This window comes from Chionomys nivalis, chromosome 5, assembly GCF_950005125.1.
Source record: "Chionomys nivalis chromosome 5, mChiNiv1.1, whole genome shotgun sequence".
NCBI lineage: Eukaryota > Metazoa > Chordata > Mammalia > Rodentia > Cricetidae > Chionomys > Chionomys nivalis.
The window spans coordinates 55,374,557-55,630,848 of NC_080090.1; the positions used below are offsets into that span (position 1 = coordinate 55,374,557).

At 45.5% G+C, this 256,292-nt stretch overlaps 4 protein-coding genes and 3 non-coding genes across 10 annotated transcripts; 4 read left to right on the plus strand and 3 right to left on the minus strand.

The window, feature by feature from the left end:
* Positions 1 to 8,785: 8,785 nt before the first annotated feature.
* LOC130874867 (40S ribosomal protein S18-like) lies at positions 8,786 to 9,342 on the minus strand. The gene has a single exon (XM_057770406.1). It carries the CDS (start codon positions 9,286 to 9,288, stop codon positions 8,830 to 8,832), a length of 459 nt encoding a protein of 152 aa, XP_057626389.1. The 5' UTR covers positions 9,289 to 9,342; the 3' UTR covers positions 8,786 to 8,829.
* A 4,998-nt stretch (positions 9,343 to 14,340) lies between these two features.
* Rcsd1 (RCSD domain containing 1) lies at positions 14,341 to 75,384 on the plus strand. Of its 2 annotated transcripts, XM_057770984.1 has the most exons (8): positions 14,341 to 14,384; positions 14,858 to 15,044; positions 59,392 to 59,493; positions 60,878 to 60,967; positions 65,187 to 65,258; positions 67,551 to 67,751; positions 68,419 to 69,108; positions 74,121 to 75,384. In XM_057770984.1, exons 2-8 carry the CDS (start codon positions 15,039 to 15,041, stop codon positions 74,151 to 74,153), a joined length of 1,194 nt encoding a protein of 397 aa, XP_057626967.1. In that variant the 5' UTR covers positions 14,341 to 14,384; positions 14,858 to 15,038; the 3' UTR covers positions 74,154 to 75,384. The 2 variants fall into 2 exon arrangements, with proteins under 2 accessions (XP_057626967.1, XP_057626968.1); XM_057770985.1 differs by lacking the exons at positions 14,341 to 14,384; positions 60,878 to 60,967 and having other exon boundaries at positions 14,749 to 15,044.
* Positions 75,385 to 83,115: 7,731 nt separating this feature from the next.
* Trnap-cgg (transfer RNA proline (anticodon CGG)) lies at positions 83,116 to 83,187 on the plus strand. The gene has a single exon. It is a non-coding gene; the product is annotated as a tRNA-Pro (tRNA).
* A 559-nt stretch (positions 83,188 to 83,746) lies between these two features.
* Positions 83,747 to 83,818, minus strand: Trnap-agg (transfer RNA proline (anticodon AGG)). Its single transcript has one exon. It is a non-coding gene; the product is annotated as a tRNA-Pro (tRNA).
* A 13,743-nt stretch (positions 83,819 to 97,561) lies between these two features.
* On the plus strand, positions 97,562 to 140,391 carry Mpzl1 (myelin protein zero like 1). Of its 2 annotated transcripts, XM_057770184.1 has the most exons (6): positions 97,562 to 97,779; positions 120,126 to 120,292; positions 124,432 to 124,645; positions 125,668 to 125,800; positions 128,441 to 128,546; positions 138,939 to 140,391. In XM_057770184.1, the coding sequence occupies exons 1-6, from the start codon at positions 97,689 to 97,691 to the stop codon at positions 139,038 to 139,040; spliced, it is 813 nt and encodes a 270-aa protein (XP_057626167.1). In that variant the 5' UTR covers positions 97,562 to 97,688; the 3' UTR covers positions 139,041 to 140,391. The 2 variants fall into 2 exon arrangements, with proteins under 2 accessions (XP_057626167.1, XP_057626168.1); XM_057770185.1 differs by lacking the exon at positions 128,441 to 128,546.
* On the plus strand, positions 131,301 to 131,404 carry LOC130875281 (U6 spliceosomal RNA). The gene has a single exon (XR_009057210.1). It is a non-coding gene; the product is annotated as a U6 spliceosomal RNA (small nuclear RNA).
* Positions 140,392 to 154,592: 14,201 nt separating the features above from the next.
* Adcy10 (adenylate cyclase 10) lies at positions 154,593 to 226,673 on the minus strand. Of its 2 annotated transcripts, XM_057770106.1 has the most exons (33): positions 226,476 to 226,673; positions 225,765 to 225,869; positions 222,868 to 222,906; positions 222,547 to 222,690; positions 220,168 to 220,373; positions 218,118 to 218,214; positions 216,038 to 216,126; positions 211,237 to 211,428; positions 209,933 to 210,051; positions 209,482 to 209,558; positions 207,199 to 207,388; positions 204,248 to 204,303; positions 197,781 to 197,937; positions 195,540 to 195,732; positions 192,229 to 192,315; positions 190,654 to 190,928; positions 186,689 to 186,825; positions 185,149 to 185,274; positions 182,551 to 182,829; positions 182,026 to 182,313; positions 178,644 to 178,710; positions 178,166 to 178,397; positions 176,563 to 176,670; positions 175,912 to 176,087; positions 173,724 to 173,877; positions 171,109 to 171,313; positions 170,934 to 171,030; positions 168,023 to 168,138; positions 163,193 to 163,310; positions 160,173 to 160,368; positions 158,062 to 158,250; positions 155,485 to 155,674; positions 154,604 to 154,648 (listed from the first exon to the last, which is right to left on the minus strand). In XM_057770106.1, the coding sequence occupies exons 1-32, from the start codon at positions 226,621 to 226,623 to the stop codon at positions 155,513 to 155,515; spliced, it is 4,824 nt and encodes a 1,607-aa protein (XP_057626089.1). In that variant the 5' UTR covers positions 226,624 to 226,673; the 3' UTR covers positions 154,604 to 154,648; positions 155,485 to 155,512. The 2 variants fall into 2 exon arrangements, with proteins under 2 accessions (XP_057626088.1, XP_057626089.1); XM_057770105.1 differs by having other exon boundaries at positions 154,593 to 155,674.
* Between the last annotated feature and the right edge of the window lie 29,619 nt (positions 226,674 to 256,292).

Consider the following 256,292-nt stretch of genomic DNA (forward strand, 5'->3'; position numbering starts at 1 on the left):
ATCACACTGCATAAAAAGCGCCTTCTGTTGGTTTAATAAAAAGCTGAATGGCCAATCGCGAGGCAGGAGAGGACAGGTAGGACTTCTGGGGAGAGAGAGAATCTGAGGCGAGCAAGAGACATCCGTGAGACACTGAGGAAGTCGGACATACATTATGGAGGAACAGTAAAGAGCATGTGGCAGAACATAGATGAATAGAAACAGGTTAATTTAGTAAGTTATGAGAGCTAGTCGGAACAAGCCTAAGCTAACGGCCAGCCTTTCATAATTAATAATGTCTCCATTATTTGGGGGCTGGTGGTTGAAGGAAGCTTGACGCCAGGGTGGTGTTGCTGTCAGCTTATTAAACACGACAGAATTTGGAAAGAAGTTCCCTGATGTAATACAATCCCTGATGCACAAGGAAGCATAATTACATCAAAACTCAACTCAGGGTACATGTCATTTCTTCCAAGAAGATGGGCTCTGAAGATAGGCTACCTGCATTAGCGTAAAGACCCAGAGGAGGATGTGGCCTGGTCTCAGTCATACAGAAAATGTGGAGGTCATCTTGGGTTGTTAGCTGCCTCCAGTCCTGGTTGTAGGAGCTGATATGGCCTGGCCCGGTAGATAATGCAGATCACCAGGCTATTCATTGCCTCCAATTCCCAGCTTTCTGGATGGCAGATCACAGGGGATCTGATTTCTCCACACCCTTACTATTTGTGGGGGTCTCTGTAGGTATAGGCAAACAGGAAAATGAACCATTGACTTTGTCAACCTAGATCAAACCCTGGGGAGTCTGACAACAGGGGTCTTGTTGTGAGCATATTTAAACAGAATAGAATTTGGGAAAGTCTGTTCCTTTGAGAAGATAGTCTTGTATATTTAATGTTCCAGGTTTTCTGAAGATCTCTGGATATAGGGACCTTTGTGCTGGGCTCCCACCAGCTAACCTTTTTTTTTAAATTTTTTTTAATTAATTAATTAATTAATTAATTTTTTTGTGGTTTGAATTGTGGCCTTCAGCAGTCACCTTCTTAAATGGGTATGAGGTCATTGCTCATTGTTATTCTGATTTTTTTAAATGGATAGTGGCATCAAACATCCTTTCTTACTCTTGCACACATTCTTTAGGGAAATGTATAATCAGGTCCTTCAACTGCTTTTAACAGAGTCAGTGAATTTGTTGTTTGAATGTTGCTGAATTTTGAGAGAGTTCTTGTTTTTGTATATTTTCTTTAATATTTCTATTTTATACTATATAATATATATATAATTTTTTAAGGCAAGGTTTCTTTGTGTAGTCCTGGCTATCCTGGAATTCACTCTGTAGACCAGGCTGGTCTTGAACTCACAGAGATCTACCTGCTTCTATCTCGTAAGTGCTGGTATCAAACATGTGTGCCACCACTGCCTGGCTACTCTTTTATATTCTTATTATTAAACTTTTATCAGATACATGATTATTTTCGGTGGCATAGCTTGACTTTTGCCATGTTATTGCCTTTCGTGTGCCAGTCTGCACATTTGGAAAGTCCCTGAGTCAATTTTGCCACTGTTTTGTGTGCTTTGGGTGTCACATCCAAGGAACCATGGCCACATCCATGCCATGCATTTTCACGGTAGGTCTTGGTTTTAGGTCTTTTATTATTTTTGTACTGGTGATTGAACCCAGGGCCTCATGTGCCCAGCCACTGAGCTAGATACTCAGCTCTTTTTTACTTTTCATTCTGAAGTAGTGTTTTCCCAGCTGCCCCTGAGTGCACTGTGTGGTCCAGGCTAGCCTTAAACATGTCATCCTCCTGCCTGTGTCTCTTGAGTATTTGAAGCAGCAAGTCTGTGTCACAAGGCCAAGCCTTTAATTCTCTTGGAATTGATTTTTATATATAATGGATAAGGGTCCACCTTCATTCTTGAGCATATGGATGTACAGTTTTTCCACTGTTGTGTGTCGGGGTCGACCCTTTCTCCACACATGATGCCAGCTCCATTGCTGAAGATCATTTGACATAGACATGAGGGTCAATCTCTGAACCCTCTTCTGTGCTTTTGGTCTGCATGTCTGTCTTTATGCCAGTAATCACGTTGTTTTGATTACTGTAGCTTTGTCATGTGTTTTGAATTCAGGAAATTTGAGGTCTGAAACTTCCAAGACTTTTGGTAATGTGGAGTCCCTTAAGGTTCTCTGTGAATTTTGCGAATATTTCTGGTGGTTTTGTTGTTGTTGCTTGTTGTTTTTCAAAAAGTACTATTGCAACCTCGACAGCAATGGCATTAAATGCCCAGATAGCTTTGGGAAGGATGGCAGCTTTAATAATATTGCATTTTCTGATCCATGAACACACAATGTCTATCTCCTTATTTAGCCTTCTTTAATTCTTCCAATGTTTTGTGGTTTTCTGTGCATGGCTTTTTTCCTCCTTGTTAAGCTGACACTCATCCCTCTTTTAATCCCATTTTTATGCACTGTTTTCCTGCCCTCCTTCTTGGTTTGCTCATTTTGTGCAGAAGCGCAGAGTTTTATGCTAATATTCTGTCCTGCAACTTCACTGGGTTTATTATTTCTAGCAGTGTTTCCTTGTGGAATCTTCAGGGTTTTATACACATAAAACCACGTCATCTAAAAACAAAGGTTTCTTCTTCCTTTCCAGTGGGTGTTTGTTATTTCTTCCTTCTCGCCCATTGCTCTGACTAGGGCTCCTTGTGCCTCATGGACCACAAGTGGCAAGAGCGAGCCTTCTTGCTTTGCTGCTGACTTTACAGAGGGGATCGCTAGGTTTTCACTGGTCAGTATGATGTTAACTGCTGGCTTTACTTTTTAAAATACAGGGCTTGGGGGTGGTGGTGCAGCAAAAGATGCTTACCACCAAGCCTGCCAACCTGGGTTCCATCCCTGGGTCTCACATGCTGGGAAGAGAGAACTGACTCCCTCAAGTTACCCCTGGACATTCGCACTTGTGCTATGACAGGTGCATGCTCACACACATACACACACAGACACAATAAAATAAGTAGATATAATTAAAAATAAAATACAGGATTTGAGCTGAGATTAAAAATGAATGCTTATGAATTCCACCATTGAGGAAGCTGAGACAGGAAGATCATTAAGTTCAAGGCCAGATAGTAGATAGTTCAAGTTAAGATAGTAGGATTCTATCTTAAGAAATAAAACAAAGCAAAACCCAAAATACACACACCTACACATCTAGTTTGCATGTGTGTATATATACACACACACATTTAGTTTGTATGTATGCAAACTGCTTCCTGAGTACGACATGGAATACGACATTTGCTAAGTTGACAGTATAGGATGTTAAGGAGAGACGAAACACCCATGCATGACTGATAAGGGCTAAGCACCATGAGGGAGCAAAGAAAGTTTATGTAGGATTCCTCTTCCACCTTCATGGTCTCTCCTCAGCAATGGTTCCTGAGCAGGACCAACATCTTTAGCTCATCAACAGCCAATATTTCACCCCTGGTATTTTCTTAACATCCTCCTACCTCCTTGCAAACAAACCCTAGTCCCATTTGCTTACCCCCAACCCGTTGTGTAGCCTCAATTCTGGGTACCAAAGTTTTCTCCATGTTTTTGCTCTTTTGTGCAAGGATGTGGGAGGAAAAGCACCAGACAGACAAAGAGATAGACCCAAGATGCAGAGCCAGAGAGGATTCGGGAAGCCTTAACACAGCTGCAGATTTAAAACAAAAATGTCAAGGGAACGGAGTGTTCCAGCTGACCTAACTTCCTGTTGATGGTCTCTAGGGAGAAGGGGTGAGGCCTGGAGCCTCAGAATTGGAGTGGAGGGAGGGCAGGGGCTGGGAAGGCGGGACTTGCCTTTTCATGGGTGGTCACCCAGAAGTTTGGTTCTCATCTGCGAGGCTGTTGACACTCACTTCCTGAGGCTGGCCATGGTCAGAGGAGGCTCTTAGAGCCCAATGCGCCCAGCCTACAGAAAAACAGGATGTGAGCTTCAGATCTGACTGAGCCATGAGATGCAAATTCCTCCCTGTCCCTGCACCCACTCCTCTCCTCAGCTACTGCCACCCACACTTTTCTCCTTTGTGCTGGAGAAACCATTCATCGTCCTGTGTGACTTCTATCGGGGGCCCCGTGTCCTTCCTTGCCTTTCCTTCCTAATCAGTCCTTCTGTGTGGGTTCAGATACAGTGCTTAACTCATTTCATCACGGTCTGTTTGCTTGTTTGTCTGTTTGTTTGTTTCAAGGCTGCGTTTTTCTTTTTGTAGCTCTGGCTGTCCTGGAACTCACTCTGTAGACCAGGCTGGCCTCAGGCTCACAGGGATCCACCTGCCTCTGCCTCCTGAGTGCTGAGATTAAAGGTGTGCGCCACCGTTGCCCAGCTCACCATGGGTTTTGATTTGAGGAGTTCCTTATACATCCCTGAATGACTGATGAGAGTTTCCATCAAATAAAGGAATCCGAATGGTTGGATAATTTAGCTCTCTGGAAGAACCGGCTGGTAAGAAACGAGCCTCCTGTCCTCACCTGGACCCCTCTGCCTGCAGGACCTGCACAGGAAGGGACTGGATGTGCCCCTTGCCTTCCTTTGCTCATTCTTTCTGCTTCTTTCACTCTCTGTTGCCACTTAAAAGTCCATCACTGTGTGGGTGGAGGAAAGAGAAACAAAATAGAAACCAACACACACACACACACACACACACACACACACACACACCATCTACTTTCACGGGGAAAACAGCAATGGTAAAACACTCAACGTGTTTCCCAGGAGGAAATGAATACCGGCTTAAGCTAGCTCAGAGACTGCTGTACACCTTGTTGGAAAACACACTACCAGCCTGAAGGCCCTGGAAGATGGCCTCTGAGGGACACTCAGGTGCTCCCCGCCCCTTGCTCTTCAGGGCTTGTAAGGTCCCTTCACCTGGAGTCTGTTCCCCATGTCATGAGCCCCCATTTTCCACTCCACCAGTCACATCTTGGTCCATTTCCTCTTCCTCTTGCCTCTGGGCTTCCCCGGACCAGTTCATCCTTGCAAATATGGTCTTGTTCAGAGCTCATCTCCCAAACAGATTTACCTGAGCCAGACCAGAAGGACATTGCCTTTGTCCTTTGGGGGTTTTTTTGTTTGTTTTTGTTGTTGTTGTTGCTATGTTTTGTTTTGTTTTGTTTTTTGTTTGTTTGGTTTTTCAAGACAAGGTTTCTCTTTAGCTTTGGAGCCTGTCCTGGAACTAGCTCTTATAGACCAGGCTGGCCTCAAACTCACAGAGATCCATCTACCTCTGCCTCCTAAGTGCTGGAATTAAAGGTGTGTGGCACATCTGCCCAACATGAGTGACAGTCTTTTAAGTTAGGGCCACAGAGCGCCTCATTGCGCCTGCAATGTAGGGCACACAAGAAGAGAAAAGTCGGGGAAGGGGAGTGGGGGGAGGGGGCAATATGTGGGAGGAGGGGGAGGAAAATGGGAAACGGGGAACAGGTGGAAATTTTAATTAAAAAAGAATAAAAATAAATAAATAAAATTTAAAAAAAGAAGAGAAAAGTCTTAAATCATAGACAGATCAGGAAGCAGGGAGGTAAATGAGGATCCCTGAGTTTAGACGCATAATTGTGACATAACCTCAAAGGGCAAAATCATTCAGAAAACTTCAGCACCAAGAATTGTCAGTTACATAATGAAAAAAGAAGAACAAATAAAGTATTGACGTGCAGAAAACATCAGGAAAGAGATCCTGCTCACACTAGGAATAAGCTGTAGTTATTTATTTCTCTGCCATTTAATTCTGGGGAACCTAAAAAATGGTTTCCAAAATGATATCTATTCAATATGGCAAATTTTATTCTGAACTGTGGCATTTATTCTTTTTTTCTTTCCTTCCTTCTTTCTTCCTTTCTCTTCTTCTTCTTCTTCCTCCTCTTCCTCTTCCCCCTCCTCCTCTTCCGGCATGTGTAAGCAAAAGTAAAGAATTGCTTCTGAACTCAGACTATTGAGGAACCACTATACAAAGTACAAAACGGAAAAACTAAGGCCAGCAAAGGCTTTCTTTTGAGGTCAGGCCATGGCCAAGCGCAGCGGCTTATAAAAAGCCAGTGGGGATCACAAAGGGATGGATGCCTTGGAACTGAGCGATGACCCAGGAATCCTGTTGTAAATGAAGCTCCTGAGCCAGCTGGTCCTGTCCTTTAATCTTTTCTGTCCTTGTTGCTACTGAGGCGTGTATTTATCGCACCCAGATGCCAGCGCTATTCTGAGCATTCCTTACAACTCAGTGCCCTGAGTTCCCTCATACCCATTTTATAGATGGATCTGAGAGACAAAATCAAGTTTCTTCATCAAAGTCACAGTTGGGCCAGAATGCTGGTGTCCTAGCTGACCCCTAAGCCACCGTGCTATGTTCTCTCTTATATGGCTCTGCTATACTAGTCCATGTTTAGGGGGACACACAGAGCCAGATTACAAAATGAAGGAGCTATCCTTTTGTCCATTCCGTCCTTAGTTCATTCAGCCAGCATGTATTGACATCAAAGTTGAAGTCAGCACTGATCATAAAAGCCAAGAGAATGAAACGTGCCCTTGTTAGTCTTGAACGTTTGGTAAAGCATCTTCTTAGTGACAAGGTTAGGACAGGAAGTGGCACTAAGAAAGTCTTCTTAGAGGAAGCCTCAACTGGGAACTGAAAGATGAGCAGGAATTCTGGGGACAAGAGAGAACTTTTTGAGACCCTAAAGTAATTCAGAGGACATGATCAAATCATATTGAGGGTTCTTGGGGAGTTCGTTGCTGTCCTACTGTTTGCTTGCTTGTTTGTTTTTCGAGACAGAGTCTTGCTAGATAGCCCAGGCTGACCTTGAATTAACAACCCTCCTACTTCTGCTTTCCAAGGGTTGAGACCAGGTATTCTCTTGAGAAGGGGCTAAAGGCAGAAGAGTGGTCACATCATGAAAGGGGACAAATGAATCATGCAACAACTTCAGCTTTCTCCTGAGGATTCCTGGGAGCAAGTCTCCTGTTTTAGAAAGACTGCTTCCTGTAGAGTGCATGACAGATGAGGGAGATGGTGAGCAATGTTAAAGCCGAGAAGAACAGTTGGGAGATGTGCAGGTTACGGCATGCAGAGATAAGATGGCAACCAACTATGATGAAGGGAGAGGGTGTGTCAGAGCTAGAATTTCGTGACTGAGTGGTAAAGATGAGAACACAGCAACATGTCTGGTTCCCGTCAGAACAGACAGATGGACAGAGAGACTACCACAGAACAGACAGAGAAGCTAACAGGTTGAGGGTGAAGGCTTTAGTAGACTTATGCAAATGAGTGTACTAGCACCAGGTCCCAGCCCGTACCCATATAGAGTAGGGGACAGGCACACATAGTTTTTCAAATCTCCTTGGGTCATTGTCACTGGCAGCCAAAATTGAAGCTGGGAGCACAAATGATCTGAATGACCTAGGTCATTTTCACTCCTAACCCCAAGATCACACCTCAGAAGGGGAAGGAATCATAGGCTGGGATCTTCAGCTTGCCTTTGGGTTTGTTTTTGTTTTGTTTTTTACTGCACTAATCTTTAGCCTGTCGATTAGTCCAGTCTGCTGGCTGGCTTCTTTAAGCCACTTGCGTTCCCTGATGGCCTTACCTTCAGCTGCTATCGAAGCAGCCCTCCCTCAGAGCACTGGGGGCTCCCTGCAGGCTTCATCTGGGTGGCCAGACTTCCTTCCATTCAGTGAAAACTCTTCTCCAAAATCCCCAGCACCTCATAAACTAAGAATTGTGGTATAGACTATAATCCCAGCACTCTGAAGGTGGAGGCTTGGAGATCAGGAGTTCAAGATCATCTTTGGCTACAGAGTGAGTTGGAAGGCAGTCTCAGTGGGGGAAGGTACTAACTCAATCCACTGAAGCAACAGAGACTTGCAAAGGTGTATTTGAATAATCTTATCTTTCCCATATCAACCCATGTTATCCCTGAAGGCTGAACTCCCTCTATGTCCACCATCTCTCTCTGGACCAGTATCACCAGGCCCTAGTGTGGGGAAATGAAATGACAGAACTGGACTCGGTCTAGAATCCCCCTACCCCACTGCTATTTTCCTTAATTTGTTTGGTTCAAAATAATTTTTTAAAAATTGTATGTTGTCTTAGTTAGGGTTTCTATGCGTCATCAAAACACCATGGCCAAAAAGCAAGTTAGGGAGGAAAGCATTTAGTTGGCTTACACACTTCCAGGTCACATAGTTCATTATTGGATGAAGTAGAACAGGAACTCACGTACGGTGGGAACCTGGAGGCGGGAGCTGATGCAGAGGCTATGGCAGAGAGCTTCTTACTGACTTGCTTCCTCTGGCTTGTTCAGCCTGCTTTCTTATAGAACCCAGGACACCAGACCAGGGATGGCACCACCCACCATGGGCTGGGCCCTCCCCCATTGATCACTAATTGAGAGAACGCCTTACAGCTGGGTCTCACGGAGTCGTTTCCACAACTGAGGCTCCTCTCTGGTGACACTGGCTTGAGTCAAGGTGGCCTACACAACCAGCCAGTACATATGTATCTGTGTGTCTGTGTGTGCACACTGTGAGGGTGTGGGTACCCACAGGGGCCAGAAGAAGGTGTATAATCTCCTGGAGATGAGGTTGGAGTTACAGTCACCTGATGTGGGTGGTAGGAACCAGAGTAATATGCTCTCTTAACCATTAGCCCATGTCCTGCCCAGTGATTTCAAACTTGGAGAAAATAACAAGATGAATACAACGAACTCTCAAATACCCTTTGCCCAAGATTTCCTTCAGCTTTTCTTTTTTTTTTTTTTTTTTTTTTTTTTCCACAGGCATATAAACGATTTATTAACAGCAAAGGCCCAGGGACTCATTTCTTCTTGGATACACCCACAGTGCGGCCCTGGCGGCCAGTGGTCTTGGTGTGCTGGCCTCGGACACGAAGGCCCCAGAAGTGGCGCAGCCCCCTATGGGCTCGAATCTTCTTCAGTCGCTCCAGGTCCTCGCGCAGCTTGTTGTCCAGGCCATTGGCCAGAACCTGGCTGTACTTCCCGTCCTTCACATCCTTCTGTCTGTTCAAGAACCAGTCTGGGATCTTGTACTGCCGGGGATTCTGCATAATGGTGATCACACGCTCCACCTCGTCCTCTGTGAGCTCTCCAGCCCTCTTGGTGAGGTCAATGTCCGCTTTCCTCAACACCACATGAGCGTATCTCCGCCCTACACCCTTAATGGCAGTGATGGCAAAGGCTATTTTCCGCCGCCCATCGATGTTGGTGTTGAGTACTCGCAGGATGTGCTGGAACTTCTCAGAGATCACGAGAGACATGGCGGCGGCACAATCGGCGGCGTGTAGGCCTCCAGTGGAAGCTCCTTCAGCTTTTCTAATTAACCTCTTCACAGTTTTTGTAACATGCTTCTAGTCAAAGGAGCCAACTTAAAACTGCATGGTTAAACCAGTTGTCACGTGTCTCCAGCCTCCTCCAATCAGGGCCCTTCCTTGGCCTCTCCTCAACATTGACATTGACTCTTCATAAGGCCGTAGACCAGCCATTTTGAGAAATATCCTCCTATTGGTTTGTGCAATGTTTCCTCTTGATTAGACTCAGGTTGGTCCCTTTTGGTTAAAATATCACAGAAGCAGTGATGTGTTCTGAGTCTCATCAGGCAACACAGGATGTGGTCTGTCCCCTCACTGGGGGTGTTTGGTCATTTGATTAATACAGCACTTGTGAACTTTCTTCTCTATAAAGTTACTGACTTCGCTGTCACAAGTAAGCTAACATCTGTATCATCTTAGCATCTCCCTGTGAGCCAATGAGAGCCTCCTTATTTCTTGGCACAAGATTGTTCTGGGCTTCTCTTACTGTGAGGGACTCCACCCATTTTCTCCTAAGAGTTCTGTTAGTGCAGAATGGTCAGAAACAAAAGTGTGGAGTGTGTGCTTCTGTTTTTGGAGTGCCAATGTTCTCAGGTCACCTCAGTGCAGCAAAACAGGAAATACACACACACACACACACACACACACACACACACATATGCACAAATATACATTTATCAATACATGCATTTATATAGCCTGAAAACTATGAGTGTCCACCTGTGTGCTTCCTCACTTCCTTTCTACACCACCACAGGGTCATTCTAGCCCTCTAACATTGCATGTTTGTTTGTTTGTTTGTTTTTAACACAGGATATCTCTATGGAGCTCTAGCTGGCCTGGAACTGGCTATGTAGCTCTGTCTGGCCTCAAATTCACGGGGATCTGCCTGCCTCTGCCTCCTGATCTCTAGATTAGAGGTGTGCACCACTTTACTGAGGAAACTGGTTCCTACCCTCTTTGACGTTATTGCTGAATTTCCTATGGGACTATTCTACTGATCTCCACAGCGCCACTGTTCTACAGGCCTGTTGAAAGCCTTCTTCATGAATCCCCCAGCCTTTCTTTGTGGCAGAATATATGGGGTCTTTAGGTGTTCCATTTATCCTGTTTTATTACAGTCCCAGGATTTAGGGCTGGAACGTAGACAGTCAGCTCCCTGTGATTCTGCATCCATGGATTCAATCAATACTCAGGAAAAAATGCATCTGTATTGATCTTATACAGACATTTCCTTCCTCCTCATTCCCAAACAACGCAACTACTGACACAGCATCATAGATATTGGAAGTAATCCAGGGCCAGGACAATGGCTCAGTGGGTAAAGGTGCTTGCCACCGAGCTTGAAGACCTGAGTTTGACCCCATGAACCGATCAATGTACTAGACAGAGAAAAGCAACTTTCAAAAGTTGTCTCTGACCTGCAGGCATGAGCTGTATAGTATGTGGGCTCTCTCTCTCTCTCTCTCTCTCTCTCTCTGTCTCTCTCTCTCTCACACACACAGAGAGAAAACAAATAAATACATGTAAAAACTTTAAAAATAAGTAACCTAGAGGTGATTTAAAGCATACAGGAATCTATGCAAAGCTTATATGCAAGTATCATGCAATCTTATACAAAATGCTTAAGCACCAGAGATTTAGGTATCTGTAGAACGCAGTGTTGTAGGGAGGCCATTGTTTGTTCCCAGCTGCCCAGAACTGAAATAACCACAGAAACTGTATTAATTACAACACTGCTTGGCTTATTAGCTTATTCATATTCCTAGCTCACTCTTATCTCTTAAATTAACCCATTTTTATTATTTTATATTTTACCATGAGGCTCGTGGCCTACCGGCAAGGTTCTGACCAACAACTTGCATCTCTCTCCTCTGATGTCTCCCCATGGAATCTCCTTGACTCTGCCTACTCTCTCTATAGATATCTCTTCCAGCCTGGCTATATTCTGTTAAGCCATTGGCCAGAAGCAGTTTCTTTATTCATTAACCAATAAAAGCAAAACATATACAGAAGGACTTCCCACACCAAGGTAGGACCAGTAGTCCTGAAACCATTTACTGTGAGACAACTGTATGTGCATTTTAGTTAGTATTTATACTCACTAGAGAATATTCTCTCAAAATATTTTCTTTCTTCTTTTTGTTTTGGGGTTTTTATTTATTTGTTTATTTGTTTTAAGACTAGGTTCTCTGTGTAGTCCTGGCTGTCCTGGAACTCACGCTATAGACCAGTCTGGCTTTGAACTCAGAGACTCGTCTGCCTCTGCCTCCTGAGTGCTGGGATTAAAGGTGTGCACCACACCACCTGACAAGAATATTTTCTTCTTGCTCTAAATATGAAAAGTAGACAATCTAGCCAGGAGTGGTAGTACACACCTGTGACCACAGCGCTGCGACAGGTAGGTTACAGTTTGATGCCAGCCTGAGACACAGAGAGACTATGCTGGCTAGTCTTCACTATCAACTTGATACAACCTAAAACCAGCTGGGAAGAGTCTTGAGGGAGAATTATTTGACTTGGGTTGACCTGTGGATGTATCTGTGAAGGGATTGGCTTGATTGCTAATTGACCCAACCCACTGTGGGCGGCACCATTCCTTCGGCTGGCCCTTAACTGTATAAAAGTGAAGAAAGCTTCTAAAGCAAGCAAGGACCATGTGATTATTCTCTGATCTGGACTGTGGATGTGATAAGTACCTGCCTTGATTTCCCTGATATAACGGGCTGCAACTGGAATTGTGAGCCAATAGTGCCACATCCCCTGTGTTGCTTTTGGCCGGGGAATTTCACTACAGTGAATGAAACTGTAACAGAGACCCTACCTCAGATTTAAAAAGTAGTTAATGAAGTGATGAGCAGCACAAGACGGCCACCAGTGGAGCCCTTGCATGTTTCCTTGTACTCAGTCTATCCGGTTACCATTTAAGCCTCTTGATGGTCTTCTCTTCCTTCCGTGAGGTCGTTTTTCCCCTAGGACCAAACACAGGTGCTGGTATAATCACTGAACAACCCCGCCTTTTGTTTACATGCACGGATTCTATCAATCTGCTTTGCTCTTCGTTCTTTCGTCTTTCCACATAGACATTCATCAATATTGGTTGGCAAGCCGTGCATGAGGGCTGCCTGTCTACACGGGCACCTCCTCTCCTGCCCTTCCCCGGCCCAAGCTGCACCGCTGGTATTCCATAGTCTTGCCTCTATATCTTGCTTGGCCTTGGCGAGTATGTAAAGGGGAAGCTCAGGTTGAAAGTGGAGGAAGTGGGTCCTTCTGAGCCAGCTAGACCCTGGGGGGCCGAGAGAGGAGGATGAAGGCAGCCACTTTCTCTTCCCCTTGGTTGTCAGAAGAGCTGGGTGTTTACCAGACTGTCTGTCTCCATCTGGTCCCTGGTGATATTCTGCCGAGGTGGGAGGGAGGGTACAGGGAGACTGCATCCCACACTCCAGATTGCCGGAGGAAGCCCTGGATTTCCACGTTCCTTTCTGCTCCTTCCCGGGGAGAAGGACCCTGCTGGGGCAGACAGAGCTCTGGAGCCACAACCTACTTGGCACTGGGTCCCAGGAGCATGAAGGGGCTGTGAAGTTTGCCTGTGGATCATCTGTTCTTAGATCAGGGAGGCCCCATGCAGGGTGGGGCAAGAGAGCAGCTGCGGAACACCTTGGTGGCTGTGATATTATCTGGGCCTAACGGTTTCTTCTGGGTAGGCACTTCCGCCCTCCTGCTTGTGGAGTCAAGACTCGTGCCCTTGTGTCTGAGTGGAAAAGAGCGCCCAGCTCTAAGGAGAAGAAAGTCAGGCTGACCTGGAGGCACACACCTGTCACTCCAGTATCAGGGTGCTGAGGCAGGGGGATCAAAAATTCAAGATCAGCAAGACATTCCTTTCTTGCTTCCATCTAGTCTCTGTTCTAGATGCTCCTTGCAGCTGTATAGGTAGAATATGGCAGCTCTTTCTCTGGGCCCCAGAATGCCTGGCTCTAAATAAAAGGACTATGGGTTGCTTATCCATCTGACCCTTGTGCATGCGCGCTATGAAGACAGACACTCTTTCCAGAGCGGCGACTACACTGTAAAGATGCTCCAAATGAAGATCAGATAAGTGGGTTTTTTTTTTTTCTAAAGGAACACAGCCAGAAAGCAGGAGATTAGAGTCTAACCCTCCATCTGCTTCTGAAAGTCGAGGTCTTGCCCCTATGCTCCGCTGAGTTCAATGAATTAGAGTCTGCCCTGACATCGTGTTTTACAAAGTAAGGTTTAGAAGGCCTGTGACCTCAAAGTCCACAGACCAACTGTGTGAGAAGCAGTCAGGACAACTTTTTGCAATGTGGGCACGGGCTCTGCTGGTTTCCGGTAGTGGTTTCTCTTGGACTCCTTGCCCAGGTGCAGCACCAACGTGCACCTGTCTTATGGTCCGTGCACTTATTTTATGGTCCGTGCACCCATCCTATGGTCTGTGCACCTATGCTATGGTCCGGCACTGTGTTGGTTCTCACTCTCCCTTGCATAGCAGCAGATCCTGGTTTGGAGGACAAAGTTGAAGGATGCTGTAAGATGTACAGACATCCTTGTTAGCCAGTCCCCTGAAGGCATTTCCCCTGGGAAATGGGATCCAGAAGGAGCACCTAGAGGTATAATCCAGTAACAGACAATGGCCCTGGCACAGATTCAAAGTCCCTACGTCCCTCCCACACAACCTTTTTGCTGTCCCGGAGGGCTGTACAAACCGACCTCTCTTGGGGAGAGTTGCTAAGCTGGGCCTTATGTGAATCGGATGTTTAGGACCGTGGCCCTTGCTATATTTAATAGGAATGAAAAAATAAAAAGGTCCTTTAGCAAGCCGCCTGTGAGAGCAGATATTCCCACAACCCCCCAGGCACTCCTACATCAGTGAAGAGAAGCTTGATGCTACAGGAAACTTGGAAAACTTCGCTTGGGTTCCTCCCTCCCTCCTCCTCCTCCACAAAGAGATAACAGATGGACAAACTGATATCTGTTTCCTGCAAATGGATTCCTAGAAGGTGGACAAGAACAGAGGTGTCAAAACCAAGGTGTTCTTATTAGGCTACTGAATCTGGGAAAGCTAGGTAACGCGGTGAAGTAGTAAAGATAAGGATGGAGGGGAAGAGGACGAGGCTGGGAAGATGGATATGAAAAGATGGAAATGGTAAAGAGGAAAAGAATGAAAAGGCAATCCTAATTTGAGAGGCAAGGAAAATAAAGAATGCAGGCTACAAGAGGGGGAGTTGATTCGGTCTGAAAACGTGCAAAGCCCGGGGTCCTGAGAAACTTCGCGAGAAAGGGGGCGCGGCGCTGCCCAGCCCATGTTTGGGCAGATTAATGGAGTCGTGGCTCGGACTCTTGAGTCCTGCCCTGGGAGGGACAGTATCTGTTTAGATTTGTGTCTAAATTTAAACCCCTATCCGGCCTCCCTCCCAACTCCCCTCCATTCCCCTCCCCTCCTCCTGCGTCCCTCGGTCCCTCCCTCCTCCTCCTCCTCCTCCTTCCTCGTTCTCTGGCGCAGGGCCCCCGGCCGGGGCAGTCCCGCAGTGGAGCGCAGCCAGGCGCGCGCCGCCGCCCACTCGTCCAGAGCCCGCTGCAGTACGGAAAGTGGCCCGGGCTGGGAGCGGAGGGGACAGCGGGGGATCGTGAGCTCCTGCCGGAGCGAGCGGGCGTATCCGCTGCCGGAGGTCTACCTGGAGGATATGGAGGTAAGGACCGAGGGAGACTCGGGGCTGGGGTGGGGGTGGGGGGACGCAGGGAGAGTGAGGTCAAGGAGCTCCTGCCCGAGGGTCGCTGTCCCTGCTCACAAGAGGGAGCACGCAGCTCCAAAGACGCCAGGCCAACACCAAAGGCTGGTCCTTAACCCCTATCTAGGAGACCCCTGTGGGACGAGTAGGCTTGTCAGGAAAAGATCTCAAGACAAAGTGGGGGGGGGTCCCTCTTTAGGGATTCGGATGTTTTGACTGTGCACATGCACGTTTTTAGAAAATAAAATTAGGTACAGCTAAGGTCATAAACCGATAAAGGTGTGTGAACCAAGAACCCCAAAACCAAAACTCCAGTGACCCTGACTCAGAGGCACTGAGAAAAAGAGCGGGTAGTTGAGGTTGGGACTACACGGGCATGGCTTCCCCTTTCGTTTGCAGTGTGGCCGTTCAGACCAGCTGTCCTCTTGCTTCTGAAGTACCCCTTGTGCCTGTCGCATCTTTCTTTACTTTCTGAAAAGCTCCTTTCATGTCAGTCCAGTGAACTTCTTTCCGAGAAACTCAAGTCTCCCCAGGATGCCTTTTGAGGTTACGTGCACCTTGGGGTGTGGCAACCATATCTGAGGGGTGTGCAGAGGTGAGTTCCGGACTTTTTCTGCTTCTGAGAGGAGACTGGGGACTTTCCCTGCACTTTTCCAACCTCAGTGGAATACAGGCCAGTGCTTTCCATCTGAGGAGTAGCTGGGCTGTTACTTCTCCACATCTACAGACTTCCAAAGATGCCCTCCTTCAAACTCATTCCCACTCAGAAGGAAACTGCTCTTCCCTGGACCGTGGTCTGCAGTGGTCCCAGTGATCAGAAGTGCAATCCCTTCTAGGCCTGAGCTGGCTGTCTTTTCTAAGTTTCACCGTCTTCTTACCATCTCTAAAAGAACAGTAGGTTTGTCCTGGATATTCGGCTCAACCAGTTTTCATTAAGAAACAAGGATTGAATTCTGGGGAACTTGAGTACCTGGGATGCTGGGGTCTGAGATGGACCTTCTGTAGCAGTAGCCGATTAGGGCAGATAGACTACAACACATTGCAGATGGGCTCTCAAGTCTGCCCAGAGGGGAGTGATGACCCAAGGACCCACAAAGAAACTGCTGCACTTGTAGGTTCCCTCCTCGGGGAGCTGGAAGCGTGTGGGATTGCTAGCAGGACTGTAATGGACAGGAAAATGAAATACAACTGGGCTTGAAGCAGGCTGCTGCTCGAAGACCCAGTACAAACTCTAACTTTAATCTAGGGAAACACAGAAGGTCTCCCTCCCTCCAAGGGGGTACTTCTTCCTCCCTCAGCTGAGGAAGAAACAGAGGGAGTTCAAGGCCCTGAAAATATCAGTCCAGCAACTTCCTGTGTGGCTTGGTAGGCGGGAGGCACGAAAAGAGGGCTCTCCCCTCTCTAAGCTGCTTTATACAGTAACTGAAAAGGGATTGGATAGAGATAGCCAGATTCCTGTGTGCCAAACGCTGGACCAACACCGGAGAGATTGCCTAGTCAACCAGAACGCCAGGCAGATCTGCCTATGATGGTCCTGAGGTATAATGCCTTGCTGGTTGGCAGCAGCTGCTTTGGAAGTTTCTTTGGCAAAGCCAATAAACCAATAAACCAAAACACTGCCACAACTGGCACTGTTAAAAGGGCATAAAGGGGAAACAGAGGACAGAGGAAGTGACGATTCTCAGCTAGGAAGGAGCCCAGAATCAGCCTCAGGAAGGAGCGCCTCACTTTATTTGAGAAGAAACCGGGTCATGTCATGTCCCCATATCAAGTATTCAAACCTAACCAGCAGGCCGTGGCTCTAGGGCTCCAACCCACGCTTATCTGCTGCAAATGTTAGGGAAAGCCTCCAATGGCTGGGGCTGTTATGAGTTGCGTTAATCACACCTCAGCCCACAGGGATCTCTCAGGGGAATAAACAAAGCAAGGTGGCACTTGACCCCTGCCTTTCAGACACTCCCAGCCCGATAGAGGAAGCGGCACTCACATATCCTGTCAGGCGTTACTCTTTGAAGGGGTGCGCTAAGTGACTGTTTCTGCCAGCGAGATTTGTACTGGTCAGGGCCGATGCTACGCCGGAGAAACCAGGCAGCGGTCAGGTAGAGAAACACAAGGATGGGGCTGGGAAGGACACACCAGTTCCACTCAGGAAGGCAGAGCGGTTGGTTGGAGGGAAGGGTAGGGGGTCATTAAAGGAAGAAAAGTGAAAGCAGCAAGATAAAGCCATGAGACCAATAAGTACAGGAGCCACCCACCCAGCAGGTGTTTGAGCCATCAGGGGCTGAAATCTAAGCCACCCAGAAGGCATTACCTTTTCTGCATATAAAATCTCCTTCCCTGGCTGTGCTCTTAACCCGTAAAGTCTTCTAATTCACCGTTTTTAGACCTTGAAGGCCAGTTCATGAATGGCCCTGGCGTCTGCGCCACAGACTGTAGGAAACAGAGAGATGCGTGGGGTGGCAGCCATGATGCAGCAAGGTGGTATATGCCACCCATGAGTACACAAGGCTCTCAGGCTAGGGGGTCCCTTTGAGGCCTAGGATGAAAGACAAAGGGTAAAGAGGGGAAGCAAAAACCACATCTGCATTTGAGTTCACCAGGGGGCCCAGAAGAGGAGACATTGCATAGCCTGTGTGAGGCCCCAGGTTTGATCCCTAGCAGGGAGGGATGGAAGGAGGGAGAGAGAATATACCTCAGTATAGGAAGGGCTGCCTTACTGATCTGTGGGTCTCCATGAACCAACACAGTGTCCATCCCAGAACCCAAATTTTCCAATAAGATTTGCCTGTTAAAATAATAGAAACTGTAGTTCAAATGTTACCACCTCTGGGCGCCTCCCCAGAGGCCCTCGACCTCTACAAAGCACTTAATAACCCCACTGGGACTGACTCTCTGGCTCCCTGCTGGAAGGGACCATATTTTCTATTTCTAGGGCCTCATGGGCACCAAACAGGACATATTGATTGAGCGAATGTGTTCTTGGAGTTGAGAGAGATCAGACTTTTAAAACAGAGAGAAGGAGGAAAAAGAAAGAAAAGAAAACGCCGACTTTAGTGTGTTTGTTGGTTGGTTTGACGGTTCTGGGTCGTAATTTCAGTACTCAGAGACCTACAGATCTCTTCGGTTACAGAAGCGATTGTCTCTAGAAACAATAACAGTGAAGTTATTGTAGATAGGAAGCCAGGGGAAACCCCGTCCTGGCCTTTGAGAGCACCAGCATGAATGTGTGCACACACACAAATAATGTTTTTTAAAAAGTAGGCCAATAAAAAAAAAAGTAGGCCAATATGTGTAAATAAAAGTTATTTTTTAAAAAGTGAGCTGAGAATGGCGGCACACGCCTTTAATCCCAGCACTTGAGAGGCAGAGGTAGGCGGATCTCTGTGGGTTCAAGGTCAGCCTGGTCTACCCAGTTAGTTCTTTGTCAGCCAAGGCTAAGACAAACCCCGTCTCAAAGGTGTGTGTGTGTGTGTGTGTGGTCAAGCTGGGTGCCATGGCTCACAGTTTAATTATAGAACATGCAAGCTTGGAGCAGCAGAGTCAAGATAAAGATCATCTTCAACTACATACCGAGTTCCAGGCAGCCTGAGCTCTGTGAGCCCTTGTCTAAAGAAAACACACACAAGCCAGGTGGTGATGGCGCATGGGCAGGCGGGTCTCTGTGTGTTCGAGGTCAGCCTGGTGTACAGAGCAAATTCCAGGACAAGCTCCAAAGCTACAGAGAAACCCCGTCCTGACCAAACAAAACAAACAAGCAAGCAAAGAACAACAAAAAAGAGCATACGAACACATAAAATCACAATGTCAGCAATATAAGTGTATGCATGTATACACACGTGTGTACATACTGATATATGTATGATGTATTTATTTTGTAACCTATGTCTTAATTCATGTATTTTTACCTTGTTAAATTGTGCTGCTTTATTTTTAGACCATTTTAACACATTAGTTTTTGTTTTATTATTACTATTATTGTGTGTGTGCACGAGTGTGGGGTCTCAAGTGCTGCCCTGTGCATGTGGAGATCAGAGGACAGCTTTCAGTTCTCTCCTTCCACCACGGGAATCCATTCCGGGTCAACCTAGGTTGTCTGGCTTTTTCCAGCGGATACATTTACCCATCGGACCATCTTGCCTGTGCCTCTACTTTGTTTTTATTGTATATATTGGCATGGAAACCGAGCCATGGTGTGCTGGTTGAGGCTGGTGGTCATAGTGGAGACTATTCCTTCTCTGAAGCGGGAGGCAGGCTGGATGGATGTGTGGGCATGCCAAGATACCCACTCCTCCCTCTCTCCTTTTGGGTGGGACCCTCGCAGTCACTCTGGCTCCTCTTAGCAGGCATCTTCCCTTTGCTGGGCTATGAGAGTAGGAGCAGTTTCGGGTAGGTGCGCTGTCAGGACCGGGCTCCTATGGCGCAGGGGTGAGAGCATTCCTGGAGCGGAGTCGGATTTCAGAGCCTGATCCTCAGCAGGCTGCCCACAGCAAGGAGAGCCTGAGCCTGGCTCCCGCGGTTCCGTGGGAAATCTGAACGCTGGCGGCTCAGCAACCCGGGTAATCTTATCAGAGCCACAGGAGAAAGCCTTTCGGTCCAGAGAACTCTCAAAGCAACTCTGCCTTCCTCTAGTGAGTTAATGGCTTGATTTTTGCCGAGCCAGTCTGGCCTACCTAAACTCACTAGAAAAAGGCCCTGTAGCCCTGGGACAAACAAGGCAATCCCTGATTGCTCCAGGCTTACTGGAAATGAGCCACCCAGCCTCGGAGGTATTCTGGGGCCGGGGCGCAGTCGGACCTTATCTGGAGAGCAGGTTAGCCCACACTTTAAAAAGTCCCAGTCTCACGAAGTTTCGTCACAGCTGCAGCACGTGGCTCACGTCCACCTTCAGCGTCAGGTGGACACATCTTTCTGTGATCCCACAGGCAGAGCACAAACATTAAAACACTCCCGTCTACTGCATTTCCTTAGGACCCTCCGAGAGCTCATCTCCCAAACATACATACCTGAGCCAGACCAGAAGGACATTGCCTTTGTCCTTTGGGTTTTTTTGTTTTGTTTTGTGTTGTTTGTTTCTCTGTAGTTTTGGAGCCTGACCTGGAACTCACTTTGTAGACCAGGCTGGCCTCGAATTCACGGAGATGTGGCTGTCTCTGCCTCCCCAGTACTGGATTAAAGGCTTGTGCCACTGCTGGGCCATCCTTTGTTTTTTTGAGGCAGGTTGCTCTCCACTCCACCTTTTCCTCTTTGGGGTTTTATGAGTACAGGCTTCAGGGATTTGTGGAGACTGACTAGCGAAACCCAGGAGGCTCACTGTGTAACGCCTGGGTGGGGCAGAGACTGTTCACAGAGAGGGCTCCAGTCACTGCCTTTCAGCTCTCCATAGCTCCCTAGAGAGGTGAGATGGAAATGCAGGACCCTCACCTCTGTGGGAAACCCACACGAAGTGCCGCTAACTCCCACCGTCAGTGAATAGTGGGAGTAACCAGCTGTAAACCCTCAGTTCTGGACAGTGGAACTAACTTCTTCCTTGCCAAGGAATGAGCATCTTGGAGCATCATAGATGCCCCTACCCTTTGTTTTGGATCTGCCTGCGCCACCTCAAGGCTACCCTCCTGACCTGTGGATGGCAACCGCAACTTTCTCCAGCTGAGTCTTCTACACTCTATTGGTGGCAGTTTGTGAGATGTCAGATAGCAGTCTTGTTCCGAGTACGTGTGTGTGCGTGTGTGTGTCTCTGTGTGTGTGTGTGCACAGATATTAAGTGCTGAAGTACACATGAAGGTTAGAGAGGTCAACACTGTCTTCCTCAATTGCTCTCACCTTGCGTTTTGAGAGCCTCTCACTAAATTTAGAGCTTGCCTGTTCAGTCATGCGCCACCGTGCGTGACACACACACATCCTTTTAATTAAGTGCTGGGGCTTGAACTTGGGTCTTTATGTTTGCAGGGCTAGCCTTAAGGCCTTGAGCTATCGCTCCAGCCCACAGAGCTGTTTAATTAGGCTTAACCAACACATAATGGTCACTTACTGCCTGCCACTTACTGCCTGCCACTTACTGCCTGCCACTTACTGCCTGCCTCTTACTGCCTGCCACGCACTGGGACTTTAGCTGTGGCCTTATCTCTTACCTTACTGGGCTTATAAGACGGGAAATGGGCACTTAAACCCTAATTGCAGAACAGGATGAGCAGCAGCGAGGGCTTGCCCCACTGGAGGAGGGGTACCACACCCAGCCTGGGACGGGGGCGGGGTGGAGGGAAGGGGGGAGGCTTCCTGTGACAGATGACCTCTGAGTTGAGTGTTGAAGGAGGACTAGGAGTTAACCAGCAGCAGAAAGTTAGAAAGAGTACATTCCAGTCAAAGACAAACAGTGCGGTATGCATGGGAACTAGGCGCAGTTGGTTCCTGGAAGGTAAAAAGAGATAATAAGATTTGAGAGAAAGGACTCCGGTGGTAGCAGAGAATTGTAGATTGCAGCTACTACCATAAAAGGGCTCTTTCCTATTTGGAGACCCAAGATCTACACGCACTACATGACTTTCTGAAAATACAAAATGTGCTCTTGGTAAGCTGCGAGGTGGAGTTCAAAGTCGGCTTCTTCTGAGTAGGAGCGAAAACAGGCTTCCGCCTTGGGCTTCCCTCCAGGTGTTTCCTGTCAGTCCTTCATCTGACAGCCTTGGGGGCTTGTCACAGGGAGCTCACTCCTACCTGCAGCTCCTATTGAGGACCTCAGAGGTCAAGCCCACCAAAGCCACCCTCAAGGCCCTCTTATCTTTTTTTGACTAAAGGCCTTCTAACAAGCCACACACACACACACACACACACACACACACACACACACGTTAGCCCCACCCAGAGCAACTGAAACGAAAGGCTAAGCCTGTGGTTGCTGTTGCACAACGCAAGATACCAACCCGCGAGGGCATTTCCATCGTCTAAGATTCCATGGAAGGCTTCCACCTCTTCTGAACCCCCCTTCCTGCTCGACCCTCACCCGAATAGTTCATTCCAAACACATGAGTTACAAGGCCACTTATTCCAGCCCACTGCCCCACCCCCACTCTCTCAGTCCTCTAGAATACATTTCTCAGCCTCAGGTCCCTGGCTTGTCATGCTTTTGAGATATGAGTTGATGGATAGTGGGAAATTCATTCCGCACAGCCGCAGTAATGGCAGTGTGGGCAACATTTAAAAGCTGTTGTCATGGCGATTACTGTAACGCGTTGCATGCCTACTATATGCAGGTATTTTCCATAAATTTATCTTTTTAATCCTCATAAAATCTTATTGCATCTGCCTTCTGGATAAGGGGGGTGAGGGTCTATGTTGCTGGAAGATCTGGAAGGTGATCTTCGCAGGAGCCACGAGGTAACCACTCCGAGGGTGGGGTCCTAGGATTCCTTTCTCTTCCTGGACAAACTTCTTCCAGACCACGCCAGGCCAGGCGGCCCAAGGCTTGGAGTTTTTTTAAGACCTGGCTCAGGTGAATTAATTCTGAATCCTCATCTAAAAGACTCCAAGAAGGTTTCGCTGTGTCTTTGGTGGAGACAGGAGGCCACTGGTGTTGACATCAATGACAAAAAAGGAGGTGGAATTTTCAAAGTTGATTTTTGTTATTGTTGTTCTTGGTAAGGTTTTTGAGACTGGGTCTCATATAGCCCAGACTGACCTTAAATTCTTAAACCTCTCCCCCTCCAAATGACGGCATTAGAAGTGCGCATTACTTCACCCAGCTTAAACACTGACTCTTAGAGCGGAGGAGTTTGGGAAGTAAAAGGAACGAACAGTTCCTCTCATCCCCCTTTATTTGAAAGGAGGGGTCCTTAAACATGACCTATTGATGGCCACACTCGAAGTCAGGTAGTGGCTGAGTCAAAGCTACGGCAAAAGCCTCCTAACCCCCAGGGCACTACGGGACACATCTGATCCACGGGCCTGGCTTCACTTTGCTGTCTCTACAGCTGTCTCCCAAACTCTAGTGTTCGGTGTCTGAGGTCCTCCCAGCAAGCATTATTCTCCATGGGACTTGGGAGAAAACCAATTTCATTATCACTGCTTTCACTAGAGTCTAAAGACCCAGAGCCAAGGCTAGAAAGGGTCCATCCCCCACCTCCACCTCTGCACCCTCCACCTTGTGCCACTGCACCCCCCACTTCCCATCCCCACTTCCCATCTTGCCAGCCAAGTACAGCACTGTGCCCCCTTCACTGGGCCCCAAGAGGACTTCCTCAGGGAGATCTGTGGTCTCCATTATCTGGCCATGGCCTTGACCCCTCAGGATGGCCTGGCTTTGAATACTCCAAGCAGAGTATGGATGATGCTACAAGTTTTCCTTGTGGGATTGTGTGAGAGGCTCAGTGAGATTCCTGGTGCCGAAGTCAGGGGCATTAGCCAGTGTCTGCTTTTGCCAGGACTCTGCTGAGAGGTGGCCATGGCCTGGCCAGGCCAGGCGTTAGCAAAACCACGCTCCCTACAGACGCTCCTCCAGCAAACAATACTCTTCCAACTTCTCTTCACTCCTGGTACTTGCTGGTTCCGGCTTGGGACCATATCCCCCTTCTCTCTGTGTTCTTTACAGGGACATTGTCACTGAATTAGGATCCTAGGTCGCGATTTAGGATGATGGTCTCCTCGTTTCAAAACCCTTGACTCCATTTACCAAGTCTCATTTTACAAATAAGGTTGTATTTACAGGTTCCAGGGATCAGGGAGTGATTGTGTGTTTGGGGAGCCCTAATCACCTCTTTACATCAGGAAACATGTTATCCATACAGACACAGAGGGCTAGGGGAGATCCTTGGTATTAGGTTAGGGTGTAAGCATCCCCACCTCTAGGCTCTAGGGGCAAATGTCTAATGAATATAATGAATACTCATTTCCATTTGCTGAGTGACTAATTTCTTACTTCTTAGGTAGCCCATCTCCACTCTGGTGTCCCTTATACCTAAACTGGTACACATTTAGCTACAGCTCTTCACTGGGAGAAGCTACTGTTGGGAAGGGAGGCCCCTGGGGAACATCTCCATGAGCCACCCTCATCTCCTCCTGACCTCATCTTCTGCTAGTCAAATGAGATGATGGGTTAGCAGGGTGGTAGGAGCTCAACAAAGCTCATGGCCACCTTCAGGAAGGGACAGGTGGCAGGATTCTAAAATGATTTTGTACCCGATCTCCCTCCGTGTTCTAATCTTGCATTCCTTAGTCATTCCCATTCTTTCCGTCTTTTATCTAAAGACATCTACTGAGAAGGTACCAAATGAGAGCTATTAAGACACAATAGTTGCTTTCAGGCTCTCTGCTGCCTGGAGGTGGAGAGGGGAGCAGAAATTGAAGCAAGACAGTGTGGTTGCTTCCGCGAAGATGGTGAGTAGAGAGTTAAGTTGCATGGGTTACAAACCAGGCCAGTGTTGCTGTAACGAAGGCCACAGCCCTAGCCAGTGAAAGCAGCAAATGTTTGTTTATGACTCCTGCTACATGGCTGTCACAGCTGGGGTCTCTGTTCCACCTCATATTTGTCCTTCATCTGAGACCCAGAAAGGGGACAAGTGGCCCCACAAGTCGTCACCACCACAGGGCAGAGACCATACCGGCCTCCTGCCCCACCTCACATGCAGAGAGCTGGAAATCCTCTGTGGATGGTTTTTATAGGCTGTCGGGGGTCTTGCTTCACAACAGTGACCATCTCAGAGCTGGCCTGGAAGCAAGGCTTTGTCCTTCAGGCTGATGACGGTGGAAAGGCCAGGGAAAGCATCAATTATATGTACTACTCAGTTGCGGGCCTAGAGGTTTGCAGAGCTCTGTGTTCAGATCCGCTCTTCCTGATTGAAGTGAAAGTTGCTTTGCAAGCAGGAAGATCGTTCTCAATGATGCCAACTGTTCTCAGTGCTTTAGAAAGGCAGTGGGTTTGGAGGGGAAGTCAGAAGTACATATATACCCATTTCTATGGGAAAACCTTGGAGACATCTATATCCAAGCCATTAAGTGAAGCTGTTTGGACGGCTTCTTAAGCATTTTGGTCCTGGAACAGCTCGTTTCTCAGATTGTGTCATCAGGAGATGCGGTTTATGGCTTTATTGGCTCCAGGGAATTCAAACCTCTCTGCCTATTGCTGCAGCACAGTGCTGAGCCACCCAAGGGACTTTGATTTTAAAGCAACCCCGCTCCCCTCAAAGAGGGGACCTAAGTCTATTTCCTACTTGCAGTTGACTTGACACTGAGACTGACCATCCTTTTGTTCAGAAATCCTGCCTTCTGAGCCCGGGGGAGGGTTCAAAGTCAAGGGAACTTTGTGGTGAAGTTGAAGGGCACAGTCGTTCCTTCGTCTAATCCTTAGTCTCCTGGCTAGCAAAGAGGGGTGCGGTACCAGAGGGAGACGGGGAGTCTGAGTTTCAGGTTCAAGAGTAATAACAGCCTCAGAGTCCATTCCCCATCAGGAAAGCTAATACCTCCTTACCATGCAGGTTGTTTTAAAAGGAAATATCCTGTATGTTATAGATAAGATAATTGATGCTGTCAACTTGAAAAGCTACAGAGTCTCAAATTAAAGGTGGTGCTGGTGTTACTAATACTTAATAAACTAATGCTTAAAAAAAATGTAACAACCCCAAATAGGCCTTATAATATAGGTGCTGGAAAAGGGAGCGGGCAAAGAAGGGGACATGACAGAGCTTTGAGACAGTAAGGCTTCTAATATAAGCAAGGACACTTCCACAGCATAAAAGTGGCCGTAGGGCCAGACATATAGCTTAGTTGACAGAGCATTTGCCTTTCATGCATAAAGACCTGGGTTCAGTCCCTGCCACCACACACCAGGTATGGTGGTGCATTCCTGTAATTCCAGTACTTGAGAAATGGAGGCAAGAAGTTCAGATTCACGGTGAGTTGGTGGCCAGGGTGTCTCAAACCAAATCAAAGGTTCTGGAGCCAGTAAGATGGCTTAGCCAGTAAAGGGCTTGCTGCCCAAGCCTGATGTCATGAGTGTGATCTTTGAGTTCCCAAGTAAACGTGGAGGGGAGAACCGACCGCACAAGGTTATCCTATGATCTTTAAATGACTTCTGTGGCATGTATGCATCCCACATTCACATATCTTACCTAAAATAATTAATAACAATAGCGATCATAATAGTATTAATAAATAAGTTCTGACCTGTGCCGTGCAAAACACTTTCACTCCTCTAAGCTGGAAGGGCTGAACACCTTGGTTATGGACCCTACGATGAGACCGATACACACAGCTTGCCCTTGTCCCTGAAGGCAGGATCACAGATGTCCTATGGCCACATGTAGAGACAGCCCTGCTCCATAAGTGCGAAAGAACAAAGGCTCAGGAGCCAGATGGCTGAGGTTCTGATTTTGCCACTTACTGGACTGCGATCCCCTGAGCTCTTGGTTTTCCCATCCATAGAGTGGAAAAGTCTTTTTCTTTCTTTTTTTTTTTTTTAAGATTGTTAACACTGTCAAATTAATTTCTTTTTATTTATTTATTTATTTATTAAAGATTTCTGCCTCCTCCCCACCACTACCTCCCATTTCCCTCCCCCTCCCCCAATCAAGTCCCCCTCCCTCATCAGCCCTAAGAGCAATCAGGGTTCCCTGCCCTGTGGGAAGTCCAAGGACCACCCACCTCCATCCAGGTCTAGTAAGGTGAGCATCCAAACTGCCTAGGCTCCCACAAAGCCAGTACATGAAATAAGATCAAAAACCTATTGCCATTGTTCTTGAGTTCTCAGTAGTCCTCATTGTCCACTATGTTCAGCGAGTCGGGTTTTATCCCATGCTTTTTCAGACCCAGGCCAGCTGGCCTTGGTGAGTTCCTGTTAGAATATCCCCATTGTCTCAGTATGTGGGTGCACCCCTCGCGGTCCTGAGTTCCTTGCTCGTGCTCTCTCTCCTTCTGCTCCTGATTTGGACCTTGAGATTTCAGTCCGGTGCTCCAATGTGGGTCTCTGTCTCTGTCTCCTTTCATCGCCTGATGAAGTTTAATATTCAGGAGGATGCCTATATGTTTTTCTTTGGGTTCACCTTCTTATTTAGCTTCTCTAGGATCACGAATTATAGGCTCAATGTCCTTTATTTATGGCTAGAAACCAAATATGAGTGAGTACATCCCATGTTCCTCTTTTTGAGACTGAGAAGCTTTTGTAAAGCAAAGGACACTGTCACTAAGACAAAAAGGGAACCCACTGACTGGGAGAAGATCTTCACCAACCCCGCAACTGACAAAGGTCTGATCTCCAAAATATATAGAGAACTCAAGAAGCTAGACCGTAAAAGGCTAATCAATCCAATTATAAAATGGGGCACTGAGATGAACAGAGAATTCTCAACAGAAGAAGTTCGAGTGGAAAAGTCTTAAAGAGCATGCACCTCTGAGTTAATGTTCGTGAAAAGTGCCCGGCGTAAAAAGTGAGTCTGGGAGGAGGTGTCGTTTGGAAGAGAACAGCCCCATGCAGTTGGTGCAGTCTTGGTAGGGACACCAGTACATCTGAAGTTCCCCTCTAGCCCCAGGGTCTGTGACAGACAAGGAGTTGTTGCTGACCACACATCAGCCCACCTCTCTGAACTTCAGCAGTCAGCTGGGCCGGGTGTGAAATAGCAGATTAAAGCTATGGGCTAAGGGCTGCCAGAGGAAGGGAGACGCCTTGTCTTAATAAACGCGTTTTGGAGAAGGGGAGGGAAAGAGAGGGGAAGGGAGGGGAGGAACAGCAAGTGTGTTCCATGCATTCACCCTGGAAGAGTAGGTAAGGGAGGAGACAGAAAATGGGAAGAAGAGTGGTCGCCCTTGGTATAGTCACAGACCTCAGGGGATGCTAAAACTAGAGTACCGCCCCGGATAACCTGGTCATTTAATGTCCTCCCCCATTCATTTCTTTATTTCCTTATTTATTTTTGAGACAGGGTCTCACTCACATCCCACGCTGCCCTGGAACTTGTAGCAATCCTCCTGTTTCAGCCTCTCAAGCACAGAGGTGGCAAGTATGAGCCAACAAGCCTGGCCTGCCTTTCCGATCACAATTAGAGCATGCACTGTGGTCCTGACTGTCCAGTGTCAGGCATAGGCCACACAACTGCCTCGCCTTTGTTTTGCTTTTCTCTCCTTCTTCGCAGCCGTAGACAGATGACTCAGTCTCGGGTTATGGTTTCCTTTTCCCCAGCTTATCCAAGCTCCTCACCCACAGGAAGTACTTCATAGCTTCTTTGGATATCCAGATCACCTGTGCGGCTGCTCCCGCACTCTGGGGCCATCATTAAGTGAAATAAAGTTACTGAACCTGAGCGGCAACGTGATGGTAGATCTGTAGCTCTGCTATTAACCAGCAGGCAGGTAGCATGGATACGCTGGACAAAGAGCGCATAATTTGTAACCGTTAAGTTCTTCCTTCCTAGAAGTTTCCATTCAGTATTTTTGGATTGCAGTCAGTCATGGGTAGTTGAAAATAGAGAAAATGCAGTCAGGGCTAATGGAGAGACGATAGTCTGTCCCACTCCTGCTTTCCCTGCATCCCCCACCTCCCCACCACACTCCACCCACCCCATCTCCCTGAAGACTTTCTGTAAGCAGGTCTGCTGGGGAGCAGAACAAAGTGAGGTGCTGAACCTTAGGAGCACAGCAGGGATGGGAGGGTAAGAGTCTAAACATTCTGTCGTGAACCCATCTCTCCCTCTCAGCCATCAATGAAGAACTTCTAGCTAGGTTTAGAGAATCAAATGTTCTCATAAACCAACAAGAATATCCTGATTTCTCAATTATGAGGAAATTTTTTTTTTTTGGCAAGATGAATTCAGAGTAGATTGAGCTACCCTGTCTAAAATATCCTCATTAAGGACCTTAGGTCTTTCCCCAGGACAGTCTCCAGTGACAAGCCTCAGCATTCTGTCCTTGGCACGCACTTGTTAAATATTTTTGTTAACGATTTGAATGAAACCTAGAAAGAATCCAGATGACCCACAGCTGGGATACTTAATATGATATATGACACATTCAAGTTCAAAATGATTTATAAAGGATGGGACACGGGGCCAAAGCCAACACAATGAAATTAAACAGGGATAAATGTGAAGTCCTCTGCTTAGCTTTAGTGTTGGACAGACCTGGCTTGGAAACACACATCTGCTTGTTCCGTCTTTCTGCCGTAGTGTTGCAGCTAGCTGCACAAAGAATGCTGCTGTCTGGGTTCTTGGAGGGAGTGAAATGTAAAGACAGTGAGCTGAGGGTTTGGGGGTGGGTGGAAGTGATGTGCTCCCAAGATAAAGCAAGGAATGGGTATTGCGAACGCAGTGAGCCCATGCGGTTGGAGGACTTATGGAGAAAATACATTCTGCATTTATGAAGCTGGAAGCGTCTTTTCTAAGCAGGAACAATGGCTAAGGGATACTGGTGAGGGACTGCAGGGCCTCCGATGTGTAGGGTGCACACAAATGGTTGCACACGGGGATGGGGCCAGTAGGAATGCATGAAGTGAGCCTATGTGCTGATTAGGAGATGGCACTGATCAGTATGTGCCTCCTTCTGTCCATGAGGGCCCTGAAGGAGAGCCTCTCAAGGCACCAAAACTGCTGGCAGGCTCTTAACTGCCCCCAGTGTATCATGGGTGAAGAAAAGAGAGGCAGAAATACCAGTTCAGGAGTTGAGGTACTAGTGAGAGGTGGCCTTGGGATTGGGATGACAAAGACATTGCAAATGCAACTAAGGAAAGATGGAGCTAGAACTCCAGGCCGATGCTTTTCTTCAAAAAGAAAAATTGAGAAGGGGAGGGAGTGAAGGAGAGGAGAGGAGGGAAGGGAAGGGAGAGAAGGGGAGGAGAGGAGGGAAGGGGAGGGAGAGAAGGGGAGGAGAGGAGGGAAGGGGATGGGAGAGAAGGGGAGGAGAGGAGGGAAGGGGATGGGAGAGAAGGGGAGGAGAGGAGGGAAGGGGAGGGAGAGAAGGGGAAGGAAAGGGAAAAAAGAGGAGGGGAGAGGAGGAGAGGGGAATGTAGAGGAGAGGAGGGGAGATGAGGGAAAGGGAGAAGAAAGGAGCGGAGAGGAGAGGGAAAGAGGGAAGGTGAAAAAAGAAAAGAGAAGGGAGAGAGGAGGAGAGTAAGGAGGACTCACTCTCAGACTTTATTTCCACCCTGCACCTATTAGAATTTTTTATCCTACCTAGGTGACCCCCTGAGATCTGTGTAACTCCTCCTCCTTCCCCTCAATCTTCAAGATGGGGGCTCAGAGGAAACAGCACCTTTAGGACCTCCAGGTTGTGACCCATAGGCTGGATAGTGGTAGCCAGATGGAGAACCCCATAGACAGAATTATTTGTTCCTTATGCAAATGTCCTGTGAGTGCTTTTGGTGGCTGTCAAGCTACAGTCCCACACTGCAGATAATTTACAAACCTGCTGTCGGGTACTGGAAAGGTCCAAATGAGGCATGTTTCCATTATTATATTCCATGATAAAGTTGCAACTGAGTGGGGAAGGGAGTCCTTCCAGAAAGCCTAGCACTTTGTGTTCAAGGCATTTCCCATAGTTTCTAGTCACTTACAAATAAAAAGCATTGATTTATAATAAGGACCTGAAACAGCAACATCTCAAGACGAAGGCCAGCCTGGGCTAAAGAACCCAGGTGGAATGGGGAGAAAATGATGATCCCACTAAATATAACTGCTTCCTACTTCCTGTGTCTTTATTATTCTCAGACATGTGATGATTCTTTTAAAATTACTATTATTGTTTTATTATGTGTATGGATATTTTTACATGTATGTGGGTGTCTGATGAGGCCAGAAGAAGGCATTGGATCCCTGAGTTATGGATGACTATAAGACAGCACGTGGTTGCTGGGAATTGAACATGGGTCCTCCAATGTCCTTAACTGCTGAGCTGTCTTTCTGGTCCCCACTTACACAATTATAATAGGCATATATGCATATAGCTTCTCACTCTATCTTTTCACTTAAAGTGACTTGCAAGACAACATCCTTGTTCTTTTTTTTTTTTTTTTTTTTTTTTTTTTTTTTTTTTTTTTTTGGTTTTTCGAGACAGGGTTTCTCTGTGGTTTTGGAGCCTGTCCTGGAACTAGCTCTTGTAGACCAGGCTGGTCTCGAACTCACAGAGATCCACCTGCCTCTGCCTCCCAAGTGCTGGGATTAAAGGCGTGCGCCACCACCGCCCGGCAACATCCTTGTTCTTACAAAGCCGTATTTTCGCTTTAAATGTCTTTGTGATAGTCTGCTGCATGAATACACCATGGTTTATTTGATTATTTTTCTATTTTGGGTCATGGCATTTGCTTCTACTTTCTGCGTGTTATAAATAACATAGCTCTAAACAGTGCATGTATCTTTTGCTTGTAATTTTAAGTAATTTCCTTGGAAGCAATTCCCAAGAGTGGAATTATTAGGCCAAAGGATATGGATATTTTTATGACTCTTGATCAGCCCTGCTGCATTGCCCCACCTACCCGCCTTCCACACAGCCTAGCTGGACCTGGTATACCCACATTGCAGGCTCAGCAGGAAGACTAGAGAAGGAATATAAGGCAGGAGGGACTCACAAGCTGTCCAGCAAACAGCCCTCTCCTCACAGGGCCTTGCTGCCTCCCAGCTGGGAGGGGAGAGCAAGGCAGGGCAGAAATGGGATGTGGACACTCTGGGAAATGAAGCAACCATTTGGTACTTCCTGCTGAAGCATCTGCAAATGGGGAAATAACATATTGGTGTGGTGTGCGTGCACACACCTGTGTTTATACGTGTGTGTGTGTGTGTGTGTGTGTGTGGCGAGCGCACAGGCACAAGAACTTGATCTAGTCAGAGGTAGGCAGAACCTGAGCATGGGATAATACAAAGGGAATATATTCTAGGGAATCCTTCACAGCTGCATCTAGTGTGGTCGGGATCGGGGAGGAGCAACCATCACTGGCTCACTTAGTTGCTTGGTAAATATTTGACAAGAACACAGCAGGTCAGCTTTTTCGGGGTTAGACTCCATGGGAAAGTAACTTGGCCCCTGTCTTCAGCTGGGGTCGGGGGTTTCTGTCTACTGAGGAAATCAGAAAGACAACAGGGGATTGCTGCAGTTTGATCAAGTGTTTGATAGATACCACCCAGGTATCCTGTCCAGGGTAAGGAGTAGATGGGGTGTTTTGTAAGGGGAGGGGATACTGAACTCAATCCAGAAGCACAGGTCAGGACAGGGTACAGAAGGACAGAGAAGGATGTTCGTGCAGTAGGGCACACGAGTGTGACTGACACACGGTTGGTTTCAGTGGGAGCTCCTGTCAGACCTTCGGAGCAGCATCAGGGCTTGAGCTGGGAGGACCCAGGATCTCTGCACAGAAAGTGCTGCAGGCTGCAGGCTAGTCCCAGTGGAAAGTCTCAGGGGCTAGCCTTAAATCTGTGCCCACATAGCCGACACAGGCTTCCACTTAAATTGAATCTTCATGGGTGTGGCTGATGAGTTATAGCTCTCCCTTTTGTGGTCATCACTCAGTCTATCCTCAGAGAAAAGGGGCCAGGGATTGCACAATCGGGCTTACTGTTTCAGCTAACAGTCACTGTGACTCGGAGAGTGGGTGGAGCTTCAAGGCAGTGATGCAAACCTTTGGGGGCTGCTCAGGCATCTAACTCCAAGGCCAGGAGAACTGGGCTTCAAGCAGGAACTGGGAAGGGAAAGGCAGGGAAAAGAGGTTCTTCCCTTTTTGGGATAAGACTTTCCAACCTGAGTCCAAGAAGACTAAGGATCCTGGGTGCCAGTGTGGACACCCAGGTGTAACCACAATTTTAAGGACAGACCAACTGGAATTCTTGTTTCCATAGCAACGGCAGCTCACCTGGGGTCTCTGGGCACGTGTGCTTCTGTTGCTGTGAGTTTTTAGAGGAGAGCCCAGGGGTCTTTAAAGTCTAGCTTAAGGAAGCTGGAGCTGGGGGTACTGAAAGGCACTCCATCACTAAAGCACTATGGGGTACTGAATCAGGCATGCAAGGTCTGGAGGCCTCACTGGGAGATAGTTTCTTCTCTGTTTGGCAAGCTTGGAGAGTTAAATGAGATAATGTGTTCATAGGCAAAGATTTGGAAGACTACACATGCAAACTATTGTTACCACTGTTCTTTTAAAACTACAGAAAAATATCTGGATATGACTTAGTCCCTTAACAAGAAGCATGTGCCCAGAAGCCTGGGAAGGTGTCTGGGAGTGGGGATAAAGCTGTGGGCATTCACCTCTGTTTGGGGTTCTGCTTCTTCCTCTTCTTATGGCTTCCCTTTGATGGTCCAAACACTGTTAATAGGTGAGAGGTGGGGTTGGGTGGGGTCGACAACCCACTCAGAGGCTGAGAGTGTTTGAAGGTGACAACCAGCAAAGGGCAGCACTTTCTGACTCCCCGGAAGAGGGTTGAGCGCTGGTGGGAGACACTCAGAGATACCTGCTGCCCAGCCCTCAAGGTCCGCTGCCCAGCCATCCAGCCATAAACTGTCCCAGTCAGCAAAGAGCTAGAGATGCCCCTGTATTAAGGACAGAGCCGGAGAGATGGACATCCAGAATAATGTCGCAGGTTTGAGCAGTACTGGGGAGATTGCACATGCTATGACCAGGAAGGTTTGTAGTCCAATGTGGGAGGGGCAACCCCACAACTTCTGCAAGGCCACACTCAGCACCAGGTGGCTCAACCATCAGAACATTTTTCCTCGTGGTTCTGGAGGCTGACAGTCTAAGATGAGGGTGGTTGTATGCTGTCCCTTCTGAAGCTTCACTCCTGGGCTCTTATGTGGCCATCTCCTCACTGGGTCCTCACATGGTGTCTGTATTAGCTACCTTTCTTGTGAGGAAATACCTGATACAGGAGGAAGGGTTTATCAGGGATTACTACTTTAGAGGTGTCCATCTCTCGTGGCAGGGGTTAAGGCAGACCCTCTCACAACAGCATTAAGAAACAGAGAGGGGCCGGGCGGTGGTGGCGCACGCCTTTAATCCCAACAAGGGAGCTTTGGCAGACTCAATCTAAACCATCACAATGCTCCCAGCCCCTCGCTGCCTGGCCTGGATGAGAGTGGAAAGGTCCCATGAGTCAACTCTCTAGCCATTGCTACTGCTTCTGCCTGGCAGAAGAATGTCAAGGGCTCTGTATAACACAGCCCTTGGAATTCTTTGAGCCCAGTGGTCTGGGGCCACCCTGTCACTCACCAGCTCCTGCCATTCCTGTCCCCTGCCATATCCTGAGAGCACAGAGTACAGGGTCGCTGCAGAGATTACCTCACCCTCTGCCCTCCCCTTGACTCCAGACATGGCTTCCATCATTCACTTCCTTATGGGTCGATAAACCAGTGATACCCGTAAACACAGTGCAGAGTCAATGCTGTGAGCCACATTTCCTTCCTTCTTTCCTTCCTTCCTTTCCTTTCCTTTCCTTTCCTTTTGTTTGTTTTTTGAGATGGTTTTTCTGTGTAGCTTTGGTGCCTGTCCTGGAACTCGCTTTGTAGACCCAGCTGGTCTCGAACTCACAGAGATCCATCTGCCTCTGCCTCCCAAGTGCTGGGATTAAAGGCGTGCGCCACCACTGCCCAGCTAATTTTCAAATGACTCTGAGTAGCATTTCTCCAGGCTGGCTTCTCCCCCCATATCATACCATCCCTGACTCTTCCCTCCAGGTCCTTCAAGACGTTCTTACTGGGATTTTCCTCCTCTGTGTTTATTCTATGTGAGAAATCCCGTCTTCCCATTGAAGACAGAGGAGAAGGGTAGACACCCAGGAGGCGTGGTAACATGAACCAGTGGCCTAGGTGGTTCCTGTCCCCCTGCCATCCCAGGTTTCCCAGATAAGGGCCTAGCTGGGTTATCAGGTCCAGGTGGAAGGAACTCTCCGACCCCTGGCTCCCGCCTCCCTCCTAGTTTTTCATCTCTCATGGGGCTCCTGTTCCCTTCTTATCATCTGGACTGAAAAGAATTTAAATAGAAATGAAGCTGAACCCCTTCAAAGTTGAGTCCTCTCCATGGCCTGATACTTGAGGGTATTTTCAGCCCTCAAGGCCTAGGTGAAGAGCCAAGCAGTTGTCACTGGAGCCCAGCCGGCTCCTCCCTAGAGACAGCCAATGGCTGCTACCCCTGGGAAGACACAGATTTTCCAGTGACTGTTTTTCTGATTATGAGAGGCGTGAACAGCCCCAAGGCTAGTAAAAATTTACCATTTTTGCTACCCTGGCAAATTCTCTCGCAGGCTTTGCTGATGCTGGGTGCTGCATCCATTGTGTTCAGTTACTTCGTACGCTGGCTATGGATTTTCCAGCCACTTTTCTGTTGTTCCTTCATATCCATCTCATGGTGCTGGAAATATTGTGTGTTTGTCATCTTTATTGGGAACGTGATGTTTTATGACCTTCGTGCTCTATAATGGACTTCAGTTCTTCTCTGAAGCTTGCATTCAGGTGCCTTCTAATTTTTCACCTTTATGGGATCAACACTGCTATACACAGTTTTGCGTGACCAACATTCTTTCTGTACCTCCTTAGTGTATATTCTAAAAGTACAACGAAGCATTGCTTATGCTATTCTTCCAGATGACTGCACCAAAGGGGTCAGCATTAATCACTGCGCAATGCTCGCGGCAATTTTTAAGGAACCGAGTCCCACCATAAGCTTTGGCTTCTTGCCCCAGTAACACATTGGGCTTTTGCCATTCTGATAAGCTAGGCAACAGTCCTTCAGTGCCTTGCATTGTATTAGTAGTGTTATTGGTGCCTTCCTGTGGGGACCTGTGAGTTGGTGCTTGAGAAGATTTTCGTTCCCTGTTGCTTTCCCCAGACTTCACACACACAGGGACTGCCCTGAGGAGCCTTTGCCTCCACTTTCCTCTTTAGACTCCAGCAATGGTGCACACACCCAGATGAATGTTAGAGATTCTAACATCCCCAAGCCTGGGAACTATTGGAAATAAAAGAGAGCTGAGCAGACTGCTCTCAGTTAACACAGAGGGAACTAAGTCACAGTGGCCTAGAACTTTGAGTCCCAAAGACAGAACACCCAGTGGCTGCTGCCTTGAAACCAACCGATTTTGTTGCTTATGTGTTATATGTCAGTCTCTCTTCTAGAAGCGTGGGGAGCCCAAAGTAGATCTATGGTCTGGCCTTCATGGGATGGTTACAGTAGGGTGAAAGGAACAGAGCGTCAGGGTGGCAAAGCCAGTACTGTGGAGAGAATCGGGGAGGAGGGGTTCTGACACAGCTCAGGGAGAAAGTTCATGAAGGCCCCTGGGAGAGGTAGCAGGAGTGGGATCAGGGAGGATGAAGGATTATCTAGACAGGGGCAACTGGTCCAAGGCATCTGAGGTATAGAAACTGTGTGCACAGGACCATGGAGATGCATAGTGTGTTGGAAGGGCGGTAAGAGGTCCATGACGGGAAGTACAGGGGCCTAAAAGAGGCTTTGCTGGCTGGAATTCCAGCCCCACCACAACTCTGGGGCCCTGAGCAAGTCATGCGGCCACCCGAGTTCTAATCTACCATCCACGCGTGATCCAGAAGCAGTGGCAAGGATGCAGTGGGCTCGGGTTCGTGGTTCCTGCCACGTGGCACATTCCTCTGCTGAGGAAGTGTGACCTTCTCAAGAGGAGAGATGAGCAGGGCCTTATGTTCTGAGTAGGTCTACTCTCCCTTATCAGAAATGCTTGTGGCCAGAACTACTTTTTAAAGATCGATTCTGTTATTTTTAATTATGTCTGTTTGTGGGTGTGTGCTTGTGAATACAAGCGCTCAGAGAGGCCAGAGGTGTTGGATCCTCTGGAGCCGGAGTTACAGGTGGTTGTGAGCTGCCTTCCATGGGTGCTGAGGGCAAACACAGGTTCTCTGGAAGAGAAGCAAGTGCTTTTAACCACTGAGCCATATCTCCAGCCCACAAAATTATTTTTTATCAGCTGGGTGGTAGTGGTGCATGCCTTTAATCCTAGCACTTGGGAGGCAGAGGGAGGCAAATCTCTGAATTCTAAGCCAGCCTGGTCTACAGAATGAGTTCCAGGAAGACCAGTGCTACACAGAGAAACCCTGCCTCAAAAAAATTATATAATATATATATATATGTGTGTGTGTGTGTTTGTGTGTATGCATATATATGTGTGTGTGTATATATACTACCCTTAGATTCTTTTCAGATTCAAATATGTGGCTATCTTAACTTATTTGGGATACAAGTAAATTATAAATAGAAAATTCATGTAGGCTGATGATAATTTTGTAATATATTTTCTATTTTTTGGTATTCCGTCACTTTGATTGCCTCCTGTCACATGAGATCAGGTGTGGAATTTTCTGTTTGTGCTCTCGTGTTTCTATCTAAAGAATTCTTAGTTATGGAGCATTTCTGATTTGGGATTTGACGATTAAGAATGTTCATTCCATACAAAAGTGTTTTAAGCATAGAGTGGATACCATGTAGCCAGTAAACCAAGTGGGAAGGTGACTGAACTCAATTTTGAGAATGATTATTTGCTCAGTGCTGGGGGGGGAGGGGCAGAGAAGAAAAACAGAAGCAAGAAAACCAGCTGGGTGACCGTCGTCAGTGACCACAACTAAGGGAGAATCGGTAGCAGTCTGAGGGTCAGTGGTCACAGTGTTGTGAAAGCTAGGTCAGAAGTAAATGCTAAAGACAAAAAGCCCCAGGCTTGGCTATCTCTTACATGATCTATTTCTGGATTGCCACTATCAGTCCACTCCGTGCTCAGCCAGGTCCTGCAGAGACAGCATCATGTCCTCTCTAGACAGGACTGTCATCAACACCCTTGTGACCCTAGGGACAGACTTCCTGGGATTGAGAAGACAGTGGAGGAGGAACACAAGAATCCCTTGTTTCAAAAGCTGGCTGGAGGCTGCACGTCTCCCCGAGGAAATGAGGTTATCTTCGCTTCCCCTAATACGCCGACCTACAGAAGAAGCCCCGAGCTTGGGGACTGGGAAGCCTGTCACTGATAGACACCATCAATTATCAGGATGCCTTGGGCTGCTAAAATGTGTGGTCCAGGCACATCTCTGCCTGGAGAGGGGTGCGCTTTGTTGAGAGGAAATGGCTCCAGCCAGATATCGCTTTGTTTGCTTTCCCTGTGAGGAAAAGAGACGATTTTTCTCTTATCTTTTATTTATTTTTTAGGGATCAGGCAGATATTTTTAATTCTTCTAGCTTCCCGCTGCCTACAGGTGTTTCCTTTGGTGTTGCTATGGAAAGGACAGATTCTATGACATAATCGGCTTTGTTCCCAAGGGCTCCCAAATCCCTGCTCCTTGGATCCCTATTGCTGCCTTGAATCCCCACTGGCAAGGTGCGGTGACTGCACTCCTCCACCTACCTACCCTGTGCCCCTCATCCAGCCCCCCACCTGCCACCCCAAGCTGTCTGGAAGCACAAAGGGGATCCTCCCGGTCTAGCCACACACTGGCTGTGGAGTCCCTGGAGACTGGGGACTGGGCGGAGGTACAGGCACCCAGGAGAGCAGTTCTTGACTTCTAACCTGCAGACAACTCTCCCTCCCTTTACTTAGGGGATGATAGGTGAGACGTCTTTCCTCTGACATTGAAAACAGTTAAGAGCAAAAAGTTACCCAAGCCTAAAGCTTTTCTGGAAAACACTATGTTTTCCGTGCACTAGAGAAGCCTGTTACAGGAAATCTTTTTATAAAGAAACTATTGTTAAATAATATCTGTTTATTTGTTTACAGTCTACGTGGATTTATGGCACCTCATGCCTGTCTTTTAGACTGAAGAGAACAAAATGTTCACGGAATGTTTTTACTATGTAGCTTCCTGGCTGGCCTCTAATTCAGAGCTCAGAGATCTGCCTGCCTCTGCCGCCCAAGTGCTGGCACTAAAGGCCTGTGCCACCTGCTCTGCTGAGACGGCCTTTCTTTTGTTTTTGTGCGGATCACAGAACAGAGCCTTTCTCTGTAGACCAGGTAGACCAGGCTGGTTCAAACTCCCAGAGCTCTGCCTGGCTCTACCTCTTGAGAGCTGGGGTTAAAGACATGCACCACTACACTGGGCCAAGTGAGGTTTTTTGTTTATTTCTGTTTTTGGTTTTTGTTTGTTTGTTTGTTTGAGACAAGGTTTCTCTGTGTAACAGTCCTAGCTGTCCTGGAACTAGCTCTTGTAGACAGGGCTGGCCTTGAACTCATAGAGATCCACCTGCCTCTGCCTCCCAAGTGCTAGTATTAACATCATGCACCACCACCACCTGGCTGATTCTTTTTTCATGTAATTTTTATTTTTGATTATGTGTATGTACATGTGCTGTGTGGTTCATGTGGGTGCAGGTATCCTCAGAGGCCAGAACAAGTCATTGTATCCCCAGAGGCTGGAGTTACAGGGGGTTATGAGCTTCTCAACATAGACGCTGATTCATTTTGCAGATTAGGAAACTAAGGCTGAGAATGTTAGGAGATTTAATCATTGTTAAGGGACTGGAGGAGGATTTGAACCCAGGCCTTTCGTCTTGTTTGGAGTTTTATATTATAATACTACTTACAATTCGAGGAGGAAGAAATAATACGTTTGATGTCAGTTAATACTAAAAATATATTACGAGCATATAAAAATTAACAATAAATTAATACATTAAGCCCCAAAACTATCGCATGGAATTGTTGAGGAAAATGGGAGATGTATGATGGAAAAATTCTTCCCATAAGTCAGCAGTAGCAGACAGATACCTGACTTGGCCAAATGTAGCATTTCCCGTCCCCAGAGAAAGTCTCTTTCCCACTCCCATTCGGTCTCATCATGTGTTATAATCGTCAACTGTGAATCGGATTGAACTGATGATTTGGAGTCTTAGCTGAGTAGCCCCAGCCATTCATTCAGATGGACACGGGTTGCCCACACATCCCTTATGCCATTTGTTTGGTCTCTGTAGTCCTTGAGGTTTACAATGTACACCTCTGCCTCCAGAGAGGGGCATGTCATGGACTCAGCCGGCAAAGGTCACCACTGCAGGGTCAGAATGAAGCTCATATATTGGAGAGATCCATTTCCCATCTCTTCCAAAGTGGGGCACTGTCCTCGGGGCTGAGCGGCCTCTTCCGTCCACACTGGCATGAAGAGTGGAAGTCAACTTTGAAGACGTGAAGCTTGCCGGTGGATTCAGACTCAATGAGTTTTGAACCCAATGCCATTGGGCCAAGCACATGACCACGGGAGATCATCTCTGTGATTTCCCAGAAGTAGGAACTGATCTTGCTGTCCGTACACCTCCTAGGATGCAGAGAGAACTAGGAGCAGATGCCTGTAATGTATACACAGGAAGTATTCCATCTCTGTTGGCTCTTGCCTTCTTTCTCCTCTCCCGAGCTAATAACTTCATGACCTCCGCTGGGGATGGAGTCTGTTTATTGCCAGGAATATGAGTTTATGTCGACTATTCAAGCTCTTAGGAAATCAAGGGTGTGGGGTGGAAAGGAAATCACCTGTGCTCCTACTTCTCACTGGAAATCTATTTCTTCGGAGCGGATGGCGAGGTCAAGTGCCTGTTTGAGCTTCAGATTGCTCCCAGGAGGAGGAAGAGGCAGCTCTTTAAAGATGTGTCTGAAGCTACTGCAAACTGGCTTAAGTTTCAGTTTTCCTAAAACCACCGTCAGGGTATACATATTTACATTTTGTACCAAAATATCTTCATGCAGTTATTGGTAACTTTACCTCCTCCTCCCCTCTGGGCACGTATACCCCTTCCATAGACACCTGGGGTTTGCAGCTGACCTCTGAGAGGCTGGCATCTCCCCCACTGGGGCGTTTTCCAGGTTTTGTTCTGATGTTCAAGCCACACCTTCCTCAGAGAGCAGAGCTCAGAAATCTCACGTCAGCAATTCAATACTCTTTCTGTATCGAATATTTTATATTTTAATGCATCTTGGTGATTACTTTTCTTTCCCTTAAAAATATACGACGGACAGCTTCCTAGTGGCGCATGCCAGCACACGTGTGCTCAATCACATATGTGTGATTGCATGACTGAGATTATACCAGCATACTGACTTTCTCAATACTACTTTGATTTTAGTTGTTTATTTCAAATCAGTTCTCTTCCCCACAGCCCCTAGAAACCTCATGTGTGTCTTTCTGCGGACTCTTTATGTTCCTATAGCTAGTCAGTTGCACGTGTTTGTACACATATATACAGATGCAAGCTATACACACATAAGGGGTAGCAGGTTTTACATAATCGGGACCACATATTGTCTTCACTATATCTGTGGTTCTATATGTATGTTACAATATTTTTGTGGAAGTTCAGAATGTTCTTTCATTCCTTTTAATGGTTTTGTAATAGCCTGTTATGTGGATAGACCATAAACCATTTCCTTTTTTACGGGTATTCTCTTTGTCGCCAGTACTTTACTGCTGTAAACAGTGATGCGGGCGGCCGCTGTGCCCATATTCCTGGGGTTTTTTACAGCCTAAGAGGTGGACTGAAGATGAGCTGAGCCGGGATGATTTGTGTAATCTGGTTTAATAGGTGCTGCCAGGCCGCTTTGCCAAAACACTGAGACAACTCGTGTTTCCTCCAGCAATGGATGAGGGCTCCCTGGCGGGCTCTGGCCCCTCCACCTCCTCCTTCCTACCCCTGTGAAAGGCAGAGCAAGCTCAGTGCAACTTAAAGTCACATTTCCTTACAATGAGTAAGTCCTAGCATCTTTCTATGTAGACCGGCTTTTCACATCTGCTTTTCTGCGGTTGGCGTGTTTGTGCTCTTTGACTATATGTAGACTGTTCGTGTCATGCCAACATGCTCTCCGTGACAGATGTCACCTCCTTTTTGTCTATGTTGCCAGTTCTTTTCCAGATCTGCTATTTTCTCTTTCTAGTATTTTTACCATTCAAGAATTTAGGGACTGGGACGATGGCTCAGTTGGTAAATGCTGCTGTGTAAACATGAGGATCTGAGTTCAGATCCTCAACCCCCACATAACAGCTAGGCATGGCGGCGCGTGCCTGTACTCCAGCCCTGGGGAGGCAGAAATGGGGGACGCCTGGAGCTTCCCGGCCAGCCAGTCTAGCTGAATCAGTGAGAGCCAGGTTTAAAGAGAAATCTTATCTCGAAAAAAATGACAGCAATTGAGACGGACACCCAACATTGACTGCTGGCCTCCCCATGTGTACACACTATGCACACACCCCCACATGCATATGTGCACACACATACATGAACAAGTATACATATACCACATACTAGAAACAGGTTCCAAAAGTTTTAATAATTACAAGGGCTTTTGTTATTTGAAGATTTTTTTTAAAGATTTATTTATTTATTATGTATACAGTGTTCTGTCTGCATATATTCCTGTACACCAGAAGAGGGCACCAGACCTCATCATAGATGGTTGTGAGCCACCATGTGGTTGCTGGGAATTGAACTCAGGACCTCTGGAAGATGTGCCAGTAGTTTTGACTTCTAAATCTCTCCAGCCCTGAAGGTTGTTTTGTTTTGCTTTTTAAAAAGGTGTCTAAGTTCTCTGTCTTGATTTAAAAAGGGAAGTATGTCATGTTGACACTCATGTGTCCTGCTGTTTACTGCTGCATAAATTTGCCTTGGAAATCCCAGGGACCTCAGAACCAAGTGCGGGGGAATTTTAGCAAAGCTTGCTGAGTCCCGACTCACACCTCCCCTCAGGCCTTGCTGAATCCTGTGACCACAGTTTCCCCCAGGCTTCAAGCCCATTCTCAGATCCCACAGCAGAAACCAGTTTGGAATAGTTCTCTGTTCTAGCTGCTGTCTTGCTGTCCCTTCCCAGAAGCCCCTCCCTCATGCACTCCTTAAATGGAAGTCTCCGCTTCCCAGTTCTCTTCTCTACTTTGCTCTTTGCTGTGGTGGCTTGGACATGAAATGTCCCCGAACTCTCCACGTCCCTACTCCAGACACACCCAGTATTACAAGATCTCTCTCAGTAGGGCCCCCCCACCTTCCCTGGAAAGTCAGCCCTCTCTCTGGAAGGACGTCTGCACCACTGTGAGATCTGCCCTACTGGATTGGATTTTACAACCTCTCTTTGCATGATAGGGATCCAGATCAAGTGTTTTTCCTTCAAACTCTCTACCGCTTTCATTTCTTCAAGATAGCTTCCAAATATTTTGGCTTCATGTTTAAAATCTTGCATTTCTAGGACACTTAGTCTGACAAATACTTTGCACACACCCTCTCATTCGATTTCCTTTTTTAGAAAAAGATTTATTTATGTTTATTTTATGTGCATGAGTCTTCTGCCGATGTTTGTCTGTGTACTGTGTACATGCAGTACCCTCAGAGCCCAGAAGAGGGTGTTGAATTCCTTGGAACTGGAATTACAGACTGTTGGGAGCCGCCATGGGGTACTGGGAACTGAACCCCAGGTCCTCTGCAAGAGCAGTGTGCATTCAGTCTCCAAGCCGTCTCTTCAGGCCCTCATTTGACTGTTGTGCAAGCCTAAGATGGTAGGAATTGCTGTCTCCTCTTTACAGAGAAGACCCTGAGAGTTCTGGAGGTGACGTCGTCCACCCACGGTCATGGAAGAGTAAGCTTAGCATCAGACTTTTGTTCCCACAGCTCTGCCCCTCATCTCATCCTCTTCCCACCTCCCTTTCCTGGGTTCGGGAGTCTGACCTCTCTTTCCACCTGCTGATGTTCTTGTGTCTGCCATGTTGAATGCCCTAAGCCAGCTGACCTGCAAACTCCCAGGCAGCCTCTCCTGTTGCCACCTCCCATCTCAGGACAGGCATGCTGGGATTGCGGATGCACACGGACACATCCAGGTTTTGGTTTTTTAAAAAAAAAAGTTTTCTAAAATCTTCATTTATGTGTATGCATGTGTATCTGTGTGTAGATATCACATGTATGCAGGTATGTACAGGGGCCAGAAGAGGATGCTGGATCCCAAGCAGTTGTATGTCACCTGGGGACCGAACTCAGCTCCCTTGAAGGGCAGCGGGCACTCTCAACCACTGAGCCATCTCTTCAGGCTCATACAAGAAGCTTTTTCATGTGGGTTCTGGGATCGAAGTCAAGTCATGAGGCTGGCATGACGGGGTTTTACCCACCGAGCCACCTCATTGCCCTGCTGCCGAGTTTCTCCAGCTTGTTTGGTTTTCCAGCCTTTAATCCTGCCCATCGTGGTTTCAGCCTCTGTTCCGCCATCTTCTTACTGTGCTGGTCTTTCTGTTTGCTCCACATTTCTCCAGGTGGGCTGTCAATTTAAACAGCACGGAGGATATGGCTTATTTCCCTGTGAACACTCCCCTTATTGCGTTAATCGACTGCTTTTTATTTTTCAAGAATTCTTCCTGGTCTCCAGGAAAAAAAAATGATGTTTATTCAAGATTCTACAGGAATATTTTCTTAAATCTCAGTTGTCATATTCATGACCATAAACTTACAGAAGTTCGTGCTCAAAGTTACCAAGCAGATAATAAACACTTCAGGGTCATAGTAAGTAAAACCAATCTAAAATAGGAACAATAAATTGGGAGAGGAGATGGCTTTTAATATTGGGTTTTAATCCCCCATGCACATTATTTCATTTAATATCACAAGGGTCTTAGATACACAATATCATAGGTACAGCCTCATTTTACTGAGGTGGGAAATGAAATTCTGAGGTCCCTGGCGTGAAGACAGACCCTGCCCTTCCCACTGTTTCATCCTGCTGGCCGGATCTTGCTAGCCTCTGCCCAGGTGTCAGACTAACTACACACTAACTACACGCAGGCTGGTGTGGGCCAGTCCAACCTCACTGCCAGCACCATCCTGACCCTGGTGAAAATGAAGCTCTCTACTCTATGTTTTCTGAGGGGATGCAGAAGGTCATTTTCAATTCCCTGTCTTCTGTGTGAGACTGGGCTGAAAGTTGCCTCCTGGGAAAGCCACCTTTGTGACCATCCTGGGTACCACCCAGACAGTTAGAAAATGCGGGGTGTGCTGTAGGGTGATGGCATAAAGCATTGCCTAGATTACCCACTAATCCACTGTTGATCAAGGGGGGGGAGGGAGGGAAGGAGGGAGGGAGGGAGGGAGGGAGGGAGGGAGGGAGGGAGGGAGGGAGGGATGAGCATTACTTCTCGGGTTGGGGCTCTTTCTGGGTTCACTACTGGGAAGGTCTTCTTCAGTCTGGGCTTCCTACGAGCGAGCGATATAACATATGCATAGGTCTGGCAGATCCCAGCTCTTCAGCCCCCGGGGCAGACACTGCTCTTCCTTGGTAAGGGATCCAAACCCTCCTTTTCCTAGTTCATTCCTTGATGAAATGGGTACGAAAGATATAAAAGAGCTCACAGAATATCCGACCACTTAGCTGAAGATGTTAAGTCTTCTGAAGAAATGCCCTGTTCTAGCATAGGGTAGGTTATTAAAACCAGAGAAGACAACACCTAGGGAAGGAATATGCAATTGTAATGGATTTCTTAGCTCCTTGTAGACACAGGGGCTCCAATTGTTAAGTAATGGGTTGATCAGGGAAAATTCCCCCTCTGTCCTCCTGTTACTATTTCAGGGACCCTGATGAGCCGCTGCCATTTAATGAGAATGTGCAAATCAGTTTGCTCAGAGCCATCTTTGGCTAACGGTCTCTCTCCACTTTCGCCATAAGGTCCTGGTCTATATTTGTCAGGCCTTCAGAATGTTGGTCCACTGGTGTCGATTCGCTGAGGCATGGGTCTATTTCTTCATTCTTCATTGGCAGGCACATGCGAGGTACCACGTATGGCCAGGCAACCGGCTAGAGGCTGGGAACTAACCACATTATTCCATGCTCAGGGCTGACAGCAGAAGAGACTCTCACAGAGCTGTGTCTTAAAGTTCCCCTTAGTACCAGTTACACAAGCTCCCCAGGTCCCCCAGCACCTCTTTACACTCACGCATGCACGCACTCATGCACGCACTCTCTCTCTCTCTCTCTCTCTCTCTCACACACACACACACACACACACACACATCACTCACCTTTTCTACACCTCTACTACTTATCTTAAATGTCACAACTTGTATCGGGCTTCTTTCTCGTGTGTTTTCCTCACCCTTCCCCTCTGCGGCATTTTTGCCTGATAACTATAAACAAGTTAAAAGAACGATCGCTGTTGAGTGGGCCTCTCCCACAGTAGCCTTCATTATGGAAGGAACTATTTCTTGGCACCCCCTGAGCACTCTGCGGTGCAGGGCACAGGCTCCCAGAAGCATGAAGGCAGGCGTGTAAGACAAGGTAGGACAAAGGAGGAACAGCTACTTCTGCCCACGTTTGGCAGATGGATGAGAGCTACCTTGCCGCTGCTCGAGTTTGTGTAAGTGCCCAGGCTGGGCTTGGGGGAGGCTCGGTATCGGTTTACCAGGCAAGGTTTCTGTATGCATAGGCCCAGCACTCTCCGGTGCTAGACAGCGTTTGGTCGGTGTTGTGGAACAGGCTTGTGAATTCAGTCATTTATTTAAAATAATTAAGTGTTTAGTCTTCTGTTAGCGTCTTCTGTCTCTATACTGGGCAGTTCTACATGCGTTACTTCCAAGAACAAACCAGGGCCAAGTGGACTCAGCGCGCGAGATGTTTTTCTCTGTGTTTGCAAACAGACCTTGGCTGTCGCTTCAAACACTGGAAAGTCTTGCTAGAGGGGGAGCTTCTTATCTGGAATTTTCAGGGAACCGTGGCAATTTAACTTATAGTAGGCAATTTAATCAAATCGTCGTGTTTTGTAAGACCATCGCAGCAGATAGGTAGTGACTGGTGGGAAAATGGTTTAGCTTCCTCCCTTCTGCTCACTCGCGCCCAGCGGCGTGAGCCAGGCCTCCTGGCTTCCACAGACAAGCCTTTAGCAGAGCCCTGGCTTTGCCTGTCCTGTCCTTTTCAGACCAGCCCTTGTCCTATCTTCTTATTATATATAGCTAATAAGAAACCATTCATCTATGAGACAGAATTCTGTGCACATTCCCCAGAGGGACTCCAAGGAGCATTGCTGTCCTTGCTCAGGGAGTATAACCCATTAATAACTCTCTGCCTCAGTTTCCCTACCTATGAGAAGCTAGTTCCTCCTTCTAGTCAATCAAAGCTTTGTGTTACATAAGGTCTATGAAACCATATCTGTAGGTGGACTGGCATTTGGAAGGTGCTCAGGGCACTGTCGCTACTGGCATTACCAATGGGTTCTTCTACCTATGAACTGGGTCCACAGCTCAGATGAAAGATATCTTAAGGGTTAGTCCCTCCCCAATCCGTCCTTGTGAGATGCTCAACAGTACGTACTCCAAGGCTCGGCAACACATACTCCTGTGGGCACCCCAAGCATGGGACATTCTGAGAGCCCCCAAATGAAACTCCCACTCGTGGCTGTGCTGACTCCACCCCACAGGGAGCCAGGAGGACGCTGCTGTAACAGGAGAGGCAGCAGCTGACTGGCAGGCAGGCCTGGTTCTTGGGAAATATGTTCTAATCTTAGTAGTCTCCGTGACCAGCAGGATAAATGTCATAGACCTCAAATACATATACACTGTTACTACTGTGATCGCCAGAGAAGGGTTTTTGTGGGTCTCTCTAGGTGGCTGCCCAAAAATCTTCAGTCTTACAGTGAGAGGGACTCTCTGGTGGTCAAGTATATTAGTGCTCTTACCAGGGCAAGCATAACCCAGGGCTGGGAGGTTCTGAACAGACTTTGGGAAGAGACGGATTGTGTATTTACTTGTTGATGAAGGTGAATGAGTTGTCTGGGAATCAGGTGCATCTGACCGTTTGACTCTGGGATGTGATGTTGCCATCCACAAAGTTCACAGTCAAGAACTGGGCAAACGAATTAAAAACAAAGCAAAACAACCAAAAACCTGATAGTGTTTGAAGTAATTTTGTGTCTGTCTGCATTTATAGCAATGCTTTGCTGGCCGTGGTCTGTGTCCCTTCGTTCCTGCCTGTCTGAAGCCTCTGCTGTTACCCCGTAGTACAAGCTAAGATTCAGCCGCTGGAGGCTGACTTCCTCACTCCCACGCTGGTGCTGTGGGTCTGTGTGCTCCACCTCACCCTTTCTGGGCGCTCATCCTGTGGCACCTTCTCTAACTTCTTTTCCTCAGCCCTGCCTCTCTCCTTGGGCCTCTCCGCTTTGTCAACAACACTCTCGTCTACCCAGAAGCCTCTTGGCTCTACCCTGCACCTCCCTTTTTCCCCCCCTGCTCCAGCCACGGTTTGGGATGCCTCAGAGCCAGAGTGTCTGCTGTGTGTTCCCACGGCTGTGTCATCAGAGACCCTCAGCTAGATGCTTCTCCCCTTGCCATCCCCCTGCCCTGTGTGCCGCTCACAGGCTGTGTACTCACTTATGCTTCTTTCCATTGATTCATCTGCGCTCTCTCTCTCTCTCTCTCTCTCTCTCTCTCTCTCTCTCTCTCTCTCTGTGTGTGTTTCTCACTCCCCTCTCTCTTAGACAAGGTCTCACGTAGTCCAGGCTAGCCTTAAACTGCGCAGTAGCTGAAGATGACCTCGAACTTCTGACCCTCCAGCCTTTACCTTGCAAGAGCTGTCTTTACAGGAGTGCACCACCACGCCCAGCTTATGAAGTGCTGGGGCTTGAACTCAAGGCTTCATGCACGCTAAGCAAGTACTCTACCCACAGGGCTGCATCCTCAGCCCCATCGTTTGCTTCTCGTATGGGCTCTAGTTAAAAAGTGGGACTTCTCTTAACTCCTGCATTCCGAGGGCTCAGTCAACATAAGGGTGTTTGCAGATATTTGGACAACCAACTGGCTGCCTGTAGATATTTGGATTGCCAACTGACTGCCTGTAGTAAATGATCACCAACATAGTTATCTATTGTTCAGGAGGTCAAAAGGTCAAAATGGGTCCTAATAACTGAAATCAGTCTGGAGACACAAGGAGAGAACCCATTATCTTGTCTTTCTCAGTATCCAAAGGCTGCCTGCATTTGTTGACTTGTGGTCCTTTCCTTCATGGTCAAAGGCAACAACAGCGGGCGGACTCTCGGCTCCAGTCACTGACTCTGGCTTTCCCCTGCTCTCCTCCTTCCTGTAGGAATTGTGTGGTTACACATGGCCCACCCAAACCATACAGAATATCCCCCATTTTAAGATCAGCCGATAGACAACTTTATTTTCACCATTTACTTCATCTGCCATTTACCATGTGACCTTACGTAGTGACGTCACAGCTTCCAGGGACTAGGATGTAGATAAATTTGATGGGCCAGGGGACCATTACTACGTCTGTCCTGGTGGCGGGACTGTTTGTTGGACTCTAACGCTTACTTTCAGAGGTGCAACAATCCCCATCCTGTCCAGCTGTGCTCTTCTCCTCCTGTGTGCTCCCTCGTTCGCTGTGTCCTCAGAGTCTTGTGACCATCTAGTGTACAAGGCAAGCCAGGGGTCATTCTGATGTCACAGGTGCAGAGGCTGGGGCTACAGGAACTCATGTGACTCGGCCAGAGTCGTCTAGAAAGAGGAAGCTCCAAGAGAAATGAGGATATCCTAGAAGTGAGGATAGCCCGAAGGCTATCCTCAGCCATGACAGCAGGCCTCCGAGAGCTCCCAGCAGTAGGTGGAAGGAATACACAGAAAATAACAGAAATGGTACAAATCAGAGAAATGAGGTCATAACCAGGATGAGGAAGGAGGGAAACAGTGACAACACATATATCTTTTTAGTGGTACTACCTTCAAAGAGTGAAGCAAATTACCTCCCGTTGCCCAACATCCCCAAAACAAATTGAAATCTCCAGCATGGATAGATGGATGGAGGGATGGCTCAGGGATTAAGGGCAGATACAACAGTGGTGGTGCACACCTTTAATCCCAGCACTCAGGAGGCAGAGGCAGGTTGATCTCTAAGTTCGAGGCCAGCCTGGTTTACAGAGTGAGATCCAGGACAGCCAAGGCTACACAGAGAAACCCTGTCTCAGAAACAACTGAACGCATACAACTCCTGCAGAAGACCCAACACCCAAACTGGGTGACTCACAACTGCCTCTCACTCTTGTTGTGACCCAACACTGTCTTCTGGCCTCTCTGCAGGCATATGCACACACATAATTTAAACAACAGAAAGGACTACCCATTGTTGCGGTGTCTGCCTAGAGACTAAACAGCGGGTCCTCTAACATTCCAGCCCACACCAGCCTAAGGAGTGAACTGAGTTCTGCAGCCCGGGTTCCATGTGGCAGCTCTCACTTAGCCCTTCTCGGGCACTGAGCGGGGACCAGAGGAATGAGCCCGTCACCCAGGGAACTCATCCGAGGCTGCGACAGCTGTGACATGTTCGTCAGTTCCTCTGTGAGGTTGTCCCTGGTGCTTCTCCCCATGCTTCTGGGTGAGGCCACCCAGCACAGATTGGCCCTTCTCATCATGGTATTTTCTACCACCAACCAGGCCTTCAGGTAAACCAGGAGCTCCTTGACCTCCAGAGCCATAAGATTGACCCTGTAACCCCCATACTTCACTTTTGTTAGGCACACAGCTGGTGCCCCGAGACTCAGTCCCTGCCTGACTGAGTACAAAGCCCCGTGCTGGTGCTTGCAGCAAGCTCATTCTGTCCTTGAAGGCCTCTGGGGATTGGTACCTATTTTATAACCATCTCCTCAGCTCCTTCCCCCAGCAGCTGACTGCAGGGCACTCCTCAAATATACCCGCAGCGACGAGGCAGGCTGGGAACAGGAGAGTCCTGTCAATGGAGACTATAGAGCACAGGGAAAAGTCAGGACTGTGCAGGCAAAGTCAGTTTTCTCTCGATTAGACGCTTTAGGCTGGGTGTAAGGATTTGTTGTCTTTTAAAGTAATAATTTGATTGAGATATAAGTAACACACTATACAATTCATCTATTTAAAGTGGATAATTAGTGCTGGCAAGATGGTTGGGGTGGGGTGGGCAAAGGCTTCCAAGTCTGACAACTTGAGTTTAACTCCTGGGACCCACTCAGTGGGAGGAAAGAAATTAATCTCCAACATGCACACTGTGACACCTGTGTGGGAGTGTAATTGTCTATGCTCCATGTGTATCAATATTTCATTCTCCTTTTAAAGAATTATTGTGTGTGACAGAAGGGGCTGTGTGTGCTCAGAGGACAACCTCGTAGAGACAGCTCGCTCCTTCCACCTCTCCGTGTGTCTTAGGAGTTGAGCTCCCTTAGCTTACCAGGATTGCTCCACAAGCATTTTGCCTGCGGAGCCATCTCACAAAATCCTAATTTCATTCCCTTTATAGGCGAATATTATTGCACGGTGTAACTGTTACAATCTTCTTCTCCATTCACTGGCTAGTGGGCATGAACCTGATACTTTGATTCAAGTGCTTTGACTGACTTAGGGATCACGCAGCTTGGATATATGTTTAGGATTTCTGTGAAGTATTCCTGGGGACGGTAAACGAGGAAAGGATAAAGTATCTGCTGTGCACCCATCTTGGTAATAAAGTGGCCCATCGTAATGGTTGGTGCAGGATGTCCCTCTCATGAGGGAAGAGCATGCATGGTGTCTTAGTCAGCTGAGTCCTCTGTACAGCAGATTGGGTCTGACTCTGAACATTTCTTAGCCATTCGGGCAAACTGCTAGCCTCATAACCAACATTCAGCAATAGGGAACAATTATTGAACCCTTCCTGTGTGCCAAGTCCTATTCTAAGCATTGTACATGCATAACTCATTAAGTCTCGCCAATGGCTCTATAACATAGTACTATCATAATTATTCCCTTTATACAGATTGGGATCCTGGGACACAAAGTTTGGTAATCACTGCATCCATTGTGGCTGGATTTGACCTGACTAGGGTATGGAGGAAATGGAGAAAGGACAGACACCCCAAAAAGCTGGGGACAGGTGGGCTGTGCAGACACTAATGGAGTGATACCAACTACAAACCGGGACATCAGCATGTTTATTATGTATAGCACGGGGCTGGGGGGGTTAGCTAGTCTCGGTAGGATGTGTTTGCAGGGGAGCAGCCTCCAGCTGTAAGCTTCCAGGATGAGGAAGCTGCAGCTGTAGCTTTCGCACACACCAATCACTCTTTCATAAACACACTGGGCCAGAAGAAAGCTTTGGCCCAATCCGAGCCTGACCCAAATGTGAAAAGCTCTGACAATTCCCTGTGAGTCAGAGGCCTTCATCCTTGATGTGGCCAGCTCATGTCAAATAATACACATTCACTCAGGACTCCACTGGCCCAGGGCTTCATTCGGTCCCTACAGTTAACATCTAGGACCACAGAATGGAAAACGTGGGGCTGGTATTTGCACTCAATCAACCTGTACCCCACACAGTGTAGTAAAACTGTCACTGCACCCTGCCTGGAACACAAGGCTCATTCCCAAACAAGTGGATACTCTGTGATTAATAGTCTGATTCTTGCTATCCATGAGGGGAGGGTGGTGCAGCCACCAAAAACCAGGACACAAGTTGCAAACTGTGTTGTCACAAAGGCTGGTGGGTATTAATAACCTCACTTACAAAACAGGAAACTGAGGCTCAAGGTACTTTTGGTCAGCTTTCCATTGCTGTAGTAACAAATACCCAAGTTAAATTAACTTTAAAGCAGGAAAGGTTTGTTTAGGTGTGTGGTTTCTGAGGTTTCCAGGGCCAATTGGTCTTGCCGCTTTGGGCCTGTGGTCGCAGAATAATACATCATAGGGTGAGTGTACAGTAAAAGAGACTTGCTCAGCTCACGGCAGCTAGGATGCAAAGAGAGAAGAGAGGTCCGGGTCACAATGTCCCCTGCTACAGCATGTCCCCAGTGACTTAACGCTCTACCACTAGACCCAACTTCTCAAAGGTTTCACTCCCTCTCATTAGCAGGCTGGAAAGTAAACCTCAAACACACGGACTTTGTAGACATTGAAGATGCAGCAGAGGCCCCTGCCATCGAATGCAACCAGCGCCTGCATCTGGCTCCAAATGTATTGTTCTCATCCATCGTCCCTGTGCCTTTTTAGGCCTAAATAATTCCTTTCCTGTGCTTGTACCATAGCTCACAGGTTCTTCAGAAAACGTTTTTCTCAGATTACATTGCTAAGCTCCAAGCATTGTCATAGAGCTCCCTGTTTCCTCTGTTACCCGTCACTGTTACCTGGGCATTCACCCACACTCTAACCCTCCTTATGTTCCTGCTTTTATACCTGCTGGTCCCCACCTAGAAGACTCCCCAGGACTCCTGCCCTTAGGTACCCAGGACTGTGCCCCATAGTAACTCCACCCCCCCATCACTGGGCTGCAACACTAAGTCCCAGACGAAATGGGAAGCCCAGAAAGACCCAAAGAAGGACCCGCCCCTTGCCAATGCCTAGGGCTCCCTTGGTAGGTTGAGTATTTTTTCTGGGTTTTCCCTCGGAGGGAGTTGCAGAGGCCAAGGAACTTCTATTTTCAGGTCCTCGAATCTTACAAGCGGGTAGGTTGGAGATGTTTGGGACTTTTTTGGTCTGTGTGAAAGGACTATTTGTTCTCACGTACCCATTTCTACTCTTCTATTTCAAGGATTTGTTATTGTTCTTCACCTCCGCCTTCCATTTTCCCCTAGAGCAGGCTGCTCACAGCTTGAAGTCATCACTTGTTCCCACAATGCATTTGACAGCATCTGGTGATGCTCAAGAGAGAATGGATGAAAGAACCACCTAGAGGGAAGAGGGACACCACACACAAGTCATGTGGAACATTTGGGGTTTCTCGCCCTTCCCCCATTCACTTTAGTCAGGGAACCTTCTGACATTGCTCTACCCCACCTGCAGTCCATACCAGTGTCTCCCTGGAGCCACAGGGTGATCCTCCTTCATGGATGAAGGCCAGCTCACACAGAGGAGATAGCACAGTGTTCAGCCTTTGGTCTCTTCCTGTTCTGCGTTTCTTCTAATTTGATCCAACCTTGTGACTTCAACTGCCATCTCTACCTGGGCACTCCCACGTGCCTGTCTTGGTTTCCTCCTTTGACCTCTAGGCTCGGGTGTATATTCAACCCTCTCTACTGCATCTCAACTAGGGTGTCTGTGAGACATTTCAAACTTTCATAACTGAGAAAATACCATTCCCCTCGTCCCATCTGTCCCACCCACTCTTCCCCAACACAGAAAGTACTTCCGGTGCCCTACTGTCCACAACAGAAGTCAGGCACCATTTTTGGTTCTGCTCTGTCCCTCACGCCTACACAGGCTTCATCAGTAATTTTACCTCCAAATCTCTTTTCTCCCCCTCTCCTGGCTGCATGTGTGGGTCCCTCCACTGTCACCCCTTGGTTAGCTCACACCTGCAAGCACCTGCCTTTGGTCTCCTTCCCGTTCTCTTCCATCTTCCCGTGCAGCCTCTCTATGTGTGACCACTTGCTCGCTCGCTCAGACTGAAACACAAGCTGCTTGTGATGGGGCACCCACGGGCCTGGTCCCATCCCTTACCTCCCCACCCAACTCTGGTGCCCAGATTCTCCCCGCCTCGTTTTCCTCTGCTCTCCCTCATCCTGTTCCTGTTTGTGATTGTGCTCAGGAGACCTCCCTTCCCCGTCTTTTCCCTGCCTGGGATTTAACGGAGCCACTCCTTCCTCGGAGATACCTTTCCACACCCTCACCGGAAGGAGGACCCGCTTTGCCTCCGTCACATCCTTTCTCAACCCTGTATCTCCTTGTTGTTGGTCTGTCTGCATCTTCGTTGTTGAGGGCAACAGTTCTGCCCTGTTCACCTTTGCATCAGAGCCTAGAACAGGGTCTGTGAAAGAGGAGAAAGAGACACACGAGGGTGAAGGGGCTGGACGTGTGGGCAAAGCTGGCGCTCCATGGTGGTTCCCTCCCATGCCATCACTTACTCACTCGGCAGAAAGTTACTCTGCAGCATGGCCCCACCTTTCTCCTCCAGGTGAGGTAAAAATCAGACAACACTGCTCACACTGCTCTGAGAACAGTACTCAGAAGCAGGTAGGATAAGCGAACCTGCCTAGTCTGGTCCAGAAACCTTTCCATCATCCTAACATGGCAGTGAGGGAAACATTAGGATAAACGAAAGAGTTAGGAGCAAAGAGAACACCCCAAGACGCTAACACCGCTCCTTCCCAAGTGATGATAAAGCAGCTCTGTAGGGATGGGAACTCTTCTTAGATAGCCTTGCCTTATAATCCTTTTCCTTTCTGGAGGACAAAAACAGCAAGCATCCTTTATGCCTTTGAGGCTCTGGGTTCACTGTTCTGATGAGCAAGAAACATTCTTATTGGCTAAGAACAAACGATCCTCCACCCTCAAGCACAGCCCTCTCGTGGCCATGCACAATCAGGCTTCTCGACATACCTTGTTCCCCTACACTGTGGCCCAGAGACTGTTAGGCACTTCAGCTTTCAAACAACAAGCAGGGTGGAGAAGCAGGGCAGAGCCAGAGAGGTAGCCAGGCCTTCTTCTGGCCTACACACAAAGGTTCTACTATGTGGATGGTCAGCAGCCTCCAAACTGTGTTTACTCGGCATAGCAACAGCATCCAGGAAGCTCCACACAGTCTAGACATAGGCTCCTCAGTTCTCAGAAAATCCCACAGACATGGAAAGGAAACACCACAGGTGATTTGCTCCTGGCCGCGGCAGAGTCAGACATTCTTGTAACTGTGGTCTCAGAGGTAGCTGGCAGAGCCGGGCTTGTTTGGTGGCAGGAAGGGTGTAGCAAGCAAGATTCAGGTCCAGAAGGATGTTGTGGAGGCTGGGGCTGCAACCAGGTGTGGTCCCCAGGGTTATTTAAGGGTGGCTGTAGGAGCAGGTACCCAGGTCCTACACTGGCAAATAGGGCCGAATGGGGATGGGACAAGCTTTGATGAACTCCTTCTACACTTCAAGCCCAGTGTTAATACCTTATGAACCAGAAAAAAATATTTATCCAGGGAAGTTGAGAGTCTTGGGAATGCCTAGAAGGAGGCAGAGACACTGAATTCATTCTTTTTTATTTTTGTTTTGTTTTGTTTCGAGACAGAGTTTCTCTGTGTAGCCCTGACTGTCCTGGAACTTGCTCTATAGATCAGGCTAGCCTCAAACTCACAGAAATCTGCCTGCCTCTGCTTCCCCAGTTCTGGGATTAAAGGTATGTACAACCACCGCCCAACTGAAGTCTTTCTTAGAGCCAAGAATACATGGGCTACAGATGTTGCTCAATAGGTGAGTGCTTGCCTAGCATACACAAAACCCTGGGTTCGGTTCCCAGTGCTGCACAAAACTGGGCATTGTAATCTCAGCACTTGGGGAGAGGCAGCAAAGAGATCAAAAGTTTAAAATCACCAGGCATGATGATGCATGTCTTTAATCCCAGCGCTCAGGAGGCAGAGGCCGGAGGATCTCTGTGATTTCGAGGCCAGATGGTCTACAAAGCAAGTTCCAGGACAGCCAAGGCTTGTAGTGATAGGAGCTGCAGACTGCTTCCCGCCGCCTGGTTCCCACCTAGCTTTATACCCAAAATAATGACACACAAATTGTATTCATTTAAACACTGCTTGGCCCGTTAGTTCCATCCTCTTACTGGCTAACTCTCACGTCTTGATTAACCCATTTCTAATAATCTGTGTAGCACCACAAGGTGGTGGCTTACCGGAAAGGATCGTAACCTGCGTCCATCTTGGAGAGGAGAGCTATAGCGTCTGCTTGACTCAGCTTTCTTTCTCCCAGAATTCTGTTCAGTCTACTCCGCCTACCTAATTTTCTGTCCTATTAAAGGGCCAAGGCAGTCTCTTTATTTAACCATGAAATCAACACAAAACAGAAGACTCTCCCACATCAAAGGCTACACAGAGAAACCCTGTCTTGGAGTGGGGGTGGGGGGACCTAGCAAACAGACAAACAAAAACGTTCAAGAACATCCTCAGCTATGCAGTGTCTGTAAGAGCAGCTTGATTTACACAAGACCTGATGGGGGCGGAGCACAGTACAGAAGACAGTGAGAGTGTGGGAACCCCAGCCTGGGATGGGCTTGCAAGCTGTCGCACCCACCGAAGGAGCTCTGTGGCTAAGACCGCAATGCAAGCTGGAAGCAAAGCCTCACATGGGCTGAGCCGTCAGCCTGAAGATCATGCTTCTTCCATTGCACCTGTGCAACTCGCTGGCTAATAATAATCTTGATACTTACATAATAGCCCTTTGCAGTTCTTAGAGCGCTTTCCATTGGATGTGTTATTACTTAGCTCATGGCCCTCGCTGGGTGTCAGGGTCAAATATTCCCATGGTTAATTCCATTTAGTTTCTCCAGTGTGACTTTGGCTAAATGATGTGTGCCTCTGGCCTTCAGTGTGTGCAGTAGCCATCCGTCAGTACTCGGAAATTTAGGAAAGGAGGTGCCCTGGAGACAGGGGGAGGTGAGAAGCTTTGCCATTTGAAGGTAACTTGTTAACCTAGGGGACTTACGGAAGCAAACTCTGTATTAGAACCTCTCCTTTCACCCAACTTGTAAGCCCTTAGTGCTCCCAGAAGACTTCCCCTCCCTGCCGCTGAGCCCCTTGCCAAGCACATCTTGAGACAGGGAAGTTCCGGTGTTTTTGATCCCTCTGTGGCTCTATTTTTGGCTGGAATGTCTCTCACTGCACCGCTAGCCCTCAGCGCCTGGAAGCTGAGGTAGGATGCACCATCAGCAGGCCTGGAGGAATAAATAGCAGTGGACAGAGGCCGTGCTGGTGAGTGACAGGAAGCAAGACAGATGGACAAACCCATCAGCCTGTGTCTTTGCCAAGGGCAGCTCGATTCACCAAACTCTGCCCCTGAAGCCTTTCTGGTGCTCCAGGACAGCGAGGTGTGGGTCTCTGACCACTATTCATGTGACCAGTGGAGAGATCAGACATGGACCAATCCTGAGCCCATCCAACAGCCTCTGATGGAGCGTCCAGGCTTCCAAGGCATTCCCAGCAACTTGAGGAAAATCTGGGGGGAAAAAGAGATAAATAATTTGAAATTCTTCTTGAAATCAATGCCAGTGTTTAGACTGGGGTGGGATGAACTTGAGTGACGCGGACAACAGGAATGAAATACCTGATTTCGGCCCCAGAACAACCATTCACATCCAGAGGTCTGAGGTTCCGTTCTTTCTTTCCTACCTTTGCACAAATCTCCTTTCCTACCAGCTATGTTTATGCCACTTAATTGCTGGGAGGTAGCAGAGGCCAAATCAAAAAACTTGGAGACATTTTTAGTACCAAAAGGAGGGTTGTCGACATGTCTGTGCACAGGGCTGTAAGTGGCATAGAGATGCATGCTTATGCTGGAGTTGGGGCATGATCCATCTCAGACACCATGATACCACCCGTGGGGAGACAGAGTTTCTCAAACTGCTACCCAAGTCCCCCAAGACAAAGGGGAGAGTGATAATGTTCTCTATGTTAAGGAAATGTCACCATCACGGTGAAAAACAAACAAACAAAAAACCAAAAAACAAACAAACAAAAAACCTAACAGCTCTAGGGTCGAGCACATAAGACCACCAAAAAGCCAAGAGGTGGGGCCAGCAATGTGGATCAACAGGTAAAGGTGTTTGCCACCAAGCCTGATAACCTGAGTTCAATTCTTGGGACCCACTGGCAGAAGGAAGAACTAACTCCCACACTAGCAGACAGGATAAGGGCTCTGCTGGAACTCAACCAGGGACTTGCTCCACCTCTCTCATTGCTTCAGCAGTCTGAACCTTGACACAGGTGGTGCCAGTCTCTCATTAGGGCTGTTGAGTTTAGTGACTGACAATTTAATGGCTGTGGAGATTGGGGGGAGGGAAGGGGAGGAGCAGGGTTGTTGTTATCATGACTGGCTATAGGTCCAGCTTGCAATGCTGCAAGTTGTCCTCTGACCTACACACACACACACACACACACACACACACACGCTTTAAATTTGAAAAGGAAACACAGAAAGAGCTGGGTATGGTGGTGCACATCTATAATCCAAACATTGGAGGAAGAAAAAGTCGGAAGGATGTGAGTTCAAGGTCATCTTAGTTTACAAAACAAGACCCTGTATGAGAGAGGGGGGGAGGGGAGGGGAGGAGAGGAAAAGAGAAAGAGAAGGGGAAGGGAGGGAGAGGGAGAGAAAGAAAGTAACCTAAAACAGGTTTGCAGACTTTTGTTGATACTTCCCATGCTTGATGGGTGTTTGCAGAGTGGGAGACCCTTCCCTGACTGCCTCCAGCCCCACCTTGGTTTATTTGTCCCCGGGGGCACATCTGGAACCCTGTGTAATACATTGTAGCTACTCACTAAATGTAGATAATTGAATGTGTGTGTGTAGTTGTTTTTAATTTTGGATATAGGAACCAATTGCAAAATACTTTTAAAAATGTCTCGTCACAGAATTCCTGATGGAACCACAAAACAGGTGCCTTTCATGGCACCCCATGTGACCCTCCGAAGAGCAGAGTGTACACTTGCTAATGAACGTTTGCCTCTCCTTTGTTTGCCAGGAAAGATCGGCAGAGACCAACTCCAATGTGGACAGCTCAGCGCAGCCTTCCGTGGCCCAGCTGGCTGGGCGGTTCAGGGAGCAAGCGGCTGTGGCCAGAGAGGTAAATGTGGAGCTGGGACTGGAGGAAGAGGATGCCCATCAGGTCCTGAGGAGAAAGCGGACAGAAGGAGTTTTGGCAATTACCAAATTAGGAAGAGAAGCCAGAGAGGGTCCCTCTGAATGTGAGGAATGTGCTACCGACCTGCTTCTTTGGGGCAGAGAATCCTTCCCTACCAGAGTCGGGCTCCCACCATGGTGAGGAGGGGTTAATGAGGCAGAGCATGGACTCCTGTTCCTCTTGAGCATCCATGGACAGGGATGAGTGCTGTATCGCTTTGTCCAGCCTGGACAGGTTCAGACAGAGCAAAGAAGTCCACCCATCCTGCTCCTGCTTCTAGCCTCGGAGCAGGAGATAGGCAAGGCGGCATCAGATACAGAACTGAGGATTTGGATCCAGAACTGAGGATTCGATAGGAAACACTTTCCAAAAAGAGACAAGGAATGGAAGACCAGCGGATTCTAAAAGATCCTGCTGAAAAAAGAAAAAAAAATTTAAGTGTTATAACTTTGCACAATTGAACTAGACTGCTTCAGTCATGTAGTGTGTGGCTTCCATTCCAAGTGAGCTGAGGCTAGGCCGGAGTGGTGCACGCCTTTAATCCCAGCACTTGGGAGGCAGAGGCAGGCGGATCTCTGTGAGTAGCCCTGCCTGGTCTATAAAGCAAGTTCCAGGACAGCCAGGGCTACACAGAGAGAAAACCTGTCTTGGGGGTGGGGGATGGGGTGAGCTGAGCTATAGCAGGCGTGGTGCTGCACGCCACCGAGATTTCAGCACGCTAGTGTTGAGGACCGAGACTTCAAGGTCATTCTCAGTTACATAAGGACTTCAAGGTCATTCTCAGTTACATAAGGACATCAAGGCTAGGCCAGGCTGCAGGAGACCCTCTGTCAAAGCAACCAAAGCAAAAGTCAGGGAGAGTCCCCGGTGGCAAGGGTCTGCCTCGGCCCCGTGGTCAGGACAGTGCAGCTCCCTTGTTCTTTTATGTACACGATTTTGCACTTCGGTTTTCTCAACTAAAAATAAAATCGACCCATGCTATCTAAACAGAAATGCTCTAAAGGACAAAGAAAGGGGGTGGTGCTGATCTAAGGGACTGGTTCTGCCTCATGGCCAAAAAGGCAAAATGTGGATGTCGTCTTGAGAGGCTGGCTCAGATCAGGGGGTGGGGGGACCTCGAGTACAAGAGGACATTATTGCTGAACAGAAAGGGTAGCAAGATAACGGCACAGCACTGATGCATTCAGCCGGTTCCGTCACCATTCTTTCCTCCTCTAGCCATCCCTAACCGTTCCTAACACCGGTTTCCAGCCCTTCCTCCTCCTCCCTATCGCCCCATTCACTGCCTCTCTTTTTCTCTCTGTGTCGTCTGTCACTCTCCCTCTAGACACCAGCCAGTAAACCAACAAGAAGGAAACCGCCCTGCTCCCTCCCCCTGTTCCCCCCCAAGGTAGAGCTGGGCCAGAATGGTGAGGAGGTAAGTGCTACCCTGGGATCAGAGATGCTGGCTGCGGGGCTTCATCCTCCTTGCAGGAAGAGCTACAAACACCACACAAGGGTCTCTTCACCTCAGATGCAAGATGGGTCTCTAGCAACTTCCTGGATCTTTTACCTTGGAGGCTCGCTTTCCCCAATCTCTTATTCCAAGACTCCTTAAGCATCAGTCAAGGACCAGAGTGGTGTTTCAGTCTGAGTCTAAGGAAAATGGTGATAGAAGAGGTGTGGACGGAAAGAGAGGCTGTGCTATTGAAGGCAGAACTATGGTGCTCGCTCCATAGCCTGGAAAAGACTGGCTATTGTCCGGGATCACTGGAAGAAAACCAGAGCACACAGGAGGCCTCCTGGCCCTCGGATATAAATAGTCAGTGCTGCCAACATAATGAAGGCTCTGGTGTCATAGATCATAGCCAGTAATAGAGTCCCGGCCTGCGCACTGGCCCAGCCTTATTTATCTAATTGTAGCTGTTAGAGCGGCTGCTGCGGCCCCAACCCAGCAGCCCATGAACTTTCAATGTGGTCACGGCCATGGTCCTGCCAGAAACCAATCTGCATGCTGTCTTCAGGCCCAGGAGGCCAAGCCCAAAATAAAGCAAGCAAGTCACACAGCTCAGTTCCCAATTCCCACCTCAGCTCCCTCTTTTTCCCTTCCCTTCTTTATGGGGACCAGCATCCTGATAAAAGGCCTCAAATACCCCTGTGAACTTAGGCAGACCTACATTTGGTCCCCTATAAAGTGAAACGGTTGATGTAGATGAATGGTTTTTCAGGCCTTTTTTTTTTTTTTTTTTATCAACCCAGAGCTCACAAGTGCATCAAAAAGCAGAGAACTCAGGCCAGCAAGAGGGCTTAGCGGGTAAAGGCACTTACTTGCCACCAAGCACAGTGACCTGAATTCAGTCCTTGACAGCCACATGATAAAAGGAAAGAAAGTTGTCCTCTGACTTCTATACACATGCTGTGGCACGTGTGTGCCACACACACTCGCACATTCATAATAAATAAAAATAAATAAACAAACAAACAAATAAGCAAGTAAGTAGAGTCGAGTGGTGGTGGTGCACAACTTTAATCCCAGCACTTGGGAGGCAGAGGCAGGCGGACCTCTGTGAGTTTGAGGCCAGCCTGGTCTACAAAGAGAGTTTTAGGACAGCCAGGACTCTTTTGAAAAACAAAACAAATATGTGTGTGTGTGTGTGTGTGTGTGTGTGTGTGTGTGTGTGGTGCTTGAGATATGGCTCAGTGGATAAGAGCACTCATTGCTGTTCCAGAGGACCAGGGTTCGATTCTCAGCACCCACATCACCTGGTGGTCCACAACTATCTGTAACTCCAGTTCCAGGGAATGTGATGCCTCTCTTTGACCCCTATGGACACCAGGCACTAAAACACCCATACACATAAAGATTATTTAGTTAAAAATAAATTTTAAAAAATTCAAAGGATAGAGAACTCGTAGCTACCTCCCAGTCAAGTGGGCGGGGGGGAGGTCTGGGCCCCTTTCCACTGGCAGAATGGTCTTGTGAACTGAGAAGTCCCCAGAACCGAGGTTAACAAACTGTCAGGTCTCCTCAGATGCTGGCATCATGATGCTTTGGCTCCATGGCATTCCCCGCCGATGCTACCCCTGCCAACTTTGTCAACTTCTCTTTACAAAGGGTTAACTTCTGTAGCTCTTCCCTGCTGAGCTTGGCACCTCTGCTGGTGCAGGGCTGAGGCTGTGGCCATTTGAGGCGGTCCCCAGGGCTTTCCTCAAGCGGAGTCATTGCCTCACACTAGTTCCTCATTTGTGAACCGAGGACAGGAACATTACCAGAAAGTGTGAGGCAGGGCTGGATGGGGAAGTTTTGCTCGTGGGAATAAAAGCAGATGAAGTGGGTCAGGCTCATAGAGATTGGATTTTATGGCTTCATTTCACGGACTTTAGAAAATCCAGAAGTTCCTTTAATCCCAGCACTCGGGAGGCAGAGGCAGGCGGATCTCTGTGAGTTCGAGACCAGCCTGGTCTACAGAGCTAGTTCCAGGACAGGCTCCAAAGCCACAGAGAAACCCTGTCTCGAAAATCCAAAATAAATAAATAAATAAAATAAAATAAGAAAATCCAGAAGTTAAAGGCATGTAATGGCCAAGGGGTAGAATGAAGAGGAAGGTGGGGGTCAAACTGAGAGCCCCTCTGGAGTGTGTTCATGCAAACACCGCCCCCAGGATCAATGGCTTTCTTTTTGCCTTGAAATTCAGAGTGAGGGAGTCATGGCACACAATCATAATCCCAGCCCATAGCAAGCTCCAGGCCATCCTGGACTTCAGAATGAAACCTCTGTCAGAGAAAGTGGATGGAGATGTTACCTGCCTGTGTAGTACATGCAGCCCATGGGAACCCCGATAGCCTTCCGGTTTCCCTAGATTGCTCATGCACAGGGATGGGAAGGACTGCTTCATCCCTTACCTCTTATACCTTCTGAGCCTGAGATGTGGGGTCAGCCGCCAGGATTTCTCCTGCTGGTCATAGGCAAAGTGACCTTTCCTGAGAGAACCAGATGACATGGAAGGACATGAATACTACTTCATGTGAAACTATCAGGTCCACAACTTCTAGATGTCATAATATGTGATTGTAATGTCATATTAATACACATACACATAAAATAATGAATGCCAAGTTCGTTTGTTCTCTGCAATTTGTTTAACCTTAACCACTGGCCTGGAGCCTGTCATTAAATTATAAACTAAATGCTGCCATCTGCTGTCCATCCTGTGAACTGCACTAGCGGTTGTCCACACCTGCTGGGTCTCTAGCCCTCCGTGTGCTTAAGAGGCGCTGTTTGTTGGACTTCCACTGTCTTCCAGAAGAGTTGGGAGAGTTTATAATATTACCTAAAGTGAGATTTGGTAGGGAAGGTTTTTGCTGCAGTTTATGAAAACCACGAAATTCCTCTGTGAAGCCCTGAAACTAAGAACCTCTCAGTTGGTGCCGAAGGATCATGATGCTCACTAGAAACCAAAGTTCCTTGACAGGCATCTCTAGGAACATATCTGACAGTGGAGACAATCTAGAGCTTGAAGGAAAGCCCTCGGCATCCTTTGCCATAGCCAAGAAATCTTGGTAGAGCAGGCATCCACCTGGCCAGCGAAGTTGGAGTCAGAAGGAGCAGGTCCCGTTGCAGCAGGTCCCTTGGCGCCAGCATCTGAAAAGTTCCTGATCAGTTGTTTCCGTCTCTCTTCTTCTACAACTAAAATATAATCAGACACCTCAGAATGTTACCAGGCAGCAGCAGTGGTTTTCTTCTTACGGTTCCAGCACAGCCGTATATGGAGATGGGGGAGGTAACATACTATGGTGCCAAAATACTGAGAATATCCCTTCTGTGCTTGACGCTGTCTGTCAACGTGAAAGTTGCCTTCTGTCTGTCCACCATCATTTAATCACCACGACTGTCCTCACCATTGTATTATACTGGGAATTTAGCGTGAAACAAGGAGCCAATCTTTTTACAAATATCTAATCCAGAAGTGGGAAAAATTCACGGTGTACATTGATCACAAAAGTAATTTTCAGAGCCTGCATAGTAGATAGCAGTCACAGCTGTTCGTTCAGGGAAGGGAGTAGATCACCTTCATCTCCATGTACCCGCCATGATGCATGATGGCACCGTTAGATACTTAACACGTGTATCTGATAAATTAAATGAATATTCACATTTGGGAAAATTGTAGTACATGAACCATGCCATTGATGGAATTTTCCAAAATATCAATTCCATGAAGGGATTTTGCTAATACCGCTGCCTAATTTCATTCCCCGCCTGGGATTTATTGTTTTGTTTATGGCCATTTTTGCCCTTTGTCTGTGAAATCCCCTCCAATTGTTGATTCACCTTGGGAGGCCATGAGGTGAAGGCCTTGATCCCCATAGACTAGTTTTTCCTCCTAATGACAATGAAGACATTCTCCCTGGGAGGGGAGGCTTCCTGTGGTCTGAAGGTCTGCCCTGACTTCTCAGCTCAGACTCAAGTGGTCTTGCTTGTGGTGAAATGCGGGTGTGGAAGGGGAGTGGCTGGGGGGGGAGGTGCGGGCAGGCAGGAAGTCTGTCTCATCCAGGCCTAACAAGGTAAGTGGGCACCAAAGCGGCGGCGGCTTGAGAGACCACCCTGTCTCCTCCCTCTGGCTCACTTGGTTGCTTTTGGTCTATTTGCTCTGTAGAAATCACCATCCAACACCAGCCACCCACCTAAAATCAAGGTGAAGAGCTCTCCGCTGATTGAGAAGCTTCAGGTCAGTGTGAAGTGTACACACATCCTCATGCATGCTCATGCGCACACCCTGCCTCACGCGCATTCCCTGGCACCTGTGGTCCAGCATTCCCTGGTACTCATCATATGCTTTTTTTTTTTGGGGGGGGGGGGTTTCGAGACAGGGTTTCTCTGTGGTTTTGGAGCCTGTCCTGGAACTACCTCTTGTAGGCCAGGCTGGTCTCGAACTCAGAGATCCGCCTGCCTCTGCCTCCCAAGTGCTGGGATTAAAGGCGTGCGCCACCACCGCCCGGCCATGTGCTATTTAAAAAAAAAAAAAAAAAAAAAACACAACCTGTACTTAACAATGCTGCTTCTTATGCGTTTTCTATATTTAATTCTTCCCATGACTTAGTCTCGTCAGCTTTGTGCATTCCTCCTTAAGACCACACCCGGTAAAATAATAGCTACCTTCCTAAACACATTTAGTGCCTTGAAGCCAGAGAGCACTAACAAGGCTTGGGAGTTCTCAAGGTCATCTGTCTCCCCTGAGAGGAGCATTGGGGAGTGGGGCATTGTGAGTGTGGAGTGTACTAGCCACGCCTTGCCTGAGAGTAACCAGAAATCAACCACAAAAGGTTGTGGAGATCAGGCTAAAAGTTGGGACAGAGGACCTGAGTCTCAGAAAGGGTGTTTAGACTTGCTCCAGACCATTCAGCTGCTATTGAGAGAAAGATCCTATAGTAAATATAACTGGCTGTGTGGAACTTTCTGTTGCTCCACCAGCCTCTACTGCCAGTCCCCTCTCTTTAAGGTCTTACTATGACCAGCCCAGTCAGATCTACTCAGCTGTGTAGGTTTGGATCTATAAAGGGCAGGAGGAAGAGTTGCCCCTAGCTGTCACTGAAAACCTGTGGACTGGTGATTCAGCTCAGTTGCCAGAGCTCAGAAAGCCCCATTCAATTCAGAGTTCAATTCCTGGCGCCTAGATTTGTTGGATTTGCCTGCAGTCCCAGCACTCTGAAGGTAGAAGTTCAAGGTCATTCCTGGCTACACGGGGAGTTGGAGGCCTGGCTGGGCTGTTAACACATAACCCTTCCATAGCCGTCTTCCTGCTCCACCGTTGGCAAGGTTGATCTGTGATCTCCCACCTGTTCTTCCACTGAACCTGTGATTCCGTTAGGCGTTGGTTACCTCTGAGTGACTCTGCCTTTGGTCTCCCTTCGTATCCATTTTGATCTGGTTCTGCTGTACTGCGATACCCCAGAAAGACGCCTTGAAGTGTGCAGCACCATTGTGCTGTCTCCAAAGACAGAACTCTCCCTGCAGGCCTAGGGACAAGCGAGCAGGCCTGAGGAGCGAGCAGGCCAGCCACAGACCTCAGGATATTTAGCCATCTTCCTCTCAGGAGACCAGCACTGACTTTGTCGAGTGATCGCAAAGGCAACAGCTGTACCCAGCAGAGATAGGTGCACACAGAAGATGTTAATAGGCAGCAGATGCTATTGGCTAATGGGAAGATGACATGGGTGTCAAATACTGTGAGATCCTGGGAGCTGATGGTGCTGCCAGCAGTTTCTCTTTGGGTTACCGTGACTACTCACTGGAGCTGTTGTCACCATCATCATCATCATCACCATCACCATCATCATCATCACCATCATCATCATCATCATCATCAGAGAAGGTCTCACTATGTAGCCCCAGCTTGCCTGGAACCACTAATGTAGACTAAACACATAGAGATCTGCCTACCTCTGTCTCCTGAATGGTTATATTTTGTTTGTTTGTTTTCTAGTTTTTTGAGACAGGGTTTCTCTGTGTAACAGTCCTAGCTGTGCCGGAACTAGCTCTTGTAGACCAGGCTGGCCTCAGACTCAGAGATCTGCCTGCCTCTGCCTCCCAAGTGCTGGGTTTAAAGATGTGCACCACCACCGCCTGCCTGGCACATAATCCCAGCACTCAGGAGGCAGAGTTGAATGGATCTCTGAGTCCAAGGCCAGCCTGATCTACAGAGCAAGTTCCAGCATAGCCAAGGCTACACAGAGAAACCCTGTCTTGAAAAACTAAAAGAAAATAAAGCTACACTACTATACCAGGCCAAGACTGTTGGAGTAACTATTGGATCCACCTCAGTATGCCCTGAGTGTCCAACAAGGCAACCTACTGTGAGCCAGGTAACAGGCCATATGGCTGGCTAGCTATACAAGGCTTCCAGAAGCAGTCAGAGTGCAATGGCGGACAATTGGTTTGGGAGAAGCACAAAGAGTCTCCTTTTGAGTGTCCTCAGCCAGCTGAGGCCAGTGAACAAACATCTTTTCCCCTTTCTTGACAGGCCAATTTAGCCTTTGACCCAGCAGCTCTTCTGCCTGGGGCTTCACCCAAAAGTCCTGGACTCAAGGCCATGGTGTCACCATTTCACAGTCCCCCTTCCACACCCAGTAGCCCCGGCATCCGGTCTCAGCCAGAAGCAGAAGAGGTACCTGTGAGCTTTGACCAGCCCCCGGAAGGGACTCACCTGCCTTCTTACAATAAGGTACGGTCTGCCTCCATCGTATTGTGGTGTGCCCAGGGAAAAAAACCATCATCTACAGTGTTTTAGGTCATTCTCATTGAACCCAGAGCTCCGCAATTGGCTGAAATGCTAGTCAGCCAGCTCCAGGGATCCGTTGTCTCAAATCCACAGGCTGCCTCTTCTTTTTCACAAGATGCCGAGAACCCAAACTCAGCCCCCCTCGCTCTTTCATCGACAGCCAACACTTCACCCACTGAGATTTCTCCCCAAATTATTAACTGATGGACAGCATTTATATCTTCCTGAGACAAAAGCCTGCAGCCTACCAAGTAGTTTTACAATCCCCCAGAGCGGTGGTCCTCAACCTTCCTAATGCTGCAGCCCGTTAAAACAATTCCTCATGCTGCAGAGACCCCCAATCATAAAAGCATTTCACGGCTACATCATGTCTGTCATTCTGCTAGTGTTATGAATTGTAATGTAAATATCTGATAAGCAGGATATCTGATATGCAACCCCTGTGGGGTTGAGAGACGTTGCTCTAAATTCTGTTTTATAATAAACAGCAAATAACTTTACATCCTCCTAGGGAAGTTAACAGACCTGCAGTGAGTTTGTTCAGGACACGTAGTCTTCCCCTTAGCCTTTTTTTATTTTCAAGATAATAGTCCTTCATGTCTTCTTCCAGGTGCGGACTAGAGGCTCAATAAAAAGACGTCCTCCCTCCCGGCGATTCCGGCGATCTCAGTCAGACTGTGGGGACCTTGGAGACTACAGGGCTGTGGAGCCATCTCAGGAAAATGGTGCCAGGGTAGAGAATGGCGATGATGTGTTCCCTAGCAAGAGCAAGGCCCCAGGGTCTCCCTCACCCAACCAGGAGTCCATGGGAGATGGGATAGAGGGAACCCTGGGAGCCACAGAAAAGCCTCCTCGAAGGAGCTTGTGCAACAGCACAGAGAAGCCAGAAGAATGTACTGGGACCCCAGAGGAGGCCAATGCAGGAGAGAAGGCTGGACAGAATCCAGACACAGCTAGCCAGGCTGGTCTGGAGGTCCCAGAACCACCCCAAACTTGCAACACAGAGGCTGAGAAAGGGTGCCAGAGTCAACCGGAGGGGACAGAAGCTGGAGAGCATACAGACGCTGGGACGGCCACAGAAGGGACAGCCTCTGAGGAGAGTTTGGCAGATGAAGAGGAGGGGTTTGGACAGAAAAGCCCAGCTGCAAAGATATCAGAAGAGGGAGCAGTCAGGGAGAAAGCTCCCCAAAGTCCGGAGCAAAAGGAAGGGCCACCTCTGGAACCAGGCTGCAGCCCAAGGGTTGACAATGTCCCAGCAGAGAACAGCAATGAGTTCCAGAATACTCAGGAAGCCTCCACGGTAAGTAACTCTGATGACACATACCGTATCATGGCTGGAGATTGCCCCCCCCCGTTGTCACGTGACCTGTTCCTCCCTATCTGGTGTTGAATCAGCACAGTATGCAAAAACACAGTTACCAGACCCTCACCTTGTGCTGACCCCATAGAGACTGACTGTGGGAGGAGAAGGGAAGGTGCATCTCATGTTCTGGCCTGCTTCCGGCTGACTGGGCCAGCTTCTGGGTGTGCACGGAGTGAGCGGGTGTGATGCCAACTCGGTGACCAGTGCTGGCAATGTCTACGGGAAGCGGGGTGTGCAGGGTATTCCTCGTGGGGTCCAGAGGTGAAAGAGTCTGTGTGTAGTGAGCAAGGGTAAGACGTCACGGACACGTCTAAACACAAGTGGCCTTGGGTTGGGTCTTTAGAGGAGACTTTATGTGACGTCTATTTAGTCTCGGGCAGGGTGGGTCTTTCAAGGAGTCTTTGTGTGACATTCACTGAGTCACAGGCAATGTCCTGTATTGCATCTGAGAAGGAGGCAGCACAGTCCCTGCCCTTCTGTCACCCCACACACCCTGGACCTTTCCCTCCACTTGTCTGTTCCCACCAGCTCCCCGGACTCCTCCTGGAACTCACCATCTGCTTTAGGGGAATGCCCAGTTCTGTGGAGGCTTGGAGCTCCTAAAGGACAGCCGGGCACCCCTCCCCAGCCTGTCTTCCTTCTGTGTTCCTTGTCAGTTTTGTCTCTCAGCCACCATATGCATCCTGCTATGGTAGTCTCTGGCCTTTCTCTCAACCTTTGTGTTCTCGCTCGATGAGATTCGTTCTTTACACAGGAACCGAATCGTGGGTAGATCAACGGGTGGTTGACTGGCGTGGATCTATTCTCGGCAGGATGTCTCACCCCTCTTTTACTGGGGTTTGGAGACAGTACCACAGGGTTAGTGACTTGACACAACAGAAATGAACTGAGCGTGCCGCTCATGCCTGTCATCCCGGCACTCAGTGTGAGATGGAAGTGAGTTCAAGGCTAGCATGGGCTACATAGTGAGTCCAAGACAGCCTGAGTTAAAGTTAAGCAAATAACAGTCTCAAACAAACAAACAAATAAATAATAGAAATGTAGGTTCTTACAGTTCAGAACATCAGAGACTCCAAAATTAATAAACTGAGTTCCCCCAGAGGGCTAAAAGAGAACCTGACCCTCTTCCGTTAGCTGCTGCCTATGCCCTTCCTGTCTTTTCTGGCCTCTCCCAGCGTCTGGTGGCTGTCATAAGTGTTTGGCAGTCTGTGGCTTGAGAATACCTCACTGCAATCTTTGTCGCTATCTCTGTGTGACCTTTGTGTCTGTGTGTCTCAGATGTCCCTCTTTTCTCGTCTGAGCTAGCAGTCTTCAGAGGCAGGATGTGCCTTAAAGCCAGTGTGACCTTATCTCGAGATCCTTCACGACATCTGCAGCAATCTGCTTTCCAAATAAGATCAAATTTAGTGCAGGAATGGACACACGCTTCCTTCCCTGGCTCTCCCCAGAGCTGTGCTCTGGCAATCTGATGTCTTTTTTTCTGAAACAAACTAAGTTCATTCCCTACTCCGAGTTCTACCTCTGTAGCCCACTCCGCCTAGAACACTCCTCTTTCTGACCTCAGTTCCAACCCATCCTTCCGGTCTCAGCTCAGCTGATGTTTACCACTGAAGTCTCTCTTGTGACTGCTCAGTCAAAGGAATCTGTTTCCACTCCACAGTTACTCTCTCCCATAATCTCACTTCATCATTTTCCTGTGGGGGCTTTTGTTTGTTGTTTTTTGTTTTTCGAGACAGGGTTTTTCTGTGTAACAGTCCTAGCTGTCCTGGAACTAGCTTTTGTAGACCAGGCTGGCCTCAAACTCACAAAGATCTGCCTGCTTCTGCTTCCTGAGTGCTGGGATTAAAGGGGTGTGCCACCACCGCCCAGCTGGGTTTTTTGTTTATTTGTTTGTTTTTTAGGTTTATTTATTTCATTTTATGTGTATGCATGTAGGTGCACCTCCTAGTGCCTTGGACGCTAGAAGAGGGCACTGGATCCCCCAGAACTGGAGGTAGGGATGGTTGTGAGCCACCATGTGGGTGCTGGGAACCAAACCCAGGTCTTCTGCAAGAGCAGCAAGTGGAAAAAAAAAAAAAAAAAAAAAAAAGAGCAGCAAGTGACCTTAACCACTGAGCCATCATCTTTCCAGCTTCTCTTTATTTTTATTGTCTTTTGTACTTTTCTTCTAGTATTTCCTCAAAACTTTTACTGTAGAACCTATTGAAGTTTTTAAAATCTGTGTAGAGTGAGTGAAGAATTGTTAGATAATTAATTAATTTTCCGAGACCAGGTCTTACTCTATAACTCAGGCTAGCCCGATACTCACAATTAGCCCAGGAGGCCTCGAATTCAAGGAAACCCTCCTGCTTTTAGCTTCTTGAGGACTGGGATGGGTGTGTGCCACTATGTCCAGCTGAATAGACAAATCTTTAAAGAGCAAAAGTCACTTGGCCCAAAGTAAATGCCTCCTGATGGCAGAGCAGCAGGTGCAAGAGGGGCCGCTGTGCTGTGAAGGCTCCATTCAGGCCCTCGGGTTCCATTATACAAAGTAAATTAGGGGAAGAAAGCATGGCACACGCTCGGGGAGTGTGGCGCTTTAATACTTCCATTTCTAGCTGAGCCTTCTTTAAATCAGATTTAGAATGAGCAATCACTAGGTTTAGAATCTTTTAGAACCTGGAGATTCCACTGTCAGGAGCCGTGTCCCCCCAAATTATTATAGGAAGCACCGCCATGAGGAGTTTTGCAGAGAGCTTCACTTTCCAATTGTATTGAGAATAGTCTTATTGACCAAGCCTATCTCACACCCAAATTAACTGTTAATAGAAGAGCTATCTGTTAGCGGAACCTGCCTCACATTCCAAACTATCTAGACAACTAGGTGTGTCACCTTGTGACTTCCCGACCAAGGAATCATGACCTGACCCATCGTAACCTCTTGGTTTACATAACGGGCGTGGACCACGTGGCAAGACCCCGTGCTCCAGCCCCCCAAGCTCCCCATTCAGGGGCTATATAAGCTGTAACCATGACTCTAATAAAGGGAGGCTTTGACAAATACGCTTAGCCTCCTTCCTTCTCATCAGCCTATGCCTTTCAGGTGGTGCCTCTCCGTGACCCTGGAATAACTGGCCAGCCAGGCGGGTTACAAACCCTAGACAGAGTAACCCGTCGAGGCGGTCTACATTCCACGAAGTCCCAGATTACAGCAAATGCCCAAACCTTTGATCCTCCTTGAGTTCAAGTAGTCCCCCACCAGTGGCTCCCACACCTTCCTTGCCCAGGTTGAGAGACACCTGCCTTCTAGGAGCCCTTCTGTCTTGCTGACAGCCACTTCCGATCCCCAGGAGTGGGGGTCTCCTGGGTACAGAGTTGGGGGGAGAGTCTCAGGTCGAGGATGGGTTCCTGAAGAAAATTCGGGCCAGAGCTAGAGGACAGGCTCTGTCTGGTCATCTCTTCAGTTGTACACTCTGTACTCCTAAGTCAGAGAGCCCCGGCCAGGGAAGTGGGCGACTCGGGAACACTCTCCCAGCAAACAGCAGCAGCTCAAATAGAGAAGAGCTCCCCTCCCCCACCTCTCCACACTCTCCATCCCACCCCTGCTGACCTCCAGTCACTGAGAGGCAAAACTTTAGTACCATTTAGCCCACCTTCCTGGTTTTAGAAGGGAAGGTACTGTGGGCCTGGAAGTTGTCCAAGGTCACCAAGCTCCATCAGTGCTGACCTTTTGGGCACCTGTTCACATCATAAGAATAAGCTGTTTTGAAGCACCTGCAGGGATTTTGCTTCCCATTTTCTTTGGTCCCTCTCAAACCTGGTCCAGACTAGAGTCAGAACGCATCAGACACTAGGGCCAAGAATTCCCCAGCGATAGTTATGAGAGGTCTCTTGGCACATCCCCAGACACCCTGCCTCTCCGGGGTCTTTCCTTTGGCTCAAAGAGACAGGCAGCATGCAATAGTAAGTGGGTTCTCATGCCCATGTAATCCCATTTAGTGCTTTTATGGACACAAATCAATTAATTGATCAGTTAAATTAATTACAGCGGCATTTGTCCAGTTGGCACTTAAGAAACACGGATTGTCTTTATCACTGTGGGAGAGACTGGGGCTTCAAAGCGGAGGGAACAGAGGCAGAAACAAGGCTCGGACTGCCAATCATGCAGTGTGAAGTACGAAGGATGAAACAAGGCATTCAAGAGAAAGGGGGGTGCGCAGTGGGGGAAGAACTCAGTCGGGAAAGTGAGGATTGAAACCCAGATCCTCTACACCATGCTTCAAAAGGGACAGGGGGAAGGCAGACAAAGCAGCGCATGGTGGAACATGCTTTAACCCAGCATTTGGGAGGCCGGGGCAGGCGAATCTCTGAGGCTTGTGTGGTCTACATAGGTAGTTCCAGGCCAGCCAGGGCTACACAATGAGACTCTGTCTCAATAGATAGATAGATAGATATATAGATAGATAGATAGATAGATAGATAGATAGATAGATAGATAGATAGATAGATGATAAGCAAACAAAATGGACAAGAACCAGCATCTGCCTCTGGCCTCTACGCCCAATGTGTATGTACAACTCTACACACATTACATGAAATTGTATTGTATGTACACCACATACACACACACACATACACACACACACACACCACAGAGTGGGGAAAAGTTACATAGACATCAAATGTAAGGTGCTATCTAAAGGGTTACCTTTCTGCTCTGTTACCCTCACAGGGAGTTTAAAATCTCAATCTTAATCCCTGGGATTAAATCCCAAGTTTACAATTTGGACCCTGGAAAGCCACTTCCCTCTTTCAATGCCCTAATTGTTTCACCTATGACGTAGAGTTAATGTAACTACCTAACTCCTGTGGATCTTTAAAGATGCCGGCTCACGCCCACTGTATGAGTTTTGCCTTATCTCATCCCCAGCGAGATCTGCTGAGTGTCGGTCTTTCTTCCCTATGTACAGGATGACATCCCCATCGAGGATACACGAATGTGATGAAGAGCTTGTGGTGCCGGTAATGAAGTCACTGGAGACATCTCCCTGGAAACGGCAGCATCAATAGTAGCGGCTTCAGCGCATGAAGCTACGGCATCACTGAGCATCTGGAGACAGCGGGGTGAATCATCCCCTGTAGGCCACCGCAACTATCTCCTCATTGGAGATTAGAGTTGGGGGCAGTAGAGTTTTATCAACTTGAGTTTGTGTCATTTGATGGACTTGACACAAAGTAAAATGTACGGAAAGCAATTGGCTGTGCCAACAGTACTGTTGACCCCACCTCTTCCTGCAGCTGACCTCCCGACTAGGCTCTGGTTGAGCTTCTGTAAAGTTGCAGCCTTTTTATTGTGCTAAACTTTTTATGGCTCTCAGATGTAACTTAAAACTAATTTCAGGTAGATAAAAAAGATAGTCTTGTGGAAAATAAAATCCTCTAAGTTGCAGAAGAGCTGAAAGCATATCAAAACCCTCGAGGCGATCTTTCTGCTTACTCCAATGGGGAAAAGGCCAACCAATTTCAAAAGCAGTGGACTCAAAGAGATATTTATTAAAACCTTTACAAACTTGTTCCTGTCTGTTCCAAGGGCAGGAGCATTTCCAGTCACATAGTCTTGGCTGACAACAAGGGGAGGTGACTGGCCCATCTCATCCCATTAGACCACCCCCAGGAGGAGGCGGGGCAGGAACTCCTGTGGGGAGGCAGGATGCTCAGATGTGCTGGCTTTGGGCTTCGTTTCCTCCCCTGAAGGTGCAGCATTATGCCTATGTGATGCTGCGAGCCTGGGCTGCAGGCTCCTACTTGAACACGGGCTGACCTCTGGGAGGTGCCTTTTGTACCCAGGGTTCGACTGACCTTCTGTTAGCATCCTTCTTAGCTCTCTAGGAAGCTTTTATTTGTTTGCTTTTGCTTTTTTTTTTTTTTTTTTTTTTAATCTCACCACGTAGCCTTCAACTCACTTTGTAGCCAGGATGGTCTTGAACTGCCTCTGCCTCTGGATTGTAGCTAAGTATCACCATGCCTGGCTCTCAGTAAGCATTTCTTGGATCCAAGCCCACGTTCTTCTCCTGGACTCATGAGGCGTGAACTGGGGTCTTCAGCCTGTTTTCATCTGTCTGGAGATGGAGGGTTTGCAGGAATGGTGGTCGAACCATCCACTCCTCTGCTCACCTCCACTTCCCTCTTCATGCACTCCCGCTAAAGAAATGTTAACCTGAATAAATGATGGGTCTTCAGGGTTGGTCCTTAATTCTGAGTTGAGTAGTTCTGTGTCTCGGGGTGCAGACCTGTCTTCTAGAGGGATGCTTTTCCTGCAAGTCCGTTAGACCACACCAACTCTAGATTCAGAAAACCGTCTCAGAGACTTAAAAGGCCAATGTCACTGGTGGTACCTCAATTTTCTCATCCAGCTTATAGGTTTTCTAATTCCAAGATAGTATTAATATGTGAGATACATTATTTTTTTTTCAAAACAGCCTTTAAAATAGTTTGTAAGTGGTAACGAACTTGCGACCTGGTCAAGACTGACAATGTCATATATAAACTCTGAATTTGAACAGAATTTGGGGAAAAGCATGTCAGACATGTCTCGAGATCTGCATATTGTCCACCTGCTTGCTTGTCCTCTATCATCAAGGATGTCTGCCCCTTGAAGAACACACGGTTTTACTTGTGCATCTCAGTGGGTTGTTTCTACACCCATGGGATTGTTTCGAGGGTACAGAGCACGATAACTGTGACAGTTCACGATTCTGTGTGCTGGGGAAGGTGCATAAAAGCAAGGGCAGGCTGTAGAAACTGGACTCTTCAGAAGGCACTAAGCGCATGGTAGGAGAGGAGAAAGGAGCGGCTTTAGAATGTGGTGACATTGTGACATCACAGGGACGTGCTTGATGATGTCAAGGTACGCTTGTCCATGCCCCCAAATCCCAGCCCCTGTTATTTGCATCATTTGTTCTAGTTTATGAAAGCAGCCCCGTTCTCTGGGGTTCTTTATTTCTAAGGGTCCTCTTGGCAGGGTGTTCCTAAAGGGCAGGCGCTCACCTCTTCTCCTCGGGCAACTTGTGCTTCCCTGAAGCTCCCGAGACTGAGTGCTGTACCTCCACGGTGGCTAGGGAGGCTTCCACATTCAGATGGGGTTTTGTTTTGTTTTGTTGGGGGGCGGGGTGAGACAGGGTCCCTCTATAGTCCTAGCTGTCACGGAGAGCACTCTGTAGACCAGGCTGACCTCAAATTCATAGAGCTCCTCATGCCTCAGCCTCCTGAGTGCTGGATTTAAAGGCTTTTCAGCACCATGCCTACAGACAATATTTGAATTTTAAAAAGATATAAAGCTAGGCATGGTGGCCCAGACCTGTAATCTCTTCCCTGGGGAGGCTGAGACAGGATGGTTTCAAAGAGTTTGAGGCCAGCCTGGGCTTTACACACACACACACACACACACACACACGCACGCACGCACACACACATACACATATTTACATGTGAGTGCACAAAGCTGGCTTGTGTCTTATGTAGCACATTGTCACAACTAGGTCAGGAAGATGTTGTTTCTTTTGGATTTCTTTCTTTCTTTCTTTCTTTTTTTTTTTTTTGGTTTTTCGAGACAGGGTTTCTCTTGTGATTTTGGAGCCTGTCCTGGAACTAGCTCTTGTAGACCAGGCTGGTCTCGAACTCACAGAGATCCGCCTGCCTCTGCCTCCCAAGTACTGGGATTAAAGGCGTGCGCCACCACCGCCCGGCTTGTTTGGATTTCTTAAGGAAACAAATTGTTCTGTGGTGACAGGCTGAAGAGAAAGACATCTTTCGTGGCTTTTCTAGTTCAACTCAAATTTCAAATTGCATCCTTGCTACAGAAAGGGGGAGGAGGGAAGAGACCTGCCCAGTTTAGAAGATCCTGTTAGTTCCGGTTTGCTTTTCTGTGATAAAGCATTCTGAGCAACTTGGTGAGGAAAGGGTTATTTGGCATACACTTCCGGGTCACGGTCCATCACTGAAGGAAGTCCCAACAGGAACTCAAGCAGGGAAGGATGCACACATCTCAAAGGAATGCTGCTTTCTGGCTCACACTCCCTGACTTGTTCAACTAGCTTTCTTTTGCAGCCCAGGACCACCTGCCTAGGGATGGTTCCACCCACAGGAGACCCTCCTACATCAATCAAGAGAATCTCTCAGCCACAGTCACAGGTCATTGTGATCCTGGCAATCCTTCAGTTGAGGTTCCCTTTAATCAAGGTGACTCTAAGCTGTCAATAAAAATTAACCAAGACATTGGTTCAGCTTCATCTAGAATGAGTTAACTGGGTATCTTCATGTTTTTATGCCTGTGATGAAATCATAGCCAAAGCAACTTGGGAGAGAAAATGGTTTATTTGGCTAACACTTCCATATCGTTGGTCATCATTGAAGGAAGTCAGGGCAGAAATTCAAACAGGGCAAGAACCTGGAGGCAGAAACTTATGCAGAGGCAGAAGGCTGATCCCTTCCACATCTATCACCAATTAAGAAAATGCCCTACAGCTAGATAATATGGAGGCATTTTCTCAGTTGAAGTTCCCTCCTTTCAGATGACTCTCGCTTGTATCAAGATGACATAAAACTAGCCAGGACGCTGGGTGAAATCGCAGGGGCTGCTGGCACCATGCTAGTACAGAGATCCCCACCAAGGAAGCCAGCTATACAGGTTTGGGCACAAGGTTTGTCAACTAGGTAGTGTTAAATATATATCAAATAAAGGAATACATGATTAGAAAACCAGCATTATCTCCTGGCTAGGCCTTTAGGTTAGACACATTAATGCCATGGTGGACTGGGAAAGTAGCTCAGTTAGTATAGTGTTTGCCTAGAGTAGCAAGAAGATTACCTTGAGTTCAAGGCCAGCCTGGATTACTTGGTGAATTTGATGCCAAGCTAGGCTAAATAATGAGACTGTTTAAAATTAATAATAAAACAAAGCAAAACCAAAGGAAATGTAAACCCCCACCCATCATTTCACATCTGTCAGTTTCTGAGCTGTTTCTTAAAAAAGGTCAGGTAAACCAGGCGGTGGTGGTGCATGCCTTTTAACTTCAGCGTGGGCAGAGGCAGGAGGATGTCTGTGAGTTCAACACCAACTGGTCTACAGAGTAAGTTCCAGGACAGGCTCCAGAGAAACAGAGAAACCCTGTCTCGACAGAGACAGAGAAACCCTGTCTCACCCCCCGCCCCCGCCAAAAAAAAAAAAAAAGGAAAGAAGGAAGGCCAGGTACACAGGTCCACAGTCTTGGAGCTGGAGGTCAACTCTGACCTTGCTGGGTCCTCAGGTGAATAATGACTCCAATTCTCATAACATAGCTTTACACAGAAATTTAAGGAAATTACTGGAAATTAGGTAGCCTATAAAATCAGTGCCCACCCTTAAAGAATGCATGGGTTGGGGTTAGTGGGATGGCTCAGTGAGTAACAGTGCATGCCATCAAATCTGGCAACCTAGGTTCAATCCCACATGGAGAAAAAAAACTGACACCCATATGTTGCCCTCTGATCCCTACCCATGTACCAAGGAGTGCGCACGCATGTGCACGCACAAAGCTTGCCTGAAGATCAGAGTACAGAGCTAAGTCACTAGAGCCCAGAGAGTGGTAGCACACACCTTTAGTCCCAGGACTTGAGAGACAGAGGCAGAGGGACCTCTTAGTTCAGGGCTCCCTGGGCTACACAAGATTGGATCTATCTAAAAGAGAAACAGAGCTCACACAAAGGTGATTCCAGCACTTGGGAACCCATGCCTTTAATTCCAGCACTAGGGAGGTGGAGACAGGAGTGATATGGCTGGGCGGAGAGAGGAATACAAGGTGTCCGAGGTTTGGTGTAGACAGACAGTTGCAGTCTGGAAATGCAGTCTGAGGACAGACTCTCCCCTTCAGTCTGAGCATTGGTAGAGGTAAAAGAACTCTCTAGTGGCCAGCCTCTCTGCTTCTCTGACCTTCAGCATTAACCCCTGTACCTGACTCTGGGTTTTTATTATGAAGACCAACTAGAATTCATGCTATACCAGGATTAAAGGCACGTGCCACCACCACCTGGCCAAAACATTGTTTTTCAATGAGTGAACTGGATTACCTTTTAACGAGCTCTCAAAAACAAGAGTCTAGAATGATTTCATGGTTATTACTCAGAGTACATGTTACTGAGATGCAGAAACTCATTGCCCTCCAAGAAAACAATGGCATCTCAGATCTAGGATTCCTTGTACTATTCGCTACTGTCTGATATCTAAGGGAGCCAGAGTGCTGAGTGGCACTAGCCACTTCCACAGCAAGGTTGGCGGGAACTGTCTTACTGATAAATTCTGGAAGCATATGGTGGAAAGGCACAGAAGGGCCTGCCATGTGATGCCTGCTGTTGTCCCGACTCATCCTTGAACAGACAGTTTTAAAAGCCCTGTCTTCTTCTCTTTGGTTTTTCAAGACAGGATTTCTCTCTAGCTTTGCAGTCTGTCCTGGAACTCGCTCTGTAGGTCAGGTTGGTCTCGAACTTGCAAAGATCTATCTGCCTCTGCCTCCTGAGTGCTGGAATTAAAGGCGAGCACCACTATCACCTGGCCAAGCCCTGTCTTCTTTATGGTTTAAAAACATACCTTACCTTGGCAATAGCAACATGGCCCAGCAGTTAAGGGTGTTTACTGCTCTCGTAGAGGACCTGGATTTGGTTCCCAGCACCTGTAAGACATCTTACACCCTTCTAACTTATGGGCACTGAGGACTTATGGTACACATACAAACATAAATGAAGGAGTTGTTAAAAAAAATATTGCTTATCTTGATTTTTCTCAGTGAATATTTGCTTTGTTTTGAAACAGACTCCCCAACATCCCAGGCTGGCCAGTTCAGCACCTGGAACTTGAAACCCTCCTGTCTCAATTCCTGAGTGCTAGGATACAGGCATGCATCATCTCTCCTATTTTATAAGATGCTGAGCATCAAATTGAGGGCTCTATACATACTAGCCTGCACTCGACCTGCTGGGCTACATTCCTAGTCTGAATCTTAAAAGAGGGAAGTGGGGGAGGCCTAGAGAAGGAAGGAGAAACAGTCTGTGTGACAGAGAGATTGCAAGATCTCCTGTGGGAAGTATAGGTGCCCACGGGACAGCCCTCAAGGTCTGCATCCCTTCTCTCTCTCTCTAATTTCTTAATTTAATGTGTGTTCATGCATGTGTGGGGGCATGCATGTGGAAGTCAGAAGACAACTTTCAGGAGGGAGATTTCTACTTTCAGCACATGGGTCTTGGGGATCGAACTCAGGTCATCGACTTGGTGGCAGATGCCTTTACTCACTGAAGCCTTTAATCCCAGCACTCAGGAGGCAGAGGCAGGCGGATCTCTGTGAGTTCGAGACCAGCCTGGTCTACAGGAGCTAGTTCCAGGACAGGAACCAAAACTACAGAGAAACCCTGTCTCGAAAAAACAAAAACAAAACTCACTGAGCCTCTTCTCCCACCCTCCCTCTCTGTCCCTTTCCTGGGGCAGTGTCCACCAAACTATAACTGGATAGTAGACTTGGGAGACATCTGAACCAGATAGGTTTTCTCCTTCACAATATGACAACTGTTCCTGATAATCAGAAATTAAATTGGGTGGTGTTGACCAAAAGGTGCCTCAGGACTACCGGGAAAAACACACGGTCAGTTCCAGCCAGCCGCGGAACTGTAGGAATTCGTGAAGACTTTTCAATGCTTTATCAAAATAAGTGTATTAATCAATATGGAAGAAAATTGATATTTACAACCGGAGAGAGAGCGGGAAAGAGAACTAGACAGTGACTTTAGGATAAGCAGTCTGTCCCTGGGAGATGGAGAGTCAAGACTAGCTATCCTGGCAGTGACAGCTTTAGCTGGAGAATCCATGCAGACACCTGTTAGCAGCACAGGGAGTGGGGACATAGGTGCCCCTACACAGTGAGCTAGTTTTTACGTCAGTTTTATGTATGGTGGTTCTTTTTCATTGGCAACACTGGACCGTTTCTAAAGAAACTGTAAATCTTGAATAAAGCAGGGTCAGGCCACGGTGGAGAATACTTGCTGTCTTGCTATGCTATGTAAGTCCAGGATCCAAAGATCCCAAAACCTATGTGGTAGATCTGTTTCCAGTTAAAGCAGAAATGATTGATGGGGGACAGGGCATTTCTAACATGAATCATCCCACTATTTTCTTAAGAGCTCCTGAGAGACCGGTTTATAAGACTGTTAATCAGTATGTTTTGTTTTTTTAAAGACAGGATCTCACTATGTAGCCTTGATTGACCTACCTGCCTCGGCTTCTGTGGTGGCACTATGCCTGCTTATAATGGATTTTACATAGAAATATTTCCAGGTATACTTCCTTTAAGTCGCATACAAGATGCAAATAAATTAACAAAACGGTTCATTTATTATTCAAGGGTGTTTTCTGACACGGGTGTGCGTATGTATCTATTTTGTTTGTTGAGTGCCGTCAAAACCATCTGTGGGTCAACCTTTACGTCCATCGGTGTGAACAAGCTTCAGACTGCACTTCCTGTCCTGTTTCAATTAACTTTGTGTGTGAATTTGGGAGTAATAATACTTTTTGAAACAAGAGCTGAGTATAGGGATTTGAGATACAGAGTAGTTTTAAGCATTAAGACGTGGGAGAGGACGGGGTGGTGGTGACATACCTTTAATTCCAGGGGTGCAAAGGCAGGAGGATCCCAATGAGTTCGAGGCCAGCCTGGTCTACAGAGCTTGTTCCAAGACAACCAAGGCTACACAGAGAAACCCTATCGCGAAAAAACAAAACAAACGAAGAAGAAAAGAAGATGAGGAGGACAAGAGGAGAAGGAGAGAATGAAGGGAGGGAGGAACCGAGAAGCGGGCATGAGCCAGCGAGAGGGCAAACATGCCAGAGGGACCCGCGGAGAAGTCAGACCACCTACAGGACAAAGGCCATGTGGACTGAACCCAAGCTAGCCTAAGGATGGAAGAAAGCTTTGAAAGCGAGGGTCCTCTACAACCCTGCCCTAATGCGTTAAGCGTGGTGAGATAGGAAGAGCGGGGGTGAGATGCGGGGGAGAGAGTAGGGTAAGGCTAGCCCACCACAGGAAGGTAGGGAGGAGGGAGGAGGGACAAAGGCTAGCCCAGTCTATAGACGCCTGGCTGAGACGCTAACCCCGCGTGAGACCTTAACCCAGAGCGGCACACTAGGACCCGAGGTCAGATTGCTGGAGAGATCTGCCCACGGGCTCTGGGCACACTAGAACCCGAGGTCAGATTGCTGGAGAGATCTGCCCACGGGCTCTGGGCACACTAGGACCCGAGGTCAGATTGCTGGAGAGATCTGCACACGGGCTCTGGGCACACTAGGACCCGAGGTCAGATTGCTGGAGAGATCTGCCCACGGGCTCTGGGCCCCCACCCAGCCCGAGTCCCTCTCTCCCGTCCCAGGAGCGCGGGGTTCTTCCGGGAGCTGCAATGCATTAAGAAAGCAACTCAAGATCTCTGGACCTCAGTCCCCTCCCTCTGCAAAAGGCTACCGGCTACCGACAGTCGGAGTGCTTAAGGGAATGTGCTGAACTGAATATCAAACGGCTTCAGTGCGAAGTGCTTAAAACGTTGGGGTTTCGGGGAAGACCACAGTTCCCATAGCTCCAGGCCGAGGCGCGTCCGTTTCCCTCGCCCGCGCTCCGGGAGTCACCGACTCCCTCTCGACCCGGTTTCCTTCCAGGGCTCCCTGTGACCCAGGGCCGAGTGGCCCCGGGCGATCCCAGCTCGGTTCGCTGAGGGCGGTGGCGGCGGCGATCGGCTCCGGAGCAGCAGTCTGGGCAGAGACGCGTCCTCCGTGCTCCCCTTGGCCGGCCGGAAGGGGCTCCAGCCCCCGTACCCCGGAACCGAGGTTTCCCGGCCGGGTAAGCGAGGAGGGCCTGAGGGAGGCTGAAGTGAGGCGCCGAGAGAGGTGCTGCCGAGAGCGGCTCGTTGGTCTAGGGGTATGATTCTCGCTTCGGGTGCGAGAGGTCCCGGGTTCAAATCCCGGACGAGCCCTGGTTTTACTTTTCCCACCCTTGATCTACAGATTAAAGATCAAATTCGGTTTCAGTTTTGGTACGGATCTCACCCAAAGACCCAAGTGAAACTATTCCGGTCCTCGGAGCTCGACTATTTGTCGATTTCGTTTTCGGAGCGAAGGACCAGGTGACCCCAATGTGGGTCAGCAGGGCAGGGCTCTAAAACACACGCTCAGTGCAGCAACCTGCGAGATCCGGACGCTCCCACAGGTGACAGGGGCGTAGGGGATTGGCAGGGCGGCATTCCAGAGTCCCTGGAAGCCGCAGCCCCGCTTTACGACAGAGCAGCCCGGGCGCTGTGGTTTAAACCCGGCTGCAAACTACCGAGCACCCCGGGTCCCTGCGCAGGAGCTGAAATCGGAATAGGCGGGGAAGGACATGGTTAGAAAACATTAACGCTCCCACGATATTCCTTTTACTGGATGTTGAATATAAAGTGTGCTTTTGTTTGTTGTTTGAAAGAACAATTTTAGGTTTCTGTTATATTTTGTGCATTTATTTACTTTTCACCAAAAAGTATTCAAGTTCAAAAAAGTGGGCTCGTCCGGGATTTGAACCCGGGACCTCTCGCACCCTAAGCGAGAATCATACCCCTAGACCAACGAGCCGCTGTGTAACGACTTCTCCTGTCATCATAAAGGTCTATGAAAATATTTAGCCTGGCGCCCCCATGTGGTCATTTTTATATGGTGGCGTTTATAGTTTTTGGTTTGTATTTTATAGACTTAGTTATTAATTTTCCTTTTTCTCTGTTTTGTTCCTTAAAAATTAAGTGAACCAGAAAACGCAACGATATCACTACTAGTGTAATACTGATCTATTATTTTGGAAACCCAAATTCGTTGTGGCTAACAAACTGCATGTGACAGTCAAAGTCCGAGGGGAAGTGACCCTTACTGATTTCTCCAGGTTGCATGACAGTATTTCACACTTTCCTGTTTTGGTGAAATCGTCCGTTTCTTGCCATTACATATTTTAAAGTACTGGTCTTCAAGTCTCAACTTTCCATCCTTGAACTTTTGCTTGAGACTGTTTTGGTTTTGTTTTCAGCTGGAAAACCTGTTCCTTTTTTTGATAAATCCCAGACTCCAACTTTCCTGGGCATGGAAGAATCCGTTTACATATCAAAGCCAATATATTTCTTGAACATGGTCTCACTATACAGTTTTGAGCAGCCTGGAATTTACTATAGAGTCCAAGCTGGCCTGGAACTCATAGAACCCCACCTACCTCTGCCTCCCAACTGCTGTGATTTTTATAATTTTAATTTAATTTACTTAAAAGCATGTTTCACAGCAGCCCTGAATTGCAATCTTGCATCTCATAATTTCTTGGTAGCAAAAACACCCAATAACTATTCTTAATTCTATTGTTTAATTGGCAATTGTGTGATTGTGGCCTGGCTGTCTATTATCCTTAGTGAGACAAAGAAATCTCAGGTTGTGTTTTCTTCAGCAGCGCACACCATATACTAAAATTGAAACAGTACAGAGAAGAACAGCATGGCCCCTGTATCCTATTTTCTTTTTCAAATCATAGCTTGTTAACTATATTAAATCTTTAAACACTTCATTGATGCTTATATCAAGGGTGATAGTCAGTAGTAGTTCTAAGTAACCACCGTTTGCCCCAAATTCCTTCTCAGTATCCATTTTGTACCCTGAGGAATAGGAATTGAGAATCACCATCCTAGTAAGAAATGGCAAACGGAGTAGGGTTTCCTGCATAGGCTCATTGCTTCACGTGCACGGTGTTCAACAGTGCTCTCCTTGGGTTTTTGCTCGTTCATCCAGCAAACATTTGGACCCTGACATGTGAAATCTTTTTATTTTTTTTTTCTGGGAATTGACACCAGAAAATTACAGCGTTGGTATTGTAAGGTGCTCTCTCTGCCCTTTGTTTTATTTGAAACCATCCTGACTGTAGACTTTAATGCTTAGGGCTCAAGGCAAAAATGGTGAGGAAACTCTTTAAAATATTAATAAGTTCTGGATGCCAGGATAGTTTATTCATGAAAATCTAACTGGAAAAAAAAAATGTTCCCCAACACCAAAGAAGTCTACACCCTAAATGAAGCAGCGATTATTACTTACTAAGACAACGTAATCCCTTCAGATTTTGGATTTTTGATGGCACCAGTCTCCACACACTTAGCGTCTACGCCGTCCTTTTCTGCTGAATTCGCTGTGGCTAACATGCTCACCTTCTCCTTCCCTTCAGGGCAACACCGAGAAACTCAGAATGCCCTCAAACCTCTAGCAGTCATCCTGGTTTGCCTGGTCTCCTGGGATTACAAGTGTGAGCCACCCTGGCCAGCTAAGGAGTTTATCTTCTACTCTCCAGCACCCCAGATACTAGCCTATCTTATTTATTTTATTTATATATCTATCTTTTCATTCCGTGATGAACAAAACTGACAATAATTAGACTCATAGTAGCGGTTGCCTTAGGATGGAAAAGCTTCCTGTCTCGGCGGAAAGAATGTGATGCCGGACAGCTTTGTTCAGTTTGACACAAACCAGAGTCACCGAAGAAGAGGGACCCTCGGTTTAGGATTGCTTCCATCCGATCGGCCTGTGGGCGTGTCTTAGGGCTTTATCTGATTAATGATTGTTGTGAGGAGGGGCCTAGCCCTCTCTGGGCAGTGTCTCCCCTGGGCAGGTGGTCCTGGGTGCTCTAAGAAAGCAGGCTAAAGCCAGGCGGTGAAGGCACACGTTTTCAATCCTAGCATGTGGGAGGCAAAGGCAGGCAGATTTCTCTGAGTCTGAGGCCAGCCTGGTCCAGGACAGCCAAGGAGAGCTACATAGAGAAACCCTGTCTCAAAAAAAAAAAAAAAAAAAAAAAAAAAAAAAAAAAAAAAAGACAAAAGAAAGCAAAATGAACAAGACACCAGGACCAAAAGAAAGCAGAATGAACAAGACACCAGGAGCAAGCCACTCAGCACTCCTCCTCCATGGTCACTGCTTCAGCTCCTGCCTCCAGGAGACATGAGTTTGTGCCTTGGCTTCCCTCAATAGACTGCAGGCTTCTTGGTTATGGTGCTTATCACAGCAATATAAAACAAACCAGAACAGCCTGTGACCCAGTCTGGGACACATCCTTCCCTAGAATGAGGTCCTTGTGAAACCGGACGTGATGGTTGCAGGGTACATGAAGTTTAAATCTTGAGGAACATTTTGTCCCAGCTACACTGAATGATATACTTGGTGGCAGAACCTTCTGGAAGAAGCCAGGAAGACAGGGAGAATTCTGAGGCCATGGAAAGAAAAAGGAGCCTCTCCAGACTGTGACTGAAACAAGAATTCCAATACCTGGACTTTTTACTAGGAAGGTTGCCTACTGAAGGTCATTTTTAAAAATTATGTGTATAATGGTTTTTACAATTAAAATATTTTATGTTAAAATAACAATGAACCAGGCTTGTAACATTGCATGTGACCTTGGGTAGGGCCTCATTCCTCTTCCAGACATTTGCTGGGGATCTCATAAATACTATTGTTAACTTTGTAGGGTTTTATTGTTGCTGTTTGGTTGGTTTTGTTTATTAAAATGTGGGTTTTTTAAATTAGTGTGTGTGTGTGTGTGTGTGTGTGTGTGTGTGTGTGTGTTATGTGCCCATGAGTTCAGGTGCCCTCATAGGCCTGAGGTGTTAGATCTGCCCCGGACCTGGAGTTATGAGCTGTTTCCCGTGGGTATTGAGAGTTGAACTTGGATCCTATCTCTTGAGCCCATTACTTAATTAACAATAAAGATACCCTTATTTCCTGTATCTTGGTGATCTGTCAGCTGCTGTATCAATTATGATCCTGTTAGGAGCACCTCAGGAACATACTGTGGTCTCTGCCCCTCCTTCTTAATTTGGAGAATGCCTGAAAAAAGGTGCTAATTCATCCTATGTGACAGAGCTGGCATACAGAGCAGGAAGACGTGACAGCAGGCACAGGTAGATATGGACAGGACTAAAAGCCATTCACCTGGTTACCTAGGAAACAGAATGCTAATGATTTCCCCCTCAGTTTACATTTTGGTATAAAGGCTATTTGGAGAATAAATGAAGGGAAAATTTCAGGATGTGAACTCAGGATTTCATGAGGGATCATGAAGAATCTCCCTCCCGATAAAGCCATGTGAGTTGTGTCTTCATTTCCATGCCTCCATGCTGGTCCGGAGAAATAATTTAGGGTCAGGGCTGCCACTGGACCACAATAATGGGATAGGGAAGGGGCTCATGCAGAGAGCCAAGAGCTGCCTCAGATAAGGGACGGGCAAGGAGAGAAAAAGAGGGGTTCCAGGAACACAGGAAGCCAGCTATTCCTAGGAACAACAAAACCTCTGCTTTTGTAGAATTCAAGGGACTTAATTAGCTTTTTTTTCTGTCTAGGGTAATAGCTTTTGGGATTGGGGTAATAGTTAATCCCAAGTAATAGCCCTTTTTGGACAGGAAATTTAAAAGAGTAGAGGTATCAGTTTTGCTAATCTCTAAGGATAGACTGCAAAGTAAAATACCATCTACATACTGTATGAGTTTAGACTTGGGGAGAGACAGTGAGAGATCAGAAGCTAAAGCCCGACCAAACAGGTGTGGGCTGTCCCGGAATCCCTGGAGGTCCAGGGTGAGGTGTGTGGAGAGGTGAGTGTCAGGATCAGTCCAGGTGAAGGCAAAGATATCTTGAGATTGAGAGTTTAGAGGAATAGAGAAAAAAAGCATCCTTGAGATCTAGAACTGAGAAGTGAGAGGTTCCTGGGGGGGATAATGGAAAGAAGTGTGTAAGGATTAGGCACTACAGGATGAAGAGGGACCACTGCAGAGTTAATGAGCCAGAGGTCTTGAACCAGGCGATAGGTTCCATTAGGTTTATTTTAACAGCAAGTATAGGGGTGTTAAAGGGAGAAGAGGTGGGGCAAAGTAGCTTTTTCTCTTAGAAAGTCAGAGATAATAGGCTCAAGTCCCGTAAGGCTCTGGAGAGAAAGGGAGTACTGAGTTTGGGTAATGTACTTAGTAGGATCTTGTAATTGGTTAACAATGGGGAAATGGTGTTTAGCAACAGAAGGTTTTAGGTGTCCCAAACTTGGGGGTCCACCTGAGAGATTGGTAGAGAAAAAGAGTTGGGAGTTTGGGAAACTGGAAGGAGGAGGAGGGGAGCTTTGGGCTAGTCTAGGGTAAGGTGAATGGAAGGAGCAAATGAAATGGAAGCTCCTACTTTTGCTAAAAAAAATCTCTTCCCATAAGAGGTACTGGGTACTAAAAATGAATGAGTGAGATAAATACCTCTAAAAACACAGGTAAGTAGTGGGGTCTGCTGAGGTAGATAAGGCTGTCCCCTGACCCCAACAATAGAGAATTTCCCAGGTGTTCCCAAGACCAGGAATGATAAGGGAAGAATTAAATGATACTTATTCTGGGCAAGTCTGGTTCATTTAGATAGGTCCAGTTGGCTCCCTGGAGCTTATGAAAAAATGTTTGAAAAGAAGTACATTTCAGACATATTAAAAAGCTTATGATTATGATAGTACAGTGTTGGAATAGAAGACAGCGGGGAGGAGGGAGGAAATGAAGGAGAATTATTAGAAAGTAGAATTATTAGACACCTCAATGCTTTACCTCAAGCAAATCATAAGACATTTGAAACATGGGCCTGGCAGTTCTCAAGCCCCAGGTTGGGGGGGGGGCAAGGGAGCAGCAAGGACAGCACGGATCAGGCGGTCTGTCACCTTGGCTGGTGTTGGGGGCGTGGCTAGCACGTGACAGTGATGATTACGGGCTTTGTCATTTCTTGCTTGGTACACCTTAAAAGCCAACTCTAAGACTTCTGCCTGTGGGGTCATGGGGTCTTTCTCCAAACATCTAAGTTTAGCCTTAATGTTGGGGTAGCACTGAGAAAAAAATGAATCATGAGTAACTGCCTTCTGTGGTTTCTGGATCTAAGTTAGAATATTGTAACAGAGTTTTGGTGAGGCGTTTCAAAAATGCAGAAGGATTTTCTTTTGTATCCTGAATAACCTCTGAGAGCTTATCATAGTTTACTGGCTTGAGGAACTTATGGAGATCTGCCAGGAGGCGAGTCAAAAACCAGTCCCTAGCTAAAATCCCACCTGGAGTGTTATAGCCCAGTGTGGTTCCTGCTCGGGGACTGCATCTGCCCCTGGTGGGTGTATTACATGAATTTGGTGAACCTCATCTACATGTAGTCTGGCCTGCTCCCAAACTCGCCTGTGCTCTTCAGGAAGTATGTTATTAGGATCATATAAATATCACAAAAGGTGAGATTATAAGACTGGGTAATATATTGAAATTGCTTTATGAAAGAGATAGAATTAGATGTATAGGACCCCAGTTTTTGTTCCATATGGGAGAGTTCTGAGAGGGAGAAGGGGACGTGTACCCTAACCAAATCCATCTATACCAGCCACCTCTAGCAACAGGAGAACCGCAGCCAGCTTGGCTTGGTCAGGGTTGGGTTCTGTAGTAGCACATGAGTGCATGAGAGGAGGGGTAAAAGTGGGTGCTAGAGCCAGGCGGCTGCTGTGGCCTGGCACAGGAAGAGGAATGATCCAGCAGGGCTGATGAAGTTCTTAGTGGGGGGCAGGGGGAGAGCTGAAGAGTGCAGCAGAAGCTGCACGGGCAGATGCGAGCAGAGAGAGGTGTCGAGGCAGGTGGTAAGCCAGCGGGTGGTGGAGGAGTGGGAGTAGCTGCCCACTGAGGTCGGAAAGGCTGGGTCCAGAGCAGAAGTGGAGTGTTCTTCCAGCTCAGATGGCAGAGCCAGGAGCATGTGAGCAGGTGAACAACTTGCAAGGACAGAGTGCTTAGATTTAGAGCTTAGGTAGGAAAAGGCTCGGATATAAGGAAACTCCTTCCATCTGCCTGTGCACTGACAGTAGTTAGAAAGCTCCAGTAGAATACCAGGATCAAAGGTGCCATTAGGTGGCCACTTTAAATTGTTATCTAAACGGTAATGAGGCCATTTTTTTGTTTTGTTTTGTTTTTGTTTTACGAGACAGGATTTCTCTGTAGCTTTGGAGCCTGTCCTGGAACTCCCTTTGTAGACCAGGCTGGCCTCGAACTCACAGAGATCCGCCTGCCTCTGCCTCCGGAGTGCTGGGATTAAAGGCGTGCGCCACCACCACCCGGTGAGGCCATTTTTTTGAGCAAAGACAGACAATTGTGGGAATTTATAAGTAGGGCATTAAGGCTTGGGGTTTCAGGGCCTCTAAAAGGCATCCCGGGGGGAGGTTGGATTGATGGTCTTCGATAGCTGAAACCGTGAAAACCTGCAATAACAGCAACACCACAAGGCTTATAGGAGGACGTCTCCTCTCCACCACAAAGCCTATAGGAAGACGTCTCTTCTCTACAGGCGGGGTGTTGAAGCCTGAAGCCACAGAGGCTAGAGGCAGCTCCGAGCAGTCTCTCATGGTGGGGACCACTTAGAAGTGGTCAAAAAAAAAAAAAAAAAAGGAAAAAAATATCCAAGGGACCCTGGGCCCTCAAGGTAAACGCACTGCCCAGCGTGTAGTGCTAGCACGGGTGGACTACCTTGGGTTGTCCGATCACGTTTTTAGTTACGGGAAGCAACCAGAGATTAATGTCAGCAAAGGGCTCAACCGTAGCCATGAAGGCCAAGGTTGGGGGCTTTCTCCCATTTTTAGGAACACAAGAAGATTGCTTAAAGCTGACCAGAATGGGGAAATTCACCAACTGAAGCCGATGGTGTGCATAGAGGTCACGCTCAGGCAGCTGGAAAATGTTTGTTGTGGAAAAATACCCGGTTACGGATCCCGACCCCAAGAGGGGGCAGGAAAGCCTCCCGAGTCTCAGGCACCAATGAAATTACCTGGCAAGAGTGAGAAGGAAGCACGAAACACACAACAAACCTGCTTAGGAGTGTATTAGAGATGTGTACAGGCCTGGGGAAGTCAGTGTGCAGAAAGAGACGGCTGAAGATGGCGCATCCAGCTTTTAAAGGCTACCTAGTGCACATGCACAGGAGGATGGCATAGTTACGTTATATGCAGATGACGGAGTTCACGCATGTGCGCAAGGTCTTACGTAGCTACGTCATACATAGGTGATGCAACCATGCCGCACGTGGATCACACAGGGCCTTTTAAGGTTCCCTGGGCGTCTAGATATTTTTGCCTGAGGGCTTGTTCGCACATGAGTGGCCCTGGAACCCGGAAGTGCCAGTGTTGGCTAAAATCATAACAAAGGATGCTTGCCACCAAGCCTGACTGAGATCAATGCCCTGAATTCACGAGGTAGGAGGGAACTAATTCCCTTGGAGTCATCCTCACTTCCATATGTGCCTCCCTACACAAGAAAAATAAATGTGTGTAACTTCTTTAAAAAGTTAACTTTCTTGCAGGGCTGTACTGGAACATGCCTTTAATGCCAGCACTTGGGAGGCAGAGGCAGGAGGATCTCTGTGAGTTTCAGGCCTGCCTGGTCTACAAAGTGAGTTCCAGGACAACCAGAGCTAAACATTGAAGCCTTGTCTTGGAAAAACTAAAACAAAAGTTAACTTCTTTATAATTTCTTGAAGATAACTTCCAAAACAAACTAAAATCTTATCTGTAACTGTCTTAAATTCAATGAAGGGCGGTTCTCTTGGAGAAGAGTGCCTGGGTCTTTCTTCCCCACATCACCCCCCCCCCCGCCCCCAAAATCTAACTTCAGCCATCTTTCTGCAAACTCCAACTCCTAGTTGTTCAGGGTTCTTCTTGAAATTCTTTGCTGTGGTGAAGCCAAGGATCCAGTTTTACCTGAGTGAGATAAAAGGGACGCCCTCGGGCTGCAGTGGGTGACACACACAGCTGTGCTCTGTCCCTTCCGCTATTCACATTTCTCCTGTAATAATTACCACTTCCCCGAGGACCTCTATTCCCTTTATTCCCAGAATTTTCTGTCTTTAGGCTCAGAGAGAAATGAAAACCTTGGTTTCCAGATTTTCAAACTTCTGGGTAAGAATTATTTTATTATGGCATTCTTTCTACAAGACAGGTCAATGAAACTAGTTTTGCATAGGGGAACCTTTCTCAGTGTAGCCTGGTGACTTAATTACCTTTCTACTGCTGGGAAGAGACACCAAGGTAACTTATGGAAGAAAGCATTTATCAGGGTTTACAGTTCCAAAGGTTTGGGGAGCATGGCAGCAGGCAGGCAAGCATGGCATTGTATGTAGCAATAGCTATATATATGTATGTAGCAGTAGGGAGAGAGAGAGAGAGAGAGAGAGAGAGAGAGAGAGAGAGAGAGAGAGAGCGCACTAACTGGGAATAGCATGGGTTTTTGAAGCCTCAAGGCCCATCCCCGGTGTCACACCTCCTTCAATAAGGCTACACCTCCTAATCCTTCCCAAACAGTTCCACCAAGTTTTCAAATATATGGGCCTATGGGGGCCATTCTCATCCAAACCACCTCTCCTTGTTTGTTTGTTTGTTTGAGGACAGGGTTTCTTTTTGTGTAGCCCTGGATGTTTTGAAACTCGTTCTGTAGACCAGGCTGACTTCAAACTCACAGAGATCTGCTTGCCTCTGCCTTCAAAGTGCGCGGCATACACCACTGCCACCCAGCAGATTCATGATTTTTTTAAAAAATGTTTTTATCTATTTATTTAGTGCGCGCGTGTGTGTGTGTGTGTGTGTGTGTGTGTGAGAGAGAGAGAGAGAGAGAGAGAGAGAGAGAGAGAGAGAGAGAGGTGGTTTGAAAGAAAATGGCCCCCAGAAGGAGTGGCGCTATCATGTGTGGCCTTGTTGAAGGAAGTGTATCACTATGGAAGTAGGTTTTGAGGGCTCATACATGCTCAAGCCACACCAGCGTCTCAGAATACTTCCTGTTGCCTGCTTCTCAAGATGGAGGACTCTCAGCTCTAGCACCATGTCTGCCTGCCTGCTGCTATGATGATAATGGACTAAACCTCTGAAACTATAAGTGAGCACCCATTAAATGTTCTCCTTTATAAGAGCGGCTGTGGTCACCGTGTCTCTTCATAGCAATAGAAACCCTAACTAAGACGGTGTGCTACAGTGCTCGTGTGGTGGCCACAGGACAGCTTATCATCCTCTTCTACCATGTCAGTTCCAGGGACTGACGTCAAGTCATCAGGCTTGGTGGCAAGTGTCTTTACTGGGTGACCCATCATACCAGTTCTTGGACTCATCTTTGGGTCTAATTGTTGGCCAAAGATGTTCAGAACATTTTTCTGCTCCCACCCACATATAGCAGTATTTTTCTTTCTAGGGGTAACATTTTTAGTTTAAGTACACTTTGTTTTTAGACAACATACATGTTATGTTTCTCATATATATGTGTGTGTGTGTGTGTGTGTATCACACTATAATATAAATACTACTCTAAATAAATCACAGTCAAAAGTAAGGAAGAGCTCAAGATGACATCAGTCTCATTTGACTAGTGCTCGGTGCTGTATGGATGACAAGCAGCATCCAGTTATGGTGACAGGCAATAGAGCCAATGTAATTGCTCAACTTGCTAGCATTTTCCATTTCTAATCCACCCTTAAGGAAAATTCTGTCTGGAGTCATGTGGTCCAGAACAGCAACTGAGCCATCTGGATTCATGTTTTTGGCCATTAAAAGAGAACTAGTGGTCATCGAAATTGACCAGGATGTGCTTGATGTGTTCTGTAGCCCAGGTCATACAGGGCATTGACCAGGATGTGCTTGATGTGTTCTGTAGCCCAGGTCATACAGGGATTTAGTTTTTCTTGTTTTTGGCCTTCAAGTTTGCCTTTGAGAGAGTGAACACCATCTTTGCTATGAACTTGTTTAGGCTTTTAGTGTCTTTCGTGAAGTCAGTTTCCTGTCAATGATGGATTACCTGTCATTACTGTGCTTTTGGTACCTTTGTCCTCCAAGCCTCATCGGAAACATTTCCATGGTGACTGAATCATTGATGATGTCACTCTATATCCCACGGTCTCTCTAGCCCTCCACCGTGAGGCACAACCTGTCTGAAACCTTCTGGATCGTGGTGATGTCAGATACCAGATACTAGTAGATGACCGAGGTGGCGGCTGTGGCCTGAGGTGCTCACCTGGAGGAAGTAGCTGGCTGAAACTGATCTTAAAGACAAGATTGACAGGCTAGAAATTAGAACTCTTTTTCTTGATTGTATTTCCTACTCAATATATAGGATATTGTATCCTATATACAAGTGGTTTTTCTGAACCACTTCTCAAATGCTGCCTTCTTCTCCATCCCCATGTGATACCTCATGTCACATTCTTGTGCATGTACATGGCTCTCTCAGTCCTCTCTCTTCTGATACAGGCTCTCCCTATGCAATCCTGACTGACATGGAACGCACGATGAAGAACAGGCAGGCCTCAAACTCACAAAAAACCTTTTGTAGAGTATTTAATTATGTAAAGGTATGTTACACTTGTTTAAACTGCATTTGTTTAATTATGAAAAGAAGGGTTGCTGTTTCTCCTTGCCCGCCTAAGGTCTGGATTTAATAAAAAGCTGAATGGCCAATAGCTAGGTGGAAGAGGGTTAGGTGAGGCTGGTAGACAGAGAGAATAAATAGGAGGAGGAATTGAGAAAGAGAAGAGAATGAGAGAGAAAGAGAGGGACATGCCTGGGGCCAGCCAGCCAGGCAGCTGTAGACAGGCAGACATGGAAGAAGCAGGAAAAGTAGGTTACACAGAAAGAAAAGGTAAAAAGTCCCCAGGCAAAAGGTAGATAGAAACAGGTTTGTTGGCTGAGACTGTTCGTTCGTTTCCAGCTGCCTGGACCCGAAATAATCACTCAAAAACTATTTTAATTGCAATACTGTTTGGCCAACAGCTTAAACGTTTTCTAGCTAGCGCTTAGATTTTAAATCAACCCATCTCTATTAATCTGTGCATCACCACGAGGTCGTGGCCTACCAGCAAGGTTCTCGCATCTGTCTCCTCCAGGGGCTACATGGCGTCTCATTGACTCCGCCTACTTTCTCTCTATATCTCTGTTCGGAGTTCCCACCTGGCTTTCCTCAATTAAGCCACTGGCTGAGAGCAGCTTTTTTATTAACCAATGGCAATAAAACATACAGCATACAGAGGGGAATCCCACAGCACAGGTTAATTTAAAAGAACCGGCCAGAAACAAGCTTAAGCTAGGCCGAGCATTCATAACTAATAAGACGTCTCTGTGTTGTGATCTAGAAGCTGGTTGGTGGCTCAAAAGAAAAGCCTGCTACAAAGAACACCTGCCTCTGTCTCCTGAGTGATAGGATTTAAGGGGAGTGCTCCCCTTCCCCCAACATGGGATTTAAGGGGAGTGCTCCCCTCCCCCCAGCATGGGGCACCCTCTTCAGTGTCTCTGTCACTTTGTCACTCCTGTCTCTCTCGACTGCCTACAGAATGACTTAAGGCTCTTCAAAATATCACCACTGTACACACTCTTGGCATTATTTCTTTCCTTTTCTCTCCCTCAACTGGAAGCTGTTACACACCTGATACACTTCCCTGTCCTCTGATTTTACTCTGACTTTATTTTTTTTTTTTTGTTTTATTTTTGAAAAAGCCTCACACTGTCATCTACACTGCAGCTCAGGCTGGCTTAGAACTCCTGAAGCAGCCTAGTTTGGCCTCGAACTTGAAACAATCTTTCTTTCTCAGACTTATTCTTCACAGCTTGCCTTTTCTGTTTCTCTAGTGAACTTTTATTCATGAAAAGTCCACCTCAAATACACCATCCACAAATCCTTCCCAGAGCCCTCTTGGCCAAGTGGGTCTATGTTGAAATCCATGACAAGCATGCATGTCTTTGAGAACCACTCTTCCCGGCCTCAGATGTCAGCTTTACTTGACTTTCTCTTTGAGATTTGCTTTGAGGAGAATGTGGTGGCACATGCCTTCAACTCCAGCATTCAGGACCTGTAATTCCAGCAGTCAGGAGGCAGAAACAGGCAGATCTCTCTCTGTATTAGAAGCCAACCTGGCAAGTTCCAGGCCAGCAAAGACAATGAGACCCTGCCTCAAAGAAACAACAAAACCCCAAAGAATTGTTTGAAACATTGAGTATCAATTTGCCTATTTTACCAGACAGGTGTTGCTTAAGAGTGAAGTCTAGGGGCTGCGCATCTATGGCTCAATGAACAGGACACCTATTGGGAGAACCTTCTTACAGAAAAGGCACACTAGCTGGGGTATGCTTTCCTGGTTTTTTTCTCTAATTGCCTGGGAATTGAGAATTTGCTCTACTGCATGGTTATGGAGCTAGACCATCAAAGACATCAGAGAGACGCTGTTAACACCAGCTTTTGATGTTGGTACCCACCTTTGGCAGGAGGCCGTGAGTTCAAGGCCAGCCTGGTCTACACAGAGAAACCTTGTCTGGGGGTGGGGAAGGGCAAAACAAAAAAATCCCCAAACCAAAACAAATTAAAACAAAAAACTGGCTTTTGACAAAACCCTGAAATGAAAGGTTGCAGTCTGGGCTCTTGCTCCATGTTCTACCACTGGTTCCTGTCTAAAATTCGTTCTCCTCCCAACTCCTGGATTTTCCTGTTCTTCCTTTGCTCTCATCTGTTTTGTGTTCCGGTCCCTCCATTTTCCCCTCTGAAGGCCATTCATTCGCAGAGTCCTCCCACTCTTCAGGATGTGTATGCAGCAGTCCCTGTTCCAGACTAAGGAAGTTCAAAATCAAGGTGAGAAGCTTTTCCACTCCTAACTTTTCTTGTACAGGCAGAGGGACATTGGTATGCTAAACAAACAGCACCTACACACGCTCGTGTGTTCACCGGTGATCGAGCCGGCAGGAAAGAGTTTCAGCTCCCATTCCTTCCCAGGCCTTTGAAAACCCAAAGAGGTAAGGGCAAGGTGGAGACTTCTCAGGTTGCAACACAAACGATCAGGTAAAAACTGACCCTGGGAGAAGGTCGAGGCGATGGTGGCTCCTTTTCTGTCTGGACCACTGCATGTAAGTCTCTCCTCAGCTCACTCTCTCTCCATCCCCTCCCCCACCCAGGAGTATCCAAGCAGATCCTAGTTAGAGATGAGATCAGGACTTGGAAAATTACCACCCGGAGGAAAATGAAGAGAACTGTGGGGCTGATTCCAAGCGAGGAGAGCAGACCCTGGCGGCGGCGGGCCGGTGGGCAGCCCAGGGCCAGCCACGCAGGCAGGATCAACGTCGGGCGGCTGCAGAGGCGCAGTACGAGGGTACGCCGCACGGACACACCAAGGGTGGGACCCGGGGGGCGGGGCCTTCCTCGAGGAGGGGCTGGCGGGCTCTCGAGTTGTCCAATGGTCCCCTTCACGGGTTGTCCGGAAGACCAATGAGCGGGCAGCGGGGCGGGCACAGGGGCTGGGGCTGGGCGGTGGGCTGGCGGGTGACCACTGGGGGCCGGGAGCGGGGAGCAGTGGCGTGGAGCTGTCCTCGCGCTCGCACCCGGGACCCGGAGCTGCGGGGTTTGAGACCGGCGAGCCGACCGCTGCGGGGACCCGGGCCGAACGGAGCGGCGGGAGCAGGATGGCAGAGACCGTCGGAGCCGTGGCTCTGATTGTAGCCCCGGCCCGCCGGCGCTGCCTGTGGTCGGTGCTGGCCGCGATGCTCGGGCTGTGTGAGTGCTGCGGGGCCGGGCCGGGGCCGGGAGGGGGGCTCCGCGGCCGTGCGCGCGCTCGGGGCGCCGCGGAGGGGAGGGGGCGCGGTCTGCGCGCTCCGGGGCTCGGGCATGCTGCCCGGGGAGCGCGGCCGGGAGGCGAGCAACCTCTTTCTTTGGATCCCTGAACGTGGAGGAGGAGGGGGCTCCCTTGCCTTGCAGCTTTCCGGGGCGCGGGGGGGGGTAGTCCCGGGAGCTTACTCACGGTCTGTCCCCTGCCGTCACCTCCTGGTGATTCTGGGTCTCCCGAGGCCTCCTGGGAATCCGACTCTGGAATTAGGATTCTCCACCTTTGGGAGATGGCGGAAGGTTGCAGGACTTTTCATCTATAGGGCCTTTGTTGGTTTATTTCCTTGTTTAAGCCAGTGGTTTTCTTTTACCTGGTAAGATCCATTCTTAAGCTTCCGTGGTAGAAAAAAACCCCTGAGGATCCCATTTGTCTCACCTCTGGGGTCTGCAAATCCCAGAGAAGAAATTTATGTTAGTTCTGAAGTAGAATGCAAAGGCTTAAAAGAATTTAGTTGAATTCGTGTTAATGCCAAACATGAATTCGTATTAGTGCCAAACATTGGCACCATAATTAGACAAGAAGTAGAACATTTACAAAGCATACTTTTACTTTGATTTAAATAACCCCCTCTCGGCCCCTTACCAAATAACCAGACTCAAGTTTTTGATAAAGGGCTCCGGCTCCGTTTATATGGATTGGATGAGCAGTTTTATGGGGCGTCTGAAGTAGTGTCTGCCTCAGGACTTTGTGTGTGTGTTGTTCAAAGCAAAGTACTTGTTTCTGTCTCAGAATTCGGTTAAGTAGTGGTTACAGAGAGCCAACTGCTAAGAAAACACGGAGGGGGGGGGTCCCGATTTCTTTTGTTGTGCAAAATGTAATTTGTTCAATGTTCATTACTCAGTGTAAGAGTTCCGAATGTAGTAACCAGAGACATGGGTGAGAGTCTGTTGGATTACCAACTTTCATTTAAACTAGTTGTTAATAGTGTAGATGTGAAAACCGACAAAGGTTCACTTTCTGTGTTAGATGGGGATCTCTTCTGTGTTTTCCTGTTTCTCCTAAAGAAAAGGTGGGTTTTTGTTTTTTTTTTTGGGGGGGGATTTGTGTTTAAGCAAAGAGCCCAGAATAGACCATAACTCCGTTTTATCAGAACTCCTGTGGGCTGAATTGTGTGGTGCCAGACATTGCGGTTGAGGGCAGGGCAGTCAGAGTGGTCTTTGGGGTTTTAAAAGCAGAAGCAGAGACATTGATGTTATGACTGATACCAGTCTTTTTTTTTTTTTTTTTTTTTTTTTTTTTTTTTTAAGAAGCCAGGTATGGTGGCTGACACCTAAAATCCCAGCACTTGAGGAGCAGGAGACAGGAGGATTGCCATGAATTTGAGGCCAGTCTGGGCTGATTTGAGGGTACTACACATTAGGGTTCATCTTTTACAAAAAGTTCTTTTGAGACAATACCTCATGTTATTCAGGCTGGCCTTGAACTTGGTATCTTCCTGCCGCCACCTCCTAAGTGGTAGATTAAAGGTGTTTACCACACCCTACTGTCGTGGTCTGGAGATTACTTTCACGTGTCCTGGACTGACCTCCAGCTCCAGGGCTCAAGCTGTTCTGCCTCAGCCTCCAAGCACCTGGGACTACAGGAGCACAGCATCACGCTCATCCGGAACAGCTTCTCAAATTCTGTCCAGTTACTTAGCAAATATCTTATTTGTTTGTTTTTCAAGACATGGTTTCTCTGTAGCTTTGGAGCCTATCCTGGAACTAGCTGTTGTAGACCAGGCTGGCCTCAAACTCACGGAAATCTGCCTGCCTTTGCCTCCCGAGTGCTGAGATTAAAGGCATGCGCCACCACTGCCGGGCTAAGAGGTCACAGTCTTTACCTAAGATGCCAGGTTATTAAGAAGTCAAAATAGTCAAATCAGTTAAAAACAAAAAAAAAGTAGAAAGTGGAGATTTATTCATTGTGGCCACTTTGGGAAGACCAGAGATCCAGTGACCAGTGGAGTTGCCAGCCCACCTTCAGGGTCCTGAAAAGTTTGAAGTTTAAATAGAGGGCTAGAGGTATATGCAAGTCTAAGTGGCCAGGTCAAGGTATGGGTTCACCCACTATAGGCCCATCATTATCCGGGCTTCCCTCGCTCCAGCAAGGTGGTCCAGCAACTTGTTAGTGTTGCAAGGTGCTGACTGTAACATTTTAGCGAGGAAGATACAGCCTGGAGACTTGATTGGGTTCTTTTCCTGGACTGAAGTTTGCAGAGGCCTGCCATTGAATAAGTAGATTAAACGCTACAGATAACCAGTGTTGTCATCTGGGGTCGTATTTCTTGCATCAAAACTCCCAGCCCCAGTCCCTTTTCTTCTTTCTTATTCCCCTCAGCAGTCACATCCGTGCTATATGCCTACACATTTAGGCTAACGTTAGATGGAAAGAACCCGGCCCGAGAAGTTAGAGCACATTAAACATGCACATGTACACAGCCAGGACTCTTGCCTGCTGGGAGCACGGGTCACGGGGTGAAATGTTTACGAACCTACTGACCCTGTTATGTGCTCATCCGCATTGGTCCGGTTTGTGTTCTTTCTGCTGTTTACAGCTGAAAATTATCTTTTCCATGTTTATTCTTGGCTTTCCCACTAATGATGATATAAATCACCACGGAGGCTGAAGTAGAAGAAGGTCGGAAAGCCCAATTACTAGATGCTGATGATTTACTGATTTCCTTGGAGCACTGCTTGTCCTACCTATTTGCCAAACGTGACTTTACTTGCTTCCTGAAACAAAAGGACATGGAGGGATAGCTGAAACAAGGGGTCGTCGCCCTTAGCAACCCACTAACTGCCGGTGTGCTTCTGTAAAATTCTCTCAATTGCCCACCCCACCTGTGGTTGTAGAGTATTAAATGAGAATATGAACTGGACCTGGGGTGGAGGCCTTTCAGGAACTATCCTGGCTTCAGTCCACCAGTGACAGCTCCTCGCTTCCACCCTCACTGGTGTCGTGTGCTTATTGCAGAAGGATTCCCGCAGCAAGGCCTAGGAAAGTGCCTGGACCACTTGGGCAGTGTCCAGGGAATTCAGTACTGTCGGGTGCACTCATTGGCTAGCACACTGACTTGACTTATTCGCAAGTTGAAGTTTGTTACCCAAAAGGTTGAAGTGGAGGAACTTTTGAATTTTAATCTTCTGTTTAATTCGTTTACATATATTTGTTTGAGACAGGGTCTCACCCTGTATATAGCCCAGGCCGACTTCAGACTCACCTCGTAGCTCAGCCTGGCCTTGAACTCACAGTAATCCTCCTGTGTTGGCCTCTTCTGAGTGTTGGGTTACTTGTGTGAGCCAGCACTTTTGACTTGAGTTTTAAAATCAGTTAAAGCTTTCTAAGATTGTAAAGTATGTAGATAATGTACCTTAAACAAAATGTTGAAATTGGGGTCTAAAAATCTGTGTGTCAGGTACTTCTTGCCTATAAAAAAACCACAAACTGCCCCCTGACACTCCGGCAAGCTCCAGGGGAGCACAGAGTCCTTATGCAGTCACTTCTTCCAATCTACCTTTCTGTAGTCATCTGTTGGCCACTCACACAATGACCCCCCACCTATAGGAGTCCCTGTTTTCCTGAGGTCCTGCTCCCCTCAGGCTGTTTCCTCCTACTCTGGCCTCCTCTCTTCCTCTTCTTATGTCTCTGTTACCATTACCAGAAAACACCATCTTCAGAATGTCACCCCACTCTTCAGTGCCCTCTCCCAAGCCCACCACAAGTTGCTGGAACTCATCAAGACTATGGTCTTGCTCCCCACCACCGTGCCCCCCCCCTCGGTGTCTTAGTCACTTCCTGGCTGCTGCTCCCCCTCTCCAGCTATCCACAGCCCATTGTTGGAATCATTTCCTGGCAAACACTCTTCCCTTTCCAGCACTCTGGCCCTTCCTTGTGTGCACCTGGCAGCCCCTCAAGTCTGTAAGAACTCCACCGCTGCCTTGCGTCTGCTCTTGCGTCGGCTGCTGTGTCAGTGCCCCCCTTCCAGCTCTTTCTTCCTGTTTTACAGTACAGGCGTCCTGTAGAATTCGTCTTGTTAAGAAGCCTGACTTTGCCTTCATAGTGTCTGTGCTCCATTTAATAATAACCGAGTCTTGTCATCTGAAAGCTTTGGGATTTGATGTTTACATTGAGAGTCTTTTATTCCCCCTAGCTTTCTTTCTCTTCCTACTCTTCTCTTTAGTCCCTGGTTTCGGGTGCTTTGTTTCCAGTCTTTTCCTCTGGTCTGTGTTCTCTTTAGCAAATGCCAGGGGGAAACCGAGATAGACGGCATCAGAGCTTTCTGGTCATGGAGGTTCACCCATGAATTCCCTCCTGATGAATGGAGCTCCCACAAGCACGCATGCTGAGAAGGGGGGCTGGACAGTCTCAACTCCACAGGGCTGGCGAGACTGCTGCACAGGGCTGGCGAGAGTGCTGCACAGGGCTGCCCTGCGAACCTTGACCTGTTTACGGCACTGTCTGGGCTCACAGGCTCGTAGCTAGGGCAGTGGTTCTCAACCTTCTAATTACTGTGCGACCGTTTAATACAGTTCCTCATGTCATGGTGACCCCCCCACCATAAAATTATTTTCGTTGCTACTTCATATCTATAATTTCCCTACTGTTATGAATTGTGATGTAAATATCTGATGTGCAGGATATCTGACATGTGACCCTGTGAAAGGCTGTTGGGGTCGTGACCCACAGGTTGAGAACCACTGAACTGGGGATGAGGTTGCCCAAGGCCCAAACTCACAAAAGCTCCAGGAAAGGCTAAGGATGCTTAGGTCCTGTCAATGCTTAGAGACAATTTGGGCAGAGAAGTAATGCACATAAAATAAGTAGGACCGAGATTTTACACTTGTTACTAATTATGGTAATTCTTCAGAGAAAAGAGAAGCTAAAAGCCTTTTATGAAGGTAGGGTACAAAGCAGTGAGTTTCACCATGACGTTCAGTGCGTATGTGTCACAAATGTTCTGTTTCCTCCTCCCCGCTACTGTCTCTTGATAAATAATTCCTTAGGGCATAAGTGCTGTCCAGTGGGAACGAACCTCAGTGTCCTGCTGACTTACCTATCATTAATTCATTTCTGTCCCCAGAACCTGACAAGGCAGGTTCTCCCTCATCTGAGATGTGCAGGACCAGAGTTGCAGGTGGCTTTTTTCTTAAACTTTGGAATGTCTGCATCAGCATATTCTTACTGAGATGTCTTAGATGGGACCAAGTCTGTGATGCAAATTCATTTGTTTAATAGACAACATTTATAAGGAACTTGAAGGTGATTTTATACAATATTTTTAATACAGTCATGTTTTGGTATTTATTTACTTATTTTGGTTTTGTGAAATAGGATCTTTGCTTTGTCTCTCTGGCTGACCTTGAATTTACTCTGCAAAATTTGGTTTAGGAATTGATGACTTCACATTGCTTCAGGAGGGTGTGAAACAGTTCATAACTCTTTGGAGAGCAGGGTTGGCATAAGAGTAGGGAAAGGAACTGGCTCGCCTGAAAGCGCCTGTGTGTGTGTGTGTGTGTGTGTGTGTGTGTGTGCAGGTATAAGCCAGAGATCAACCTTGGGTATCATTCTACCTTGGTTGTGCTTATTTAAATTCAAAAATAATTAATTTATTCATGTAAGTATTTTTCATGCATGTATGCAAATGTGCCATGCCTATACAGTATTTGAGGGTGTCAGATTTCCTGCAACTGGAGTTACAGACGGTTATAAGACTCCACGTGGGTGCTGGGAACTGAACCCTGGTTCTCTGCAAGAGCAGTCAGTGCTCTTAACCCCAGAGCATCCTTCCAGCTACACACACAAACACACACACTCACACAGACACACACCTTCCTTATTCTTTCTTATGATGCTGTGGTGCCCTCTTAGCCAAAACTTACTTAAACATTTTCTTTGAGAATTCAAATGAGCATATGGTTTTGAAAATTATTTTTAAAATGCCAGTGTGACTTAGAAAGTTTCATGTTAGCTTTCTCAAAGGGTCTTGATCTATCTCTACTGGTAACATGATTCTTTTGTAAGAGGCTATTTGACTATTTTGTACACTGGTCAAATAGGCATGGCGTCATACTTGGTGATTTGGCAGAGTTGGTTGTTCTGGGCACTTCTTGAGAGGTCTCTGGTGAGTGCTCATTGTTGGGGAGAATGACCCTGAGGAATTGAAAAAGTTTTTATCCCATTGGACAGGTATAGTGAGTCAGGAAGCAAAAGATACATTTATCTGAAAGTGACCGGGAAAGTCTTGGATGAATGAGATGCCCTGAAGTGTCTATGTTATGTAATTAACAGTGTGTGTTCTTTCCCCCTTGGTTGTGTTGGTGTCTCTGTGTGTGTGTGTAACTCACAAAGAGCAGTAAGCTTTGCTTTGATCAATACAGCTGGCCAGTAGGTGGTAAAATGTCCAGAGATTCTGAGACATGGTGGATGTGGGTTTCTCTGGTAAGCAAGGATGAATTTACATGGAAATCCTGAGTGTACACAGCACATTTGCTGCTCATCGTCAGTGACTGCTCCGGCCACTGCGTAGCAATCAGCAAAGCCCACAGGAAGCTCAGACTCATTTGACAAAGTCCTTTTACTTCTAACTTAGCTCTCCTGCACGAGGACAGGTTTATTGTATGCGTTGGTAAAGTGAGCATGGAGTCAGGAAGAAAGTAACCTTGGCATTATTATTATTATTCACATCCTGATTTTGCTCAGTGTGGCCTGGATACCTTCAATAAGTCACCCTCCTGGCCTAGAGTATTTTCATCTGTGAAATGAACCCGAGCCAGACAGTCTCGAGGCCTGTAATACACGGGAACCCTTAATTAGGAGGTAGTGTAGGGCTGCTGTGACTGGCAGCTGCCCAGGGCAGCTAACCTGGTCTGAATGCAAGTGTAAGGACTCAAGAGCACACAAGGAAGTTAGGTCTCGAAACTGGGCTCGGGGCCCCAGCAACATCCCTGAATTATAGTAGTTCACATGTCTGCAGGAGTGGGTAAAATCCCATATTGTTTTTCCCTCTCATATTGATTTTGTTATAATTTCAGACCTAAGGAAAAGTTGCGGAAGAATGCAGGGAATCCCGTCTGCCTTCACCAGATTGTTTTCATCTCTCTCCTCTCCCACCTTGCTCAGCATCAGCAGTGATGCTTCCTGCCCCACAAGTACTTCACTGCACACTCTGTAAAGACACTTTCTCGTATAATCACAGTGTCATCATCAAAATCAGGAGCTGAATATTGGAATTGTGTTATTATCCGGTATGTGGCTTTAATTTGCCAGTTGTCTTAAGATCATCCGTATAACATGGCAATCCCTGTCTCTACTTACCTATAGTCTGGAGCACCCCCACCCCCCGCCTTTTAAACATTCACACCAATATCTTTAAATATAAATAGCAGAGCAGGTGATATTGTAGACCGTCCCTTGTCTCATCTGTCTGGTGATTCAGGCTCTCCATTTGGCAGGAATGTCACAGGAACGACACTGTCGGCTCAGGCCACCAGGACACACTGGCCTGTCTCTGGTGCTGTGTTGCTCCGTAGTAAAGAAACCATCTTTTCGTGCTATCTTATGAGGGATATTTTGTAACTAAGGAAGTGTTTGGTAAGATTACCATCAAAGTGATTGTGGTATTTGAAAATACAGCTTCAAGAGCTTATATCAGGTATTTGATGAGTATATAAGATTCATTTCTTCGCTCTTTTTTGGAGACAGGGTTTCACTTGTAGGGAATGCACTATGTAGATCAGGCTTACCTTGAAACGCAGAGACTGGTCTCTCTCTGCCTCCTGAGTCTCTAGAATTTATTATTAGTTATTTAAATTAGGTATTTTTTTTTAAATATCCCTTTGTGCTATAGAGATGGTTTAGCTGGTAAGAGCCTGTTTTATTGACATTTTCATTCTGATAAAGCTGTGCACAACAGGAGGGGAGGGACTCAGATGTTCCCATCCCTCTTGTGTTTTATTTCCTGTCCAAGTGTGAGCATTTGCACCTGAACACTTTCTGGCTGTGGTAAATTGATGCTGGACACACTCACCAGATTTTTGTAGGAGCCAGAGAGCACTTGATTCAAGCATTCTTTATTTTAGTTGAAAATGAGTACTCAGACATTTTATTAACTATAGCATCAGTGTTGAGAAATCTTTTTTTTTTTTTCGAGACAGGGTTTCTCTGTTAGCTTTGGAGCCTGTCCTGGAACTAGCTCTTGTAGACCAGGCTGGCCTCGAACTCACAGAGATCCGCCTGCCTCTGCCTCCCGAGTGCTGGGATTAAAGGCGTGCGCCACCACCGCCTGGCCAGTGTAGAGGAATTTTAAAAGAGCACCAGTTAACCTATCTGTCCTTGTTGTGTTTTTGATTGGTTTTGATTTGTTTTGTTCAGTGTGCTTTCTTAGTGCTAGTAAGGATTAAACCGAGGGTCCTGTGCATGCCAAGCAAGTGTTCTACCACTGAGTGCATCCCAGTTCATTTTAAATTATGGGTTGTTTTGTTTTTTAGATAGTCTCAATATATAGCCAAGGCTAGACTGGTCCTCACTGTGTTGCACATTCTGGCCTTAAACTTGTGGTCCTTGTGCTTCTGCGACCTGAGTGTTGAGATTTCTGTCATGTCTGGCTCCATCAATCCCTTTGAAATGTATCTGGAAGTATGCTGGGTACCGGGACATAAAGACTGCCAAGAAGTTATTTGTCCAGGGAGCTGGGAAGATGGCTCAGCCACTAAGAGCTCTTTTTCAGAGGACCTGAGTTTGGTTCCCAGCACCTACATTGGGTGACTCACAACCTCCTGTATAACTCCAGCCCCAAGAAATCCAGCACTGTCTTCTGGCCTCCATAGGTACCTGCATACATGTGGCATCCATATACCATACATACAGACGCACACATAGAGAAAAATAAGTCTTTAGTTGGGTATGGTGTCATATACTTTAATTCCAGCATGCTGGAGGCAGAGGCAAGCACATCTCTGTGACTTCGAGGCCAGCATAGTCTACAAAAAGTGTTTGTTTTTTTCTCTGGAATGTGTGTCAGTAGATTGCAGCCGTAGGATACCGTGCGGGTGGCAGGGTAGAACTGATCAAAACAGAGACATCTTTCCCAGTCTTGTCCAGGCTGAGCAGAAAATAAGCATTGTATGTGCAGAGGACTGAGTACTTCTGTGGGTGGGCGGGGGAGTCGGGTGGGGGAGACCATCACCGGCAGGTGTGGCGCCTCTCAGGTGGGAAGAAGAGAGGGAGGCCTGGTTTTGAAAAGCCTGAGGGGTCATGTTGGAGATTGTGGGTTTGGTGAAGCCAAGACGGCACTTTATTTTTTTTTTTTTTTTTTTGGTTTTTCGAGACAGGGTTTCTCTGTGGTTTTGGAGCCTGTCCTGGAACTAGCTCTTGTAGACCAGGCTGGTCTCGAACTCACAGAGATCCACCTGCCTCTGCCTCCCAAGTGCTGGGATTAAAGGCGTGCGCCACCACCGCCCGGCCAAGATGGCACTTTAAAATCAGAAACTAGCCAGGCAAAATTGCTTTCAAGTCGAATTTCACTGAGAACCTGCCCAAGGATAGCAGTAACAGACGCAGCTCCCTGCTGCCTGTAGCTCTGAAAACGATGAAGTGCTTCTCCCACCATTTAGCTCGCTTTCCTGTGTGTTCGGGATGCTCTTTGTTCCACTCTCGTCTGCTGTGGCAACACACAGGTAGAAATTTTAAGTTCTCAAAACCTAGCAGAGCAGTAGTGGTTCAATCCCTCTATGGAATCTGTAAATATTCTGGCCACTGTGCTGTAGAATAAATGCTGCTTCGTGTTTCATTTCTTCCTAATGTACATTTCTAACCATTAAGATCATGTCAGCTTGCACACTTTTAGAGATTTGTGTGTGTGTGTAATGCGGGGACTTTGTTAACTCAGATGTTGTTACTTTTTTGCTATGTGCATATTTTAAAAGTATTTTTAAGAAGACAATAGAGCATTGCCTTAGTCTCTTGAAAAGTTCAGGTTCATAACATTTATTTTACCAGTAAACTTTGCTATGTCTGAACTTAGTCAAATGCCAGTGAAGCTGGGCTCGTCTGCCGCAGGCCTGGTCCTGACTGCCTCTTCTGTATTCCAGAGAGGGGTCTTAGGCTCTCGAGGGCATTTCAAGGTTTCAATGTCAGAGTGTCTGAGGGTAGAGGGTGAGACCCATGCATGCGTATTTTGTTTGTACTCTTTTCCTAGTTTGAGACTGGGTTGTACGTCGCCCATGCTTAGCCTTGAACGGCCTGAGTAGACAAGGGTGGCCTTAAATGCTCCACGTCATCTCTATCTCCCATGAGCTGGGATCATAGCATTGCCACCACACCTGGCATGCCTTGCTTTTAAAAGCAAAATGTATGTTTCCATTTGTGTGTTTATACCACATGTGTGTAGATGTCTGAAGAAACCAGAAGAAGGCATTAGATCCCCTGGAGCCGGAGTTACAAGGAGGTCACGAGCTGCCTGACTTAGGTACTTGGGACCAAATTCAGGTCCTCTGAAAGAATAGCAAACACTCTTAACCACGAGCTGGCTCTCTAGCCCCAAGTGCTTTTAAGTGAACTGTATTTTTTTTTTTAAGTTATTTGGGTTGCACAGCAAAATTAAGAGGAAGATGCAGCTGCTTCAGTCCCCCACACTCTGTGTAATCTCCCGTGTCAGGTCCTCCACCAGAGTGGTGCGTGTGAGAAGGCTGTGGAATGTGTGCTGGGACGTCATTGTCACCCAAAGGCTTGCACAGTGGGTCTCAACCTTCTAACGCTGCGACCCTTTAATCCAGTTCCTCCTGCTGTGCTGACTCTCAACCATAAAGTTATTTTCATCACTCCTTCAAAACTGTGCTTTTGCTACTGTTAGGAATCACAGTGTAACCATTTGTGTTTTCTGATGGTCTCGGGTGACTCCTGTGGAAGGGTCCTTCCATCCTGTGGGGGTCACAACCCACAGGTTGAGAGCCACTGCACAGGTGTTTGCAGTAAATGTTCACTTCTAGTGTGCCAAGCGGTAGACCTATCGTTATGAGCATGTATACAGTAGTTCTAGAGTTTTCCAGTAGTCTAGGGGAGCATCACCAACTTTTATTCATTCATTCATTCGCGTTTTGGGGAACATTTTTCTTGCCGTTGACCATGAGTGAGGTCTCTTCTCTAGTCATGGCAGTGATGTTTTCTGGTGTGGGCTAAATTTGTTTCCCACGTCTACTGACATACTGTATGCCATACCTCTAAGATTGAGAGTTCACACAGATTTAAAGACACAGTGATCTTTTGTCTAAAGGGAAATTTTAGAACACATTTCTGCACTTGGGAAGGATGAAGTATTGAGTAGTGAGCTCTCCATTGGTTATGCTTTCAACATGAGGTGTTATGTCATAACCTGAAGTAAAATTATCTGATTTACACAAAGTACCTTATTTTCATCTGCTTGCCAAGAACTGAGGACATGTTTGGATCCTACATGCATGTGCTCCAGGCAGGCCAAGGGCAGTGGTGGCATTTGTGTTGCCTGTTGGGTTGCATTGAGTTTTTGGTCTCTAGAGAAACCCATTGTAGAACACCCCCATATTACTCTTGGGAATTCAGGGGTGGGGACTGGGGCCTTCCCCATGCTCTGTAGATGTTTGTCTGTCTCAACAAGGCCTGTCAGTTCCAGGATAAGCTTGTAAGAATGAATGGTTGCTTGGGAAAAAAAAAAGCAGTCAGTCACAGGAGACGGAGATGAACAGTAAACACAGAGAGGCAAAGAAGCAAGACCAGACTTTATAGTCAAGTGATTAGCACAGTGACTGGCCTGATTCAGGACCTTTTGAATGTTTCTCGCTTCAGCAACAGAACAATCTTTGTTGGTCCCAAAAAAGTTCAGGATAGAGATGTGGCCAGCTGGACATGGATGGGAGTGGCAGGAACAGACTCTGAGAGATTGGGGAGTCCTGCCTGTCACTACAAGTACGTGGAAGTTTCTCTTAAACCGAGATCTACAGGTGAATTCCCTTTGCAGGAGACCTGTAGATGCCTCCTCCAAGGTGGTGGCAACCAATAGACTTTACCCTGATAATCTCCGTAGACGCTTTCTGTGATGGTGTCTTAAATCTTGGAATTTATTTCTTGTGAAGCAGTTAGGACTTTCCTGATTGAGCTTGGTGTAATGTTTTATTCTTTCATTCTTTCATTTAGCCTTCCCCCAGTGTTCAAACAAAACGTGGACACATTGAGCAGGGACCAGGAATTTGTCAGGTAACAGCAGAGCCCCAGTCCCCAGCTCTCTGATGGCTGTTGACAGCTGTCCTTTCTGCTGAGCGTGGCAGGAGAAGGCCAAAGAAAGGACAGGATGTCAAGGGAGCGCCAGGGTGACGGAAGGAAGCCAGGCCTGAAGCAGAGTCTCAGAGGGCAGAGGAGCGTGTTCCCCATCAATGAAGAGTTCTCTTGATGAGTATTTCGGGCTCACTGAATGGAGGATATTTTTGTAGCCACCCCTCACTTTCTTTGTGTCATTCAGCTAAGAGAGCTCCAAAATAGCATCCCTGACTGAGGGAAGAAAGGAACCCACTTGAGCTGCAGAGTGGCCCCTGGCCACCAACAGCAACCAGGCAGCTCTGCATCTGCGCACCTACTTAGGCACTATGCACCTTCACTGACACGCATGACCAGGGTGGCCCTGTTTCTATCCAGCTGGATTGTGCAGGCACAGTAGGCACTGCTGAATAGTGGTGGCGCGCGCCTTTAATCCCAGCACTCGGGAGGCAGAGGCAGAGGCAGGGGATCTCTGAGTTCGAGGTCATACTGGTCCGCAGAGCTAATTCCAGGACAGGCAGGGCTGCACAAAAATAAACCCTCTCTTGAACAAAAAAACAAACAAAAAGACAAAAAGGCATCTTCCCGGTCCTTACTAATGTCTTTCCCTCAGTTTTTAACTTGAAAAATAAAATGTGTAAGAGGAACTGACAGAAAGCACGGCTGATGGAGTAGATATTAAATAGCAGGCTGTACTCTGGTGCCACCATGTGCCTTGCTCCTGTGCCCCCTCCATGGCCCAGCAGTATCCACTTCCCTGAATGATCTTGTTTAGTGTTGTGTTTTGTTCCTTTCTGTTAAAGGGTCACATGAGTGCTCGTTGTAGGAGACGATATTAGCCCACCCCCATGACAGAATCAACAAACGGTAGGCCAGAGAGCAGTTTCTAAATGAATGAATTGGTTGTGCTCTTACTCACAAGAGAACATACTGACGACTTCAAAGCGCTTTGAAAGAAAGAAAAAGAAAGAAAGAAAATCAAAATCAAAGCAAACGCCTTCTTTCAATGTCAAGGGAAACCGTAACCGCCTCTTTTGAAATGATTAAGGTTTGAACAAAGCTGTGTGCTGTAGATGGCTGAGGATTGCTTCAACCCAGGGCCGTTTCAGGATCGCTGTCTGCCTGGCCTGGGGGAGAGTCTGTTTATTCACAACTGTGCTGTCTGTCCAGTTTGTTTCCAGCGAGTTTGTGAGTTTGAATTTATTTGGAATGATAAGGTCACCAGGGCATGTATAGGTGGAAGCCTCCCTGACTTCATATGACTTTAATAATTCAGACGATTAAAACAGGCCATGTCAGGAAAGGACCTCTTGGACAAACCGTGTTTAGATCTGCTTTCTTCAGGCCAGGTGGTGTGGCCCACGCCTGTAGACTCAGCTAGATGGATTGCCAGGTCAGAGTCGGCGTGACCGACTGCGAGACCAGACAGCGGAAGCAGATGCATTGTTCCTTGCTTGCTTCGTACTCCGTCTTTTCCTTGTGTTCTTTCCTAAGTGTTCTGGCTTCCCATCGAAAGTGCGAGCACAGCCAGGGTGGCGTCCTTTGCTTCTTAGAGCCTTGACCTTGCTCGGATGTTTCTGTCTGCCAGGTGTGTTCTAGGTGTCCTTCTCCTGAATCAAGCCCTGTGACCGCTCCTAGATCCATCAGCGAGCGTCCCTTCACTGCTGAAAGAGAAGTTTGGGCAGGCTGCACTCTGTTTTAGAAGCGCTATTCTCTAGGGCACCATAGCTGAAAGGTTCTTCCGGGGTTGTTTGTTTTCTTGACCTTTAAGCTCTAGCATAACTCAGCAAGGTTTTCTACTCCTTGTTGAACCAAGGGGGAAAATGGCAACTTCCATGGGTATGTGTGAGTTTATGTGAGTGTTGTGAGCCTCAGAAGTCAAGTATGGCAACATTTGGTAATCACTTCATCTTTTTATTCATTCATTTCATTTTTATTTTATTTCTAGGCAGTAGTTTTCCCTAAAGTCAACAGAAAAAACTCTTTTTCAAAAAGTGAGTTTTGGGGCCCAATGTTTAATACATTATGTCCAGGTTCTTTGTTTTGATTTTTTTCCCCTCCAATTGCTGTAATAAATGCTATGACCAGAACAGTCCACTCTAAAGGGAAGTCTGCGCGGGGACTCAAGGCAGGAATTGGAGCAGAAGCCATGGAGGAACTCTGATTACTGGCTTGGTCTCCAGGTTCTAATTCAGCTCCTTCTTTTACCTCCCAGGACCATCTGCCTACTGTGGGCTGGGCCCTCCCACCCCCACATTAATCGTTAGTCAAGAAAATGTCCCACAGACCTGCCTCTAGGCCGACTTGGTGAAGGCGTTTTCTCAACTGAGGTTTGTTCTGAGATGACTCCAGTTTATGTATAGTTTACGGAAAACTAACCAACACACACTGCAACAGTCATTTTCCTTCCCTTATGTTTTCACTCTTATGTTTTTAATTTTAGTTTTATTTACGCGTGTGTGTGTGTGTTTATGCACACAGATGGAAGTTGGAGTAGAATAGTGTGCGTGCCATAGTATGCAGTGGGGGTCAGAGGACAATGCCCAGGGGTCCGTTCTCTCCCACCATAGGCTTTAGGTCTCAGACTCGGGTTATTGGGCTCGTACAGCAAGCACTTTTATACTCTAAACTATCTAAACTATCTAGCTAGCAAATTTTATTTTCTTATTATCTTGAGAAGTATCAGATTTCCACATGGATTTTTTTTTTTTTTTAAGATACCATTATTTTCGGTTGGCCTTTCCCACCACCCTCTCCTCTCCGGTCCCTCTCCTCCTCCCTTCAATTTTGTTTTTATAGCGCATCTGTTCTGCTGTCCTTCCTCTCCTAGAATCTCTTCCTCTCACAGAAACCCTTCTCAGACACAGGCCCTTTGAGTCTTTTGGGTTCTTTACCTAAATGCACACACATAAAATTAGAAGCGAGGATCCGCATGTAAGAGAGAATGTGTGCTGTTTGTCTTTCTGAGCTTGGGTTACCTTACTTTGTGTATTTCCCAGTTCTCCCCATTTTCTTTTTTTCTTTTTTTTTTTTTTTTTTTTTTTGGTTTTTCGAGACAGGGTTTCTCTGTGGTTTTGGAGCCTGTCCTGGAACTAGCTCTTGTAGACCAGGCTGGTCTCGAACTCACAGAGATCCGCCTGCCTCTGCCTCCCGAGTGCTGGGATTAAAGGCGTGCGCCACCACCGCCCGGCCTCCCCATTTTCTTACGTGTCATAAGTTCAGGTTCTTTACAGCTGAATAAGATCCCATTGTGTGTATGTTCCACGTCTCATTACCATTCATCAGTGATATATATCTAAGATAACAGCCACTTTTTTGTTTTTTGCTATTACACCATGCATATAAATTTTAGATTTGAAAAGAATCCATTCGCTATTTTTCCGCAGTGGGATTCCAGCCTTTGGTGGCTGGAGTGTAACTCAGCACAGACCTTTCGGTGTCTGGGTGTTCTTCTCATTTGCGTGTGTAGACGTTGTAATTAGACCCTGAGAACTCCCTTTTATGACTCTGAAGCTGAGCTGTCTGAATCCATAATAATTTAACTATGTTTTCCTACTGTAATAATTAAAAGGGTGAGGGGCAGGTAGGACAAAGCAAGCCATTCCTAATTGTTTCAGACACCAGTGAAAGCTCCCTTTGCTTGGGCTGCACGGAACATAGCCTTGGAGGGAAACCTGCCTTCTTGTTTTCTCTCTGCTCACATAAGAGGGCATTTTTAACAAGACTCCAGCCCTGGTCATTTCGGAAGGTCAGAAAGGATTGCAGCGTGCTTGTTTAAAAGCACACTAGATTGTAGATTTTGCCATGGGAGAGAAACCATGTGCAGGTTTAAGCAAGAGAAACTGTTGCAGTGTGCTGGGTAGCAGCTGGCTGGATTCTAGCTGCTATTATTGCATAGAAACCACCTGCAGGTTGAGTCTGAGTTGGAAGAGGCGAGTCTGGTCTCAGAATGGAGGACCACGACCCAAAGGAGCCAGAGTCGTTGTGGAAGCCGTTTGTTGGTGGCCTGAGCTCTGAGACTACAGATGACAGCTTAAAGGAACATTCTGGGACATAAGGAGCTTTTGCAGACTGTGTGATGTGAGACCCTTAACAAAACCTTCCAGGGCTTTGGTTTTGTGACCTGTCCTTGTGTTGAAGAGGTTGTTGCAGTAATGTGTGCTGGACCACACAAGGTTGATTGGCATGTGGTGGGACCAAAGAGCCGTTTTTAGGGAGGGTCTGTAAAGCCTGGAGCCCATTTAACAGTGAAGAAAATCTTGTTGGTATTAAAGAAGATACAGAAGAATATAATCTGAGCGGTTCCTTTGAAAAGTATGGCAGCTTGAAACCATCTGCGTTCTGGAAGGCAGGCAGAGTGGGAAGAAAGAGGGGATTTGCTTTTGTAACTTTTGATGATCATGGCACAGTTGATGAAATTGTTGTTCAGAAAGCCAACTGCCAGTGGGCATGATTGTGAAGTGAAAAGAGCCATTTCTAAACAAGAGATGCAGTCTGCTGCATCGCAGGGAGGTCTATCAATGGGCATAATTGTGACGTGAGAAAGGCCTCAGGGCCATTAGACACAAGAGATGCAGTCTGCTGGATCACAGAGAGGTCGGGAGGTGGGTCTGGCAACTTGATGGCTTATATAGGAAACTTTGGAGGTGATTTTGGTCACGGTGGAAACTTTGGTGGAAGAGGAGGCTATGGTGGCAGAGGTGGTGACTGCAGATAGGTAGTTATGGAGGTGGTGATGGTGGATATAATGGGTTTGGAGGTTGGTAGTGGTCATGGATACAGTAGTAGAGGAGGCTGTGGTGGTGGTGGACCAGGAACTGAAAACCAATGTGGTAGATAATGTGGTGGAGGGAACTATGGCAGTGGTAGGAACTGTAGTGATTTTGGAGACTGTAGTGGACAACGGCATCAAGTTATGGGTCCGTGGATGAGGGCAGTGTTGGAGGATGGTGGTGTCTGTATGGAGGATGCTCAGATGGTCTGTATGGTGAGTGGTGTCTGTATGGAGGATGCTCAAATGGTCTGTATGGTGGGTGGTGTCTGTATGGAGGATGCTCAGATGGTCTGTATGGTGGGTGGTGTCTGTATGGAGGATGCTCAGATGGTCTGTATGGTGGGTGGTGTCTGTATGGAGGATGCTCAGATGGTCTGTATGGTGGTGTCTATATGGAGGATGCTCAGATGGTCTGTATGGGGCTGCCTGAGTCTCTGCTGGGAATAGTGGTGGATCTGATAGCAAAAGTTTAACAAAATGGCTACAGAAGAAAGCGAGGCATTGTCAGAAAAGCTGCAGGTTACTTTGGGACAATTCCCCCAAATACATTAGAGGAACTGTAAAGATAAAATCAGTCGCAGAAGGAACAATGGTCCACAGTCATAAAGGTCACTGCAGCTTAAACAGGAGACCCTTCTTGTTCAGGGCCACCATAGCATGGTTTGCAAGACACGCAGCTGTGTATCAATGCAGTGTGGTGTCAATTAGATGTATATTATGGAGGTCTGTAATCTATTGAAGCTTTTGCTTTTCATTACACTAGGTATATTACCCTGTAATATACCTGTAGAAGTTGTACCAGGCATAAAAGAAAATTAAGGAATTTTTAACTTATAAAAGGGAAGGAAGAAAACATGCAAGTTTAAGCAAGAGAAGCTGCTGCAGTGTGCTTGGTAAAAGCGGGTGGGCTTGAGCTGCTACTCTTGTAGAAACCGTGGGCAGGTTTAGGCCAAGGTTTCTTCACCAGCGGCCTTCTCCTGAGAAAGCTGTGCTGAGCATTTGACCCAATACTTTCCCTTTATCTCTCTTTATCTCTGCTCCTCCTGACTCTCGGAGACACTCCCAGGCTTGTCCTTCACAGTGCTCTCCACACTTAGATACATTCCTCACCTGCTGCCCGCCTGTTTGAGTGAGATGATGGGGTAATAATGCTTCAAGCAGTGTGAGGCCTGGCTTGATTCTGGGCCCTGTGGGCTGGGGCTTGAGCAGAGGAGTGATGGAATCCTACCTGGGTTCCTGACCTCTCTGTGGAACACGTGCAGCTAAGTGAGTAGGGATGAAAGTAAAGACACCAGTTCGAAGGCCATTGAAGTCATCTAAGTGAAAGTGGCTTAGACCAAGACTGTAGTACTGCATCCCAGAGAGATGCACGTGGTTTTTAGACAGCTCTGGAGCATGAGAGGAAAAGGACTCGGGAAGACTCTGGAAGCCTGGAAGGGTCATTTACACCAAGAGAAGGCCAGTGGACAGGAGTTAAGAGTTTGATTTGGATATATCAAATTTGGGACAGATGTCAGTTGTGTGTCCAGAGTCATCACTTTTAGGAGATACTTAACAGCCCTGACATAAGATGAGGTCGCAGAAAGGAACACTAAATGTACGTGGGTCCGAGGGATTATCCTGGGGCTCCTTAACTCGTGAAGGTGGGGGGCAGGGGAGAGACACAGGCAGCACAAAAGAGAATCCAGGGAGGATAATCTCCCAGAGCCAGACTAGGAAATTTAAAGGAGCAAGGTTGAACTCTGTCGGGTAAGATTCAGCAACTAACCATTGGCTAAACTGCCGGGAGGCCATTGCATTCCTTAGCAAGGACATTTTGGTTGGAGGAGTGGGGATGCTAGTCTGAACTGGGTTTCTTCGTGAGGAAAAGAAGGTAGAAATTAGATGCTGGACCTGTCTGGAGTTCATGTCTGGCTCTAAGAGTTACGTGTCCACATTAACTGGTGAGAGGCTGTCTCGGCATGAAAGGCCCCTTGCTTTAGTCACCAACTGTAAGGAATTAAATCAGACCCGTCTCACACAGACTGCTAAAAACCTGTTAGATAGCTGGCTAGGGTTTTTTTTTTTCCCCTCAAAATTCTTGACTCTAAACTCTGCTGCTGCCTGGTTTTTGTTTGTTTGTTTTTTGGTTTGTTTGTTTGTTTGTTTTTTAATAGACACAGGCCAGGCTAGCTTCTCCTCACCATTGTCCTGCCTCAGGCTCCAGCACCGGGGCCTCAGGCCTGTGTGACTTTACCTAGTTACCCCCAGTTCCTCATGCAACATTCTGTAGGAAAGACCCCTTTGCAACTGGGCCCCTAGGCAAGGCTCTAACTTCACAGAAATCCATGGAAAACTTTGTCTATGGGTTTTAGAGACAGGAGTTGCAGGTTCTTACCATCTGAAGCAAACGTCTGGAAACCACAGTCAGTCACAGTGGCAGGCAAGATAGTCCTTCTGCCATGAGCTGGTTAACTGGTCTCTCTTGTGCTTTGTCTTTGGTTGGTTCTGAACCCAACTCCCCCAGGGCTGCTTTTCTGCCTGCCCACAATTGCAAGGCACGCCTTTTGTTTGCTTCTAGTTTCAAAGAAAGGCTTATTTTGAGGTTTGGACCACAAATAATAATCCATTGTTCCCTATAATAATAATCCACCCTCTTTGAGTAGAAAAAAAATTTGCCTGATGCAGTGTGGCTATCAGTTTATTTAAAAGAATAGCCAAAGTGCCCATTATATTCTGAGAATAAACATTTGCAAGATGGTTGGGAGGAATGAGGGGGTGCTCTTTTTCTCCTTGACTAGAGCCTCATTAAGCCTTGGGGAGAAAACGGCTGTCAGTCCGGTGACAATGCTCGCCTGTTACATTCTAAGTAATTGAACACAGCAGGTATTTATTTCTTCTAAGAATACCTTATTTTGCGGACTGGTATTTTTAAGTTAACAGTTTCAGGGCAGATGCATTTAGCTTGTGAAAGTGCCTCTGTTTTGAGTGAAGACTGTCTTAGCAAGGCTGTGCCTCTATCTGGTCCCACAGTGGCCTCTGATTACAGATCTTACATGGGGGGTGCATTTTAAAATTGCAAATGGCAGACACATTTTAATTAGCATTCCCTGGACGTAGGCTAGCTGATCAGACCTGGAGCGTGACATGCCAACCCAAACCAGTGTGGTCTGGTCAGCTCTTTCTAGAGTACCAGTGTCCCAGCACGGAATTTTTAGGGGAGGTAAGATTTCACTCATAAAACCAAATACATATTTTTCTGCCTTGAGTCTTTTGTGGGAAAAGTATCAGTTAAGTACTAACAAGTATGTCTTAGACTAGTTTAATGCTTTGAACATGAGTGGGGTAAAACTTAATGTGATAATAACTGCTGTATATCAGAATCAGATGAATATAAAAAGTAAGAATAATGTCTTCATGTTATTAAAAATACCCCCCCCCCCCAAACCTCAAGAAGGCTTTTTTAAAAGTTTGTTGCTTGTCAGTTTTGGTTTTTCAAGACAAGGTTACTCTGTAACTTGCATCATTACAGGCTGACCTCGAACTCACAGAAATCTGCTTGCCTCTGCCTCCCAAGTGCTAGGATTAAGGACATGCACTACCACACCTGGCTACCTATGGAGGCTTTCTATGGGTGAGCGGCCCACTGTGGAACAGCCAGTGTTTCCCGTTGCATTAGTTACTTTTCCGTTGCTGTGCTGAGATATCCCCATGAAAGCAGGTTACAGGAGACAGGGCTTGCCGTGGCTCACAGTTCTAGGGTCCAGCCTGCCTTGAGGAGACGTTATGGCAGCAGCTGGAGGCTGCTGGAGGCGGTCAGTCACAGTGTGTCCGATCCCTGAGTCAGAGAAGTAGCAAATGCTAGTGTTTAGTTTGCTTTTTCCTTTATTCAGTGCAGGGTCTCAGCCCATGCAGCGGTATCATCCACAGTTACTTCAGGGTTCTACCTCACCTGAGGCCTGTCTCCCAGGTCCTGTCGAGCTGACAGTAATATCCAGCACATTCACGACAACCTGGGGCTTAGAAAGACATCAAGGAAGCCTTGGAGGATATTGCTAAGGGAGAGAAGTCACTCTGAAAAGGCTCCCTCTCTGACTGCAACTGTACAGTATTCTGACGAAGACAGAAATTTGGAGACAGCGAAAGGCCAGTGGTTGCCAGGAGCTGGAGGCCATGCTTCAGCAGTGGAACTTGGGACAGTGAAATATTACACGTGATACCTTCATGAGGGATGTACACTCTTAGACTCGCTGTTAAAATCCATAGGACTTAGAGAGTCTAAGCCAGAGTGAGCCCTGATGGAAACTAGAGACCGCAGTTAACATAATGTAGCAATGTCTGTTTATAATTGAGACAGATGTACCACCCTAATGCCAGATGTTAGCAATAGAGGGGACTGGAGGGGAGGGGATGGGATTTGTGGGAACTCTACACTTTGCATTCGGGATTCTGTAAACATGAAGCTGCTTTTACTGTTAGTTTTTGTCTGTTAATTATTTTTCAAGATTTTTTTTATTTTATTCTATTTTATTTTATATGTATGAGTGTTTTGTCTGTATGTATGTATGTGCACCACGTCCAGGAGATTAGAGCCCCTGGAAATAGATGGTTGTGAGCTACCAAGTGAGTGGTGAGAATCGGGCCCAGGTCCTCTTCAAGAGCAACAAGTCCTTTGAACTGATGAGCCATCTTTCCAGCCCCAAAAGGAACCCACCTCCCCCACTCTACTCCCACCCCTTGGTAGGGTCTTACTATGTCTCCCTGGCTGACCTGGAACTCGCTGTGTAAACTAGGCTCAAACTCACAGAGATCTGACTCTTTTTGCCTCTGGAGTGCTGGGATTAAAGGCATTTGCCACCACACCTGGTTCATCAGTTAATTAAAAGGAAAAAAAATGACTACAGCCAAGCTAGTGAAAAATATTTTATTAATAAAAACTCAAAAATGAACCAAGGCTGTTGGTCATTACCTGCAATCCCAACCCTAAAGAGGCCTGAGTAGGAGGATTCTGAGTTCAAGGTCAGCCTGGGCTGTGTAGTGAGGCTCTGTTCCCGAGTAAACAAAATGCCTCCCAAACAGTTGTTAAAAAAATAGAAACAAACCAAAAAAACAGATAGTGAGCAGCTTCTCTGAAATCCAGTAACCTCTCTTTCTTTGGTAAATACCTACAGTGGTACCTCTGCCAAATCCTGCTCTTAAATTTTGTTCCTTCCTCTTCAGTGACAGCCAGGATATCGGCCCTGGAGGTGCACACTCCCAAAGAAATCTTTGTGGTGAATGGGACCCAAGGCAAGCTGACATGCACGTTCGATTCTCCCAACACAACTGGGTGGCTGACCACGGTCTCCTGGAGCTTCCAGCCGGACGGCACGGACAGCGCAGTGTCGGTGAGCACCCCTCCCTCCCCTTCTGCCTCTCCCCCCACGACTGCTCCACTGCTGTCATGTGATCAGTGGTCCACTCCTACCATCCGGTTCTGAAATGAGACACCGCAAGGCTTACTTCTCTTGCTTCAACATGCTCCAGGAGAAGTCTGCTTTGCTTAGCATCTCTTAAACGAGCTTATTTCCTGGTCTTTTTGTTTATTTCTCTTGCCGCCACTACCCTACCCTGCCCCTTCTGACCATCAGATCCCATTTGCAATTGCTCACTTCCACACGGCAGCCTCTGCTGGACCATGTGACTCTAGTTACGTTTTACCCCACACCTTTTCCGCTTATACTTGTCCCATTTTTTATTTCTATTTGTTTTACAATATCTGTATCTGTCTGTCTATTCTATCTATATCCCACACACAGAGGTATATATATAGTCCTTTCTTGATGTAATGATGATTTTTTTTTAATTTGACCTGTAGTGTGATTCTGCAGTATTTACTGGTACTTTACCATGCTATGTATGGCAGATCTTCCATAAAAGTATCTTTGCTCTTGGAGCTGGAGAGATGGCTCAGTAGTGAAGAGCACTTGCTCCTCTTCCCAAGGACCCAAGTGGTGGCTCACGACTGCAACTCCAGTTTCAGGGGATCTGAGTCCCTCTTCTGACCTCTGAGGACACTGCCTACACATGGTACACAGACATGAATGCAGGCCAAACGCTTTTGTACATAAAACGGAACTAAAAGGACATGGGGAAAGCTTCTTTGCAGTGTGAAATGAGCCTGGCACATGGTTGCCAGGGTGATGAGGGCCACACTAAGCACTAAGAGGCTGGATAGACAGTGCGCTGGTGTTGTTTTCTTTCCTATCTGCGTTGCCGTGATAAGATAGATACCTTGATAGGAGCGACTTAAAGGAGAAGGGGTTTTAAATTGGCTCACAGTTCACAGGCACAGTCCATTATAGAAGAAAGAAGTCAAGACAGCTTCAAGTCACTGGTCACATCCCAGTGCCTGGAGGGAAGCAGAGACCCACAAGTGCATGCACAGCTCACGTCCTCCTTTCCTCTACTGTCCAGGTCCCCGCCCAGGGACTAATGCTAACGACAGTGGGAAGGTCTTCCCGTATCAGTTAACTAAGTCAAGATCATCTCCGCAGGCATGCTCAGAAACCCATCTTCCCCGTGTTTCTAAATCTCATCAATAATTAAGGTTAATCATCACAGAAAACCAGTGACTGGCTAGAAACTAGTTGTATAGTAGGTGCTTGCTAGACATGGACCAACTGTTCCGATTCATGTCTATAAAATGGAGCTGATACAACCTCCCACAGAGGGGATTGAGAAGAGGGAAGTTCTCAGTATGGTGTCTAGCTTTCGAGGTGCTAACATAGAATTATGCGCTGTTGTCGTGTTTGTTCATCGTGTGTCCTTTGAATACTGGCACCTGCTTTAGCATTGTTCCTGGCAGGGAAAACAAGTGCCATCCGTCACTCAGTATCTAATCCGGAGTCAGGCGTGGTGGCGCACACATTTAACCCCAGCACTTGCGAGTCTACAGAGGAAATTCCAGAACAGCCAGAGTTCCACAGTGAGACCCTGTCTCAAAACAAACAACAAAAAAACCACAAGCAGAATGACACCTCTCCTCTGGCTACTGAGTGCTATAGTTTGAATGTGTTCCCAGAAGTTGTGTTGGAAGCTTGGCCTTAAGCCCGTTAGGAGGTCATTAGGGTGAAACTAGTGGCGATGAGAGTAGGGTCCCCACGGTGGAGTGGGGTGACTCTAGGAGCAGAGAGACTCGCCCCAGAACTCTTCTTCCGTCTTCCCATGTGATATCCTCTGCCATGTTCTGACATAACAAGATTCTGCTCTCTGGCTGCCAAGACAGTGCCAGCACTATGGAGTTCCAACTCAACCTACTGCTTATAGGTTACTAAGTCTAGGTGCTGGCTCACTGTATGCCTATGCCACTAATCCTCCTACTTCTGTGAGGGAGTTGTGGGGAAAGAAGAAAGAATGGACCCTAACCCTCTCCATCACTCCTCAAGGAACCCAGCAATGCCAAAAAAAAAAAACAAAAAACCCAGCTTTCTGTTTGACCCAAGTAGCTTTATGTGTTAGAATGTGATATCAAAGCTGTGTACTCCTGCTGGGTGGTGGTGATGCACGCCTTTACTTCTAGCCCTCGGGAGGCAGAGGCAGGCAAATTTCTGAGTTTGAGGCCAGCCTGGTCTACAGAGTGAGTTCCAAGACAGCAGGGCTGCAGGAAAAAAAAATCTCGAAAAACCACAACAAACAAAAAACAAACAAAAAGCTGTGTACTCCCTGAGGAAAAACACTGTGTCTAGGTTGAAGCAAATTCTTGGGCGACCCTGTATCCTTCAGGATTTAGTAACAGGGAAGCTCTAAACATGAGAACGTGTTCATTTATTTAATTTCCTTACCTGGTCTAGGTGGGCATGATTTTTAAGTAAGACAAAACATGTAGGATGCCTGCCCTAAGGTTTCTACCTTACGGTAGCTATGAGGACAGCAGGAGGAATCCTAACAAAAGTCTAGGGAGTCGGTACAAAGATTCTGCTCCCATACATAGAGCTTCAGTGAGGAACATTGCCAGTATTTCCATAGATTAAAATTAACCACACATTTATTTAGGAGCGTCTAAAAGAACTCCGTAAAATTGAGAATTTCCCTTTAGTTTTAGGATGTCGGGATTATTCAATCTGTAGAAAATAAAGCAGCTATCAGGAAGATAACTTGAGGTTAAAAGCTTTCTTTTTTCTTTCCTTTCCTTTTCTTTCTTCCTTCTCTCTTTCTTTTTTAGACAGGTTCTCTATTATGTAGCCATGGTTTTTCCTGGAACTCACTTTGTAGACCAGGCTGACCTCAAACTAACAGAGATCTGCCTGCCTCTGCCTCCTGATTGAGTGCTGGGAAAAAAGGCGTGTACCTCAGCTAGCAAAAACCTCCTTTTAGGGAGCAGTTCTGTTTATTCTCACAGTGTTCCTGCATTGTGGTTTGTGAAGGTTTGGATGACTCGAGGCTTACAGCTAACATGCTACATTTCTGACTTGCAGGTTGTTTTCTTGTTCTTTTAGATTCTTATAGGAGAAGCGTACCCAGCATGCCATGGCTTCCCTAGTGCCTGAAGTCATGGTCTACCCATCTAGCATTGGACTGACTTTTCTTCCCTTCTCTGTTCTTTTAGAGTAGTCTCATTCTTTGAAGTGCTCCCGTGGGACTCTGTCAGGATTGTTCTGCCTTCCCTTGTGATAGTTTCTTAGAAATAACAACCTTTGCTGCTTCTCCTTGAGTCTGGTCTACGTGCAGCTCTTTTCCTTGTCCCCAGACTGGCACATAATACCCGTTCATTCTACTCCTTCGTGATGCTGGTCATCAATGCTGATTCGGAACACAAGTTAGGGCGTATTTGGAGATAATTCGGAAAGGGAAGACTAGATTATTTAAAACTCTTGCTAGGTTGACAGTTTATTGCTTATTTCCTTACTGGGGGCAGGGGACAGAGGGAGAAAGGAAGACAGGCAGGCAGGCAAAATGTCACCAAACAGGAGAGGTGTTGAATAACAGAAATCACCTAGACTTTGAATCAAAGCTGGATTTGAGTTCCACCTCCGAGACCTGTGACTTTCGGCAGGTCACTACAGTTTCTGAGCTTCCCATTCCTCACTTGTGAAGCTCAAGGGTGGGGAAGAGGAGGTCAGATAAGGACTGAAGAGAATGCCGAAGCCTGGGGTAGATTTGTGAAACAGACTCTCAGAAGTAGAAAGAATTACCATAAGGTTTATGAACAATGGATTTCTAAGGTCGTTTTTATGCTATGATAAAGTGGCAATGACTAACTGGGTAATTTATAAGAAACACAGATTTATTTCTTACAGATTCAGAGTCTGGAAAGCTGAAGACCAGTGACCCCGGCATTTGGCAAAGACTTCTTATTGTGCCATACTGTGGTGGAAGCCGGAAAGATGAGGGAGTGAAGTCCCTTTGCCAAACCCTCGCGTGATTTGCTCTCCCTCTGTGGAGTGCTTTTAGAAGAGTCCCCTAATGGCACAGCACGGCTGGTCCAGACAACGGGAATTCTGCTCTGGGAGTGGCTGGCTCATGGGCTCTTGTTTTCTCATTGCAGTTTTTCCACTACTCACAAGGACAAGTGTACATAGGGGACTACCCACCATTTAAAGACCGTGTCACCTGGGCTGGGGACCTCGACAAGAAAGATGCATCCATCAATATAGAAAATATTCAGTCTGTTCACAACGGCACCTACATCTGTGATGTCAAAAACCCTCCTGATATCGTTGTTCGGCCTGGCCACATTAGGCTCCACGTAGTGGAAATAGGTACTTCCCACAGTGGTTGGCGTGATGGCACGTGGTCTCTTTTGTCACGTGTAGCTGCAGAATAAGATCTGTGTTTCAAGATACATTTGGCAGGAAACGTTTTTGGAATTTATTTATTTTTTTAAAGAATCTTTTAAAAATGATTTATTTCTTTTATATGCATTGGTGTTTTGCATGTCTGTATGAGGGTGTCAGATCCCTTGGAACCGGAACTACAGACAGTTTGTGTGGGTGCTGGGACTTGAACCCAGGTCCTCTGGAAGAACAGCTCGTGCTCTCAGCTGCTGATCCATCTCTCCAGCCCCCGGAATTTATTTTTATGGTGTTGGCTATCAAACCCCAGGCCTCATAAATGCTGGCCAAGTACTCTACTGCTGAGCCACATCCCCAAGCCCTGAAGGGATGGTTTTTGCCTTCCAGCTGTGCCGTGTGTCTCTGGACTGTGCGGCTTAGCCCAGCAGAGCTGACGGTTGGGGAGCTGCTGCCCAATCAACACAGCAGGCGGCTTCCCTTCCCACACCTCTCTCTGGAGCCCGTGGTCTGATTTCGGGCACGTTAGTTGTTTAGTGTTAAGAGCAAGAATGACCAAATTCACTGTGGCTGGATGAAGTGGGCTGTAGGAAAAGGAGATTGAGACTGTTTGATATTGTCAAGGGTGATATTTTAGTGTCTCCTAGAGCAATACAGAAATTTCTTCCCTTGTTTGAGGATATGCAGGGGATGCAGGTTCCACTGTCTCTTCTTGAGACAGCCTTCTGCTGGCCATGGACTGGTGTAAATCCGTATCTCCAGATTTGCTTTGACTGCAGAATGTGGGGAGGAGGGATTGTGGGAGGAGAATGCTTGGCTCTCTAGTCATTTTCACCTGATAGGCCACCTGTGGTCATCCTCAGACGCCGCTCTGTGTAGTTTGTCTAGTAGAGGAGGATAAGTAAGATGGTAACTGATAAAGAAGACTCCTGCTTATTAACAAAACTCCCTTTCTTCTCTCTGCCCCCCCCCCCCCACGTTCTCTCCTCTAGACAATTTACTGGTGTTCCTGGTGTGGGTAGTGGTGGGCACCGTCACCGCCGTGGTCCTTGGCCTCACGCTGCTCATCAGCCTGGTTCTGGTGGTCCTCTACCGGAGGAAGCACGCAAAGCGGAATTACGCGGGGTAAGAGCTGTGATATGTTAGCGACGGGTTGGTGAGAAGAAATCAGGCTGTATAAAAACGTTCTCTCTGGCACCGTGAGGGATTCTCTGCTGTTTGCTCTTCCATCGGGCCCAAGCGGTCCCAGGTGTTATGGCGTGGCTTGCTGCTAGCTGCGGAAGAAGATGCTGGTCTCTCGTCTGTCATTTCCTTCTGAGGCCTGGGGAGGTGAATTGCTCTGCAGCAGTCAGGCGCTGAGTTTCCGTACCTTCCACTTAGCAATTAGAATTCTTAAGCCACAGACACCACTTACCTAACCTTAAGGGTTTAATTTTCCCAGACATGGCGGCACACATCTGTAATTCTAGTACTTGGGAAATAGTTCAAGGCTGTACTTGGCTACACAATGGGTTTGAGGCCAGCCTGGGCTACATGAGACCTTGTCTCAGAATAACCCCGGGACCTGGCAAGGTTGTTGAACAGATGAAGATGGTTGCCCCCAGGATGAATGGTCAGAGTTTGATCCCTGAAGTCCTTATAGCAGGAGGGACCTAACTCTCACGAAGTGTCCTTTGACCTCCATTCACATGACATGGTATACATGTGTGCCCCCCCACCTCGGACTCCCCACACACAGATAAACGTAAAAGAAAAAATTGAAATGAGAAAAAAAGTTTAATCATAATTTGTTGCTATTGATCCTACAAGGGCCTTCCTTTTGCTCTACAGAGATGCTCTGCCAGTACGTGACCCTCCGGGCCCTGTGTGATGCAGGGCTTCTCTTCTGCAGTCGTTCCCACCCCACTACGACCCAAGCAGCTTCATCGCTTTGCTGTTTCTTGGTTGTGTGCACCTAGTGTGGGAGAGTAAGAGCTAATGTAAAAACGTAACAGGAAGAAGGAAGAGGTGGTTCTGTTTTGATGTCACACAAGGGACACCTGAGTGTAGGGCTGGGTCTAACTGCAAGACGTTCTCTTTTCCCCACTCCAGCTGGAAAGCTAACCCCTGTAAGCTATAGTGCTCACGCGGTCAGACTGGGGATGAGGCTGCATTCGAGTTGCTCTAGCCTGGGCAGCACCACACACGCACAAGCTAACTTGCGCCATCCTAGAGGAACTGTGATTAGAGAGGTCTGCATGCCCGGATAGTGGGAGCCTCTCTCTGTGGGCTCTGCTGACCTCCACTTGTTAGCAGTGCTGTGTTTAAACAAGCCTGGCTGTTCTGATTCAGGTATTACTTGCTTGGAATGCGTCTGTTCTGCTGACTCTTGCTCCCTTGCATGGGGTGTGTTTTGTGATTAAATATAGCAGGATTGATGGGTCTCAAAATGAGACTAATCTAAGGTAGTAATGCTTCAAGACCGTAGTTTTTGCTTGGGGTTAATAAAGTGGACGGGAAGATGTTTCTTCAGTCCTGCATGGCACCATGGTTGCTGCTGTTCTTAATTTGGTCATCTCACCACCACCACCACCATTTCCTGCTTTTCTTCCTTGGTACGCTGGGACCAGGTCCTACTTACCTTCCCTTCTTGAAAAAAAAACAGTTGACATAGAAGACATATTGGCACAGTAACAAGACTGCATCTCCTCTTCTGCTCTCCTAGACACATGTAACTGATCACATTGCCCATATGTGTAACGTGTACATGTTCAGCCCGTTCCCCTTGTGGACACTAACCGGCAACTCAGTGCTAACCCAACAGCTATTATGGTTTGTTCACAGGTGTGTTGTTTGACTGTAATGAAAATATAAAACATCCAGATGAAGTTAGGTTCATCTCAGCGTGTATGTGTGCGTGCCCTTCATGTAAAATACATGTGTGTGATTTCCATACATGAATTTATTGTCGATGATTTAAAACCTTCTTTGTGTTAGAATAATTGAACAGTTTGGTTCAGGGCATGTAGCCTCCCATTCCAGAGAGAGCAGTTTGCAAAGTACCCAGGATGCTTTGGGCTTAGTAATGACACTTTAAATGCGGTCTTCTCCAGACTTCTTACTTCCTAGGTTATTATGTCAGCCCTAATGGCCTGCTTCCTGTTCAGTTTCCCTGACTTATTCCTGAGGTAGCATTTTGTAACGATGCCCTGATGCTTCTCACAGAGTTCAGTCTGTGGCATCCCAGAGTTTCTCATGGGTCATGACTTCCTTGCTGTTTGTGTTTTTTGGAGGCGTTTGTGTTTTTTGGTTTTGTCTGATTGTGATGTCGATAGGGAAACAAAATGTGGGGAACTAAAGAATGGGAGGAGAAGGGGAGCCACGGCGCTGGATCTGGATGTTGCCCTGGGATCTTTGAGATTCATCCAGATGAGGTTTTGCTTTGATGATGAGTAAAGCACTCTGTGGCCATTAAGCAAGTAGAACTTGCGCCTTTAAACTTTTATCCTGAACGGGGTGGATGGCAGGAGGAAAGACAGCACAGCCCACAGGAAACAGTGTTGCCGCCCTCGGCCACAGCTGGCTGCCTTAGAAGAATGCCGGAGTTGGAGGAGGGAGGATAGTTTGTAGCTGTTGATGGTCTGGAGCCCCACTGTTTTGTTTCCTGTTGTTTTCTGTTGTGCGTCTGCTGCTTCATTGTGCCGTCCCTTGCATCTCTGTACTTTTGTTTCCATTTATTGTGAATTTTTGTTTTCACATTTGTTCTTCAAATCGTCACCTCATCAGCTGCAGTACATCAGAGCGTTTGTCACCAGTTAAGCAGGCTCCACGGAAGTACCCCTCCGACACAGAGGGCCTAGTAAAGAGTCCGCCTTCCGCCGGATCTCACCAGGTAACAGCTGATGCACTCTGTGCTAAGGTTTGGAACGCTCTAACTTCTTGGGTATGAAGGAGAATACTGTGACATTCTCACTGTAATAGACATGCAGAGGAAGGGAGGAAGATAGAAGAATGAAAGGGCTGGTCTGAGAAGACCCCAGGGGAATGTATACATATAGCAAAGAACTGATCTTAGGGAAGTTTCTCATCCAACCACCACTAATGTTTATGAAAAGGTAAAGGTGTCTCCTTTGGCCTAAGTGCAAGTAGCAAGTGGCTTTGTCAGCTAATATAGTCTTCAGTTGCCCAAGAAAATAAAATCTAGTACACTCTATTCTAAAGTACTCCGTAAGAATTCAACAGGGAAGAACTGGGGTGATGCTTCATCTAGTAGAGTTCTTGGAAGAGGACCTGGGTTCAGTCTGCAGAACCCATATAAAGGAGGAGGGCTGGGCAGCTGGATGTGGTGGCAAGCACTTAAAGTCACAGTGCTGGAGAGGTAGGGACGATGGACCCTTAGGCTCACTGACCAGCTAGCCTAGCCTAATTGGAAGTAAGTGCAAGGTCCCATTGAAAGACTGTGTCTTGCTGGGCAGGGCAGCCCATGCCTTTAATCCCAGCTCCAGGGAAGAGAAGCAGGTAGATCTCTGTGAGTTCAAAGCCAGTCTGGTCTACGTAGTGAGTTCCAGGACAGCCAGGGCTACGTAGAAAGACCCTGTCTCAAAAAAACCGAGAGAAGGGGAGACTCTTTATCCAGAGAAAGAGGGATAGAGAGAGAGACCCAGTATCCAAAGACAAGTGGATGACACCTGACAAACCACATACATTCAAGGTAGTTTTTAGCGCATGCACACATTTTCATGCAGGCACATGTACACACACAGAAATTAGCAGGGAAAGTTGGTGTTCCCAGTGTTAATAATAAAGCAAGAAATTTATTTCATGACCAGCCACAGTGGTCTGGATTTATGATGCAGAGTACCAGAAAATTTGTTTTCAGGGAAAAGTTGATATTCTTGGTAATGATAATAAAACAGAAAATTGATTTTCTTTAGGGGAAAAAAATTGAGGGGCTGGAGAGATGGCTCCAACAGTTGGGAGCCCTTGACTGCTCTAGCAGAGGACCTTGGTTCAGTTCCCCGAACCCACATAGTGACTCACAGTTATTTCTAACTGTAGTTGCAGGCAATGCAGTACCCTCTCCTGACCCTCACAGGCTCCAAGCACAGATGTAATGCACCTATAGATATTCAGGCAAAATATTTAAACACATAGAAACACTATTATCTGGATCATTTTTAGGCCAGATGAATAAGAAAGAGTGTTTGGTTCCTACTTACTGTAGGAAGCTCTGAAGACAAAATCTTTCAATTGGAATTTAGCACAGGACCCAACATCCTGCTTCCTGTTGTGTTTTTACTGCACCGCTTTGAACTGTAACCATGTTATTGTCGAAGCATAAGAGGTTTGTGGGGTCTATGTGGGATAGGAACCATTAAGGAGGTGTGATTGCTAGAGGGACTGATTTTCACAAACAGTAAGAAGGATATTTGTGTTCCATAGATAATATTCGAGGTCTTATTCTGTGGATTTACATGTGGTGAGGGAACTTGCACCAGACAGGAAACTGAGGCGTTGTGCTGACTTTCTAAGGCACAGCACGCTGTCAGGATTGGGGTTCATACCGGGTCTCATAGACAGCGTGTGTTCTACGGCGGCCGCACCAGGCTCATAACCTGTTCTTGTCCCCCACCCTTTCCATTGCCTCAGTTTACTGATTTGGGCCCTGACGAGGAACAGAGCTGTAACGAAGTCAGGAGAATTACAAATAGATTTAACGGCTAAAGAACCCTTGAGGACGTTCTTCTGCTGAAAACAAACTCTTAGTTTCAGACAATAAAACAATGGCTTTTCGAGATGTTGTAAAATAGGTCACATTGCCAGATGGTCAGTGGCACACACCTTTAATCCCAGCACTTGGGAGGCAGAGGCAGGTGGATCTCTCTGAGTTTGAGGCTAGCCTGGTCTATAAGAGCTAGTTATGGGACAGGCTTCAAAGCTACAGAGAAACTCTGTCTGGAAAACAAAATGAAACAAAAACCAAAAAACAAAAATAGGTCACACAGCACTGTAACCTCTCAAAGAAAAAAGCAGTGCAGGCCCTGTAGTTGCACCAGCGTACCACAGACAAATGCAGTGAGGGAAAGTGGAAACGCCTGGGCTCGGCTGTGTCACTGAACCAAGGAGGTAGACCTGAGAGTTTGGGCTGGGTGTAGATTTGTGCAAACGTGATAGAATGCTTCTGAGACCTGGAAAAGAACCCTCTGTAAAGAAAAGAATCCACGGTGCTTGGAGTTCACCAGGAGCTGGGAATGGTTTGTGGAGAAACCTGTTAGCGCTGGTGCTCGGAGTAGCACACCATTGTAGGTGCTTACAGTAATACCCGGATAAAGGGTACTCTGGACCCCCTTTTTACAGAGCCTGAAAAGAAGCCTCTAGAGATTCCAACTAATCCAGAAGGAACTGAGCTGTATGCCACAACAGACTCCAACAGCGCCCAGCAATCCGGGACCCGAAAGTGTAAAATTTATGATGTCTGGTACCAATCAAAAATGACTAGGCATATGGCTAGGTGTGGTGGCATACTTGTAATACCAGTACTTGGGAGGCTGAGGCACGAGGATTGCCTAAAGAGCAAGCTGGGCTACGTAGAAACCCCGCCTCAAAGAGGGCTAGGGAAACTAGACATAGAGGAAGCAGGTAACCCGAGCTCGCTGCGGCAGCTCATCTGCTAAAACTGGGATGATACAGAGATTAGCATAGCTCCTGTACAAGGATGACATGCAAATTCGTGAAGTGTTCCAGAGAGAGAGAGAGAGAGAGAGAGAGAGAAGGAGGGAGGCAGGTAACTACAAGAAATTAGTGGAAACCAACTGTCCACTGGGGTCTGGGAACTAGAGAGATGGCTCAGCAGTTAAGGATGCTTGCATTTGCAAAGGACCTAGGTTTGGTTCCTAGTACCCACAGAGTAGCTCTATCACTCCAGTTCTAGGGGATCTGACACCCCCTTCTGGGTTCCTTGGATACCAGGCACACACATGGTACACATATAAATATGCAAGCAAACATTCATACACATAAAGCAATAAACCCTTAATAATATAGACCCAGAAACGATGGAGATAATGGAATTCTTAAATAAGGACAGTAAGCTGGGTAAACTGGAAGGTGGTGGTGCACGCCTTCAATACTAGCACTCTAGCACTCTGAAGGCAGAGGCAGGCTTATCTCTGTGAGTTCAAGGCCAGCCAAGAACTAGTTCCAGGATAGGTTCCAAAGCTACAGAGAAACCCTGTCTCAAGGAAAAGAATTACGGTAAAGATGTTTTCTTACAAGCAAGCAAGGAGCTAGAACTTTGCACATAATGAGGAAAGGAAGACAGGTCAGACAGGCGGAGTGGGGAATGAAAACGCTGGGTGCTGCTCACAGACCAGAGCAGCTGTGCTGCCTCTGATGTAGTCTGATGCTTGCGGGGTAGAGACAGACCGACCACAGGCTTGAGGCCAGTTTGAGTTAAATCACAGGAAGCAAAACTGAGAATGAAAAGGGACTTAGTAAACTCAGCCATATTAATTACACTGATTATAAATATTCAGAATACTTAGTTAAAAGTTGGAGGGGGTCAGGGATCTCAGTGGCTGTGTGTGTGTGTGTGTGTGTGTGTGTGTGTTGCCTGTCTGTGGAATTTGTGAAACCATAGACAATACTATGAAATGAATCATATGATTTTCAGATTTATTGGGTAGATTTGTTTTGTTTTAATGATTATTTCCATGGTCATGCTAGGTCATATCAGAGGCTTCTGTGCTAGGGTTCAAAATCTACTTCAGACAATCCTCAGTTCCCACAATCCTCATACACTAGTAGTCCTAATGGATGCTTTTGCTCACCTCAGCACCACCTTCAAATAATGTGCCTGCCGTACCTCCCTCCCAGGCTAGCTGCTCCGGGAAGTCCCAGGAGTGCCTCATATCTGAGGGTACTTTGTGTTCCCTCGGTGTTCATACAGGGCGCAGCATTATCGCTGGAAATGAAGTTCAACTGCACTCTCTTCTCATCCTCTGTAGCACAATTAATAAAAACCTAGAGACAGAAATTGGGGTTCAGCCTGAAGGTCAGAAAAGCCACTGGCTCTTACCTCTACCTCAGTCTGAAATGGCGATCTTGCCTCCAGGAATCTCAGAATGAGACTGTGTGTGAGAGCTGTCTCCTCCCATTTTATAATCCTCTCTAGTGCTAGGATTAAAGGCATGCACCACTACTGCCCTGTTTCTATGACAACTAGTGTGGCTACTGAGATTAAAGGTGTGTGTCGCCACTGCCTGTAAGGCTGATCAGTGCAGCTGTTTTATTCTCTGAACTTCAGGCAAGCTTTATTAAAATACAAATGAAATATCACTACAATCCTCTGCATAGTTTCTTTTTTCAGGTTTGTTTTTTGGAGACAAGGTCATGTCATATGTAGCCCAGCCTGGCCTTGAACTTTAAGCAATTCTCCTATCTCAGCCTACTAAATGCTAGGGTCACAAGAGGCCACCTCTATGAGCACCTTCAAACTATATTCGTTTGCAGCCCTTTTTTCTCAGCCTCGGATGGCTGCCTTGCTTTTGGCATCATATAAAAATCGGTAAAAGGAAGAAACTCCTGGTCTCCTCGTGTGCAGTCTCTATCATGAATGAGACATTTGCCAGAAGCCCCCACAGACTTTTTTTTCCTATTCCCTTAGGCTAAGAGCAGGTCACGTCTTCTAGTCACCTGCAAGGGTCAGTAATTGTGATGGACTGAAATAACATCTTGGTTCACCCTAGAGACCCGTATAAATTTCTTTGCCTCAGAAAGAGATGATGGTGACTAGCAGAAGCACAGGAAGGTTCCGCCAACATAGCAGGAGACAGGATGGGTTTGGGAGTCGAGTTAGGAAGGCTCTGGCTGAAACATCATCCTTCACAATAGCCACAAATAGCATAAAATATCTCATAATAACTAACTCTAGTCAAACAAGTGAAAGACCTGTATGACAAGAACTTTAAATCTTTGAAGAAAGAAATTGAAGAAGACACAAGAAAATGGAAAGATCTCCCATGCTGTTGGGTAGGTAGAATTAACATAGTAAAAATGGCAATCTTACCAAAAGCAATCTACAGATTCAACGCAATGCTCATCGAAATCCCAGCAAAATTCTTCACAGACCTCAGAAGAGCAGTATTCAGCTTCATATGGAAAAACAAAAAAACCCAGGATAGTTTAAACAATCTTGTACACTAAAGGAACTTCTGGAGGCATCACAATCCCTAACTTCAAACTCTACTACAGAGTTACAGTACTGAAAACAGCCTGCTATTGGCAGAAAAACAGACAGGAGGAACCAAATCGAAGACCCAGATATTAATCTATACACCTTTGAACACCTGATTTTTGACAAAGAAGCAAAAAAGTATAAAATAGAAAAAAAAGCATATTCAACAAATGATGCTGGCATAACTGGATATTAACATGTAGAAGAATGAAAATAGATCCTTAGCCGGGCGGTGGTGGCGCACGCCTTTAATCCCAGCACTTGGGAGGCAGAGGCAGGCGGATCTCTGTGAGTTCAAGACCAGCCTGGTCTACAAGAGCTAGTTCCAGGACAGGCTCCAAAACCACAGAGAAACCCTGTCTCGAAAAACCAAAAAAAAGAAAAGAAAAGAAAAGAGATCCTTATCTATTGCCATACACAAAACTCAGTCCAAATGGATCGACCTCAATATAAAGTCAACCAAACTGAACCTCCTAGAAGAGAAAGTAGGAAGTACAATTGAATGCATTGGCACAGGAGACCACTTCCTAAATAAAACTCCAGTAGCACAGACACTGAGAGAAACAATAAATGGGACCTCCTGAAACTGAAAAGCTTCTGTAAAGCAAAGGACACAGTCAACAAGACAAAATGACAGCCTACAGAATGGGAAAAGATCCTCACCAACCCAACATTGGGCACAGGGCTGATCTCCAAAATATACAAAGAACTCAAGAAATTGGTTATGAAAAGAACAAATAACCCAATTAAAAAATGGGGTAAGGCCTAAACAGAGAACTCTCAACAGAGGAATCTAAAATGGCTGAAAGACACTTAAGGAAATGCTCAACATCCTTATCCATCAGAGAAATGCAAATCAAAACAACTTTGAGATTCCATCTTACACCTGTAAGAATGGCCAAGACCAAAAACACTGATGACAACTTATGCTGAAGAGGATGTGGGGTAAAGAGAACACTCCTCCATTGCTGGTGGGAGTGCAAGCTGGTACAGCCCCTTTGGATATCAGTATGGCGATTTCTCAGAAAATTAGGAAACAACCTTCCTCAAGACCCAGCAATACCACTTTTGGCTTATATACCCAAAGGATGCTCAATCATACCACAAAAACACGTGCTCAACTATGCATTGTTTGTCATAGCCAGAACCTGGAAACAATCTGAATGTCCCTTGACTGAAGAATGGATAAGGAAAATGTGGTACATTTACCCAATGGAGTACTACACAGCAGAAAAAAAAAGACATCTTGAAATTTGCTGGCAAATGGATGGATCTAGAAAACATACTGAGTGAGGTAACCCAGACCCAGAAAGACAAATATCATATGTACTCACTCATAAGTGGTTTTTAGACATAAATCAAAGAAAACCAGCCTACAAATCACAATCCCAGAGAACCTAGACAATAATGAGGATCCTAAGAGAGACATACATGGATCTAATCTACATGGGAAATAGTTAAGATCTCCTGAGTAAACTGGGAACATGGGGACCATGGGAGAGGGAAGAGGAGAGGAGAGCAAAGGAGGGGAGCCAAGAAAAATGTAGAGCTCAATAAAATCAATTAAAAAATAAAAATAAAGGAAGGCTCTGCCTAGAGCTTGGGGCACTATAGCACAGGAGGAAAGATGAGCAAGAAACTTCCCTTTATTAAGCTTAAATTTTACCACAACTGGTTTAAGCTGATTTGTGTGACTATTTGAGGAGCTGGTTTTCTGGGTCATTTTCTGGACAGAGTCAATACTTGGTATGCAAAAGACAAGTATCTGGAGAGCACAATTTGATGGAATATTTATATATTTGTCCCTGGGAAGTTTCAAGATCTCATGCAGCTTCCCATTTAGTCTTCACAGTGGTTCTGCATGATGTATTATTTTATCACCTCTGTGTTGCTCTGAAGGCTTCTGTGAGCTGAAGCGATTAGCCCTCGATTGTCTGGTTCTAAGATACACGCAAATTCTTCCCTGCTTGACCAATTCTTCTCAACTCTCTTGATAATCAGAACTGATCTTGTTTGTCTCGAAGTCAAAACACACAGCATTTCGCTTGTATTTGCCTTTTAAGACACAGTGAAGTAAATCCTAGAAATAGTGTTTGGCTAACAGTTGGTGAGCATATGGTGAAGGCAGGTGTTCCCCCTCAGGGAGCGCTAAGGGGTTGCAGGTGAGTCTTTCAGGCTGTGAAGTAGACACAGGGGGTCTCTGAGTTCCAGGCCAGCTAAGGCTACAAGAGTGAGACCCTGGTCTCAAAAAAGAAAAAAAGTGAGTCATTATATGCCTGAGAGACGATAGTCAAATTATCCAACATTGCAGAGTATCTGCAAAATGTACTGCGGGACATTTGTAAGGACTGTCAAGCAGAGTCGCCACTGTGCAGAGATTTCTAGAAGGACCTTCTTTTTGGACTTTCTTCCACCTTTAGCAGTGTGTTCTAGTATGAAATTAAATTGGATAGAGGTAGAATTGAGAGTTGATCACATCTTTCATTGAATGAGTTCAGTTGAAAGAATAGACCATCTCAAGCAGTGTGCTTCTTGAAACTGTGTTTTGTTTTTTGAAGCAGGATCCTCTGTGGCCCCGAACTCACAGATTCCCCCACCCCCCCACGCTCCTCTGTTTCCCAAGTGCTGGGATCAAAGGCGAGCACCTGACTTCTTGAAACATTTTAAAGACCTGTTTGTGTAGTAAATTACTGGGGTGGTAGCCAAACAAAATTTTCACTTCATTTATTTGTAGTAGCTGTCTGCAGGGAAAGTTAGAGTCTGAATTGTGTAGTGGAGCTTCAAGGCTGCCGTGGGTCACGCTGCTCTTTTCCTTCTGTCTGAATTGTGTAGTGGAGCTTCGAGGCTGCCGTGGGTCACCTGCTCTTTTCCTTCTGTCTGAATTGTGTAGTGAAGCTTCTAGGCTGCCGTGGGTCACGCTGCTCTTTTCCTTCTGTCTTCTTACTCGCCGTCATGTTGCTCTCCTAGAAGTAGTGAGCTCACTTCTCGATCAGTCTTATTTCCCTGGATTCTCCAGGCTCATTGTCAAAATCAAGGTCCTGAGGCACGCTCCCCAGAGAGAGACCCCAGTGACCACCATCTTCTAACTAGCTCCAAAACCAGGCTTCCGAGACCTGTTCTAGATGGAGCTGATCCCTGACCTCGGCCATGCCCCCACGGTCCTGCATTGCGTTCGTTATACATCCCTTCATCTGGCCTGGCTCCTCCATAGTCTCAAAGTTCTAGGTGACTGAGTAACAAAAACAAAGTCCCTGACTTTATCCCTGTTGTTCTCGAAGGGGAGGAAGGGAAGGACTAGTCAGGCATTGGTAGGCAACGGTTTGTTCTTCAGCCTCAGTTTCATTGCCTTTCCAGGCAGTCTCAACGTGAAACACAATACTGTCTGCCATGAGATACTTACTGGAATTTTAACATTTACTGGTTGGTGCAGAGGAGTCTGTGTTTTTCTTCTCATAGTTTTCTGCTCACACGCTGTGTAACACCACCACACCAAAGAGAAATTCTTAAAATGCCAACTCTGCAGATCAGTCAGACGGGCGTCCTGCTTTCGGTGTACTGGATCAGTTACCTCGGATTGTTGTAAAGTATCCTTGTGTGACGTGGGTGCTGGCGGTCACAGCTGGCATCCGACAGCATGCACTGTCCAGCACTGCCTAGGTTATTCACCGGTACCTTTTCTGTCTCATCACAAGGCCCAAAGGCCCCATCATTAGAGCTTATTCGAAGTATGCCCGATGCCACCACGTGGCCATCTGCCAGTCTGCATAGAGAATGCCTCGTGAATTCTGAGTGTTCCTCTACCCGAGTTCAGATAGGTCTTACTGCTTCTGAGCTAGCATTACACAGCCCTGCCTGGACCTTTCTTCTCTGTGGGACTCAGGCTGCTGACCTCTGCAGGATCTCAGCCTACACACTGGAGGGCACAGGTGCACAGGTCGGCCTCCTGGCTGCCGAGGATTTGGCTCCTGCGCTTGCTGTTTTGTTACAGTAGAGAATGGAAAGACACCGTCGGACTTCTCAAAATTCCCTGGATCGAGAGACAAGTACGACCTGACTTAGGGCCATACTGCATTTTTCTTTTTAAAACCAGAGCTCTTCTGTTATTTTTATTTACAATTCACAGGTTTAAAAGGAATTGGAAAAACCATAAATGTAAACCGCCCTCTGGCAGTTGAATCATCAGCCTCTGCCCAGACGTTTTCCCCCAGAGTCAGGCTTCGCCGTGGCTCCCAGAAGCCCAGCCTCTCTTGCTCTCCTGGATTGGACTCTGATGACCATCTTGAACTTCATCGGCTTCCTCGATGCTGAGGGGGAAGGGGAGGACTTGCACTTGAGTTTTTCTTTATATTTCTTAGATTTTGAATTAAAACAAATTAACTTAGAAGGACAATTAACTGGTATTGGACATCAGAGAGGCAGTCTGGCAATGCAGTTTGCTGGCGGAGGGCATCCCCAGCCTGCCCAAGACCTGAGGACCAGTCCCTAACACCAAAGAGAAGCGGGGATATGGTGCACAGAGCAGCAAGCCTTTAATCCGTCATGGCAGAGTCAGACTGAAAGGATTATATTGTATTTATATTGAATATTTAAAGTGTCTGAGGATTTATATGTGTAAAGGGACCAGCACAAATTATATGGATGACATTTTCTACCAGGGTGATTTTGAAACTCAAGACCTCAGTGGCCCTTGGGTGGGTCAAGGACCCCGTCTAGTCCTTTTGCCCAGTCCCAGTTTCAAAGGCTGACGAGTGCTTTGGCATCTGGTAAAATAAGGGACATTGACCAAAGAATGTAATATTTTAATAGAAATGCCTAAGTATTTACAAAACCAAGGGAATGACAGCTAATTTTCATGTACCAGCTTTGGTGGTTTCAGGGGATGTCCACTCTGATTTAAGGTCATTCCCAAACATTTAAGAAACCTTGACTCTTCAAAGGGGAGGAATCTCTGCTTTGAAAGCCTAGAATATGCTATAATAATTGCTTCTGTTCCTGGAGCTTAGGGACCATCAGTTTTTCCAAACCTCTAATTTAACTTCTCTTCTCCAGGGCCCAGTCATATACGCGCAGTTAGATCATTCTGGTGGACATCACAGCGGCAAGATTAATAAGTCGGAGTCTGTGGTGTATGCGGACATCCGGAAAGACTAAGAGAAGACCCCAAACTACCTTAAGCAAGAAACAAATCCAAACTGGACTCTTGTGCAGAAGATGCCCATAACCACGTGTGGTCTTGAGGACTCCAGCAAGGACAAGCACATGTATACTCAGAGAGAAAAGAAAATGTATATAAAGGATATGTATATTCTATTTAATCTTCCTGACGTGAGAGGCCAAGGGTTGCATGATGAAGAAATGGTTTGTGTCTACGTAAGTGTAAATTGTCTTGCTGTTTCTGTGTATCCTTCCAGAGTTGTTCCTATTGGATAGTTTCAGAAGCATCCCTATCATCGAGTGATAAGGTTTGCCTTATTGGAGACTTCACAAAACTGTTAGTGTCCCCAACAGACGTGGCCTTTTCACCTAAGGGCTCAACCAGTCTTAGCATTTCTTGTAGTTAGAGAATGAGGTGTTCAGGGGAAGGGAGTCTCTCACAGTATCAGAACCGTTTGTTCATGCTAGCTGGCACACCATCCATTAGCCATGCCACCTGAGGACAGTAAGAATTTTTTGTTGGTGCTATTCTAAAGTATGAGGGCATTTTCCGCTCAAGATTGTCCTCACCATCCTTCTGTGGATGCTAAGGTCTCGCTAGTAAGCTTCTGTCCCTGTGCGAACAGCACAGCTGACTAAGGGTATTCGTGGTTAAAAGGGTACAGACTGCGGAGCCCAGCAGGACCTTAGCATGGGAAAGACTTCGGGGGAGGGGGACAGCATTCTCTTTTCTTCTTCCCAGCAATTCTGTGAAGGAACAGCACATTCCAGACATCTCCTGCCAGGTGCTTTACCGTCCTCTTGCTATGCTGAGATGATGTGTCTGATACTGATGCTTGGTGACCTTTGTTCAGATGACACCTCTTAAAGGCCTCCTATATCTGGTTCCATGACCTCTCTGCCCAGTCAGTGCCAGATCCTCGGTGGGCCCAAGCCAACCTTCCCTAGGCTGGAGCAGTTTGCTGCCAGCATCCTGGGTTGAGTTGGCAGCCTGGTTTCAGCTGCTTCCAAGACAGTGCTGAGACCTCACAGCCTTCCACCCCACACCACTTCCTCTGGAGTATGTGTGTTTTCTGCACCTCTGCACGCTGGGGCCTGGCTGCAGATAACAGTGAGGTCACGTCCAGATAGCAGACCTGCCCTTCCCGTGTCCCCTGACCGGAAGGAAGAGGCATCCTAAAACTTACCTGTGAATTGTGGAGGGACACATAAAAGATTACAGATTAAAATTCCTGTTTGTTTTCTCAATGGAAATGTATCCAGCTAGGGAGAAGTATCAAGTCCATTGTTACTTTTTGATATTTTCATTTGTACTTCTGTGAATACTTTAATACATTTTTTTTTCAATTTCTGAGTGGTGGTGTCTGCTTGTTTTTAATCAAAAATAAAAAAAGAAGCACTCGGTGGTGGCGCAGGCCTTTAATCCCAGCACTTGGAAGGCAGAGGCAGATGGATCTTTGTGAGTTCAAAGCCAGCCTGTTCTACAGAGCTAGTTCCAGGACAGCTAGGGCTGTTACACAGAGAAACTCTGTCTCAAAAAAACAGAAGGAGAGAGAGAGAGAGAAGCCTTTTCATTTGTATCAATACAGCCACACCAGCCTTTCTCCGGTGTACACCACTGTGTGACTACTTCAGGGCATTTGTGCCACTGTCCCCAAGGCCTAAAGCAAGACTTCTGCGGATGTTTCTACACGACATGTTCTCTAGCTCCTTAAGTCTGTGTTCAGATGTCCCTTTAGAGCGCTTTTGCAACATATAAAAGCTACCTTGGGCCAGTAAGATAGCTCAGTAAACCTGACAACCTAAGTTAGGTCCCCGAATCCACATGCTGGAAAGAGGAAACTGGGTCCCAAGAGCTGTCCTCTGACTGTCACTTGCCTGAGTGTGCCCGAGTGCACACACAACACGGATACGCGTTTAAAATGGTTTGAACTAAAATCGCAGCTCCCTAGCCCCATCAGTTCTGCTCCTGCCTGCTGAGTGGTCGCTTCTCTGGTCTCCTCACAAGAACACAGAGAGCAAGACTTCGCTGTTTTGTTCATGGCTCCACCCTGGGGAGCATGTGGCAAAGCCCCTGGGACTTTCCAGCCATTTCCTGCATGCTTGCTGGGCGAGTGTGTCTCTCTCTTCGGCAGGGGTGCGGAGAACTGTCCTGAGCCGGACGCTGCACTACGCAGGAAGAAACAAAAGGGAGGCTAACGCTCCTTGAGCTCTGATTCCCTCATGGCAATGGTACCTATTCCCTCCTAAGACTTGGCATGTGCCGACTGCTCGCCCTTCTCTTTTGTTACGTGCTGAACTAGTCAGCTGTGCTAGCCTTACACCCCTTTTTTAGAAAGACTATGGCTTGGATTATATATATTTTGCCCAACCACTGTCAGCTTAGCAGTGATGAACAAGGAGGGGCGGAGACTGTTTGGATTATAGCGGTGGTTCTCAGCCCTCCTAAGGCTGCGACCCTTCAATGCAGCTTCTCATGTTGTGGTGACCCCCCACCATAAAATGATTTTTGTTGCTACTTCATAGCTGTAATTTTGCTACTGTTCCGAATCATAATGTAAATACTTTAGAGATAGCGGCTTGCCAAAGGAGTTGTGGCCCACAGGTTGAGAACCGCTGTTCATTTCTTCTTTATCCAGCTCACTGCTCCACATGTCTGGCAGCAGTTTTTTCCCAGTTTTTCTCCAGGATCTGGGTGTGGGGTAGATGATAGCCACATAGCCATCCAGGGTTAGTTTCAGTTTGAAAGATGGTTTGGAGATAGAAAAAAAAGTGAAAAGTCTATATGGTCACTTAATCTGTCAAGAGCTGTATCACAAACGATACACTGACCAAACAGAGGCAGTGCTTTCTAGTGGATGTGGATGTGTTGCTGGTTACCAAGGATACGAAGTGAGTCCCAGACTGTCATAACCTCAGGCTCTTTGGATGGGAGAGATGGAACCCTCAGGGATTTCCATTATCTGTACTTCTCTGTGTTGCTGACCTTCCTCCTGTGGCCTGGGCTCTGGTTTCTCAGCTGCACAGGCAACATGCCAACCCCATGCATAGGCTCTCATGGAGGCCTGGTCCAGCAGGCTGAGCTGGGATAAGAGGGAACCTCTGGGATTCATTCTGAAAGCAGTGGAGGTGGGTTTGATGCCAGCAGGATCTCAGACTTCATGCTGCCTGTTTGGGAAACGTGTGGTTTTGCAGAGAAGGAGCCTGGCCACTGGGGTGCTGTAGAAATGGTGGCAGGGATTTAGCTGAGCACTTGCTTCCCTTAGAGTCAAGACTATGCTATTCTGAAAAAACTTGAACATGCATAAAAGAAGAGTAAAATCAGTCTCCCTCATTCACCAGGGGTATGGTTCACGCCTGTCCTCCCAGCACTTGAGAGGTTGAGGCAGGAGGATCAGGAATTGGACTATGTGAAATATTGTCCCAAAAATAGAAACAAAACCTACATTGGGCCAGATCAGAACTCTAAGGGTAGCAGGCACACACATGGTACACATACATACATGCAGGCAGGCAAAAGTAAATACATATTAAGTGATTTAAAAATTAGAATCATGGACATTGGGAAGGATAACAAGTGAGATCTAAGGATGGATAGTTGCATGTGCATGAAAATGCCATGCACGAAACCTGATTATTACTGTGCTAACCTAAAAAAGTTATTAAAAATATGGAAGCTAGGCAGTGGTGGCACATGCCCTTATTCCCAGCACTCAGGAGGCAGAGGCAGGGGAATCTCTGGTCTACAGAGTGAGTTCCAGGACAGTCAGGGCTACTCAGAGAAACCCTGCCTCAAATTAAAAAAATAAAAAGAATGAGTAAATCCTCGGGTAACAAGATCATCTTGCCATGTTAAATTTAAACATCTGCTGTGTGTGAGAGAGCGCACACCTCCGTGATAAGTGTGGCTGTCAGAGCAGCTCCGTGAGTCGGTTCTCACGTGGCCACGTGGGTCCTGCAGAACAAACTAGTCTGAGTCAGCAGCAAGCCTCCGAGCCATCTTGCTGTCCACATACACATTTTGGAAGATGCATTCCAAAAGCCAGAGTCTTGGCTTTATCCATTTCCCAGTGTGTAGTCAAATGTCCTTTGTTGTGAAGATGGCATTTTTACAATTGGCTTCTTCAAATCAGGTCCTAGGAAAGACTTGTAGGGTGGGGGATGAGGGAAGTCTATTTTAAAGCCAAAACTGGGATCACGATGCCCTTGCAGTTTGCCTCTCTGTTGCCCTTTAGAGCGTGGTGCCAACAAAGCCTCATGCCAATAAGGAAGCCAGCCAGGACTCCTCTGCTATCCACGTGGCACCGTATTTTAAGTCACTTCTCAACTAGCAGACATTTTAGGCTGTCCCCAGTTGGTCTCACTAGTAATTCTGTGGTTATTTGTCCTTATGAGCTATTAAAGAAAAAAAAAACCTGCTAACTGTAAACAATTGTAAGGGTCGGACCAGCCCTTCTGGCCCTTGGAAAAGGGACCTAACATCTGAGAGTGTCAGCAGGGGGGTCCTGAGGCCTCCTCCCTCCTCACATCCTTCCTAAAGCCTCCAGAACCCGACAGGAAAGCCTGACTTTGTGGTTTGGAAGAAAAACATTTGGGAGCAAAAGGCTGAAAGGAGCTTGGGGATCAGCAGGAGACTGGGCGTGAGGGAAAACAGACCTTTCAGGCTCAAAGGGTCCCTGGGGACCTGCTGCTTCCAGCTTCCATTTCCTCCTGCAAACAGGACGTGAAACTTTATTGTCCTCTCTTGGCTCTGGCATCCGTTTTTTTGCGGTGGGCTTTGTAGTGTGGCCTTTAGTGTTCAGCCTTTAAGGGCGGGCGGCTTTTTGGTTTTGTTTTGGTTTTTTTTTTGTTGTTTTGTTTTGTTTTTTTGTTTTTTTATTTTTGTCTCACTACACCTGGTGCAAGAAGCCGGACATAATTTAATATTCTCACACTTGCTTTTGCTCCTTGTCGTCAGAGCTGTGTGGCTGCCACACTGTGGTGGACAGTCTGCCTTGGAGGGTACTAACTGATGTCAAACATTGGCCCCTGAACCATGGCTTTGTTTAGGTGTGGGGAATAAAGGTAAAGAGAAGTTGGACTGGAGAGATGGCTCGGTGATTAAGAGCACTGACTGTTCTTCCAGAGGACCCGGGTTCAATTCCCAGCACCCACATGGCAGCTAACAACTATCTGTAACTCCAAGATCTGACACCCTCACACAGAGATACATGCAGGCAAAGTACCAATGTACATAAAATAAAAATTAAAAATTGTAAAAAAATAAAAAGTTAAAGAGGGGCCGACTTTTGACTGGCGGTTTCTCTCTGAAAGAGACTGAACTTTAAATATAGACCATATTCTTGCCACCTTTCTTCTTCTTTGGTACTAAAATTGTATGCTAAATGGGGGTGGTTAATAAGCCGTATTGTATGTGTGTGTGTGTGTGTGTGTGCGTTCGTGTTCATTGATTCAGAAATTTTCTTTTTTTAATGTTTCTCACTTATTATGATTTTGTTTTAAACCCAAAGATGCCCGTTTCTCTTTTGGTACCTCATCTTCACCGCCTTGCCAGGCTCTCTCCTGTGTGCTGCTGCTGCTGCTGCTGCTGCTGCTTGGGAATACACACAGGAAAAACATGGGGTGGTCTCAGTGGAGGGGCTCCCACCTTCCTGGGATATTCGCTGAGCGGCAGAGTATCTCTCACTTGACTCCTGTGTGCATGCCTTACCCTTTGGACCCCCGTTCAGGGGAGTTCCACTGCTGGTTTGGCTGTTGACAGTCTTCCTTGTGCTTGGCTTTGAAACTCTGCTTATCACCACAGCCTTCTCTGCCTTAGAACATTTTAAAGAGACTTTTAACTTACATTTTATTGTGTGTGCACACACGTGTGTGTGTACCACAGTGTGCATGAGGAGGTCAAAGGATAACTTTTCTGAGTCTATTTTCTTTTTTTTTTAATATTTATTTATTTATTATGTATACAATATTCTGTCTGTGTGTATGCCTGCAGGCCAGAAGAGAGCACCAGACCTCATTACAGATGGTTGTGAGCCACCATGTGGTTGCTGGGAATTGAACTCAGGACCTTTGGAAAAGTAGGCAGTGCTCTTAACCTCTGAGCCATCTCTCCAGCCCTCTGAGTCTATTTTCTTTCCACCATGTGGATGCCAGCGGTTGAATTTTGGTCTTACTCAGGTTAGTGACAAGAACCTTTGCCCGCCAGGCTATGGTGATGGGAGCCTTTGCCCACTAGGCTCTCACATCAACTCTTGAAATTCTTATTACATTTTTTTCTTTATTTAGCTTTTAGACACTTAATTTTTAAATGATGTGTATGTCGGGGAGGTGGTACGTGCACATGAGAGCAGGTGACTGAGGGTACCCCAGATCTTCCCTGGGGCTGTCACACATGGTTGGTTTGAGTTTTGAGGCACAGGTACTGGGAACTGAACTCCAGTCCTGTATAAGCTGTGTATGCGTTAGCTGCTGAGACGTCGTTTCAGCTCCACAATGAAATGAACTTTAGATTCATTCTGTAAACAATCTTCTGGAACGCTCAGTAGACCCACAAGAAGAATATGGAACATTTAGGAAACTCTGACCTCATTCTTGCTGGCCCAGCGGCACCCCAGAGGTTTGTTTAGAATATATCTGGACATCCCTGCTCTCTTCCTTGTAAACTTTCCTTGAGGAAAGGTTTTTGTGCTGGCAGAGGGAGGACGTCTTGAAAGCTTGTTGGAGGATCTTGTTCCCAAGAATGCAGAACACCCATGTGACACATGGTTATTGGCAGCTACCAGGCACTACACTGCTGCTTCTGCCAGAAACACCCGACAGGGCTCACATCACTAAAGGAATGGGATGTGTGTCTCTGGCAAGGAGGTCATGTGGTCGGGAGTCCTGCCATGAATCCCTACGGCACAGATCCTGAGGCATCAGACCCCAGGCTCTTGGCTGAGTTCATAATTTAATATTGACTTATTGAAGTTGGACAGGAGGTAAAAAAGCAAGAGAATGAAATGAACAGGAAGGAGCTAGTACTTGCCCGGAAATGACTGGCCCCTTCCTGATCCTGCTCCCCCAAAAAAGAAAGAAAAAAAAATGGAAATTCAAGATTTGGGTCCCTGGCCCAAACCCCATGGCTGGGGAGCAAGGCCCCAGGGGATAACCTAGTACTATTAATTTTGCTAAGTGGACACTGTATCTAAGTGCCTTCTGAATAAGTCATCTCTAAATTCATTCCAGTCCTCATTAGACAAGTCTCTTCATGTGGTGGTTGGTATGATGACACACTGGGCAGAACGCAAGAGAATGTGTTTTTGGTGTACTTGCCCGTGAATGGTGTCTGCCACGCACCCCTCCTGCCCAAGGCTCATAGGACATCAGAGAAGAGGGGTGAAAAGATCGTATAAGAGGTTGAGGAGTGAGACAAAACAGTGTCAGCCGTGACTGGACCACATACCCTAGGGAACTCAGCCACTGTAATACCTGCACAAAGTCAAGTCAGTCTACAATCCTGAATGGGGGTCCTTTGGGGGGGCACAAGCCCCCACCCAGCTGAGAGGAGAACTATTGACAGTTTATGGCTTCCAGGGGAGGGAAGGTCTACTGTTGTTAGGGGTGTGACCCTTGGTCAGTTGACCACGCTCCAGCGGATAACTTCACAAGGCCCAACTTCATGTCTTATTTTTTTATTCTTTCATAACCCACTGAATCTGAGAAGTGTTTCTCATAGGCACATGGAAGAGGAGTTGGGGTGTGTGCGAATATCAAAATACACTGTCTGCATGTATGAAACTCTCACAGAATAAACATTTTAAGAAACGATTTTGGTTCCTTCAGGCTGGAGAGATGGCTCTGAGATTAGGAATAGTGGCTGCTCTTTCAGAGAATCTAAGCTCGATTCCCCCACATGGCAGCTCCCATCATCTGTGAAGGATCTGATGCCTTCTTTTGGCTTCCTTCCATGGGTACCAGCCATGCATGGGGTGCACACACATAGATACAGGCAACACACCTATATGCATAAAATGAAAGTATTTGTTTCAAAAATATTTTGTTTCTTCTTGAAAGTTGTATTTTTTTAAATTGCGTTTACCCACAGTTTTCCTGTGACTGTCCCTCATGTCTCCGGCTTCCTATGTGTAGGCCTGCACCGCGCATCAAATCATTACAAACAACAGTGGCTCCCTAGAGAGGCAAAGAAGCATGAAAACATTGTAGGAGCTGGAGAGAGCTCAGCAGTTAAGAGCACACACTGATCTTGCAGAGGACCCAAGTTCAGCTCCTAGCACTCTTAAGGTGGCTCGCAACGGCCTGTAACTCCAGTCCCCAATACTTCAGGCTGCCGCCGCCTCCTCTTCCTCCTCCTCCTCTTCCTCCTCCTCCCCCCCCCTCTGACACACACAAATTTGAAATAATGAGAATAAAGATATATTTTTATTTTATGTCTACGGGTGTCTTGCCTGCGTGCTTAGTGCCCATGGAAGCCAGAAGAGGATGGTGGATTCCCTGGAACTGCAGTTACAGACAGTTCTTAGCTGCCATGTAGGTTCTGGGAATCTAACCTGGATCCTCTGGAAGAGCAACCTGTGCTCTTGACCTAAACAATCTCCCCAAAATAAATCTTGAAAGAAAAAGAAATAGTAGCAGTTTAACCAACGTTTGCCTGTGCATCCAACTAATTACTGAAGCACTAACATCTTCAAATCACAATTACCGGACAACTGCATATTGCCAAGAGGTTTCTTTTTGTACTACTTGGGCTACAGAGTGAGTTCAAGACCAGCCTGAGCAACTTAATAAATGATGTTCCAAAAATACATTTATATGAAAAAGGGAAGAAGAGAAGAGAAGGGAGGAGAAAGAAGGGAATGGGGAGAGAAAAGAGGAGAGAAGGCAGAAAGGAGAGTGTTGGAGGATATAGTTCAGTGGTAGGGTGCTGGCCTAGGATACTCCAGGTCCTGGGTTCAAGACCCAGTATTACCAAAAACGGAACTAGAGCAGTGGTTTCTCATCTTTCCTAATGCTGTGTCCCTTTAATGCACTTCCTCATGTTGTGATGACCCCTAACATAAAGGTTTTTTGGTAATTTGTAACTAATTTTGCTACTGTTATGAATCCTAATGTAAATATCTGATATGCAGGATATGTGATATGTGACCCAAGGGGCTCAAGACCCACAGGCTGAGAACCAGTGATCTAGAGCCACATGTGGTGATGTAAACCTATAATCCCAGTGCTGAGAAGCATCTCAAGTTCAAGACTAGCCTGGGCTAAATAGTGAGACTGACAGAGAAAGAGAGGGAGGGAGACAGGGAGGGAGGCAGGGAGGAAACGAGGGAGGGAGGGTGCAGGCAGGCATAATAGCTCTTGCCTGTAATTCGAGGCGGACGCAGGACGTTCACCCCAGGTGTTAATAGGTTATACGATGAGTTCTAAGCTAAGCTGGCCTACAAAGGGAGACCCTGTGAAGAGCAAGGGGAAAATCCAATGAACAGCAAAGACCACACATACAATTCCACTCTCTTCCTCTTCGAATGAAGTTTGGAGGCGGGGATGGTGGTGTCTCACGGTGGTGTCTCACAGTGGTGGCAGCCGCCACTTTCTAGTGGTTTGACCTGGTGAACACCTTCATTCACCCTGCTGGCCTATTCCCCCACACTGTAAGGTGCTTCAAGGTAACTGTGAGCAAGTAGAACTTGCCAAAGGCCGTCTGGTGCTGGAGACACAAAGCTGAACATGGAAGAACCCCCTCCCCTCGATGACCCTCGTCCTCCATTAGTCCAGTGAGGAAAGAGCCTAGAGCCAACCACAGCAGTGAGGTGAACCTCAGTGAGCAGATGCCCCAGCTGGGCAGCCTACGCAGGTGGAAGAGGGCGTGGAGGCAGAGCTGTTCCAGGTTCCAAAGACTCCACCCCCAGCAGCCGCCCATCCTCACTCCACCTGATCCCTTCTCAGCTCCACCTCACCCATTCCTACTCCACCCCACTCTGCTGGATTTAGGAGAAGGCCTTGAAAGCCTTACAGTACAGGCTTAGGAATTTCATCATGGTCCAGCCTGGGGATATTTTGTGCTCATTAGGAAGCAAATTCTGCCAGTTACACAGGTAGAGAGGGTGAAAATCTGAAATTGGGAAACCAGTTAATAATGTGACTTACTGGAGAGTTGGATTACCCATGAAGGAAGTGGGTTTTTAGCTGCAGTGAGGGCAGAGGTGAGAGAGATGGGAGAAATGTTTAGGTAGATGTTCATGAGCGCTGAGAGAATATATCATGAGGGCCGGGGACAGCCAGGTAAGACAACTCATGCTTCTTATCCCAGCGTTCAGCAGGCTGAAGCACGAGAATTTCTTTTGAGTTGGAGATCAGCCTGACTACATAGTTCCTGGCTGACCTGTAGTGTAATATCTCAAAAGAAAGCCATCGGGGTTACTAGAGACAGAAGCACGAGACCAAATGTGAACAAGCGACTCCAGGGAGGGTGGGATTTAGGGTCGACAGCCTGGGGCCGGGGATGCAGGGGCAATTGTAACTAGCGAGTGTTGGCAGCATGCTCGCAACTTTCTAGACCTCAGCTCTCTTGGACTCTGTATCTGATCGTGCGCCCTTACCGAAAAGCCCACCTCTGACTTCAGCTCCTCCTCTCTCCTGTGATCTACCCCGCACATCGACACCCTTGATCTGAATTCCAGTCCATTCTCTTTTGCAGGCCACCCTCATTCCGACTTGCATCATGAGGTACCTCTCAGTGTTTATCTTGACCCAGATCTCTTCTAATCCTGAAAGTGGTGAGATCTGGGTGGCCTCGGGCCCCGTGGTCCACCCCACTGGTAGGATACCTGCTTAGCCTGGGCACATCCTCTAAGTAGAGCCCCAGTAGCTCATATAAAAGTCGTAGAATTCCTAAAACAGAAATGTGGTCCACATATTTCCTCAGCAGTCATCCCGAGACTCCTCTTTTGGGTGGTTTCGATGGGTGCTAACCCCTAAGCCAGATGGCCCACAAGGGTGATGTTCCTTAGTGTCTCTTGTTCACTTCCCTTTGCTCAGTGGGTGTCCTCCAGACCATCTGGGAGGACCCAGTGCCCCAGAACCTCCTAGACAGCTCCAGGATCAAATGCTGTGTGTTGACATGGAAAGGCCTCCTCCTCTCGGTTGGCTTTCACCAGCCCTTCTCAAAGCTGCAACACGGTGTGTGCCAGGCTTCCATTGCTCTGCATTTTAACCGCCTGTTTGCTCCCTGGCCAGCATTAACACACACACAGCTAACCACATTATGAGAGGCCTTCTGCAGGTGCTGCTAGCCCCATTTTACAGACCAGGAAACTGAGACACAAAGAGCTTTCTCCTCCACGGGCACAGACTCAGCAACTGGATCGGGTCCAGTGAGTTTTCAGGTTTATGGCAGGAAGCACAGGTTAGACCATTTCTTACTCATCACCGTATCCCTGCTCAAGGGCCTGGCTAACACACCCCTGTTAAATCATTCCTGTCGGTCTCTGTGAGGTCATCCAGTTCAGTCAACACTAGGTTCCTAGGGCTGCTATAAGAAAGAGCAAAAGCAAGTATCCTTTATACATCCATTAGTTGGCAGGTAGCTCCTGAACACCTACTATATGTCTAGCTCTGGGCTTAGCGCTAGATAGCAAAGGCAGCATCTGTCCTGCAGGAGTTCAGAGTAGGTGAGATTCATGAGGGAAAAACCTACAAAACAAAACCTACAAAAGGTCATCACGTTTCTCTTCTGTTCCTAAAGTTATCATGGATGATCTAGTTCATCCTAAAAATAATTCTGTGCCGGCTGATCCAGAATGGCTGGGTGTTTCCTGTGGGGAGCAGAGGCTGCTGGTCAGAGACAGGGTTTGGAGCGCTGCCCTGAAAGGTTACTAAGGCTACAGCAAAATCCAGTGCTGCCATCTGCTGGCCACAAAGAAGAGGCACCCACGCCCAGAGTTTGTGACGCAGTCAAGGCCAGAAACCAAGTTCAGCCAGCCAGCATCCCAGTAAAACTTGTACATGGTCTCAGACGTGTAGAATTTTCAGCCTGGGCCCAGACATGTAGAATAGACACTCTCCAAACTGCAGCCTAGTTTTTTCTACTCTTGTCTGTCTGTCCCTCTTTTCTTTCCTGTGTGGGGTGCTGAGGTTTTTTTTTTTTTTTTTTTTTTTGAGACAGGGTTTCTCTGTGGTTTTGGAGCCTGTCCTGGAACTAGCTCTTGTAGACCAGGCTGGCCTCGAACTCACAGAGATCCGCCTGCCTCTGCCTCCCGAGTGCTGGGATTAAAGGCGTGCACCACCACCGCCCGGCCCTTTTTTTTTTATCCTGTTACTTCGGTGAAAATGTTTATCAGCTATAATTCCCTGGTGGCATTTTCAGGGTCACTTATGTATACCTCTATATTACCTGAAAGTGCTTTACTTCTTCCTTTTCCATTTCATCCCCTTGATCTCCTTCAGTTGTCCGATTGCTCCAAGGCTTCAAATACTGTATTGAAGAGGTGTGGAGAGAGTGGACATGTGTGTCTTGTTCCTGATTTTAGTACAATTGTTTTGTGTTTCTCTTAAGTTGATATTGGCTATGGGCTTGCTGAAAACTGCCTTTCCTGTGTTCACCTGTGAACACAGGATCTGTGAACCTGTTTCTCTAATCTCTCCAGGACCTTGGTCATGAAGGGGTGTTGGACTTTGTCAAAAGGCTTTTCCGCAGCTAACAAGGTGATTGTGCCGTTTTTGTCTCTCTGGTTGTTTATGTGGTGGGTTTCATTTGTCAATTTACATATATTGAACTATCCCTGCATCTCTGCGATGAAGACTACTTGATCATAGTGGATGATCTTTTTAATAATAAAAATGTGAAGTACGATAAATTAGCCATTTTAAAAGGCTGGAGAGATGGCTCAACTGTTATGAGAGTGGCCTACTCTTGCCGAGGACCTGAACTCAGCTCTCTGCAGTCACGCTGGGCAGCTCACGACTCTCGGTAACTCCAGTTCCAGGGGTTCCAAGGCCCCCAAGGGCACCTGCACTCATGTGCACCGCCATTAAAAATAACAAAACAAATATGTTAAAATGTTCACAGTATTGGCATGTTTGGTGTTGAAAAGGAAATGGAGAACATTATGGTAACTCCTTCTCAAGTGCTAGTTCCAGTTCTAATCCCTGAAATAAAAAGAAGGCTGGATAATGGCGCACACCTTTAATCCCAGCACAGAGATCTCTGGGAGCTCGAGGCTAGCCTGGTCTACACAGTGAATTCCAGGACAACCAGAGCTACACAGTGAGACCCTGTCTTGAAAAAAAAAAAGACAACAATAATAAGACCTGTTTGTGGAAATAAAGCCCATAAAGTCAGAATTTCTAGCACGTCTCATATTTTGTTTTTGTCACTACTAAAAATTTTTAATAATTTTTGTCACATGAGAAAAGACGGACTTGTTAAAAATTTTAAAGGAACCTTATATATTGTTATCTAATTTCTTCTATTATGTGATGTTCTATTTACTTTTCTCAGCTAAAATTAGAAGATAATAGCTTTAAGTACTCTGGTTTTAATTAATTTTTTGAGATAGGGTCTCTTTCTACATAGCCCTGGCTCTCTTGAAACTCATTATGTTGACCAGATTGGCTTTAAACTCAGATCTGCCTGTCCCTGCCTCCTGAATGCTGGGATTAAAGGCACGTGCCACCATGCCAGGCCTTCTAAATTTTTAATTTTTTAAGGTTTTTTTATGTGCATGAGTGTTTTGCCTTCACATGTGTGTACATCACATGTGTGCCTGGTGCCCTTAGAGCCAGAAGAGGGCATCAGATCCCTTTGGAGCTGGGGTCGCAGACAGTTGTGAACTGTCATGTGGGTTCTGGGAACCAAATATTGATTCTCTGGAAGAGCAGCCAATATTCTTAACCACTGAACCATCTCTCCAGCCCCCAATAATCCAATTTTAAATAAAAATAGCTCATATAGTACAAATATCCGTAAAAGGAGGAGAAGATACATAGTTAATCTAATTTTTATTTATTTATTTATTTAGGTTTTTCTTTCCTTGAACTTGCTCTGTAGATCAGAGCTGGCCTCGAACTCACAGAGATCCGCCTGCTTCTGCCTCCCGAGTGCTGGGATTAAAGGCATCCACCACCACCACTCAGCTATTTTGTTTTTTCAAGACAGAATTTCTCTGTGTAACCCTGGCCATTCTGGAACTTGCTCTGTAGACCAGGATGGCCTCGAACTCAGAGATCTGTCTGCTTCTATCTCTCGAGTTCTGGGATTAAAGGTGTACACCACTACAGCCGGGCTGGTTTCTTTCTAAATATGCGAAGTTTGGTTGTTTAAAATGCCTGTTTCCTAGTCTGCTACCTTTACTTGGTTAGTTTTTGGTGTATTGCCCCTGTTTATGTGTCACACTTAGGTCACGCACAGAAAAGCCACTGGGTCTTAATGGCTAGTGGATTCGAATGCTCTGATCCAGGAGTTTCTTCCTAACCCTTTACCAGCCTTTCCTCTCTCCTGAAGACAACTGTCCTCTTGGCTACTCAGCCTCTTCTGTATGGATCCTAGAAATGAACCTTGCTAGCGATGATGAAAAGTTAGGATTTGGTCCCTGTATGCACAAAGTGTGATGCTTGGTCAGCTGGGGAAAGTGCAAACCAGAGTTCCTGGAAAGATGCACACGTCTGGGGGTCTTCTGGAGAGCTGATGGACAGGTTAGAACTTCGGTGTTTGTAGGGAGGTGGAATGTTGCAGCTCCATTGCCTAAATACAGTTTATCTTCAGCTCTTTAGCTCCTGGAAGACCCAGTCCTTTTCCAGGCTTGGTGTCTGACCTAACACCCTTGTGACTAACAGGTGGAAAACCTTTAGTACGTTCATAGTAACAGGCTGCTATCTTCCGCCAACAAAAAGGCTGAGGACATTGTCAGGAGCCTCCGAGGCCCATCACAGAGATGTCTCTGTTTTGCTGTAAACTGCACTTCTACCAGTGTTTGAAAAGTGCCTTGATTCATGATTTTCTTTGTTCTGTTCCTAAAACTTCATGAACCCAGTGCCATGTTGGAACTTAAGTCTGTGTTCCCAGGCCGTGCGTCACCTGTATTTTGCGCCATCTCTTGCCCACTTTGAAGTGAGAGCTGTTTTCACCTTCTCTCTTCGTTCCTCCTGTGTACTAACATATGGAAACTACAGTGCTTGAGGCAGGGCTAGCGACAGAGCCCCGTGGTCTCGTGTCCTAGCCCGGCTCCCTTCCCAGGATGTCAGCTTTCCAGGTTCTGTGACTAACCTTGTTAGACCACAGGGGTCTGTCCCAGCTCCTCTGTGAAACCCAGTTATATTAGCAGGAGAAAAGATACATAGTCTTGCCTTTATGTCTGGGAAATAAAGATGAATACTATCGTGAGTTAAATGTTTCTTACATGTTTACAAACTTGGAGCATGTAAAATATACCCACATCAAAAATTACGGTTTCTACTTAAAGCATTTATTTCTGCAGATGCGAGGTGCCGGTGGGATGTCACCCCTGGAAGCTGCACTTGGGCCCTGCAAACTGTGTCCTTTCTAATCTTGCTGGTTCAGACCATAACAGGGATTTGACATTTGCAGCCACTGAGCGAACTGGGGTTGATCCCTGGAACCACATACAGATGAAAGGATAGAACCAACTTCATAACATTTTCTTCTGACCCCCTGGCCTGGTGTATCTGCATATGCATGGGTGTGCACATGTGTGCGTCCATGCGTGTGTACTGTGGCATGCAATACAAGATGCCACATGATCTTGATACTAGTTTTTCCTCTGTCGAGGCAGGAGAACAGGACAGGATGAGGGCTGGAAGACTCCGAAAGCCTTCTGAAGGCTGGAAACACCTCCCAAGTGAGGCCAACTAAAACCAGCTTTTCTGCTGCTACGACAAAAGCCAGTGTTCAAACATAACCCGTGCTTATTATGCTACAAAAACACACCCACCTGGGTAGAGTTAAGATGCTAATCAAAGGTACAACAGCATACTAAGTTGTATGTAGAACTGTGTGTCAGCAAGATATGTGGGAAAGGCCGAATCCTTGTGCGCAGCTGCCCTTAGAACCACTAAACTTTTTCTTGCTCGAACCCAGCTCCTCCCACATGGAAATACACTATCCCTAGTGAGCTCTGTTCTGCTGGGACTGCAGGTCTCTGTCAGTCCCTCGTTCAGGGACACCAGAACCCCTCCAACCCCTGATATCGATGATTGGAGTTTGCATAGGCTGAGCACCACAGGTCAAACAGTCTGAGAAGGCAAGGGCAACTATGTAAAGTTAAAGCAAGTCGGCTGCTGGCCCGGGCCGACCCGTGCTAAGGAGGTTTGTAAGGAAGGCATTCTATGTATCTGGTCCCAGGTTTGAACCTGGAGGGGCCGGCTATGGAGACAGGACAATAATGGACTACGGCAAAACAAAATAAAAAAAAAAAAAAACGGTTCTTACTGCAGTCTCTGCTCTCGCTCATGAATTATTAGAAAGGATTGTCCAGGATATTAACTCTCATCAGGAATTTGTTCTTTTGAACATCCTGAAGGGCTACGTTGCCTGAGGCGATTCTATCCCATGATGGAAGGCTCAGGACGGTCTGAAGCCACTGGTCTCCTATGAACTCGGAGGCTGAGTACCACCATTCCTGAGGGGAAGAACAGAGAACAAAGGCCTGGTCAGTGCTCTTGGTCAGACTCCAGAAATGATCGCATGTCCTGAGCTTGTTTTGTTTTGAGACAGGTCTCATTGTGCAGCCCTGACTGGGCTCACTTTGAATTTAGGCTGATTCTCCTGCCTCTGACTGACGAGCTAGAATTATAGCTCATACTGCCACACACAGCTCTGGCTCCTTTGAGCTTTTAAAGACAAGGGAATCCACAGGCAAGAATGATCTCTTTACTTTTCGTTCTTTTTTTTGTTTGTTTGTTTTATTTGTTTGTTTGTTTGTTTGTTTGGAGACAGGGTTTCTCTGTGTAACAGCCCTGGCTGTCCTGGAACTCACTCTAAACCAGGCTGACTTCAAACTCAGAGATCTGCCTGCCTCAATGTCCTGAGTGCTGAGATTAAAGGTGTGTGTCGCAACCACCTGGCAGCGGCTGCTGCTTCTCCTTCTTCTTCCTCCTCCTTCCTCCTCCTCCTCCTCCTCCTCCTCCTCTTTCTCCTTCTTCTTCTTCCTCCTCCTCCTCCTCCTCCCCTTTCTCCTTCTTCTTCTTCCTCCTCCTTCCTCCTCCTCCTCCTCCTCCTTCCTCCTCCTCCTTCTTCTTCTTCCCCGCCCCCCCCCCCAGAAATGATTCCATGCATGTGGCTGAGGATGAGTCTGAGCTCCTCATCCTCCTGGCTCTGCCTCCCAAGTATTGGGATTACAGGCCTGTGTTAACATGCACAACTGACAAAAATTATTTTTGTTGTCCAGATTAGCAGGTCTTGGATGCATCTTCAAATAAGTACCCATAATTGCACACGTAGTCCCTCATTTCACAATACCATGCAGGGTGCTGAGCCGAGTTTTATCTTTGAACATTCCCATGTGGACAGTCATGAAAGCAAAAGGAAAGTGGAAGGAGCCACAGAGACGGGGAGACCCCGTGCTAAGGGGGTTTGTATGAGGGAATTCTCTGAAGAGTAAGAAGAAATGCATAGTCCTGAGCTATGGGTACAGACCCTTTTTAGGTAAGGTCTGTGATGATCGCTGTGGCTGGAATGTGTGTCTATCCACCACAAACCACATGTTGGAGCCCAACCCCTAAGGCGATAGTACTGAGAGCCAGGGTTTGGGGAGATCGGGTCTGAGGTCCTTGGGGTCTGTGTCCTTACGAAAGAGCATGGGAGAACCACTTCCCCCTTCCATTCTTTGGACAGGCAAAAAGTAGGGAGAACAGAAAGACAGGGAAAATTAAGAGAACACCAGGAAGGAGGGAGTCGCTTGCTCTAGATCAGTGGTTCACGACTTGTGGGTCATGACCCCTTTGGGAATCCAATGACCTTTTCACAGGGGTTGCCTGCCCCCTTCACTGGGTCAGCTAAGACCGTCAGGTATTTACAATTCATAACAAAATTATAGTTATGAAGTAGCAACAAAAATTTTATGGTTGGGGCCACCGCAACACAAGGGACTGTATTAAAGGGTCGCAGCATTAGGAAGGTTGAGAACCACTGCTCTAGAGTCTGGTTGAAGTTAAGAATGCCTGCTTGATTATCAGAATGGGTTGTGAAGTTTACCATGTAGAGGCGAGCTTCCTCTCCCATACAAGGGTCTTAAATATGAATACTAAAATAGTAACAATCCATGCTAAAGCCCCACAGGTAACTTTGAATATGCCTTTGTGCCTTCCCAAGCTGTGAAGCTGCAGGTTTCTGGAAACCTCAGGGGGAAAAAAAGACCATAAACATAATTTACAGCTAAAAAAAAAAAAATCTTAGCTTCCTTGTGCTGTCCTTGTGACAGATGTCTCCAGGAACCACCTTTGGACAATGCAGTTTCAGAGGCCACCAGAATCACACAGTAAATGAATCACTCCTGAAAAGCTCACACTAAGTTGTGTGTGTGTTCTCATTTTTCTAAGCACTATTAATGCCCGTGCTTAAACCCGTGTTTAAGCCTCCTCTTCCTGCCCTCCAGCTCTACTTCTGTTTAAGGATTTAGCCTCCGATTATTTTCAGCCTCAATGTCAAGAATCCCGGCTTCGGTTGAGTGGAGGTTCTCTCTAGGGAATTCCTCAGGCGTCAGGTGGCAGAGTGGGGCTGTCTCTGGCTGCTGCTCCTCCTACCAGTGATGTGGGCACAGCCAGAGGCACCATCAGTGAGGAGATCCTCCTCCTCGGATATTGAGTTCTAGCGCCACAGTCTTAGACTAGCCAGCCTGCAAAACTGTGGGCAGTAAACGCCTCGTAAGCCCAAGTGGACTAAGACAATGACTTCCCATGCTGCCTAAAACCCAGCTAAGAAGTGATTTCTGTTGCTTCCTCAGAAGGGTGAGCGCCCCACATACATAACCCCAACACACACAGTGGCCTGGTGGCTGCTGGTACATACCTTGCTCATGCTCAGCCAGCATTTCTCCAACAAATTCCCTTGTGCCTCAGAAAGCTCCAGAGCTGTTTTCAGGAAGAAGTCACAACTATGCCCATCTCCCATTAGTATGCAGACATAAGCCATGAGATGGTAGAGCCTTGGGTAGAAGACGGGGCCGGTGGTGTTTTGAGCCACAAGGTTCTCTAAGGCCTAGAGAAAACAAATGACAAATATGACCAGGGGCTGGAGATACAGATGGCTCAGATGGTGAAGTGTTTATCAACAGGAGCTCAATCCCAGAACCCACATTTAAAAAGCATGGCAAAGGCTGGGTGTGGTGGCAAAGAACCTTCCCTAGGACTCGAGAGACAGAGTCAAAAGGATCTCTGTGACTCTGAGGTCAACCTGGTCTACACAGCAAATTCCAGGATGGCCAGAGCAACATAGAACCTAACAGTAAATTCCAGGATGACTGGAACTATAGGAGAGAGAGAGAGAGAGAGAGAGAGAGAGAGAGAGAGAGAGAGAGAGAGACCAATGCATGGTGTCACAAGCTTAAAGTCCTGGCCTATTAATGAGGCCTGTCTCCATAGCTTCCCCAGTAACCACAAATCACTGGAAACACCTTATACTGTACCTGTGGTTTTGCTTGACTCATGGGAATGAGTCAGTTTCCTAGGTTTGTGGGAAGAAAGACAGTTCATAAACTATTGAAGACTCACTAATCTGACTTTTGATTTTAGACCTTGGCCTATCCTGCAGATCTGTAGTATCCCTGGGTATGATAGTTAGGAATCAGTGTGAACATGAAGAGATGTGGGGTACCAGCAATTGAGAAGATTGCCTTTCCTAAAATGAATCCTGAGATAAATCATTTCAACAAATTGGAATGTCCTTAACTCAAGCTCAGATAACAGAACTTAAATAGGGCCTGTGAGATGGTCCAGTGGGTCAAAGGCACTTGTCACCATGGAACCCGAGTTCCATAGCTGGGAGCCACACTGGTCTCCACAGGTTCACTGTAGCATGAACAAGCTCCCTCTTTCTCTCCTCTCTCTCTCTCTCTCTCTCTCTCTCTCTCTCTCTCTCTTTCACACACACACACACACACACACACACACACACACACATCAAATGTAAAATAAAAGAATTATGGGCTAAGAGCATGATTGCACTAAGCATCAGTTCCCACACAAAGGGCTGTCTTAAAATCTTGAACTTGAGAGTTCGAGTCCAGCATGGTCTACAAGAGCTAGTTCCAGGATAGGCTTCAAAGCCACAGTGAAACCCTGTCTCAAAAAAACCAAAAAAAGAAGAAGAGAAAAAAAAAAATCTTGAACTTGGAGAAGGGTGACCCCTATGGACAGTGAAGGAATCACGTGTGAAATTCCTTAAAAAACAAAACAAAATAAAACCCAGTAATATGCAAAACAATGTAATGGTGGGAAGCCAGCCATCAGTAGTCTATCTGATAGCAAATTTCAACAAATAAAAATATATGCATATACACATGAAGCAAAAACTTGAGTAGTGGTGTCATACAGTGTATAAAAACTACAGTCCTGGCCAGCAGTAATGGTGCACGCCTTTAATCCCAGCACTCAGGAGAGAGGCAGGTAAATCCCTGTGAGTTGAAGGCCAGCCTGGTCTACAAGCGCTAGTTCCAGGACAGCTGGAACTGTTACACAGGGAAACCCTGTCTCGAAAAACCAAAAAAAAAAAAAAAAAACCAAAAACAAAAACAAAAAAAACCTACAGTCCCTAAATAGAGTAGTTAAAAACAATTTGATTTTTATTTAAAATTTTATTACATTTATTGTGTAAGTGTGAGTGTGTGTGTGCCCACATGTGCTACAACATATGTGTGAAGGTCAAAGAATGACTTTCATGAGTTGGTTCTGTACATCTACTATGTAGGTCTCGTAGATCAAATTCTAGTCATCAAGCTTGGCTGCAAGAATCTTACATGCTGAGCCATCTCTCCGGCCCTTTTTGTCTAACTTTTTTTTAGAGGGTTAAAAAACAAACTTTTAGCATACATATGTAACAAATTCTGTATGGAGCAGACAAGTCAGGAGGTAGATGGGAATGCTAGGGGAAGAATTTATGCTGGAGGCAGGGAGTAGCCTCACCTTGAGTAGCTCAATCCCACTGGCCTGGGCGGTCTCAGCTTGCTCTTCTATTTGCTTCTGAAGGTGGAGAGCTTGCCCTTCCATGTACCTAGAGATTCCTTCATAGTAAAGAACTGTTGGGGTTCTTCGTGCCACGAGAGTTTTAGCTCTATTGGAAAATTTGTAGAAGTTGTCCCATTCCTGAAGTCTGGCATACCTGCATCGCCAGAAAAGAAATTACAATCGGTATGGCTCTCCGGATGGGTTGGTTTCCTGAGAAATCTCTCTGATGTCAACTTTCAGTACCTTGGCCCTCTACCTGCCTCCTGTCTGCTACAGCAGAATGGTGGGTAGGTGATGCGGATCAAGGAGAGGGTAGATTTGGGAGATTCGGGAGGAACAGAGACCTCAGGAGCAAATGTGGAGTGTTGGCCACCATCTGTTATGCTCCCTGGGCTCTAGGAAGTGAGGCAGATCACACACTTCAGAGTGGAGGAAGCTGCCCCAGTTGCAAAGAGAGGTGGGCTAGCAGTACTCAGGGTGGCCTGCAGGTGGGCAGGTGTCACTCGTGGGTTCCCAGGTCTGGTTCAGATTTACTAAATCACTCAGGCTCTGGGAGTAAAGGTCAGTGATTTGAACAAACAAGCCTTCTGGTGATTCTTATGGCCCCTAAGTATGAGAAGCATTGGCTTGAGACACAACTGTTACAAGAACATCCCAACTGGGAAGGAGAGCAGTGAGGAAGGAGCCCAATTGTGAGATGGCAGAGCCTTGGATTACTAGCTTACACTGGTGTACCAATTTGATAGTGAGCCTTATCTGGCAAAGGTAATGTGGGGCCCAGAATAGCTTGGCCACCCTGCTGCCATGTTACTGGCAGGCAACACCGGGTTCCAGGAAAAGCCATAAGCTGACACCACCCAGGGAGGGTCAGTACCTGACATTCCAACCATTAGATAAGATCACCATATGTCCTGAGCCCAGCACAAACCTGTTTGCCTTTTGCCAAGATACCCCTAGACAAATGTCTACCAATCAGGATCATGAATCCTGAAAATCCCCTCATCCCCAACCTCTGTTATGATAAAAACCCTACTCTGCCTGGGCTGGGCACTTGGCTCTCAACTGCTGTATCCGACAGATGGAGAGTCCAGGCTCAAACTTGAATAAACACTCTTTGCTTTTGCATATGGATTTGGTCTCCATGGTGATCTTTCGGGGGTGTTCCCCACAATCTGGGCATAACAGGTAATTTTCTGGATGTTAAGTTCTCCTATGTAATTTAATTTTGCGTTTAAAGCATGGTCTCATGTAGCCTAGGCTAGTCTTCAACCCCCTCTGAACTCTTGATCCTTCTGCCTCTGCCTCCCACATAGTGGGAGTATAGAAGTGAACCACTATGCTCAGTTTCAAATATTTTTTTTTTAATTAAAAGTCATTCGACTTCAGTTTGGAGTTGCTCTAATTTCATGACAAAACTTTTGATGAGTCATACTAGACAACCTGACTGTGTATAATGTGATATGGAAAAGAGGATGGGGGGTCTGTAATGGTCTGTCCTGTCCCTGAAAGAGACAAGCCCTGCCCACTCCCCCCACCCCAGAGGCAGGCAGATGTTCCTTCTGCTTCCTACTCTGAGATCTTCCTTTCTGTCTCTCTCCCAAAGAGGCAACTTCTGCCTCTCTCTTTTCCCCACCTCTCCCCTCCTCCTCTCTGTTTCTCTCTCTCTGTGCTCTTCCCCCTTCTCCCCTTCCCTTCCATAACCCACTAAATAAACATCCAAGTTCACTCTGCATGGCGTGCCTGTCTGTCTTGGCCTCTCACCCACCATGCGGCTCCCTGCCTGGGACTGGCTGCCCTTGTGGCCTGCAGTGGTCTCATGGCCCACTGCCCTCTGCCACCACCAGGGGACCTGCAGCATTTTATTTTTGCCATTACAGGGTCTCAGTCTAGGAGGTAACATGGAATTTGGTTTTTTCCTGATTTACCTTGAGGCTGTACTGTTTATCTCATTCTGAAGGTATGGCCCCAGCTTCAGGCTTATCAAGCTAATACAGTGCTTCTTGCCTGACTGTTCTCTGTGAGAGACTCCAGTAGGGAAAAGGTCTGGGGTTATTTCCCTGTTCCTCTCACTTCTCCAATAAGGGGTGACTTGGTTAGTGATTTGGGAGCGACTGAGATAAGCCCTGCTCAGTACCTATGCCATCTCCATCGTAAGAACCGGTTAAGCTGACAGGGAACATGGCATTGAGTTTCTCCGCCATTGGACAGGAAGAGGCCTTCCTTGATGGGGAAACCCATGGTTTCTACAATGTCCTGCTGCAGAGTAATTAGGTCTAATACTGGAGCCTTAATGTTATTCCCTGCAGATATTATATAGCCCATATCCTCCAACGTCACTACCTCAAAATAACGTTTTTCCATCTGTTTAGATCTGGGCAGATATATGTGGGCAACTGGTGCTGTTTCTTCATGTGCCCAAACCATAGCACTCCTTAGAAACTGGTCCAGTTGTCCTTCAGTAGCCCCCAGTGCCAGGATGCCCTCAGCCCCACAGATGCTCAAAACTCTTCCATCAAATGGTGCAGCATTCACAAATGCGATGCATATCTTCCTGCAGCGTCGCTAGATTCCTGATAATACCAACTGCAGCCTAACCTGTGTAAACAGTTGTTACACTTACTGTTTCAGGAATAATGACTAGTCTCCACATGCTGGGGACAGTCCCAACTCTCCCCCATACCTCATAACTTCTCTCCTAGGTTCACGAACCCACAGACAGAAAACTCCTGGCTGTGCCTAAAGCTCTACATTGCTCTGCCATTGAGACAAGAGAGACAGAACTACTTTTCTGTCCTTGGCTGAAGGTTTCTAGCAGATCCCTCGGGAGGCCTCCTCGGTGAATAGTCCCCGGCACCTTTAAACTGTCTCAGATGCAAACGGTCAATGTGCTTTCTTTCTTTTAAAGTCTTTCACTGAACTATTCTTTGGGATTTAACTTTTTCACTTTAGAAACAAAATGGTATGTAACATATTGTTACCAGACCGCTATGCAGGAGTAAAGACCCAGTAGGAGACCACTCTGGAACTTGAGGATTCTGTTGTCTTCGTTGTGGTCTATGAATTCCAAACATTCCTCAAATGTTCTGTAAATGAAGCCTAGAGGAGAGAGAAGCAGAGTGTCTTGCAGTAGCATGGCATGGCGGGGTGTGTGTGTGTGTGTGTGTGTGTGTGTCTTTCTGCTGTTTAGTCCCCAATAGAATTTCCCACTGCAGGGAACATAGTATCTGATCATTTTAGGATTCAAAGGATCCTGTGGGTCTCAGCAATCACATTGCTGCATTGGCCCGTGTTTGCCGAAATCTTGGCTGTATTTTGAATTCTTATGGATAGACAGCCCGATTCCATAGAAGAGACCATGCCCAGCTATAAAAAGTCCTGGTAGTCCAGGAATCCTCAGGGTTTTTCACCTTACTGGTAGCAACATCTGTCTCCCCTTTGTGAACTGTGTGTGGAGAACAGACTCTGGATTGGTCCCTCTGGTTTAACGTGGGGGCCACCTACTCATTGTTATTTAGAGGAAAGAACTTGTTTTCCAAATCACTGTGATTGAGGGTTCCTGGAAATAAGATGTCTGCAGAGGCTGACTGGAGAGCTTCAGTGATATAGACAGTTAGGATGTTGCAGGTACTTTTGATCTTGGACTATCTTTAGCATCTTAAATAGTCATTCCTTGCCCACTTTTGTGTTGGGCCCAATAATCTGTGACTGACATACAAAAACCTTTTAGAATGTTTTTAATTTAGCAGACCACTATCTTCTACCAACTTAGCCTTAAAGCTGGGGGTGTCTTCAGACATCTGAGGCCTGTGGCTGAGATTCATCCACTCTACTGTAATGGGTCCCTCTGATGTTCCCACCTGTGTATTTGAAAAGCACCTTGATTTATGACTTTCCTTGTGATATTGTTATAAAAGAGTTCACGGAACTGGTTCCATGTTAGAATATGGAATTGTGTTCCTGGGCCATCATCGCTCGTATTTGGCTCCAGAATAGACTCTGATCCTCTTTGAGGCGAGCGCTGCGTTGTGTTGACATTACCATCAGGGACTAATGCCTGTAACTGTCATACTCAACAGGCCAACCACTGTAGGCATGCAAACACTTTAACAAAGTAGCACGTTATCACCGATGATGTTCATGCTTGAGAATCATGCAACCAAGTTACAAAAATGATCTCATGAAGTTTTAAGTAAATTCACAATTCTGTGTTGGGCCATGTGTTGGGTTTTGTTTTGTTTTTTCCCAACTTGACATAAACTAGAGTCATCTAGGAAAGAGACCTCAATTGAGGACACGCCTCCTTCAGTCCTGTAGGCACTGACGTGGGAGGGTCCTGCCCAGACATTGCGGTAGGTGGTCCTGGGCTGTATAAGAAAACAGGCTAAGCAAGCCAGAAGAACAAGTCAGTGAGCAGCCCTACTCCATGGCCTCTGCTTCAGTTCCTGCTTCCAGGTTCCTACCCTGAGTTCCTGCCCTGACTTGCCTTAATAATGGATTGTAACTCCATTACAATATATTGTAATATCCACTTAAAAACCTGAGAGGGCTTAAAAGAGAGAGAGAGAGAGTTTAACACAGCTTTTTGCTGTTTGTTAGAATGTGCTGCAGAGAAATTTTCCTGACTCAGCCTCAGGAGGAAAAAAGCTGCGCCATTTTCAAACACAGCTTCCTGGGCTGCACCGCCAGTGCAAACTCTGGCTTTAAAGCATTTCAATGGCTTTTATGAGACTGGATGTTTGTGTTCCTGCTCGGGATCAGGAAGAAAGTACTCTGAGACCATGCCAATGGCTCGGCGCTCCCCTCCTGGGCAGACTGTGGGATCAGGCTTAGGCAAGCGGGAGAGCATGGCGGATTTCTGCCACCATACAGAGAGATGTTTCCAGGCTGTGTGGTGCTCAGCGTGGCAGATTTGGATGTAACTTAGATTAAAAGCTCATTCTCAGAGTTAAACTGCTACAGCTTGCTTGATGGCCATGTGGACCTGCTGTGTGCCTAGAACTGTATGCAGTTCGGGGGCACCAAATGGGTCTGAGGCAGGAGCGCTCCACCATGATGAACTGTGCTGAACTCCGACAGGAACGATCATAATTATCATAACAGCACAGTTAAGGTTTAGACTGGGCAGGAAACAGGCAGTACCGTATTACCCTTACATGGCGCAATTAAGTTTTTAAGAAGCGCTTAGCATTTTAAGAAGTGCTCCTGGACAGTAAAGAATTACAGATTCACAATAGGATGGATTCAGACATAAAAGACCTCTAAATGGGTCACAGTGTTGGATGAATGTGCGTAGGCTTGTGAGAGAGAAGAAAAAGAATATAGAGAATAAAGTTAATGGTTTAAAAAAAGGGTAAAGTCTTTAAAGAGACAGAATAAAGTAAAGTGATAGAGTAAAAATAAGCCACGTAAAAATGGAAAATTCACAGAGAGTCTGAATTCTTTGTATTATTGTGTTTTCTTTGAATTTTTTGACTATGAAGGAGCTAAGTACAAAAAACCATTTCATTAAATTGGCTGCTAAGCTGAACCTGCATATATGTTCTAAAGGTATCTTGACTTCAGAATTTGGATCTAAGGATATCATGCTTTGGAAAAGAGTTTCTTCTTTTGTTTTCACAGAGGATGAGACCCTGTGAATTGCTTCTAGACCAATATGGTATGATAGACTCGCCCTCCTGAAAGGTTGCTGTGAACACCCTCAAAAAATTACTTCACTCAACTGCTGACTGAGATTAACCTGACAAACAGGACATACCATGAAAGTCCCGATTAACAGCACCCCTATACAGCAGGAAGAAGTTTGGAGAGAAATAATTACATCCATATTCCCAGATATTGTTTATAATTTTTTTTACATTTAAAGGGAGATATGATATAGATATGAATAATTTACATTGATATAAATTTTGCTTCTTTGATATAAATTTAAGGTCAATTTTGTTATATGTATATGTATTTCTAATATTAAGGTATTTTGATTGTGTAGTTCATTTTTAAAATGTAATGTATAATTAGGAAATATAGGTTGCTAATGGATAATCCTCAATAATAGTCAAACTTGTAGTCATGTTAGTTAAATTTTCTAGATACATAGAGATATATTTCAGTTAGATAGACATTCTTTATATCTTTCAAAGACTACAGAATATGACATTTAATGTTTTAATAACTTAGGCTTTTCATGACAATGAGACACATCTGCTCCTGGCAGCACCAGCTATTTCAAGAAGAAGATGGCATTGAAGAGGCTCCTTATGGAGTTTGATAGCCATTTGGGCAAGAAACTGCTCTTGCCTAGACTGATGCATAAACTGGACAGGAAGAACCTGCAAAGAGAGGACTGATGAACTTGCCTAAAGGTGAGATGGTCTTTCGGGGTTCCTGATTTATGAAAGAGTCTCCGAGACATTCTGCAGGACACAGCAAAAAATGACTGTCTTTGAATTTTCCTGCTTCATGGAAATGTCTGCTGGATATTATGGGCCTGTAGGCTGAAGATGGATGCCCCAACAGTACAGAGGAACTTTGGGCAACTGTCCAGACAGCGAGATGTCTCTGTCATTTTTAGAATTTTGAAAGTTGCTTATTTCTTGTTTAATTAGGCAATGTTATATCCTTCTGGAGTCTTTGATGGAGTTGAAGAATGGATAGTCATAGTTTTAGTTTTCCTTAGTTATGATAAAAGATAAAATAGATCTAAATATTGTAACTGTAATTCTTACGTGATAACTGTTTTATTATATGTAATTTTACTATGCTGAAGTGAAAGCCTTTTTTTAAAACAGAAAAAGGGGAAATAATGTAGGTGGGTCTTCTTTCTATATGTTGCTTTCATTGGTTAATTAATAAAGAAACTACTTGGCCTGATAGGTCAGAACATAGGTGGGTGGAGTAGACAGAACAGAATGTTGGGAAGAAGGGAAGTGAGTAAGAGGTCATAGCTCTCCTCTCCAAGATGGACTCAGGTTAGAATCTTCCCGGTAAGCCACCACCTCATGATACTACACATATTAACAGAAATGGGTTAATCAATGTATGAGAGTTAGCCAAGAAGAGGCTAGATATAATGGGCCAGGCAATGTTTAAATGAATACAGTTTCCGTGTAATTATTCTGGGGCTAAGCTAGCCATGCGGGAGCCGGGTGGGACGAAAAGCAGGCCTGCCTGCAGCTCCTTCTACACTCCCCAAATTGCTACCACTCATGGGCTCATGGTATTTCATCACAGCAACAGAGACCAAACAAGGACAGGCCACACTCATAGGTATGTAGCCTATAGGACATGTGTTGGGCATGCTTGTCAACATGAAGCCTTAGGAAAATCCTGTGAACGCTGAATGCTCCTAGTAAAAGGCACATTGTAAAAACAGTTCCCGTGACTACACTCATTCAGAAATCGATCTGACAGCTCAGACCTACAAGCTTATCTCCAGATTTTATTTTGTCACGGTCCTCCCCAACCCCACCTCACCCCCAAGCACGCCTCCCCACCTCTCTTCTAGACAGAGTCTCACTATGTAGCCCTGGCTGTCCTGGAACTCATGTGTAGACCAGGCTGGCCTTGAACTCTCAGAGATCTGCCTGCCTTTACCTCCCAAGTGTTGCAGTTAAAGATGTGCACCACCCCACCCGGTGTTTACTGTTCCCTTTAATTGCTAACTCGCTCCTTGAGTCACATCACCAGGCTCTCTCCATCCCTGAACACTAATTAGGTGGCCCCAAACCCCTTAGGGCTGCTTCACCATTCCAGCTAGGGGATCCACCCCAATTTCTTTTCATCCCAAAAGCTAGAATAAATCCCATGCTTACCAGAATAAAGCATGATGTCCAGACAGACAAAATAGAAAAATGCCTTGCTGAAGATGTGCTCCTCTGTTACAGAGAGGTCCCACAGCCATCCGAGGACCTGGACCAAATGCTTGTATCTAGGTGGGGTTAAAAAGCAGTGAGAGCAAAGGGTCGAGTTGGGTCCTGGCCTAGGTTAGTCTTGATCATAAACAGTAATTCAGAAACAAATACAACTCTTAAAACAGACTTCAGCTGGGGGCGGTGGTAGTGACATATACCTTTAATCCTAGTACTCGGGAGGCAGAGGTAGGCAAATCTGAGTTGGAGACCAGCCTAGTCTACTGAACGAGTTCTAAGACAGTCAGGGTTGTTGCACAGAGAAATCCTCTCTCGAAAAACAAAACAAAACGAACAAACAAAAAATAGACTTCAAACCTTCCTTTGCTCAGAACTAGAAGCTAAGTCTCTAACTGGATCCCCCACCCCAAATTGTTCTTTTAGGGCTCTTTCATACCTGGGGGATTAGAGTCAGGCCAAACTGGCCAGGATCTTCAAGTCTTTGTTGCTGTTCTTTGGGCATGCACAATGCTTTTTTAATTCCCCTGGACCTGACAGGGTTGGAGGCTTAATTCCCACAATAGGTGTGATTGATTGCCCTTCTGTTCTTGGCTAAAGCAACCAGTTCAGAGTTGAACAGAAAATAACTCCATTAAAAGAATTTAGTGAACTTCATTAAAAGAGTTTAAAAGAGCCAGGTGTGGTGGTGCACAATTTTAATTCCAGCACTGGGGAGAGAGGAGGCAGAAGTAGATGTATTGCTGTTGAGGAATATCATTTTCAGGTGTGTAACTTTTGTTTATGCTGCATTTGTTTAACTCTGTGAACCTGTGTTACTGTGCCTGTCTAAAACACCTGATTGTCCTAATAAAGAGATGAATGGCCAATAGCAAGGTAGGAGCAAGGATAGGCAGGGCTGGCAGGCAGAGTATAAATCTGAGTGGAAGAGATCAAGGAACAGTAAGAGAAAAAGAAGAGGAGGACATCAGGGGCCAGCCACCCAGCTCTACAGCAAGCCACGGAGAAAGAAGCAAAGAAAGGTATACAGAAATATGCTGGGCGGTGGTGGCATATGCCTTTAATTCTAGCACTCGGGAGGCAGAGGCAGGTGGATCTCTGAGTTCAAGGCCAGCCTGGTCTATAAGAGCTAGTTCCAGGACAGGCTCCAAAGTTACAGAGAAACCCTGTCTTGAAAAACCAAAAAAAAAAAAAAAAAAAAAAAAAAAAAAAAAAAAGTATACAGATATAGAGAAAGGAAAAAGTCCAGAGGCAAAAGGTAGACAGGTTGATGAGAAAAACTGGTAAGAAACAAGCCAAGGTAAGGCCAGGCATTCATAACTAAGAATAAGGCCCCTGTGTGTGATTTATCTGGGAGCTAGGTGGTAGGCCCCTCAAAAAAGTCAAAAGAGTAAAATATCCTACAACAGATCACTATGAGTTTAGGGTCAGCCTGATCTATAGGCAGGGCTACACAGAAAAACCTTGTCTCAAAAAACAAAACAAACCAGAAAAAAGAAAAAAGAAAAAAATTAACAGTGTGTGTGTGATGTGGGAGGGTCTTCTGTCTATGTGTTACTTTCATTGGTTAATAAAGAGACTGCCTTGGCCTTTTGATAGGACAGCAGCTTAGACAGGAGGAGTAGACCAAACAGAATGCTGGGAGAAAGAAAGCAGAGTCAGGCAGGCGCCATGAAGCCCAAGATGGACGTGGATTAGAATCTTCCAAGACCCCATGGTGATACACAGTTTATTAGATATGGGTTAAAACAATATGTGAGAGTTAGCCAATAAGAGGTTAGAACTAATGGGCCAGGCAGTGTTTAAAAGAATACAATTTCCGTGTAATTATTTCGGGTAAAGCTAGCCGTGCGGGAGCCGGGCAGGACGAAAAGCAGGCCTGCTCGCCTTATCACTACATGTGTGGGAGGAAGTGATGTAATACTAATAGGTGAAAGATGACAGTTATCAGTTACATTATCTTGCCATAAACTGCGCTCCCTTTCCTATACTATGACCAGGGTGAAATAAGCCAGAACTCCTAAACAGCTGCCTGTCCGCTGCTTGTCCTGTTAGTTTTGTCATCCAGATAACCCAGAGTCATCAGAGAGAAAGGCTTCCTGATTGAGGAATTGCCTAGATCACATGGACCTGTGGCCATGTCTGTCGGGGCTTGTCCTGATGGAGGAAGGTCATTGGCTAATAAAGAAACTGCCTTGGCCCATTTGATTGGCCAGCCTTTAGGTGGGTGGAGTAAACAGAATAGAATGCTGGGAGGAAGAGGAAGTGAGCTCAGATGCAGGGCAGCTCCTCTCTGGGGCAGACGCGATGAAGCTCCGACCCAGGATGGACGTAGGCTAGAATCTTCCCGGTAAGCGCACCTTGGGGTGCTACACACATTATTAGAAATGGGCTAGTCCAGGTGCGAGAGTTAGCTGAGAAGAGGCTAGATATAATGGGCCAAGCAGTGTTTAAAAGAATACAGTTTGTGTGTTGTTATTTCGGGACATAAGCTAGCCAGGCAACCAGGAGCTGGGGCGGCAGGAACACAGCCCGCAGCTCCTTCTACACTGTCCTGATTATTAATTGATGCTGGAGGGCCTGGCCTACTGGGGGAGATACGATTTCTGATTCTAAAAGCTAGCTGATCTTGGCCTGGAAAGGGGAAAAAAAAGAGCAAACCAGCAAGAAGCCATGGTTTCTGCTCAGGTTCCTGCTTCAGCTCCTGCCCCGAATTTCCTCAGTGATGGACTGTGACCTGGAAGTGTAAGCTAGAATAAACACCAGCACAACCCCCTCTGTTTTGGGGTAGTGTTCTGTCACAGAAACAGAAAGGAAAGGAGAATCCTAACTTTGGAAAATGCTTTAGGAAAAATACCTGCTTTTCAAGAAGAGAGATTTAACCAGTCTGCAGAGAACCATATGGTGCTTGTTGGGATTCCGGAGAAGAGACCACATCTTATGGGCTCGGGAACCTAGGAAGAAAGCAGTCGTGATGCGTTTGAGGTTATTGCATGTAATTTTATGCCCTTTCTTACCTAGCTAGCATTTACCTAACTCAATGGCCAAGTCCAGATGACCCATTAAGAACTTGATATGGCCCAGTGTGTCAGCCACATAAGCTATGATTTCGATGGTCTCGTCTTTCATGGGGAGGTTCAAGAGCTGCTCCATGACCAGGATTTCATATTTGAACCACACGCCCTCGTATCCAGCCAAATGGTGATACAATGAATAGTCCAGAAAAGCCTTGATGATCTAGAAGGGCAGTAACAGAGAGAGAAGGCGGGAGACTGAGGAAGAATCCTGAGGTGATAGCCCTGATCAGTGCTACCAGGAAACTCTGTTCTCTACACTTGGACTGCAGCTAGCCATGGGGCCAATGTCATGGACTTAGGTGCAGAAGTCAAATTAGGCGTCTGCCACCTACTTCCTGGGCCTCCCAGAATAAGCCTTGTGGTCTCGCTTGTAAACATTCGTTAAATGAAATATGAACATTTTAATTCATATGAAAAATAAAAACAATAGTTTACCTGTGTGGAGAAATGGCTGCACAGCACAAAACAGAGCAGGTAAAATCAGGTCTACACAGTAGGTAGTCATGTTAAGGCAGAGGAAGCATTTGAGAGAGAATTATCCCTTCTTGTGCATCACTTTTGTAATGCATAAGAAATGTTGTAATGGTTTGGTTAGTTTGATAAAGGAAAGACTAATTTTTTATTTTTTTATTTTTTTTGATTTTCGAGACAGGGTTTCTCCGTAGCTTTTGGTTCCTGTCCTGGAACTAGCTCTTGTAGACCAGGCTGGCCTCGAACTCACAGAGATCCACCTGCCTCTGCCTCCCGAGTGCTGGGATTAAAGGCGTGCGCCACCACCGCCGGGCAGGAAAGACTAATTTAAAACATAATTGGAGGCCGGGCGGTGGTGGCACACGCCTTTAATCCCAGCACTCTGGAGGCAGAGGCAGGCGGATCTCTGTGAGTTTGAGGCCAGCCTGGTCTACAAGAGCTAGTTCCAGGACAGGAATCAAAAAGCTACGGAGAAACCCTGTCTCGAAAAATCAAAAAAAAAAAAACAAAAACAAAAACAAAACAAAAAACAAAAAAACAAACAAACATAATTGGAGATTTGAGTAGTTGCCTACTCTTTAATCAAATCTTTAAAATGAGAAAGTTGCCTCAGAATATAAATGCTTAGAGAAAGCCAAGGACAAAAGAATTCCTTCTGAAGAATCAGTTCACACACACACACACACACACACGCACACACGCACACACACGTATATACATGCTCTCATATGTGCATACATAATACAAAATTCATTTTATAAACTGCTTTGAAAAAATACAAGAGAATAGGCTAATAATAGATTATCTAATAGTTCAAATATTATATGTTGGGGTGTGATGGTACAGGGGAGGGTTTTTAGGGCTTTTCTCCAGGAGGATGTTTCTTCCTGGAAGTTCTCAAATTCTGTCAAAGGCAAGTCTCTAGGTACTTGTTAACCACAAAGTTCTTCTTTACAAATTCCAGATTCCTGGCGTGAACATGCCAACTGCCACCTCAAAGGAAGCGTGGCCACACGTGGTGGTGGGCAAATGAACAATTTACAGCAGCAACAGTCTGACTCCTTGTGTGTGGACCAAGAGAACAGAATCCAACTGTTTCAGATTGTGGGGCAGAAAGAAAGCTCAAAGTTGTGTGGCTTGCTGGTGGTCCCACTGAGTGTGGGTGGGGTCTGGAAACCACTTTCTGGGTTCTCATTTGGCCCTTCTGTTGTCTGAAACTGTCCGTGGCTTGATTCCATCTTTTGAAAGAGAGCCATCCTTTTACGTTTAGCTTCTTCAGCTCTCATTCTCTGCAGTATACTACTGAGTTTTCCAGAAGCATCATATGTGATACTAAACCTCAGTGGAGATGAGAGTAACATCTAATAATCCAAGCAGGCCTAGTGGCACATACCTGTAATCCAGGTACTCAAGATGCTGCAAACTGGGAGGCAGCCTGGGCTACAGAAGGAGGCCTGTCTCAAAGAAACATAAATCTTCCTCAAGCAAAAGAAGACACACAAGCCATGCATGGTGATGCACACCTTTAATTCCAACACTTGGGAGGCAGAGGTAGGTGGATCTCTGTGAGTTCAAAGCCAGCCTTGTCTACAGAGCTAGTTCCAGGACAGCCAGGGCTATGCAAAGAAACCCTGTCTCAAACAAACAAAATAAGACAAAAAATGCAGTGGAGCTATAAAGCAAAAGATATTATTAGTATATATATATTAATATTATTAAGATATTTACAAAAACTTAATACAGTGCCCCACTTCTCATTGTATTTTGCTGCTGTTTGTAGAACTGTAGTTTTTCAATGCAAATGTTAATTATGTTGATATACTCTTACTTCTGCTGTCTTTAAGAATTTTAAGTTTTTCTCACTTTGTGTCCTATAATATCATTTCCAACTCGCAAAAGCAAAAGCTGTTTGACTCTTTATTGATTTCTGACCATGGAGTCATCTGGAGCCAAAGTGTTTGTTAGCTGCTGTCAAAACCACCCGGCCAGAGAGGCTTCCACTATGACCGTGTGATTTCCAATTCCCCACTGGCTTTGGCTAGGAGGTGTGTGGTTTTCTAAATGAGATTCAGCCATTTCAAGGGCAGCTACCAACCTACCTGGAAATGATTTTGAGTTTCCAGTGAGGTGTTCACTTGCATCATCACTGCCAGCCGGCCGTAGTACTTGTAGTGGAAAAAGAAATTCAAGCTATAGATCTTCCACAGCAAGGAGAAGCACGCAGACTGCAGGTAAAGTAGAGCCAGCTTCTTCCTGTCATGGGACGGCAGATGGACAGAGAAGGCCTCATCACCACCGGGCTCGTGCGTTCGGGCTCCCTGTGCCCTCCTGCTCATCCCCCCCAGAGCCCTTACCTGAACTGGAGGCCCGACTCACGACTGACGATCCCATTCACTTTTATGAAGCATTTAAGTAGGTTACATTGAATTGACGGCTTGATTTGAATTTCACCTTCTGTGTGAAATGGGGTCAAGCCATCCCTCCTTTCCTAGAGACTTGAGTGGGATGAATGGCATCCGTGTACCTTTAGCCAGTTTCGCTTAATTACTGATACCTGACAAGAGCAGGTGTTTTTATCTAAACTGTTATGGGGAGGAGCGCTGGTTGCCGAGGACCCGGGTTCGATTCCTAGCACCGTGTGATGACTTACAACTGCCCGAAATACAGTTGCGGTGGATCTGACACCGTCGTCTGACCCTAGTGGGCACCAGACATGCACAGGGTACACAGACACACGTGTAGGAGAAACATTCACACAGATAAAAGGAAATAATTTTTTTTAAAAAAAAAAAAGCCCCATGTCATCACAAAATAGATATCATGGTCTCCATTTTATAAGGAAGAAAATGTGCTTCATAAAAACGAAGCAGGTTGGTTCCAAGCACTCATGCGCTCCCCTGCCTGTCCCCCAAGTGCCAAGATTACAGACATGAGCTCCCAGCTCCACTGGTATCTTCTTCCTAAATATCCATTGTAGTTATCTATTTGTTTTGTATATTTATAGGTACATGTGATACCCACACCTACGCGTGTCTATAAGAGCATATCAGATCCCTCAGAACTGGAGTTACAACCATTTTTGGGATACATGGTGTAGTAATTTGAATGAAAATACTCCTCACAGGCTCTGTCATCTGAACTCTCGGTCCCCAGTTAGTTGGGGAAGCTTAGAAGAAGTCACCTTACTGGGGGACGTATGTTGCCAGGGGCTGGTCTTGGTGCCATGTTCACAATGTGAGCTCTTAGCTGTTCCTCCCGCCATGCCTCATGCTTGCTGCCATGCTCCCCAATACATGGCTTATTTTTTGTGTACTGAGATCCAGACTCTAGTCTTTATGGTTATTCAGTAAGCATCCTTAACCGCTGAGACATCTTCAGCCCTTCAATCATTTTTTATTTGTTGTTCATTTGTAGACCAAATCTTAAATTAATGACATTTTAAATTAATGACCACCCATCCCTAATGTAACCCTTATCAAGTTCATAGAAGGCTGGGGAAGTTTACCCTTTGGCAGATGTCCTCAAGGCCTGCTAGTCTTCTTTGAATTAAAATAATAATTAGTATCTTAGTAATGCATGGAAGAGGGGATGCTTGCTGCTGACGTTCTAAGGAACAGGGCACTGGTTCCAATATTTGATTCTGGATCCAGAGGAGAGTCATTGTTTGAATAAGAAAGAGACTTGGTGCTCACTTTGTGTGGTAGTTTGAATTTAATTGCCCTCCACAAGCTCATAGGGAGTGGCACTATTAGGAGGTGTGGCTTTGTTGGGGGAAGTGTGTCACTGTGGATGTGGGCTTTGAGGTTCCATGTATGCTTAAGCCACACCCAGTGTCTCAGTTCACTTCCTGTTGTCTGAGGGTCAAGATGTAGGGCTCCTAGCTCCTTCTCCAGCACCATGTCTTCCTGCACGTCACCATGTCACACCATGATGATAATGGACTAAACCTCTGAAAATGTAAGCCACCCAATTAAATGTGTTTCCATTATAAGAGTTACCGTGGTCATGGTGTCTCTTCACAGCAATAGAAACCCTGACGAAGGCCACTTTGTGAAGGATCCCGTATTTTATCACCTGGAACTCTTTGACAAAGGCTGTTTATGAAGTGCTCTAGGGACCCTGGCCCTGGCCAGCAAACCCTTACCGTATCTGCCTCCGTACCATCCTATAAGTGATCAAACTAAACAGGAGTGTTCGAGCTACGGGAGCACCACGCCGTGAGAAGAGACTTTTCTCATCTGGGGAACGGAAATGAGACCCTCCACTTTCCCCAGATCCTTCCCTTACCCTGGCACCGAACCCTCCTGGGGATGCTGGTTCATCAAGTGGGAGAATCTGTTCTTTTCCATGTGTGTTTGGAAAAGCAGGGTGATTAAGTTGGTCGGAAACACTCGGTCGAGAAGTTTCAGTGCCTTTCGCAGCATTTTCTTGGCGAGTACCATCTGCCCCATATTAAAAGAAACCTAGGGGAGATGGGGAGAGAGGGAGGAAAAGCATTCTGTGTTTGACTGTAGTCAGTGTGCTCTAGACTCGGTCGGTGTGTTCCAACAATAAATGTGGAGAAATAACGTGTCTAAAAAGCTTAACCGTGACTCAGAAACAGAATCTTCCTGTGCTTGGACATAGTATTAAAAATAAATGTTTATTGGGGGCCTGCACAAGGAAGGCTGCAGAGTAGGGTTTGGCATTGAGCTGTGTATCATATAAGGGAATGTTTAGTCATTTATGTGCACTGTTTCAAAGACATTTCATAAAGATGTCAGCCTACTTGGCAGGAAAGAGATCAAGTTATAGCGAGACAGTATTGAGTCAAGAAGCTTGGGGTTCTAGAGTCTTGGGCAAGGATCTGTGCCAGCGGGTGAGAGGAGAGTATAGGATACACACAGATGACTTCTACTTCTGTGGATTGCCAACTTTAAGCCTCCAGTGGTTTCTTACCTGGGCTTTGAGACTATAAAATGTAGCATATTCAAAGGCCTGGCTCCAAGAATCTTCATTCGTCAGAGTTTTCAGCAACCGCTCTCCCTCACCCAAATACATGTATGCCTGCAACCAACCAGCAAAGGGAAGAAACATGGTGACAGAGGGTCTATTGCATCAGTTACTACTGAAGCAAGGGAAGCCGGAGCCACTTCAATTCCCAGGCCATCCCCATGCCTGGTCGCATTGGGTATACTGGGCCTCTAAACTAGACAGAAGCTGGGTGAGTATTTTAGCTTCATGTCTACCTCTGGCTGCTAGATCTAGCAATCACTTCTTTTTTGTTTCGTTATATGCCTATAATTACCTCAGTTCCAGGGGCATGTTGCCATGGAAACTTAGAATTTTCCTAGGGGAGTGTTAACTAATGTTGGTGGTTTCAAGTTTGTCTGTGTGATGGTTTAGCCGAGCTGCAGGGAAACAAAAGTGAGGGCTATAGGACTAAAATCAAATTCCCATCAACCAGGAAACCTAGAGATATTTCTGTACTCTAAAGTGATGTTGGACCGCAAGGCACAAACCACTGGGGAGTTACTTATCAGGACTGTGTTGAAAACAAAACATTTATTCTAAGAATGAACCCAGATCATGCATGTAAGTCCATTTTCCTCTCTCCTGGTCAATTTCAAAAGGACCAATATTTCATTAATTAATGAAAGATTTGCTTTGTAACCTAGGGTGGTATTAAACTTGCTATGTAGCTTAGGCTGATTTCAAGCTTGTGACTGTTCTGCCTTAGCTTCTGAAGTATACTACCATGCCTGGCTTGGTTGTAGTGCTATAATTATATAATATTTTAATATAATAATAAATCAATTATTAAGTACTTTTTTTTCAAAACAGGGTCTTGTGTATCTTGCTTGGCCATAAACTTGCCATATAGCTGAATCTGGCCTTGACTAGATCCTGATCGTCCTGCCTCTACCTCCCAAGTACTGCCATCACAGGCACATGCCCCCATGCCATGATGCATGAAGATTGTGGTGGTTTGAATAGAAATGACTCCTGTAGACGCATGGATTTGAATACTTGGTCATTAGGGAGTGGCACTATTAGGAGGTGTGGCCTTGTTAGAGTAGGTGTGGCCTTGTTGGAGGAAGTGTGTCACTGGAGGTGGGCTTTGGAGTTTCAGAAGCCCAGTGGCTCACTTTTCCTGCTGTCTGCAGATCTCGGTATAGAACTCTCAGTTCCTTCTTGAACACCATATTTCTGTCTGTGTGCCACCATGCTTCCCAACATGATGACAATGAACTAAACCCCTGAGCCTGTAAGCAAGCCCCCAGTTAAATGCTCTCCTTTATAAGAGTTGCTGTGGCCATGGAGTCTCTTCACAGCAGTAGAGCACGGACTAAGACAATGATGGTACTTGAAATTGCTCTAACTCTCTTTTCTCAGTCCGAGATCACTTCCCTTCTCAGCAATGTGATTTTTTCTAAGGAAAGGGCTGCTGACAGGGATCAACATGAAGTCGTACAAAAGCACACAGGAGCTGGACTCTGGCTATGTGTCTGAGTCTTAGGGGTGGAAGAGGAGGAGGGGGAGGGGTAGAACAATAGCTTACCTTATAGTTGTCACCCAGGATGAGATAAGCAGATGCAGTTTCTAGGAAGTAGTACAGGGCTTTGTTGTTTTCTCCTAAGGCTACAAAATGTTGGGCCAGTGGCAAGATGACAATCTGGAGCAGCTCCTCACACCGGCATGATTCTGATGGAATGATGTATTCTGGAGACGACCTCATCTTTATGATAACGTTGTCAAAGAAATGTAATATTACTTCCTTTGTTTCTGTGTCACTGTTTAAATATAAGAGTAGGTAGATCATCAGTAGATTACAGACACGGCACAGATTTTAATATGAAATTATCTTTGAAAACTAACAAAGATCCAGTGTTGCTTTCACTGACCAGATACACCAGGCAGCCCCTACCAGTTTTCCTATGTACCTAAGAGGCCTAAAGAGCTGACTCAGAAGTGACCCCAAGGGTGATCTCATGACCACTGCTTCTGTTCTAGCTCCTAAAACCTCCGTACGTGCATACCTGAGGTTCTCAGGGAATCTGTATTTCTTATGGAGCTCTGACTTAGAAGAGATGACTTCCTCTTCAGCTAGAAAATAATTGAGCAAATGAGACGTTTGCCATTCACCAAAGACTCTTATTCCCTTTTCCCAGCAAGGAACCATATTTTCCAGTCCATCACTGCCCCACCCTAGGCACCTCAGCTTAGGAAAGCCATGTGGTTCTTTTCTCTGGTAGAATCAGATCATACGCGATGGGTGCCACTTCTGAAGTAGATGGGTTTTTACCCTGTTCTTTCCTTAGACAGGATTGTAGCTGGTTCTGAACAACCAAAGGAAAGCAAAGCACCAACTAGGAGGAGCCTGAGTCTGTAGCTGTCTGCCAGACCACTTGTCAAAATTTTAGTGGATTTTTTTAAATTTTTTTTTTGTTTGTTTGTTTTTTTGAGACAGGGTTTCTCTGTAGCTTTGGAGCCTATCCTGGAACTAGTTCTTGTAGACCAGGCTGGTCTCGAACTCAGAAAGATCCACCTACCTCTGTCTCCCGAGTACTGGGATTAAAGGCATGTGCCACCACCACCCAGCTTAATGGATTATTATAAAGGCTGGTAAATAAAGATCCATTCCATTGTGCTGATCCCACTGAAATGCTGGTTTGTTATAGCTGATAACATTATCCTAACCCACTTAACCTACAATAATTAAAATTACAGTTTAACAATCATAAAGTAACACTAATGTGTCCTAAAGAAATTGAAATTTAAATACATACACACACATACATACATAAGTTGTTTTGAGATGGGGCCTCATGTATCCCAGGCTGCCCTTGAACTCAACTTGTAAACAAGGATTGTGGGAGAATGGTCTGTATTCTGTCAATCATATTTTTAAATAAATGCTGATTGGCCAGTAGCCAGGCAGGAAGTATAGGCAGACAATCAGACAGGAAGTAGAGGCGGGTCAAAGAGAACAGTCGAATTCTGGGAAGAGGAAGCCCATTCCTTTGCAGTAGTGACCCATCCACAGAAGAAGGAAGATGTGACTGCCTCACTGAAAAAAGTACCGAGCCATGTGGCTAACCATATACTAGAATAATGGACTAATATAAGTTATAAGAGTTAATAAGAAGCCTGAGCCAATGGGCCAATCAGTTTATAGTTAATGTAGACCTCTGTGTGATTTCTTTGGGACTTAATGACTGTGGGAACTGGGCAGGACAGAAACCCTAACCAAAAAAGGATAACCTTCAACTTTGCATCCTCCCGTCTTCTCCCAAGAACTGGAATTGCCGAAGTGCAGTGCTAAGATTCAAACTCAGGGTTTGAATATGTTAGGCAAGTACTCTGCTGACTCTTCCTACATGGTCTAGAAAATACAGATACTCTAATGAAGCACTCCAAAGGCTAACTTAAGGAGATAGTCTTGAACTAGACATCTTCCGTCTAATGAGACTTCAGTAGGTTGGAAAGTCCCATGAGGAGAAGAAAGCAGCCTATCCCAGAGCATTTGCCAGTGGCAGAGGTAGGGTAGCCAGTTTGTTTTGCTTTGTTTTGGAGTGTTTTACTATCTAATCCAGGCGGTCCTTGAGCTCTGCAGGCCTCCTACTCCCTATTCTCCATCCTCTTGCCTCAGCTTCCACACACCTAAAGAGAACTCTTAGTTCATAAAAATGAAATTTGAAGGTTCTGTGCTCTTGTCCTTACAGAACAGATTCCCCAACATGTGTGACCATCATCCTGCATGTGGAGCTTTGCCAGCATTCTTAGCACACTGCATAAGAACCCTACCCCCTGAATGCTAACCAAGCCTTTGTAGTCTGTGTAGCTCCATCTAGAATCTCAGTTTAGATGGCGGCATTCACTGTGTCTTGGTTTCTTGGTACAGATTTTAATGTCAGCAGCATTCTACACATGTATTAACTTCGTTTTCTCTGAGACAAGGTCTCTTGGAGCCCAGGCTGGCTTTATACTTGCTATCTAACCAATGATGACCTCGAACTCCTGATCTTCCTGCCTCCATGTTCCAAGTGTTGGGATTACAGGTATGTACAACAATCAGTTTAGTTTTGTAATAGTAATAAATATATTTTCAATTTTGAAAAAATTGTAACGTCAAGGATGATAAGTAATGGTAGTCAGCGGCTGGTGACAACTGGGTACATTTCTCTGACACCTCATTGCCCTGGGGAATGAGCTCTACCACTGATGAACCATCTTCTGTGTGCCTAAGTCCTTGGAAGACTTGACTCTTAGATTTCAGACTCAAAGATGGCCCCTCTTCTTTTACATTATTTACTTGTGTAAGTGGCCGTATGTGCCACAGTGTGCATGAAGACATTAGAGGACAGCTTGTGGGAAGCAGGTCCTTTTTATGATTCATGTGAGTCCCAGGGATCAAACTGATTTGCCAGGTTGACAGTAGTTGCCTCTCTCCTCTGAGCCATCTCAAAGTCCCTGATATCTGTCCTCTTCCCGCCCTCTTGAAAATGGGAGGCAGAGATGGGGTATGACTGCATGTGACTGTAACACCACCACTCAGAAGTTCAAGGCCAGCCTGGTGTAAGTAGTGAGTTCCAGGCTAACAGGGCTATATAATGCGACCCTGTCTCAGAAATGAGAGACAGAGAGAGAACTGAAGGGGGAAGAGAGTTAACTGAAACTAAAGATGTATATATGAAAAAGCCACATGGAAACCTACTATTTTGTTAGCTAATTATTTTTAAAAAAAAGTTTGAAGGGAAGTACCCTTGTATGAATGGAAAATGTTGCCACCGCAAGTCCTAGGTTGTTAAGCAGAAATGCCAGACCAGATCCTATGGTCGGCAAGGATCCCCAACAATATAGGCTATTTCCATTTATTTTAGATAATAGGATAACCTATTGTTGTTGCTTTGCTAAAATGACAAGGTATCAAAATGCCTTCTAAGTAGCTCTGCTTCTACCCATATCTCAGTGCTGCTCTCGGTCTTGGCCAGGGGAGCTTCTGTTTGAGCAGGTGAGGACTAAGCAGGGACTCAAAGCTGGATAAAGTACCAAGCATAAGTGGCTGTGGCGTGCTCAGCCCTAACGGAGACATCTGTTTTGACTCCTCAAGGCTCAGGGGACATCGTGGAAGTTAACCCACGTGTCACCTCATTGGCTTCCATCCCTTGCTGGGAGACACTTTGATTTCGGCTCAGCTGCCCTTTGTTTGCAGCTGTATGGAATTCACAGGGAGATGGCCCGCGACTCCAGCTGCACTGCCAGCTCTTTCCTGCCCCGTGGACCTGTCGCACGGCTTGTGTTCCAAACCCTGGGGGTATTGGAGCCTTTAAGGTCCTGACCCAATCAATCCATACAGATTTTAATCTCTAAGACGTCTAAGCAAGAGCTGGGATTGGTTAGAAGTGAATTAAATTTTACTTTTATATCCTTGAGACTTTGCCATCTCCTTGACTTTATCCATATCCAAGGGGTTGAGTCGGATGTCCACTATGAAATGGTGGTAAGGAATGAAGTCCCTGTTCCTGCAGTGGTTGCACCGATGGGCGTTTGCCTCCAAAAAGCGGGCACATTTCAAATGCAAGACCTTCTTCTGGTCCTTAAGCCAGAGTTCATAGGCCGTTTTCTGCATTATAGGTCTGCAGAAGCGCAGGATCTGGCACTCAATCACCTCTCCTTCCTTCTCACGGAGTTCCTCTTCATCACGAGCTGGAAGGAGAAGGAAGGACTCTTCAGCCAGGCAGCAGGCACCAATTCAACCACTCCTTCCTAACACATTTTATTTTTGGTAGGTTGTTTTTGTTTGTTTGTTTTTGTAGTGATGGGATTTGAACCCCGGGACACTGTGCATGCTAGGTTAGTGCTCTGCCTCTTCACTCCAGTTCTCTTATCTAGACATGCCTCTAGCCAAGGGGGAAAGACAAACGTTCTCCAGGTACTACTCACCTAACCCCTCGATGGGCTTCAAGGACAAAGAGCGATAATGCACCTCAAGTGTGGTCACGTTTTGTTTTAGGGCTAGTTGAAGATCTTTGCTACTCCGGAAACAATCAAAAATATTTGATTCCACGAGGGTGGCCAGGGCCTTAATCATGGTCTTCATGTTCCAGCAGGGGAGAATCTCAAACAACAGCTCTGTGGTGAAGGTTAGGCCAATGATGGCAGCACATCTCACCAGCATCTGATGGGAAAGGCTCATGCTGTCCAGCTGGACCAGAGAGATTTCTGCATGTGGAAAGCCACAATGGGGCACTAGTTATCTGCATTATCAGATGCATTCTAGAGATAGATGACTTCCAGAGCTACCATTCTGGTTTATAGAAACCCAGCTAAGCAAAGTCAAAAAAGGTAATTGCTTAGTACCCAGTTTATAGATACCCCTCATACTGGAAACATACAAGATGCAGTTTCTATAGTCTGTCTACATGACATGAACAAGACAGATTTTAGGGTATGCTAGTTAGTGTTAAAGAGGCGTGAGGAGATGTTACAGGAGGCCATTAGTAGTGGGTTGCCTTCCTGTGCTTTGAAGGCTTCTCCAGCTGCCCCTCTGTCTTCACTGACTCTTCTTTTCCATGGATCTCCCTCAGGAGTAAGCATAAGGCTCTCCATATCTGCTCAAGGGATTTATTTCTGCTCATGACACCCATTATCATCTCTATTGCTTTAGTAAGGGCTGAAGAGCCCAGAGTGCCGTCCCAACTCTTTATCTAAGCTTGGACATAGTTCATGTGTTCCTGGTCTTTAGATTTTGTTTTTGAGGTATGTGTGTTCTGGGGCCTAAACCCAGAACCCCCAAGCTTGCTTCAAAACCTGCTCTACCACTAAGCCACATCCCTGACCCCTTCTTAGAGACTTTTTAAAAAGATTTTTTTTTTTTTTACTTATATGTGTGAGTCTGTGTCAGGACATGTTCACTGCATGCATTGGAAACCCCCCGGGAACTGGAGTTACAGGGGTTGTAACCACCGTGTGAGTACTAGCAAGAGTCCAGATCCTTCGCAAGGGCAGCACGGAATCATCTTCTCAGCCCCCTTCTTAGACATGTTATATCCATTAGAGACAAAATTTGAATTTCTCAATGTGTCCCCAGAACATGTAGCAGAACATATGGAACACAGGTAGGTAGGCGGGAGTTGAAAGTAAGCTAAGATGCCTTCACACTTCAGGAGACTCAGTGAATATAACATAAACACTACCTGTCACAGACTCAGTGCCCCCAGGCCATCCTTCCAAACATTTAAAGTTACTTCTGGACAGCATAGATTAGAACTACATGCAAGTACAAAATGGACTCAAACTCATTGTCCCTGAGTGTAACAATCCATCTTGAATACAAGCTTGTGGTTTGTCATTTCTGTCTCACAAATCCGATGTTAGAAAATGTCTCAGTGTTAGATTTTTCTTCCTTGTGATTGGTTTCAGCTTAATTGACAATGCCTTACACTCCATTCTTGTATGTGTGTGCATGTGTGTGTGAATATGTCTGTGCACATGTACTCACATGTGCTTGTTTGTGTGTGTGTGCACTTAGAAGTCCACATTGAGAGCCCTCCTCAATTACTCCTCATCTTATTTATTTACTTATTTACTTTTCTGTTGTTTTTGAGACAGGGTTTCTCTGTGCAACCATAGTTGTCCTAGAACTCACTTTGTAGACCAGGCTCCACCTGCCTCTGCCTCATAAGTGCTGATATTAAAGGTGTACACCACTATTCCCAGTCATCTAATTTTGTGAGATGAGATTTATGGTATTATAATGAGAATGGCTCCCAAACGCTCACGTGTTAGCTTTCTATTGGTGGAACTGTTTGGGAAGGATTAGCAGGTGTGACCTTGTTGGAGGAGGTGTGTCACTGGGAGTTGGCTTTGAGGTTTCAAAAGCCCACACCATTCCCAGATAGCTCTCTCTATCTCCCACTGACGGATAAAGATGTAAGCTCTCAGCTACTGCTCCAGCACCATGTCTGCCTGCCGCCATGTTCCCCACTGTGTGATGGTCATGGGCTCTAACCCACTACAGATATGAGCCCAGGTTTAAATGTTTTCTTTAATGAATTGCCTTGGCCCTGGTGTTTTGTCATGGCAATAGAAAAGTAACAGGTCTTTTTTTTTTTTTCATGGAGCCTGATACTCACCAATTCTACTAATCTGGTAGACCCTAAGTCTCAGTGAGTCTCCTATCTTTACCCCCTCAGTGCTGGTGCTAAAACCATGTGCCACCATGCCTGGTGAGTTCTAGGGATTGAACTCAGGTCTTTCCTCTAGCCTGGCACAACAAATGCCTTACCACCTCCCCAGCTCTTCATATTTCACTTTTGTGCATTTGAATAAGCATTTGTTCAGTCAAGAATATGTACCAAGAGAAGGAGTCTCCTAACTAGAGGGAGAAAAACCATATCCACTGTATAGCCTGCCTACCACCTGGGCAATGCAAAAACAAGTACTCAAAGAGCTTGGTTATCACCTTTCTTTAGATATCCATCCTAGATGAGGCAAAAGTAAAACCTACTGGAAAAGGAATGCAAGTTCAATTTCCTTTACCTTTCAGTGATGCTGGAGGGGACAAGTTCTTTAGCCTGACACCACTTGCAAGGTAACAGACTTCCTTACGTCCCTCAGATACCAAAGTATAAAAATGTGTGTCTTCTGTTGGCCTAACAGAATTCTCTATGGGGAGACAAGAGGGCAGGAAAGTTAAGAATCATTTTCCTGTCTTCAAAAAGTCCGATTTCCCTGAAAACTTGGAGAAGAAACTCAGGTGAGAAAAGCTGAATAGACGTCGTGGTTCACCAAATGTTCCAGAACATCTCATTTTAAATAAAACTGATATATGAGAATCTAAATTAACTCAAATTATTTTATGTTTCTTTCCCACCCTCCAAAACAAGAATTGGTACTATTTGTGTCTCCATAATACTTTTAGCTTTACAAAAATGGGGTTCCCGCAGGGCGGTGGTGGCGCATGCCTTTAATCCCAGCAGTTGGGAGGCAGAGGCAGGCGAATCTCTGTGAGTTTGAGGCCAGCCTGGTCTACAAGAGCTAGTTCCAGGACAGGAACCAAAAAACTACGGAGAAACCTGTCTCGAAAAAAAAAAAGTGGGGTTCCCAACAACCTACACTCCATCCTATCACACATAATAATATAGAGCTCTGTGCTCATTTGTATGCCCACTGGCCTTATAAGGGGACATGGCTATAACCAGGGGGAGATTTAAAATGGTGAGGGTTCCGAATAAACATGCCTACTACGTTGGTCTACCCAAACATGCTCCAAAATGTTTACTGCTCAAGTTATGCCTACAACACTTAATGGGTGAGGCACAAATGCACTGGTAAGTAAAGCCAAGTTCCTCATCTCCTGGAGAGGTAAGTCATGAGCCCAAAGGCTGCCAGGCAGAAAGCAGCCCACCAGTGAGCACGAGCAGTACTAGACAGTTCACAGCAATATAGTTATTAAAGACTTTCAGTGTAATATAATCTGTGAGGGTGATCAGCATGAGTAATGCATGCTTCCAGGCCTCTTGGTGCATAAAACTATGGTGACAGATATCCAAGTAATTAACCAAAACACCAGGAAGAGTGAGCAAGAGCTAATAAGCAAAGAGTAACATGTTGGGATAAAGTCAAATGAAGGGTTCAAAAAGACCCTGATGGGGCCCTTACATTTCCCCATGTTCTTTCCTGTCTATCAGAGGTGTATATTTTTGTTTTTGTTTTTTTAAGTCCCTTTTTTTTTTTTTTTTTTTTTTTGGAGTGGGGGACAGGATCTCAAGACAGGGGTTCTCGGTGTAACCACTCTGGCTGTCCTGGACCTCACTCTGTAGATCAGGCTGGCCTTGGACTCAGAGATCCAACTGCCTCTGCCTCCCAAGTGCTTGCACTATTCCTGCCTGGCTGAGGTGTGCGCATCCTTTAGCCCAGCCCTGGAAGTCTAGGTTAGTTGGATTTCCTTAGTCTTAGGATCTCAGATCTAGTGCTTTCTTACTCTCCAGAAGCCCTCTTCCATGAACTAGCCTCAATGCTTGCCACCTTGCTCTGCAAAAAGACCTAGTGACAGAGTAGTCCTGAGAAAGCCACTTACTGAACAGGTTGTTCCAGGTCACGTTTGTCTCTTCCTCAGACTCTGCTTGTTGGAAAAGGAGAACTCTGTGGTGGTCGAGGTTCTTCAGCAATTCTTCACAGTAAAGTGGGATCCCACAGCTCCCCTCCACCAGGTACCTGTAGGGAGAACAAGGCGGAAGACTCATGGAAAGAAACAGCTGTTGGTCTAGAATGCGCTCTTGTCACCCCCATGTCCTTCAACTCGTTTTCAAGTCTGGGGATTGATTTTTCTTCTTTTTACTTTCTGTGCTAGGCCCTGTGAGTGCGAGGCATGCACTCTGCCGCTGAGCTACATTCTCTTTCGTATCACAGTTTAAGTTATGTGACAAATGAGTGTTTCCCAAACTGAGCCAGCATAATACAACACATCCTCTGGCTTGCTTCTCTTCCTCATGCTGTAGGTAATAATTTTGATTCGCTTTGGTTAATTCTGTCAACATTTCTTTAAAAGATACAAACAGGTCCTAGCAACATGGCTCAGTGGTTAACGACACTTGCTGCACAGGCCTGAGAACCTGAGTTTAATCCCCAGAACCCGTGTAGGAGGAGCCAACTCTCCAGGGTTGTCCTCTTGTCAACACACACAGAATAATAACAGACTTGATATGTGTGTTGTGTAAACAGGAGCCTGCTAACTCTGTGTCATGGGAGAGAGAGGGGCTAATGGGATCCCACCTTTCCCTGAGGTTTTACATGTTGTTAACGGGGGAGGGAGAGACATTTCCTTCACATAGCCACTGGGGAAGTGCCCATTCTCCTGTCAACAGCCCCTCCCCCATGCAGCCTTAATGAGTCTTACAGACATATACACACATACAAGCCAGGAACGTGGAAAGGAGGTTATCTGGTGAAGAGAAAACCGAACAATAGGAGTAAGAGTTGGACCAGAGACATTAACAAGGTTGGTGTGAACTTAATGTACATAATATACATGTATGAACATGTCATAATGGCCGGGCGGTGGTGGCGCGCACCTTTAATCCCAGCACTTGGGAGGCAGGTGGATCTTTGTGAGTTTGAGGACAGCCTGGTCTACAGAGCAAGTGCCAGGACAGGCTCCAAAGCTTCCCAGAGAAAGCTTGTTTTGAAAAACAAAAACAAACAAACAAAACCAAAACAAACCAAAAAAGAAAAAAGTCATAATAAAACTCATGTGTAATTAATAGATGCTAATAAAACATACACACGTAGATTCCACCACACACACCTCTGATGTGCCTCTTTTTAAAATAATATTTTCAGTTTTGCATGTGTGGGTGTTTTTTTTTTATTTTATTTTTATTTTTTTATTTTTTTTGGTTTTTCGAGACAGGGTTTCTCTGTAGCTTTGGTGCCTGTCCTGGAACTAGCTCTTGTAGACCAGGCTGGCCTCCAACTCCCAGAGATCCGCCTGCCTCTGCCTCCCGAGTGCTGGGATTAAAGGCGTGCGCCACCACCGCCCGGCTCGTGTGGGTGTTTTGACTGCATGTCTGTCACTGCACCACACGCATGCCTGATGCTCTCAGTGGCAATTGGATCCCCTGGAACTGGAGGTATAAACGGTTGTGAGTTCAGCAGATGGAAGCTAGGAATCAAACCCTGTACTCTGGAAGAGCAGCTAACACTCCTAACTGGTGAGCTATCTCTCAAGCTCCTGTCTTACATTTTTGTTAGGTAAAAGACACCATGCATACTAGGTTATACCTCAGTTTTTCCAGTCCACAGTGAGTCCGAGTCAACACTCTGTGTCAGCAGGAGTTTCTTATTCCCCTGAGTTACCCCCCGCCATCTACTGAAGGATTCACCTACTTTACTGAACTTAACCACCAAGGGATGAATATGTGAGTTGCTCCTAGTGTTTCACTAATATAAGTTAAGGCCTCAAGGAAAACTTTGTCTGTACATCATTTAAAATTTTTTGTCAGACATCTGAGATAGATCCCTAGAACATTTAGTATTGGTAGATCAAATGATGTTTGGCTGGGGACTTAGATCAGTAGCAGAAGTGCTTGCCTTGTATGAGTGAGAGAGAGAGAGAGAGAGAGAGAGAGAGAGAGAGAGAGAGAGAGAGAGAGAGAGAGAGAATGATTGTATACGCTTGTAATCCTAGAGAGAAAGAACACATACACTTGTAATTCCAGCACTTGGGAGGATACAGAAGGTGGATACCAATTTCAAAGTCAGGCTAGACTACATAATACGACCTTGTCTCAAAAAAAAAATTCCTTAAATAGGACCAAAGAGATAACTCAGCAGATAGGAATCATGCTGCATGAGGACCTGAGTTCATATTCCCAAACCCATGTAAAGAGCTTGGACTGGTCAGGTCACACATGCAGACAGGAGAATTGGCATTAGCTTTTAGCCTAGCTCTAGGTTCTGTGGGAGACCTTGTTAGGTGGAGAATAACAGAACAGGCTACCTGACATTCTCCTCTGCCCTACACACACTCATGGATGTATGTACCTGCATATACATGTGCATATTCATTCACACATACATAAATATACCCCTACCCACACATGTATACATGTACACGCACAGCAAAAAAGACAAAAACAAACACCAAAGGTAGAAATAATATTTATAGTTACATACACATACATCTACCATACATATATGAGAATCACAAGCACCCTGCATGCGTATATGTGAAATACATCGCTTGAGTTGTACTAAGTGAGCCCTTGTCCCATGCATCTTTCTTCCTTAAGTAGGGTAACCTAAATAGAAAGACCTAGTGTTAAGTGTCTGTAATCTCATTATTTTGGAAGCCAAGACAGGAGATTTCTATGAGGTTAGGGCACAGTGAACATCAGCCCAGCCAGGACTGCATTGCAAGATTATATTTCAAACAAATTGAAACAAAATGAAATGAAAACCAAAACAGTGGAACAGAATGATAAAAACCAGCTAAAGAGCCATGGTCTAGTTGTTAAGGGGGCTGCTGTCAAGATCCCAGTGGAAGAATCACTGACAGTCTCAGAACACTCATAAGAATGTGTTTTCAGCCCCTGCCTCAGACTAAGAACCCCACCAGCAGCCCCTCTCTCTCTCGCCAGCCACATAAGACCTTGCTGAGCTGCAGGTGTGGTTTGTACGACTTCTCTTTCTTGTCAACTCCCAAACACGTATAACTCTTGGTCACTGCTCATCAAAGAAGGCTGACCCACACCTAGCATGATGAAAGAGAAGCAGATCAACTAAGCAATGCTTGAGGAGGTGTGACAGGGTCCCATATCAGGGAGGCGATCAACACGTCCGCAGCCCAACCCAGGGAGAGGAGATGGCTCTTTTGGTAAAGTGCTTGCTGCATAAGCCTGAGGATCTGAGTTTAGATCCCCAACACGCATGTAAAAGCAGGGTGTTGTTGTGTGCTGTGGAATAATCATCTCATACACTGTAAAGCTCAAATTGGTTTAGTAAAATGCTGAAGTATAGGCAGGGCAGCCAAACTAAGGATGATGGAAAGGATAAGGGAGGAGTCAAGGGGAAACATGAGATGAACATGCCATGCTAATAAAGGTACTGTCAGAGCATAAAGAAGAAATATGGGTTAACTTAAAATGTAAGAGTTAGCTAGTAATAAGCCAGAGCTATTGACCAAGCATTTACAATTAATTATAAGCTTCTGTGTTGGTTATTTGGTACTGGCAGCTGGAATCGGGACAGAAACATCTGATTGCAGTTGTGTGCATCTGTAATTCCAGCTCTGGAGTGCCAGAGACAAGAGACTCATTGGACAAACGAACTGAACCAATGAACTGAGAGTTTGATGAGAGATCATGGCTCAAAAATCAGATGAAGAACAATTAAGGAGGATACCTAGCATTAACCTCTGGCCTCCACATGTATCCACATGAACATATTTATAACATACACCACAGCCTGAGGGATCTGAGAAAGTTCAGATTTGGGGGATCAGTGCCGGGGGGCAAGAGCTCAGGATAGGAGGAGGTTACTTACGAGTCCAGCTCTCTGGGGATACTGCTTACACTAAGGTCAATGCAGACCTTATCACGGATTTCCTGAGGCTGCATGGCACCAAGAATGATATAAGTGGTGTTCCGGTTCTTCATTATAGCATTGGCAGCCGCACAGGGAATTTCAGGGAAGGGAGACAGGCCCATCACAATGAAGATGGGCATGGACTGGATGAGCTTTTCTATGAAGGCCCAGGAGGTTCCGTCCACAAACTGGGCCTCATCAATGATGAAAACAATCCTTTCTTCTCTCACTGTCTGGAAAAGGGAGAGAAACAGGGACATGCTTGCAGACTCTGGGATCTTGTGCACAGGTGGGGAAAGTGTAGTCATTGAGTTTTATGGTTTACACTTTGTAGATCAGGCTGGCCTCCAAATTACAGAGATAGATATCTCTCAACCGTGTCTTCAGTCAGGAATAAAAGTGTGTGCCACCACGACCAGCTAGTAGTGGCTTTATAGAGAGAAAGCAAGGAAAGGAGGGATGGAAGAAAGAAAGGTAGGAAGGAAACAGAAAGCACTAAAGTCAGTGTGACTCACACCTGTGATCCCCATACTTGGGAGGGAGACAGGAGGATCAGGAGTTCAAGGCTACCCTTCATATCATGAGCTCAGAGTCAGCCTGAGCTAAGAGACCTTTTTCAAAACAAACAAAACCCTACAGCATAACTCAGTGGTAAAGTGTGTTTTTAGTATGTCCTGGGTTGAATTCTTGTAAAAGAAAAAAGGAAAAAAGATCATGTAAAATTATAGGATAATTAGGGTTATGGGAATATCTGCAAACTCAAAGGAAAAAAAAACAAAACAGAAAACAATGCTCATTACATAAAAATAATGACCATGTCAGCTAAAAGTCATTTTAATCTACTGATAAATGATCCTGGGATTATGATTTTTTTCTGTATCATATGCATAAGCACCATGAGCTAGGTAGTGTGTACATAGTCCTGATGGAGACAGATCTGCTCCTGACACCGCTGGTGGCTTGTGTATTTTGGTTTAAACTCTGATATAGGTTACACTTTAAATAGATTGTGTATCCTTTTTCCTGTACAGGTTACTACTAAACTTAATTATTCGTCCACTCATTAAACATTTAGTGTATATCTATTAGGGTTGTGCACAGCTCCAGCAGATGCTGGAGACATGCAATAGACCATGAATGCATGGTATCCCGTCTCAGCCTCTCAAGTCCTAGAATCATGAGTGTGCCACTGTGCTCGTGTGTGTATGTGTGTGTGTGTATACACATGAGCGCAGGTGTCCACACAGGCCTGAAAGAGTTGCCACTCTTTCTTGTGGAGTTGGAGTTGATGTGGGTGCTGGGAACTGAACTCGGGTCCTCCTAAGTACTGAGTCATCTCTCCAGCTCCTCTATAGCTGAATTCTGAACAGACTCAGCTCAGGTTTGGAAGGACGGGGAGAAGGAAGCGCTGGAGGATATGGCTGTCACATGCTTCCAGTGTTCTTTGCCAGCAGAGTCCAAGTCCCTTGAGGCAGCTTTGTGACCATTTGTCTAGTTTCCTCCCCCAGTGGCGGGACCCACAGGTGCTCTTACTTGCTCCAAGATCTTCATAAACAGCGCTTCCAGTTGCTTTTGCTTTCTTATTGTGCTCATCCTGGACATCTCCCGGGAAACAGGGAACTGTGCAGAGAGCAGAGTGTGAGCAGAAGGAAACAGCGACGTGAGCGACGAGCCACATTGTCTCCGAGCAAATCACAGCAACCGTTCTGAAGTTTTGGATGCTCAAATGCTACTCCCCCCAGTGCCCTCCCTGGCTTGAATCCTCTGTGCCGCTGAATAGAATAGCTTCAGGACAGAAAAGGGCACACGCTATCTTCACGTTTGATGCCACTTTTGACAACAGGGCGATTTTGATCCCTAAGTCAAACAGGATAGGACAGTACGGTTATGACATACAATTCAGTAAGTGACTGTTTGGGTTTTCCTGGGCATGGCATTTTTAGATACCTCCATTGTCTTCCAAGAACATGGTACCAGGGGTGTGGATGTGGCTCAGTGGCAAAACGAATGCTTAGCAGTGTGAGCCCCTAAGTCCACCCTTAACTCCTATAACTAAATAAATAAATGTAACTTTTTGTTTGTTTTCTGAAACAAGTTTTCTCTATATAACAGTCCTGGCTGTTCTGGAATTTGCTCTGTAGACCAGGCTGGCCTAGAACTCACAGGGATCCGCCTGCCCCTGCCTCCTGAGTGCTGGGATTAAAGGTGTGTGCCACCACTGACCACCAATAAATGTAAATTTAATGTGTGTTGTTTCATGTGAGTTAATTATCTAAACTTCAAAACCCTTGTACTAAGTGTTTATGTGTTATAGGGAATTGCATTATCATCTTGGTTTACCTGAATGTCTTTAGGACTTGAAATAAATCTTGACTGAGTGATCAAAAAAGATTATTTTATGTGTGTGAGTGTTTTGCTTGCATGTATGCATATGTGCCATGTGCATGCGTGCTGCCCACAGAGGTCAGAAGAAAGTATTAAGTCTCCTGAAACGGGAGCTACAAATGGTTGTGAGACACCATGTGGATGCTGGGGACTGAACCCAGGTCTCCTGCAAAACAATAAATGGTCTTAATGGAGTCATTTCTCTAGCCCCTCGACTATAGGTTTTAAATATTTGTTTTTATTTATTTTTATTTTATTTATTTTTTATTTTTGTTTTTCAAGACAGGGTTTTTCTGTAGCTTTGGAGCCTGTCCTGGAACTAGCTCTTGTAGACCGGGCTGGCCTCGAACTCACAGAGATCTGCCTGCCTCTGCCTCCTGAGTGCTGGGATTAAAGGTGTGTGCTACCACCCGGCAAAGATTTATTTTTAACTATGTGTGAGACTGTGCACATGGGTGCAAATATCTACAGAGCCCAGAAGAGGACATTAGATCCCCAGAGCTGGAATCATAGGTGCTGGTTGGTTGGTTGTCAGCTGCCTAATGTGGATGCTGTTCAGGTCCTTTGCATCAACACTACACGCTTTAAACAGATGAGCAGTCTCTCTAGCCCCAGATGACTAAGTTGTTTTTATTTTTTTGGGAGGGGGTTTCGAGACAGGGTTTCCCTGTAGCTTTGGTGCCTGTCCTGGAACTAGCTCTTGTAGACCGGGCTGGCCTCGAACTCCCAGAGATCAGCCTGCCTCTGCCTCCTGAGTGCTGGGATTAAAAGTGTGTGCTACCACCCGGCAAAGATTTATTTTTAACTATGTGTGAGACTGTGCACATGGGTGCAAATATCTACAGAGCCCAGAAGAGGGCATTAGATCCCCAGAGCTGGAATCATAGGTGCTGGTTGGTTGGTTGTCAGCTGCCTAATGTGGATGCTGTTCAGGTCCTTTGCATCAACACTACACGCTTTAAACAGATGAGCAGTCTCTCTAGCCCCAGATGACTAAGTTGTTTTTATTTTTTTGGGAGGGGGTTTCGAGACAGGGTTTCCCTGTAGCTTTGGTGCCTGTCCTGGAACTAGCTCTTGTAGACCGGGCTGGCCTCGAACTCCCAGAGATCAGCCTGCCTCTGCCTCTCGAGTGCTGGGATTAAAGGCGTGCGCCACCACTGCCCCGGCTTAAGTTGTTTTTAAAAAATGAATATAAATGCAGTTCAAGGAGAATGGAGAGACATTAACACTTGGATACTGCAGGAAGACTAGGAAAGAATAAGAAAGGTGTGCTGGCTAGTTTTATGTCAACTTGACCCCATCTAGAGTCATCTGAAAGAAGGGACCTCAATTGAGAAAATGTCTCTTGTAAGATCAGCCTGCAGTCAAGCCTGTAGGGCATTTTCTTAATCAGTGATCAATAAGAGAGGAGCATGCCTGAGTCAGTGGTCCTGGGTTCTCTAAGTGCTCTGGAAGAATCGGCGGCACTCTAGGATAAATTTTAGCCTTGCAATTGCAGAGGAGTCAGCCTCTAGCAAACTGACTCCAACAGCTTAGCCAAGGGCTCCTTTATTGTTAGACAATTTACATCTTTTAGCAAGTCAGTTTCTACATACCAAAACCTGTTATCTGAAGCTCCCAAAGAGACAAATGCCAAAGCAATTCCTAGTCACAGGACATCTCAGTTTGCTGAATCCTCCTTTCACCAAATGTTGCATAGGCTTTGGAAACTTTAGGGAATTCCCAGATAAATTTTACATACTTCAAACAAAAGGTACAGGACACAAGAGGTAGCCATCACAAAAGGCAGATCAAAGCCAGGTGCTAACACTCCATCAAACCAGCTGCAGAACTCAGAGTGAACTCTTTCCAAGTTCAAGAAAGCAGGCTGATGGGTGTGGTGGTGCACGCCTTTAATCCCAGCACCTGGGAGGCAGAGGTAGGCAGATCTTTAAATTTGAGGCCAGCCTGGTCTACAAAACAAGTTTCACAGAGAAACCCTGCCTTGCCGGGCAGTGGTGGCATATACCTTTAATCCCAGCACTTGGGAGGCAGAGGCCAGCGGAACCCAGTGAGTTTGAGGCTAGCCTGGTCTACAAAGTGAATTCCAGGATGGCCAGAACTGTTACACAGAGAAACCCTGTCTCAAAAAACCAACAAAAGCAGACAGCAAGCCATGGGGAATGGGGAGCAAGCCAGCAATAATACCAGCACCCGCCATGGCCTCTGCATCAGCTCCTGTTCTTTGAGTTCCTGTGTTGACTTCCTTTGATGATGGGCTATGATCTGGAAGTGTAAGCCAAATGAACCCTGTCTTCCCCACGTTGGTTTTGGTCATGGTATTCCATCACAGCAATATTAATCTGACTAAAACAAAGGCTAAAGGCACATGAAGTCATATAGCATCAGACAGGAGCTGCCGTGCTTGGCCCATAGCTAATTTTTTTTTTTTTTGCAGGAATCTAATGCAAGCTAGTTACCTGAACATGGAAGATGTCATTAAGAAGACAGTGGAATTTATCATCCAACAGCATCTTGACTTTGTTTTGCAGATTGGTCTGTCGTTCTTTGTAATGTTTACAAGTATCTAGACCTAGTACATTAGCCATGAGTATCTGGATGGTATAAAAATTTTGATGGAAGCTGATCCTAGTCAGTGCAATAGCAATAGCCCTGTTCATAAGACAATCGAGAATCAGGAGAACATTTTAAATACAGTCCCTGGAGAGAACAAAGGCTGGAGGGAAGTTTGATTTCTCATGCTTAGCTGCAAAGACGGAGATTTATTGAGCTACCTGGAAGCTGTTTTTATTCCTGCTTCAGGTATCCCAACCTCCTCCATCGTTCCACGATGTTAACCTTGGTATCTCTTCTAGTCCTGCCATCACTGCCCTGCACCCAGGTCCCTTAGACTTGTGCCTATCCTGCTAAAACAGCATGTCACTTCCCGTGCCTGCTGTCAGCGACCCTCTGAAGACAACCCCTTCTAGAAACTTGAATAATATAGAGAACATTTGCCTGGCGTGTGTGAAACCTGCAGTTTGCACCCGAGTATACCAACCCAAAGCAACCCAAAACCTGAACAAAACAAAATGAGGTGAATCTTGCCTTTTTCTATTTAATGCTTTTCAGGGTTCCCATGGCCTATTTTGTGTGATATACAGAGTGGCCAAAGCCTCATTTTGTCTGCCTCACTCCTTTCTGCCTGGCTATCTACCATCACCAAGTGGATAGGAGTTTCCTATACAGCCAGGGCTGTGACTCCTCTCTAGGACTTTACTTTCTGCCTGTCTAGAGATAGCGATTATTGGTCACAGCCCCACTTCTGCAATGGCCTCTTGGAAGACTTCCTGGTGCCCTGAATTTAGGCTACCCAACTGTCTTTGCGTTCCTGCAATATTCTGCTGCCTGCCTCTGCCAGCACCCTCACCACATTCCTTGCCATCTTCTAAGCTCCTTGAGAGGAGGGACCATATAGCACTCATCCTCAGGGCACTGAAACACTCAGGATTGACTTGTATTCCCCAAAATCATCCAACTACTGCAGAATGCGACCTTGTGTGGTAACAGTATGGTTGCAGAGAATCAACTAAGATGAGGCTGTAACTTGAGCTGGTGTGGTGGTGTGTGCCTGGAATCTCAGCATTCAGGAGGTGGAACTGAGAGGATCCAGATTTCAAGGCTAGCCTGGGCTACATGAACCCCTGTCTGTAACTAATACATAAGTAAACATGTGTACATAGAAAACACACACAGGGAGATGCTGTGTGAAGGCAGAGATTTAGATAATGTGTCTCTCCAAGCCAAGGAGCACCAAACATTGGCACTAAAGCACCAGAAGCTAGGAAAGAAGAACAGGACAGAGTTTTCTTAGTCCTTAGGATTCCAACTCCACTGACACCTGGGCTGAACTCTTAGCCTTTCTGGTTTTATGGTACTTTGTTGCAGTCCCCTGGTGACTAATAGGGCATTTAGCAGTTCTTGGAACATAGTAAGTATATAATGTAGTAAGTAATGCAGTGACTCAGTGTTTCTTGCTGTAATCATCTCCTTTTGAAACTGACTTTTCTTAGGCCTGACATTAAAGATGGATAGAAGTTGGATAAAAAATAAGATTAAACAAGCACTTCCACCTTATATATCCCTGCAGTTAGGAGGGGAAGACACGAGACACTCTTGTCATGATCTTGGTCATCGTTACTATACAATCCAGTCCCTCAGAGTGGAAGAGTGCTCATCCTGAAGAGGGTCCTTAGGGGGGTCCTTACATCCCTTCTTGGGTAAGGTATAGCATAAGTACGCAAGCTCTGCCCTTCAGATTGAAGGTCGAGTGGCCCAGCATTCTTTAGCCCTGTTCTCAAAACTAAAGGGCTTAAAGCAGCAGTTCCCTTTTGGGTTTCCCAGACAGATTCCAACTGCGGTGGCCACATCTCTGCTAGATGTTGTCACCTACCTAGACACTGAGGTTAAGCAGCAAGTTTTCAAGTCTCCAAGCATGCCCAAAAATTACATTGAAGTCTCCAGAATCAGCCCCTTTTCTCTTAGTTTGAAACACTTACCACTAATTACCTATTCAGCTACAAGGAAGGGTCAATAGCTCTAGTCCTCTAGTTTGCCTAAGGCAAGTTATAAGCAGGAGAAGACACCAAAATAAGGGAGATTCCTTTAAGGATACCAATATTTCCAAGGTCACAAGAAACGTGATTTCAAGACACACTAACCTGTGGTTTTCATGCCGGGAGGCCAGGTATTCGATCTCCATAAGCAAGTGGCTTTTGCCATATCCTGGAGATCCTTCATACATTAGAACTCGGCTGCAGTTCGTCATCAGAAAGTCTTTCATGGCAGACATGAAGTAGTCGATCTCCTTAACACGTCCTGTTGTTTGTTTGTAAAGAGCAAACCCATTGACAGAAAATAGTTTAGAAATAGTTTTGAAAAGGCACACAGTGATACCCTAAGAATGTCTTTGGAGTTCCATTGCTCACGGTACTTCTTTGCAGGTTTGGTTGAGGATGACCGGTGAAGTCCCACATCTCCTGCTTTCACCTCCCTGGAGCTGGGGTTAAGGCAGGTGCCTCTATACCTGACCTGAATTGTTCGTGGAATTTCTTAAGGCTCTATACGATCTTAAATTTTTTTAAAAAAATCTTTTCCTAAAGCTTTAGTTAGCAAGGTGATTTTGCAAGTTTATTTGGTTTCTACAAACTGTGAAGAAAAGTTCCTTTGTGGTTGCTCCCTCGCCCACACCAGGCCAGGAATGGAACCCAGAACCTCTGGAATGCTAGCCAAATGCTTTACCACTGTAATATCTCTATTACCAAGAGACAGTATTTGTAAGATCATTACAATTTCTCTTAATTGTGTTGTATAAAAATCGAGTTTTGAGCCGGGCGGTGGTGGCGCACGCCTTTAATCCCAGCACTTGGGAGGCAGAGGCAGGCGGATCTCTGTGAGTTCGAGACCAGCCTGGTCTACAAGAGCTAGTTCCAGGACAGGCTCCAAAACCACAGAGAAACCCTGTCTCGAAAAACCAAAAAAAAAAAAAAAAAAAAAAAAAATCGAGTTTTGAATAGGTTATACAACTAGGAATTGAACCAAGGCTCTTAACTTTAAATCTTATTTTTCTGTTTTCTTTAACGAACTGATTATATAACTAACACATGCTCACTGTAGAAAATATGGAAAATGAAGGAGGAAAAAGAACAATATAAAAATCATCCTGGGTGACAACCCTATCACTTTTTTTTCTGGCTGCCTTAAAATGTGTATAGTAGGCGGCAGCCCAGGCTGGAACCTGATAACTCAGCCCACGGTCTCCGAAACCTGGATGAATGTGAAGGAGATGGAAGAATTGGACTCTCATAGCAATGAGCAATTTCTGTGAGAAGAACTGCGGGTTCATATTGGGTCTTTTCTAGTTTCTTTGCTGGACAGATTACTAAGGAGGCACCATTTTGTTAGTAGTGGATAGAGCACCTGTATGTGTTATCTAATGTCTTTGCTAAAATAGAGTCATGAATTCATATAGAAGCAGTCCAGAAAAGGACGGTATATAAGTTGTCTGGCATTGTAAAGGTCTGAGTATTGTTTGATGGAAATTACTCTGCAAATTCTATCGCTTCTCTTGAGCGAAACATACCTTTTGCGGAAATGCGTCTGAACTTCAGTGATGTGAGCTGTCTTTTGAGACTTGAGGCTCATTTGGAAGACTGGAGTCAAAAAGCCATGTAGTAAAATCCTCCAGCTTTCTTGGTATTGGTTATATGGAACACTTACTTTCATTGTATTCTAAAATGACAGAGTTTTTGTGGGGGTGGGGGCAATGTTGTTTGGTTTTTTTTTTCTTTTTCTTTTTTGAGAGAGAATTTCTCTGTGTAACAGTCCTGGCCATCCTGGAACTCTCTCTGTAGACCAGGCTGGCCTTGAACTCAGAGATTTACCTGCCTCTTCCTCCCAAATGGTGGGATTAAAGACGCGTGCCACCACTGCCAGGCTTCTAAAATGAGTTTTAAGTTAACTTATCTTTAAATCTATGCATCCTATTTCTATGTAATCAAAGCCCTGGCTGGACTTGTTCATGCACACTTGTAATTCCAGCACTCAGGAGGGCGGCAGGAGAATTGGAAGCATAGGTCTAGCTACGTAGCAAGTTCAAGGCCAGCCTGGGCAGTGTGAAGTCCTATCTTGAAAAACAAAACAACAAAATAACTGATAAACAAAACCTACTACAGCAACTGTTACATACGTTTTTGACCCTAATATTTTTCCAGGTAATTTTGTTGCCCTCTGTCATAGTTTTTTTTTGGACAGGAATGCTTATCAAAGAAGAACATGCCGGGCGGTGGTGGCGCACGCCTTTAATCCCAGCACTTGGGAGGCAGAGGCAGGTCAATCTCTGTGAGTTCGAGACCAGCCTGGTCTACAAGAGCTAGTTCCAGGACAGGCTCCAAAGCCACAGAGAAACCCTGTCTCGAAAAACCAAAAAAAAAAGAACATTTCCCACACTGCTGACCTCCTGCAGTTTATCTTTGCATATAATAGCTTTGAGTGTGGGAACCTGATTTTTACCCAGGACTGTGGAATATGACCTAAAGAGGCTGGTTCATCATCTGGACGACATCCCATGGGCTCTAAGATCACTGCCAGTCCAGCAGAAGGGGATGAGGACCCCATCTTTCAGTCATCGCTACCTCTAGGGACGGAAAAGAAGGCCTTACAGGAGTTGGGAGTGGGAGTGCTCTCCTTCTCTAGCTCTGAGTGTGGGAGTCTGTGTTTACCAGGTGCAAGCCTGAGAGTCGGGGGTGGGGGGTTCTCTTGGCCCAAGTGCAGCTGTACAGCTCAGGAACTATCAATTTCCTGCAAAGACACTAAGATTCCAGCCTAAGCCAGGTGGTGGTGGTGCATGCTTTTAATCACAGCACTCGGGAGGCAGATGCAGGCAGATCTCCATGAGTTCGAGTCCAGCCTGGTTTACAACGTGAGTTCCAGGACAGCCTCCAAAGCTACAGTGAAACCCTGTCTCGGAAAAAAACAACAACAACAAACAAACAAACAAACAAACAAAAAACCCAACAACAACAACAAAAATACAAAAACACACACAAAAAGAAGATTCTGGTCTAACATTCCTCCAAAGGAAGGGATAGAGTCTCCTCTTAATGGCCCTGATACAGTGTGACTGATTTAACTTCAGATACATCTTTCAGGGATGTTAAATCTAACAGAAGGGATCAGCAAGGGCTCCTCCAAATAACTGTCCTCAGAATCTACATCCAGGCTACACTGAGTCTCTGCTCTTAGAAGATCTACTTCCCCCTCCAACTTGAATTAGGTCCCTGTCACCAAGAATCCCAACTACATCACTTCTACATAGACTGTAGACGAAAGCATATGTGTGGGTGGCAGGGGACTGAACTCTGTGCACCACCCTACACCCTTAAGTCCTTAAACACTTAAATATAAACATTAAAGCAGAATTTCTGGAAGAAAAGTAAGACATACTTTCAAAACATATGGGTGAGGAAAGATTTCTTAAATAGCACACAGAGAAACACAGCTGAAAACCAAACGATTGATAGACTGAATTACATTCCAGTTAAGAATTCTGCTCATGGGCTGGAGAGATGGCTCAGAGGTTAAGAGCATTGCCTGCTCTTCCAAAGGTCTTGAGTTCAATTCCCAGCAACCACATGGTGGCTCACAACCATCTGTAGAGGGGTCTGGTGCCCTCTTCTGGCCTGCAGGCATACACACAGACAGAATATTGTATACATAATAAATAAATAAATATTTAAAAAAAAGAATTCTGCTCATTAAATATCGGGAAAGTGTTTGCCTTGGCAAAGCACATGATTGAAAATAGAATGATTCAGAGATGTACAGATAACACAGAAATCTGGAAGGGTTCCATGTTTAAAGAGAAAGAGAACACTTAGTGTGGTGGTGGCACAGGCATGGAATACCATTATTCCAGAGCTGGAGACCAGAGGGTCAGAAGTTCAATGTTGTCCTCAGGTATATAGATAGTTTAAAGCCAACTTGGGTTATAAGGACCATCTCAACAATAGTCACCACAGCAAGAAAAATACAAACTAAACCATGTCTCAAAAAAAAAAAAAAAAACTAGCCCAAATGAAAAATAGAAGGGAGATTTGTATAATCATTTTACAAAAAGATAGATAAATAGACAAAAAGGAACTCACCATACCAGAGCAATAACAAGTGGAAACTACAATAAGGGACCATTCTCTACCCCACAGGGTTTCCAAGTCCTAAAGACTGACAGAAGTGGCTCTTGGCAAAGATGAAGGACAATGGTATCATCTACCAAAATTATACTCTTTGTACTGACAAAATCACTCGTATATATGCACATATGCACATGTATGCATACATTTACATAATACTAGATGAACATACATATTCGTGCTTATTTGTCTTGTTGTTTGGTTGTGCTGGTGCTTGTGATGATGTCTTGTCCTCTGGCAGTCTCCTGAGAGCTGAGGTTCCAGGGATTGCACCAGGCTATTCGTCTTCTATTAGAAAATGCTTATTACAAAGAATGCTCGTGGTAACACTGCCTGTAAGAACCTGGAAATGACCCAAATCTTATATACCAGGAAAAAAAATGAATGGTACATTTATAAAATGGCATGAAATATAGTAATAACTGGAAGTGACTCGTAGGAACAGCCAACAACATGGATACATGCCATAACACACTGCTGCGTAAAAGATTGTCAGAGCATAAGATACGTCTCAAACCACCACCACCACCATCAAACAAAATGAAAAATAAGCATGTATGTGCTTTCTGTCTAATATATGTAATATACATATGTGCATACATGTAGATATACGAGTGATAGTGTCAGAACAAAGAGCATGCGGGGGGGGGTCAAAGTAAAAGGTACACATAGGTGTTTTCATGTGCGCCCACTCTGCTTTTGTGCCCAAATGCCAGGCAAGAACTAGTTATAGAGATGTGGAATCCAGATTCTCACTGTTTCTCCCACTCCCCTTCTCTCCCTACCTGGACAGTGGCCGGGAGTGGCAGAAGACTCTGCCCTCGACCTTTGACCCAGGCTTTCTTCCCAGGGACTTGTGAACCTTTTCCCTGTTAGTCCCCTCTGCTCTTCTCCTTCACTTCCTTCCCTGCTGTCTGCAGGCCCTTCCTGGGGAGTTGGTGGTGGTGGTGGTGATGGTGTGTGTGTGTGTGTGTTTTGTTTGTATTTTCGAAGTGGGAGAAAGAAGAATCAAAGATTCTGTCCCAGTGGAAGGAGAGGTGCTGTCTGAGGCAGGAGAGAAGCAGGGAAGGCAGACAGGTATCCTCAGTAAGGTAGGTGGTTAGACCATAAGCATGCTGGGCAGGGGAGTCAAGGTGAGGGGGGAAAAATAAAAAAAGGAGGCAAAGGGGCCAGACGCAGACCCTTTGACCTTAGGAGGTCAAAGTAAAGGAGCAGAGCCAGGCACAGAGGTGTTCTCTGGGGTGGAGTGTGCAGACACAGTGCCTCCCGCTTCCCTCTTCTGCTCTCCCCCCCCCCCCCCCCCCCCCCCCCCGCTGCTCTGGTCTTTTCTGCATCCTCTTCCCACAGCAGCAGCCTTGGCCCTGTCATTGCATCCCTATCTCTTGCACGTTCAACCCTCTACTTCCTCCTTTTGCATGGGCACTATTACAATCACTATTTTAAAGCATGATTTCATGAGCATAAATTATGGATGTGCAAGAGACAAGGTCTTTATGTGTTGCCCACGGTGGCCCTAAACTCCTGGGCTCAAGAGATCCTCCTACCTCAGAGTTCTGAAGAGCAGGGGAGTCATCATGCTGGATTTAAGTTATTTGTTGGTTTTTTAAGACAAGGTCTCACTCTGTCAACCCTGCTGACCTGGAATTCCTATCTAAACCAGGCTCACCACAGACTCCCTTTGTCTCTGCCTCTTGAGTTCTGGCGTGAAAGTGGCAAACCACCCTGCCCAGCTTTATGTATGTTTTTAAATAAGCATAAATGACCTGGAATGCTAGAGCCTTGGGATTGGGAGAGGTGAGGGAGGAAACAGGAAGGCACATGAGAAGATTCCTAACACGTTGCCATTTTCCTTTGTTTTTTTGTATGAGTATATATGTGCACATGTGCACTGTATAGATGTACAGACATGGGGGCACATGTGCTCATGGACAGAGAAGCCAGAGGTTGACAGCAGGTATCTTTTAATATTATCACCTTCTAACTTATCTCCAAGCAGGATATCTCTTACTGAATCCAGGACTCACCCACTGGCTAGACTCTGCAGCCAGTGAGTGCCGGGATCCACCTGTTTAGGCTCCACTAGCTCTAGGGTTACAGAAATGTGCAACCACGCCCAACTTTGTATGTGGGTTCTGGGGATTTGAACTGGGGTCCTCATGTTTACATGGCAGATACTTTCAACACTGTGCCATTTCCCGGCTTTATTTTTGTATTTCTTGACCTAGGTTATGAGTATATTTTCATTTTGTCATAATTCATTAGGATGTGCTCTTCTCATTGGTATCCTTTTCCTATATGTCTTGTTAAGAGTTCAATAAAGAAGTTCAAAGAATCGAGAGCTTGTACAACATGCGTGAGACCCTGAATTAGTCTCTAGTTGCCTCCCATCCCCCCCCCCAAAGCACAAAGAAAGTTTCAAATCCGGGTTCACTACCTACCCATCAAAGGGTAACCCTCGTGTCTTCTGCAGATGAGATATGCCATACCAAACATGCTAAAGAAAAAAGAGAGAGAAAAGATGTTAGATTCAAAACAGAAACACTGAGAGCAAAAGTGGCTAGTCTTTAAACCTTTTTGTGGGTCTCTAACAAGTCTCCCTTTGGTTGCAAATACCAAAGGGAGAGAAGAGAAAGTCTACTTGTAACAGAGTCCAAACACTGTCTGTACCAGCCGTTACCAAAGTGCCTGGCTCGCTATCCAGCAAATGGTTCTTGCTCTTTCATTGGTAGACAGGAACCCTTCGGTGGTGGGTCATGGAGCCCAATAATCTTGGATGTGCTGCAGAATCTCACATCCTGGAGACATGTTATGAGCTGCTCAATAGTAGCTCGACTTTGCTGAGCACATACTGTGTGTCTAACATAGCTGTAAGTGCTTTCACACTTTGTCTTTTCTTTTACCAGTATCTTTAGTTCCGACAAAAAAAATTAATATGTATCATTAGTAAGTATATGAATCCTGTGTTGTGGCTGTAACCCAGTGGGAGAACATTCGCCCAGCACACATGACACCTCAGATTCAATTCCCAGTACTGCCAAAAATAATCCACAAAAAAACCAACCAACCAACCACACACACACACACACACACCCAGAGAGGGAAAGTACTACTCTAATATCCATTTTACAAATGAGTAAACTAAAGAGAGCTTAAGTTGCTCAGCATCCTGAAGCTCATGGTGACAGTGTCTAAACACAGGGCAGGGTGCATATGCATTTTCATGTGGTTTTTACTTTGAACCATCCCTTCTCTGTTCTGTCATGCTACTTTGTCTTATTCTCTGATGGTGCCATATTACTCTGTCATATGCACCTATCAAACTCTCCTGTGCAATATGCAGCTAACTTCATAAAGTAAAAATTTCAGGTCAGGAACCAAGCCCTATTGATAGCTGTATCTGTCTCCAGACTCTTTTTTCCTGGAGAGATGGTACAGAAAGATCATGGAGAGTGCAAGGATTTGGGGCTTGTGTGGAAGTTGTCTGTATGTAGTGGCCCTCTTCCCTACCCTCCCTGTACCTGCACCCTGTGTGGTCTAGCTTGGCACTGCCTTCCTGCTCTGGCTTTACTTTGGGAGTGCTCTGACCAATCAGATGTCAGCAAACGTGAGAGAAAGAGGCTTGTGCATGAGCCAGCTGCCTCTTGTTCTTCACACGTGACTGTGACAACCTGCCTGGTGGAGGACGAGACCCACAGAACCAAATTGCTCCAGTTCTGTAAGCCCAGCTGCCCAGTGGTCTCAGCGGATGTCGTTATTGGGTCATTCAAAACCCTGCTGAACCCGGGCACGGGATAAAGCAGCATGAGATCAGCCCAGTTGTGACAGTATCAATTGTGGTCCATAGTCCCCGGGGGAAAAACCAACCTGTTAATTGTGTTGGGGATATAACTCAGCCCTAGTGAGCAAAGCCAGTGACTAGAGCCCCTGTACTAAAAAAAAAAAAAAAAAAAAAAAAGTTTGCTGTTTTGTCCCACTGAGGTTTATGGCTGCCTGTGAATCTGGGTTCTTGTAGCACTTTGAATCTTGGCTCCCTGGCTTTAGAGAGAGATGACCATTGGTGAGTCATTTAATAGCATTTTAATTTATAAAATTGAGACACTGTTTCTACAGCACACGGTCAAACATACAAATAAACAGTATTTTTGAGGTAGAATGCATATTTAATAAGTGCTCACTAAAAGTTATCATTATCCATTTACACTTAGTCCAGCACCATCATGTGATGACCCATGTGTGCTAACGCAGAGGGCTGTGCCCCAGAAATACAAAGCCAATAGGAAGAACTTTCTGAAGGAACTGCAGCCTTGGTTGACCGATTCTTTAAGACTTAAATTCTAATTTGTTCCTGGAGCAACAGTTTCCATTCTCCATGTTGTTCGTTCATGCACCATTTATTCATCACTGTTTATGGCCTACTATGTGCCTAGCACAGGGGATAGAAGGGCGGACAAAAGATACTCAGAATCCAGCCTCGCTGGTGCCTAACACAGAGGATAGAAGGGCGGACGAAAGATACCCAGTATTGAACCTGGCTGGGCTCACAGTGCGGTGGGGAAAAAGTAAAGCATGTCAGTAGTTGTGATATAGGAACTGGGGGTGCGATTTAGAGGTAGAGCAAGTGCTTAGCCTATATGAGGCCCTGGGATCCATCTCTAGAACCAATAAATGAAGAGATGGTGAGGTAGTGTGAAGACAGTCTACTAGAGGCATGTACTGTTGACTTACACAGGGGTGACAAGGGCTCCTTTGTCTAGTAGGTGAGGGAGAACTCCAGAGCCACCCTCGCAGAGAAAAACATTCCTGAGCTATATTATAAAGGTGGATTGGGCAGAGTGGCAATGATAACCTGCCATTAGACATTCCCAGTGAGGGAGTGCAGGAAGGGATGAAGTTGAAAAAGTTCCCTTGTATGTTATTGCCAGGAAATTGACAGTTAACACGAAGTGCTTAGCAGCCATTGAACAATTTTACGTCCAAAGGGACATCTACACATCTAAGCTGGGCTTCAGGAAAGACCCATGAACAATATCTTAGCCTCTTTTATCCCTCTTGATGCTGGGCACACAGTTAACACATCAGTGGGTACTGAATGGTGACCAGGTCCATCTGGTATGTACCGAAATCAGAGGACTCTGTTCTGTTTGCACAGCTGCTGAAGACTCATCCTCAATCTCTCAGGCCCATGTGAAGATGGCCCTCTTCCATCTTGCTATATAGGGTGGAGAAAGATGAGGGTTGGCTAAAGACTGGACCCAGGTGGACCCAGGTCTGGGAAGGCAAAGATTTCAGCTTCATGAAATGGTCTTGAACCTCAAATGGGGGACTGATTTTTTGCTATCAAATCTCCCCTTTACTAGAAAATATAAAAACTGTCAGTGACCACACTCACACTTTCTCATTAAGGCCCAAACATTGATACACTGGTCCAGAGTCTGCAACACCTTTCATGACTTTCTTTGGAAGCTCTTTAAAAAAGTAGGCTGGTAGGTTGCTGCCATCATAAGTGACGGAGTCGCAGGTCACGATGCCTGGGTAATACATCATCATCCTGGCAGCAATATTGACCTTCTGACCAATGACTACAACAGGAAGGAGCAAGTTAAAGGGGAGAAAAAACAAAAGCTGGTAAAAGTCACATAACCTGAGGAAACTCCCCAAATGGCTTTTCCCCTTTGTTTCTTCTGTCTGTCATGAATGGCACATGAATTTAGCCTTCAGTTGGTGAGTGTTGATTTCAAACAATCTTCAACAGTTAACTCAGCCAGTAGCAAAGTTTCTGTCTCACCTGGGAGACCAAGAGATGGTCTGTTTAGGGACTGAGGGCCCTTAAATGTAGAGAAGTGTTTGTAAGGCAGACAGCCACAGGCCTGTTGAGTAAGATGTAGTTTATCTTCTATGATGAAGTAGACCAGCACTGTGTTGGTTAAGGCAGTGGTTCTCAACCTTCCTAATACTGTGACCCTTTAATACAGTTCTTCATGTTGTGGTGACCCCAATCATAAAATTATTTCATTGCTACTTAGCTGTAATTTTGCTACTGTTATGAATCATAATGTGAATATCTGATATGTGACTCTAGGGGTTGTAACCCACAGGTTGAGAACTACTAGTAAGGGTTCAAAATGTTGTATGTCTACTGAATGAAACATTGTTTGATAATTCAGTGTGTGTGTTGTTAGTTTGTTTGTTTTAAACAGAGTCTCTCTGTGTAATCTGGTTGGTCTGGAACTCATTATGTAGACTCACAGAGATCCGCCTGCCTCTGCCTTGGGGATTAAAGGAGTATGCCACCATATCCAGCCATGGTTTTGTTTTGAGACATGGTATCACTCTGTTGCTGGCCTTAAGCCCCCAGTGGTCCATTTCTGCTGGGTAGGTCATAATCCCAAAGGTCCCACAGCTTTCCAAAACAGTCTCACCAGCTAAAGACCAAGTATTCAAGCGCATGAGTCAAGGGGGCATTTTACATCCAAACCACAATGTCTCCCTCAAGCTGTTTTCCGGGGTATTTTGTAATGGGAACCAAAAATATCTTTCTGACACACTATTCCCTGATATGGCTTAACTTTCTCTTTGAGTGAGTTCTCCTCCTGAATTTATCTCAGTGTCAGGAATGCTGAGCCCTGCAGGCAATTGTCTTGGTATAGGGATCTAGTAGTAACCATTCCCTGAGAGACTAATGAATACACCACAGTTTGGCCAGTTCTGGCTTCATATACTTCTTGCCCCCTGTTCCTAGTACCCCTCCCCCCGTATATGCCTGGATCTATCATCAACACCTTGAGAAAAGGATAAGATACCAGCTCCCCTGTTCCTTCTGATGTGGCTACCAGGCATCCTGTCTTGCGTCATGACCCTTCACCTTGTTGATGATGAAATCATCGAGTAACCAGACCTGACTAATAGGACATCTGGAGCCAGGCCGCTGGAAATGGGGTTATAGATGGTTATGATCCACTATGTGGGTTCTGGGAGAAGAGCCCAGTTCCACTGAAAGAGCAACAAGTACTCATAGCTGCTGAGCCAATCCTCTAACCCTGACTGAAGTCATACTTTCTTTAAAAAAGGTTTATTTATTATGTATACAGTGTTCTACCTGTGTATATACTTACATGCCTGAAGAGGGCACCAAATGTCATTATAGATGGTTGTGAGTTACCATGTGGGTGCTGGGAATTGAACTCAAAACCTCTGGGAGAGCAGCCAGTGCTCTTAACCTCTGAGATATCTCTCCCTCCTGACTTTATACTTCTTCTTCTTCTTTTTTTTTAGATTTACTTACTTACTTATTTATTTATTTATTATATAGTGTTCTGCCTACATGATAGAAGAGGACACCAGATCTCATTACAGATGGGTGTGGGCTATCATGTGGTTGCTGGCAATTAAATTCAGGAGCTCTGGAAGAGCAGTTAGAGCTCTTAACCTCTGAGCCATCCATATCTACAGCCGACTTCATACTTTTTATGCTCACCCATGGCACCAGAAATACACACGCTACAGGCCTGGCATTGTCAGTGGGAAAAGCAACATGGCTTTGCTCCTCTTGGAAAGACTAAAACCTGAGGGCTGAGCTCATATCTCACCTCCCCCTGACTTTTTTCTTTTTTTAAAGTTCTCTCACCAAGCCTAATGGCATGTCACATGGTGAAAGTAGGTTGGGTCTTCATACCTGTGTACTCGTGTCTCACAGTGTGTCCAACGATCCCACAGAAGACGATCCCACTGGCGACGCCAATGGAGACAGTACTGATGCCGCAAGGAGAGTTGTTGGAGGGGGGGGAGAAAGAAAGAGAGAGAGAGAGAGAGAGAAAGAGAGAGAGAGAGAGAGAGAGAGAGAGAGAACAATAATGAACATTTACAAAAATGATGATGAGCATAGAAAATGTGGTACGGGTGGGAAAAGGCATTAGGAAGGGGATGGGAGGCAGTCTTGAACAAACAGCCTTTTTTTTTTTAACACTCCGTTTAGGACTGTTATACACAGCTGAGAAATGTGAAGGAGAGATTGTCTGAGGCGCTGACCAAGTTATTCACTCTTTCCCTTCTTTCTGGCTTCCTGTGCCCCACCCTCTCTGTTCCATTAAAACAGAATACCAGATGGGATTGGGGTCGGCACTCACCGGATCTTGTGGACTTGAGAACAGAAGTCAAATATATCCACGGCGCTTTCCAAGGCGTGAGTGATCTCGTCAGATGCCTTTTCCCCAGGGAAACCGAAGACGCAGAGGAAGGAGCACCCCTGTAGGGGAGAGTGGGCAACACGGCATCAGTGGGCCTAACCAGGAAGCGTCACAGCAATCTTCCCTTTCCGAATCAGGTTTCATCCCGGTTTCTGCCAAGTCTGTCCTATGCTTGGTAAAGTGGGGCACCAGCAGTGGTGTAGCTTCTGTCATTGATCCAGCGATCGATCGCTCCTGCTGAGCTATTGGTGGGCAGTCATGTCTGCTCTTCCCTGTGGAAAAGACCTTGGACTTTGGAATGGGACATGCAAGTCTAAGAGGCACAACAGAGTGGTGGTGGGAAAGGCACCAGCTTGGGGACAGAACCTGTCAGGATGGCTTGGGACATGCCCATCTTTAGTCCCAGTCCTAGGAGGCAGAGGCAGGGAGTTCTCTATGAGTTCAGAAAAGTCTGGCCTACATACCGAGGGCCTGAACAGCCTGGAATACAGTGAGGCTTTGTCTTTAAAAAAGCCCATAGAGGTGTGTGTGTGTGTGTGTGTGTGTGTGTTTGTTTGGGGCAATGACTCAGCCCTTGCAGAGGATCTGGGTTCAGTTCTTAGCACCCATATAGTAGCTCTTACTTACCTATGACTCCAGTTTCAAGGGCTGTGATACTCTCTCTTCTAACCTTTCTGGGCAACATGCATGCGTGAAAAATACCTATATACATAAAGTAAAAATTAACTTAAAAACGTTTTAAAAAGATGGCTCAGTGAGTCAGGCAGACCAACATGAAGAAGAGTAACCTGGAAATTGTTCTCTGACCGCCACATGCAGACCTTAGTTCACATATGTTCATGTATACATATGCCCATATAAAATGTGATTTGAAAATCTTGTAAAAAGAGTATCGAGGCATTGTGACACACACCTTTAGTCCCGGCACTCAGAAGACAGAGGCAGGCAGATGTCTGAGTTCAAGGCCAATCTGGTCTACCTAGTAAGTTCCAGAGCAGTCAGAGTTGCATGGTAAGACTCTATCTCAAAAATAATACAGAATAATCTCAAGGCTTAAATGAGCTAGTCTAGGTAAAATGTTGAGAAGAGCCCCTGGCATGTTGGCCATGTATTAGCTGTTATAAAGACTGGTATTCTAGGTTAAATGTCCAATCATCTGTGTGCTCTACCTGGCCAATGTCTGTGGCCTTAAGCACTTACCTCACACTTCTGGGTAGGTTTCCTACTTTGTAGTTCGTATTTACCTTGTCAAACATAAAGACCTTATTGATCTGGCCTCGGAAGACTTTCAGGACAGAAGTGATGTGCACACAGGCGGCTTGGATGGCTGAACCTATGACTTCCGCTTTGTCTTGCTCTTTAAACATCAGGTTCACAAACACTATCGTCACTGGGCGAAGCTCAGATAAATAGCCCCGAAGCTGCTTATCATCGATCTGCAAGGCAGAGGGCAGCTGTCTGCGGTGTGTATCCTGTTCAGCAACACTCCAGCCCACACCCCACGTCACCACTGGAAAGAAGGCCTTTTGAGACACTGAGGCAACCGAAGTTGTCACACTGTGAGGTATCCACACCAGCCCATGGGAACATGAGAAGATGACAGGACCCATTATCCAGATCTCTTCCACTGATTCCAGCAAACACACCACTCATCAGTGAAGATTTACACAGTTGCTAATTCGGTCAGCAACGGCTCCATTGCCTAACAACCAAGTCCCTCGGGCTAGAAAATGGCTTCACAGGAAGAACTATTGCCTTTTGATCACGGATTTTCCCTGTTAAGTTGAAGAATATTATTCTATGTCATTTAACCTTGTACTTGGATCTCCTGGTGCCTTCTGGAATATTTTAAGATTCCGTCCCACTATTTTCAGATAAAAATGCAAACCCTAGCAATAGTGCTTCTGTTTTCTAGACTCTAGGCAGAGGTACAGAGAAGTAACGCAGCTTCCCGGGGTTATGTTGATAGAAAGTAGCAAATTAAAACCCAACTTTGGATTCTAGCATTTCACGTAGCATGTGCTTCTCTGTGGTAGTATATTTTGTTTTGTTTTTTTTTTTTTTGGTTTTTCGAGACAGGGTTTCTCTGTGGTTATTGTTTTCCTTAGGCTTCCATTTCTCTACATTCCCACCCTGTGAGAGGCTACGGAGAAGAATTCCCAAATCATCCCTGCCAGTCATTCGCCTTGAATTTTGTTAAATTAAGTGCTTTGCAAATCAGTGGGGGTAAGAAGAGTCACTGTACTTTCTGTCCAAATAGCACAAAGGTTTCAGATTCTCCACTGACAATGTAAACCACATCTTACAGAAGCAGAAACTGCTATAGAGGATTAAGTCATCTTGCTTTCTGACTGCCTCGTCTAGCCTCAGGGTTGGGTTCATTTAATTGTTTTCTTTCCATGAAAGATAATGATTTTTAACAAACCAGTCTATTGATTTTTTTCAAATACATTTGCAAATAGTTTTTAATAAAAATTGTCTCATTAGATCACACGTTCTTACTTTTGGCTGAGGAAACAGGACCGCAGCATCTCTGAGGACCTATGACCTTCCAGTGCTAGGACAGACCTCGGCAAAGTCCTCCGGGATTCAGCTTTCACCTTCCTTCAGCTCTCCACCCCAGATTTATCTCTTTAACAGTATTCCTTGTTTCTACCCACAGAATTCCTCAGCAACTCCTGAGCCCTGTCTTATACTCCATCCTGTAGGCAATGACCGCAGCAGCAGCTAATGGGTTCGCTGTTGAGGTAGGGAGGCTGTAGTTGAGACTTTCTCTTGGACAATCACAGGCACTGGTAGTAGTCACCTGTGACAGCCATTTAGGGGCAATCCCCTATGCTTGGAGTTGAGGGTAACTGCCCTTTTAAAAAACTATGAAAAACAGGGCCCTAATTCCAGCAACAAAAGGCTCACAAGTCCATCAAATGCCTTCCTCGACTGAAGACAGTTCAAAACCACCCCAGGAAACTTAGTGACAGCCTGTCTCAAAAATAAAAAAAAAAGTAACTACAGATTTTTGTTAGTTAGACTGGGTATTGTACATAGAGCCTCTAGTATATTAAGCAAATATTCTATCATTCAACATAATCTTTTGTCTTTTTTTTTTGAAAGACAATCTCACTCTACAGTTCTAGAATTGGCTCTGTAAACCAGGCATGACAATATAGCTGTCTATTGCTCCCTATTGCTGGATTAAAGGAATACACCACCATGCCTGACTATGTGGTTGTGCATGTGAAGGTATTTCTCTCACATGCCAGAAGAGGTTGTTAAATTCTCTGGAGCCGGAGTTACACGAGACTGTGAACTGCCTGATGTGGGTGCTGGGAACTGAATTTGAGTTCCCCACAAGAGTAATAAGCACTCTTAACCACCTGCCCTTCTCTCCAGGCTCTTTCTATTTTTTGGGGGAAGAATCTCTGTAAATTCTCAGGCTATACTCCCCTTAACCTCCTGAGAGGGATGGAATTTAAGTACTTAATGCGAGGCCCAGAATAAATGTTGTTTTTGTTTGGTTGCTTGGTTTGGGGATTTGTAGCCCAGGCTGGCTTGATACGTAGTCAAAGCTGACTTCTGATGCTCCCTGCCTCAACTTGCCAAGTGCTGGGATTATAGGTGTATACCACTATGACCAAATCTTTGGTTTTTTGTTTTGTTTTTGCTTTTATAAGACCATCTCTCTGCAGCTCAGGCTTTTAGCCCTAACCCTAACTCACTGTGATCCTCTAGCCTCAACCTCCCAATTCTAGGATTATAGCCACAAGCAACTTACTTCTGTTGTTGTGTTTTCAACAGCTCTGGTTTGCTCAGTTATATAAGGCAACACTGTCCAAGTAAGGCAGACAAGCATAGGGAATAGCTTATTAACCCAGGACTCCACTTGGTTTGGGCTGTACAAACTTCTAGTAATGCACTTGGCAGTCAGAGACCCTCACCTGGCTAGTCTATGCACACACTCACCACTCCAAACAATGCACCTAGCAACCTGTTAGCAGTCAAGACCACAAGTGCATTGAGCTACATGAATACCATAGTGTTTTGAATGAGAATGACACCCATGTTTGAATACTTGGTTTCTAGTTGGTGGAACTGTTTGGGAAGGATTAGGAGGTGTGGCCTTGCTGGAGAAGGTGTGCCACTGGAAGTGGGTTCTAGCCGTCTACTGACTGCTACCTCCTCTCTGCCATCATAGATCTAACCTGTTGGTCATGGTGTTTATTGCAGCAATAGAAAAGTAACTATCTTAGAGTTACTATTGCTATGAAGAGACACTATGATCATGGCAATTCTTATAAAGGAAAACAATTCATTGAAGTGGTGGCTTACCATTTCAGAAGTTTAGTTCATTATCATCATGACTAGGAGCATGGCAGCTGGAAATATGGTGGCGTGAAGGCAGACACGGCACTGGAGACATAGTTGAGAGTTCTACATCTTGTACAGGCAACAGGAAGTAGTCTATCTCACTGTGCATGGCTTGAGCATATATGAGACCTCAAAGCCGGCTTCCACAGTGACACACTTCCTCCAACAAGACCACACCCACTCCAACAAGGCCACACCTCCTAATAGCTCCAAACCTTTGGTGGCCATTTTCTTTCAAACCACCACAATAATTAAGACATATACCCAACTCTACACCAAACAGTGGAATAAGCTTTTTCTCCCCTTAAAAACTGATCAACTCAGATATATCTTAGTCAGCTGTACTCCAGTGATGTCAGAGGTCAGGGTGAGGGTGCTGCTCGTCCCAGACTGGATCTGGCCAACACTGGATTAAAATGCATGTGCAACCAGGCAAACTGTGTCCTCTAAGTGAACCTTCAGGGAGAATCCATTATTTACCACCTTATGCCTATGCACAGATGGGCATGCATATGACTAAAATCAGAGGAGTTATGAGAAGAAATCTGTGCAGTGCCAGTGATATAACAACCTGACACTTAAAATAGAGACCTACTCATATCACAATGCTTAGCAATCAAACTCCTCCTCCTCCTTTTGAGCCCCATAAAAAGCCCCAAGCAATAGCCAGAGCACTCTTTTACTTATGTGGCCTGCTTTTCCCATGCAGCATGTTATGATCCACACTTTCACTTTACTCTGGAAAGTTTCCCTGCTGCACTGTAAATCTGTGTGTGCTTATGCCTACAGTTTGAGTACAATGCCAAGGACCTGGAGACACACGACCAGGCCTGGATGGCTGGTAACCCAAGTTTCTTTTTGCTGCCATGGTGTACTTATGAACAAAGCCTCCTTTATGCCTCCTTTAACCGTGCCCCTCCTTTTTCTCCTCCCCTCCTTCCCTTTCTCACTCTATGATTTACAACGCTAGAGGTGGCACCCAGAGCTTTACACAGGCAAGGCAGATGCTCTACCCCTGGACCACACACCTCCCTTAACTTTTAATAATACCCTGACTTGGATACTAAATTTTGAAGTCATCCATACATGAAGAATGTGAAATGACATTCCCAGAAAATCCAGTGAAAGATTCTGCAAGGGAGATTAATGGATTGACTAGAACTTCATGGTTGTACACCATGAAGATAGATCTGGTCTATCTTTAGATAGCACATAATAGCCCCTTAGTAATCATCCATTGCCTATCTTGAGTAGCCTAACATCTTTTCAGTTATCAAATGAAAACCTTGGAATATGTTAATTTAACAGATCTCCTAGGCAACCATCAAACTAAGAACAATATCAGAAAACATGGGACCTATGACACTTTACTGTCATCTGCCTACCTGATATTCTCACCAATATATTTGAAAAACATCTTGATTTATGACTCTTTTGTGCTATGTCCATGAAAGACTTTCCATGTTGTAACGTATTATTTGGGACAACCTGAATCTGTGTCCCAGAACCACTGTCACTTCTCTTTGAGGTAAGACCTACGTGTTGAGCCAACAAAAAAATATATGTTTTTATTTAGGAACAGTTTTAATAGATTCTGCGTTTTGTTCACTATTTTGTCTTTCTTGCTGTTGAAGAGACTGCTGATACCTCAAAGCTGAACACATTGAACTATGAAAATACCTGCTTCAAAATGATTTCCATCACATACTTTTGTAGGGACAACTCGAGTTCAGGATCAGACTCCAGCATGCAGGCAAGCCTCAGGAAGTCTAAGAGGACAGAAGGACAGGGCGGGCTCAGCAATGCTAGAGATAGTCTTCTTGTTCCCACTCCCTGGGGCAGGAAACCCTGGGGCACCGATGACCAAAAATACCCAAGGTAAACTGGGTTGTCGTGGTGGTAGTGGTAGTGGTGGTGGTGCACGCCTTCAACCCCAGCACAGGGGAGGCAGAGGCAGGATCTCTGAGTTCTAGGCCAGTCTTGTCTACAGAGTAAGTTCTAAGCCGGGACAGCCAGGTCTACATGGAGGAAATCCTGTCTTGAAATGCGTCCCCTCCTCCTCCCCGCCACTCCACACACACACACACACACACACACACACACACACACACAGGGTCAAGGGAAATCCACACAAGGGTTCTTACGGGTTGTGGACTTCTCTAAGTTCAGTTGAATGTGACTCAGTATCAGGACTGAATTAAAATGCTTTGTAACTTAGAATGATTCTTACTTGTGGATTTGATCTTGAATTCTGCACTACAGGTTTCTTAGGGGCTTCACTGTAGTCATATGGGAGCTTGGCGTGAATGGTTTGAGAACTGAGTAGAGAAGACTAGGAGGTTAAGGACAGAACTCCAATTTCCTCAACTTTCAAGGAAGGGGAAGGAAACCAAAGACAGCCTGGTCTACAAAGGGAGTCCAGGATAGCCAGGACTGTTCCACAGAGAAACCCTGTCTTGAAAAACAAAAACCAACCAAACAAAAAACAAAAAAAGAAAGAAAGAAAACAAAGCTGAACGAACAGTAACAACAAAAGCTATACTGGTGTGGCAGCTTGCGGCTCCCTTTCTCCAGAACTGCGGTTAAAAGCACCCAGCCATCTTCCTGCCAGAACCACCGATTCACACTTACCATTTTCCAAATACCAGTAAGACAAAATGCAAAGCATCTTTGACTCCTGCTTGTCCTCGAACTTCTTCAAGTGTCTACATATCTATTTGTTATATGTTTATCGGCTCTTGCATCCCTTTATTCATAATTGACTACACTGCACCTGGCATATGCATTGGAATGTGTTGGTAATTGAAGGTGGAGGCAAAAGGATCAGCGGTTCAAGATCATTCGGTACCTAGAGGGTATGAGGCCAGACTGGGCTACTCCAGACAGAAAACAAAACAATAAGAAAAAGCAAGAGTATTTGGGCGTGGCGTGGAGTTCAGTGGTAAAGCACTTGCTTAGCGGGCACAACACCCTAGGTTTGATCCTTTACATAGCTGTGGGGGGGAATTAACCCAAAGTTAGCTACCTAGTCAAGGCAGGGGCTGAGAGCATAGCTTAGGGGTTAGGTAGAACACAAAGCACTGTAAAGAAACTAAAGCTTCCAGATAGCAATAATATCCAAAGTCAGCCACCTATGGTCAACCACCTAAGACAAAGCCTATGAAAAGATCACCAGACTCTAGTCAATGGAGTAGATAGTGAATCTGACACATTCTCAGACACAGGGAAGAAGGAAGAAACTGGCTGTCAGAGAAATAAGACAAGTTTAATTCAAGAAGCAGAGGCAGCAGGAATAAGAGTTCAAGGCCAGTTTAGGGTACGTGATGAGATGCTGTAAATTTAAAAATTAAATTTAAAATGAAAGCTAGAAGAGTAGGTAAACCCCCTCCCCCCCGCCAAAGCATACCCAAAGCCTATTTATTGGGAAATGAAATGAGGAAATGCAAGAACAGATACGTACGTGACACAAATAGAGAAACCTAGGAGCTTTCTGAGGGTAAATTGGAGCCAAAGATCTTTTGCATTTTATCTTGATAGTATATAGAAGAAGATAGATGGGAATTGGTGCCCAGAAAGGGAAGATGGCTAGGTACTCAGAACTACTGTTCTGGGGAAGTTAGTTCATCTCCTTTATGTCAAAGTCGAGGGCTAGAGCTGTGTTAAGGAGTGCACCCACTTGGCACAGAGCCACTGAGATAGGTTCAAGTCTCTACTGAACCTTTGCAGAGGCAAAGGGTCTATGCGTGGGGGCTATACTTACTTTTGTGGTCGCCAGAAGGATAATAATCCATGAAGGTCATACACTTGGTGAAAAACTCATCAAAGTTAAAAGTAGGGGGTGGTTTTAAGAAGCTAACCTGAATAAAACAAACAGTGAAATTCCAGTTATTCTGAGGGCTGTGTGACCTTGGGAATAGCATTTCCCAGCAAAACAGTGTGCTTTTGAATATCTAGGACATGACACACAGTGACTGGCACATTTAAGGCTTTGAGACAGGGTCTCACTCTGTGGTAGCACATTTAAGAAGGGTCTCACTCTGCGGCTGAGAATGAACGATGTACCATAGGCTGCCCCCAAGACTTCTGACCATCCTTATGTCTTGGCTTCTCGGGTGCTAGAATTACAGGTATCAGCCACAAAGCCCCTATAAATAACAGTTATTATTGCTTGCCCAGTAAGACAGCCTCGCCAGACCCAATAAAGGGGATTGAACCCAGGGCCTTGCACTCCACCACTGTGCTACACCTGTGCCCTGTTTACTTGTTTGTTTGTTGCTGTTTGAGATAAGGTCTTGTTAACTAGCTCAAGCTAGTCTCAGATTTGTAAGGCAAGGCTCTCCATCGCTAGGGCTATAGGAGTGTCACCACATCTGACCAACAGGTTGTAAAGTGTAATTTTTGAATTGAGGCAGGTTGCAGTTGCCAGTAGTACAGGTCTGTGATGCCAGGTATGGGATGCTGAGGCAGAAGATCAAAAATCTAAAGATCTCCAATGCTGTCTATGAAGGACGTTCAAGGACAACCTAGGCTACTTAGTGAGACTCTGCCTCAAAATGAAAATACAAAAAAAAAAAAAAAGCAGGAGCCAGGAGGTCTGTAGTGGTGCACCCCTTTAATCCCAGCACATAGGAAGCAGAGGCAGGAGATCTCTGAGTTCAAGGCTAGCCTGGTCTACAGAGTGAGCTCTAGGATAGGTTCCAATGCTACAGAGAAACGCTGTTTTGGAAAAAAAGAAATTAAAAAACTGGGTCTGTACCTCAATGAGATAGGGTATTTGCCTAGCATGTGTGTGGTTCTGGCCATCAGTACTGTCCAAAAAAAAAAAAAAGCTGTTAAAAATTTTAAAAACTTAGGAGCATAGCTTATACTGAACAAATACTTAGACCATAGGTCCTAGATTCAGTTTTTAGCTCAAAAAGAAAAGAACAGAAGAAAGTTTAAATTTTTTTCCAATTACTTTTTAAGATCTTAGGGTCAGTATACACACACAAAGGGCCACTTGTTTATATTTTTCCACCCTGAGGATTTTTCTTCTTCTCTTTCTCTTTTTGATCATTTTAGTTAAACTAAAACCTGAAAGACTATATGCCCTTCTTTCTCCTCTTTCTTCTTCCCTTTTTCCTTCCCCTTCCTCTTTCCTTTATCTCTTCCCTTTCTTTCTGCAGTATGATACAGAGTTGGAGTTTATTATACACACCAAAATATGGGTGCAGACTTCCCAATTCTCATCCCATTTCTTTCTTATAAGTGTTAAAAACGAAAAGTGTTATAGCCTAAAAAGGTCCCAGGAAAATCATGAACTCTGTAGTATTATGTACTGGAACTGGAATATCCTTGAGTCTCTGTATTCCTACCTCCCCAAATGCAGAAGTTTAGTCCAATAATGTGGCGGCACCAGGCAAAAACAGATGGGGGTTTATCTGGCCGATGGCTGACAGTCTACCGGAGTTAGGGGGTTGTTGGGTAGAGAAAATAAGCACTACCACTCCCGGGGTACACATCGCAATCCCAGCAGCCCAGAGGTGGAGACAGGAGGATCCATAGTTTAAGGCCACCTTTAGCTATGTAATGACTTCAAAGTTAGCTTGGGCTACTGGAGACCCTGTCTCAGTAAACACAACAACTCCCTGCTGCCTCTAGGTCACCACGTGGCCTTGGGTTGCAGATGGGGTGTGGGGAACAAGACGGACTGGACATTTCCTTCTTGAGCTCAGCAGTCCTGGCTCCTCCCACAGGACGTGTCCTTTGGCTAGCCCAGACTCCTTTGAATTCGCCTGCGGGCACACACTTGGCAGCGACCATACTCTCACCTTAACTGCTCTCTGGTCCGGAATCCTCTCAATTTCAATCATGCTCCGGTCACAGAGCTGCCAGCAGTTTGGAGACAGAATAACATCGTTCATCTGGGCCATGTTCTGTGCAAGGCGCACGTCATCTACCGCCTGGCCAATCACCAGAAAGTAGTTGCGTGTTTCATCCCCGAAGACCAGCATGGTGATGTGGCCAGCAGCCAGTCCTGAAGAAGACAAGCAATGGGTTTGCACAACAAGTTCTGGGTTGCTTCCCAGAAGCACTGCATCTCGGGAAAATCAGAATCTTGATGTGACCACACAACTCCTAAGAAAATCCCATTTTAAAATTTTACACAGAGATGAGAGAATGCCTCTTCCAGGTACCGGTCGTTCCAAATGTTCCTTCTTTCAAAGCTAAGAACATAACTCCACATTTTCACCTTTTGGTGACACTTTTTCTTTTTTTGCTCGGAGGTGGGGGTGGGGGAGGGAGAGAAGAAATTGTGTTTCTAGACAAGGTTTCTCTGTATAGCCCTGGCTGACCTGGAACTAACTCTGTTGACCATGCTGGCCTTGAACTCAGAGATTCACCTGCCTCTGTCTTTAGAGTGCTGGGATTAAATGAATAATACACCACCAGACCCAGCTCAATAACACTCTTCTTAAAGGGTTTTTTTTTTTTTCAATCCCCAGAGCTATTTAACCTTTTCTTCAATTTACATTTAAGGCAACAGAAAACAGTGTCGATAATTTGGAGAGAATTTTCATTTTATCGTGGATTGATTTCATTTTATCATTTTGTTTGGGGAGAATTTTCATTTTATCACTGAAAACAAACCTTAGGTCTAACTTTAGCCCATAACTAAAGGGTGAAGAAAAGAAATAGGTATTTGAAAGCCAGATGGTCCATCAAACAATGGCTTCTCTCATTGTTTTCTCTTTTATTGAGATAGGATCTCACTATATAGACCAGGCTGTCCTTAAACTCGCTGAGATCGGTCTGCCTCCTGAGAACTCTGGGATTAAAGGCCTGTAACTCCCATGCCTGGCTTCCTCTGTTTTCAAGTTGAGAAATGAAGGTTTAGGTAACTGAATAAGAGAATACAGATGCTGTAAAATATTATATGTATATGAAAATTATATATATATATGCACACACAGTATGTAACAGAGTGCTCTTAAATTATTGGAGTTAATGTAATTGAAGTTTATTTTCCACCTTTGTTCTTTGTGCTGATCTGTTTGTGACTGTAGCCTTGACTGGGCCTCAGGCGTCCACTAATCCTCCAGCCCCACTCTCCCAAACTGAGTTTATAGGAGTGAGCTTCCACGCCCAGCAAGCTGTGCATGTAAAATCTATATGAAATATGAAACTGCATGTGGCTGTCACTTATTAGGAGACTGCCTCAACCAGCCCAGCATAAACTCTGAGCTGTGCTGCAGGTATAACTTGTTAAGTTCTGCTTGCTTATCATTCCTTTAGACAAAGAGATTATTTCATTCGAGTGTTTTGCCTACATGTTTGTACGTACACTGTGCCTAGTGCTGTTGGAAATAGGAAGGGGAAATTGGATCCCCTGGAAATGAAGTTATAGATGGTTGTGAGAGGCTGTGTGAGTGCTGGGAACTGAACCTGGGTCCTCTGCAAGAGCCTCCAATGTTCTTAACCTATGAGCCACTTCTCCAGACTCTGTATATTAACTCTTATGAAGTAACAGATGACCAGTCTACGGCATTGCTGAATTTATGTAGTGACAAACTGTACTCTATTTTACTTAATGTTATATCCCCAAGCCCAAAAGTATTTATGCCTTGAGACAAGGTTCCCTATATAGTCTAGGCTGGCCTCAAACTCACAATAGTTTCCTGTATGTCTTGAGTGATAAAACCATAGACATATGTCACCTCATCTAGTCTACTTTACTTTTATAATAGCCTACTATATAGGCATTATTATCTCAAATTCTTTTTTAAAAATCTTTTTTAAAAAGATTTATTTATTATGTTTATAAACACCAGAAGAGGGAACCAGATCTCCTTAGAGATGGTTTTTGAGCCACCATGTGGTTGCCGGGAATTGAACTCAGGACCTCTACAAGAACAGTCAGTGCTTTTAACCTCTGAACCATCTCTCCAGCCTTCAAGTTTTTTTAAATGGTTAATGAGTGAGCAAAAGTTTGCATTCTGGTCAGCTTGACTCCAACTTCACAGCATGATGGAACATGATCCCAACGCTAATAGTGTCTGTTCTTTCCCCACTGCTTACTTATTTTTCGCTTATTTTTTGAGGTTCTCTTGGTATGTCACCTGGGCTAGCCTCAAACTCTCAGCTATCCTCCCTGCTTCAGCCTCCTGAGAGCTGGGATTACAAGTGTATGCTCAGTTCCAGATTCTTACCTATCTTGACTCGAATATCCAGGCCTTCTTCAACCTCCTTGGCCTCAAACAAGCCGTGGATCTCCAGGCTGCACTTGATCACCACGGTGATGATGTTTTTCAGTTGCTTCCGTTCCACTCTCCACAGGGCCAACAGTGCGTCACCTTTAAGAGAGACACTGTGGGGCGTTAGTCCCACCCTGGAGATCAGGGCCATTGTGCTGCTGTAACCATGTCTCAACCCACTCCCTGGCCACAACTCCCTGAGGTCCCTTCCTTTGTGACAGGACAGGCACCTCAGTTTTCCTACCCCACCCTTCCAGACTCAGTCAGCTTCCGTACCTGCAAATTTTAGGATGTCTCCTCCAAAAATCAGCACTTCTATAAAAAGAAAGAAAAAGAAAAAGAAAGAAAAAAGAAAGAAAGAAAGAAAGAAAGAAAGAAAGAAAGAAAGAAAGAAAGAGAGAGAGAAAGAAAGAAAGGAAAAAGTTAAGTCAAACTGACTCTTTAGTGGACATTACTCATTGATGACATAGAAGTGGCTTTGGGAGCATGGCGGCACACACCTGTCATCCTAGCACTGGAGAGGCTGAATCAGAAGGATCACTGTGAGTCTGAGCTCAGACTGGGCTACGTAGCTAAACCTTAGACCCTGTCTCAGAGGAAAACAGAAGAAAGGTAGAATCAGGGTAGTGAGAATAACAATTCAGAGACTACACTTTTTCTAAAAAGCATGATGTGTCATGACTTCTGTGTAGCCTGCCTCCTTGGCTGCAGTCCAGCGAGCACCACAGTCAACCCGTGTCCATGCTCTAGAAAATAAAAATCAAACAAACCAGGAAACAGAGGGGTGGAGTTCCTCCCAGGACCCAAGAATACTGGCCCTCCTCCCTCTCCTGGTGCATAAGAATACACTATTTGGCCGGGCGGTGGTGGCGCACGCCTTTAATCCCAGCACTTGGGAGGCAGAGGCAGGCGGATCTCTGTGAGTTCGAGACCAGCCTGGTCTACAAGAGCTAGTTCCAGGACAGGCTCCAAAACCACAGAGAAATCCTGTCTCGAAAAACCAAAAAAAAAAAAAAAAAAAAAAAAAAGAATACAGTATTTGCCAGCCTTTAAGGAGCATAGGCTGGTGAACTCCACAGGAACGGGAGGAAGGAAGTGGGTTCTATTTGTTGCCATTTGCTTTAGAAATTTAGACCATGATCTAAGTGGAGATTTGTGTTTGCTGGTTTGTTTTTGGTGTTGGGGCTGAAACACAGGACATGTTAGGCAAGTTAGGCCTTAAAGGATGCTCCCCACCTATATTCCTGTCCCTGCACACCTCTGGGTTTTAACAGTATCCCACAAAATGCCGAGTGTCTGCTGTGCCAAGTGGGATGCAAAAACAAATTAGATGCCCTTTCTGTGATTTGTGATTTGTTTGGAGATTTAGATTGTGTATATGTGTGTGTGAGTGTCTGTGTGTGTGTGTCTGTGTGCAATCATGCACATGCAGGTACCTACAGAGGCCAGAAGAGACCACTGGATCCCCTGGACCTGGAGGTACGGGCAGTTGTGAGCCGCCCAATGTGGGTATGGGAATTGAATCTTCTGCTAGAGCAGCAAGCACTCTTAACAGCTAAGCCTCCCCAGTTCTTTGTATTTGTGATTGGGCCCCATTGTGTAAGGCAGGTTTACCTAAACTTCACTATGTAGCCTAGATTGAATTGGAATATGTAACCATTTTCCAGACTCAGCCTCCCAAGTGCTAGTATTACAGATGTGAGCCACCACCTGATCTCCTCTCTTCCTCCCTCTCCCTTCCTCCCCCACCACGTACGTGTGTGTGTGTGTGTGTGTGTGTGTGTGTGTAAAACACATGCTACATGTTCCGGTAATGGAACTCAGGGTCTCAAGCCTGTGTGGCATGCTGAGAAAATACACTTCCAATATGATTTGGGGGTTTTGAGATAAGTCTCATAGCTTAGACTAGCTGGAAGTCACTATTTTCTCAGGTAGCTTCACAATTATGTTCCTTCTACCTGTTTCCTAAGTCTTAGAGTTATAGGTTTTGTTTTTACTTTTAGGGAAAATTAGCCTGGGGCTAGAGAGATATCTCTATGGATAAGAGCTCTGCTGCTTTTCCAGAGGACCAGGTTTGAATCCCAGCACTCATATGGCAGCTCACAAGCATCTGTAACTCCAGTTCCAGGGAATCTGACCCCTTCTTCTGGCCTGTGGGAACCAGGCATGCACGTGATGCATGACATACATGCGGACACAGCACTCATACGCAAAATAAAATAATTTTAAGAACATCAACTGTAGTGATATTTCATATGTATTTTAATAAATAAAACTTGACTGAAGATCAGAGAGTAAAACAGCTGCCCTGGTCAGCCTTACAGACCAGGCAGTGGTAATTCTGGAAGCCACACTAGCTTGCCATAGAAACTGGGCAGTAGTGGAGAGGAATATAAGACAGGAGGAGATAGCTCTTACTCACAGTCTCATTCTGGGGATTCCTGGAGGCAGGATTATCATTTCGGACTGAGGTAGAGGTAATAGCTAGTGGTTGGCTGCTTTGTTTTTTTGACCTTCACGTTGAATTCCAGTATCTGTCTCTGGGTTTTTTATTAATCGTACTACAATCAGCCTAGTTACAGCGGCTTATTCCTATACTCTCAGTATTGGGAATCTGAGGCAAGAGGATTGATTGCCTTGAGTTCAAGGTTCTAGCTGTAGAATAAATTTCAGGCCAGCCTTGGCTGTAGACTCAGGTCCTTAACATAAAACATACTTTCCCTCATGTAGTCTTATTAGTGAGGCTTGACCACATTCATTTAGTGGTAATCTATCATATTAAAAGTACTGATGACTGTCCTTGTTGGCTTTTCCTTGCTGTGATAAACACCGTGACCACAAGGGCTGAGAGAGGAAAGAGTTTCTTTTAACTTATATCTTATAGTTGATCATGAAGGGAAGTCAGGGCAAGAGTTCAAGCAGGAACATGGAGGCAGGAATTGAAACAGAGACCATGGTGAAGTACTACTTATTGGCTTGTTCCCATGATTCACCCAGATGGCTCTAGCTTGTGTCAAATTGACAAGACAAAACACCACTCACCAGAAGCATGGCACATGTATTTCCTGGGGAGGATGAAGAACTCTCAGTCATGATACTCTGCTATTCATATACCGAGAAAACAATGACTTGAAATGCTCTCAGGCAACCCCCCCCCCCAAGAGGACACTTACTCTCCACTATTGCACTGATGTAGTAGTTGAGGATCTCCACCAGCTGCTCGGCCCCTCGGTCCATGTACATTGCTGTGCTGAACTTCTCCGTCATCGCAGTAAAACCTGAAAGAAACTGCAGCTGGCTTCCTGGGAGCCGGGCAGAGCCAGCAGAGGGCTCCGCCGGCCCTAAGTGGGTTCCACTAGGGGTGCCAGGCTTCAGCCAGGCAGCAGTTCGAAGGCTGGCGGGCAGGGGATGCCATCCCTTCTTCCCAGGTCCCCATGTACACAGTGACAGCGGCATATTGTTGGAAAGAAAGGTTCTGTTCCATGGTTTAGAGACCACTGAGTTTTCAAATTCTTCTAATAAGGCACGTTTTGTATGAGGATGTAAATACAGTAACTAGATCATCTCCTGAGTTTGTCAGGGATGTGCGTGGGACTTGGGCGAAGAGGCTGTGAAGTTGGGGCAGGGACACTGGAGTCAGAAGTCCCAGATGGGGAACTTGAGTGTCTTAAAGACATGCCTGTGACTGAAATCTGGAGGAAGGGAGAGGGAGACACCTGGGGGAAGAGGTCATTCTTTTCCCGCGTGCACAGTGAGACTAGCTGCCCTACCGCCTAAGGGTTTGAAAACGGTGTCCCGCTGCAATCACAACTTGCATGTGACTTCTGATGCATGCCTGCTGCTCACACACAGGGTAATTAAGTAAGCATTCCTTTGGCACTTGCCTGAAATATCAACAAACATCAGAACTCCATCAAAACACTTCACTGATGGCCGCTCTGGAGAAAAATCTCCGTAGACGATGAGGTCTGGTAAGTGAGCAGCTATTTTGACGATGGCCCGGTCTTGTAATTCCTCCCTTCGAGCACTCATGTTCAAAGATAACAGTCAGGGTTTTCCAGCACCAGGAAGCTGTCCCCAAGTAAGTCTTCTAGAAACACAAGTTGGGAAATGAAGAAATCTAATGTGTGCTTTTGTTCTTTCCTATTTCTTTCTCTCCAGGGGCTTCTGTTCCACCCCGTGGATGGTTTACTTAAATGACTGAGTCATGGCAATGCCAGAGTTGGTGACACTCCCAAAAGTTCGCTTTTCTTCTCTCTCGCTCTCTCTTTCTTATTTTGTGATGAGGCCTGCCCAGCTGGCCAGCAACTTACTGTGAAGACCAGGCTGGTCTCGAACTTGTAGATATCTGCTTGCCTCTGCCTGTAGGATCACTTTTCTATACAGAAGGAAGACTGTCACAGAATGGACTTTCCAACCCCCTGAACAGCTATCACAAAAATGAATACGTGTGTGTGTGTGTGTGCGCGCGCGCGCGCGCGCGCACGCGCATCTGGGTGTGTATGGGGAGGGTAGGGGTTCTAGGGAAATGGCTCAGTGGTTAATTGCACTGACTGCTCTTCCAGAGGACTCTAGGTTCAATTCCCAGCACCCACATGGCAACTCACAACTGTAACCCCAGTTCCAGGAGACCCAACACCCATGGCAAAACACCAATATGCATAAAATAAAAATTAAAAAAAAAACCTAAGAGCACTATGGAAGGCAGCAATGGGGCATCCATTTCCATGAAAGGGAAAATCCACTGGTGAGTGTGTACCAGAGTTCCTTTCTTTTTGGGCCACCAACCAGCTCCCAAATCATGACCCAGAGACTTAATTAGTTTTGAATGCTCGGCCTGACTTAGGCACATTTCTGGCTAGCTCTTTTAACTAAATTAACCTGTTTCTTCTTATCTCCCTTTTGCCTTGGGACTTATTACTTTCTTACTTCTGTATATCTTACTTTCACTGCGACTCTATGTCTGGCTGGAGGCGGCCTGGCTTCTTGCCCCTGGCGTGTCCCCCGTTCTCTCCTCCTCCTCTCGTTCTTCATTTTCCAGCCCACGTTCCTCCTATTTATTCTCTCCACCCACCAGTCCCGCTTCTCCTTTCTCCTGCCTAGCTAGTGGCCGCTCAGCCAATCTTTATTAGATCAATCAGGTGCCTTGGCAGGCAAGGTAAAACAAATGCAACATCTTTACATAATTAAACAAATGCCACGTAAACAAAAGTAACACACCTTTGTACAATTAAAGTAAGAGCCTGCAGCATAGACAAATTTAACATATCTTTGCCCGGTTAAAATAACATTCTGCAACAGCGTGGGGAACAGTAGCACTGGTCAATCTAGCCAGATTCTATTTCCTTTTGTTTCTTGTCCTTCATCCTCTTTTGGTCTGTTATCTCTTCTCCTTTATAAAAATTAAACGGGGGCGAGAGTTAAGAGCACCGGCTGCTCTTCCAGAGGACTGAGGTTCAATTCCCAGCAACGACATGGCAGCTCACAACTGTCTATAACTCCAAGATCTGACACCTTCACACAGACATACATGCAGGCGAAACACCAATGCACATAAAATAAATAAATAAACACAGATGTGAGTTTTTGTGGGTGCATACTTAGATGTGGGTTATTACATTATTATCTATAGGCACGAGATTAAGTAAACTAAGATATCAGGTTAAAGGGAGGGCGGTGGGTGTGGGCACAAGTGACAGTTGGAAGGCTGAAAGGCTTTGAGCTGTAAGTGGGAGGATGTGTTGACATTTCCTTTTACTCCCTGTTGTTGCCAAGAAAGTTAGTATTGACTAAGACCTTCTTTTAGGTGTGGATACCAAATGCTCAGACTCAAGTGAGGTTAAAAAAATAATCTCTAGCAGAGTGGGCTATGCCTGCAATCCAAGAATTTGGAGTAGAAATGACTGAGGCAGGAGGATCATCATGAGTTCCTGGCCAGCCTAGGCTACAGAGTGAGACCCTGTCTCAAAAAAACACACAAACAGAGCCCCTGTCTCCCTCAGGCATTCCGTGGGAACCTGCCTGCCACGCAGGGCAGAGAAGCAAGGAAGCTAACTGTGGATCTTCCCCCCAGTCTCATCCCTGCCCCCTCCCAACCCGTAGCAGACTACCTGCTTCGGTCTCCCCTCCCTCTCTGCCACCATCTCCTGTGGATCATATAGATTTTCTCCTCTGACCTTCCTTCCCCCAACTAATCCCCTATCTCATTCCTCGTCTCCAGCAGGGTTGATTTCCCTGAGGAACCCTCAGGTGAAGCATGCCAGAGAAGCAGGCAGGCCAATGAAGCAGGCAGGCAAGCTTCAAACCTTCACACTCCGCCAGCTTTCCTCCATATCTGATCCCTGCTCACCCCCCATCCCCAGTTCTACAACAGACCACCTACAATGGTCTCTCTCTCCTCACTCTCTACCCCCATTCCAGCCACTAAGCAGATCCTGACAGAACACCCTGTTTTCCTCCCTCCTGTGGACCCCCTCAGTCCTTCTAGCTCATCCCCATTCCTAAGTAACAGCTCCCAATACCTAGAAACACATTATACCAGGGACCCCCAGAGGTCACACCTACCAGGATCCCCCGAAGAATTTTTCTTCCAGGCAACACACATCCACCACACTCTCCTAAAAACCAGAGAGGGAAACAGAAGCCAAGAGACAAAACACCTACTCAACAAAGACCAGACCAGATATCAGATATCACCAAGAATTACAGTCTTCCCAATACACCAGCACAAAAACATAGTAACAGCCAACATGACAATATGTCTGCACTAGAGCCAAGCAGCCATACCACAGAGCCCCTGAATATTCCAACATGGAAGAAGCCACAAGAAAAAGGCCTTAAAACAGCCTTTATGAATATGATAGAGGTCCTTAAAGAGGAAATAAATAAATCCAATAAAAAAATCTATGAAAAGGGAAGGAGAGAAAACTTTTCAACACTTACTTTTTAAATTTATGGTATTTTCTGTACTTGTTAAATTAAAAATGCACATTTAACAACTATAATAAGTAAAAAAAATCTATGAAAACACAGACAAACAGTAGAAGGAAATGAGTAAAACAGGTCAAGATCAGAAAGTAGTAACAGAATCAATAAAGAAAACCCAAACCCAGAGGAATCTGAGAATGAAAATCTTGAACAGAACCTCAGAAGCAAACTTTACTAACAGAACACAACAGATGGAATAGAGACTCTCAGGCATTGAGGACAAGATAGAAAAAAAAATGAATACCTCATTCAAAGAAAATGTTAAACCTAAAAAACTCTAGGCACAAAATATCCAGGGAATTGGGGGCACTGTGAAAAGACCAAACCTTTGATTAACTGAAATAGAAGAAGGAGAAGAAACCCAGGTCAAAGACATAAAAATATTTTCAACAAAATCCTAGAAGAGAATTTCCCTTACCTAAAGAAGAGATGCCTATCAAGGTACAAGAAGCATACAGAACAGCAAATGGACTGGACAGAAAAGAAATTCTACTTGGCACTTAACAATCAAAATACTACATGAACAGAACAAAGAATGAATATTAATTGTTGCAAGGAAAAAGACTAAGTCACATGCTGTAGGAATTTAGCAGAGTTACTGTATTAGGGGGGATACTAGATGTAAGCAGCTGCTTTTTAGAAGTACTTTGACCTTGAAGAACCCTTGTGGTAAAAGGTAAAGAATCCTTGTGGGAAACAGTGATTTGTAGAATTGTATCACTGAAGGGGCGTTGCAGCCACCCCATGACTTTGGTCGCAAGATGCCTCAGGCACACCGGAGTCTCCTGTGTTATTGTGTTTTGCAAACGATACATAATAAAGGACTAGAGTCGTGGGGGCACATGATGCTTTCTGTTAGTAAGACGTGTAAATTAGATTAGGGACCTTGTACGAGGAAATACTTAGTGTAACAATCAGTAAATACACCTTTGTGTGGCTGTTCAGGGTTTGGTCTATCAGAGATGCTGGACCTGCCTGCTGCCACGTTGACCTTAAAATTACATCTTGAAGTACCTTCTTTCTTCAACCGACCCGCGCTACACAGTGCATCACAACAATAACTTACAAGCGTTAGAATAACACTGGCTTCTCATTGGAGACTCCAAAAGCCAGAAGGGCCTGGACAGATGTGTTGCAGACTCTAAGAGATCCCAGACTACTCAGCAAAACTTTCAGCCATCATAGATGGAAAAGAAACACATTTCATGATCAAACTAAATTTAAGCAGTATCTATCCACAAATTCAGACTACAGAAGGCACTAGAAGAAAAATTTCTTTTTTTTCTTTCTTTTTATTTATTTATTAAAGATTTCTGCCTCCTCCCCACCACCACCTCCCATTTCCCTCCCCCTCCCCCATCAAGTCCCCCTAAGAGTAATCCGGGTTCCCTGCCCTGTGGGAAGTCCAAGGACCACCCACCTCCATCCAGGTCTAGTAAGGTGAGCATCCAAACTGCCTAGGCTCCTACAAAGCCAGTACGTGCAGTAGGATCAAAAACCCATTGCCATTGTTCTTGAGTTCTCAGTAGTCCTCATTGTCCATTATGTTCAGCAAGTCCGGTTTTATCCCATGCTTTTTCAGACCCAGGCCAGCTGGCCTTGGTGATTTCCTGATAGAACATCCCCATTGTCTCAGTGTGTGGGTGCACCCCTCACGGTCCTAAGTTCCTTGCTCGTGCTCTGTCTCCTGCTCATGATTGGACCTTGAGATTTCAGTCCGGTGCTCCAATGTGGGTCTTTGTCTCTGTCTCCTTTCATCGCCTAAATGTTAAAACAATGACTTCCTGAATTTTGCAGGCAAATGGACGGAAATAGAAAACACTATCCTGAGTGAGGTGAGCCAGACCCAAAAAGAGGAACATGGGACGTACTCACTCATATTTGGTTTCTAGCCATGAATAGGGGACGTTGAGCCTATTATGCGTGGTCCTAGAGAAGCTAATTAAGAAGGTGAACCCATAGAAGAAAAATTTCAAAATGAAGAAACTAATCACACCCAAGAAAACACAAGGAATAAAAAATCTCAGACCAGCAAATAAGAGAGGTTGGGGGAGACACACCACAAGAACAAAATAACAGGAATCAAGGAACACTGCTCTCAGCATCAACGATCTCAGTTCCCCAATAGAAAGACATAGACCAAGTCGGGTGGTGGAGGCACAGGACTTTAATCCTGGCACTCAGGAGGCAGAGGCAGGTGGATCTCTGTGAGTTAGAGGCCAGCCTGGTCTACAGAAGGAGTTCTAGGACAGGCTCCAAAGCTACACAGAGAAACCCTGTCTCAGTGATGGGGGAGAGTCTTCTGTTTTGTGTTGATTTCATTGGTTAAATAAAGAGACTGCCTTGGCCCTTTAATAGGACAGAATAAAAGGAGAAAAAATATTCCAAGCAAATGTACCCAAGTAGCAGCTGATGTAGCCACTTCAATATCCAACAAAATAGATTTTAAACCAAAAGTTGTCAGAAAGAATGGGGAAGAATATTACATACTCATCAAAGGAAAAATCCACCAAGAGGACACTGCAATTCTTAACATCTCTGCACCAGACAAGTTCACACACACACACACACACACACACACACACACAAAAAAAAAAAAAAAAAAACCCAGTAGCACAGCTTACATCACATGTTGACCCTCAAACACAGATAGTGGGTGACTTCAGTGTCCTACCTTGTAAATAGACAGGTTACCCAGACAAAACCTAACCAGAAGTACTGGAGCTAGCTGTCATCATAAACCAAACGGTCTAACAGTTATTTACAGAGCATTTCATCCAAATACAATAGAATATACCTTCTTCTCAGCACCTCATGGGATGTTCTCGAAAGCTGACCATACACTTAGACACCAAAAATGTCTTAACAGATACAAGAAAATTGAAATAACACCCTGTATCCTATCTGACCACCACAGATTAAAGCTGGATATCAACAACAACAGAAACAACAGAAAGCTTACAAACTCATGGAACCCGAACAAATCACTACAAAATGAAGAATGGGTCAAGAAGAAATGAAAAACTTTCTAAAATTGAATGAAAATGAAAACACAATGTACCCAGGCTTATGGCACACAATGAAGGTGGTTCTAAAAGGTAAGGTCATAACACTAAGTGTGTATATAAATAAACTGAGGAGTTCTCAAACTAGTAATTTAATAGAACACCCCAAAGATCTAGAACAAAAAAGAGCCAACAGCATAAGATAAACTCAGGATTTAAATCAATAAAATAGATACAAATAAACAATACAAAGAATCAATAAAATGAAGAGTTGATTCTTTGAGAATATCAATAAGATTGACAAACCCTTAGCCAAATTAACCAAAAGGTAGAGAGAGAAGATCCAAATAACAAAATTAAAGATGAAAAAAGGAATATGACAATAGTCATCAAGGAAATCCAGAGAAGCATAAGAACATACTTTAAAAACCTATACTTCACCAATTTGGAAAACCTAAAAGAAATAGATACTTTTCTCAGTATATGCCAACAATCAGAGTTAAATCAAGATCAGATAACCAATTTAAACAAATTTATAACCCCTAGTAAAATAGAATCAGTAATCAAGTCTACCAACCAAAAAAAGCACAGGGCCTGGTGGTTTAAGCACAGAATTCTACCAGGCTTTAAAAGAAGAGTTAATACCAATACTTATCAAATTATTACACAAAATAAAAACAAAGAATATTGCCCTATTTGTTTTATGAGACCACAGTTACCTTAATATCTAAGCCACATAAAGACCCAACAAAGAAGGAAAAATACAGGCCAAATTCTCTCATAAATATAGATGCAAATGTTCTCAACAAAATACTTGCAAACTGAATCTAAGAACACATCAAAAAGATCATTTACCATGATCAAGCAGGCTTCATCCCAGAGATGCAGGGATGGTTCAATATATATGCATAAAATGGTTCAATACATATATGTAATTCACCACACAAACAACCTGGAAGACAAAAAACTGCATATATAAAATATCTTAAGGTGCCGGGCGGTGGTGGCGCACGCCTTTAATCCCAGCACTCGGGAGGCAGAGGCAGGCGGATCTCTGGGAGTTCGAGGCCAGCCTGGTCTACAAGAGCTAGTTCTGGGACGGGCACCAAAGCTACAGAGAAACCCTGTCTCGGGAAAAAAAAAAAATATCTTAAGGTAACACTATTAAAGCAAGTGAAAGACTTGCATGATAAAACCTTTAAGACACTGAAGAAGATATCAGGATGGAAAGATCTCTCGTGCTCATATTTCAGTAGTAAAATAGTACAATGGCCATCCTATCAAAAGCAATCAACAGATTCAAAGCAATTCCCATCAAAATTTCAACACAATCCTTCATAGATCTTGAAAGGATAATTTTCAGCTTCATGTGGAAACAAACACACACAAACACAACTATAACAAAATAACAACAACAACAAAAACAAACAGGATAGCTAAAACAATCCTGAATAATAAAGGAACTGCTGGAGGTCCCACTATCCCTAAATTCAAATTGTACTACAGAGCTATAGTAATAGAAACATCAATGTATTGGCACAAAAACAAACACCTTGATCAATGAAATTGAAGATCCAGACAAAAATCTACACACATGTGGGCACCTGAGGTTTTTTCTTTTCTTTTTTTTTTTTTTTTTTTTTTTAAAGAAAATTCAGAAATACAGACTAGAAAAAGACAGTATTTTCAACAAATGATGCTGGTCAAACTGAATGGCTGCAAGTAGAAGATTGAAAATAGATCCATACTCATCACCCTGCACAAAACTCAACTCCAAATGGATCAAAGAATCAACATGAGACTAGATACACTGAATCCGATAGAAGAGAAATTGAGGAATAGCCTTGAACTCATTGGCACAGGAAAAGACTTTTTGAACAGAACATTGTTAACACAGACACTAAGATCAACAATAAATAGAACTTCATGAAACTGAAAAGCCTTTTCATGTCAAAGGATAGTATTCTTGTTTTTCTTGTATAAAATAGTAGCCTACAGAATGGGAAAAGATTTTTACAAACTACATATTCAGTAGTAAGCTAATATCCAAAATATATAAAAAAAATTTTAAAAACTGGATATCAAGAAAATAATAACCCAATTAAAAAATGAACTAAGAATCTAAACTGAGAATTCTTAAAAGAGGTAACTCAAATAGCTGAGAAGCACTTAAATGTTCAACATCCTTAGCCAACAGGAAAATGTAAATCAAAACTACATTGAGATTTCTTCCTGTACTAGGCAGAAAAACCAAGATCAATAAAGCAAATGACAGCTCAGTCTAGTGAGGATGTGGAGTAAGGAGAACACTCATCCACTGCTGGCAAGAGTGCACATTTGCACAACCATCATGAAAATGGTTGGCTAGTCCACATGCCCGGGAGTAGATGCCAACAGAAAATAAAATCAAGGGCATCTTTGGAGGTTCCTTATCCCATAATGTCATGTCAGGAGCTTTTTGTTGTTGGTTTTGTTTTTTTAATTTAAATTTAGTTTTATTTTCACTCTTATTTTATCCTATTATTTTTTTAAAGATTTATTTATTTATTATGTATACAGCATTCTACCTCGATGTATGCCCGCACACCAGAGGAGGGTGCCAGATCACAGTACAGATGGTTGTGAGCCACCATGTGGTTGCTGGGAATTGAACTCAGGACCTTTGGAAGAGCAGCCAGTGCTCTTAACCTCTGAGCCATCTCTTCAGCTCCCTCCTATTATTTTTTTTTATTTGTTTTTTTCAAGACAGGGCTTCTCTGTGTAGCTCTGACTGTGCTGGAACTTGCTCTATAGACCATACTGGCCTTGTACTCAGAGATCTGTCTGCCTCTCCTGATATTAAAGACATGTTCCACCACCATGCAGCTATTATATTTTACATATAATATGTATTAACATATAATATATAAAATATATACTACAATATAAATTTTATTATATATTCACTATACACACACACACATATATATACATGTAAGGAGTTGCATATATATTATGGCTTCCGGTTTTGTGTTTTTATGGTATTCCTGAATGTGTCTCCACATCTATATCTATTTCTTATGCCTTTTCTTGGACTCTTTTCCTTTTTTTTTGTTTTGTACTTTTCCAATTTGTTTTTGTTTCATGTCAAATTCTTTTCTAAGGAGAGACAGAAAGGGGGTGAATTTGGATGGGAAGAAGTGGGAGGAATGGGGGAGGAGGAACCACATCAGAATATATTGTGTGTGCGTGCTGGGGGGATCTATTATCAAAAACAAACAAACAAACAACAATAATAATAAGACTTCAATACCACAAAAACTCACAAGTCCAAATAAAAACAAAACAGAGCCAAACAAAACAAAAAGAAGAAAGAAATAGAAAAACGCAGATGCAATCTGCTCTGCTGGTCTGAACAGTGCTGGCTTCTCAGAAAGCCTGGCTCTTGGAAAAGCCAGCACAGTACAGAATAGGATATAGAACTCCTATTTAAGGGTTGGTTCCCCGTCAGCAAGGAAGAACTGGCTGGTAATTTCAACCCGAAACTGCCCAACCAGAAAAGTAGAGCAATCACATATGTTTGTTAATATGTTTTAAGAAGTGAGGAAGGGAAGCCTGGTGGTGGCAGCGAACACCCTTAATCCCTGCGCTCGGGAGGGAGAGGCAGGAAGATCTCTGTGAGTTCAAGGCCAGCCTGGGCTATAAGAGTTGGTTCCAGGACAGGCCCCAAAGCTACAGAAAAACCCTGTCTCAAACAAAACATAACACCCCCCACCCCCAAAAAAAGAAGTGAGGGTAACGTAAGCCTGTTTGACAAACAAACTTTAAAATGGATAGAGGCCTCAAAATGAATATTTTCATATTGCATACCCTCTAAAATGAATATTTCCATATTACATACTAAAGATGCTTTAACAATAAAAATAAAATCTGGGAACTGGAGACATGGCTCAGTGAGTTTAGTATGCAAGTGAACTGGGTTCAATTTTTCAATTCTAAATAATAAACAAACAAAAAATAAATAACCAATAGAACAGAGCCTTGGGGACGATGCTGGAGCTAAGGTCTCAGGGTATATGAACTGATTGCATGAGTGCTCCTTGATACGGTTTCGGGGGGGTTATTGTAGATATGAAGAGTCCAGAACAGGGAGAGAAAAAAGTAGATTGAACATGGCCAGCAGATGAGAGAGAGAGGGAGAGAGAGAGAGACAGAGACAGAGAGAGAGACAGAGAGAATCGAACATTATGGAGTTATAAGGAAAATGATCTTCAGATCTCCAACTTCCTTCAGCTTTGTTGATTGCAACACAGTTCTTTCTCTTGGGCTGGTTCCACTCCCTGCTAGCGGCTCTCCTCAGTAGGTATCCCATGACTGTGGCATCTCTAACATCTTAGATTCTCCAAAGCAATGAATCCAGGCTTCAATTTCACAGCTTCACAAACTGGCCTTTCTACTAGGCCTTCCTTCAGGACACTCCTGACACATGTCTGACCTCAGTGGCTTTCTTTAGGCAGGGAGGCAAATTCCATAACCCATGTCTTTTACCCTTAACTCTAAAGCAAGAACCACATGGCCTAAGATGCCATGTTCTGCTGCTTATTCAGGTTGGAGCATGGCCACCTCATTCAAGTATATCTTCACCAGCTTTCTGTTCTTCATTGCCTAAGCATAGCTGTCCTGAAACTTGCTCTGTAGACCTGGCTGGCCTCAAACTCAGAGATCCACCAGCCTTTGCTGGGATTGGTGGTATTCCCACCACACCTGGTCCTAAGCTTTTCTTTAGCTCCTTTTCACAAATTGGAAACTTAACTGGGTGGAATCTTGTCCCAAGGTCACCACTCCCTTTATTCAATTTCTTCATCCATTTATTTTCTTGAACACAGGAAATCCCAGCACTTAGGAGACAGGCAGATCTCTGTGAGTTCCAGGCCAGCCTGGTCTACAGAGTGAGTTCCAGCACAGACTCCAAAGCTACACAGGAAACCCTGTCTCGAAAAGCCAAAAAAAAAAAAAAAAATCTTCATTAGAGTTACCACTAATAACCACAGGACAGAGTCTATATTTGGCTCTTTTGAGATTTCTTCTGCCAATAGAATTAATCCAAAACTTCTCAGGCAGACTCTTCAGACAAGGGCAAAAAAGAGCCATTTTCTTCACCAAAATATCAAAAGACCAGTCTCTAGGTAACGTCCTTCTCCTCTGAAACCTCTTGATACCCTCAATTCATCAAATCACACTCAGCACCACTGTCTTCCATGCTCTCAGTAAGCAGCGCTTAAAACACCTAACCACCGTTTTCCTAACCCCAACACCCAGGGTCCATATCACTCCCAATAGAAACATGAAACACCATGCCAAGAAAGCAAGTTGGGGAGGAAGGGGTTTATTTGGTTTATACTTCCATAGTATATCTATATACTATGTATATACATAGTATACAATCATAGTCCATCATTGGAGGAAGTCAAAACAGGAACTCAAGCAGGGCTGGAACCTGAAGGCAGGAGCTGATGCAGAGGCCATGGAGGGAAGCTGCTTATTGGCTTGATTCCCATGACTCTTTTAGCCCATCTTCTTTTGTTATATATTTTTTTAAATATTTATTTATTATGTATACAATATTCTGTCTGTGTGTCTGCAGGCCAGAAGAGGGCACCAGACCTCATTACAGATGGTTGTGAGCCACCATGTGGTTGCCGGGAATTGAACTCAGGACCTTTGGAAGAACAGGCAATGCTCTTAACCACTGAGCCATCTCTCCAGCCCCCTTAGCCCATCTTCTTATAGAACCCAGGACCACCAGCCCAGGGATGGCACCACCCACCATGGGCTGGGCCCTCCTCCATTGATCATTAAATGAGAAAATGCCTTATAGCAGGATCTCATCAAGGCATTTCCTCAACTGAGGCTCCTTTCTCTGATGACTCTAGCTTGTGCCAAGTTGGAACACAAAAACCAGCCGATATACATGGCAATAATATGGACGAATGATATCCGTAAGGAAAGTAAAGCTAGGCTTGGTAACATATATCTATAATCCCAGGACTTGGGAGGTGAAGGCAGGAGGAGAGAAAGTTCAAGGCCTGCCTGGGATCTACAGTGAGATCCATGTGTACAACAGGAAAGCTCTAATACTGGGTCAGACTTGTTGGCCACCATGTTTGATACAGTGTGAGCAGTGTTTTCAGCAAGAAATGAGCAGAAGGAGTCCAGTGGAGGCTGGAGGAGTGGTTTAGCTAATGTGAATGCTTTCTGCTCTTCTGCGGGACCCAAGTTGGTTTGCTTGCAGTTCCGATGGGTGGATTTGATCGCTAGAACCACACACAGACTCACAGAAGTGCTAAAGTATTTTCCGTTAAATGGTACTTGAAATTTCTCTCTAGCAGGCAATATTTTTCCTTTGTCCTGTACTTTTATTTGTTTAAAGATTTGTTTGTTTGTTTATTGTGTATTCAGTGTTCTGTCTGCACTCCAGAAGAGGGTGCCAGATCTCATTATAGATGGCTGTAAACCACTATGTGGTTGCTGGGAATTGAACTCAGGACCTCTGGAAGAACAGCCAGTGCTCTTAACCTCTGAGCCATCTCTCCAGCCCTGTCCTGTACTTTTAATAACTATAAGAAGTCATGGCGATGTACTTCTATTGTCATGTGTCTTTGAGTAAGTATATGGATGCTTTTTGTACCCGGATGTCCATTTCGTTCCCAAGATTTGGGAAGTTTTCTACTGCTATTTTACTGAAGAGCTTTCTGTGCCTCCGGCCTACAGTTGTTATCGCTCAGGAGGCCAATGATCTGAATACTTGTTTGGTTAGGGTATCCCAAAGCTCTTGCATGTTTTTCTTCACACTTTCTCTTTTAATTTTTTCTGTCTGACCCTAACAGTCCTGTCGCTTTTCCTCCTGCTTCCTCCCGCCTGTTACTGAGGCTGTCAACTAACTTTTCCTTTCGTTTCTCAGCTCCTCTGGGATTTCTTTCTTTTTTTTTTTTCTGGTTTTTCGAGACAGGGTTTCTCTGTAGTTTTGGAGCCTGTCCTGGAGCTAGCTCTGTAGACCAGGCTGGTCTCGAACTCACAGAGATCCGCCTGCCTCTGCCTCCCGAGTGCTGGGATTAAAGGTGTGCGCCACCCCCGCCCGGCTAAGAGGGCACCAGACCTCATTGCAGATGGTTGTGAGCCATTATGTGGTTGCCAGGAATCGAACTTCTGACCTTTGGAATGGCAGTCAATGCTGCTCTTAACCACTGAGCTATCTCTCCAGCTCTTCCTCTGGGATTTCTGTCTGCTCTGTTTCAGATTCTGTGTTGCCTTCTTTAACTTATTTAAAAACTGCTGGTGTTTTCCTCATATTTCTAGGTTGAGAATTGTTTATTTTGGGGGATGGGTATCTTTTATGAGATAATATGATGGCTCCCCTTAGTGACTTTCTCTTGATTAGGTAGGTGTCTTTCGAGGTTATCAGTCCTGGTTTTGACTCAAAGCGCAAATTCTCTCATTCTCATCATGATCTCCATGGCTAATCTTCCACACAGCGCTAGAATTAGAAAGCAGAACTGCTTGCTCGCACCTCCCCTTAAAGGTTTATTTTTATTTTGTGTGTGTGAATGTTTTGCCTGTGTGTATGTCTGAGTGTCACGTGCCTGCTGCCTGGTGTCCCCTGAGGCCAGAAGAGGGTGTCAGGTCTCCTGGGTCTGTAGCTAGTGAGAGTTGTCATGTGGGGGCTGGGAATTGAAACCACCCAGGTCCTCTGCAAGAACAGCAAGCACTGTTAGCTGCTGAACCATCTTTCCAGCCCCTTTTAAAAACTTTTAAAAAATTTAAAAAAACTTTTAAAAATTCTTTTGACATCTCTGGGAGTTCGAGGCCAGCCTGGTCTACAAGAGCTAGTTCCGGGACAGGCACCAAAGCTACAGAGAAACCCTGTCTCAAAAAAAAAAAAAAAATTCTTTTGACAGGTTCTCATGTAGCCTAGGCTGGCTGTAAACTCACCATGTAGGTGAGGATGACCTTGGCTCTTTCTTTCTTTCTTTCTCTTTCTTTCTTTCTCTCTTTCTTTCTTTCTTTCTTTCTTTCTTTCTTTCTTTCTTTCTTTCTTTCCTTTCTTTCTTTCTTTTTTCCTGAGACAGGCTTTCTCTGTGTAACAGGTTTGGCCTGTCTTGGAACTCGATGTATAGACCAGGTTGGCCTCGAACTCACAGAGATCAGGCTGGTCTCGATTTCACAGAGATCTGCCTGCTTCTGCCTCCCAAGTGCTGGGATTAAAGTCACGTGCCACCACTGACCAGTGACCTTGGCACTTTTAAAAGAGATTTTACTCTCTTTGTGTATGCATGTGTGCACACATGTGCACACACATGTGAGTGTGTATATGTGCGTGTGTGCACATGCTCTCATGTGTGCCTATATATGTGTATGGTACCCACAGGTGACAGAGGAGGACATCTGATCCCTTGGAGCTGGAATTACAGGCAGTTGTGAGCTGCCCTAGGAAGGAGCTGGGTCTGAACTCCAATCCTCATGAGTGAGCAGGAAATGCTCTTAACCGCCGAGCCATCTCTCCAGTCCTGACCTTGAACTTAAAAAAAATTAATGTGTGTATAGACACATGTGTGTGCAGATAGATACATGTGTGTGAAGATACATGTAGAGGTGAGAGGACAGCTTCCATGTTAAGTCATCCTCAGAAATCCACCCATCTGCATTTTGCGACAGAGTCTCTCATTGGCCAGAGCTTACCAATTAGACTCTACACAAGCATGACAGCCTGAGAGAACTGACTTCCACCCTGACATCTGCACATTATGGCTGCATGAATTCTGGAGTAATTCTATGGAAAGAGGATCTCTTGTAACAATTCTTTCCATCTGAAGCTCAGAGCACAAAAGTTTTCTGCTGTCTTTGGATGATTGTCTGCAAACGGCTAGGGGATATGGCTAAAAGGGCTTGCCATTGTGGTGTTGAAGAATATAGTGGGGTTGAGGATGCTTGCCAGAAAGTGAGTACAGGAGAGAGCAGCATCTGCAAAACTTGGATTTCAAAAATAGATTTATTTTATTATTTTTAAGTGTGTGTGTGTGCGCATGTGCATGCATATTAATATATGTGCAGGTGTCTGTGAAGACCTGAAGTTTCAGGTCCTACTTGAGGTTAGGTACAAATCATTGTGAGCTACCTGTCATTGTTGCTGGGAACCAAATTCAGGTCCTTTGTAAAAACAGCACGAGCCACTGAGCCATTTTTTAGTCTTTCTGAATTTTTTGCCTGGGCATTGAGTGGTTCCTCTTAACATAGTTGACCCCAAACTTGCTGTGTTACCCAGGCTGGCCTTAAATGTACATATATTAATATGCATTTGTGTGCGCGTGCACACACACACACGCACACACACACTTAAAAATAATAAAATAAATCTATTTTTGAAATCCAAGTTTTGCAGATGTAGGGTGTCTCAGTTGAACCCAGAGATCTCCAATATGGCTAGTTTAGTTAGCTAGCTTGCCCTGGATATCCTGCCTTATAAACACTGACATTATAGGTGATTGACCATGTCCACCTGGCATTTAAGTGATGCAGATCCAAACTCGAGTCTTTGCACTTGCTTGAAAGCATTTTATCCTTTGGGGTATCTCCCCAACCCCATTTCTTTTCGTTTTGAAGCTGGGAGTTGAGTTCAGGGACTTATACATACAAAATACACGTCAAACCACAGCTCAAACTTCAGAAGATCTTGCCAAACAGCTTTTCTAAAGCTGATACTGAAGTTCAGTTGCTGTTTATCCCAGCTAAATTGTGTTGTAGAATATTATTTTAAGGTGTGTTACATTTATTTATGCTGTGGAATGTTTGTTTAATGATGCAAAATGTGTTGCATTCTTTTATGTTTTATTTGTTTAACTTGGTGAAGCTGTGTTACTTTACGTATCTGAAAAACCTGATTGGTCTAATAAAGAGCAGAATGGCCAATAGCTAGGCAGGAGAGGGCTAGGTGGGCTGCCAGGCAGAGAGAATAAAAAGAAGGAGACATCTGGGAAGAAAAAAATCAAGGAGCAAGAAAGAGGAGGAAAGGAAGACTCCAGGGGCCAGCCACCCAGTTACACAGCAAGTCATGGAGTAAGAAGTAAAGAAAGACATACAGAAATAGAGAAAGATAAAATCCCAGAGGTAAAAGGTGGACAGGATAATTTAAGAAAAGCCGGCTAGAAACAAGCCAAGCTAAAACTGATATTTATAAGAAAGACTAAGACTCTCCGTGATTTATTTGGGAATTGCATGGAGGGCCCCCCAAAGAGTAAAGAGCCAAAAGAATAAAAAATAAAAGCATCTAATTACAAAATTGTATTATTGTGATTTAAAAATAAAATGTGTATGTGTGTGTGTGCATGCGTGTGCATGCGTGTGTGTGTGTGTGCGCGCACACTGTGGGACAATAGTTTTACCCTGTAAAGATTTGTTTCTTGTACTTGTTTAATAGAATGTTGATTGGCCAGTAGCCAGGCAGGAAGTATAGGTGGCGTGACCAGGTAGGAAGTAGATAGGGGTGGAGTGGGGGACAATGAGAACCAGAGAATTCTGGGGAGAGAAAAGAGTCAGTCTGCAGCCATTACCCAGATGCAGAGGAAGTAAGATGTGACTGCCTCACCAAAAACAGGTGCCAAGCCATATGGCTAACACAGACAAAAATTATGGGCTAATATAAGTTATTAGAGTTATAAGAAGCCTGGGCTAATAGGCCAATCAGTTTATGATTAATGTAGAACTCTGTGTATTTCTTTGGGACTTAAAGACTGCAGGACCTGGTGGAACAGAAACCTCGGTCAATGTGTGTATGTGTATGTGTGTGTGTGTGAGAGAGAGTGTGTGCATGTGTGTGTGTGTGTGTGTATGTGTGTATGTGTGGTGCATGAATACATGGGTATGGGAACATGTGTCTTTGTGTACATGGGAAACCAGAAGATAATGCTGATAACTCTACCTTATGCCTTCGAGGCAGGCTGTCTCACTGAACTTTAGCCTGGCGTTCAGCAAGCCTCGATGATTCTTCTGTTTCTCTCTGGTGCTGGATAGAGCAGGCGTAGCCAAGGCTGGCTTGGATGTAGGTGCTGGAGTACTCTTACCCGCTGAGCCGTCTCCAAGCTCTGTTACTGTGATTTTTAAAAGTGTACTATCTTGGTAGGTTTTGTGTTTCTCTGAGGGTACTGATGAGATCGAGCTCCCTTTCCTGATTATTGGCCATCTAGATGAAGTGTTCAGGCACATGCGGGCTACTCGAATCTGACCCAGAAGATGGTTTAGTCTGTTTACGTTTTCTGTTTTGTTGACTATTGATAATGAAGAGTAAAAGCAGAGATTAGAAATCTTGTTAGGAGATAACATAAGGGTTAAAATGGTAATTGTTTTCAAATATTTTGCCTTAATTGTAAAAGTAGCAGAGTAATTGGAAAACATGGTTCCCTAAACAATGTTATGTGTGCTCCTGCAACCACAAAAGACCTCCCTTGGTTAGCTCCGCTCAAGCAAGACTGAAGATTATGGGAGGCATTAGGAGAAAAAGGAATATTGTCATTTTCTTCTTTAGTGGAATGATCTGCTCTCTCAAGAACTGTAGTTTTAAACAGTATGGCTGTTCTAGGCCTGGATGCTCTGATGGATCTCAGAGATGCAGAGATGAGGGAGAACTGAGGTAGGGCGAGCAACACTTAGAATGATGTCATTCTTTCTCCTCTCTTCTGACCAGTTAACTATCTCAACTTTGTTCTCATTGGCTACTGCTTGAAAAACTGCTGACTTAGAAAATAAAAATATAAGCTGGGCGGTGGTGGCGCACGCCTTTAATCCCAGCACTCGGGAGGCAGAGGCAGGCGGATCTCTGTGAGTTCGAGGCCAGCCTGGTCTACAAAGAGAGTTCCAGGACAGGCTCCAAAGCTACAGAGAAACCCTGTCTCGAAAAACAAAAATAAATAAATAAACAAATAAAAATATAGGAAAGGGATGGAGAGACTGCTCAGCAGTTAAGAGCACTCGCTGAGAAGTTATAAGAACCCGTGTTCAGATCCCAGCATACACATAATCCAGGAGTCCAGCACATGCCTGTAACCCCAGCTCGGAGAGGAAAAAGACAGGAGGATTGCTGGGGCTTGCTAGCTTCCAGACTAGCTGAGAAAACACGAACCACAGGTTCAGGGAGAAATCTTGCTTCAGAACAGGTAGGGGCAGGAAAGGTGGCTCAGTGGTTAAGAGCACTGACTGCTCTTCCAGAGGACCCGGGTTCGATTCCCAGCATCCACATGGCAGCTAACAACTATCTGAAACTCCAAGATCTGACACCCTCACACAGACACACATGCAGGCAAACACCAATGTACATAAAATAAAAGCAAATCATTAAAAAAAAGAACAGGCAGAGTGGTAGAGGATATGTGATGCCCTCTTCTGGCCTCTGCCCTCACACAAAAATGGACACAAGCATGTGTACATATACTCACAAAGACATGGACACAGACACCAATAAAAAAAATTCAGAAATATATAGGATGACCTATAAATTAAAACCTAATTTTATACAAACGAGAAATAATTTTAGTTCTAGTATGCTCTGAATATTGCTATGAACCCCTCCAACCTTGCTAATATTGTATTCTCATATTATGCATATTGTAGAACCTTTTGCATAAGTTTCAATACTGCATAGGACATGTTTTAGATTTGGTTTTGTTTTTTCCAGAAGGACCAATAGGTCCAGTGACTGGTAATTATGAGGAGGTAAATAGAAACAACATAAGGATGAATATTCCATCTAGAAAGTTTTAGGAAGTGTGAATGACTACCTGCCTGTAAGAAGGTAGAATCAATCTCTCTCTCTCTCTCTCTCTCTCTCTCTCTCTCTCTCTCTCTCTCTCTCTCTCTTGAATTTTTGAGACAGAGGCTCTTTATGTAGTTCTGGAACTCAGTGTGTAGTTGGCCTTGAACTCACAGCCTCCTGCCTGTGTGCTGGCATTAAAGGCTTGTACTACCATTCCTGGACACTTAATACTCTCTTAAAATACATTATTTTTAATTCTTAGAGAATTTCATACAATGTATTTTTTAAAAATTTATGTGTACACACATGTATGTGTTTGTTTGTTTGTATGCCAAGTATTATGATTACCATGGAAGCAAGAAGAGTGTATCAGATCCTCTGGAGCTGGAGTTGCAGGCAGCTGTGAGCTGGGAACTGAACTTAGCTCATCTAAAAGAGTAGCAAGCATTCTTAACCACTGAGCCATCTCTCCAGGCACAAAAGATGTGTTCTGACCGTATTCAACCCACATTCCAATCTCCTGCACTTAATTTCTTTTTATTTACTAGAAACATAAACTAACGGCTGGGGAGATGGCACACACATAGGAACCTGAGTTCGGATCCCTAAGAAAACATAAAAGTGATGTAAGCACTGGGGATGTGGAGCTTCCTCAAGCTCACTGGCCTGTCAGTCTGCCAAATCAATCATCTTCATGAGTGATCCTGCCCCGACAATAAAGACTGACGGTGATCAAGACAGGATATCTGGTGCCATCCTCTGGCCTCCATACACACATCCACACCACGTACAATGACGTGCCTCCCACCCCTCCACATATACATACACACACAAGCATGCTAAAATTCTGTTGTTGTGCCGGGCAGTGGTGGCACACACCTTTAATCCTAGCACCCAGGAGGCAGAGGTAGGTGGATCTCTGTGAGTTCAAGGCCAGCCTGGTCTACAAGAGTTAGTTCCAGGACAAACAGGGCTGTTACACAGAGAAACCCTATTTCAAAAGACCGAAAAAGATTCTGTTGTTCTAAATGTGATTTGAGGACGTGGCAGTTTTCTCTTATGATTACTAAGCAAGGAAAGCAGATTCATTTTGAGATGGAAAAGATGAAAGTGAAAGTGAAACTGGAATTATTACTGTGTATAAGAGCTACACACAATGGACTCACATAGTCAGACAGCCTCAGACTTCATCTTCCTGCCTCCACTTCCCAAATGCTAGGGATCACAGGAGGGCACCAACACACGGAAGATTATTTGTTCATGAGCTTAATTAAAAGGCAAGGATATCTAAAATAAATAGCAGGGAGTTTTTCTTATAAAACTTCCTAAGAATAAAAATCTTTCTGCTGTAAGTTCTGCAACATTAGTAAATGATAGTGGCAGAGATATGTATGCTCCACAGATACACCCACACTGTAGTAAGACTTTATGAACTTTGCTGGTTGCCTGGAAACTCACTGTTTAGACCAGGCTGGCACTGACCTCGGAGGTCTACCTGCTTCTTCGTCCTAAGCACTGGGATTAGGGTTGCTAGGCACTCCTTTAATCCTAGCACTCAGGAGGCAGAGGCAGGTGGATTTCTGAGCTCAAGGACAGCAAGTTCCAGGACAGCCAGCACTACCCAGAGAAACCCTGTCTTGAAAAACAAAAACAAAACATAAAACTTGACACCTTGGGATGTTATAATCCACAGAAAAGAATAGTTTAATCCCTATTATTTTAAGCACATGTCCATGGCCCTCTGTATGTAGCATTGCTGGGTCAATTCTATCACAGTCAAGCAGAATGTAAGTGTAAGCACTGTGGAAATACAACCAGGAATGAAAACCGCCCAAATGAAAGAGCAAGTGAGGATGAAAAGACACCACACATATTTTCTGGATAAATCAGAGTATACCTTTCACGGTTTTAGGAAAATTTAGCAGTACCAAGACATGAAGATGTGGAGAAATTAGGACTAGTTACACCCATTATTCCCAATCATCTCTTGTAGTATTTTCTACTAGTTTTTCAGGTTATACTCAACTTTTCATCAATGATGTGGTCATTTTTAAACAGAACAGAAGGGAAATGGATTGAAAGGAATGGTGTCACAAAAGCTTGCTTGACCACTCTATCTGCCAACTTCCTTCCTGAGCTCTTAATGGTTTTAGTGCCTATAAACTTCTAGGTCGGTAACCTCTTGACCTGTTCATATTGTCTCCCTCAGAACTGTAAATCCCTCTTTAGAGATCAGTTTTAGTCTGTGTTTTTTCCCATAGGGGCTTTCTAGCATCTTTACATGGTAGGCACTCACTATTAGACTGATGAAAGAGAAATACAGAATACCCAAGACAAATGGGATGCAAGCCTGCAAACTTTTAACTTAACTAAAAGGCTGGCAGGAATATGAACATTGACTTGACTACCACTCTATGTCCCTTAGCTGTGATACTGGTTTCCCTTTAGCTCTGCTCTTCCCACATACCTCTGTTCTCCAAGGCTGAGGAAAAGCTTGAGCCTAGATTAGGGACTAGATCTTTCAGGAATACAGAGAACAGGAAAGGGGTCTGGTGTCATTATTTTGAAGACAGCAGAAGTGCCATGTCTGTCCATACCTGACCCATCAAATGACAGTTTTGTCAAAAAGCCGTTTTCCAGGCCACACCCTCATCAGAAGCGCATTGTTTCACGCGCACTGACTATGCTTCTGATTGGCTGGAGTCACCTTCCCCTCCCCCGCCACTATGAGTAGCCTACTGCTCTTCAAAGACTGGCTCAATTTCAGGTTCCTATGTCTGGACATGTGAGGCAGTTGGAGAGACCAGAATAACCCCACAGTTGTAGACAACTCTTTCTTTGACCATGTGGAGGGTGACTGAATTTAGGTCGCAGTTAACAGGTGACTCATCAAAAAAAAAAAGTCTCTTAAGCAAGCCCCCAATTTTAGTCAATACAGTAGTTTCGCCATATCCTCTCTTTTGTTGTGCAAACTTTGTTACCTCTGATCAACTTTGTTCTGAAAATGTGAATGGAAAACTACAGAAATACTCTTTATTTTGAAATTACAGTGCTTAGTAGCATAGTGAACTCTCAACAGTGTCCTGTGTGTGACATGTGTCCTCCTCCTGTCCAGTATATTCACTCTGTGCGAATGCCCGGCACGGCAGAGTAGCTAGCCATCATTTTACCACAACTGTCCCATCTTATTAATGTTGTCACTAATTTCTTATTGAAAACGGTCATCATAGATGTAGAGACACACACCATATGCTCAGCATCTGGTAGCTCTGGTTTCAGGACTCCACTGGGGTGGCTGGGTCTTAGAATAAACAAGAGAGCACTGCTGTAGTGTTCGGTTTGTACCAGGGCTATGAGTTTTACCCGTTTTAATGAATTCAGTATTTGGGAGGTAAAGTTTTTTGGGTTTTTTTTGGTTTTTTTTTTTTTTGGTTTTTCGAGACAGGGTTTCTCTGTGGTTTTGGAGCCTGTCCTGGAACTAGCTCTGTAGACCAGGCTGGTCTCGAACTCACAGAGATCCGCCTGCCTCTGCCTCCCAAGTGCTGGGATTAAAGGCGTGCGCCACCATCGCCCGGCCGGGAGGTAAAGTTTTGACAAATTATACATACATCTGTCTGTTTTGAATGGTTAGGTACATGTCTAACTAAATTTACTCCAAGACCACTTAAAATCTACCAAGGCATATGGTATTTATCTAAAGAAATGTCCCTTTCTTTTACATTTTCCAATTTTGTGGCATATAGGCTTTTGTAGTAAGACCTAATGATTCTCTGAATTTCCTCAGTGTCTGTTGTTATGTTCCCCTTTTTATTTCTGATCTTGAGTGTTCTCTCTCTGCCTTTTGATTAGTTTGGATAGGGGTTGTCAATCTTGTTGATTTTCTCAAAGTACCAGCTCTTTGTTTCATTGATTCTTTGGATTGTTTTCTGTGTTTCTATTTTGTTGATTTCAGCCCTCAGTTTATCTTTTCCAGTCTTCTACTCTTCCTGGGTGAGTCTGCTTCTTTTTTTTTTTTTTTTCTAGAGCTCTTGGGTGTGCTGTTAAGTCTCTAATGTGAGCTTTCTCCATTTTCTTTATGTGGGCACTTAGTGCTATGCACTTTCCTCTTAGAACTGCTTTCATACTGTCCCATAGGTTTGGGTATGTTGTGTCTTGATTTTCGTCGAATTCAAAGAAGACTTTTATTTCTTTCTTTATTCTTCCTTGACCCAGGGGTGGTTCAGTAGTTGACTGTTCAGTTTCCATGACTTTGTAGGCTTTTCTGGGGTGGTATTGTTGTTAAATTCTAACTTTACTCCATGGTGATCCGATAAAACACAGGTAGTTACTCCAATTTTTTTGTATCTGTGAATGTTTGCTTTGTTACCAAGTATGTGATCAATTTTTGAGAAGGTTCCATGAGCTGCAGAGAAGAAGGTATATTCTTTCCTGTTTGGGTGGAATGTTCTATAGATGTCTGTTAAGTTCATTTGATTCATTACATCTGTTGGTTCTCTTATTTCTCAAGTTTCTGTCTGGTTGACCTGTCCACTGATGAGAGAGGAGTGTTGAAATATCCTACTATTAGTGTGTGGGGTTTGATGTGTGATTTGAGGTCTAGTAATGTTTCTTTTACATATGTGGGCGCTTTCATATTAGGGGCCTAGATATTCAGGATTGAGACTTCATCTTGATGAATTGTTCCTTGATGAGTATAAAGTGTCCTCCTCCATCTCTTCTGATTGATTTTAGTTTGAAATCAATTTTGTTAGATATTAGGATAGCCACACCCACTTGTTTTTTAGGTCCGTTTGATTGGAAAACCTTTTCCCAACCCTTTCCTCTGAGGTAGTGTCTGTCTTTGAGGTTGAGATGTGTTTCTTGTAAATGACAGAATGCTGGATCCTGTTTTCATATCCATTCTCTTAACCTGTGCCTTTTTATAAGTGAATTGAGTCCTTTGATATTAAGCAATATTAATGACCAGTGGTTGTTAACTCCGATTATTTTTTGGTGGTAGTGTTTGTGTGTTTCCCTTCTTTGAGTTGTGTTGGTGGAGGGTTATCAGATGTCTGTGCTATTGTGGGTGTTGTTGGCTTCCTTGGGTTGAGGTTTGCCTTCTAGTATTTTCTGTAAGGCTGGGTTTGTGGATACATATTGTTTAAATCTGTTTTTGTCATGGAATATCTTGTTTTCTCCATCAATGGTGAAAGAAAACTTTGCTGGGTATAGTAGTCTGGGCTTGCATCCATGATCTCTTAGTGTCTGCAGCACATCTATCCAAATCCTTCTGGCTTTCATGGTTTCCATTGAGAAGTCAGGTGGTAAACAATTTAAATAGACCTATAAGTCACAAGGAAATAGAAGCTGTCATCAAAAACCTCCCAACCAAAAAAAGCCCAGGGCCAGATGGTTTTAGTGCAGAATTCTACCAGAACTTCCAAGAAGAGCTAATACCTATACTCTTTAATGTGTTCTACATACTAGAAACAAAAGAGTCATTGCCAAACTCTTTTTATGAAGCTATAGTTACCCTGATACCAAAACCACACAAAGACTCAACCAAGAAAGAAAATTACAGACCAATCTCACTCATGAACATCAATGAAAAAACTCTCAATAAAATACTGGCAAACCGAATCCAAGAACACATCAAAAAAAAAAAAAATCATCCATTATCATCAAATAGGCTTCAAGCCAGAGATGCAGGGCTGGTTCAACATATGAAAATCTATCAATGTAATCCATCAAATAAATACACTGAAAGAAAAAAACCATATGATCATTTCATTAGATGCCAAAAAATCATTTGACAAAATTCAACACCCCCTTATGATAAAGGTCTTGGAGAAATTAGGGATACAAGGATCATATCTAAATATAATAAAAGCAATATACAGCAAGTCGACAGCTAACATGAAATTAAATGAAGAGAAACTCAAAGCAATTCCACTAAAATCAGGAACAAGACAAGGCTGTCCACTCTTTCCATATCTCTTAAACATAATGCTTGAAGTTCTAGCAATAGCAATAAGACAACATAAGGAGATCAAGGGGATTCGAATTGGAAAGGAAGAAATCAAAGTTTCGTTATTTGCAGATGATATGATAGTGTACATAAGTGACCGCAAAAACTCTATCAGAGAACTCCTACAGCTGATAAATACCTTCAGTAATGTGGCGGGATACAAGATCAACTCAAAAAATCAGTAGCCCTCCTATACACAAAGGATAAAAAAGCAAGAAGGAAATCAGAGAAACATCACCTTTCACGATAGCCACAAATAGCATAAAGTATCTTGGGGTTACACTCACCAAAAAAGTGAAAGATCTATTTGACAAGAACTTTAAGTCTTTGAAGAAAGAAATTGAAGAGGATACCAGAAAATGGAAAGATCTCCCATGCTCTTGGATTGGTAGGATCAACATAGTAAAAATGGCAATCCTACCAAAGACAATCTATAGATTCAATGCAACCCCATCAAAATCCCAACAAAATTCTTCACAGACCTTGAGAGAACAATAGTCAACTTTATATGGAAAAACAAACAAACAAACAAAAACCCTAGGATAGCCCAAACAGTCCTATACAATAAAGGAACCTCTGGAGGCATCAAACTCTATTACAGAGCTACAGTAATGAAAACAGCTTGGTATTGGCATAAAACAAGAGATGTTGGCCAATGGAATTGAATTGAAGACCCGGATATTAATCCACAAACTTATGAACACCTGATTTTTGACAAAGAAGCTAAATTACACAATGGAAGAAAGAAAGCATCTTTAACAAATGGTGCTGGCATAACTGGATGTCAACCTGTAGAAGAATGAAAATAGATCCATATCTATCACCATGCACAAAACTCAAGCCCAAATGGATTAAAGACCTCAATATAAATCTGACCACACTGAACCTGATAGAAGAGAAAGTGGGAAGTAGCCTGTAATACATGAGCACAGGAGACCACTTCCTACATATAACCCCAGTAGCACAGACAATAAGAGCAACAATGAATAAATGGGACCTCCTGAAACGGAGAAGCTTCTCTAAAGCAAAGACACAGTCATTAAGACAAAAAGGCAACCTCCTGAGTGGGAAAAGATCTTCACCAACCCCACATCAGACAAAGGTCTGATCTCCAAAATTTATAAAGAACTCAAGAAACTTGACATTAAAATTCTAAATAACCCAATTAAAAAACTGAACAGAAAAATTCTCAACAGAAGAATTTCAAATGGCCAAAAGATACTTAAGGACATGGCCAACTTCCCTAGTTATCAGGGAAATGCAAAATCAAAACAACTTTGAGATACCATCTTACACCTATCAGAATGGCTAAAATCAAAAACACCAATGATAGCTTATGCTGGAGATGATGTGGAGTAAGGGAACATTCATCCATTGCTAGTAGGAATGCAAACTTGTGCAACCACTTTGGAAATCAGTGTGGCTGTTTCTCAGAAAATTGGGAGTCAACCTATCTCAGGATCCAGCAATACCACTCTTGGGAATATACCCAAGAGATGCCCAGTCATACTACAAAAGCATTTGTTCAACTATGTTCATAGCAGCATTATTTGTAATAGCCAGAACCTGGAAACAACCTAGATGCCCCTCAACTGAAGAATGGCAACTGAAGAATGGATAAAGAAAGTGTGGCACATCTACACATTAGAGTACCACTCAGCGGTAAAAAACAATGACATCTTGAACTTTGCATGCAAATGGATGGAAGTAGAAAACACTATCCTGAGTGAGGTAACCCAGACCCAAAAAGATGAATATGGTATGTGCTCACTCATTAGTGGATTCTAGCCATAAACAAAGGATATTGAGCCTTCGTGATCCTAGAGAAGCTAAGTAATAAGGTGAACCCAAAGAAAAACATATATAGATCCTCCTGGAAATTGGAAGCAGACAAGATCACCAGGCAAAAGTTGGGAGCATGGGGTGGGAGTGAGGTAGAGAGAAGGGGAGAGGGGGAGAGGGGAGAAGGGGAGGGTTGGGGAGAGCTTGGGGGAGTGGGATGGTTGAGATGGAGGACGGACAGATATGGGAGCAGGGAAGGAGATATCTTAATTGAGGGAGCCATTTTGGAGTTGACAAGAGGCTTGGCTCTGAAGGGGTTCCCAGGAGTCCACAGGGATGACCCCAGCTAGGACCCTGGGCAGTGAAGGATAGGGTTCCTGAACTGGCCTTGTCTGGTAGTCAGACTGATGACTATCTTGAATATCACCATAGAACCTTCCTCAGGTGACAGATGGAGATAGAGACAGAGACCCATATCTCTGAGCTCCCGAGGTCCAGCTGAAGAGCAGAAGGAGGAATATGAGCAAGGAAGTCAGGACTACGAGGGGTTGGTCTACCCACTGAGACTGTGCCTGAGCTAATGGGAGCTCACCAAATCCAGCTGGACTGGGACTGAATGAGCATGGGATCAAACTGGATCCTCTGAATGTGGCTGACAATTGGGGCAGACTGAGAAGCCAATGATAATGGCACAGGGATTTGTCTCTACTGCATGAACTGGCTTTTTGGGATCCTATTTTACTTGGATGCATACCTTCCTAAGCCTGGATGTAGGGGGAGGGCCTTGTCCTCTTTCAGGACTGGAGGGGGAGGTAGGTAGGGTGTGCGGAGGAGCCGGAGGAAAGTGGGAGGAGGAGAGGAAGTGGAAATTTTGATAGGTATTATTTATAAAGTAATAAAAAAGGATTCTTTATAAGATTACTTTTCAAGATAAATAGTAAAATGATTCTTTCTTTGTAACAGCAATATGCAGCCTGCCAATAAAGAGTTGGCTGAGAAAAAAAAATCTACTGAAGTCCCCTAGTTTCCTTAATCTAGTGGGACACTGGCACAGTATGTTTTAAAGGCACTGTCCTGGTTAGTTTTACGGCAACCTATAGTCATCAGAGGGGCGAAAGACACAATTGAGAAAATGCCTTCATAAGATGAGGTCGTAGGCGAGCCTGTAGGGCATTTTCTTAATTAGTGATGGATGTGGGTGGGCTCAGCCCATTGTGAGTGGGGCCACCCTTGGACAGGGGATCCTGAGTTCTACATGAAAGCAGGCTGAGTAAGCCATGGGGAACAAGCCAGTAAACAGCACCCCTCCATGGCCTCTGCATCAACTCCTGCCTCCAGGTTCCTGCCCTGAGTTCCTGCATTGACTTTCTTCAATGATAGACTATGATGTGGAAGTGTCAAACACTCTCCTCCGCAGCTTTGCTTTTGGTCACGGTGTTTCATCACAGCAACAGAAATCCTAAGACAGCGGCACATATTTAAAACTCAAAAAAACCTAACTGAAATTGTATGTGAATATTCTCAAAGTCCATTCTAATAATTAAATTTACTGTGTTTCAAATTGTAAAACTACATGTTTTAAGGGGGGGTTAACTGTGCTTCTGTTACGGAATCCACTCCCAGTGCGAATCCAGCTAACAGACCTTCCAGTCAGGGAATGTCAGAGCTTTTCTTCTTATCCAAAGAAGCTCCAGTATTGACTTCAGCTTTAAAGAGAAGATTCAGGGCTTTGCGGTCAATCTTTTTTAACACTTAATCTTTATCTATCATTTTAACAACATAAAAAGAAAAATGTTTACTATGGGAAAACAAACAGTATCGCTGAACCTTGTTTCAGTATTTCCTTGAGATGGATGCTAAACCACAGAAAAATTGAAAGGTATATTACAAAATTCTTGAGTCTAAAAAGGGACTCTATCTCCAATGGAATATCATTTTCTGAACTTTGCTACATTTATTTGGTATATAGCACCAGCCAGACGCTGTGCTAAAACATTCTTTTTTGTTGTTTTTTCAAAACAAGGTTTCTCTGTGTAACAGTCCTGGCTGTCCTGGAATTCGTTTTGTAGACCAGGCTGGCCTCGAGCTCATAGAGCTCCACCTGCCTCCGCCTTCCAAGTGCTGGGATTAAAGGAGTGCACCACCGCTGTCGGGCAACTAAAATGTTATTGTAATACATCTTTATAATAACCCCTTGGACCTGTGCTATTACTTATTATCTTCAAACTTTATATCTCGGAAGAAGATATTCACCAGATTTCAGTCAATGTGGCTGAGCTGAGATGAAACCCAAGCCCTATCAGAGGTAAGAAATAGTACTATGAAGCTTTTAGTAAGGGCTTGGTAGAAAAGCTTGACACAGACCTCAACTACAATGACCTGTGCGTGGTGAAAGTCACTCTTATGGAGTTCAGCATCTACAGTGACAGACATGTAGTAAATAAACTCTTGAAAGTCTTTGAGAGTAGCTGTAAGAGGAATCGCCATAGTGTTTTCTGAGACAATGTTTCCTGCAGCTGAGATGAGCCTTCAACTCCCAACTTTCCTGCCTCCACCCATTTCCAAACATTTGAATTACAGGTATATCATATCCACCCCTCCTGCCCATCCTCCCGATACAGTCTTGCTATATTGTTCATGCTGATCTATGATTCAAGATTCTCCTGCTTCTGCCTCCCTAGTGCTGTGATATTGATGTGTATCACCCACTTCTTGAGGCAACAGGAGCACTGTTCATTCATGTGACTGAAACTAAGGCTTAAGAGACTCTGCACCAGAGACACCAGTTCTTTCAGGCTGGCTTCAACCTTACAAGATATTCAGGAACCATCTGATCCTCCCCCTCTACTTCCCAATGCTGGCATTGCAGCTCTGTGGCATATCTGGCTAACATACCTATTTTACTAATTTTTTCCATCTGTGCCATACACTTCATGTTTTCCCTAAATGTTTACTCTTGGAAACATGTACATATGTGGCAAATAGATGAATTTAATATACCTCATGAAAAGTGGTAATAATATGACTGTTCAGAAACTTTTGCCCACATCAGATCTCTAGCCTTTTCTCCCCAAAGACAGATTATGATAAAGGGAGAAGTGTTTTGCCTGCATATATGTCTGTTACTGAGAGTGTGCATGTC

Coding starts and splice junctions, on each gene's coding strand:
- Adcy10 (XM_057770105.1), bottom strand. CDS start 226,623: ATGAGTGCTCGAAGGGAGGAATTACAAGACCGGGCCATCGTCAAAATA. Junction 185,275..186,688: donor GACCTGGAACAACCTGTTCA/GTAAGTGGCTTT, acceptor GTCTCCCCATAG/AGAATTCTGTTAGGCCAACA. Junction 163,311..168,022: donor GGACATCATGCTTTATTCTG/GTAAGCATGGGA, acceptor TCTCTCCTCTAG/GCTTCATTTACAGAACATTT.
- LOC130874867 (XM_057770406.1), bottom strand. CDS start 9,288: ATGTCTCTCGTGATCTCTGAGAAGTTCCAGCACATCCTGCGAGTACTC.
- Rcsd1 (XM_057770984.1), top strand. Junction 59,494..60,877: donor AAGCGGCTGTGGCCAGAGAG/GTAAATGTGGAG, acceptor CTCTCCCTCTAG/ACACCAGCCAGTAAACCAAC. Junction 65,259..67,550: donor CGCTGATTGAGAAGCTTCAG/GTCAGTGTGAAG, acceptor CTTTCTTGACAG/GCCAATTTAGCCTTTGACCC.
- Mpzl1 (XM_057770184.1), top strand. CDS start 97,689: ATGGCAGAGACCGTCGGAGCCGTGGCTCTGATTGTAGCCCCGGCCCGC. Junction 120,293..124,431: donor GCACGGACAGCGCAGTGTCG/GTGAGCACCCCT, acceptor TTCTCATTGCAG/TTTTTCCACTACTCACAAGG. Junction 124,646..125,667: donor GCTCCACGTAGTGGAAATAG/GTACTTCCCACA, acceptor TCTCTCCTCTAG/ACAATTTACTGGTGTTCCTG.